The sequence below is a fragment of the Schistocerca americana genome, chromosome 5 (assembly GCF_021461395.2).
Source record: "Schistocerca americana isolate TAMUIC-IGC-003095 chromosome 5, iqSchAmer2.1, whole genome shotgun sequence".
In the NCBI taxonomy this organism is placed as follows: Eukaryota; Metazoa; Arthropoda; class Insecta; order Orthoptera; family Acrididae; genus Schistocerca; species Schistocerca americana.
Genome location: NC_060123.1, coordinates 326,509,692 through 326,798,049, shown reverse-complemented (window position 1 = coordinate 326,798,049; position 288,358 = coordinate 326,509,692). Strand labels below are relative to the sequence as shown.

The 288,358-nt window shown below is 40.5% G+C and overlaps 1 protein-coding gene across 2 annotated transcripts; it reads right to left on the bottom strand.

Moving 5' to 3' along the window:
- Nucleotides 1–60,649: 60,649 nt before the first annotated feature.
- Nucleotides 60,650–183,732, bottom strand: LOC124615982. Of its 2 annotated transcripts, none has more exons than XM_047144188.1 (7): nt 183,631–183,732; nt 183,231–183,374; nt 163,206–163,414; nt 123,075–123,249; nt 84,183–84,266; nt 67,771–67,942; nt 60,650–63,502 (listed from the first exon to the last, which is right to left on the bottom strand). In XM_047144188.1, exons 2-7 carry the CDS (start codon nt 183,258–183,260, stop codon nt 62,016–62,018), a joined length of 2,157 nt encoding a protein of 718 aa, XP_047000144.1. In that variant the 5' UTR covers nt 183,261–183,374; nt 183,631–183,732; the 3' UTR covers nt 60,650–62,015. The 2 variants fall into 2 exon arrangements, with proteins under 2 accessions (XP_047000144.1, XP_047000142.1); XM_047144186.1 differs by having other exon boundaries at nt 183,231–183,562; nt 183,649–183,711.
- Between the last annotated feature and the right edge of the window lie 104,626 nt (nt 183,733–288,358).

Here is a 288,358-nt window from a genome sequence, read left to right as displayed (position 1 = left end):
AAGAGGGCTCTGTCTTCAGGAAGACATACAGGAACTTCAGACTCGTGTCATGAATAGGTCTCTCAACCTACCTAATTTTCAAAATCAAAATAAATATGGATATCCCCATCGCAAATTTGAAAGGCAGTGACCACATTGCAAACTGGAAGGTATGTGACAGATATACAACAATTGCCCATTGTCTCATTTATTTCACAATTACAGACGCAAATACTGACTTGATTAGATTAGATTAGATAGATTAGATTAGTTTTTCGTTCCATAGATCCGTGCTGAGGAGATCCTCGTGGATGTGGAACATGTCAATTTTTTTTTTTAAAGCTGAAATAACAATACTAATAGTATGAATATATACAATACATCATTTGTTTCTATTAAAAAATTCATCAATGGAGTAGAAGGAGTTGGCCACTAGTAAGTCTTTCAGGCTCCTTTTAAACTGATCTTTATTTGTATCTAAATTTTTTATGTTTACTGGCAAATTATTGAAGATGAGTGTTCCTGAGTAGTGGACCCCTTTTTGAACTAAAGTAAGTGCTTTTAAGTCCTTGTGCAGATCATTTTTGTTCCTGGTATTGTATGTATGAATGGAGCTGTTTGTTGGAAAAAGAGAGATATTATTTAGGACAAATTTCATTAATGAGTAAATATACTGAGAGGCAGTAGTTAATATACCCAGTTCTTTGAAGAGGTTTCTACAGGACGTCCGTGAATTTACTCCACAAATAATACGTATTACACACTTTTGGACTCTGAAAACTTTTGCTTGACTTGAAGAGTTACCCCAAAATATTATACCATATGACATTATGGAATGAAAGTAGGCAAAGCATGCAAGCTTTTTCATTTTTATGTCGCCTATGTCTGCTAACACCCAAATTGCAAATACAGATTTGTTAAGGCGTTTCTGCAGTTCTGTGGTGTGCTCTTCCCAACTGAATTTATTATCAAGTTGTAATCCCAGGAATTTAAGACTGTCAACCTCTTCTATCTGCTCTTCTTCGTATTTTATGCATATGCTGGGTGAACCTCTTACAAGTTCTGAATTGCATATAGTGAGTCTTTTCGAAGTTTGATGTCAGTGTGTTGGCTTTAAACCATTTATTAATATCCATGAAAATATCATTAGCAGATCTTTCTAGAACTACACTTGACATACTATTTATTGCAATACTTGTGTCATCTGCAAACAAAACGAACTCTGCTTCTGGCAGTGTAACTGATGAGAGATCATTAATGTACACAAGAAAAAGCAATGGCCCTAAGATGGATCCTTGTGGGACACCACATGTAATTTCTTCCCATTCTGATGATGACTGATGACTTAATTCACTAGTCCCTTGCACTGACACCCTTTGTTTCCTGTTAGTGAGGTATGACTTGAACCATTTTGCAGCACTGCCCATGACACCATAGAATTGTAATTTACTTAAAAGGATGTTGTGGTTCACACAATCAAATGCCTTTGACAAATCACAGAAAATACCTGCTGCTTGTAATTTTTCATTTAATGAATTAAGTACATTTTCACTGTAGGTGTAAATAGCCTTCTCAATATCAGAACCCTTCAGAAATCCAAACTGTGTTCTTGATAATATGTTATTTGTGGTCAGATGGTTGAGCAGCTGCCTGTACATTACTTTTTCTAAAATTTTTGAGAATGCTGGTAAAAGTGAAATTGGTCTGTAGTTTGATGGTATCTCTTTATCCCCTTTCTTGAATAGAGGCTTAACATCTGCATATTTTAGCCAGTCAGGAAATGTTCCAGTTATAATTGACTGGTTACACAAGTAACTTAGAATTGTACTAAACTCACAAGAACATGCCTTAATTAACTTTGTTGATATTTCATCGTACCCACTTTAAAGATTTTATTATGGAAGTTATTTCTTTTGTTGAAGTGAGTGATATATTCATGTACTTGAAGCTATTTGTGAAGGCTAGTTTCAGATATTCAAGGGCGTTATTTACTGATTCTGAAAGTCCCATTCTATCAGTAACGGATATAAAGTACTTGTTAAATAGATTTGCCACACTATGCCCATCAGTTACTATTGTGTCATCTACCCTTAGTGCTATTTGCTCCTGTTCCTTTCTGGTTCTACCAGTCCGCTCTTTCACTATATCCCATATTGTTTTTATTTTGTTCTCTGACATTGCTATCTTCTTCTCGTAGTGCATTTGTTTAGACGTCTGAATTACTGTTTTTAATGTTTTACAGTATTCCTTGTATTTAGCTAAATCATCAGCATTGGAGCTATTCTTGGTCGACAGATACATTTTCCTTTTTGTCTTACAGGAAATCTTTATTCCTTGTGTAATCCATGGTTTTATTATAGACTTCTGTTTAATTTGAGTAACTTTTGGAGGAAAACAGTTTTCAAACATGGTACTGACATTGTCCATGAATGTGTTATATTTTTCATTCATATCATGAGCACTATAAACATCTTTCCAGTTCATATCTTTGAGCAGTTTTCTAAAACACTCAATTTTTGGTTGATTGACTTCTCTCCTGTACTAAGATTTAGCAGTCTTGGTAATCTGCTTAGAATTTACATCTAAAACAAGGAGCTGCATGTCATGATCTGATAGTCCATTTATAACAGGTTTTATGATATGATTTTGTTCCTTTGATTTGTCTATAAAAATGTTATCAATGGCTGCCCTTGAGGATTTAGTGATCCTAGCTGGAAAGTTTACAGTGTGAGTTAGATTGAAAGACAACATTACTAACTGCAGTGAATGTTTACTGGAAGATTGTATTAGAAAATCTGTATTAAAGTCACCAGCAATCAAAATTTCTTTGTTTCTTCCTGTTAAATAACCCAAAAGAGCTTCTAGATGATCTAAGAATAGATTATAACTTCCTGCAGGTGCTCAGTAAATAGTTATTATTATATAGGATCTGTTATGGAACTCTACTTCTATTGCACATGCTTCTAGATGCTGCTCTAAACAGAATTTATTAATGTCAATGTTCTTGAATTTTTGGCAGTTTTTGATAAATGTGGCAACTCCTCCTCCATCCATATCTACTCTGCAGAAGTAGGAAGCTAGCTTAAATCCTGAAATGTCTAACATATCTATATCAGTGGTCACTTGATGTTCAGATAGGCAGATTCTGTCAATTTGGTTAGATGAATTCATTTCATCGATACAAATGAGTAGTTCATCAACTTTATTTCTAAGTCCCGGAATGTTCTGGTGTAATAAAGATAACTGATACTGCATACTAATGGGATTGTAACTGCTTTGGCGAAGATGAACTGGCAGTTTCTGATTACTTTCTGTTAAACACTGCTTAAATGGAGGCTGTATGATAAAATCTGACTCCTGTTCATCTGTTTTCTCAAACTGAGTGTGTCTGCCAATCTCTCTTAAAATTCGTTTTCTTTCCCCCTTCCCCCTTCCCTATCCTAAAAAAGGAATCCCTCTGACACCTGTGACCACTGGTATTTTACCACTTGTGCCAGTGTCCCCTCTTAAGTTTTCTGCAATCAACCCAGACAGTTTTCCCTTCCCTTTCCTACTGAGGTGAAGGCCATGCCTAGTGTAGTCCCACCTATCGATAGCATCCACAGGAATCAAACCAATATGGGACCCTATATCCGTCCTAAGCAGCCACTCCAACTCCAAGTTCACCCTCCCTACAGAAGAGTTCAAATGAGGCCGATCATGGCGTCTCAACACAGACACAAATCCCACACTCGTATGCTTCGTTGCTGATGCTATCTTCACCAGGTCACTCTCTATGGAATATTCAGAGTCTCTGTCAATGCTATTTCCCGGACCACCCACTATAACCACGGCATCCTCCTTTGTGAAATCCTTGCACAAAGCACCTACATCCTCTGTTACCTGACTCAGATCTGCACTAGGCTTGAAAAAGTTTGTGACCTGGTACTCTGGACCTAGATTTTCCTGCAGTAGTTGGCCAACACCTCTACCATGGGAACTACCTAACAACAGAACTTTCTTTCTCTTTACAAATTTCCCTACCTTTTTCAAGTCCTTGAAAGCTTGTTGTGCCCTTTCTACAGCTTCAGCTACATGAGGCTCATCCGATTCTGACTGAGGCAACAGGTCAAATCTATTTTCAAGATTTATGACAAAGCTGTCTGATGCTCTCCTTTGCCTGTTTCCCCTATTACCTGTTGCCACTTCCCACCTCTGTTCACCCTTCTTGGAAGCGAACATACAGTACAAGTGGATTTGTCAAAAGGGTTTCAAAAGTCTGTGGAGTCCTTCCCAACAGTCTTTAAGATGTAGAGGAAGGCAGGTGAGAAGTTACTAACAGAGAGTCTTAGGAGAAACAAAGTGACAAAGAAGGCTCAGTTTCTGTCAGACAACAATATTGTCACGTAGCGGAAGGTGTAAGTAGATGAATCACGAACACTAACTTCACTTAACAAAGGTTTATTCAGCACTTCAAACTACAAGGGCGTGGAGCGAATTGCCTTTGGCCAGAACACATACAGTACATAAACAGCTACAGAACATTCCAGTACAATGATTCTTGCCATTTGTGGATACTTCTAGATTGTATTCGAACCGAATATAGAAATTAAAATTTTACCGTTCAGGTGACTTTTAAACTCGTGACCCTGAATGCAACAGTCCAATATCATAACCACTACACTACGGCGATTGTGCTACGCAGCGTCTTCTCCGACATTGCTCCCTCCTTAAGAGAACAGCGTTTCGGTGTTACGTCCTCCTAGTTCGGGAACGAGTCATCGGTCCTGCATACTCCGACTCCCGATGACTGATGTTCACCCTGGCGGTGATCTTCTTAGAACTTCCCTTGCCGCTACGTTCTTCGTTGCCTTTCCGCTTGTTGCCTGTCACTGGAGCTTCAAATTTACTCTGGGTTGCAGGATCCTTATAGGGCTTCATTCAAAGGAGGTGGACCATATCTCTGATCTTTCGTCGTCTTGTGTCGGGGTCGAAATCTTCAACTTCATAAGTAACATCAGACAACTGTCTTACAACCTTATAAGGTCCAAAGTAACGCCTGATGAGCTTCTCAGAGAAACCAACCTTCCGAACAGGAGTGAAGATCCAGACAAGGTCACCCGGCTGGTAGACAACAGGGCGGTGGCTCGCGTCGTAGCTTCTGCGATCGTTTCCTTGAGCCTGCAGCATGCGGAGTCGAGCTAACTGCCAAGCTTCCTCAGCTCTGGTTAATACCTGGCCGATGTCGTCTTCCACGTCATCAGGATGTAACGGAGACACAGTGTCCATCTTTGTAGTCGCCTCACGCCCAGGCACCAGTAAAAATGGCGTAAATCCTGTGGTGTCATGTTTGGCGGTGTTGTAGTCAAACGCCACGAAAGGTAGCACCTCATCCCAGTTGCTCTGCTCAACATTGATAGCATGTCGGCCAAAGTCTTATTGAGGCGTTCAGTAAGCCCGTTAGTTTGTAGATGGTAGGCAGTCGTCATGTGATGAGTAATGGACGGTTTATCTCTGTCACAAGATTCGATTGAAAAACTTTCCCTCAATCCGTAATTAACGACCTTGGGGCACCGTGTTTTAATAAATGTCTTCCACGATGAATTTTGCTACCTTGGACTTCGGCTGTTTTCATGGCTTTTGTAATGGCATAGCGCGCCAGATAATCAGTGCAAACAATAATCCCTCTACTGCCACTAGTAGACATTGGAAATTGTCCGAGGACGTTAATCCCAACATGCTGGAAAGGCGTTTCGCTTGGTGGAATTGGTATGAGTCGGCCAGGTGGTTTCTGAGAAACTGCCCTTCTCCTCTGGCACTCTCGACCGTGCGACACATAGTGACGGACACTCCTAAATAAACCTGGCCAGAAAAATCTCTTGTGGAATCTATCATATGTCTTAATAAGTTCTAAATGTCTGGCCTCAGTTGTGTCATGGAATTTCTGTAGAACATCTAAGTGCATGTGTTAAGCAATCACTGGTAGCCACCTCTTTCCAAACAGATCAAAGTTTTTCTTGCAAAGTAATTCATTAACTACCTTAAATTGTCCTTCCACATTCTCTGACCGATTTAAGGCAAGCATAATTTGTGATATCTTGGCGTCCTTCTTCTGCTCAGCAGAGAGATCCTGGAGTGCAGCAAGACAGTCACTATCTGCATCAAAGTCTTCATGGTCTTGCACAGGGTTTCTTGAGAGACAGCCAGCATCTTGGTGTTTTCTTCCACTTTTGTACACTGTGGTAATGTCATACTCTTGAAGACGTAGTGCCCACCTGGCGAGTTATCCTTTTGGATCCGTAAGACCTGTCAACCAACAAAGTGAATGGTGGTCTGTAACAACTGTGAATGGCCTTCCATAGAGATATTGTCGAAATTTGCACATGGCCTGGATACAAAAGTCTTTGCTAAAATGACGGTAATAAGAACACAATCTGAGGAAGCTTCTCACATCGCAAATACTTTTAGGAATAGGAAATTCCGTTATAGCTCTCACCTTTTCTGGTTCTGGCCGCACGCCTTCGTTTGTCACAAGGTGCCCAAGTATTTTGATTTCTTTTGTTCCAAAGAGACACTTTCTTGGATTAAGTTTCAGTCCGGATTGTTGGAGACACATAAGAATGGCCCTCAGTCTTTTTATGAGTTCATCAAATGTCTCTGAGAACATTATAATGTCATATACAGACCCTCAGGGGTGACGAAGGCAGTTTTCACACGATCAGCCTCATCTACTTTGTATTTGTATTTTGTATTTACTTCTATTTGCCAGTATTCCGAGTACATGTCCATGGTTGAGAAAAACTTAGCCCCCTTCAGACAATCTAGTGCAGGGCTCCCCAACCTGTGGTCCGCGGACCCCTTAGGGGTCCGCCGGCTGTTTCTAGGGGGTCCGCGGCCCCCTTTCACCAAATCGTGTAAAATAATGAGTAAAATTATTGAATAAAAATGTGAAAATCAAATTCATCACTTTTTTTCGTGTGAAAAACATGTGTACTTCTACTTCAGGTCGTATCCCCAAGCAGCCTTTGCGGTTCCTAAGTGAGAACGTATACACAGTTTAGTGCCGGAGAATGCAGCTTCTCTGATCGACTGTTTAGCAACAATACGGGGGTCGTTTGTGCGCTGGCTCACGGCGCTAGATGGGCTGAAACCTTTTACGCATGCGCGGAGCGAGCTTTGTCGACCAATCACAGCGCCCGCTGGCACGTATGTGGCCTCAGGCATCATTAAATGTTAAACTTGCCTTGTCAGTGCACTACCAGCTTCATAAGTTGATTTTTGACCAGTTTATTACTGCTAGCATGGATCGGGGGCTGAAGTCAGGATCATTGAAGAAGGCTGCAGTTTCTCCATCGCCTTCACAACAAGGGAAGTTTCCAGTTGAAATGAATGAGGAGGGAGGACGACCAAAGGAAGACTTTACATACATTTGAACATTTTTCTTCGGATTCCACGAAAACACACACATACACACACACACACACACACACACACACACGACTATTACGAAATATGCATGCTCCTTACACAACAGTAGCCAAATAGTGGAAGTGAACAGACCACAAGCAACAGCTTGTCAACAGCGAACAGTTTGGACGTGACGTTGATTGCTCTTGGAGGAAGAAAGCTCCATCGTGTGAAATTTCAATTACCTAGTAATTTTAATCAGGCTATAGTGTGTTGAACAAAGGGAGTAAATCCACTAGTAAGTGTCTGGATACAGTGGGAATACAAATTGGATCGTTAATTTCAAGTTGTTTTCATTCATGTCTAAATCAAAGACTATTGATATTTCAGGCGGGGGGGGGGGGGGGGGGGGTCATTGGGAACATGGCACCTGCAATAAGAAGCTTTCAGTTCCCATGGGTTTCGCTCTGAAATTTGAAGTTACTGTACTCTTGACTGACTAGGGGTCCGCCATGGATTTCCGACTGAAGAAGGGGTCCGCCAGCTGAAAAGGATGGGAAACCCTGATCTAGTGTATCATCAATTCATGGAAGAGGGTAAATGTCCTTTTTAGTTATCTTATTAAGCTTCCTGTAATCAACACAAAAGCGCCAACTGCCATTCTTCTTCCTGACGAGAACCACTGGTGATGACCATGAGCTCTGCGAAGGCTGAATGATGTCATTCCTCATCATTTTCTCTATCTTGTCGCGAATTATTCGTCGTTCTGTTTCTGACACATGGTGCGCTCTCTGGCTTATTGGTTGATGGTCTCCAGTGCTAATCCGGTGCTTTACCGTCGATTTGTCTAATTTGCTCTTCACCTGTGGACTGAAGCGTTCAGAGAACTGTTGAAGAATGACAAGTAGCGTCTCCTGTTGTTCCTTAGTGAGATCTGGTGATAGTTGAGCTAGAAGATCTTGTCTCATAGTGGTAGCGCTAATTTCGCCCACAGGCTTAGCATGGGAGGTTTCCAAGACGCTCAGCTATTCTGCAATTAATGGCTCAGCATTTGCTATGCACATGTATCTTGGAAGGATCTACAGTACTTGGCGACAGTTAAGTATCCACAATTCACTGAATCCGTTCTTCAACGAGGCGACAGAGGCTGGGATGACCAAGTTATTCTTCAGTGGTATGCTCCTCTTACATTCCACTACAAGATGCAGGGCATGATACATGACAGCTACCTTTCTAGCGCTGACTGCAGGAATGATCACATCATCCAGCACACATAGTCTCCACACACTTGGATGTGCATCTTCCTGTCGACAGTATCTCATCTCGGCTAGCATAATCTTCGAGTGACCAAAATCCTTAATTGCCTGAAAAGCTTTCAAAAAGTCCCATCCGAGAATCACATCATGACTACATTCTTGTAAGACAATGAATTCTAAGGGCTGTGTATGGCCACTTATCCCCACACGAATGACACATCTTCCTGTAGGTTTTACATGTTTCCCATTAGCCACCTTCAGCATAGATGTTTTGCTTTGGATGAATACGGTTTTCTGCAACTGACGACGGTAATTCTCCGAAATGACTGAATATGATGCTCCAGAGTCCCTAAGAGCTTGGGCTGGTCGCCGGCCGGAGTGGCCGTGCGGTTCTAGGCGCAACAGTCTGGAGACGGGCGACCGCTACGGTCGCAAGTTCGAATCCTGCCTCGGACATGGATGTGTGTGATGTCCTTAGGTTAGTTAGGTTTAATTAGTTCTAAGTTCTAGGCGACCGATGACCTCAGAAGTTAAGTCGCATAGTGCTCAGAGCCATTTGAACCATTTGGGCTGGTCGGCCATCCATGAGTATATCGACGTAGTTTCCTATCTTTTTGTAGTGATCGACGGTGGTGGATTTTTCTCTTCGGCGGCCTCACCTCCAAGCAAGGTCGCACTCTTTAGTTTTCCACGTTGTGGCGGCTAGGTGATCGGCTGGAGCTTCTAAATGGCGATGAAGAACTTCATTTTCATGTTGGGGAGCCTCCTCTCCAGCGGCTAGCTTGCAGCAATGGTGATGAACGTCGTTCTGTACCCACATCTTCTTGTTCATCTTCGTTGTCCCGAAGTTGGTGTTGGCTAAGATCGGTATGTTGTCTTCTGGCACGGGCGTCATCAAACATCCGCCGCCTTTCTAGACAATAGCGCACCACATGTCGCGGTTGTCCGCAGTGGAAACATACTGGTTGGTTATCCTGGGTCCTCCAGACGTCAGTCTTCCTTGGTGCCCAAACAGGTTTCTCATGAAGCATTGTAGGAACGCCGGCCGCGGTGGTCTAGCGGTTCTAGGCGCTCAGTCCGGAACCGCGCGACTGCTACGGTCGCAGGTTCGAATCCTGCCTCGGGCATGGATGTGTGTGATGTCCTTAGGTTAGTTAGGTTTAAGTAGTTCTAAGCTCTAGGGGACTGATGACCACATATGTTAAGTCCCATAGTGCTCAGAGCCAATTGAACCATTGTAGGAACGTAACTTCGCCTGGGCCTCGACTGTTTTGCCGTTTTAAAGGGAAATGAAGAACGAGAGATTGGGTTCAATGTCTGTTCCACTTCCGCCCTTATGACCTCTTGAAGTTCGCCACGTGTTGCTCCTGTAAGTTGCAGCAACGTGGTGGATCAGTCTTTGGGATAGTGCAATTCCGAGTGAGGTGTGCTTCCACACACTTCATGCATAGTGTTGGCATCTGGCAGAACTTCGCGATGTGGTCAAGGCCCTGGCAGTTAAAGCTCTGTGCAGGTCCTCTTCTTCTGCGAAGTTTTTCTACCGTAACTCAGACACTGCCCACTCGCTTGATCTGGAAAATTTTCCTATTTTTCACGTTGTCATCGAGGATGGCCAGGAAGAGTGGTGTGTAAGAGTTGTCTTTTGTCGACTTCATTTGCGAGGTAGCACGAATGTTGTAGCTCATATCTTCTAGCAGCTCTTTTAAGTATGCTGGGTCCATGCTGAAGGGGAGTTTGCAGGAGACCACCTTCAGCGTTTTCACTGGCTCCGAAGAGTAGGTGAAGGAGTGCAGGCCCTCCTTCTTCACGAAGTCCATGAGCCCTTTGTAGCCTTGAGCACCTGTGTGACAACTTTGTACAGCTCGCATCCTGTCACGCGAGTTGTGAAAATGCAATTCACGACCGATTTTATCTTCTCTTAAAAAATTTTGAGGACGCCTGTGTACTGGATGACTATAGGTGGAGGTGGGGGCATCTTTTTCTGCTGTTGATTCTCTGTAGTCGCCCCGCCTTCCTCGGTGAGGTCGGAGAATCCATTGATGGTGTTGATTGTTGCTAGCGCCACCGCCCTGGCGGCGTGCTTGGGCGTCGGCCTCACGAAACCGTCTTTGTCTGGCGTTTGTGGGGCCCTGATCCCATTCCTTGATGCCTTTTGTTGCGTGGGAGTGCCTCTGACGGCGCCTGTGGCAGTTCGTTTCGTGCTGTTTGTGGTCGCGTTTGCGTCAGCTGGGCTATTCGGTGAAGCTTGTTCCACTTCCATCTTCTCAGCAGCCGGTTTTGCCCCTGGTATGAGGCCTAGCAGTAGGGCAAGGCCCTCCTCTGCCTCTCGCATAGTGCCAGCGCCGATCTTCGAAGGCGTGCACTCCGATGATGTGCTGTTCTTGGCGGCCGTGGGCCGGCAAACAGCCCCCGTCGTGTGCGAAGCTGAGACTTCGTCCACAGCATTGCCCAAAGTCGCGGAGCAGGAGGTACGTGGTCGTCCTACATCCAGTGCACGTGCAACAGCGTTCAAGGGAAAACCCCCGTCCGCAGAATGCGCGCGCCATCTGTGCTGTGTTGTGCTCTTCTTCCTGGGTCGTAACATTGTAGGTGGTGGGCAAAAAGCCGGACCACTCGCTTCCACAGCCGTGGCTACATCCACATAACGCTGCTCCCACCAGTAGTGGCATTCTGTCGTAGGTAGTGGGTAGGATGAGGCCTCCAGCAGGGCAAGCTCTGCTGACTGCCGATACACTGCACTACTCGCTCCCGCAGCCGAAGCCGCGGCCACCTAACGACTTCTCGAATGCCTTTCAGTAGCTGTCTCGGAGTCCGTTCTCATCTGCAGAGTCGTCGTTGATGGGGAGCAGGATGGGGCCACTGACTCAGCTAGCTCTGCCGGACGGCGATCCACCTCCTCCTCCGCTTCTTCACTATGATCTGCATGGGAAGGCATCTCAGCGTCGAATGTGCTGGCCTTCTGCAAGGCTCAGCCTTCACTACCCCAGGCGCGAAGGCGTAGCGAGCGGCTTAGGCGGTCGACTGAGCAGCAGCCGGCGTGGCTAGTGTTGTCAGCAGGGCCTCGGAAACTGTCTGCAGCGTCTCTGCCAGGCGTGACACCTGATTGAGCACCGCAGAGAGTGAGGCTATGACTGCAGCCAGGCCGCTGCGCGGCGGCAGGGTGCAGCGGGGGTGCGGGAAGCAGTCAGGGCGTTGCCACTCCTTGCACGCTCTGCAGTTTTGTCTCGGTTTTCTCGTCACGCCTACCCTCCTGGCGGGTCGGCGCGCTGATCATCCGGTGTGCCCTCTTGGGCACGTTTGTTGGCGCGGATGCTCCTCCTCCTTGTTTCATAAGCTGACTGGTGTTGTGTCCGGTAGCCGGCGTTGTCTCGTTACTGGCCTGCTGCGCCTTCGCCTGGGTGCGGACAGAGGAGCGGGTGGCTAGCCGACTGCTTCGGTGGCTACTTGCCACGTTGGCGAGCTACTGCTGCTATGATGACTTCGCAGCCTCGGTGGCTCGCCATGTGCAGGCCGCCTCAGTTGAAATACTCTGTCGTGCACTTCTTCAGGCATGAGCAGTGCGCTCTGGCGTGGTTCTTGGCGCATTTCACGCATACCTCCGGAAAGGAGCAGTGGCGAGCTACATGCCCCATCCTTTGGCGCTGGAAACACTGCACCGTGCCTTTCTTCTGTTTCAGCTACTCCACCGTTACTTTGGTGTTGGCCACACGCTTCAGCCTGAAGAGTTCCCTGTTCTCAGGCATGTCGGCGGCAATGACAAACAACGATGGCGTCTATGTGCGTGACGTGATTTGACGCGCGTCATTTTGCGCACGCCATATTTCATGTCAATCAGTTGTTTCCGTAGAAATTCAGGGCCCGCCGCCTTGGGGAAGCCCTCGAAGACAACCATGAGCAGTTTCTCCGGGTGTGAGGCGTGCGAGTACCAGCAGATTGCTCTAGCTGATGCCTCGGCCGCCACAGTCCGGTAGTCCGCAGAGTTTGCTACTTGTAGTTGCACTAGGTTCTCTCCTGTGGCCTTCACTGTGAAATCAGCGGTGGTCCACTGATTGAGCAGCTGCAGGAACCCTTGATAGTCCGAGCGAGGTGGCGCAGTGGTTAGTCACTGGACTCGCATTCGGGAGGACGACGGTTCAATCCCGCGTCCGGCCATCCTGATTTAGGTTTCCCGTGATTTCCCTAAATCACTCCAGGCAAATGCCGGGATGGTTCCTCTGAAAGGGCACGGCCGACTTCCTTCCCCATCCTTCCCTAATCCGATGAGACCGATGACCACGCTGTCTGGTCTCCTTCCCCAAAACAACCAACCAACCAACCAACCTTGATAGTCCTCCTTCACTTGAAGGACTATGGGAGGCGGCTTCCTCTCTGACTGACTCGTGGATGCTGCTTGGCGAGAGTTGGCCGCATCTTCCTGGGTAAGTCGGCTGCCTTGGGAAATGGTTACGCTCCCTGCTATTCTGGTGGCGGCTGGACCGGCATCTGTTCTTCCGCCAGGGCGTCGAAACAGTTGGCGGTCGACATAGGTCGTGGGGAAGCGGTCGCGACTGGCCTTGCAGCTCGCTAAGACGAGACGGTAGACCGAGCGGAGTCCCGCCACGCTGTTGTCGGCGATGGCGCTCTTCTTTCGGCCTGTAGAAGAGACACTTGGGTGTCTCTTCTTCATCGCCGTCTTCTTAGCGAAGCCCTTTTGCACCAAAGTAGACGTTTCTGCCGCTCGCCTCCCAGGCGCGACGTCACGCTGGCGGTCTTGTGGCACTCCCACTCTGCAGATGGTAGCAGGCCGAGTACTGGATCGTGTACCAGCACGTCGCCTTCAACGGACGAACCCTCCATCTCTCTGTCGAAGGAGGGTGCGCCCTCGGTGGCGGCGGGACAGGCGCGGCCGTTGGCGGAGCAGGCTCCACCTGAGGACGTCTCGTCGCTCCCACGTCGTCTCCTGCCGATGCGCGCGGGTGTCCGGGTGCACGTTCGGGAGCGTGCTCAACCGAGCTGCGATTCTCCCCCCCGGCCTTCAGTAGCAGCGCTCCAGGACGCGTCCACAAACTCATCTCTGTGGAGCGGCTGCAGCAGTACTTCTGCTCGCTACTGTGGCTAGCGCGAGACTTGCGGTGTTACGGTGACGGTGGTGGAGGGGGATGCGTAGAACGGCTGAAAAATTCCAACATGATGCTGACTTTAATGCACTATGATGCACAAAGTTTTCTTGGTGTCAGTGGATGTACTCTCATCTACTATAAGGACTATCGCAAATGTCTTCAAGAAGATCTTCAAGCAAACATGTTGAAATTACATTGGTAATCAGCCCTGCAAATTTAGTGTGGTGCTACTTCATTCCACGGAGAACAGTAGATGGCTTGTCCAAAGCTGGCAACAGATCTCCTAGATGGACTACTGCTGATAGGAAACAATGCTGTGCAATGAATGCCGCCACTTTTAGCTCTACAATTTTTGTTTCTCTGGACATATTTACAATTTTGAGTTGCTGCAACCAACTTGAGAAAATTTGAGGTCCTGTGAATGCTTCTCACAGTTTTCATGATTAGACAAATCTTTTTTACGTGCTTATAGTGTGCATTTGCACAATTTGCAAAACGCCTTGGTTCCTTCGCCTTTTGAAAATATGGGCACCCTGAAGCAAATGTCGAAATTTACATTATAGTAATCACCCAGAAACGGACATTTATTTATTTAGCCTATGGAAATAAGACACAAATGACAATACAATTAGTTAAAATTGAAGTAGTTATGATTATAAACAAACATCTATCATGTTTATATAGGCTATTGCTTCTGGAGTCACCATCAGGAAATCTTCAGGTTTCCCTTCATAAGTTGTTCGAGGGAATTCTTCTATGATGCGTTTTACGATTTGGATTTCACCACATTCATAGAAGGGCGTCGATTTCTTGCCCCATTAATGCACAAAGTAGGCATATATACTATGCTGGGTCCGTATCCTGTTCAGAGTTGACCAGCTTTTACGTGGTAACACAAAACCCAGAGGCTCTTGGGTAATGTTCGGAATTTCGTTACTCTGCTTTGTGGTCCATTGCCGATGCCAAGCTTTAGTCAAGTTGATTTTTTCCTCTGTGACTGTGATTACCGTATTGATAGGGGGCTTTCTGGATCGAGTGTGGCTTGGGTGGCGTGTTCATTGTCCTCATATATTTCTAGGTTATTGTTGCTCAAGATCTCCTTGTACTCTCGTGATTGAGTTTACACGACGCAAATGTGGAAGTGTATATGGCTCAGTAGTGGGAGCCATTCTTTAGGAGTGGATCTGATGACCCCCGCGATCATTCTCATCGTATTATTGAGTTGAGCGACAATTTTATGAGTGTGAGGATGTTAAGCCACACTGGCGCACAGTAGTCAGCAGTAGAGAAGACAAAGCTCAGAGCAGGTGAGCGTAGGACATCGAGTGTTGCTCCCCATGTTGTTCCACATTGTTTTGTACAAGATTGTTCCTCGACTTTCATTTCTCTGCCATTCTTGTTATATGCCCTTTAAATGTGAGTGTCACACCCAGATATTTTGGTGTTTTATTGTAAGTAAACCGTATGTTCTCAAACTGTATTCTAAGCTCTCTTTTGGCAACTTTGTTCAGATAAAAGCATGTAACCTCTATTTTGCTGACATTTGGTTGGAGGCGCCATTTTCGGAAGTACCTTCTCAACTTCTCCAGGTCGGCTGTAAGGACCTTCTCTGATTCTTCAAATGAGATACATCTTCTCGGAAGTACCAAGTCATCAACATAGCTTTTTAGACCTCGTCTCTAGCATGTCTGCGATGTGTAGGCTAAATAAGAATGGTGAAAGTACCGATCGTTGTGGCAGGCTATTCTTGAGTTTTCGTGGTGAGCTTACGTTGGACCCCATGATAATCTGAAATGTTCTCTCATTCAGAATGTCAAACTAGCTAATGCTTTCTCGCCAGACAGGGTCGTAGGCGGCTGGTAAATCAATGAATGCAGCAGAGGTTTTAAGCTCTCCTTGAAATCCCGCTTCAATATATGTTGTAAGCGAGAGAACTTGGTCAGCACAGCTTCGTTTTGGTCTTAAACCTGCCTGTTGGAATTGGTATTACATCAAATATTTTCTGAAAAATTCCGGTGTAGATGAGCCTTTCAGGTAATTTATATGCTACTGATAATAATGCAATGCGCCTGTAAGTCTCAGGTAAGTTCGCTGCATTCCCTGGTTCTATGATGACTATCATCTTTGTTAGTTTCAGCTCTCTGGGTAGATTACCAGTCTATGGGCTGACGGCTTGATGTCTCAAAGTTCAGACTTTTCACCATTTCTAGCCATTTCCGTTGTCTCGCAGCATCAAGGCTATGGAGAAGCTCGTCTTCACTTCTTGATTACCCGACTCAAGGAAGCTTTGGTAGACGCTTTCACTGTTTTCGGACCACACTGGGATATATTTCTTTTTGTATCCTCTGGGAATGCACTTCGTAGCGGTGCTTGTAACTGCTCCGAGAAATCTACCATAGTTTTTGCTGATTGTTGGTATCCAGCGTAGGCATTCATCAAGATCTCTAGAGAACTTCTCCCAGTTAGTCTTTTTGAAACTCCACTTAGGGCTAGGTGTAGACGACACAAGAGGAACTTGCCTACCTGCCTTTATAATAACAGGACGATGCTGACTGTGGGGGAAGTGGCAGAGTGGCTGGCAATGGTCAGCTTTCGCTATCACTTGAGGTAAAACGTAGATGAGGATTATGTTCTCGCGCCCATGCCGCAGATTTGAAAGTACAGCGATCTTTAGCATCGAAGATAAGATTAAGATCTTCATCTTCAGCCCATTTTACCAAAGATTCCACATTAGCATCACAGTCTTGGTATTTCTATTTTTCGTGGTAGCTATTAAAATCACCCAAGTACACTACAGGATGCGGCTGTATTTGGACCACTGAGATTGGCCGCGAGAGAGCTGGTGGTTTATAGATGTTGGACACAGTTATGTCCCCCATTTTGACTACAACATTGTGAATATCGTTGTCTGAAGAAGTGGAGATGGTGATGACATTTTCTATGCCCTGTCTGACGTAAGTTGTAGCGCTGCATATATGGTGTTGCATGGCACCATATCGTTCAGATCTAGGTATTTTGCCTTTTTTCCGCAGTTGTTCCTCTGTATTACAATGTGTTGCCTGAATTGCGACCAGATCATTTCGTTTTCCTTCAGTAGTGTCGATAAACATTGACCCTTAGAGTAGCTGTTGTCCTCTACATTTATTTGGAAAATTCGATCCGAAGGTCTAAGATTTCTTGTCGATAAATCCTTAGAAGAACTCGTTTGAAAGCATAGTTTACAGTTTTGTGTCTTGCGTGGTCAGGAGAACCTTGCTTGGTTTGTCTGACCGCTAGTACTTGCTAGTTCATTTAGCATTTGCAGTGTGCACCGCGTGGAGGCAAGGTAGCTCAGCACCCCAGAATCGTACAATTTTTTTTTATATATAATGGCCACTAGGGTGTCCCAAAAAATTCTAAATCGATTTGTTGAACGCATATCCTCTTTATTTATACGATGTGAAAAACATTTGTAAATAAAATTTCTTAAATGTAGGACCTCGGTAACCAGTGCCGACTTCTACTGAAACATATAAGTACTTGCTACGTAAAGCAAACGCGCAATGTTGCGTTGACGTGTTTTTTAAACATTTTCAACGGACTGTCGTCAATCAGTGAACGTATCAATAGAATTACAGTGTGTTAACTGTAAGTTATGCTACACGCTTCTGCAAAAGCAGAAGTTATGCACTGAAGTAAAAAATCGCTGAAATGCAGTTTGTAGACGAAACTGAAATCGTCGTACATATTGATAAGTTTAATACTGATTCTAACTGCAGGAATAATGTACTCTTATCGCAAGGAAAGGAAACAGTACTACATACATTGAACTGCAACACAGCAGACAGCAATGGCTGCCTCACACAATACTATCAGCTAGCTCATGTTGGCTGTAGCCAAAAACAAATGACTATCCTCCAAAGCCGTCCGAGTGTAACCGACTTCGTCGAGTCAGAACTAGGGAGTGGTCTGCCATCTAAAAGTTAACACGCTGTACGTAGCAGTTCTAAAAAAGCGGATGTATTGAATAGGCGGCAAAAACATCATATAAAAGGTTCAAAATTGCCCTCTAATGACGGTTCTTGGCAGTTTTATTTTATGATATCAGTGAAGCTACTTTAACTATCAATGAAACTGCAAATCTCACTCCATGCCCATCAAACCCTTGACTCATTGTGTGAAGCCGACAAGAGTTTGTTAACAACTTAGGTAATTTGTTACACACTGCACACGCCGATGCGCTTCGATTCAGGAAGACAGGTCGGCCTGGTCACGTAGCTGGAATGGACAAACAATTTTCTAACAAAGAAGAAAGGGCGTGCCTGGAACTATTAAGTAAAATAATGGGCTAATTTGCAAGCCAACTCCTCATCATCATCGTATGAACCATTACAAAAGAACCATCTTCTGATTCTAATGAAAATGACAAGCATTTACAAGATGATTTTCCAACTTTGTTCCAGAACATACATCTCGGAACCTGTAAAACAACTATGCGGAAAAATTTCATTACTCCAAAATTAGAAGCAATAGATAGGTGCTAATTAAGTACGAAAGATTCGGTGCTTATGCTTGAAGCTACATTTAGGCACTTGGATATAATACTGACGAATTTCCTACACGTAAGTTCTCGATTCAAAGAATTCGCACAGAATAACGGAAACAGCGTGCGGAAGCCATAAAAGCTCATTTTCAAAACGAAATGCCAGATGTTGTTAACAGTTCGCTGGAATGGCAAACTGTTGTTTGCTTTACGTGATTGGAAATCAAAAGAATGCCTTCCAACAGTTGCTTCACACTTGAATAAAACTTATTGCTGCGCCAAGCCTGGAAAGCTCTTAGAGTCGCAAGCAGGCGCAAGCTGTTTGTAAAGGAAAGCTCGCATTGCACCTGACTGTGTCCGAAATTGACAGTCGGCTTGAGTTTTACCGAACTGAACTGAATAAAGAATTAGTCAGAGATGATTATCGAGGGTTGACGGAGATTTCTGCGTTATTTTTAAGCGGAGATACACAGAAAATTTTAGATTCGACCTCCAGGTGCAGTGTATCACTCGATGGAAGGCGAGAGCTATTCATATAGTAAAAATATTATTAGTTCATGTTCAATACTAAATTACGAGCAAGAATAAGGTAGCAGCGCTGGTAGACATGTGCTTGTTCATCGGGAGTCCTACGTCAAGCCATGGATTCAATCTATTCTGGAAGTAAAAGCACCCTACCAAAGCTTATGCTTTTTAAAGTTGATGGTAGGCTTACGTGAAAATTGATATAAGAATCTCAAAAGCAACTTTACAGAAGAAAGATAAGTGTTTATGGCATTTAACTGATAAAAGTTTCTGTCTTGTCCCTGTTTGACAATGATGTAGATCTGTAAATAAAGTAAAAAAAGGTTGAAAATTTAACGAAAGAAAGTTTATCAGCCCACAGTAAACGTTACATACCACTGTAGGAAGAACTTTGAGTTCCATTCTATTGTAAGTTAAATAAGTAAATATAGGAGTTGTGTCTTTAGTTTTCTGTTTAAGACACTATTTTGTTTAGTGACTTTCTCTAAAAATATATCTTCATTCGTCCTAAAATTGATAACAGTTTTTCTCCACTAGTGCTCTAAGATGTGGCCAAATAATGCCCTTCAAAAAGCCAGAAAGAAGGTTTCAGTGCTGAGGGCAATAAACGTTACAGCTAAAGAACAGTCAAGTTGAATGACCAATGCTTAATTTTAAAATTTTAGATGCTGGAAGCCCCAAGTAGGGGGACAAGGGCGGTGCGGCCCCACATTCCATTATTGCCAGATGTATCCAAGATGGCGTCGTGTAGACATGGAAACAGTACATGACATCATCCAAGAGGCGGCCATGACGTCATTAAAGGTGGCGGGAAGTTTGAATTTTGACAGGTAAGTGCCACACTCCCCCTCCCCCAAATAAATGGTGTGAAGTTCAAATTCCAACAGGATAATGCATCACACCCCAGTTATCTCTACTAAGCAAAGATATCTCAATTGGGCTACCTCCACTAATAAGTCACCTGACCGCCACCGCTTCCTACGAACTAGAACCCACTTTTAATTTTGGCGGTAAACAAAATTCAATTCCCATATATGTACTAAGCTAAGAAAATGACGCAAAAGAAAAGACACTTGTACTAACCTCAGTCGCCAGACTGCCACCACCTCCTAAGGATTGGTGGGAAAAGGACTAGGACATAAGACTTTATTTAAACAATTCCATGCAGGTGTGTTCACCACCAGGTCAGGACTCTAACTGACTTAATACGCCAGGCGCGGTGGTCTCGCGGTTCTAGGCGCTCAGTCCGGAACCGCACGACTGCTACGGTGGCAGGTTCGAATCCTGCCTCGGGCATGGATGTGTGTGATGTCCTTAGGTTAGTTAGGTTTAAGTAGTTCTAAGTTCTAGGGGACTGATGACCACAGATGTTAAGTCCCATAGTGCTCAGAGCCATTTGAACCATTTTTGACTTAGTACACATCGCCAACACCAGAGGACGCTCTCATCTGTGACGTAATCCAAAATGGCGACACACAGTGTATTCACCAAGAGCTCTAGACTCCAACTGACTTAGTACACATCGCCACCGCCAGTGGGCGCTGTCGTAACGTCAGATGATGACGCAAGTACCATTATTCATGATGGCAGCATACAATGTGTTCATCACGAGGCCTAATACATATTCACACCACCAGAGTGCACTACTGTAGACTTGGAATGAATTTTAGCGATTACCACACCTACCTGGACTTGGAAGGAAATAGTTAAAGTCTACACCACGATCCTCAACCGACCGCCACGTACCCTTACAGACCCATGTTGGGGGGCTAATGTGTACTAACGTGCACTATAGTGCGCATCATTTACGTCGGCGGCCGAGTTTAGGTTCGTTCTGCACATCTGGCGTTACAAAACATAGTCAGCCAATGAACAGAGAACGACGTTGCCAGAGTTCGACCACAGTGCAGAGCACGGACGAGTGTCTTCAGTTTTAGAAACATTTAGTCATAAATAAAGTAATTGAACAGAAGCAATGTCTTGATAGAAGACTTTCTTTTATAGACAGTTTGGAAAAAGCATTTTTTATGCCAATTGCTTCATATTCTATTAATTAATTAAACTGTGGCGCCAATGAGGTCGACACCAGTATCGATCTGAGTATCGTCTTTGAACTAAGCTAAACATTATCTTTGTGCAGTTCTGCCATCCAGTTCTTCGTAAGCCTTGCTTGTGTAAAGAGGTGAATAAATGAACTCCTGATAATAAGGAGTTGTTTGGTGTAACTGACCCGAGCATCCACCTCAAAACCAAACAAGCAATAAGCCTCCTAATTCGGGCGATAGCAAGGAAAGGTGTTTGTATCGTTCTCACGAACTACTTCAACGCAATAAAGAACAGCGGTAATTGTTTATTTCCTATTGTACTTCGACGAAACGTGAGTAGTTCATAGTCATGCCAACAGTGTTTCTCGGTATTTTGCGTAATATTTTAGAGTCCTCCAGGAGTTCTGTTGAATGACGAGCTATGCTAACGTAATAGTTATGGTGATTGGCTGCTAATCGAAAGTTTCTGAGTTCAAACCTTCTTCGGTGCTTAACATTTTCTTTATTTAAAAACAGTATCGAAGTGTCTTACTTCATTGATTTTATTTGTTTGAATGCAATTTTTTGAAATTTCTAGTGCTTTGTCTCTCCATTATAATCATAATAAGTTCTCGGTTTTTCTAATTTTGTCCTCCAATATTTCTTTTCACAGCAGTTAAAAACAATGAAAAGGCACACATACAATATTCATGTTATCTGTTTTGTTTGTATATCTTTTCTTTCGCAGTTTACTATTCATATTGAGAGATATTCTTTTCTGACAGTATAAAAAGTATTATTTAGAACAGAATTTCGGCTGGTACGTTGCCGAGCTACTTGATTGTCTGACGCAGTTATTTGCTTCGCTGCTTTGGCAACATCATATTCAATGTTTTCGTCGACTGATCTATATTTTGACAAGTATTTGCTGTCCGTTGTGACAAACACAAATTGTTTGCGCACTGCGCCTCACTGACAATATATTTTAGTTTCTATGTTTTATTATGTCCACAATTTAGTTTTGTGTTCTTCGCCAACTTTGTTTTAATCAGAACGTTTTAGAAAAAAGCGAAATGACACTGGTATAAATAAAAGTTTTATTACAGTCGCTAAAGATGGAATATTTCCCAATTTATAAACACTGGTTATGTTATAAAGGGTGTTCATTTTAACTGAGGACATTGAAATCTCTTGAAAACGACACACAGAGCCAAAAGAAATCCTAATGAAAATTAGTTCTTCTATGAAGGGGACATCCAATCATAACAAATTTGACCACAAATTCGTCGGATTTGGTATTATTGGATGTCCCCCTCAGAGACAAACAAATTTTAGTTATAAATTTGTTTGGTCCGATGTGTAGATTTTCGGACACTTCAATGTCTCCAATTAAAATGAACACACTGTATAGTTGGAACCATGAACGACTGCAGTCGATTTAAGGCTCGTTCTACACGCCTGTCGTCACGCATCCGCTGACAGCCAAAGAGTGTTCAGCAGTTTTCTGAGCGGTCTGCTGTGAGTGTCTTGGCGAGTGCGAGTGTTAAATGTGATTGTAGTTATTATTTGCTGAATTTTTATCGCATTTGTTGTAAGTTGTCATGGCTGATGATGGTGGTAAGCGACAAACTCTCCATAAACAGGCAAGGGACATAATTTACAGGATACACGCTATTTCCTAGCGCGAAGCAGAAAACGGTGGACCTATCACAGACGTCGCCAGATTTCAGGAACGCACTGCAGAAGCGACAGGCATTAGTTTGAGAACCGTTCAGCGGATTGCCAAGGAAGGAAAATTATTTACGGAGACCTGTGGAAGCCCACTTTTCAGATCGCCAGGGAAATATCGCACTCGTGAGAAGACTGTAACCAATTTAGACAAAGATGTTCTAAGACGAGAAGCACTCAACATGTACAACACAGGCGAATTTCCTACTGTAAAAAAAATCACTGTGAAAATGCATGAAACCATAAATATTAAAGGTAGCATGACTTCAATGAATAGAATACTTAAAAACATTGGATTCAAATATGTACATACAAATGACGGAAGAAAGTTTTTAATGGAACGTAGTGATACCACTGCTTCAAAGGCACAGTTTTTAAGACGTATTATTGAAGTAAGAAAATCCGGGCATAAGAACATTTTTTTCTTGGACGAAACATGGGTAAACCAAAATCACACAAGGAAAGCGTGTTGGAAAATGAGTGATGGTACGGGTGGGTTTAAATTACCAGTTGGTAAAGGTGGACGAATAATTGTGCTTCACGCTGGTTCTGCTTCCGGACTCATTCCAGATAGCAAATTAATGTTCCGGGAAAAAAAGAGCAATTCAGGGGATTACCATTCCGAAATGAACTCAGAGACATTTAAATTGTGGTTTAGGAATCAGTTTCTCCCTTACTTGCCTGGAAACTCGGTGATTGTAATGGACAATGCGTGTTGTCACTCCGTTGTTGTTGACAAGACACCCACAACAAGTACAAAAAAAGCCGATATCATGTTGTGGCTTGCAAGTAAAAATATACCACATACTGGCAACCAAACTCGTCTGAAATGTTGAATCTTGTAGCGCTCTATAAGCCTCACACAAAAGTTTATGAAATCGATTGTATTGCACAAGAACATGGACACACAGTTTTGCGTTTGCCACCGTATCATTGTCAATACAATCCGATAGAGTTAATTTGGGCACAAGTGAAAGGGTATGTCGCAGAACGAAACGTGACATTTAAAATTGCCGATACAGAAAGGCTTTTACATGAAGCACTTGACAGAATTACTCCTTCAGCATGGGCTGAATGTGTTCGGCACGCACAAAGGCTACAGGAGGAGGACATGGACAGGGAAATAGTAATTGACAATCTGCTTGAGCCCATCGTCATCACTCTAAGACCTGATGATTCGGATTGCGTCACTGACTATAGCGACGCAGATGACAATCGCAGCGATTGACAACAATGAAAGATAAGGCACATACACAATAATACTCATGTTCTCTTTCTTGTTTTTGTTTCACAGTCGCAGTTTTATCAATGGTACTGAAATATATTCCTCTTCTGCAACTGTAATAAGCGTCTTATTTAGACCAGACGCGTTTTTCTCTTTTGAAACATCTTCAGTGGACAGTGTTTTGTCTCCTCCATTGCCAAGGCACCTTTCGTAGTTTTGTGCTGCTTTAATACAATATTCAACATTTGTGACGGCTGATCAGTGTTTTAGCAAATAAAAACTGTTTGTGTGTGCCACACACAAAAATTATATTTGACATAGCTCAGAGCACTTCACTGATACACAGTATATTCAAGTCCTAATGTTTTTGTAAGTCCACAGTTTTGTTTAATGTATTTTGTCTACTTTCTTTTGATTGATTCAAGTGCTTTAAAATAAAGCCAAAAGCGCCCGGTGCAAATAAAACTTTTGTTACAGTCGCGAAAGATGGAATATTTCTCAATATTACATACTAAACCTATCTGGAACTTAAATTAAATGAGATATTGTTATACAGTAAATTTTATATGAAATTTAAGGATCCTGTCCACATTTCATTCTCAACATTGTGGCAACTAAAATCGACCCTACGGACTCTTACCTCAAAATTTCGTGCAATGGTTTACTACATTTAATGCTGCACAATAACTGCGTTGAACATAGAAACAAAATTAATTCATTTATGGGGGGAAGGTATGAGTCAAAAAATGTGTAAAAATCAAATTTTTGGGCCAAATAGTATTTATGAAATCGAATGATAAATGTGTCAAAGCAGTCGGAACACCATGTGTCTGCACAGGCGAGCAATGCAGTGATGACAAAATCGCACACAGCGCAGAATGCGGGGAGCACGTCTCTGTAACAGCGAAAGGGTTAATGCGGCCGTGGTGGCTTTACTTCATAAACTGCGCGCTTCACCCTAAACGTAAGTTTTTGCAAACTATTCTATACTATGGCGCTGCTTCACTTGGTGCGTGCGTCGTTTGCAACTGGCAACGCAGCAATCTCCCGCGTCTGGGCGGGCATGCGCGAGCCGCCAAGATAAAAAAAATGAACTATAACGTGTACTAACATGCACAGCACATGACGTCATCCAAGATGGTGGAGCGAAATGGCGGGAAAACAGATCTGAACACAAGTCTTTATTTTGCAGCCAGTGTCTCCACCATGAGATCTAGACTCCAACTGACCTAGTACACACTACTGCCACCAGATGGTGCTGTCATCCCTCATGTGACGTAATCCAAGATCGTGGTCTGGAGGGGAAAATGGTGTGAAAACGACTCAGGCTGCACTGGGCTGCTGGACAGAGTAAGGAGCGAGTGCACTCTATTTAATTTTCCAACATTTTATCTAGCCATTGAGTATATTTGTCACACTCACGCAAAAGACTTGCCCTAATGTGCTTGGCATCACAATACAGTGTCTGCAGAAACGTAAACAACTCCTAATTTTCCAAAACAATTTTAGTACAGACCTGCAAACTGCTACTAAATAATACAGCACAGTGATTTGTAGACACGCTAAGTACTCGTCAACTGTCCAAATAACACATATCGTGCCCCACAGACCTGCTCCCAAAATAATGCAATCAACGCGCTCAAGCACCCTCCGCCACACCCTGTCCAAAGGACTGTGAAGTGACGCGACCGTCAGATGTCAAACCATGCACAGGCCCTCGCTCGGGTCCAGCAAGTATGAGGCGACCACATCCCTTTCATACTTCATTTCTGAGAAATTCCTATCCAAATACGTGTTCACCTAGACACAGCTCCCGGCGCAACCGGCCAGGGATGCGTGCTATGTAGTACCTGCCAGCCACTGCCATTGAACACATGTGAAAGTTGATTCTATATAGTCTCCATTATACCGACGTCACAGAAGTCCAAAGAGCGCTCACGCCGGTCTCATATGCGAGCCATCTCCATGCACCACTTGTCTTCACCGTGGATGACAGAATAGCACAGGGCCCATTGCTCCTAGCTCGACATGGCACACGCGTTTCACCATACGTAACTACCTAGTGTGATTGATGCAACATGGCCAAGTGCACACACGTAATTACAAACACATCTAACAATGTTTCCAATCTTATTCTAACGTCACATCGCTTTGTAAAAAAATAAGAGCCAAGTCAACCTCTCGGGAATTGTGTAGTGTCCCAGTATGTCCCAGAAATAGTTGACGCTCGCTTTCTTGATGCCTCAGCTTGTATGCACGGAAATTCTTACCCTAACAGAAGCTGTTTACGAAAATAACGCCGAATGCAGTCTTCCCAGCGCTCCTAACATTTTACCCTTCCAGTTTCAACATACGCAAACGTTTCCTCTGCTATGTAGAGACTCCTATATCTCAGCACAAACGATGTCAAAGAATCGAACATTCTGACTGGCTCTTACCGAATTTACACGCCGAATTACTTATGCCGCCGGTATCAAAGCACCATCCACCTATTCTTTTTTTGGAATTCCAGCTGTTATTTTACACAGATCGCTAAATTGCATTGACAGTTAAACCCACAAAATTGTCTCCACATTATCAAATACATACCAGACTCACAAGAATATTCGAAGCCCAGAATATATTTACCAATGTAACTACTATTAAATATTACCATTGCTGCTACAGTCTGACACCAATCATTGTACACGTAATGTCTCCTCTTGACGACTGCACTTCAGTATCTATAGCACATATAATTTTCCATCTAAAAACTCTCTCTCATACGCTAATCGTTATCAAAGTGCTGAATCTACATGTCCCACACGATAGGACACACAGTCATCCTCTCTAGCCTTGCCATAACATAAACCATAGTAACTTTACAATGCAATATATATAACATTTTAAATAATGTAAGCCACACTAACTTTACAATACAATATATACACATTTTACAGAAACAGTGCAGTTATCTTTTATATCTGTACAGCACCTGAAAAAATTATCATACGCCTACACTCACACTGGCTATATGTTATGATGCTCCCCAGTCCTAGGGAAGCACCATCAACCTTTTCTTTCTTTCTACAGACGCGACATTCAGCGGTAATAAACTACTTTACACTGATCACCATTTCGCACCGACAACTAAACCTCGCAAAATTGTCTACAGATCATCAAATACATACCAGACTCGCAAGAATATTGGAGTGTGAAACTGATCACCATCCCAGCAATATATCACCAAGAACCGTGTCGATCTAGTAAACATACAATTCCGATCCTATGCCATACAAAATCACTCTTTTTACATCCGTGGGCCGAAGTCGCTCTCAGAACTGATCTACAAATTCGCAATCGTTTCCCTTCGACACAAACGCGTTAGTGTCTCTGCTTCCTTGCCTACTCGCTTTTCTAGCATATCTCCAGACTCTGGGATTACAAGAAAAACATATTATACCATTTTCGCGATACTTCTCCATATCAAGCAAGAGGCGGCATCCTACCGATCGCTAACGTAACATAATTCCCGACATATAGACTAGAAATTATTTCTCTACAAACTCAAAACTTCAGCTAGGTCGAGCGTGCTCTACACCACTGACTAACTACAAACAAACACACGAAAATGATATTTCCACCCGCAAATACCGATCTCGCTGATCTAACAAATTCCAAATCATCCATATAATTTACAAGCCAACTAAGGTCTTTCCCATGTCTAGAGAACAGGCAAACGTGTCTTCCACATGCCAGATGCACACACCACAATCGAGCTTCTCTCAACTAAATAAAGACGCCAAATGTGCAGAAGCAGTCAACCAAACAACTTACATGGGAGGGAATAATGGTCCATCGCAAACGCACCTCCATACACAATCTTCTCAAATTTCCACTTGATCTCAAAAGCTGCCCATCTTACGATCACTATCTCAATTGAACATCATTTGACAATGAGCGAAGTATCGGAAATACACCCTACTGAAGGCGGTGGCTCTGTAAATGGAAATAGGTGTACCTGCCTTACGACTGGACATACTCTTCCCTTTGCTATCACAGTCCTCCAAGTCAAATCCATACCTTCTCTACAACAGTGCATAGTCATCTCCTTCCCACAAACACATACTTTATAAACCTGATGCTCAAATACGTACATATCATGCACCCACCGCTACTACTAATTATAATATTTCGCCAATAAATCATTGCCTACGATACGAAATAATACTGACCGAAAATCAACGATGCGTGTACATGTCCCTTATGTTCTTCTTGCTAGTCCTACCACCATGTCATAGAAAGAGAGACGTAATTGACCAGATGTTAAAGAAAAAACCCGATCCCAACAACTACTGCTTGTTACTCCCGCAAGCGCTCCTGGTTCTACATGTGCACATAAGTATCCATGTTAAAAGCTATACCCGCTTTACAAATCTTGGTATGACATTACCTCTGAATTAGGTAGTTTTCTTTTTTCCAAACAATTACTGTGACGGTGATCATAGGAATGTGTAAGCCCACAATGCAACCTAGTGATAAAACTACTGCATTTGAAAGTCAATCGGTTAAGGAATGTGGGATGCAAGTGGTATTTGCGACTCCCTCACACAGCCCAAGCTAAATAATTCTATAGTATTTTTAGTGCAGTCTGTCTCGAGACCATATCAGACGTTCAGCGATATATCCACTGAGTTATAGGTGATGACTGACTGAGAAGGAACACAAACAGTAGTAGTAGTAGTAGATTACATGCTGATTGAGATCTTAAGAAAATGTACACTAGTTTCCCTGAACTCCAGTGTCATGCTATCCGCTAGAAATGATGTTAGTCATTTGGAATCGGGTCTTTCCATTTAAGCACATACCCGTGTTCGATCCTATTGACAATTCCTTTAATTATTACAACCACCATTAAATGATATTTCTGGCATTGTAATATCTCGAAGCGAGTCACCTTTCCCAAACCTAGCTGCTACAGTAAAATTCCAAAGTCATTTAAATCATCCCCTACGCACCTTGCAACTGATCCCATTTCTACAGCTTTCCGCATGTGATCATTCCAATTTAAGTCGAAACTGAGCAAAAAGTCGGAGAAAGACATATCCACCACCTTCTGCAACCCATGTAGAAACAGAACGACCTTAGTTAGTGCAACTGGACCGTGCTTTGACCATTCGGCAGAAATACACACAATGTGGTACGTCCCCAATCTACATACAAGTACTACAGATCCACGCCCATTCAAATCAATCACCCCCAACATGCTATTATCGTTATTCTCTACCCCCCCCCCCCCCCCCCAACAGAAAAAATTACGAACTATAAAAGCTCATCCTATTTAGAAGTCAACTAGGCACTGATGCTAGCGCAATGATGCACAGCTGTGCTGCAATCCGGCGTGGAGAAAAAGATTTCACAATACTTCCCAGAATAGCGCAGCGTGCAGTCAGCCAGGCATTCCTAGCGGTATACATAGGCTCTATGCGAATTTTCACCTCTAACTGCTGCTGCTACTGCCTCCTGTGTCTTATGACGGAAACTATAACACACCACACACCTACTGATTTTAAATAAAACGCACCTATAACATAAGCAAACTAGAAGACTTTTACAGCGTTGGCATAGGTCTCCAAACTATAGTCCGAAGACGATTCACGAGCTCCACATTTAGACTTGTCTCTCACACTGACGGAATATCTGACGACTATGCATTCCCTTTCGACTAATTCCTCATATTACACTCATGTATGCGATCACTGTTTCGCTGCTAGCAACCCCCAGAAGTTGCTGTCCATCCACCAAAACTTTTTCCCCAACTCAAACAAGCCATATCAGTCAATCATTATCTGCAAACCAATGCAGGGATGGGATGGAAAAAGACACCATCCATGTACTCTCATAATAAACACCATACTTGATAGCGCGAATAATTTTACACTAAGTTCAACACTGGCCAATGATGTGACAGCAAGTCTCCCCAATTTCAGTATCATAGCTAAACCATGCCCTCTCCACGTTGTGGGTATCTTTGCGAACATGGATAGTCATGGATTTTAGGTCAGCTCTATCCGTGCAATCACAATATAATAGCCTCTTCTGTGTTCTGAATTTGCCTATAAATGTAGCACAGCTGCCAATACCTAGCCCAAATGCACCGATCGGGAGGCGTAATATAGCACAGTACTCGACTGTATCCAGTCACCTCCACATTCGGAGAGTGTTTGCCCTATTTTCTGTATTTCTATGTATATGCACACCTCACGCACGGCTCCTAGGACCCGCAGTACACCAGAGTTAGCGTTTGAATGTGGATCAGCCGTGTGTTGTGTCCAGATCGATGTTGAGATGCGGATGCCGCAATAAATATTTCCGTCGCCCATTACTTCGCAACTTACAGACGCAAACACTGTTAGTGAAACACCCTGTATATACGGACCTATGTTCGGAGACAGATCCACCACATGCCACATCTGTGGACCAACCAAGCATTACGTTTGGCCGCATATTCTATGTTCAAAGTTTGGTCCACCAGCAGAGGGGGCTGTGTCCTGGGAGTCGTGCGTGAGGCGTGCATATACACAGACATGCAGCAAACAGGGAAAACGCTCTCCGAATGTGGAGGTGACTGGATACAGTCGAGTACAGCACTATATTACGCCTCCCGATCAGTGCATTTGGGATAGGTGTTGGCGGCTGTGCTACATTTACGGGCAAATTTAGAACATAGTTGGAGGTTATTATGTCGTGATCGCATGGATAGATCTGACCTAAAATCGATATAATTACCAAAAATGACGACGGAATAGGTATAAATTAACACAACATACACCGAAGTGCCGTGAAATTGAGGAAATACTTGGGTATCTTCCGGTTCGCGCTGAACAATTTGTACATGAGAGCAAATATGCAGCAACAGGAGGAATCCGGGAAAACGTCGACATCAAAACGAATGGAATCAAGGAGTTAGTCATTTTTTTTTCCTTCGAGGCAGTATTGTACTGTATGCCTATTGAGGTACGAGTGATACACGTGAGTTGACTACTGTATTTGATGCTTTTCAGGAGGACAAACGATTGACGTCTAAAATTACTGCCCGCATCTCGTGGTCGTGCGGTAGCGTTCTCGCTTCCCACGCCCGGGTTCGATTCCCGGCGGGGTCGGGGATTTTCTCTGCCTCGTGATGGCTGGGTGTTGTGTGCTGTCCTTAGGTTAGTTAGGTTTAAGTAGTTCTAAGTTCTAGGGGACTGATGACCATAGATGTTAAGTCCCATAGTGCTCAGAGCCATTTGAACCATTTTTTTTTTCTAAAATTACTTGCATCTGCGTTAAAGGATAACTCAGAGTGGACGGGGTGATCGACTGAGATAGAGCTGTAACGAGGTATGATTTAATGGTTGACTGATTCGTTCTAGAGAAGGAAAAGTTGCTGCAGATCAATTTTTTTCCAGTATTCTGTCCGGATGCATGTCATGTGACATAGCCTTCGTTCTACTCGTATACAGCCTCATGTTCTGTATGTGATTTAAAGCACTGTCTACTTGCGACCGTTAGCGGTAAACGTGTCGATCATCAGAGGACTCCCACCTCATGTGTGACTAAACTGGACACATTCCTCTAAACAAACTTTGATTTATGCGATCCTCCTTGTCGCATCCTGGGTGTAAAATTGAGACTTCAGCGTCTTTCCTTTTATATGTGTCTTTATATGCATAATCAGAAGGATCCTACAGAGGTTTCCTCATTTTAATTTCTAACAAAAACTGAATTATTGGGTCTGTTGACGACTCGTGAGTTGCGATTGTCGAAAGAAACACAGCAGACGAAGAAAGAAACACAGCAGACGACACGGCAAATCCGCATGCGCAAGTCACACAACTCTGCCGTTTTCTTACTCACTGACCATAAACTACGAACTGGAGACAAAACTTCCCTCAGCTAGCTATTCAGAGTCGCGAATTCAAACATCTGTTGACAACAGTTGAAAGCTAAGTCAAACTTCGAGTTGAAAACAGTTGTAGCTGTGTTTGTTGGAGTTGGTTTTCAGTGTGATGGTACCTTTACATGCACATAGACTGAGCGATAATGCGGGAAAAAGGAATTTGGCGTCCAATATGTAATTAGAAAGAAGATGATGTACAATATTCATAAAAGTGATGATGAGTTTTATATTTACGATATGTACGTATTTCAGATTGAAAAAAAATGGCTCTGAGCACTATGGGACTCAACTGCTCAGGTCATTAGTCCCCTAGAACTTAGAACTAGTTAAACTTAACTAACCTAAGGACATCACAAACATCCATGCCCGAGGCAGGATTCGAACCTGCGACCGTGGCGGTCCTGCGGTTCCAGACTGCAGCGCCTTTAACCGCACGGCCACTGCGGCCGGCTTTTTGAACTTTGTCCACTGATCCTCAACACTATCTGTACTTGAGACAAAACTTTTTTGTTGAGCCGTCAGGTACTCTGTAATCTGATTTTTGTCACTTTTTTTTTTAAAATCTCATTTTGTTCGTTTTCGTTCGTTGTATTTGCTCTGGGCGGACGTCGAAAGACACCCGTTTCAGTTCGTTGTTGATCCATTAACTCAGTTTTTTTTTATTATAGAGGGCAGCTAGCCCTCTGACCGAACACGCTGGGCTACCGTGCCGGCTGTGGGGAGATTAGATGTTAGTAAGTCTATGATTAGATGTAACGAACCATTAACCGCATTTGATTACCATTTCATTACCCTACCGTCTGCGTTACATCAGGCATCAATTGTATTACACGCAGGGGCTGGGAAAATTTCAAAGCTGATTACATCGTAAATTTATGAACGGCCCATTTCTTGGCGCTTTTAACCGTATTCCACACGCGTGTTTCACTACGGAGCAGAAATCAGCCTCAGCCATTTTCATACTGCGCATTAACAGCACGACAATCAGAGCTCAATGCTGCATGGGCTGTGACTGTACACAAGTTTTGAAATAAAAACTACGTAGCTAAAGCGCGATTAAGAAAAACGTTGATGGCTGTTAATGCATTTGAATATCTTAAAGTTTCAATTAACGTAACTTAGTAGTAATATATCTGTAAGTAGGACCTACTTGCAAGAGGGTAACACAACCAGTGTACTTGTGCTAAGGCTTCTGACCAATCAACACGTTTGTGTTTGTTTAAATCAGGTTTATTCTTATGATGAACGGATTATAGTCTCCAGGCAACTCCACACTTTTGGCCTTTCTAATGACGTCATGAAGCGATTCCTTGAGGCCCACGAGACGCACGTGCTTACAAAGATTGCCTCTGTGTAGAGTTTTTACAGGCGTCTAAAGCTAGCGAAATGAGGGATGCTCAACTACCGGACCTACCGATAGATGGCTCTACCAGCTGATTACTGTCGTCTGTATTGGCCGCCATATTTGAATTTGCCAAGAAGTTTCTCTCGGTCTGTACGGTGTATAAGGAATTAAGGATTATCGAAATGGTGATTTCTTGTTCCGCTTTCAAGTGTACGAAGCGATGGAGTAAGGAAAGTGACTTACCATTTCACAGGTAATAGGACTACCGGTACGACAACAATACAGACTTAGTGCGTTTGCGAATTCGATGTTTTTGAACAGGTTTCCTCTAAAGCACCCAGAGCTGCTAAAGAAGTGGATTACTTCCGTGAAGCGGAAAGATTTTAAACCTACGTCTTGCAGTTTTCTTTGCGGAAACCTTTTCCGGCAAGATGATTACGTAGTGAGCCCTGGAACGTGGAAGAAACGTCTGACCCGAAGCAGTACCATCAATTTTTGACTTTCCGACACATTTGATGCCACCAAATAAACAGCCACGACGACATGTTAGGATTTTGAGTGACAACGATGCTTCTCCATTTGAGGTAGCTAATTAATTTCCTTGCTATGTGTGTGGTTTTGACTTTTGTGAAATTATTTCGTACGGACACTAATGGGCTGCATAGGTCTAAGCAATGTTTTAATACAGTTCCATATTTTTGTTTTTAGCGTTTTGTCCTGGAATCCGTGCTTGATTTGCCCTCTGCAGAAGCTACTGATTGCGTGGAGTATGTTGTCAATGAGAATTCTTCCGTGGAAAGCATGTCCCATTTATCCAATGCAGAAGCTGCGAATTGTGTCGAAATCGTTAGTATAAGGATGTTTTCACACCCCCAAAGTTTTCTTATAATATTTTTTCATCAAGCCTTGAGTTATTTCAATCATATATAAGGAAATTATTTCTTTATTTCAGAGTGCAGTTGGTTCTCAAGTAATTGATTGTGGTATACAGTCGAAAGTAGAAATGGAAGACAAGGCGACCAAAACTTGCAATTTTTTCTCAGACAATGTGCACGAATTAAAACGTAAACTGAAGTGTGTCCGTGAAAAACTTCGAAGAAGAGAGAAGAAAGTGTTTTCCATGGATGACATAAGTTCATTGAAGGAGAAGGGGCACCTTCCTGAGAAGTTACATAACTTCCTCAATCATCAGAAAGGAACACAAGTGGAATTAGTGTGCAATTTAGTGGATAATTTGTTTCATGAATTACCTTTAGTACCAGCACTGTCTGAATGCATTATTTACCATTTAGAAGAAGAAATATTAGTGTACAGAATAACAAACATGAAAAATGCGAGAGATTGTTCTGTACAGAACTTGGAATGGCTCTTTATCAATAGCAGGTAAAAAAGAAGGCTTCTATTAAATGTTCAAAGAAACCAGTCAGTACCTCTTAATTCACCATAGAGGTGATACAGTAATAAAACAATTTACTTTTTTCAGAATTTCTGCTAAGTATTAAAAGTGTGAAGACGTATTCAATTAGTATTTGCTTTACCAATAACCTGTAGTACAAGCACACGTATAAGCAGATAATTATGGGAGTCAAGAGTTATGTTAAAATTAAATATACTGACTGTTATTACTTGCTCACAAAGCATTGTAGTTGATGTACAGTTTATGGTGTATGTGGTGTACCCAATGTGATTCCTGGAGGACATAATATTCTGTTATCCGATGGGAGTGCACTGGTACCACACCTATTGAAAGTACGTTTTGTTGTGGAATAGTTGTATTAGATGTCTGTACCAGAAAACAAATCTCCACTGTGACACCCTTATGTTCTTGGTATGCTATTAGCTATTATTACAGGAATGCTCATCACATGGAGGAGGAAGCATAGTGAGATTTTCTTTTTTATCATTTCCAACATTGTACACAACTTTCTTGCACTTTTATGTTATCACATTTTTTCCCTTGATAATCGAAAAGAGAGGGGGGGGGGGGGGGGGAATTTAAGAGAGCTTTCATAACTGAAAACTCTACTTGCGTCATTTGTTACTTTCAAAATGTTACTCTCTTTCCAAATACTGTCCTATTTCTTCAAACCAATTTTGAATTTCTCAGGTTATTACATATTATTTACTGTACACTGTCCACCAATACTTCTGTTATTACCAGATAGTTTGTAATGTGGCACTACCTTTGTGCCACTGGTATTGGCTAGTGTACTTTTGCGGATAAGAAAATCGACTGGACTAGATTGTCCTGTCAGTATAGGACAAATTCAGACAATATGGAACTTTTTACACTAAATTTGCAATATAATGTCACCCTTGTCTCACACATATTGTAGCAGCCATTGAGGTGCCTGTCTGGCCAGCTTCTGCAGCTTTCACTTTCAGGTTTGTTTTTTGCTTGGGCCGTGTACTGACAACCAGTCATTCCAGTGATTGACACCATGTCAAAGACTGGAACCAAGATTCACAGAAATAGAATTCTATGGTTGTAATTCAAAGTGTAATTAATTTTGCTCACTGACATGTTTTGAATTCAATTTTAAAATTGTTTGGGTGTCAGAGTGGAAAATTACAGTTTTAAGACACCCCAACCTTAAAATTAACATCTGTGATCGAGGTTATTTTCAACAAGTTCCTTCACTTCCTACATCATCATGGATCAGTCCAATATAATATTATTACTAGACTTAACTTCCAAATGATATAAGTCAAGCATTTAAGAGGAGCCTTAATGTTGGGCTTTGTGCTTATCTCATTTAAATGCATTTCTTGTCTCATATCAAAGACTGTAGCACTGTTAAAAACTGGTGCTTCTACCATATCACTCAGTTTAAATACACCGTGTCATGTACAGGCGTTAATAAAATCATGGCATTTAAATTACTGATCAAAGAGAGTGCCAAATTCGTAAGTGCGTGTTGCAATTACAGTGTCAGCATATATGCAGATCGGTAATGCGTCACATCAGATAAAGAAAAAATAACAATTTTTTCTGTTTATACGTAAGTAATACTTTAATAGTTCTGTTATAATTTCTGTTGTCAGTAAAGATACCCCTAAGCACAGGATGTCAACTTTTTTTCAAGAGACGTCTTCACTGTTGTCCACACTTGATTTTCCGAATTATACCAGTAGTTAAAAGCTTCGGCAAGTAAGGTAATTTGTTGACCTCCATTGAATCTTAAATAGTGTTTTAAAACGGGCAAATAAGTAAAGGACTCATAAAATAGTAAACAATTTATAGGTCAGCTTGTCAAACTTTCAACACACACTCGAATTTAGGAATTTCATAGCAGAACTGTCACTGTTTTTTCTCGCTAGATTAGAAACACTTCATTATGTTGATGTGTAGATATCTAGAACATCCAATATCAAATATTTATGAGGGCGCAGAACGAAAAACATTTTCAGCCGTGTTTTGACACTTCGTTTTTTTGCCAAATTCAGATATGACGGACACTCAATGATATAATCTCTTGCCGGCACGCGCTAGAGCCATCTATCGGTAGGTCCGGTAGTTGAGCATCCCTCATTTCGCTAGCTTTAGACGCCTGTAGAGTTTTTGCCTCAGGTTTGACGTCATTGCTCAAAGTCGACGTGTGGAATCAGACACTACCGATATCTGTTGGTACTATCTCCATGATGGGTCTTGCCGCCATAATTTATCCTTACAACAGTTACAGTGAATTTAATATGATTGATTTTGTTTATTAGACATTTCATTCTGAATTAATTTTCCTTCTTTTACCTATCCCTGTCATGTTCTAAACCTGATTCAAAGCTAGTAAAGTTTCTACCCAGTATTCTAACATGTGAACAGTGACTGAATTTCTCATTACAACCCATGTAGTAAATCATTAGTGTCTCATGATCACATAAAATGTTCGCATGGGTTCAGAATAAATGTTTTTTGAAGGAGAACATATCTGCTTTTGGATTTTACCTTTACTTAAAAAGTAGCATTAATGTTTCTGTAAGGTATCCATACATATATCAGAACTCTTGTTGCAAACCTTTTCGAATACTGTAAAATGGGCTGACTTGACACACTTTTGAACTTCTCGGGTGTGGTATTCATATGTGACTTCAATTAAATATTCTTGTTTGTACCCTAAAAGTTTAGTCACTTCTTTTACATTACCAATTGATGTTCAAACAATGAATAAAACAATTCATTATCAGATAACACTAAAAAAAATAGCTGTCTGATGTCACCCTGTCACATTAGCCTCAATATTTGACACACTCTTGCCTGGTTCAGTTTCTATTCTTCTCTTATTCTGTTTTGGCATATTACCATTTTCTTTGTCACCATAGTGCAACCTCTTTACAAGGTCAATCATTCGCCCCTCCAATTGTTCATCAACTGAACTTCTGTCTTCATTGGTGTTATCATTGTTGGCACCTGTAGAAGGGATTTGAGCCAGTACTCTGGCGATTCACTGGAATGATACCATATTTTTCAAATCCTGACCTTATATCATCTCCTGCAGACCTTTCAATACCTGAAAACAGCTTCTTTAACATCGATGGGAATCTGACCTTAGGCACTGCTCCTCTATTTCCTTTCATCTTCCACTCCATCCAAATCTCATGCCAGTGTTGCTGGATACATCAAGAGGCTGACAAGGATGAGCAGAGTTCCTTTGCAGGCAAATAAATTTTATATCTTCCTCCCTGCATGTGAGATGATAGATTGTTATCTATGAGTGCCAGTGGTGAATCTTGCTTCTTTAAATATGGGTAGGGTATTGCCAAAAATCATTCTTCAAATGTCTTTTAGTCTATCCACCCACATATTGTATTCCCATAATGGGCCACCTGATGTCCAGGTGTCCCAATGATGAAGTGATCGATAAATGACAAAAGGAGGAAGACGTGTGCTATCTCCTGCACATGCCATCATGAGGGATGTACAGGCATTTGAAGAATTGAGAATAAAATTAGGTTGCTTGCAACCCCTTTTAACCACAACATGCTTTCTGCCTGGATCATCTGATAAATTTGTTTCATCAAAGCTGATTACTGATGCTGGCTTAATATTCTGCAGTTCAACTTGCAAATTATTGAAAAAGACATTAATAATTTCTGGTGAAACTTGTGCTCGACAACTTTTAAATTGTCTGCTAACCTCAGGGACAGCACATTACTATGGTGATTCAGGAATGATCACCCCTCTCATCACCAGGCATGTTTTTCCTGAATATTGGGATGGTTTTCCCTTGCTGATCAAGAGATTATTTAACTAAAAGTCTGATGTCATAAGCAGTAAGTGGGAAACTCCATTCGTATACTGTAAGCACATTTTTCGCTAAAATAAATTCTTCTGTTGAAGACAAAGTAGTTTTCCATCAATTTTATTAGTACGTTTTCCGTTAAGTGCAAGAGAAAGCTTGGGCTTTTCTATAGAATATTTCTCAACTGCTTTATCTAGGCTAAGACGGAACATTTTTACATCTTCAAGAGCCTTATCCAAATTTTCTAAGTTGCTGCTTGCATATTTGCATGTACCAGTTCTTTTACCATAACCCGTGACATTTCCTGCAAGAATAAAATTAAAATTCTTTAGTAGGAATGAGTTTATGTCTGCACAACAAATCTCATGTCACCCCAGTTAAGTTCCTGATCAGTATAAATAATTCTCATAATTTACACATTAACAAAAATGTCACTTTTATTATTTTATATTCATGTCAAAGCCTTGAAGATACTCACCACAAAGTTTCACTCCTAGAGAATTGTTTTTCGTGTAGTAAAACAGAGAAAATTCCAGAACAATTGTCAAAGATGATATTTTACTTCCTGTTTACAAATCTTACATGGCTGCCAACATTATTATTTTAAGAATAACCAAAATAATTATGTGCAAACCAAACAAAGGATAAAAATTTTGGTTATGTAAACTAAAAACTGGTAAAATGAAGAACTATAAATGTATGTCATTTTGTCTCATGTCACCACAGTGTCTCAGGTCAACCCCACTTTACAGTACAAGAAGAGTTCACAAGATGAGAGAAGTTTGTGCTATTTCCTCCTGAATGTCGTGTGATTGTTCGAGCGATGTCAATGTATCGAGTGCTTCAGTCTATTGAAAAATCTTGAACCGGTTCAAATTGAGTATCATTTGCTGAAACCTGCCCTTCTGAATTGTTCCTATGTAAAAACGTTAACCTCAGCAGCAATAGTTTAATCTGCAAATATAAGATGACACTATATTTTTCAAATGTAGAATTTGGGAAAAAAACCGCGTCTCGTAATTGGGTAAATGAGGTATTAGCTGCACAAACTTAGTGATGTATGTTAAAAAGGTACATTTGCTTTTATAATTTATTTTTCTGATCGTTTATTCGACATTAGAGAGGAGGTACACTTAGAATTTCATTGACCACTGTTAAAGAGTGTCGAATTCAGAACAAAGCCTTGAGGGATTCCATTTTCCAGTATGTTAGTGGTACTGCAAGAATTACCAACTTGTGCTCTGAAGGACTGCAGCGAAATAAAGTATGGGATGAAGATTGTAAGGGAGCCATGGAAGGATCACTCATGTAGGGTAAAGAGGATATGAATAAGTGGATTGATGGGGTTAAAGGAACCAAACTACGAAATCATTGGTCGCTCAATTATTTGTATGCCAAGCCAGGAATAGTCCCCAGAGAGGTAGTAGACTGAAGGAAAATTCCAATGGACTCAACTGTATTTGAGAATGAAGAAAACCAATAGATAGAAGGAAGTACAAGTGAGAGTGGGGTAAAGGGGTGAAGGTGGGAGAGTTGCCCTGCACAGAAAGCAGCTGGAGGCCCATGGTATATGTTATATGACCAGACACACACCCTCTACATCCAACCTGCACTTCCACACCCTCCAATACCATAAGAAAACTAGCTCCATGGACAAGATAAAATCTCAGGAAAGAGAACAATGGTGACAACTCTTCCACCAACAACAGATGTAAAAGAGTAAGAAGAATTAGAAACGTGGGAAGGGCAGGAGCCAGACTGGACTGTGAAGCAAGGGCCATGGCCCCCTTGGGTAGGAGGAGGCAATGAGGCAACCCTCCAATCCCTCAATCGGCTGACAAGACTAATGTGCCTAAAGTCATAGAGAAGAGTATAAACCACTTTCACAGGCAAAACAAAACCAAATCAGCCACTTTGGGTGCTGTCTCCTCGCACCAGAGGTAGTTTGTGAGCAATTTTAACATTTTGCTGTAACATGGCCAAATTAGAGCATTCGGTAGAGTGTGTGGGCCGTCATGAGATGGGCATCACACCAACAGTGGGGTAGATCCTCGTGCCGGAGGATGAGGCTGTGGGTCAGCCAAGTGTGACAAATGAGCAGTAGATTCCCTGAGAGAAGCGCAAAGGGAAGACTGCCACATGGTCATGGTCTTCTTTATGGTTCACAGTTTATTCGGAGAAACTAGGGCACACCAATCTTTATTCCAAGCCTTTATCAATTGTTGGTACAGAGTTGAAAGGAGATATGTTCGCGGTAGCCCCATCTCTCCAAAGTCAGCATCCTAGTAGCCAACTTGGCAAACCTGTTAGCATGTTCGTTCTCTGGTATCCCAATGTGACTAGGAGTCCATATAAAGATGACAATTGTTTTGTAGAAAATCTTGGATAGTCACAACCAATGGGTATTGAGGGTAGGACTTGTCGACAGCCTAAAGACTACTCAAAGAGTCACTGCCGATTAAGAACAACTTACCAGTGCAAGAGCAAAGGTGGCTGATGGCTTGAGCAACAGGCACCAATTCTGCAGTGAGTACAATACATCCATTCAGTAGGCAGTTCATCTGTCAACCACAGAGCCATCACTGTATACCACATCAGAGCCTGGAAGTGTGTATAAGATATCCAGGAACAGGTGGCTAAAAACCATAGGGTCTATTGAGTCTTTTGGTCCAACGGAGACATAGAGGCAGAGCTAAGGATGGGGTGCACATTGTGAGGTGCACACGAGGCAACGGTGGGGAAAGGTGGAGTTCACAGCGAACTGTGATCATGACTCCAGAGCTTGGCCTCTGTTATGGGAGGTGGATCTCCCTACGAGAAAAAAGGACAGGGGAGCAGCAAATGAGTGAGGATATGGTGATGCAATGTGGTGTCATAAGCTTTATGCAGGTTAAAGAAGATGGCAATGACAGTAAAAGCCATTCTGATAGCAGACTCCAAGTGTAGCATATGATCAATCCATACTGTGAGTTAGACAAGGGCTTTCACTTCAAGGATACACCACAGTCATTTGTTTACCATGTGCTCAAATCACTTGCAAAGAACTTTGGTAACATAGACTGGTCTGTACATATCTGCTTCCTGTGGGGTCGTGCCTGTTTTCAAAACTTTAATAGTCACACTTTCCCTCCAATGGGGTGGAGTTGGAACTCGCTTCAAACCAGATCAGTTTAAAAATAATGAAGATCAGGCAATTGCACTTTATAGATAGATGGAGTAACTTTTGACTACGTATTCAGTCACAGTCTGGAATCATATTTTGGAACATTGTCAGTGTGCTGAACAATTCCCCTACTCAGGCAAAGGGGTGTCATAGGTTTCCACAAACAATGTGTGTTTAGAGACAGTGTGACACACACTGCTTGTCTTTTTATGAAGAACGGTGGAGGGGTTGTTGTCAGCTCCCGACCATTTAGCAAAGTCCATCACCCCATGACCACCAATGACCATGGCATTCAATGGCTGCAGTGGTGGGCGATTTCATCTCAAATCATACAGTTCAAGAGTGAATGTGTCACATCACTATTTCAAAGTTTACTGAAAAAAATGTGTTAGACCTAGCTCTACTCTCAAGGTCAAAAAATTATGGACGCTTAAAAACTGAAATTGATTGCTGATTTTAAGTAAATGTCTTGCAAAACTGGTATTTCTGAATCAAAATAATTACTTTGCAACATTATATGCGAGTGGGAAAACAATTCATAATTTTGTTCGAAAGCATTTTATAACAAAAATGAGATATATAGAATATTTATCCACATTTTCTTTTTATGATATTATTCACAAATTATTATTGTCTTCTGTCATGATTTTCTTCTTCTTGACTTTACAATGTAACAATCAAAACTGCACTGTTCAAAAAGAGTTAATTTGGTTTTTCATCTGCTTCTCACTTAGCTTCTATAGCAAAGCTGAATTTGCACATGGACAAGAATGATCCAACAAGAGCAGTACTTGAGAAATGGGAACTGCACACTGATATTTTGATGATGGCTATTTGAAAGCATTAGGAGGACCATGAGGTGTCATAAAGAAGATGGTTACATCTTGCAGCTCATGAGAGACACTTATTATCTGTCCCACTCACCACTGATTGTCACACACAAGAAATGAAGTGGCTCACTACAAAGTCTTCTAATGTACACTGTGGTCTCTGCATTCCATACACAGTAACAGGCTGCATTTTATGGAGAACTGTTCTTGCAATGTATGGGCCACTCCGGGATGCAACTCGGCAGTGACTTGATTGAATTCCTACCGCAGGCTTCACAGCAGACCACTCTTCTCTCCTTTTTACATGGAATTCCCTTAATGTACTTTCATTTAGAATTAAGAGTTTCATGTTTGTTTCTCATGCTGATATGTCGTGTACAAATCTAGCATCTCTTATAGCATCGACAGCTTCATGCTGGAGATTAAATCTTGTTGCAAGATGTTTACAGAGACCTCCTATTCACATCACATTCACTTTTCCCATGATCTGTTGCTGAAAATATGATTTTTTTTTTTGTCTTAATTCGTATCCTACAGTGTTGACCAAGCTCATAAAGCTGAAAGTGGTTATTAAAATGAGATGCTATGTTATTAATTATCATGCTGACAGTGTAGCATGCATTTGCACTGTCATGAAAGAGATGATCACTGACAATAGTGAAACAGTGTGATGTTCCAAGGAACTGAGCAACGCCCGCATCTCGTGGTCATGCGGTAGCGTTCTCTCTTCCCACGCCCGGGTTCGATTCCCGGCGGGGTCAGGGATTTTCTCTGCCTCGTGATGGCTGGGTGTTGTGTGCTGTCCTTAGGTTAGTTAGGTTTAAGTAGTTCTAAGTTCTAGGGGACTTATGACCACAGCAGTTGAGTCCCATAGTGCTCAGAGCCATTTGAACCATTTGAACTGAGCAACATGAGTGAATATTGACACCTATGATGTATGCCAGGGTAACTTTGAATTTCGTTCTGCAAAGCAAGTCAAAATCAAGAACTCTCATGTCAGTATTCTGGAATATGGCTGATTTTACTTCTGCTATGGCCTGATTCTGAATCCTCCAGATATGACGACGAGCTATTCCCTTCGTTACCCAATGCCTAACCTTCTGTAAAACACTTCTCTGGCTCTATTTTCTTCTTCACCAAATTTTCTCTCTCCCACAATGCATAGGTTATGTCATTGTCAGTAAACTTCATGTGTTATGCTTCAATAGCCATCGCTTCAGTACCAGGACACATTGTGCACTCCTGCAACCAACATTTATCTTGCAGCTCTTGACATATACCCGAAAGCATCAGGTCCATCTCTGTGTACTACTTTCCTGTGCTACTGCCAATAGTAAAACAAACAAGTTTCAAATTAGTGCAGTAAATCCATGTGCATACTTCCTTCACTGGTGGTCTTTTTTTTTTTTTTTTTTTTTTTACCCATTTCAGTCATATGGAGTAGAATTTGGTGGGAGCAATTTTTAAATTCAGTTTCTCCTCTTTCATTAGCAGATATGCTTCTCTTATTGATCTTGACATATATCTATTTACTTTCTTTGCCATTTTCACTGACACAGATATCTGCCTGATTAGGAGTTTACCTGCCATAATTTTTGTCATCACTTAGGTAATAGTCCTGAGCAACAGTAAGTATATCATCTTGCAACAGATGCCCATAGTAAGAATCAGGGCATGCCTAAATACCTTTCTCATTCTTTATTTTATGAGCCTTTGAAATCAAATAATGCGAAGAAGTGGGTATGTATTTCTGTATCTGCTGCCTACAGTAGCTACCTAGTATCAGTGTCAGCAACTGTACCTTCTCAGTATACGTGGCTGCCGAGATAGCAATATTTAGGTTTTGAAACCACAGATCATATTTCGTGCATGTATCACAATCTTTGCAACAAGTGCATTTATATTAAACACTTAAAGTTTTGAAGATGTTGCTTGTGTAAAACTTGTTTCAACTTCTTCCGCTTTTCTTTTTACATGCTGTTTTCTTCTTGAACTTCTTACATTTCCTGGACATTTAAGGGGAGAGGGGGGGGGGGGGTTGTAGGTGCTACAGCAGAAATGTTGACATTCAACACATCAACAACTTCACATCCACTGTCTTCTTCAGTTTCACATTCGGGTGATGGTGTTCATTCTGGTGGGTTCTCACTAAATTTCTTCTTTTAGTGGGTGTAGTAATCCATGCATTATGGATGTGATGCTGATACTGTTACTTGAGGAACAAGATATTTCTGCAATACGTCTGACAGATTTCCAGCAACTGTGAATGTTTTTCCACTTTTCTTAAACACAACCTTCTTGTGTCTTTTTTCGTAGTCCAAAAACCTCACTCTTTCACCACTGTATTTCCTCTCTGACACTGAATCTAACAAAAAGTTCAAAACACAAAACTCAGTGCAGAATGGTTTATGTGCAAGTTCTCTCTTGTTTTTTTATGAACAGAAGAGCACTGGGAACAGTGTTGCCAACATGCACATTTTGAAAATTTTTTCAACACTTTAGATACAAAAATATTGCCTACTGTATTTGCACTGACTTCTAACATATTAACCAAACAATATTTTGTGTAATTCTGAAAAGTTTTCAGGTTTTTCTTTTAGTAATCAATCCACAAAAACTCATAAAAACGCAATTTTTTTTACATTTTTAATAATAAATATTTACATGATCAGATAGCTGGAGCAGAGAATATACTGTTTATAATTACATCAGTAGTATGTGATATCATGACAGAAAACATAGCATTCTGAGACTTTCTACATTAGAAAAAGAAAAAAATAATAATTAAGTGGAAAAATTAACTTAAATTTCGTATTTTGTTTTAAATTGTAAATTTAAAGGCAGCCAATAAGTGTCCAGGTATCAACTAAATTTCAACACACTAAGATGGGGTTTTAACACAAAACACACAAAACATCTGCAAGCCACCATTACTTTTGGTTTATTATATTTTTTTGTTCTCTACTGTTTTAAGATTTATTTATAAAATATACTTTTTTCAAAGGACCACACCATTTACAAAAATCAAGATAAAACAATAATACTTTATTTCTTAACACTTATGATATAGAGGTGTAATATACATTTTTTTTCCAGAGAAATGTATGACCATGAGTTGACATGACCTGTATGATTTGAGATGAAATCACCCTGATCTCCTGTGTGCACCATAGGATTGGCCTCTAATTGAAGGGGTCTTGAGGACAGCTGCATTGCTAGTTGTGATGAGTGTCAGATATTGTTGGTCATGTGCATAAGGATCTCTTTTTAACAGTCCCATGGAGAGGCGTATCAAGTTTTATGGAATTAATAAAAGTTTATCAGCCATCTTTCTTAAGGATCAGAACAGTGGACACCCAGCTGAGTACCATTGTGAGGGGGACGAAATGATGGGTAGTGATCACTATCATTGTATACCATCCATTGAATAGAAGAGTAATATCCAGCACTACAGATCATAAGGTCATCGGTTGAAAAAGACCCACGTGCACCACTAAAATGAGTGGAACAGCCATTATTCAGTATACGAAGATCAAGATTAAAAATACCCGCTCTAGTAAGTTACAATGCTTAGTAATCTTAGAGCTGCCCCATAAAAGGTTATCGGCACTGAAGTCAAGTCAATGAGCTCACAGTATGTCACCTCTCCCTCAAGCACTTCCCCTCTTGTATTTGGTTACTAAAGGTAGTCTTAAGGACGAGCACACACTCTGCTAGAGGCTATTGTGGGGACGGTTTGGTACTTGTAATAGGCTTCTGAATTGCTGTATGGAACTTGGTTTCCTGAAGAGCTTTACAATCCACTGAAGAGTGGAAACAAATGTCTTAGTTTAGCAAGGTGGCACAGTAACCATAACAATTTCGTTAGATTATGTTTGTGAGTGTCCAATGGCAGAGTGAATGGGATGGATTTGTTAACCATGATTCAGTTTGGATTAGTGATTGTTATTGGCTTTTATGATTTTGGTAGTGGTGGAGAGGGGATCTAGGGCTGTCGGCACTTCCAGGCTCCCCTTTCCCTTCCCCTTCCCCTTGTCCTCCTCCATATGGGATTTGGTAGTAGTAGAATCCAGATAAGTCTGGTACAGCTGAGGAGTGGTTTGTTCTGCAGCCTGAGATACATGCCTTTTGCATCAATTGACTGCCATTAGGCTGTGTTGTGACAGGATCATTGAAAGAGGAGGGAACAACACTTTGCTAGGGGATGTCAGTGACATAGACGGTTTTATTATATTGGTGGAGGGGATCAAGATCACTAATGCAGATGTAGAGGTAATGGGTAGTTGGAGGGTAGGGTGGGAAAGTCTCCACACACACATAAATAAATTATGGATCAACTGAAGCGGATGCTGAAGCCCAGTGATGAAGAGGCAGAGGAAATATTCATCCCCTACATAGATAATGAAGGATCACTTTTTGAAGTACTTTCCTTCATCTGAACTGGGTAAAAGTGATCATATTTGTTCATTGCTTCTTGATAAGTTAAATGATCAAAAATCTGCCATGGTGCCACCCACTCTAAGGCTGGTGGCTCTCTCCATAGTCACCACCTGGCCTAAACAATGGTCAGCTGGTGGGCAGTCTTTGTTTAAAGTCCCTGGATGTTCATGGGTAGGAAACAGTTAAAAGACACCAACAGTGTTTTCCCTGGGTAGTCGGAGGCTACCACCATGTGGTACACAGACTGGCTATCCTGTTGGATATTGGTGATGTTCCCTGCGTTATTCACAATATCCACTACGGGTAGTGAACTGCAACTGTAATTTACATGGGCAACTTATGTGGGTATAATATTCAACCATTCACTTCTTTAAAAAATTTGGTTTCTGTACCCTCACCTAGTTTTCAAGCCGCTGCAAACTTTTCGTCAAATGGAGGTGTTAAAGGAACATTATCTGGATGCTGTGCAGCTAGAGGCTATGACCATCACACTGATGGAAATTTAGTAACTGGTAATGAACAGTTTGTGAAACAAGAAGATTGTTATGTTTTAGGATACTTACAGTGGTGCACCCAGCGACAATGCTGGACACAGTAGTGGCACCATGTCGTCTTTTCAGATGAGTCCTGGTTCTGGTTCTGCATATAGCAGCAGACTGGACATATCAGTGTGTGGAGGCACCGAGGAGAACAATTAATGTCAGATAACATTTTTCACCATTATATGGGCCCCGATATCTGGCGTGAGGAAATAGAATGCCACTGAGCATACAACATGATTGCATCTGGTGTGCATAGCTTGTAATTTGGACAATAGCTGTTAAAATTCCTGGCATATTAAATCTTGGAGCTACCTTTTTTTGACTCCAGCTGCATTGAGGGGCATCATCACAACCAGAGGTGGCAGCTCTGTGTAATGATGTCACCTACAAATGTAATGTATTCTTCCTACTATACTGTAACTGCAATAATTAAAATTTTGTTATTTGCTGCCATTTATAGGGTGGCATCGCCAGCAGTATACATGAACTTCTTTTTGACATTCTGGATCATATAAATAGACATGAAGTTCATTAACTTTGGTTTTTAGTCTTTTAGCATATTGTGGCACTTCATTTAACTGGAAGGAGACTATTCTCCAAAGTTGCATTTAGGGGACAGTTGAAGACAATTGGATAAGCAAGAAGAGAAATCAAACAAAGTAAAAATGATGTGATAAAACCGTGTTTCCAAATTGAAGATTCTGGTGTGCCTGAAAGGGAAAGTTTACAGTGAGTGTGATTTACAATAGTGAGGAATGTATCTTTAGTCCTAAAACCATTCAAAAACTGTTATTCTGACATGTTCTACATCCTGGAGGACCTTGTCACTACGGATCAATTGGAATGAAAGTAAATCTAATCCATTTTCTGGTAAGTATAATTCCCATGTCTCATAGAGAAACTATATTGCTGATATGCATACTTGCCGAAGGCTATTTTGTGGTATGTATACTTTCCATGGCCCAGAAAATGTGATATCGAAACACTAAAATGTGCCTACTATGCATTGGTACCCTCAATAATTACATACTTCATTCCTTTTTGGGCTGTCTCCCATAAGAATGTATTTATTATGCAGAAGCGAATAATTAAGACAATGAAACAAGTACCCCTGTCTTCCGCCACTAAACATCTCTTTAAGGAGCTCAGTATTTTGCCAGTGCCTTGTATCTATATTCATGAAACAGTGTGTTTTATTCATGAAAATCTCCATATATTTACAAATAGAGATGTTCACATCATAATACTTGTCATTCCAATGAGACATTTATAGCTGATCAACTGCTACATAAAGGTCACAGTAGTGTAAGGCACAGGGGAGTACTTCTGTACAAGAAGCTACCTTAACCCTAGGACTCACTCTGCTAAAATTTCCCTAGTACTCCATCTGGGGTCATACATGACCCCAATCAATATATAATTGACTGTGTGTACTAATCATTCAGAGAACAACGTACTGTCTTTTAATACTGTTTGTTTACATTTTATTTATTATTTAGACACATTTCACAGCTTTTTTAACAGGTATTTACATAGTAGAATTAAATTACATATGGCAGAGTAATTACATATCAGAAGTTACAATATTACTCTAAGTCATAATTTGTTTCACTCATAAATGTTTCACAATGGCTTCAAATTTACAGAAAATGTGATGAACAACTCAACAGGAAACATAATTCTAACCGGAATCCGTACCATAGTCATCTACACATATTTTGCAAGTAGTAACTATTTCAGAATGTTCCTTGCAAACAAATTTGTTACACTTTTTGGATGTTGAACTGTATTTTGTGTCCTTTGATCGGGGGGGGGGGGCAAATGGAGCACCTTCCTCGCTTTCTCTTCTGATTGTCGGGTATTACGTCTGGATGTCCATTGTCTAACAGATCATCAAATCCACACCGTTTGATACTGCTAATAATATCCTTGTTCCTTGCTTGTGGTAAACCCAAACGACGTTCCACTTGGGGCTTTGCCATTCCTTGGGCAACTTCATTAGAAAAAGACGTCTCTCTGTTTTTTCAACAGCAACACAGAAGAGTCTGTAGGCATTGAGTGCAGCTAGATCGACAAGATCATAAAATACTGCTAATGGCCAACGTTTTGTACCATTTTTCACAGAATAGTAAGAGCTCATTTGATCTAGCGTATCAACACCTGATTTTGTTGAGTTGTAATACAACACTACTTCTGGTTTTCGTTTCAAGTTTTTTTCTTTGGGCACTTCAAATAATTGATGTTGTGTTGACAGGAGTAGCACAGCCTTATTTCTTTTTGGAACATACGAAACTAACAGGGTTTTACTACTGTATGCGAAACTGGTAGTGCATTCTCCCCTAGTTTTCGAAGGCAAAAACTCTTTTGGGACTTCTTTTCTTGTAGAAAGTAGAGTACCTACAAGTGTCAACTTCATTTTCAACAATTCTTGGCCAAGGTCATAGCTCGTGAAAAAATTGTCAGTGGTAATATTCCTACCACTGCCAGCCAGATGACGCACTAAATCTAAGACCACTCTCTTGCCTTGATTCACTTCTCTCACATCACCACTCCTTCCAGTGTACATTTGACGATTTGTCAGATAACCATGTTCACAGTCTACTGCGCACCATATCTTGATGCCATACTTTCCTGGCTTTGAAGGAATGTAGACCTTGAAACTGCACCGACCTCTGTACAGGGAAAGATGTTCATCAACAGTAATGTTGCTGGAAGGTATAAATGACGTTTGACAGTGCACGGCAAACAAATCAAATATTTCATGTACAGCTTCAGCCTTATTTACAGTCCTCTCTTTCCTTTCAAGTCTTGTGATGCGGTCGTTAAAATGAAGTGAACGCAGAATGTCCTGATATCACCTCCTCGACATAGTAGCACGGAATAGAGGAGTGCCATATTCAGAGTCCCAAAATTCGTCAATAGGTTTCCCCCCAGCTCTTCTGTACGCCATACAGAATCAGCAAGCCTAAAAATGAAAGAAGCTCGCATCTGTCTGTATCACGCCAGTCAACTAATTTTCCAGACACTTTCAATTCATTTCCTCGTTGATTTGTTAATAAACTGCCTGAAACAGTCAACAGTTGAGCTAACACTAACTGTACTAGGAATACCTGCTGAAAATCGTTGTATGTTGCAGATTGGAAATCTACGAATTGATGGTTCTTTTGTACTCCATGCAATATCCCGACCCCTGCTTACCAGTACTGCACTTTCATCTTCTCCACTGTCATCATTTTCAGCAAGAATATCATTTGCTTCTAATTCATGTAAACACATTTCATCACTTTGGTCTACCTGTGTCTCTGTTCCATCATCTTCGGCGTCACTACCTTCTGAATCACTACTGCTACGAAATAAGTCTTCCATAGCTTGTTCTACACTATAGCCAGGAGCAAAACGTATTCAATCCATGCTGAAATTACACTGCAACAACAAACGTACAAACGAACTTCCAGTTTGAGGTTAGTTCTGAGTAACACCTGAATTCAGTGTTGCCAACTCAAAATACCTAAGAAAGAGATTGATAGTTGATAATCTATACAGTCTATGAATGTTATATATACTCTATCTGGGGTCATAATTGACCCCAACAGTAGTTTTTGTTAATTATTGATTTAAATGTTGCGTCAAGTGCTCTAAAAATTTTTGTGAGAGAACTACAATACTTTGTGGTAAAAGTCATAAAATTCTGGATTTTTACAAGAAATAGAAATATTATTTTATCCATAGTAAAGATGATTGGGGTCACTTATGACCCCAGAGTGAGTCCTAGGGTTAAAATGTTAGGTCTTGACAGAAAGAATTCAGATCCAAAATAAAGTCAATCCTACAGAAGCACTGCTTCTATTCAGTGGAAGAATTTATGAATAGTAATCTAAAACAATTTTTGTAATGTATTTTTCTGTGTGTGTTAAAATATTACTTTCAACTGACTTATTTGACTCTATTCACAGATATAACTGTTCCTTGTTATGGCTTATCTGCACTTATGATAATACAATGTAAATAGTGTTACTCTGTAATCATTATCTGATGACTGTATGTAACATACCAAAAAAGTTATGATTCGCTATGTACGGCGTATAATTTGTATAAATGTCTATCTTAAGAATGTCTATACTTATGCATGTAACTGAATACCTACAAAATAAGTATAGTTATGTATCAAAGCATGTTAAATGTAACATATCCTACATCTATGTGTAATAACACAACAAGATTTCTGGATGAATAAATAAATGAAATGAAATGCAGCAGACTATCACTAGATGCCGGGAGCAAACTGAAGTGTTACAATGTATTCCCACAAATGTGGTAAACAAATTACTGCTAAGTATATTTCCAATGGCCCACAAAACAGTTAAATCATTTATCAATTTGCCTTTTCATCAGATGCACTGACTGGCCTGACTAGATGAATTTATGAAATTATCAACTTTAGCAGACTGTACTTCTCACTGCTCTAAATTCTCTAATACTGATGAGGAATCTTTTATGAAGAATTTTTAGTTTAATGCATAGTGATTGACAGTGGCTGTCCACTAAAGAAGTACCTGCAAAACTATGCTATTAAAGGGCTTCATGGAGTGGACATGGCAAGACAAAAGAAAGGAGTAGCTGTTGCTTGGCAAAAAGGATGACAAATATGACCCACGACATGAAGCAATGTCTCTTTAATTAACAATAAGATATATTAAACATAAAATTTTTTAATGTAAATTTGTAAAGTGTGTCTCAATTTGTACATTTCTCACTACAAAGGCCCAGTTTACTACTAACCTATTCAATCTTACAAGGCTTTCTCCTATTTCACTGTCTTGGGTGCAGCTATAGATCTAGAATGGTAAATGTGTGTTCACCTGAACTTATTTTATACTTATTTGTAACTATATATCTGTAATGAACATACAGTGATTGGGCAAAAAATACATACATCCTTTTGCATTAATGCAAGCCCCCTCTATTTCATATCAGTTAATAATAAAAGTATGGTTTTTACATGGTGAAAATTGCACAATATTTCTTTTATAGTCTGACACAATGGGTCAAGAACATACAAAAATTTAAAATTACCAAAACAGGACCTCAATTATTACCTAAAAAAGAAAACAACATTGTGACAGTAGCAGCGAAAGTTATTATAACAGTAACAGAATAATCTGTTTTTGGACATAGTCAATTTTTTCAGTAACTATGAAAACGTGTGCTGAATCTGTTCCACAGCAACTAAGCAGGTGAGTTGTCTTTGCACTCAACTGAGAAATTGAGGAGAATAATGACTACCACAACAATGGGCTTCTGTATATGATGCAAACCATCTGTGAAAAAATGTAATCATATGTGTTAGTTCACAACACACCATGATTAGTGCACGCCAAATGAATAAAGAGCGCTCTCTGTAAGCACCTTGGTTCATTATTTAGTAGGACAATTAGAGAATTGTCCCTTTAAGTCATTCACAAAGTCTGAAGAGAAGAAGGATTAGTGCTTGAAGGTCTCTCGGGCATGCAGCCAGGTTGGCACGTTACGCCGTCGAAAATTCGTTCAACAACGACCAGCCAACCCGGCTGCATGCCCGAGAGACCTTCGAGCATCTCATTCGCCGGGAAAATCTACGAACACACAAGAAGGATTAGTGTTTAATGTCCTATCAATGACACGGCTATTACAGATAGATAATGTTCAAAGTTAAGCACAAAGATTGTTGCAATCATCACCATATTTTATAATAAAGCCAAAACAGTTGCTGCAACAGTTTTTCCTGAAAATGTGCAAAAGTGCAGTTTCCACCAAAATGCATGTAGTCACATACTGTTTTCTTTATACTATTCTGCAGTAGGTACGAAATATCATTTACATGGAAAATGTGTAGAGAGGATATTTCTTTGACTTGAAATTATGAATGGACTGGTGGGACAAATCTGAAGAATCGCCTGGATAATTGAAGACAGGAAATGTCAAATGTTTTAAGTGCCATTTTTTCACGAAACGCTTCTTCAGTGCTATTATGTTCTCGATACTCTGTTGCATGTCATTGGACTTGTTCCAAGTGGAAAATCATGGAGAAATTATTTCAAACATTCATTACTACATGGTGCACGATTTCAGTGCCAAACAGTGCTTCCCTCTGGAGTGACATGCATCAATATCTTTGTTCTACAAGACTTAAGTCAGCTAAAGCTATGAACCCATTCCATGTAATTCCAATGCATACAAACCTGACTTCTTTGATTTAAAAAAAGATCCTGAAACATTTTTGTCACTGCAGATGTTTAAGATCTCCAAATGCAGTATGATCGAAGTGTCTCATACTCATCCACCACATATGGCATGCTGTGTTTCATCTGAAAGACCAGCCATATTTATCAGTTGCAAATTAGAATGACTTGTTGATGATGTTGCCAGTAAACTTAGCAACATCTGATCCCAAGAATGAAGATGTGTATGAGACAGAAGTCAATACTAAGATTTTTTGCTTGAATGAATTTTTGTTATTTTCTTGTAAAAAATATATAAGATATGATTAAAGGTTTTTGTTGACTATAGTTTACCAGTTAAAATATCAGTCTGTATTTCTGTACTTATATTACCACACACAAAACATGGTGCCCCAGTATTAATGAACATGCAACAAAAATTTTCTTTTTGCACTTATAACCAGTCAGTTACCTTTTATGGCACTTTGAATGTTCTTAGTTGCTTTGTTTCTAATTTGCCTCATTATTTTTGAGGCGATGAGATGATCAGTGTAATTCTAAATTTTTTCAATACAAATAAATTATGTACAAAAGAGAGATATAGTTTTTTGATTCTTCTGACAAATGTGAGATTTGGTACTTACAACATTTGACATTTCAACTGAACTGTTACTGAAGTGCTGTTTGCATTTCATAAAAAAAGACAAAACATGTGACCATGTTACTGGGAATGCTGTAGCAAAACATTATGCTACGTAAGTCATAGCTTATGTACCTAAAACAGCTGACAGATTAATTTTCTATAGCTGTAGATACTGCAATAATGCACACCACAATTGGTAGTTAAGTTGCAGAGGAACAGACATCTGCGAAAGCAGCAATCACAGATGCTGGACAGACAAATACAGGCACAAGGAAGGTAACTGTGAAGAAACCTTGTGTAACAGAAGAAATACTTCAATTGGTTGCTAAAAGAAAGATTTTGGCCTTAATGCCATTATCAACTGGTAAGGCAAAAAATTTTGCTTCAACAAATGTCAAACTTTAAAATCTTCTTACTTGAACACATGTCTCTGTCAGAAGTGACCCTTCCCTTGACACGATTTGCAGAACTCATTTTTACAGTACCACTTGATAATGGTCTTGAGGAAAAAAATTCCAACTGTGAAATAAATAATCTCTACAGCCAATGGTGAATATTAAGTATTCTTAATAAATCTACAAGATTATGTTTGTGAACCCAAACCATGAGAAGTTGAACAGCAGTGTAGGTTGCTTAGCAATGAAATAAATAGGAAGTGCAGGGAAGCCAAGCTGAAATGGCTGCAGGAAGAATGTGACTAAATCGAAAACAGAAATGTTTACTGGAAGGACTGATTAAGCACAGAGAAAATACAAAACAATCTGCAGTGAAATTAAAAGCAAATTCATCAACATTAAGAGTGCATGAGGAATTCCACTGTTAATTGCAGAGGAGAGAGCAGACAGGTGGAAAGAATACCTTGGAGGCTTCTGTGAGGGGAAAGTACTGTCTGATTATGTGAGACAAGAAATGAGAATTGGTGTGGAAGACATTGGAGATCTAATATCAGAATCACAGTTTACAGGGCATTGGAAGACTTTCGATCAAGTAACGCAGATAACATTTCTTCGGAATTTCCTAAATAATTAGGCAATGTGGCATCCACACGACTAAACAAGTTGCTTTGCAGAATCTGAGAGTCCGGAAACATACCGTCAGACCTTTGGAAAAATACCATCAATGAATCTGAAGATATTAACGGCAGGTAAGCATTACAACTATCACACAGTCAGTGTAACAACTCAAGCAACCAATATGCTGAAAAGAGTAATATATAGAAGAATAGAAAAGAACACAGAAGATCAAAATAATAAGGAAAGTTCTGGAAGAATGTAAATAATCGAGGAGTAAAGCAGACCACTCACCAAATAGCAGAAGCGTCGAGTTGTTGACAGTGGCGAGCTGAAGAACACATACAAAAGTCCCCCCCCCCCCCCCCCCTGCCCACACACACACACACACACACACACACACACACACACACACAAAGCATCTATGTTGTGCCAGCTGTACAAACAATGCCACAACTGCAGTTCGCCAGGTGGACTGGGGTGGGGGTTGCATTAGGTGGGATGGGTAGAGGGAGAATGAGGCAAGAAACAGGAGTTGGGGACAGGTAGCTACTGACTCAGAAGGAAGCAGCAGATATACCAGCTAGAATATGGGAGGGAGGGATGGCAGGGGCATGGGCTAGGCACTATGCATATGGGTGCCAGAAATGGTGAGATGTGGGTGCACAGCTAAGACAATGTGGAGTCATGGGTTGGGAGGGAATTATAGGACAAAGGAAGAGGAATCTGTTGGTAAAGGATGTGGGGACAGCGAGTTAGTGGAGATAAAGACTGGCAGAATTATGGGAGCAAAGGATGTGTTGCAACAACAACATGGTTCAGAAAAGCTGGTGCTGAAGGAAAGGATATAGATGGCACGAGTTGTGATACAGCCATTGAATCTGAGTGTGATTGTCCACAGCAGGGTGCAGTTCCACTGGGTGGTTAATTTGGGTTTTCGAAGACAGATGGTTGGTGGACATGTCCATATATATGCTATGCAGTGATAACATACCATTACTATTTCACAGGTGGGCCTGCCCTTCAGGGAAAAGGATAAGCCTGCAATCAGACTGGAGTAGAATGTGCTGGTTGGGTGAATCTGACAGGTCTTGCAGCAAGGTCTTCGACAGGGATATGGCCGTGTGGCAAGGGATTGGGAGTGGCATAAGAATGAACCATGACAAAATGATGAATGATAGGGTTCAGTCTGTCCAGTCCAGGGTGACAATGGTTGTGCTCCTTTGCAGCAGATTCTCGGGGGCAGGGATTGTGAGATTAGGGGTGAGAGTATGGCTTGAGAAATCTGTTTGCTGACTACATCTGTGGTGGTCTCTGTGAGACCTTCAGCACACTGGGCAAGCAAGTTCTTGTCACAGCATATATGTCATCCACAGGTATGTTAGTTGCAAGGATTTTGGTTTGGAAGGGATGACAGCTGTTAAAATACAGGTATTGTTGGTGGTTAGTGGATTTAATGAGAGTGTGGTGAAGATAGTCATTAGAAAGATGAAGGGCAACATCCAAGAAGGTGGCATGTTGGGTTGAGGAGGACCAGGTGAAGTGATGGGAGAAATGGTGTTGAGGTAGTGGAGGAGTGAGGATGAGGTGTCCTGGGCTTGGATCCAGATCATGAAGGTATCATCAATGAGTGTTCTGGCGTTTTGTGAGGCTAGGAAAATTTGCTCTAGTTGGTACATAATAAGGCTAGCATAGCAGGGTGCCATGCGGGCACAAGACCACCAACTTGCCATTCACCGGAATGAATAGCCGCCACCCGACTGTGACCAAGAACAAAGTTAACATGCTGCTGAACACAACACACTCAAGTTTCATGGCTGCTTTACAACCCATACCATCTCAATCCTTCCCTCAAGAACCATCCTGACTGAACTAAGTACTTGGGAGTTGTAATTGCAACACATCCTTCACTCCCATGATCCTCCCGGCCTCCATCTGCATTCACCAAGTGCCTCCACATCCTCTACCCAACAGATTCCTCTTTCTCTGTACTGCCATCTCCTCCTAATCCATGCCTTCACATCACCTTATTTGTGTGACACACCTCAATGGAGCTAGTAACCACATGCCTAGCCTGAGCACCTGCCATCCGCCCCTCTCGCATTCCTAACCTGCAAAAATGCTGCCTCCCTCCCAACCATTAGCTTCTCATCCTCAACTCCTCCTCCCACCCCTTTCTCCCTCTAACCACTTCACATGACACAACCCCCCACCCGAATCCACCAGCTAAACTGCAATCCCAGCATTGTCTGTTCAGCTGCTGCAATATAATAGTGTGTGCGTGTCAATGCTTCTGCTATTCAGTGAGCATTTACAAATTGAAGACCTGTTAGATGAAAGTCAATGTGGTCTTCATAAAGGTCAAGGCACAAGGAGGCAGTTCTGACACTGTGGTTGATAATAAATGCAAGACTTAAGATAAATCGTAACACAAACACAGAATTTGTCAACCTGGAAAAATGGTGAAAGATGGTCAATTCTCAGTAAAATAGATGTAAGCTATAGAAAAAGGCGGGCAATGTATAATACGTCCATGAACCATGAGGTGAAAGATAAAAATGACAGACCACGAATGAAGTGCACCAGTTAAATAGGCACAGATGTAATCTTTTGCCCCTACTGTTCAATCTACACACTGAAGAAGCAATGATGGAAGTAAATAAAAGAGTCAGTGGAAGTGCAGGGTCTGCTGAATGTAATGAACAACTTAATGAGCACGCACTATAAATTGAGAGTATGCCGAAGAAAGACCAAAGTAATGAGGGGTAGCAAAAATGAGATCAGTGATAAACTTGACATACAAATTGAGGAAAACAGAGAAATGAAGTGAAGGAATTCTACCACCTTGGAAGCAAAAGTAACAAATGATGTACAAAGAAAGGACAGAAAGAATAGGCTAACCCAGGCAAACTAGGCATTTCTGGCTGTAAGAAGTCTAATAGTATCAAACATGTCTCAATCTAAGGAAGAAATTTCTGAAAATGTATGAAGCACAGAATTTTACGAAGTGTGTCTTCGACGAAAGGGAAACTGGAACAGAAGAGATTGAAACGTGTGATACATGTTGCTATACAAGGATGTTGAAAATTAGATGGAGTGATAAAATAAGAAATAAGGAATTCTCCAGAGAACTGGCAAGGTAGGGAACATGGTAAAACATTGACAAGAAGAGGAGACAGTATTAAGACATCAAGGAATAACTTCCATGGTTTTTAAGGGGAGATTTAGAGGGTAAAAACTGTAGGGAAACTTAGATATTGGAATTTACCCACTATATGCTTGAGAGCATAGGGTGCAAGTGCTACTCTGAAATGAAGAGGTTGGCACAGGAGACTAATTCACAGTGGGCTGCAACAAATCAGTCACAAGACTGTTGGGAGAAAAAACTGAAATTCTAAGAATTCACATACATGTCTTAGTACCGATCCTTGCTTTCCAATGACTTGACAAATGGCACCTACATTGCTCAGATCCTGGGAACACATTAGGTAGTAGTGACTGTACACTAATCATTCTCAGCTCCAACAATACCTCTGAAAATTTCAGTCTATTTCTTTATTTAATATATTTACAAAATTAGGTTTGGTTTTGCAGACAGAGATCCAACAAAAGCATTAATGGTCTTGCTGCACATGGTCTCATGGTAAAGTGTTGTCATACTCTCACTGGTAGAAACAGGACAGACCTAATAGGTGTAAGTGTTGCAAACAAATTACAAAAGGTGGATCTTTTACAAGCAATGTTACAAATAAATTGTTTACTATTGCTTTTAATCGAGTCTGCTAACAACACATTAAATATGCTCCCTTATTCCTGTTTAAAAAGTGCATAACACAACCAGTTTCAGTCAAACCAACAGCAGAAAAATAAGTTTACATGTGGCTGACTCTCTATTAAAATTACATGCTACTTTCACTAACGTCTGTTATACCACGTGTCATGACAATGACTGCTGTACTGACACACAACCCATTACACAATTTTTTTCACTCTCTCCCATGTTGTTACTATCTGAATTCTTGTACATCAGAAATATTTTTATTCTCTCCAAACAAGAAAGGCAATGTATATTTTCTGTTAACACTCTTCTCAACTTTATGATGCAAAGTATTTCCAGTATCTCACCTGCTAACTCTCTGTACTTTTTCCTTTTATTTTTATGTTCAAGACCCCCGGGGAAATATTTTCTTAAAAATATCTTTAACCAATTTAAACATTTACTATTGTACCACCACCAACAGTGTTAATCAACATTACACTTTTGTTCCTCTTTATAACTGGTACCTACTTGTTTCATGGAAAATTGTGTTAAGTCAATACTCCACAATCATTTGTCTCTGTACCACTGTCAATTATGAGAATAATTTGTTTTGTAATGTCCCTTAAAGCAACGTTAATGTATTGCAGTATGAATGTAGATCAACAAAAATAATTTTTGAAAATGTAATGCAACTGGATAGACAAAATATTTACTCACGAAGCAGCAACAAGAGAACACACACATTATAAAGGTTATGGAAATTTGCAAGCTTTAGGATACAGTGGCTCCTTCTGGCAGAAGGCTTAAATGGGCAGGAAGAGGGGTGCAGAAAAAGGATTGGCAAGGTTTAGGAAATTGAGAGTGTTTGCAGAAGTTGCACAAAATCCTGGATTACGGGAGACTTACTGGACAGGAAGAGAAAGGGGACTGATTGTTGGGGACTGCATTGGACTAGACTTGAAAACCTGAGAGCTTACTGGTGGAAGATAGGGCAATTAGCAAGACAGACATTATGCAAACACTGTTTAGCCTTTTACACTGGTAGGACTACAAGTCATCAGTCACGATTAATGGACATACTCACACACTGGCAACACTGGATCCTGTTTCAGAGCATGTTCTACAACATCACAGTCATGATTTCAGTGCGTGTTTCACCATACGTGCCATCTGGATTCTTTTCCCATATATTTGCTTCTCAGAACTCCATAGGTGGCAACTGACATTACAACATGTCCTTGGTTCTCACCATAATTTCTTCGTCTCAGCATTTATCTATGTAACCATTCCGTTCTTCACTCCCTTTTAGTTTTCTATACCTTTCATTTTCTGATTTGTTTACTTTTACCCACGCCTACCTGCACCACATACAGTGCACTTAGCTTTCTACTCTTATTAACTCTATCTTCCACCTCTAAGCTCTCAGGTTTTCAAATATCATCTGGTGCAGTCCCAACAATTAGTCTTTCCTTCTCATCCCATCTGGTAAGTCTTCCCTGACTTTGGTTCTGGGCAACTTTTTCAAACTATCACCATTTCCTAAACCTCACCAGCCCTTTTTATTCATCCCTCTTCCTTCCACTTCATTCCTTCTGCCATAAGAAGGAGCCACTGGCTACAAAAGCTTGCAAATTTCAATGTGTATTCTCTTGCTGCCACTTCTTGACTAGGTTTTCTTATCCATCCATGTTGCAGTATGGATGTAGATTTTTAGGTTAACAGTGCAATTACCTTAACAGTGAACTGGAAAAAAATTGATCAGTGAAAAGTGTACAGCATTGGACACATTTTATGAGAGGTTATTAACAATACCAGAAGATATAAAACATGGTTTACTTCACAAGTCCAGATTATAACTTCTTTTAAAGACTTAAAGACTAACGTTCCATTACATGTAGTCCAGATGTGTGAAGCACGTAAATGTGCATACAGAAATGAGATAAATTAGATATTGAAATGTAGTTTACAATAATTACTTGATATGGTTTTGAAAACAAATTGAAATTTATAATGTATAAGTGTGTCTGGCCTTAATCACAACTGAATCACCTCTCAACTGCAGAAAACAAAGAATACAACCATATCAGTTACTCCCAATGAATGGAAGACTCTCTGTTATTAGCACCACACTTTAAATTATAGTGCTATATGTGGTCAACAGCACACAGTATAGATGACATTATGGTTATTATGTAGCCAAATGCCAAAAATGGTTATTTATATCTTACACTGTGATGCATGCAACACATTCTAATACAATTAAAATAGAAATATTTTCAAATACAAAACACTAATGCAATAATCAAAGTCACTGTTCCTCTATTATGCCCAGTAACCATATACAAAGTGAGATTTAGGAGAAAGAGAAGGGTGAATTGGGGAAAGGAATGAGCTGGTATTTGAGGAATTACACATCCAAATATATTATGTCTACTAAAATGTTTTGTTGGTAGAGGATGCAATAGACATGTATGCAGAAAATATCAAAATTCAGGGTGGATATAAAGACGCTTTCTTCATGTGGCAAAGTCTTAATATCTGTTTTCCTGCAACTCTATCCTGTTCAATGATCACCACTTACCAAAAAAAGGTACCTTTTTTTCAGTACTGCCCCATTCCAGAATGTAGCACAATTGGAGGAACCAATTACAATTTCCTTTCCACTAATTGCCCCCCCCCCCCCCCCCAAAAGGAACTCCAGCTTAAAATCTACAAACACAAAGTTATAACAATGTTTCAACTACATTATCAGAGTTCACTTTACTTTGGGCTGCGTGTTACAACACATTGCTGGCCTTAAGTATGTCTAAGGTGATATGTGATACATTTAAAGATACGGAAATGCAAAAAGAAACAACTAAAATTTTCAAGTGACAAAAAGACATGTAGTACAATCCTAAAATTTGTATTTGGCTACTATAAGATACACCAGCAACCAACTGGCTTTGTACACTGCCCTGTCTTGCTCCATTATGAATAAATACAGTACGAGAGCTAAAGTTTTAATTACAAATCAGCTGCAATACAGGATTTCATCAACTGACACTGAATGAATAAAACTGTATATCTCATATTAACAAACACACAATTCAAGTTTCAAAAATACAAGGAACTTGACACATATAATTCAAACATTCTTAAAATGTTTTACATTTAATATTATTTACTTCATTGTAATATATACTATATCTCTGTTTCTGGTGGATTGTCTTGTAACCACTGAGATGATTTATTGGTGGTTCCCTCATTTCTATGTATTATCTCTTCTGTGCTTGATAGTGAGTGAGATCTTGGAGAATGCACAAGCACTGCCGTTCCAGGCCTGCTGCAATTGCTATTCCACAATTTACTGGTTTCCTGGTGAGATGATCTGCCTGTATACAATACAGGTTCATATGCTGTAGCATTATCTAATAAGATATTACTTGAACCTAGCTGCATACGCATTGAACACAAACGAGGTCCTGGAAGCACAGAATTATCTAAATGTTTGTCTTTAGGCTTAGAAGAATTTAGAAAAGTGAGCTTACTTATGCTGGTTTCTGTAGGCTTCACCATTCCAGGGAATGGCACTTGGCTAACACACTTTTCAGAGGTGGAATATGGTATTAATTTCTCACATTCATTTAAATCTCTTGTTCCCTCTGAACAACTGCTGCTATGTTCATCATTATTTATGTAACTTTTACCATCCCAACTATTCACTTTTGTTCCAGAATTCTCAGAGGCGTTTCTTACCTGACAAACTTGCGCTCTATTTACAAGATCTCCATTACTTTTAGTCCTAACTGTAGCAGATGTATCACTCTTGCCGTCACTAACTACTTCAAGATCTATAGTACAATTCTGAACACCTTTAATATTATTTACACTGTGTTTTACATAATTATGATAACAATTCTGTTTCGAATTTTCACTAGCATCTATATTCGAAAAATCTACTGATTTTAGTTCAGGAGAACTGTTGTTTATTCTGTTGTTGACAGAAGATGTCTGTTTATTACCAAGACCATTTCTCAACATTTCGTCCAATTCACTATATGATTTACGACTTTCTTCTTTTTTCTCACTTGTGAAACCATTCACTGCAGGAACTGAACTGCCAACAGTAATCACAGGTTTTGGGATTTGAGGGTAAAAGCTTTCAGTTGATTTACTTTTCTTGTAACTTCCACTAAGTGGAACACAAGTAACATCACTACTAACAGTCTTGCGTGTTGATGTACTCAGTCTGGAACTGTCAATTTTGATACCCAACCTAGTAGGATTAGTTCCCGAGCTATTACTAGAAGCATAGCTACTGTCAATTTCATTCTGCCTCACTTGGCTACTGCGACTAACAGTTTCACCAGTTCTTGTAGCAATTACATCAACATACCTTACAAGGCCCTGGCTAGCCCTGTTGGTGGCATCAATGACAGTTTTTCCCAAGTCCGCACACTGCCCACACCACAAGCATGGAAAATCAACCTGAATAGTAACATCACTGCCTTTCATATAATTTTCCACAATCCGTCCACTTTGTGAATGGCACTGACAACTTTCACAATGTCTTATCTGTTGACGCTCCCGCTGCCGTTCTTCCAGAACCTTTGCCATTATTGCTGCAGAAACGCTGTCCACTGGTGGCTGTGCTGTTTCTGTCCCTTCATCGGTGCTGTCATCACTCTCTGTTGGCAGAGATAGTAGTCATTACACGCACACAAATCTAAAATTAAGTAACTAATAATAAAATATCCATTTACAGCCTGAAATAAACAAGTAGGTTAACTACAGTCCTCAGTTTAAACAAGGTCAATCAAAGATTTGTTTTCACACAAGTATGGCTAACAAACACAAACTACATCATCAAAGGCAGGGCCATATATGAAAGCATGTCATTTATTAGTTGAATGACCAACATCAAACTGAAAAACAGATAGTGACAAATGAACTGTCCACCTTGAGGATATCCAGTACCCAAGTTGTTAGAAATAATGAACAGCGTGATTTAAAGGAGCCGAGTGCATGGTAGATTACCTGGCCCAACTGGATCATCGTACTTAGCAATAACTTCCCCCGAGAGGGGGGAGTGGGGGCCGGGAGAGTAGTGGGACCCGAGAGAGCGGTAGGGGGGGCGGGGCGAGAGAGCGGTAGGGGGGGCGGGGCGAGAGAGCGGTAGGGGGGGCGGGGCGAGAGAGCGGTAGGGGGGGCGGGGCGAGAGAGCGGTAGGGGGGGGCGGGGCGGGGCGAGAGAGCGGTAGGGGGGGGCGGGGCGGGGCGAGAGAGCGGTAGGGGGGGGCGGGGCGGGTCGAGAGAGCGGTAGGGGGGGGGGCGGGGCGAGAGAGCGGTAGGGGGGGGGGGGCGAGAGAGCGGTAGGGGGGGGGCGAGAGAGCGGCAGGGGGGGGGGGCGAGAGAGCGGTAGGGGGGGGGGCGGGGCGAGAGAGCGGTAGGGGGGGGGGGGCGGGGCGAGAGAGCGGTAGGGGGGGCGGGGCGAGAGAGCGGTAGGGGGGGCGGGGCGATCATCACCAAACAACGCCATCTGCCCGAAACTTTGTGAACTTTTTTTTTTTTTTTTTTTTTTTTTTTCCTAATAAAACCCCATGTCATTCCAAGTATGTGTCGATTTTTACCTCTCTATCTACATTATTCTGCAGTTTATTAAGTTTTCAAATTTATACTGACTTTTTGATCACCCGGTATATGAGGAACAACAGTGGATTTAAGATTGAGCCTTGAGGAATCCCATTATGTGATTTCTCCCTAGTCACAAACAACAATCTCCCTGGACTACATTGATTGAATTACTAAGTACAACTTTCAACATTCTTTTGGTTGATATGGCATTATCCATTGTTGGCTATACCATCAGTCCCATAAAACTTCAATTTATCCAGGAGAATACTGTGATTTACACAGTCAAATGCCTTAGATAGAATGCAGACAATACCAAACAACACTATTTTATTACAGTAGTTGCAAAACTTGATGAGTAGCTTTCTCAGTTGAGCAACTCTTCTAAAATCCAAATTATTGTACCTCAGGTGAGGTACTATTCTACAATACATTACATCCTCATGATGAAAAGGCTCAAATAAATTTTGGAAACCAGGATGATGGGGTTTCACTCTGAAACACATACCGCAAATAAAAACCTAAAAGACAAAAGGCAGCTCATAGATTTTTATTCATATATACCATACACAGTGTCTTGAAAGGAGGGTATAAGATGAACACCAACAAAAGCAAAACGAGGATAATGGAATGTAGTTGAATTAAGTCGGGTGATGCTGAGGGAATTAGATTAGAAAATCAGTCACTTAAAGTAGTAAAGGAGTTTTGCTGTTTGGGGAGCAAAATAACTGCTGATGGTCGAAGTAGAGAGGATATAAAATGTAGACTGGCAATGGCAAGGAACGCATTTCTGAAGAAGAGAAATTTGTTAACATCGAGTATAGATTTAAGTGTCAGGAAGTCGTTTCTGAAAGTATTTGTATGGAGTGTAGCCATGTATGGAAGTGAAACATGGATGATAAACAGTTTGGACAAGAAGAGAATAGAAGCTTTCGAAATGTGGTGCTACAGAAGAATGCTGAAGATTAGATGGGTAGATCACATAACTAATGAAGAGGTATTGAATAGAGTTGGGGAGAAGAGGAGTTTGTGGCACAACTTGACTAGAAGAAGGGATCGGTTGGTAGGACATGTTCTGAGGCATCAAGGGATTATCAATTTAGTATTGGAGGGCAGCGTGGAGAGTAAAAATTGCAGAGGGAGACCAAGAGATGAATACACTAAGCAGATTCTGCAGGATGTAGGTTGCAGTAGGTACTGGGAGATGAAAAAGCTTGCACATGATAGAGTACCATGGAGAGCTGCATCAAACCAGTCTCAGGACTGAAGACCACAACAACAACAACTGTCCACTGTGTGTGTTATGTTACGTGAAACCATTATGGGTTTGTTAAAAAATAATTATTTGTGTATTTCTTTCCAGCAGCAGTTTTCTTTTGTCTATATCAGTACTTATTCCTTATTTTATCCCTCTACTGTAACATCTTTGAACTGTAGCTGGCAAATTGCTTACTGATTACTGTCTTGATATCCCAATACACCTGAAACATTTTCTATTCTCATTGTTAAGCTTCATCCTTATATCTGCTGCACGTCTCCTTATAAGGAATTCGATATGCCACCCCATTTTATACCTCCTCCATTTTTTTCCTCTTTTCTCTCTCAAAGAATCCACCTGTTGTTTAAAAGTTATGTTTTTTTCTCAAGTATATTAAGTTCCTATTTTCTGTACCAGGCATTGCATCTCCTGAATGTCAATAATGTCCCATGTAACTGTCTTTTTGAAACACAGATTACAATTACTACAAAGCTGACAAACTTTTTCATGCTAAAGGAAAAGTGAATTTTTAATGTGACAACAGTTTTCCTTCTCATTTCACCCCTGTCACCTTTCAACATGTTTCATTTTTTTTACTGGCTCCCAAATACAAAATACTGTTATCAAATATTTTATACCGAGTTACTGCTCATAAACACAGCTCAATTTTGTATTAAGTGCAATGCAGTAGGAGGGATTTGTGACTATGAGATTTTCTGCCTTCTCTTTCTTGGAACAAATAAAATGAGCTCTGCTTCAGCTTATATGACTGTCACAAAAAATGGTAATTTAAATATAATAAAACAGCTACTGCTCTCTTTAACATAGTAATAAAAAATATTAACACAATGTTTGTATGTCAAGCTTTTAAGTATTGAAGTTCAGCCCTCATTGTTAAGGTAGAATAAAAATACTGTTTAAAATATGGAAGACTCTATGAAAACCACAAATGAGTACACTAGGTGATCACTTCCTTTACTTGCTCCTCTGCCCCTAACTCTCCCCCTCCCCCCCACTGCCATCTACATGATTATGCACCTAATGTAGGTATGTTCTGATATCCACTACTCACTCTTTTTTCTTGCTCTGGAAAATGAAACTGTGGTTTTCAACAACTGAAAGTAATAGTTTATACTGATTAGATATCACATTTTCAATCCTGCTCTGCCTAAATAAGTTTAGCTGTTTCAGAAAATAAATATGAATTCTCTGTGCCCAATTTGGCTAGTAATTCTGAGTGTTGAAACTTCTCAGAAGAAAATGTGTGTTCTTACTGAGAATATAGCTTTATACTTTTTGACTGTGGTGCTAGAAAAGGTTACCAGTTCATCAAGAAGTTATTATCTGTGCTACAAAAGATAATTAATGAAATAAATACTGATATATGTGAGCTTCATGCTGGCAGTCGTCTCAGAATTCCTCAGTTCTTAAACTGCAGCTGCCAAAACTTCAAAGCTACATGTCTTTTCGCACAATATATCTCTTCTTTTTGTGTCCTTTCAACAGCAGAACCATTAACAGGATATCAATCACATTTAAATTACTATTACCTCAAGATATTAAAACTCTACCAGGATTCAAGTTGCAGTTATGCCAATGAACTGTCAGTGAGGCTTAATACTGTCTGGGAGGAGACAGCAGTCTTGATGTGGTTTACTAAATAAAAATATCTTAAAGAAAAAATGTTTAATGCCGGGACTGAAAATGTTTCTATTACAATTTTTGAATTACGTATTGTCATTGTCTTGTTACTGACAAACGCATGTCACTGCATGACTACTGCTAATGACACCTTTCAATGGATATTTACCACTCTTTTGCATTTTGGACGATTTGAAGATGGCTGCAAATAGCAACCGAAACTAGATGTCAAACTTTAATTGCAATAGCAAAATCTGCAATTCAGGCTTTACAAGTTTTTCACTCCAAAAAAACTATTGAATTAAAGTGTTACAAATGCATGCTTATAAAAACATAAGGACACTCAAAAATCAATGTGACTGCTCTCTTATTCTCCGTCAGTAATGTTTTATCACCCTAATAGCATTTAATTTGTATGAAGACTCACCACTAACATTCTTGTTGACAGAATAAACCATAGAAGTTGGTGGGGAAGAGGGTATAGGCACTTTGATGGTCTTCATTTCCATTTTAATAGGAGCTGAATTACTGTCAGGGGCTCTTCTTCTTCCACACATGTATATATATGAAAGGACTTTCTGCTGTAAATCTGCTGGAAGCTGCAGAAAGAACATTAAATTTCAGTGTCTGGTCTTTTTGGATATGTCTAATGTCACTTTATTTAGTCAAGTTCTGGTCCAACAGTAATTAAATGCTTTTATTCCAACTTAATACAAACAAAACTGTAAATTCAGATTTTTTACTTGACATTTACACAAGCATTACACATCATAAATTAAATATTTAAACTACAGTGTTGCACAGGCATAAAATGTTGCAGAGAACAGAAAACACAAATAAAACAATACATTCACTATTGTAAAATAGTAAATTACTGATGTCATCAAATACCTCTGAGACAGCCATTGTTACAGTGGTTACCCATTGCACACATGGTTAAGTCTCTCTTCTTCCTCCTCCTCCTCCTCCTCCTACAAGGTAGGTATCTGTCAGCTGGGTTCTGAATGACATAGCCCACTGTCTAACCTCACCAATGTAACTCCTTTCTCCTCCCTGAAGAAGGAACTTTTAGTTTTGGAAGCCGTGAGTGCTGTTACATATGTTGTTGTGTTTCTGTTGGCTGTACTGGGAAGTGTGCCTTTTGCAGACAGGTAAAGGCCAGACCATCTGTTCTTCATGAAAATATCTAATTATCATTTCCTATCAGTAGCTGGTAAGTCAAGTAAAATTCAACCAACTAGCATAACATTTACAAGTTGGTGGACCAGGTCAGATACGCTTAAGCGTCTTGATCCACCAGCTTGTACACGTTCTTAGAGTTGGTCAACTACAAGAAAAAAAAGATATTAAATCAGTTATGTGACTGGTGATCACTTGGGCATGATGAAATATCAGAGAGGATTATGAAGATCAGTGCATCATACTTCAATGTTGTACTAGATCTCCTGTGTAATGTATTGTATGCATAGTAAGATTCCAGACAGACTGTAATACTCATTGCTCTCTCTTTCTATATTCTTTCTATTTATGAGGGCTGCAGATGATGGGTACTTGCTTCCATTGGACTTGCTATTTCATTATTTTGTATGGGGGTCACTACTACTATCTTTACATCACTGCTTAAAGGAAGGTGACGTAAGCCATTTGTTGGCAAAAGCATAGATTTTGCCCTGTGTTTCTTAGTTGGAGTTAGCATTTGCCTAGATAGATAAGGCAATGATCTAAAACTACACACACAGACTGGCCAGCTTGTGTACCAGATCAACCATCATTTGTTAACCAAAATCACTTTTCACTCTGCAGTGGAGTGTGCACTGAAATAAACTTCATGACAGATTAAAACTGAGTGCCAGATGAACTCGAACCCAGTTTCAGCAATATATTTGGTGAAAACTTAAATCATATGAGCATAAACAATCTTGGAATAAAGGTAACAACCCACAGAATAGTAGACACACTGAGTCATCAACATGCACCTAAATGAGTCAGGGGACTTTGTTATCTTTAAAACGAATCCTGTTTTTCATCACTACACTGAAATTCACATCCAAATGCTTGGCAGAAGGTTCATGGAACTTCTTTCAGACTATTTCTTGACTGTTCCACTCTCTAACAGTGCGTAGGAAAAATGAACACTTAAATTTTTCCATGCAAGCTGTCATTTCTCCTATTTTATTATGATAGTCATTTCTCCCTATGTAGAAGGGAGTCAATAAAATATTATCGTACCCAGAGGAGAAAGATGGTGATTGAAATTCTGTAAAAGATCTCACCACAATGAAAGACACCTTTCTTTTCATGATCGCCACCCCAAACTGCTTGTCGTATCAGTGTCATTCTCTCCCCTATTTCTTGATAACAGAAAACGAGCTGTCCTCCTTAGAACTTTTTCAACGTCCTCTATTACTCTATCTGGTAAGCATCTCTTACTGTGCAGCAATACTTTAGTAAAAGAAGGACAAGCATAGTCCTCTTTAATAAATTTGTAGCGTCCTCCAAGTGTTCTGCCAATGAAATACAGTATTTAGCTCGCCTTCCAAACGAATTTTCCATGTGACTGCTTCAATCAAGTAATTTTTAATAGTAATCCCTAGGTGGTTAGTTGAATCAACAACCTATAAATTTGTATTATTTATCACGTAACCCAAATTTAATGGCTTATTTTTAGTACTCATGTGGAGGAAATCACACTTTTTATTGTTTAGTGTTAATTGGCACTTTCCATACCATATAGATGTCTTGTCTAAATCATTTTGCAATTCAGACTGATCTTCTGATGACTTTATTGGACATAATCAGCAAACAATCTAAGAGGGTTGATCACATTACCATTGAGTTGTTTATAAAGATTAGAAACAGCAGGGAGCCTATAACATTTCCTTGGGAACGCCACACACCACTTCTGTTTCACTCAATTACTTATCTTCGATTATTACAAACTGTGTCCTTTTTGACAGAGAATTATGAATATAGGGACATAACTGATATAATACTCCTTATGCATGTAATTTGATTAGAAGCCACTTGCTAGATATCAAAGGCCTAGAAATATGGAATCACCTTAAGATTTAATGATAATTAATTGAAACCCTCAGCTGGCGACAGGTGGTGTTGATATATCTTGATGGGGACAGCTGAAAATGTGTGCCCCGACTGGGATTCGAACCTGGGATCTCCTGCTTGCATGGCAGACACTCTATCCATGTGAGCCACTGAGGACACAGATGATTAGCGCGACTGCAGGGACTTATCCCTTGCACGCTTCCCGTGAGACCCACATTCCCAACTGTCCACAATCTATATACGTAATGTACCTAATAGATATTTGCCCATCCACTCATTACTCGCGCACACTAAGGTGATGATTCCTGTAAGAGTTCGGGCAACCTGTGCGCATTTGCACAGACAAAGGTCAATGGCCGGGTAGCCTTTAACTAAATATGAAGATATTAACTGCTCTCGAAAGAACAGAAACCATTGATGACCGTGCAGCTTCTCTAGAATAAATGATAATTAAGTGAAACCTTCAGCTGGATGGGCAAATATCTATTAGGTACATTACGTATGTAGACTGTGGAAAGTTGGGAATGTGGGTCTCACAGGAAGCATGCGAGGGATAAGTCCCTGCAGTCGCACTATTCATCTGTATCCTCGGTGGCACAGATGGATAGAGCTTCTGCCATGTAAGCAGGAGATCCTAGGTTCGAGTCCCGGTTGGGGCACACATTTTCAGCTGTTCCCATCGAGGTATATCAAAACCTGTTGGCAGTTGAGGGTTTCAATTAATTATCATTTATTCTAGAGAAGCTGCATGGTCATCAATGGTATCTGTTCTTTTGAGAGCAGTTACTATCTTCATATATAGTTATAGGCTACCCGGCCATTTACTTTCATCTGTGCAAATACGCACAGGTTGCCCCAACTATTACAAATCATCACCTTAGTGTGTGTGAGTAATGAGTGGATGGGAGAATATCTATTAGGTACATTACGTATGTAGACTGTGGAAAGTTGGGAATGTGGGTCTCACGGGAAGCGTGCAAGGGATAAGTCCCTGCAGTCGCACTATTCATCTGTGTCCTCGGTGGCTTAGATGGATAGAGCTTCTGCCATGTAAGCAGGAGATCCTAGGTTCGAGTCCCGGTTGGGTACACATTTTCAGCTGTTCCCAATGAGGTATATCAACAACACCTGTCGACAGCTGAGGATTTCAATTAATTATCATTTATTCTAGAGAAGCTGCATGGTCATCAATGGTATCTGTTCTTTCAAGAGCAGTTACTATTGTCATATAAACTTAAGATTGCATGTTGATAGCACTCATTACTTTGTGTGAATATAGGGCCAATGGTGTATTTGCAAGAACTTTGTTTCCTAAATCTATGCTGACTACATGTCAATGTTCGAACTGAGTATATGTTCCTAAATCTTCCTGCAAACTGATGTCAGTGATATTTGTACACAATTCAACAGATTGCTTTTATTTCTTTTCTCATTTATTGACATGACTTGTGTAACTTTGGTATGGATCTTTCACTGAGCAAGTAGTTGTGTACGATCTTTAAATATGGAGCAATTACGTCAGCATATTCTGAAAGAATATCTCATTGGTATGCCGTATGGATTGGAAGACTTGCCTTTAGTAACTGACTTAAGCTTCTTTACTACAATGACAGTATCTGCTTCTAAGTTACTCATGTTGGCAGCTGTTCTTGATTTGAATTCTATAATGTTTACTGCATCTTCTTTGCTGAATTTTGGGAAGCTATGTTTAATACATCAACTTTAGCTGGGGGAACAGAGAGGAGGAATGTCTGAGCTCCTCTATGGCCATAGTTTCTTAGCAAATTAGGGAATGGAAAGCAGCTAGCTGCGTGGAATGTACGTAGAATATGCTGTCCTGTTTGCCCAGGATAGACTTTTATACTCACTTCCACCACATGGGTGATCACCAAGTCTTGGAACACAGGGCCCATTTAGGCAAAGGAGGCTGAACATGTGTCCTCTACTGAAGTCCTCATATAATGCATCTTTACAGGAAATACACCGTAAAAACTGAATAAACAAGGAGATTCTGCAACTATGTACTGATTTTTCTTACAATGTTGTTAGGATAAGAGCACAAAGTGACTGTTTCTTCAAATGTAGTACCCTGCCTATACAACAGAGAAAAAGCATATTCTCAGGCATGTGAGATTGGTCTTAGTAAGGGAAAGAAATTAACACATATCTACAAACTCTGCTAACTATCACCTCCATATTGCCTCTCGTTTGTGGGTCTGCATATGGAAACAGATAAATGCGAACACTTTCAGACTAGTGAGGGCTGCAGCCAGAAAAACACAATGAAACAATGCTAGTTCCCATGGGCACTTGAAATGTGCTTGCCAAGATGTTAATACAAATGGGAGAACACTGTCAGCTTTAAGGAGAAGGAACTGGATGAAATGACAAGTAGTAACAAAGGGAACCAGCAGAGTTCTCAGCACAGGCAAAATAATAAAGGCTAACATCTCTGTGGTAGACAAAGACAATGGTACACTATTAGTACAGGTACATGACCACAAATGAAAAAATGAAATACTACTGTGAGATCCGTCTTACAAGAAATGACCGAATGAATCTACACCAGCTGTTGGTTGGTTAGTTGGTTTAAAGGCAGGAGAAGGGGCCAAACTACGAGGTCATCGGTCCCTTGTTCCTAATAAAACAATGCCACAAGGGTGAGAATAAAAACGGACGAAACGTATAACACAAAACGGAAACAAAGGAAAAGCCACAAGAATGAAGGGAAGGCAACAAATACTAAAAGGAACAAAAGAGGACACAAAAACAACAGAGAGATGCTAGAAACAGAAGGGAGTAAAACATGAGAGCAGATTACAGTGGCTAGCCAACCATGAGAATAAAAGGGGAAAGCCAGCCACTCTGCAACACATTAAAATCTCCACCCTAAAAGCACTAGGGTGGAGGTCACGGAGGGACAAAGGACATGCATAAAACCTACATTGAAGTGTAAAACCCACTCTCATGGATAAAACGTAAGCTGCTGTGGAGGCACTGTCACCCAGCACCGAAGGCAGGGTGCTGGGAAAGTTAAAAGTCTGCCACAGAGCAGCTAAAAGTGGGCAGTCCAGCAACAGGTGGACAACTGTCATTTAGGAGCCACAGCGACACTGAGGTGGGTCCTCGCGACGGAGTAGGTAACCATGTGTTAGCCATGTATGGCCAATGCAGAGCCGGCAGAGGACAACTGATTCCCTGCGGGAGGCCTGCATGGAAGACTTCCACACATTCATAGTCTCCTTAATGACAAGCAGTTTGTTGTGTGTGCTGTTATGCCATACTGTCTCCCAAAGCCAGAAAACTCTGGTGTAAGACAAAATGCAGGTCAGCTTTGGAGAAGCCTATCTTCAGAAGCGGTTTCCGAGTCGCCTGTTTAGCCAGCCTGTCGGCAAGTTCGTTGCCGTTGATTCAGACGTGTCCTGGGGTCCACACAAACACCACGGAACAGCAGGACTGTTCCAGGGCATATGTGGACTTCTGAATGGATGCTACCAGAGGTTGCCAAGGGTAGCACTGGTCGATAGCTTGTAGGCTGCTCAATGAGTCAGTACACAGGAGAAATGACTCGCCAGGGCATGAGCGGATGTACTCAAGAGCATGAGTAATGGCCGCCAGCTCTGCAGTGACAACACTGCAGCCAACTGGCAAGGAGTGCTGCTCAATATGTCCTCCATGAACATATGCGAAGCCTACCCGACCATCAGCCATTGAGCCATTGGTGTAAACCACTTCAGAGCCCCGGAACATGTCAAGGATCGAGAGGAAGTGACAGCAGAGAACGGCAAGGTCAACGGAGTCCTTACGGCCATGCAAAAGATCCACACAAAGCTGCGGCCAAGGTGTACACCATGGAGGGGTACGTGAATGGACCGCAAGTAGAGGTGGTAAAGGGAAGGACTCCAGTTCGGAGAGAAGGGACCGCACGAGAACCTCAATCGTTAGCGCTAATCTGGGCCACTGATGCAGATGGACTGCCACGGGTGGTAAAAGGAGACGGTAATTCAAATGCTCAGGAGAATTGTTATTGATCAGGCAATGGAGGGCATTTAGGTGCTACCAGAACTTCTGCTTAAGCTGACAAAGATGAGGGAGCCAAGTCAATTGAGCATCAAAAACCAGTCCTAGGAATTGATATGTCTCCAGTACAGAGAGTGGATCATCATTAAGATGAAGTGTGGGTTCCGGATGAATGGTACGACGCCGACAGAATTGCGTAACACATGACTTTGTGGCTGCAAACTGGAAGCTGTTGGCGAGAGCCCATGACTGCGCCTTGTGGATGGCTCCCTGGAGGCGCCGCTCAGCAGCAACAGTATTGGAGCAGCAGCACGAAATGCAGAAGTCGTCTGCATACAGAGAAGGTAAGACGAGGGCCTGACAGCTGCTGCTAGACCATTAATGGCAATTAAAAATAGAGATACACTCAATACAGAGCCCTGTGGGACTCCATGCTCCTGGATATGGATGGAACTATGGGAGTCACCAACTTGGACACAGAAAGTATGGAGTGACAGGAAGTTTTGGATAAAAATCGGGAGTGGTCCCCGGAGACCCCACTCATACAATGTGGCAAGGATATGACGTCGCCAAGTTGTGTCGTTTGCCAAGTTGTGTCGTATGCTTTACGTAAGTAAAAAAAGACAGCAATCAGGTGTTGCCATCTGGGAAAGGCTGTTCGGATGGCAGACTCGATGGACACAAGATTATCAGTGGTAGAGCGACCCTGGCGGAAGCCGGCCTGACATGGAGCCAGAAAGCCACATGACTCCAGGACCAAACCCAACTGCTGACATACCATACGTTCCAGCAGCTTACAAAGGACGTTGGAGAGGCTGATGGGCTGATAGCTATCCACATCAAGTGGGCTTTTACTGGGTTTGAGCACCGGAAAGATGGTGCTCTCCCATCATTGTGATGGAAAGATGCCATCGCACAAGATCCGGTTGAAGATGATGATAAGATGTCGCTTGTAGTCAGATGAGAGATGTTTAATCATGTGGCTGTGGATGCGATCAGGCCCAGGAGCTGTATCAGGGCAATGTGCAACGGCACTGAAGAGCTCCCACTCTGTAAGTGGGATATTATAGGATTCACTGCAGCGTGTAGTGAATGAGAGGACATTCCCTTCCAGCCGCCGTTTGAGTGTGCAAAAGGGTGGGGGTAAGTCTCCGACGCAGAGGCTCGAGCAAAGTGCTCAGCAAAGGACTCGGCAATCGTGTTTGTGTAGATAACACACCATTTATGGTGACACCGGGGACAGCTGTTGAGGCCTGGCACCCGAAAAGATGTTTGATCTTTGTCCAGACTTGGGAAGGTGATGTGTGGCACCCAAAGGTGGAGACTTTATCTCTCCCAACACTCCTTCTTCCATTGTTTGATAAGGTGGCGAACATGGGCACGGAGCCATTTAAAGGCTATGAGGTGCCTTAATTGCTTCAGCAACTTCCGGCGACCACCAAGGGACTGCATTATGCCTTGGGCACTCTAAAGAGCGAGGGATCGTGTTTTCTGCCGAAGAAACAATTGTGCTAGTCACCTGCTCAACCATCACATCGATGTTACCATGTGGGGGAGATTCAGCGGTGACAGCAGAGGTTAAAGTTCCCCAGTCCGCCTTGTTCAAAACCCATCTGGGCAGGCGTCCGTGTGCCTGTCGCTGGGGCAATGAGAGGAATATGGGAACATGGTCACTACCACACAAGTTGTCATATGCTCTCCAGTGGATAGATGGGAGAAGTCCTGGGCTGCAAATTGATTAATCAATGCCCAAGTAACTACCATGAGCCACACTGAAATGTGTGGTGGACCCAGTATTTAAGAGGCAGAGGTCGAATTGCGACAGTAAAGTTTTGACATCTCTGCCTTAGCCAGTAAGCATGGTACCACCCCACAAGGGGTTATGGGCATTAAAATCTCCCACAAGTAGGAAAGGTTTAGGGAGTTGATCAATCAGCGCAGCTAATACATTCAGGAATACTACACCATCTGGAGGAAGATATACATTGCAGACAGTTATTTCCTGCGTCGTCCTTATTCTGACAGCCACAGCTTCAACAGGGGTTTGAAGGGGCACGTTCACTACAGACCGACTTTAGGACATAAACGCGAACTCCACCTGACACTCGATTATAGTCGCTACGGTTCCTGTAATATCTCTTATAGTCATGAAAGGCAGGGGTCTGCATTGCTGGGAACCAGGTTTCCTGGAGGGCAATGCAGATAGCAGGTGTGAAGGTTAACAGTTGCCATAGCTCAGCCAGGCAGTGGAAAAAGTGCTGCAATTCCACTGGAGGATCACATTGTGAGACTGGGAAGGCATTGAACATTCAATGTGGCAGTTTACGCCTCAGAGTCACCTGCTGCCACCACTTTATTGCCTGAGCAGTCTATATTCATTGTGTCTGAGGGTCTGGTGAGATCTAGGTCGTCAGCAGACGCCAAAATCTCCATGACCATCCTCAGCCACAGAGCCTGTAGGTAGCGGTGGTGTGGGTGCCATCGCAATTTCCTTGGTCTTAGGGGTTTTCTTTTTGGATTTTTCTCACTGCTCCTTGGGTTTGCCTGGCTAGGAGGAATTCACTGGCTCAGTCTCCGGGACAGAGGATGAACGTGAAGCCATACGACCAGCTGCTTTTGGGCTCTTCAGCCACTGGCGGGTGTCGTCTTTCCCACTAGAAAAAACCTGGGAAGGGAGTGACCCAAGGGATCCCTTCCTAGCGAGAGAAGCCGAAGAAGACTTATGCTTCTCCGGCTTAGAAGTGGGGACGGATGTCCCCAATGGTTAAGGAGGGAGGGGGGGGGGGGGCGGTGTTGCTCCCGAAGTAGGTGGGGTGCAGGAGAAACAGGGAGGGAAATGCCACCCACCATCAAGGGGGCAGGTGTAGTCTTCCGGCTCAGAGGTGACCTACACCAGCTGTTACGCTGAAGACTGTAACACCTGTTAAGATCTCAAGATTAGACAAGAAGGTTGTCACAATTTTGTAGAGTTCATATGGTTCTGTGGACTTCCAAAATTACAGAATGAATGGGCTCCATGATATCCAATAGTGAACAAAATAAATTTACTGATGTGTGGTACAGGCAAATAGCCAGCAAAGCTGCTGAATTTCTCATGCCCCATCTCCCTCACATGGAGAACTGAGAATTTCTTGCCAAAGTGTTCCAAGAGTTATCTCATAGTCAACTCTGATGTCAAGTCTTTACACAAGGTTACCATTAAAAAGGGGATCGTGCAGGATGGGGCTCACCGGTTTGGTTCAGTGAGAGTAGGAACAGGTAGACGCCCTTCCATGTTCCTGGACATCTCACCTGAGTAGGTCATGGGAAAAGAGAAAACACAGTCTAAACTTTTTCGAGTACAATGTGAGGGATTTTTAACAACAATGGTCAAGCAAGTGGCTTAGTGCAGTGTGGTCAAGCACATCTTTGCTGGCTCGGGTTTGATTCAAGTTGCTACCATGATTCCTTTCCTTTATCTTTTCTTGCCCCCCCCCCCCCCCCCAATGTTAAACTCTTACTTATAAAATTTAAATATATTCACACAATTCAATTTATATACGCAAAGTTAATATACTCAATTTATTTGCAATTACTTAAATTTAATTAATTAATATATTTACACAAGGATGGAAATTCCTGGATGTAGCACAAGCGGGAGGGGGGAGGGGGGGGGGCCGGAGGGAGTCAACCACTCTCACCTATAATGGACTGATGCATAGAGCACAGTAACACATCAATCAAAGTAGCTTTCCAGCACTAGCTCTTTTCCTAGCAAGACACCACTCTTGTCATGGCCACAGGAGCACGTGTTTGGGTATCTGTGTGATTGTGTGTTAACGAATGTACTACTGCTAGAAAAAAGAGCTAGTGCTCAAAAGATAGTGTGAATGCTGTTTTCTGTTATGTGTCACTGTTCTCCACACATCCATCCACTATCGGTGGGCAGTTGCCTTTCCCCTATTTTATGTATACGTGTTTAAACAGAAATGATATCAATATAATAGAAGGAAACATTCCACATGGGAAAAATTATATACAAAAACAAAGATGAGGTGACTTACCGAACGAAAGCACTGGCAGGTCGATAGACACACAAACAAACACAAACATACACACAAAATTCAAGCTTTCGCAACAAACTGTTGCCTCATCAGGAAAGAGGGAAGGAGAGGGGAAGACGAAAGGAAGTGGGTTTTAAGGGAGAGGGTAAGGAGTCATTCCAACCCCGGGAGCGGAAAGACTTACCTTAGGGGGAAAAAAGGACAGGTATACACTCGCACACACGCACATATCCATCCACACATACAGACACAAGCAGACATATATTGAAATATGTCTGCTTGTGTCTGTATGTGTGGATGGATATGTGCGTGTGTGCGAGTGTATACCTGTCCTTTTTTCCCCCTAAGGTAAGTCTTTCCGCTCCCGGGGTTGGAATGACTCCTTACCCTCTCCCTTAAAACCCACTTCCTTTCGTCTTCCCCTCTCCTTCCCTCTTTCCTGATGAGGCAACAGTTTGTTGCGAAAGCTTGAATTTTGTGTGTATGTTTGTGTTTGTTTGTGTGTCTATCGACCTGCCAGTGCTTTCATTCAGTAAGTCACCTCATCTTTGTTTTTATATATAATATTTAAACAGAAATTGTTTTAATTTATGATGGTCTGCGATTTCAACTATCCTTCAACAACAACAACATTCTGTTGTCGTCATATACCCATTCTCTCTTTTTCTTTGCACTCTTTCCTGAGTTCAGAGGACATGGTTCTGGCAGCTATTTCAAATCCTCTAAAGTCGGTCCTTACTACACTTGTTTTCTGATATTCTGTAATAGTCTCTATGGTTGTGAGCAGCATCTCACCATGTGGTAAGATCTTTCTAGCAGTGAAGTGATTGGTAAAAACATTGAAACTATAACTTCTAGTGAAGATTTAAAAACAAAAATTCAACAGTGCTTTTCATTATACTTTTTCAATTTTTAAAGACAAATGTATGATCACCAACAAGCCTCCTATATCAGTGGGCCGTCTATCAATATAACAATTGCAGAACAGGTTACTGAAATTATGAACTATAATTTCACAGTGAATGATGATGATTTGATACCATACACCAAACCTGACATGGTGTCCTTGGCCGAAAAGTCATAGGGTTTTCTGATGCTCACCCAAAAAGGGGGGGGGGGAGGGGGGAGGGAGAAAGATAATTATATGTGATGGGAAAAAATAGAAGATAGTGGCACCATAAGTGGTGAATGCAATTTTGTCAGCTCTGAAACATGGGAAATATTTCAGGATGCATGAGACACTTATGAATAAGTGATGAGAACATTAGAACGATGACAATGTCAGGGGGAAAGATGATAGTAACAGAAACTGAACCTGAGCTAGCAAACTGGTATTCAGCACACCTGTCAACTGTGCTATGCCACTTATTCGACCATTGTTGCTCAAAAATCCTTCACACTGTATTTGAAAATCCTTCACATTGTATTTGAAAATCTTTGGAGAGCATTTTCTCCTTTCCTATAGAACACTCAGGCGAGATATTCTGGGAACTTGAAAGGGGCTTCTATCTGCTTCTACTCACACAGTAGACAAATTGGTGAGCCCCATTCTGCACCCTCCCCTTGCAAGTATTTGTGGCACTACTGAAGAGTCACTTCACAAGAACACAGTCAAACTGTGTTGTCACTGCCCACTACAAGTTATTTATAGTGTGACGGCTATCAACAAATAGATGATATCAGTATGTGATTGACTCTAGAGTCTGTAATCGCCAACTTATATAGTATTTGGAAAAAAGAAAGGTGTCCTACATACCTACAGCAAATAGTACACAACAAACCAGAAAACTTATGCTGGCAAACAAACACTTGTTGGGATAACGGCCACTCTATACTATGATAGCCATTTGTTTGTTCGGCAGTGCAGGAGGTGTTCAATATGGTTACCACTCCTCCTTACATATCATTCAGACCACCACCTCAAAGAATTACATCTCATGTGAACACACATGGCTGCCCTCAGGTTTGGTCACATATGCGAGATACACGCCCCTGTAACATGTGCACCTTATTGATGGTTGTGGAATACACCAATGTCTTTAAATGTCCCCATAGCTATAAATCTCAGAGATTGTGTTCACATGAACAGACAGGTCATGCTAATGGACTAGCTAATTAAATGTTTGTGTTAAGTACTGTTGTACAAGACTTAAGAAATGTGGTTGTTCCCCATCGTGCATGAACCACAACCATTGCATTTCTGCAGGGGTAATGTTCTTCAATAGTGCAGGTAACGTGTTGTAAAAAAAGAGATAAACAACACTTGTTAATTTGCTAGTAAAGTGTATAGCTCAACGAATCACTCACTCACAATACCCGCCCACATACTGATACTAAGATGCCTTGCTTCCATGATCGCTCAAAGATTTGCATCTGCTCATATGTAGTTTGATGGAAATTTATTATCTCACTGTGTGAATCTTGCCTCACCTTTAAATAAAATGAAAGTTGTGAAATGCTGATTTTAGAATCCATTGGCAGAACATTAACCTGGCATGATGATCTTGTGACCCCAAGAGTTTGCACAAACTGTAAGTGATATCAATAAAGTGACCAATTGTGCAGAAATAACCATACAAGAGCACGGTTTACGGTTTCAGCAGGTCCAATTATTCACACACTTGTTTCAGGGTTATTCGCCTTCCATTGCAGCACTCGCTGCTCCATATCTTGCATGCAGTCTGTGTCCAGTCCATTGTGAGTGCCGGTCCTTGTGGAGAATAACACTGTTTCTTCAAGTTTCAGTTACAGCCCGCCAAACATTCTTTTTAGATGGAAAGTGGCCCTGAGGATGTCATCTGGCACATATGACACATGCCTATCAATTAGCAGTGCTAATTAAACCATAAAAGAATACCGTGAGAGGAATAACAGGAGTTCATTTCACTGTTTATGCTATTCACATTCCACAACAGTATCAGTCCTGTTCCAATGTCAACGTAACACTAACTTGATATGTATGAAATGGCTGATGCAGAAAACAGAGGACTAAGGAGGGAGGGGGGGGGGGGGAGGGAGGAAAGAGGAAGAAGGAGAGGGAGGGAGAGTCAATAAGAAATGAGCAATGAATGTCGACAGGAAGACAGCCTACAGCACTGACAAACAATTCTTGACCAAAGTAAAATTACTCATATCCCAACACGTATTTGTTTATGGGTATATGTTTACAGAACTACTTTTTATAGTTTTGAACAATACTATCCCTTATAAGAGTATGGGGGGCCTTTTTTTAAACATCATTCGATGGGGCACTTAGAGGAAACAATACTCAACCCTATGTGCCTGAAACCAAAAGATATGGGGTCAACACAACTGTAGCTTGATCACAGAGTGAAATGAAGTACAATTAATTCCCAGGTCACCTTAACAGCAGAAACAGGAACAAAGTTCACTTTGGAAGTGTGTGGCAAATGGAGGTGTGCCATTCTCGGGCTTTCTGATTCCTGGAGCTGCCTGTCTACAGAAGAGTTAACACACATGAACTTGAAACTGAAAACTAGCAGATACTACTATTAAGCACAGCCTAATACTAAAGTCACCACCCTGGCACACACTTCATATCCCATCTGTTACAAGAAATGTCTGCTTGCTGAGTTACAGCATCTGCACAAATTCTTCCACGAAGTGTTACTTGCTGATGTAAACTAAACATGCTCTTCAGGCAGGAGGACCATTCATCATTAAGACTGCCACCATAGTAAAACAAGTGTAACAATGACTGTACTTCCATCAACATTCTTATTTAAGTACATGGGAGGTTCAATCCAAGTTACACTAAGAGTAGGAATCCCTGGCATTTACAGCTTTGGGTGGAAGTGTGGCCACCAATACAGCACTAAAATACAATTCTTTATTTGACAGCAGATAAGAAGTGTTTGCTTCAGCTATGCACACAGCTCTATGAAGTGATATACCACAGTATCAACATATATTCAGTTTCAAACAGATGAAGCAGCTGTGTTTTGGCGATGGGTTGTGGAGCATTGTGGTCAAAAAGTTGGTGGAAATAAGGACAAGTTAATAAGGAAATCAGTTTTCACCTGAATTCCACAAGGATGGCTGCATTACCGCAGATTTGGCAAGAACAGTGGACAGTATGGACTGGCTATGTCAGGATTCAATGCCTGTTCCTGCATCTACCACATCCCCCACCACAAGCTGAAACACACACTTCTGAGGATACACGGTTTAGCCACCTCGTGATCCCTCTAGAGAAGAGAGATGTAGTGCAGGTTCTATGAAACATGACTTCTCACAAGATCCCTGGCATTTCTCCTGAAGATAATCAAGATAATCAGTAGAAAACTTGTCAAATGTTGCTTTAAGGTAACACTTGGATGAGAAGTCACGAAAATTCTTTTAGTCAGAAGGGTAGAAGATACTATTATCATACGTTTTCCTATAAATGAAGATGCAGTGACAAAATGATATTAGCACAAACCAAGATGCTGCATCTACGGCAAGGTAAGCTATGATTCTCCATCTAATATGTTACCTTAGTGAAAAATCTCTGGTAGTAGCATTTGTAAATTATAGGTGGAAACATCACCAACAATAAAAGTCTGAATTGGGCCTGGTGGCATGCTAAGATCGCAGACTGGTTAAGGCGACTTCACGGTAAGCAGGAAATCCAAGATTGAACCCTTCTGTTGCTACATATTCATTACGCTGTACATTCGCCACATTTAAACAGTTTGCACTGATATTATTTTATGCAACAACTCCATTCCCTCAGAGATGCTATTCCCACATATTCCATGGTTAGAACCTCTGGCAGTATTATTTGTAAATTTTAGGTAGAAAGATCAGTGACAATGAAAGTCTGAGTCAGGCTTGAAAACATACTCAGACAACCTAATGGTTAATGCAACTGCTCACAGTAAACAGACCTGGTTTCAAATCTCGGAGTGCCATACATTTTTCAAATGCCACAACATATTCACATATTCCAAGTCTTGTTTGAAACTAAGTGCCGCTGTCTTCACTTACATAAATGCTAATGTATATGGCAAAATCACAACTTTTCTCATGTTCATTACTGTGGCCTATCATGCTATATTCTGTGGTACAGATGTGTATTCGCAGAAGACAATATTAATGCAGAAAAGGAGACATCAGAATGATTTGCAGAGTCAGTCTGTGAACTTTATATACACGGTTGTAAAATCATCTATGAGATTAACACTGCCATCAATACATACATAAATTTTCCTGTTGGATTTATAACTAATTAATGGGCACATACAAAGTGAATGATTGGATATAGGCACTGAGTAGTGGCAAAAAAATTTATATGTTCAAATACCACTTTCTCATTCACTGTATGGAAGGATGAGCACCATCCTGCAGACTCTGTTTTTAGTAAGATTCTACCAAAATAGAAAATGAGAATATTAAATTTCATATTTTTATAATAAAGGCTGTAAACAACAACAGCAAAGCCAAAATGACAACACTCACACATTGTGTTTAATTTAAAAAAAAATTATTGTGGCTGACCACTGAAAGTCAAAATGGCAATAATATATACATGATGAAATATAAATTTCTTTATTAAGACAGAAGAGGCACCAAGCAGCAATTAATGAAAAATTGGTAATTGTCTTTTGCTATGCACTTGTTTGCTGCACAATGCCTTCTTCACTCAGTAAGTAGGGGTTTGTCCTAACACACTTAGATTTAGAGGTAAGGAATTATTAAGACTTGTACTCACAGAATCATATCTTTGTGGCACAAAATTGTTTGGTTTACACTGTAGCAACTGAATAGCAAGGTTCACATCATTCCTGTAACGTTCCTGAAATGGAAAAAATTAAAACTTTTTAACACTGTAAAACAAAAGTAACAATAAATATGGTGGTTGTGGTGAAGCCATTACAATGAATGACACGTACAGTGTCCAATGGAATTAAGGGATCAGTCAAGATATTCTGATACATCTTGGGGAGATCTAGGATAGATCTAGTCAGTATTATTACAGGAAACAAGGCTGTTTCACTCTCCAGACACATCAATTGAACAGATGGTTAATATATGAGGATTTGCTCATATGTTGTGTACTGGAAAACCAGTAGCCATTAAAGCACATACTCTCTGTTCACACTTGTACTTGTAAAAGTTGTGCAATGGCTCAGAATTGTGATTTAGTGGAATCTGTAACAGGATGAGCTACTGGCAGGACACAAGATGGTAAGTGACACTAGAGTATCAAAGTATAATTTCCCAATGGCTGACTTATTTTCAACCAGATATATCACTACATCTTGCTTGCAGCTCGTTACAAAAGCCTGCAGAATGTAACCAGATTCAGCAATACATACACACAAACAAGCTGTATTTACTATCACTCCAAAATCTCACTTTTGTGAGGTGGTATTTATATATACAGGCCCACAAAGTGCATTTCTTAAACACAACACTATCATAATGTTTGATGATGATGTTTGTAGATGAGAGAACAGTTTTGTCTTTGACACACTGCGATTTAGTGTTCAACCTGACAATCACATCTGGTGACAGTAGTGAATAAGCAATAAGCACTATATTTGTGGATGGAACATCTCTTTACTGTGTTTGCAGGTTGGAGAAGTAACAATGGTGGATGTGTGGATCTTCACATGACCTTTTGCTCTAAAAAGAGCGCTTTAATGTCCATTGGACTAAAGGCACCATTATTACAACATAAAAATCACCAAAGTACACAGACAAATGCTGTCAACAACCCTGTTGATTCTAACAATATGGCTTTTTTTGTTTGGGTTTGAAGAAAGTTCAGTAACTGACATTAACATTTTCAGCATTAATATTCATGTTTTCAGAGACTCTAAAATAGTCCAGTAAATCCCTTATTCTTGAGCAGCTGTAGTCGTACTTTTGACCAGACATTAGCTTCTTTATTCTTTGGCACCAGTATTACACAGTGATCATTTTGTTTTCCAGTATTCTGCATATAAGTATTTATGGAGTGCTGCATGACACTTGACACTGTAAAGTGTGTACATGCCCCCCCCCCCCCCCCCCATGTGCATGATTCAAATTGAGTAATTGTCCTTTGTAGCATTCAGCTTTCACCATTTTACCCAGCTGCAGCAGTTCATGGTACATCATACTGATCAGCATGCATTTTATCATGCATCTCAAAATTGTTGTCTTGGAATAATTGGAACTAACTTTTGCACCCTGTTTCTGATCAAGCACATTCTATATATGCTTTCACTAGAAAATAACAACTTTCTGCACCAAATTTCTTGAGATGAAAGCAGATGAGCAGCACTACGGGGAAAGGCTGGTTTGTGGGTATAAAATCCGACATGTACAATGCGCTAAATATGGAAGTCACATACAGCTCTCAATGCGCAATTAATGTTTCTACTTTTAAACAGGTCTTATATTACTGTCCGCTATGTTGCACTAGTACAGCTAATGTCCTCACTTTGTTGACAGTGAGAATTAATTCAAGCTCCCAATATAACTCCTATAAATTTTTTCAGCTAAACTTTGCCCAAAAATTTTAGTAGGGGTAGTAGATGCAACTTTTCATTACAAATGTCATATCCAACACTTTCAGGTTTGGGACCTATTTACACATCTCTTTAAAAAAGAACTTGTTGTTAATAAAAGTCAACAAGTAATTTGCAATTTTTTGTGATAGTGATAAAAAAATTAGTAAGGAGCTGCAAAAGGGGATTGAGACAACTCCAGTGAAAGCCAAGACTCAATGGTCAGCTTGCTAGATACATGCAACTGCATTTTCTAGCCAACTTGCATATGAGCAGCATATTACTGTAACCTTTTAAGTGGGGGGTTGGCTTTACTTAATACAGAAAATTATATGAGTGCCCATTACAATAAGTCATTTTCTATTAAAAAAAAAAAAAAAAAACCACCCTTATATGCACATTTCACTTGCCAATTCTTGGAAGAAACGTGATGAACAGCACCTATCCACCCATAATACAGCACAGTTTCACTGCTGTGTGATTTTCACCTGTTTGAAGCGATGTACGAGGCACCAGGATACAAATGATTTGAAGGTGACACAGCCATGAAAAAACTGTGTGCAACTGACTGGTGACAAGCCCCATTTACCTTATTAAAAGGGCATCAAGAAGTTGTGTATGCACTGGAATTAGTGTATTTTGAAAGCAACCAATTATGTAGAAATTGGTGCATACTTGGATATGTTGTAATAGCAAATAAATTTTGTTTGTCCAAATTAATAAATAGTGCAAATGCTTCATTATTATCTCTACTGTTAATAGTAGATCATTTTTGCAGGTCCCTTCCAAGAAAGAATTTTAGTACAGCAGCTATATGCTGAGTAGCAATCTATCCTTTTGATAATAAAATATCTTCAAGCATAGATGAAAACACTCAAAGAATGGGGTACCATGAACTATTTACTGCCATAACAAGTGAGTAATCACCATTTGAAAAGAATTAATTTTTTCAAAGCATAGTAGATGAGATTATTATGCCGCATGGAAGTTACTGTCTATGAAGGATGTTTAGGAAGGAAACAAATATATGTTAAGCATGAATAGTTACACTGAAATCACCCACATAAACTTTCTGGTGTAAATCTTTCATTCTGCAGCGGATTGTCCAATCCTTTAAAACTTCATTGAAGGTTAAAACTGTACACAGTTTTAATCCACTGGGAAGTTTCAAAATAAACTTCAATGATTCACTTCTGCCCTTCATTGTACCTTTTCCTGTGTATTTCAGTTTCTACGAACCACACAAATAATAATATACGAGGGAAACAAAGTGATCGTCGGGACAACATAACAACAGTCCCTTTATCAATTAATGCCCCCCCCCCCCCCCCCCCCATGAACTCTACATCTAACATCTACATCTACATTTATACTCCGCAAGCCACCCAACGGTGTGTGTCGGAGGGCACTTTACGTGCCACTGTCATTACCTCCCTTTCCTGTTCCAGTCGCGTATGGTTCGCGGGAAGAACGACTGTCTGAAAGCCTCCGTGCGCGCTCTAATCTCTCTAATTTTTCATTCGTGATCTCCTCGGGAGGTATAAGTAGGGGGAAGCAATATATTCGATACCTCATCCAGAAACGCACCCTCTCGAAACCTGGCGAGCAAGCTACACCGCGATGCAGAGCGCCTCTCTTGCAGAGTCTGCCACTTGAGTTTGTTAAACATCTCCGTAACGGTATCACGCTTACCAAATAACCCTGTGACGAAACGTGCCGCTCTTCTTTGGATCTTCTCTATCTCCTCCGTCAACCCGATCTGGTACAGATCCCACACTGATGAGCAATACTCAAGTATAGGTCGAACGAGAGTTTTGTAAGCCACCTCCTTTGTTGATGGACTACATTTTCTAAGCACTCTCCCAATGAATCTCAACCTGGTACCCGCCTTACCAACAATTAATTTTATATGATCATTCCACACGCATACTCCCAGATATTTTACAGAAGTAACTGCTACCAGTGTTTGTTCCGCTATCATATAATGATACAATAAAGGATCCTTCTTTCTATGTATTCGCAATACATTACATTTGTCTATGTTAAGGGTCAGTTGCCACTCCCTGCACCAAGTGCCTATCTGCTGCAGATCTTCCTGCATTTTGCTACAATTTTCTAATGCTGCAACTTCTCTGTATACTACAGCATCATCCACGAAAAGCCGCATGGAACTTCCGACACTATCTACTAGGTCATTTATATATATCGCGAAAAGCAATGGTCCCATAACACTCCCCTGTGGCACGCCAGAGGTTACTTTAACATCTGTAGACGTCTCTCCATTGATAACAACATGCTGTATTCTGTTTGCCAAAAACTCCTCAATCCAGCCACACAGCTGGTCTGATATTCCGTAGGCTCTTACTTTGTTTATCAGGCGACAGTGCGGAACTGTATCGAACGCCTTCCGGAAGTCAAGAAAAATAGCATCTACCTGGGAGCCTGTATCTAATATTTTCTGGGTCTCATGAACAAATAAAGCGAGTTGGGTCTCACACGATCGCTGTTTCCGGAATCCATGTTGATTCCTACATAGTAGATTCTGGGTTTCCAAAAACGACATGATACTCGAGCAAAAAACATTTTCTAAAATTCATCAATAAACACTTCCGGGCTAAGTTGCCATGGTCGATCTGTAGAACTTCTTCTCCCTGACATTTCGTTCTCAACTACGGAGAACATCTTCCGAGGTGAGTCGTTGACTCACTCTCAACTACGGAGAACATCTCCCGAGGTGAGTCCGTAGTTGAGAACGAAACGTCAGGGAGAAGAAGTTCTACAGATCGACCACGGCAACTTAGCCCGGAAGTGTTTATTGATGAAGACGCCGGCCATGAAAGCCTACATGGAATGATGTTCTAAAATTCTACAACAGAACTCCTTTTCCTGTGTATTTCAGGTTAGAATATCAACAATATTAGAAAAAGGATAGATTGCTACTTGCCTTAAAGATGACCACTAAGTTGCACACTGGCACAATGAAAATACTTACACATCCTAGATGTCAGCCAAAGTCTTCTTCAGCAAAGAAAACATACAAACATCCACATAAGCAATCATATCTCATGCACACATGTGGATGAAACCTATAAAGTGTAACAGTCTTTTAGTTGTGCCCATATGCAACTCAATGAGTCATCTTTATGGTGAGTAGCACCCTGCCGTTTCCCTAACATTCCTGAATTCCCAAAATAGTTTTCATTCAATCATTCTTGTCACTGGTCATGTGGAATGTGCAAGGTCTGATCTGGTTGCAAGTACATTCCAGTTTTTGATTTCACAGTAGCATCTTTCAAGTATGAGGTGTGTTTTTTTAAGTAAGTATCGTTTTGAAATTAAAAAAAGACGTGCTTAGATATCTCAATAATTTTATTTTTACATGAAAGCCTGTACCTTAATCTACGCACTAACGCCATTACAGTCTGATTCTTCCTTGTTTACACTGTGTACTGAGTGTTTAAGATGCCTCCAATAATCGTGTGTCCCGCCGACTGTGAAGTACGGGCTGTTATAAGATTTCTTGGTGCTAAAGGCCTAAAAGCGAGCGATATTCATTGTGAGATCTGTACAGTTTATGGAGAAAACATTATGAATGATGGAATGGTGAGAAAGTGGGTGAGAGCACTTAAAGATAGCCGCACAAATGTGCATGATGAACAAAGGAGTGGGCGTCCTTTGGTTGTTAATGAAAGTTTGGTGCAGGAAGTGGACAATAAGGTGAGAGAAAACAGACGCTTTATGATTTCCTCCTTGTGGGATGACTTTCCTAATGTTCCTTGTAGTGTTTTGTATGGCATTGTGACCAAGCACTTGCATTACTGAAAATTGTGCACACTTTGGGTACCGAAAATGTTGATGGATGTGCACAAAACCGAACGTTTAGACAGTGCATTGACTTTCCTTGAGCGGTACCACAACGACGGTGATGATTTCTTAAGCCAAATTGTTACGGGCGATAAAACATGGGTGGCCTATGTCACACCAGAATCAAAGCAACAGTCCATGGAATTTGAGCAAGGGCATCGTTTTGCTGCAAGTCAATGCCCGTCCACATGTGACGCATCAGACCAAAGATCTCATCACATCTTTTTGATGGGAAACTCTAGATCATCCTCCGTACAGCCCCGATCTTGCGCCCAGTGACTACCGTATGTTCCTGCACTTTAAGAAAAACCTGAGCGGCCAGCGTCTTCAAGATGATGAAGTAGTCAAAACAGTGGTGATGCAGTGGTTAACAAGTCAGGCAGCAGACTTCTATGAGGCGGGTATTCAAAAACTGGTACAACATTATGACAAATGCGTCAATATTGACAGAAATTATGTGGAAAAGCAGATTAAGGTACAGGCTTTCATGTAAAAATAAAATTATTGAGATATCTAAGCACGCCTTTTTTCAATTTCAAAATGGTACTTACTTAAAAAACACGCCTCGTACTTTGACAACAGACCTAAAGCGTAGGAGATCCCATGGTCACTTAACACAACTGTCTAGAAAAATCAAATACCTGCTTTAGTTATTAATTATATCACATCATAAGTTAAGAAATGACACTGACAATTAGGTTTACAGTAATGTTAAGATTTTCATAGCCATCTGAGAGAGATGTGACTTATCATCACCATCATCATCTGATAGTGGAATACGTCATTCTGTTTAAAAAAAGCATTGTGCACTGATGATAATTAGACTGCATTGCTTAAAATTAGCTAGGAGTAAGAAAGATAAGCAAGATACAACTACAGCCTTTTGGCATCTAAACATAAAAAAATTCATGAACTCTAATCAATTCAGCAAATTCCAACGACAACAATCACAGTTAAATGACTCCTGGATATAGCTGCAGAGTCAAAGCAGTTTGTTAAGAGAAACGCCTTCAATTCTGGTATGAGAACATACTGTTAATGAATGACTGTCCTCAATTCTTCTAGGAGCCTGTTGAAAATACATGCTGTAGTGTTCTCTGAGATACAAGAAATGGTGTGTTTCTTCCTCGCAAACACTTTGCTTCACTATCTTGTGTTTATGAATATAGTTTCTCATTTCACACAAATTCATGTTGTGAACAACACAGCCCCTGAGAGAGCAGATGTACTCCAACTCAAGTGTCTAATTTCTCAGCACATTTAAATACTGGCTGACAGAATGTTCACACATTAACACCACAGGTGACCAAAATGGCATAGTTGTGGACTAAAACCATATTTTATGCCTGAACTTAAGGTTACCAAACTATTATCCCTTTTGGCATTGCAGAACGGAAGTTCATAATGTAAACGTTATCACAAGATTATTTCTTCTTTCTTTCTTCGTTTGGGTTACCTAATGACAACGCACCAATTTCAATGCTTCCTTCTTTGTTGTTCTTTCTGTTTCCCCCTGTATTCTTTCATCTTTTCCTTATGTATCCTTTTTCTCTCCTCGGACAATTTTGACCCTGTCTTCTTCTCCTTCCTGCATTGGAATCCTTCCATTTTTAACACTTTCCTCTTGAAAATCTCTCTTTCTGTTGCACCGTTTTCACTTGTGTTGTTTCTTTCCAAATCTTTCCTAACTTCTAGGCTATTGTTGACTTCTTGTCGCAGAAGATATTTAAAAATCTGTTTGGTTAACCTGTTGCTGTTCATTCTGTATAAGTGTCCAAAAAACAGCAGTCGCCTCTTTCGTAGTATTTCATTTATGTTTTCTATGTTGATTGCTTATTTATTTATCTATGTTGATTATTTATTTATTTATTTATCTATGCTGATTATTTATTTATTTACTTACTTCTTTCACAGCATCATCAAATCAATCGCTTTCGCAAACATCACAAATAATACTAATACACTGATCGTACTTGGAAAATATGCTACGTAAAATAAAAGATAATTCTTACATCTCAAGTATATATTTGTTACATTACAACTGATAAGCTGCTACTTTATACTAATTGATAACATAAGCATTAACATGTGATACAAATGTTCTCCACATTAAATTCTTTGAAGGAATAAAAACATTTTTCTATCAAAAATATTGTGTGTTAAAATCATTCCTTTAGATGCTCTTACTCAGTGAATTCAGTGATTTGTTAAAACCAAATCAAACATCTGATAAATGCACTTCAATCTGACATTTTTAATTTCTTTCTTCATCGAAAGTAGTTATATTTTGTCCTACATCGTGATTATACACACCAGTATATTATTTGCTTCATCTTTGGGCTACAAAATGTAATCAATTTAAAAAGATATAAATAAATCTTGTTAAGTATTTACGCTGCAATAACACTTCATAGCAAGATTTTCTGTGATCTACTTCAAATGTAAGTCTTGTTGCCCTATTCTGTGACAAAAATATTTTGTTTAAGTGAATATCCAAGGTGCAGCCCTCATAATTCAAGCCCATAGTTCAGAAAATGATAAATTTTCCCATAATATACAATTCTTATTGTTCAATTAGGAACTACATTTCACAGCTCTGTAAGGAGATACGAGCTTCTACTCATTTTTTGATATACAAAATTAATATAGTTTTGGCCAATCAATTTACATTTACCAGTTCCTTTTGCCAAGATACTACATACATCATCTACATCAGTGTGGTGACATCTACTCATTTTAAATGTCAATAACTGTCATTTACTTACATTCACATTCACGCTCTAATCACTGCAGTATTTGGATATTTCTGTTATACCATTAGTTACAAAAGATTCCAACTCCTTATGCTCTCCACCATAGACTAAGATAAGGCATAGCATATACTGAAAACAGATCCAGGGCCCAATGGACCCCAAACAGATTCTATGCTCAATTTGCAGCTGAGTTAGCCCCTCTTTTAACTATAAGATTTTGTAGGTCACTCAAACACAAAACTGTGCCCAAAAGTTGGCAGAAAACACAGATCACATCCATCCACAGGAAGACTAATAGAAGTGATCCCCAAAATTACCGACCAATATCCTTGACATCCATTTTGTTATCGAATCTTAGAACTTGAAAATGTTCAAATGTGTATGAATTCCTAAGGGACCAAACTGCTGAAGTCCCTAGACTTACACACTACTTAAACTAGCTTACGCTAAGAACAACACCCACACACACACACCCATGCCCGTGGGAGGACTCAAACCTCCGGCGGGAGGAGCTGTGCAGTTCGTGACATGGCGCCTCAAACCGTGTGGTTCTTAAAACTTAGTCTGAGCTCAAACATAATATAGTATTTTGAACAGAGTGACCTCCTCTAATCCAACAAAGATGGACTCCAGAAACATGGATCATGTGAAACACAACACAAACTTCTCACATAACATAATACTGAAAGCCTTGTATCAAGGTAGTCAACTAGACACAGCATTTTTCAGTTTCCAATAAGCATTTGACTCAGCACCAAATCTATGCTTATTATCAAAAGGATGACCATATGGAATATCGAGCAATATTTGTGACTGAATTGAGGATTTTTTGGGATGGATGATGCAGCACGTTATCTTGGATGAAAAGTTACTTCGGGTGCGCACCAGTGCTGCAACCCTTTATGTTCATGCCGCATCTTATTAACCATTAAACTTGCAGGCAATATTAATAATACCCCAGAATTTTTGAAGATGATGCTGTTTTATATAACGAAGTATTGTCTTAAAGATGCTACATAAATATTTATCAGATATTGATAAGATTTCAAAGTGTTGCAAAGATTGGCAACCTACTTTAAATGTTAAGAAATGTAAAACTGTGCACTTCACAAAACTAAAAAATGTAATATCCTATGACTATATCAATGAGTCACAGTTGGAATCGGCTAACCCATACAAATACCAGGGTGTAAAACTTTGAGCATATGTGATCATTCCATTGTATATCCGTACAGTCGTGGGTAAACAGGTGGCAGACTTCTGTTTAGTGGTAGAATATTGTGGAAATGCAATCAATCTACAAAAGAGTTTGCTTCCAAATCATTTGTCTGAACCATCCTTACATACCATTCAAGTGTGTGGGACCCATACCAAATAGGACTAACTGGAGATACCGAACATATACAGAGAAGCCAGCATGAATGGTCACAGGTTTGGTTGAACCTTGGAAGAGTGACAGAGATGCTTAAAAAAACTGTACTGGCAGACTCTTGAACACAGACAATAACTATCCCAAGAAAACCTACTTACAAAGTTAAAAGAACCAGCTTTAGATTATGACTCTAAGAATGTACTAGAAGCCCTTGTGTATCACTCCATGGGGATCATAAGGACAAGAGTAGATTAATTACAGCACACACAGAAGTGTTTAAACAGTCATTCTTCCTGCACTTGATATTGATATCTGAACGGAACAGGAATAAACCCTAATAACTGGTACAATGGGATGTACCCTTTGCCATGCACTTCGCAGTGGTTTGCAGAGAATAGATGTAGATGTAGGAGTTATGAGGTTGTATTATGTTATTAACATACATGGAGTGAAACGGACCAAGTATTGAGCCCTGGGTTACACCATGGTTATTGTTTCATTGGCAGACTGAAAATTTATGATCTTGTCATCTGATGTTACATATCATTTTACTTCATACGCTTATGATGCTTTAGGTTAGAGACTTATACATCCATAGATGGGCAGCCTATGTTTACTGATTTCATAATCAATTGTTTATTGAATCAAAGGATTTTATCAAGTCTAAAATTTTCCTGTAGTCTGTATCTCTGAAAGAACTGTGTAATTACTGTGATTGTGCTTAGCTCTTTTTTAAAACCATGCTGTTGTAGCAGCACCACCATTTAGATTAGGGAAAGTTAGTTTTGTGCGATATTCTGAGCACAAGTTACAGCCAGGTGTGGGCCTGATTGCAGTAAGTTACTCTGACCAGCGAAGTGGAATGGAGGCTACAGGGCAGTCAAACCGCTGAAAAGAGTAAACGCAGTGGTTCACACGGCACAAGCTATAGGCAGAAGGGGCCCACTGGTGCAACTGGGGTGCGGTGCGTACGTGACGTGAAGCGATGTTTAGCTACACAGAGGCTTGCAGCCGAGTATAAATAGGTGGTGTTTTCTAACGAGATGGATTGAAGTGCGACAGCTCTCCTGGACGGCGGGGCGCATCACACTACCGGCAACACATGGCAGCAGATGGGGCGCCAGCGTCCCAGTCCACGGCGGGTCACTGGTTCAACCCTCTAAGGCCAACAGGGGGATTCAAGCATGGCAGCTCTCCTGGACAGCGGGGCCTGTCACACCGCTGGGCTACACACAGTAACAGATGGGGCGACAGCGTCCCAGTCCATGCCGGGTCGTCGGTTCGACCCTTTGAGGCTGACGCGGAGTCCGCAGCCAGCCAGGGCGCAAATTTGGATGCCGGATCGGGGTGGTCGTTGCCGCCGTGTTCTCAGCTATGCTAGCGAGGAAGAAGCAGCAGCGGGGCCGGCCTACAGCTCCCAACGAAGCAGCGCGGAGACAACGAGGACAGTGGTTGCTGAGTCGGCTGCTGGCGCAGCCATCCTGACATAATTGGAACTCTGCAGCAGGCGTACAAGGCCAGCTCGACACAGTGTTGCGTGCACAGGCCACTGCGGTGCTACCTCAGCAATGCGGAGCCTTGTGACGCAGACCGAGGTGAACGGAGCAATGTAGTGGAAACAATAAATCATTTGAAAAGTTCTCGTCGAGTTTTAATATGGCACCTCATGGCACCCACCCACTACACTGTGATTCTGTAAGTAGTTTGTCTCTCAGGAGAAAGGCAGTAATTTCAGACAGGCTAACACTTCCCACGCTTTTACTAAATGTAAAGATTAATAACATTGTGGAGTGTTTATTAGCGACCGATGACTGCTCTATTCATCTTGTGTGGCGATGTTTTCACTGCTTGGTCAGTGTCTGGAACAGACATATAGCTCCATGCAGCTACACCTAACATCATCGCCTTAACACTCCCTTATTAGATTAGTGTAGAGATTAAGCCTTGCAGCTCTTGTGATTTATCTCAGGGTCCACCTGTGCTGTGCCCTGTACTTGGCATCAAACTTTTTTTCTTCCATGCACATTTATATAAGTGAAGTGGCTATAAAACAAAACACTGCTTCTCTAGTTAAATCAAGTGTGTATTGGTTCCAATTAACTCTGTATATTGTCACAAACTTTCATAAGCAGTTACATGTTACATGGGAAATTATTATTCCCAGAACCAACTAATAATTGCTGTCTCAAATACATTCCCATTAACATTCTATGAATAGTATAAAAACAACAATCACTTATTTACATCATATTTGTCTTCCTTGGTGCCGGAGATCTTCCATGGTACCAGAACTCCTTCATTCCTCCTTGCTGCATGGAGGTTACAAATGCTTTCCAGCCAGTAGACTCTGCAACTGTTGAGTGATACTTTCCCACAGTATGTGGTCCGATGTTAACAAACTAATTGTGATGAAGCACATCTTTACTCTGAGCGCTATATTTGATGTACATGATACATGCCCTTCCATAAACAGCATAGATCTCTACAATTGGTCTATGGTTTTAAATTTCTTTATATCTTCCCTTTATATACACTGGTTTGACTACACTTTTTTTTGAACAGCTGGACAAGGTATTTTCTAATGAAATACAAAGCACTTGATCAGAAACATTGCCTGGCCAAAGACAGCAGTGTTGTTAATGGTCATTCTGTGCAGAAAATGCGGCATGTTTTCAACGAAACATGCAAGCAAGCACAACAAACAAGTACATACCCAGTGATATTGCTGACAAATTTTTTGCACTACACGATTGGTGATAATACAATAAATATATATGAACAAAGAACAATGACAAAACTTCCAATAAAGATTCAAAAGAGAACTTTCTAATGCAAAGGCACAACAAAGGACTACTTCTGTATGCCAACAGTCATGGAAAAGACCTGTCCATGCACACTTTTTTCCAAGGACTTCACTTTTGTGCAGTTTAGGCCATGTTAAATGCAGTGGTGGAGAATATTATAAATGAGGGAGTAGGGGGCAACATAACAATCATGCGATTGTAGGCAGTAGCAATGGCATGCATAAAATTAAAAGGAACATAGTCCTGTCATGTTATGGAAACTTATTTCTGAAACACAAACATCGTCCTCATCAAGATGCCAGTGCAACATTATTTGGCACAATGATTGTGTGTAAATCAAGAAGTACAAGTCCAGATTCTGAGCTAAAAACTATATGACAAGTTTAACTATATCATTTGCTAGACCTAAGCAAAATGAAACATAAGCAGAAAGGGAAAGGCCATGCTAGTTTTCCAGGTAAGTGAACTGTGAGTCAACATTAAGCAACAAAAAACATCCATCTGTCATGAATTACACCCATGAGGCTTTTTCAGGGTAAAGGATGTACTTCAGATGTGTGAGTCCAGTCCACTTGAAGAAAAGATGAGCTGTGTAATAAATAAAAAATAATTGCAACACAGATCTAAGGAAACAGTTAACACAAAAGGTTAGTGTAAAGACTGTAACTTAAATAAATGTGATCATGCAAATGGGAAGTCAACAAGAAGGGATGACACCCTTGGAGATGATGCATTTAAATGGCAATATCTCAGAAACAAACTAGACTCATTCACAATGGAACAGCCATCACCTGTTAGTGAAGCCGTGTATCCACTAGCAACTGAACTTCCATAAGTCACTTGCAGAAGCTACTTCTGCAAGTATTTTGACATTGAAACACCCCCTGCAAGTTGACTTTTGCAGGTTTTGTCAACTTCCAAGAGTAACTTCCATAAGTTAGTGGGAACAGTTTCTTGCATCTTACTCCAAATACTTGCCAAACTCATTAATTTCTGGAAGCTTTTCTCAAATTTAGAGATTTTTTTGTGTTCACCACTGGTACAAAAATGTCAGTATCGGAAAGGAGAATGGTAGAAAGACATATGGGCTGAGACAAATGCGCCACTGTAACCCTTAAAAATATATAATGGGCCACCATCAGCTTAGGAAGTGTGAAATGATATTACTGGTTACTTTGTTTCATTGGTTGATCCAGTCCTGTCTCCACGCCTGTTTGTGAGTTTACCAATAATTTTACAATCACACATTCGTATTATGAGCATTGCACAGGTTAAGTCATGTGATTAGGTTGCCACTTTATGTATTTATGTATCATGTTTTGCCTGATTTTCTGTTGGGGTTGTCTCCCTTAGGAAAGCTGGCTTCACCAAGTCTATTGAGATCTCTTTGCCCAATGCTGCAGGGCACACACTTTGTCTGGCTCCTCTGTTGAGTGACCTTACAGGTAGCTACGCTACTCCCGGCACATCCATTGACATCATCACAGCACGCAAAGCCTTCTGTCTGGCACTGACGGTGACTGATTTTTTTTCTTTTTCCCTTAACTTTATTTTTTAAATCATGATTTACCTTCAATAACAATAATACAACAATGGTGGTGGCCACACTGGCTTTTAAGTATGGCACTGTAAATTACCACTTTATCTCTTAATGTGACTTTAGTGGAAATGCTTCTGCAAATACTTGCAGCAATGCTGAAATTAATTTTCCCAAGCAACTTGGAGAAGCAAACTTGTGCAAGTTTTTGTTCTAATGTAAACACCTCAACAAGTGCTTGCAGGAGTTATTAGTGCAAGTTACTTACTAGTGGACACATACCTTAGTAAGTGAATATGGACTGAAATACAGTGAAATAATATTTTATAAATTATAAGGTTACTTATCAGCAAATTGTTATTGTAGGCAATCCCATAAAAATGATGATGTGGCAATTTATGTTAGTAAACATAAAGCAGATAAAAAATTTCTTTTCTTGAACACCAAACCAAGTGCACATGTAACGTGCTTTATGGATAGACTTAGCAGTGTAATTGGTCCGGCTGGTCCTAATCATTTTATTACAGAAGTGCCACTTCTTTTTCAGCCTCCGATCGCTTAGTACAGAAGCAATGTGAGCGGCAGAAAGTGGACATGCGCTGTAGGCTACTACACAACTCTCACACTACAAACTCTGCCATTGCCGACCTCAAGCCACAGTTTGCGTTGCACTACAGCCACGTAAACATTGTTGCTCCCGCCAAATGTGATTTACGAAGTGTAATTCAGTTTCTGCAAGCAGAAGGGAATAGTGCAGCAGAAATTCATTGGAGAATGAGTCGACTGTATGGCGATAACTTCACGACTGATGGTGTTGTGTGTGAATGGTGCCGAAAGTTTAAAGATGGTTGAAATGACGTGCATAATGAAGGAGACCAAGGGCGCAAGTCTGTCATTACAGAGCCATACCGTACAGCAAAGCAGCCGCAACCATGGGTAGAAGAATTTATTGAACAACAACTATGGGCTGGGATCATAGAACCACGAGATAGTCCCTGGAGTACCAACATTGTCATATTAAAAAAAAAAAAAAACCGGCAGCGGATGGGACATGGAAAAACAGATTTTGCTGTGACTACAGATATCGAAATGCGCACACCATTTTGAATGCTTACCCAATTCCAAACATCACAGAAACTTCGGATTATCTAGATGAGTGTCTGTTCTTTGCAACTAATGACCTCAGGAGTGGCAACTGAAGATAGGCCAAAATCGACATTTACCATACTAGCAGGACATTTTCATACAAATGCAGGCCATTAAGACTAAAGGATGCAGTGGGAACTTTTCAGCAGTTGTTAGATGGGATACTGGGGGTTAAAGCCAAAAACTTGGTTAGTCTATCTTGATGACATAACTGTCTTTCCAAAGGATTTACCAGAGTATGTGAGATGCTTGGAGGAAGTCTTTAGCAGACTACAACTGGCACATTTGATGTTACGTGTGGACAAAAGCCACTCTGCACAAACTTAAGTAAACTATCTGGGGCACGTGATTACTGAGTGTGGCATCAGACCAATCCTCATCTTACAGAGGCAGTTCAAAATTATCTGATACCACAAACAATTATGCAGGTACAGTCATTCATTGGCCTCTGTAATTACTACAGGCAGTTCATGAAAGACTTGGGAAAATAACTGGACCCTTGACAAAGCTACTGAAGAAGGAGACAAAATTCCATTTATTGCAGGAATGTCAGGAGGCATTTGAAAAACTGGAAGAAATATAATTTTCAGGTCTGGTATTATGATTCAAATGAGGCAGTCAGTTGTGTTTTGGGACAGATGGTATATGGTCTGGAACATCTGATAGCTTACGCTTCAAGGCAGTTAAAGAAGGTGGAGTGTAGCTCCTTAGCAACAGAGAAAGAGGAGATGGCGGTCATATATGGTATTACATAGTTTTGGTGTTATCTGTATGGTAGGAAGTTCAGTGTCATGACAAATCATGCCTCACTGAAATGGTTGCTTGGTTTTGAAAGATCCATCTAGTATATTAACTAAGTGGGCACTTAAGCTTAGTGAATTCGAGTATGAAGTAATCCATAAGCCAAGGAGATTTCACGCAAATGCAGATTCATTAAGCCACAGGGTAGCAATATTAAGTACACTAGGGAAGAGCGTTGAAGAGTGGCAGCAAGGACAGGCAAGGGATAAGGAGTACCAGGCATCTAAGTCACAGCCACATTTCATTGTGCATGGGGGGTTTGTTGTGTAGAACGATGAGGTGTGGACCATGTGTGGTGGTTCCAGAGGGTTTTCAGAATGAAGTTTTGCAGCAAGCTCATGACTATATGTTGTCAGGTCATAGTGGGCGACGTGCGACGGACAGTTGTGTAGGAGAGCAGCTGTGGTGGAGGAACAGGAAGTATGACGTGGAGCAGTATGTTAAGGACTGTGTGCCATGCACGCAGAGGGCAAACATTACCCATCAGAAAGTGCCGTTGCAATGGTTATCAGAGGCATTCAATCCATTTTCTATGTTGTGGTTGGATGTCCTCGGGCCATTTAATAAAACATCTGCAGGAAATAGGTGTGTTCTCATGATCATCCATCACTTTTCTCAATTTTTGACAATGGTAGTGATGCCAGACCAATGAGCTAGTACTTTAGTGCATCCATTAGTAAACAATTTGGATATTGAAGTTTGTGGTGCCTGAGATCATAGGTATGGACCAAGGTACAAATTTTGTCTTGGATTTAATGAAGCAGCTATGCTGCGTGTTGCACACAAGGAAGTTATGGATGAGTCTGTTTCATATGTAGACCGATGGGAGAATGGAACATGTACACAAGACAACTGCAAAGATGTTGAGCAATTACTTAGGTTCCAGACACAACAATTTGGACACCTATTTACCTCATGTCAGTGCACCTATAATTCAAAGGTTTGTACTGCAACAGGCTTGTATTTGAGGTGGTATACAGCAGGAAAATGTCCCTTTCTCTTTGATGTTTTGATTCCTAAATTAGGACCGGATGGTGAATTAGTGACGAATTTTGCTGAAAGAATTAGGGAACTTTGGAGGAATGTTCAAAAGAGAAACATGAAGGCACTAGAATGCCAGGAACAACTAAACATACGCATGGCAAATTGCCTTAATACTGTTTGGGGCAATGGGTAATGGTCACTATAGTCCCTATATGCCAAATGGGAAAATGAAGAAATTTTTAACAGGGACTCACACCTAGTGAGTATGTGGCTGGCGACCACGGGGTCCCGAGCTGAGTCCTGGCATTGCTTCCACTTACTTATGCCAGGCTTCTCACTTTCATCTTTCCTATTTGGCCACCCTCGGGCAACTCTTGTTCTTTTCCGACCCTGACGCTATTAGGTTTCGAAGGCTAGGGGTCTTCCATTTCCAACCTATACTTCTACTGAGCTGAATATCTCCCGGGATAAGGAGATTACCTTCTATCAATTGCCAACGGCCTTCTAGGAGGGCGGATGAGCGGATAGAAGGAAGGGCACTCTCTTGCCCTTGGGGTGGGAAACTGCTCCTAAAGGGGGAGGAGCCACTAGGTGGCCAATGGCATAGAATGGAGAAGGCAACGGTAAACCACTCCATTAAAGACCCGGGCGGGTATCCCAAGTATCAACAGCTTATGATGGAAAGCTCTTTGGTTAAATTCTCTGGAGGTAAAATAGTCCCCCATTTGGATCTCCGGGCGGGGACAACTAAAGAGATACCAAAATCCGAAAGCATTAATGTAAGAAGGATAGCAACATGGAACGTCAACTCACTTCTTAAATGTGGTAAACTGGAAAACTTGAAAATGGAAATGAAACGAATGGATACTGATGTACTGGGAGTCTCAGAAATGAGATGGTCAAACGCTGGCGACTTTTGGTCAGGGGATTACAGAATCATACACACTGGAACAGCACAAGACAATCCCGGGATTGCAGGAGTGGGAATTATCCTCAGTAAAGAGATGGGGTTAAGAGTAAAAGGATTTGTTCAACATAGTGAGAGGATAATTTATGACTGATTGGAAACTAAACCAAGAGACACAATCATAATCCAAGTATACATGCCAACTAAGAGGCACGAGGATGATGAAATTGACATGATGTATGACCACCTTGAAGAAGTAATTGGCAGAATTAAAGGAGCTGAAAACCTTGTCATCATGGGAGATACGAATGCCGTTGTCAGGGAAGGTAAAGAGGAGGATGTGGCAGGGAATTTTGGATTAGGATTAAGTAATGAAAGAGGGGATAAACTTGTAGAATTCTGCCAAAGAAATAAACTTTGCATTACAAATACCTTCTTTAATCATCATCCAAGAAGAAGATACGAGGGCAGTTCAATAAGTAATGCAACACATTTTCTTTCTGAAACAGGGGTTGTTTTATTCAGCATTGAAATACACCAGGTTATTCCCCAATCTTTTAGCTACACAACACTATTTTTCAACGTAATCTCCATTCAATGCTACGGCCTTACGCCACCTTGAAATGAGGGCCTGTATGCCTGCACGGCACCATTCCACTGGTCGATGTCGGAGCCAACGTCGTACTGCATCAATAACTTCTTCATCATCCGCGTAGTGCCTCCCACGGATTGCGTCCTTCATTGGGCCAAACATACGGAATTCCGATGGTGCGAGATCGGGGCTGTAGGGTGCATGAGGAAGAACAGTCCACTGAAGTTTTGTGAGCTCCTCTCGGGTGCGAAGACTTGTGTGAGGTCTGGCGTTGTCATGAAGAAGGAGAAGTTCGTTCAGATTTTTGTGCCTACGAACACGGTGAAGTCGTTTCTTCAATTTCTGAAGAGTAGCACAATACACTTCAGAGTTGATCGTTTGACCATGGGGAAGGACATCAAACAGAATAACCCCTTCAGCGTCCCAGAAGACTGTAACCATGACTTTACCGGCTGAGGGTATGGCTTTAAACTTTTTCTTGGTAGGGGAGTGGGTGTGGCACCACTCCATTGATTGCCGTTTTGTTTCAGGTTCGAAGTGATGAACCCATGTTTCATCGCCTGTAACAATCTTTGACAAGAAATTGTCACCCTCAGCCACATGACGAGCAAGCAATTCCGCACAGATGGTTCTCCTTTGCTCTTTATGGTGTTCGGTTAGACAACGAGGGACCCAGCAGGAACAAACCTTTGAATATCCCAACTGGTGAACAATTGTGACAGCACAACCAACAGAGATGTCAAGTTGAGCACTGAGTTGTTTGATGGTGATCCGTCAATCATCTCTAACGAGTGTGTTCGCACGCTCCGCCATTGCAGGAGTCACAGCTGTGCACGGCCGGCCCGCACGCGGGAGATCAGTCAGTCTTGCTTGACCTTGCGGCGATGATGACACACGCTTTGCCCAACGACTCACCGTGCTTTTGTCCACTGCCAGATCACCGTAGACATTCTGCAAGCTCATATGAATATTTGAGATGCCCTGGTTTTCCGCCAAAAGAAACTCGATCACTGCCCGTTGTTTGCAACGCACATCTGTTACAGACGCCATTTTAACAGCTCTGTACAGCGCTGCCACCTGTCGGAAGTCAATGAAACTGTACGAGACAAAGCGGGAATGTTTGAAAATATTCCACAAGAAATTTCCGGTTTTTTCAACCAAAATTGGCCGAGAAAAAAAATGTGTTGCATTACTTATTGAACTGCCCTCGTATATTTGGAAAATGCCTGGTGACATTAACAGATATCAAATTGACTTCATATTAGTGAAGCAAAGATTTAAAAACCAAGTTAAGGACAGCAGACCATATCCAGGCTGTGATGTGGAAAGTGACCACATACTCGTTATGATGATGACTGAACTAAAATTCAAGAACATTAAAAAAAGAAGTACATGTAAATGGGATTTGACAAACCTGAAAAACGAAAATACACTGAAGCACTATCAACTAGAAACAGACAAGAAAACAAACACACAGGGCTGCAATGACATCCAAAGCAGCTGGGAAAAAATAAAAACTGGTATTTTAGAAGCAACAGAAGAAGTAATAGGAAAAGAAAGGACAGAGAAAAGGAAGGAATGGATCACTACTGACCTACTAAATATGATGGAAGAAAGAAGGAAATTAAAAAATTCTGTGAAGAAGGAAGACCAAGAGAAATACCAGAGTCTGAAAAACAGAATCAACAGAGAGGCAAAACAAGCAAAAGAAAAATACCTTGATGATCTCTGTATTTCAGTTGAGGACAACATGAGCAAGGGAAATATCGACAAGGCCTATAAATGTGTGAGACATTGCTTTGGAGACAGAAGAAACAAGTGTAGGGCTGTGATTGATGAAAATGGCAATATGTTGAATGACGATGACGAAGTTGCAAGAAGATGGAAACAACATATAGGAAAACTGTACAGCAGACCAGACCTGTCTGAAAACATCATGGAAGAAGAAACAGAAGTAGATCCACACAACATAGGTGAACCTACATTAAAGGAAGAGTTTGAACTAGCTCTGAAAAAATTGAAAAACAACAAATCACCTGGTATAGACAATATCCCAGCCGAACTTCTGAAATCTGGAGGAGCAAAACTGAATCAGGACTTGTATAATCTTGTTTTCAACATGTACGAGCAGGGTAAAATTCCTACAGACTTTGAGAAAAACATTATGATTTCCATTCCAAAGAAGGCAAATGCTACAAGATGTGAAAATTATAGGACGCTCAGCCTAGTTACGCACGCCTCTAAAATATTAACCTCAATTATCCTAAAACTCATAGAACAAAAAGTCGAAGCTACACTCTCCGAAGACCAGTTTGGACTCCGGAAAGATAGAGGAACCAGAGAAGCAATATTTGCTCTAAAACTAATAATAGAGAAACGACTAGATAAGAACCTGAAAACATACATAGCTTTCGTAGATGTAGAGAAAGCCTTTGATAATGTTAAATGGGATAAGATGTTTGAGGTACTCAAAAAAGTAGGAATAGACTATAAAGATAGAAAAATGATATGGAACCTGTACAAAAACGCGACAGCAGTTATCCGTGGACGGACAAAACAAGAAGAGGTGCAGATACGGAAAGGTGTCCGACAAGGTTGCGCACTATCCCCCGTTATCTTTAACGTATACATTGAAGAGGCGCTGAAAAAACTAAGGGAAAATTCACAGACAGGTGTAGTAATTCATGGCCAACGAATAGATATGATAAGATATGCCGATGATGTAGCTGTCCTGGAAAGTGAAGAAGATCTTGTAGTCCCACTGAATAGAATGGATAAAGTTATGGGTGAAGAATATAATATGAGAATTAATAAAGCAAAAACAAAAGTAATGGCATGCGACAAAGAAGATCAAGTGAAAGTCCAAGTTCATGTAAGCAATGAACTGCTTGAACAAGTTGATAAATTTACTTACTGGGCAGTAATATTACCAGGGATGGAAGGAGCAAGGCAGAAGTGAGAAGTAGAATAGCTCAAGCAAATACTGCTTTTAACAAGAAGAAAAACATATTAACATCTAAGAGCATCAGCCTTGAAATCAGGAAAAGATTTTTGAAATCATATGTGTGGAGTGTGGCATGCTATGAGTGTGAAACATGGACTCTCGGGACAGAGGAAGACCAGAAGCTAAATTCTTTTCAAATGTGGTGCTAAAGACGCATGCTCAAAATAAAATGTATTGACAAGGTCACAAACGAAGTGGTTCTGGAAAGAGCAGGTGAGAAGAGAAGCTTCTGGAGTTTCATTGTTAAAAGAAGAGTGCAATTTACAGGCCATCTATTAAGACATAAAGGACTCCTGAACACAATCATAGAGGGATATGTCGAGGGAAAAAGACCAAGAGGAAGACCACGACTGAGGTACATGGATCAAATCGTGAAAGATGTGGGATGTAACACCTGTAAAGAAATGAAGAGAAAAACTGAAAGACGCACAGAATGGAGACAAGCTGCCATTGTAACTGTTGCAAACCAATCCTTGGATTGACCACTACAGAAGAAAACCAGGGACCATATCATGTCATGGAAATGACCTCATCTGTGAACGTGAAGATACAGTTCCCCACAAAAATGTCTATTGTACAAGTCTGTCGCATAAAACCATGAAAAGGAATGGTGGAGGGGATACCACAGTTATTGGCAGCCAACCAGCAGATGAAAGTTTCAAAGGGTACGGTTGAATTGCTGAGAAGGAGGCATACTGGCATGGTTGAATTGCTATGGAGGCGGCATATGGGTAGGATTGAAAAAATTCGAGCTTCGGAGAAGCAGAATGCTCATTACTAGCATGACTTGTTAGGTAGTCAGGATGGATTTTTGTCTTCTGGCTACGCTTACAGGCTCAACCATTATGACATCGCAGACTATGTTGTATTGGTCAGAAGAGTCTCTGAGGGTATTACCCTTTCAAAATTTAGTGTATTTAAATGACACACTCAATCCAGAGATTTTGCACTCATTGGACAGACTAATAAGAGTCCCAGCAAGGGGGAATTTCGATGGAACAAATGTGGCAGGATGTACACCATTTCTGAGAAGAACAGGAGCATAAAGTATTAGTGGTTAGTGTATCGGCCACCAGTTGTGGCGTGTTTCTAGCAGGCTTTCACGTACTGTATTTCTGAGTGAGGCACAAGAAGGTACAGGCTGTGGACATGCCAACACTCTAGTTACCAGTAGAATAGTTGGCCGAAATTGGTCAGGGAAGCAATTAGTCGTAAGGTCTTAATTAGTGTATAAGAGTGCAATAAGGGATACATGGGAGTAGTAAAATGTGAGCCTAAGTCTTGTATGGTGAATTAAGGGGATTGTCCTCAATGTGTAAATCATTAGAGTTAAGGTAGCTGAGTGGGAACGCAATGTTAAAGATTCAGGATGAATCTTCTCAGAAGGGGGAGATATGCTGCACCACGAATAAGTACAGGTAAGGACTTGGGGAATTCTTGTGAATCTCACGCAGGTATGGCTGGATGGCAGTAGTTAAGGGACCGATAAGCACATCAGATGGCAGACGCGGGCATGTTGATAGTTTGCAAATGATTCTGCACGGCAGGTTTACGGTCCCACTTGCAGACAGCAAGGCACGGCCCGGTGCCCACTACGTACAAATGTGAAGTAATCAGAGCGGCACACAGCACTGATGTGCTGCGAAGAACCCAAATGTTGCAGTTACAATAGTGTCTAGTGACCTGTATGTTGCAGCTGAAGTGGGCGAGGAAAGCTGACATTGTAATTATTAAAGAGCACTCCACTTGTCCCCTGCAGAGGAACTACGTCAGAGCCACAGGGAAAATACATATAAATAAGCAAGCCATGAGGCCCAAAGCAGCAGTCATGTTTCCATTTTGTGTGCGTCTAGAACCGGAGAAAATGATGATTGTTTAAGTTGCAGGCTAACCATGATGACCTTTTGGTGATGGATATCACAACTGGCCTGCTGAAGCTGCCTCCAACCTCCACTGCACGGATGTGTCATTGCTGTGGCTGGGAGCGTCGCACCTTGGAGCTGCACTGGTGTGAGGAGTGCGAGGGCTGCTGGCCTCCACGTGAACTTGTTGCCTCCCAGGTGCAGAGCTGTCTGCAGCCACTGAATGGGCTGCCCTGGGAGGATGGCCAGAGCTGCTAAGGCTCACTATAATGACAGTGGTCAGCTGTCAACTTTCTACGTGGGGTCCACGAGTCACACTTGAGGGAGCGATCAGCCATGTTCGGGGCCATGGGCACAGCTAACGCATGTGGTGGTGCCAACTTAACTGTGGTGTGAGTAGGATCACTACATCCAGAAGGCTGCAACTGGGTGCCGATGCTACAGATTCCGGTATTCGCATCGACGCTGACACACACATGCTGCGAGGTGCCATCGCTGGTTTCAATGTGAGGTGCTTTTGATGTAATAAAGTCAATGACACACTTGCCTGTGTTCCTCTGCATACTTTGGCACGAGTCATCCCTCTCTCACGAACCATACCTTTCGGTCATTGTGACATATTACAACCCCTGAGCTTGGGGGTTGTAAAAAAATTGTAAAACACCCTATTACTGGCATTTAATACAGGTAGTTCTCACCAAACCAATGTAAATAATGCACATATATCATCTCAGCAACAGAATGCAGCAGCTGTAAATTTCTGGGTACTTGCATTATGAAAATTTGCAGTTGGCAAACCACATTAAATTTGTATATGAAAGAGTCAGTAGTGGCTTATACCTCCTTAGCCATAGTGTATAGAAAGAGGTCAGAGATTTTCATGCCATGAAGCATTCATGCAGCACAAATATTTAACAATATGTTATTTATACATATATAAATTAGTTACATTCTTTATGACTCAACCAACTGAAGTTATACAGTGCAGTATCGTACACAACACCAAAACAAAATTTAACTTCTTTTGGAAAAGAACAAAGTTAAAAATGACAGAATGAATACTTTACATTAATGGTTTGATTTCGTTTAACAAACTACCAAACTATCTAAGAACATATAATGGGATTGATTTTAACACACAATATTTTCTCATAGAAAAACATTTATATTCACATAATAAATTTTAAGATACTGCTTCTGGTGTGATTCAGTGGCATATCACTTATAAAGTAATTAATTTGCAAGACACAACCATTTTAGTATGTAATACATTTTGTAAGTATTCTATGTGGGCTAAACAGCCAACAAATTGTCACAACTCGACCATCCAGTTGCTGAGCATGCCACCCAAACACAATGTGCTTGACTTTAACAACTGCTTCAAAGCTTATGCCATCTAGATTCTTCCCACCAACATCAGATTTCCTTATCTGTGCAGTTGGCATTTCACATTAACTGAGATAAAAATGGGTGGAAGTTTCTGCTCACTGATGAAAATTTTTAACCAGATACTACTGTACAGAGTGGTTATAATTAAACTTTTGCTACTTGAAAGAGCCTGTATAAAAATGAGTGGTTGTAGGACAATTAACATTAGTGGACCCATTTGTAAGGACATGTGAAAGAGAAATAATGAATAACCCACAGAATGAAATACTTTAATTTCCACATGAGATAGTAACATTATTAACTGCATATCATGTTTACTTTCCAGGTTACAAATGTTGCTCAATGTCATGACCATCTGTGTCCACGACAGTTAAGGGGCCACCAACATCCTTTCCAGTGATCAACCGAAAACTGAAAGCCTTTTTAATCTTAGATAAAACTGGGTCCTTTGGCAGCACTATTCCAGTGGTGGACCATGGAATGTTTAGCTGTCTTGACACAGCTTGTGCACTCCTTGAAGGTTGTACATTGTGTCCAGAATTCTCAATCATGGTAACAGTAACTTCGGGTGGCAAAATCAGAGTGTGAACAGAACTCTATATAATGGATAATTTATTTTGACGTGTGATGTGATGGATTCCAGTGTCATGCAGCACTCAAAGTTGAGTATTTTTATATTTATTTTCCACATATTTTAATAAGTGTTCACTACATGTTTCACGTTGTGTTGCCCATATCAACTGTTTAACAGATAGTGACCTCTCAATACATAAGTTGCAAGCATGCAAATAGGTAAAACTAGGAATTTATGCCCCAAAATGGTGAGAAGAGAAACTATTTTTTCTAACGCACCACTAAAAATGGCGGCAAAGTGAAACTAGGTTTTCAAGGACAAATGAAAATCTTAACACGTGCAACCAATATTTATAAAGAATTTGTTGAGTGAATTTATGATCTATTTTTGCGACAACATGATTAGAGTGTGGCTTATACTTAATTGATTTCTTGTATGTACTATGGACTGCTAACCCCACTTCCTCTCCAGGAAGATTTCACAGTCTTTGTACAACTTTCTGAGTTGTACTTTTCAGACATGTCTCAACTGCCATTACTTCAACATGATGTACTGGCACCTGCAAAAATCCTGCTGCAGCAACTTTCCTCAACAAAGGAAATGTTGCTCCTGCACCTAGCCAAACTTGAAGGAAAGAAAAAATGGCTATGAAAAATTTAAGGGGCCACCAACATCCTTTCCAGTGATCAACTGAAAACTGAAAGCCTTTTTAATCTTAGATAAAACTGGGTCCTTTGGCACAAGCTTTGCAATTAAAGTAAAGTTTAATGGGAAATTGTCCACACTATCTTGACTAATGAAATCTAATGAAAAACAAACATCTGCTGATGAAGCAAAAATTTTATTCTTCCTGACTGGCTGTTGTGAAGGTAAATCTGTATTGGCATCTTGAGATATTTAGCTGACAATTATTTCATAATCATAATTTGACAAAACCAGCACCCAATGCTGCAATTGTTGAGATGTTTGCAATGGAACAGTATTACTTGGTCCAAAGATACCACAGGCTTGCAATCCATTAGGAAAATGAATTTATGGCTGTAAATAAATTCATGAAACTTCTTCACCTGAAAATAATTGCATGAGCCTACTTCTCAGTCTGATTATACTTTCTCTAAGCCACTGTCAGGGTTTTTGATGCAAATGCTACTGGCTCTTCAAATTCATGTAGTCAATGTGAGAAAATGGTGCCAGTGTTGTATCACAAAACATTTGCTACAATTGTCAACGTTTCACTGGAATCATATGACATAAGAAGTTTAGCACGTAGCAAACTTTGTTTTAATTTATCAAATGCCTGTTGGTAGTCACTGTTCTAATTCTATTTTGTGACTTAGCATAATAATTTGTGAAGTGGTGCACGTATGAATGCTGCATGTGGGATGAACTTCCTATAATAATTAATTTGTCCTAATATAGCATATAGTTGCTTGATGTCTTTGAGTAGCAGAAGGTTTTTGATTGTTTGGTACGTTGCAGTGTCTGCCTGATGCCATGTACAGGTAGCATTTCCCAACTACCATATTTCATGCTGGAAGAATACACAGTTGTGTTTGTTACATTTTAAATTTGCTGTTCTAATATTATGTACAGATTTGACTGGAGTTTTTACTGATACAATGGTCTCGTCAAGATAATTCAGAACTTTCAGAATGACTTGTTCTCCAAGTTTCGCCAAAATAAATTTAGCATACTGGCTACTCCAAATGGTAATCTTTGGTATTGGTATAACCCCAATAAAACCAAACAAACATCAAGAGAACAAAATAAAATGATGATACAGATACTTAAATACACTACTAGCATAACACTTCTTATAACATAACTTTCTGCCTGAATCGCTACTCATTGCTACTACTATCACATATTTAAACATAATGAGCCACACTTACAGCTGAAACTGAAAAACACTGCCTGTTCCAAAATGACATCAACTAACACTCATTATTTTTTCTTCTATCCCATAAATGTAGAGATTACATCCCAATTCTGACATCAGATGTAACTACCAAGTTTTCAGGCCATTATCGTGACAATGTGATGGATAGTTTTGAGGTCAAGATGTCAACGAACCACCACCCTGTAGCGTGGGTGAGCAGTTGTACAATGAATGGGTGCCTGTGAAATGCCCCATGATGTGTCAGTGAAACAGTGTTGACAAACCATATATTTATTATTCATAGTATATCAGTATGAGTGACATACTGGACAGCCAGCACTTGCAGGTTGCTGGTAGTACACGCCTGCTGAGATAGACACTGACCAGCACGTGGCTCACAGCTGCACGCAGGTTGCGGTGAAGGAAGCAACATCATGAGCGTCAGTGATGCTGCACGGCTCTTAAACCCACAGAGTCGCCTGCTGTGTCACACTCATGTACCAGTGACCACTAGCAGCCTCAAGAGTAGGCGACTAGTATGCAACCATGGCATAGATTGCAAGTAGAAGGAGCTCCCCTCAATGGTGGAGTCTTCCCGCATGAACAGTGCAGGCAGCAAATAGTTTGCCTACACAAGTGGGCGCATATGGGCTGCTGCATGCCTCCAGTCACAAATTAGATGCCACCAAGAGGCCTTTCAGTTGCACAGAGACTAGTCCCTAGTGTTGCACTCTACACGAGCACACAGTGTCGAGGTTAGCAGCATCTAAGTTCACAAGAGAAGATGCGTGAACCCGTGGAACCTGAAAATCAGTAGATATGAGGACTCCAGACTGTCACAGGTCTGTCCTTGCAGCTGGATGCCAGCATACAGATACTTCTAGCTGTAAGTGAGAAATATTTGTATGGGCATGGCCTATGTTTATTTTGGTAAAGCACTGGTTTCATCCAGTCGAGTCATAACAGAACTTTAGCTGGAGCACAAGGTAATCAGGCCGTCCACACAGGTTGTCCTGCCATGTCAGTACTTCATGCCTCTGGTCGCTCAGCTTGACAAAACTGAAAAGTAACCATCTCAGTGTCAGAGCAGCAGTTCCTGCTGAATCAGTATGCCATACTGCATAATCACCTCAACTGGCTTGACCCATTTATTTGGAGTCTTTGAGCACCTGAAGGCAATGCCTTAATTTTACTCAGTTGTGCCAAGTACATAATTTTCAGTGCAACCATGTCCCATTGAGTTATACCGAAACCAAAGAATACCATTTGGAATAGCCAGTGTGCTGAATCTGTTCCAGTGAAACAAAGAACAATTTATTTGGAAAGCCCTGAAAACTGAATTACCTGGACAACATCACCGCCTCAGGAAAAACTCTCGACCAGTTGTTACATAATTTGGAATCTGTCTTCAAATTTTAAAAGTGGGAAATTTAAAATGTAACAAAGAGAACTGCACATTCTTCCAGCATGAAGCATGATGCATGGGACACCTAATGTCTACGTATGGCATCAGGCTGATATTGCAACACATTGAAGCAATCGAAAATCTTCCCCCACTTGAAGATATCAAGCAATTGCATGCTGCATTACGACAAATTAATTGTTACAGGAAGTTCATCCCACATGCAGCATCCATGAGTGAACCACTTCATAAATTATTATGCAAAGGCACAAAACTGAATTTGAACAGCGGATGCCAATGTGCGTTTGATAAAACAAAGTTTGCTGGATGGTAAATATCTTATGACATATGATCCAAGTAAAATGTTGACAACCACAACAGATGCCTCGAAATATTCTATCGGAACTGTTTTGTCATACTGACAAAATAATTTTGAATGACCAATAGCATCCATATCAAAAAACTGACAGCAGCTCAGAGAAAGTAAAGTCAGATTGAGAAGAAGGCTCCTGCAATTATTTTTGAATATATTTATGGTGGTAAATTCATTATTCTCACGGACCACAAGTCTTTGGTGGCTATCTTTGGACCAAACGATACTGTTCCTTTGTGAACAGCTTGACAATTGCAGTAATGACTGCTAGTTTTGTCAGTTGACTATGGAATAATTTTCAGGTCAACAGCTCAACATGCGAATGAAGATGTACTTCCACAACTACCAGTGAAGCAGGACAAAAGTTTTGATACACCAGCATGTTTGTTTTTCCATGAGATTTAATTAGTCATGATACCGTGGAAATTTTTTTGTTGAACTCTAGTTTAATTGCAGAGCTTGCGCCAAAGGATGTAGTTTTATCTAAGATTAAACAGTACATTCAGACAGAGTAGCCCAAGATTACATCACACTGGAACATGAGACATGGACCTACAGTTTATAAAGTTGTAAACGTTCAGAATTCTAAGGTACTTAAATCTAAAGTACTTCAAATGTTATATCAATGTCACTGCGGCATAGTATAAACCACGTGCACTGCCAGAGAGGCATCATTACTGTAAAAATACAGGGCTACTACAAATGAGTAGTTCATTTTCAAAGTTCTGCATTTTCGAAAGTATTACACGTACAAATGCAACTCAATCAAGAATAGAACCATGAACTCAGCTAGTTTGCACTGTGCCCACCGGCTGGCGTTGTGACTGCCATGATTTGACAAAATGGCGAAAAAGCTATAAAAGAGTTTTAGTGTTTGCATGTGTAACACGTTTATCTGTTACAACAGTGCAGTGTGCATTCAAAAGAAATTATGAAAAACAATCGGCATGTAACCAGAGCACTGTACGTTGGTGTTGACAATTTAGTGACACTGGTGCGCTCTCTCTCTCTCTCTCTCTCTCTCTCTCTCTCTCTCTCTCTCTCTCTCTCTCTCTGTGTGTGTGTGTGTGTGTGTGTGTGTGTGTGTGTGTGTGTGTCAATACTGGTCGACCACGTGTGTCAGACACAACTGTGGAGAGGATGGGAGTGTAATTTATATGCAGCCCAAAAAATCAATGGTCTACACATGCCATGATCTGAGAATACTGCAGCAAAATATGTGCAAGATACTGCAACAGCAGTTACATTTCAACCTGTATTATCTTCAGTTCACATGACAATTAAAACCAGATGATCACAGATGGTGTCCTCAATTTTGCACCACAATGCATGAAGCACTTAAGATGAACATTTTGTCTTGATGCTGACATTCAATGACAAAGAACCTTCCATTTATCAGAAATGGTTAGTCGCCACAATGTGGGTGTGGTGCACTGAACATCCTCATGAAATTGTAATGTATGAATAAGATTCACTGAAGATTAAGGTTTTCTGTGCAAGGTCACAGATGAAGCTGAATGGATAGTTTTTCTTCTGTTGAAGGCGATTGGTACCTCTTACACTGATATGTTGCAATTGTGCAATAATGATTGTTTCCACAACTAATTGCTGTTCCCAAGAATTTCATATTCTAACAAGATTGGGCACCCCCTCAATGGGGTGGTGATGTTCACCATTATCTATATGACAAACTTCTGCATCAATGGATTGGGAGTAGCAACGAAGATGATGCGACTCTTTTCCTTTGTCTCCCCCCACCCTCAGGTCACTTGATCCAGTATCTTGTGACTTTTCCCTTTGGGGGAACATTAGTGACTATGTGCATGTACCTCCATTGACAAGAACAGTGGCAATGGCAAGTTTCGAATATAATATCACCAGTCTGGAGGATATACAAACGCAGCCACAGCAGTCATCTCCAACTTCACCTCTGTCAGCAAGGCACTGCTGCAGTCAACCAGTGGTAACCACATGGAGGCGGATGCCATATCTCACCCCACAGAAGAGTCTATAGAGACAGATGTGGCCCAATGCTTGTCGGACTGCCCCATCACTGATGTTATGTTTTGGATGTGTTTTTGTCTGGCATCGCAGGCAAATGCCAGCGGGAGCAACACGTGTGCAGCCACTGTATTTGCACACCAGCAAGTGAGAAAGCGTGCAGCTAATGATGCCAACTTCATCAGCTCTCCCTCCCCCTCCGCAGGGGAGGATGCTGTGTATGTAGTTGTACAATAGACAGCGATGCCTACAGATACCTTTCAGGTATCACAATGAGTTCCACCCCGTTGCTGCATAGAGAGCGCTCATAATCTGTCATCAAATTATGCTTCCATGATGAAATCCTTCAGAGAATTGGCTTTATCCACCACCACAGAAGGCACTGAAATACAGAACATTACTTTCTGCTCAGTCAGTTCCCGGAGCTCCTCTTGCTGCATGTCTATAGTTCTTCAGTTGCAGCTGAAGAGTTTACGTCACAGTTCACCCAAGAATTTATATCACAGTTCACCCAGAAATAGCTCCAGTCTAAAGTTATCATCAGCCATCGCAGATCAATAGTTGCTGCTGTAATAGCAAACTGCTGTTTACAAGTGATAGTTTGACAGTTAAATGCCAAGTGTGTAGTGAAATCCAGATTCCTCAGCCAAAGGCTAAGCAGTCTTATGCACAATTATCTGTACTATGAGGACAACCAACACTGACTGAATCTGGCAGGCCACTGGAATCTGTGCACACAACAGCCTGATTAGCTAACTTCAATGCTTTCAGAAGCAGCCCAATGTATTTGATTTTTTTCCTTAACAATTATTTCTCAACCCAGCCTTCCCTACAACACCCTTACCAGCTTTTCAGACACTTTCTGACCACCCTGTATACACTGTATTGTGTTACATTATTTTAATAAATGTCGACAATATTATGGAAATGATAAGATGGCTCCTCTCCTTATAGAGGAGATGATGAGTCACAGACAGCCAGAACAGAAAGACTGCTACACACTTGAGCTTTTGACCAAAAGTGCTTCTAAAGTAGAAAACGCACACACATTCACATAAGCACACATGACCACTGCCTCTGGGCACTAATGCCGGACTGCACACAGCATCTGTGCGTAATGGCAGTAGCAGTCTGTAGGTGGTGGTGGTAAGGAGGAGACTGGGGACAGGGGGAGGGGTTGAGGGAGAGGGACAGCAGGATAGGGTAGGGTAAGGTGTGTGTTACTTGTGGGAGCATGCAGGGATGTGAGAGGGAGAGGGAATACGGTAGGGCTGCTAGGTGTAGTCAGGAGGTTTGAGGAGAGGGGTTGGAGAAGGGAAAGGGAAGGGAGAGAAGTAAAGGAGGCAGAAAAAACTTAATGGGCACAGCCAAACAATGGAAAATCCAGGATGGAATGTAACAGTATTATGAGAAGGGAAGTTGCTATTCACCATTTAGTGGAGATGCTGAGTCGCAGATACTTAAACCTTTTGGCCAATGGCCTTTGTCAACAGTATAAATACGCACACGCACGCACGCACGCACACACACACACACACACACACACACACACACACACACACACACACGCACACCCACACGCACACAAACGCAACCCACTCACACAACTGTAGTCTCGGCCAACTGACAACTGTGTGGTTTCAGTTGCCTGAGACTGCAGTTGTGTGTGTGTGTGTGTGTGTGTGTGTGTGTGTGTGTGTGTGTGTATTGTTGACAAAGGCCACTGGCCGAAAGCTTTAAGTGTGAAAATCTTTCTGGTGTGCCTATCTGCGGTTCAGCATCCGCTATATGGTGAGTAGCAACTTTCCTTCTCACAATATTGTTAATGGGCACAGTCGTAGGACAGAGGGCTGTGTAGTGCTGGAATGGCAGCAGGGGAGGGGATAGGTGGGTGAAGGACAGGGACTAGCAAAGGTTGAGGCCAGGGGGGCTATGGGAATGTAGGCTATATTGCAGAGTGATTCTGCTATTGCACAGTTCAGAAATGCTGGTGATGGTAGGTAGAATCCGTATGGTGCAAGTTGTGAAGCAGCCATTGAAGTGAAGTGAAGCATGTTGTGATAGGCAGCTTGTTCAGCAACTCGATGGTCCAGGAGTCTCTTGGCCACAGTGTGTCTGTGGCCATTCATGCGGACATGGCTTGTTGGCTGTCACACCACATAAAAATCAGTACAGTTGTTGCAGCTTAGTTTGTAGATCAGGTGACTGCTTTCACAGGTGGCCCTGCCTTTGATGAGATAAGTGATGCCTGTGATCAGACTGGACTAGGTGATGGTGGTGAGAGAATGTATGCACAGGTCTTGCATGTACAGTAATGGCGTTAATTCTGGACACTTTGTTGAAATGATTGCTCATTTTAACATCATGAGATGTAGCGAAGTATTGATATACTTAATTAATAAATTATGGTCTTATTTTTTTATGGTATCTCCTGCTGAATATTTATCATTTTTAGAGACTGTGATGTTATAATTATTATTAAAAAAATGACTTAACTGTCAATGATTAAACAACTTCACTCTTGTCTGCTAGTGCAGTTTTTTTCAATTTGTTCTGCTCCAACAAATCAATCATGGGAAGCATGTTAATATTATTTTATGCAGTGATAGGAAGTGTTCTGATCATTGTTGTAACTCGAGTAGTAGCAATACATTGTTGTTGTTGGTGTTTACAGTTCCTTTAGAGAGAGTTGAGTTGAGGTGGATGATGGATTGAAAACAATGTCTCCTGTACAGAAATGTGGTGACTGATCACCAAGTAAATGGATTAAGGCAGTACCACTCTGTAAAGAAGGTTATACAATGCAGAAAAAGCAAAAACGTTGGGTGGATATGCTGCAAAGTCAGGTGTGAGGAAAGCCTGCAACTGCTATGAAGTAACAGGATCAATCAAAACTGCTCCAAGAACCAGCAGAAAACCAATACTGACTAATCAAAACTGTGATAGAACCTGTCGTCTTTCTCAGTAAGATCATCAATGTACCACAAAAGACATCAATGCTATCTTGAAGACTTCAGGGGTTGAAGTATCTGGATCAAACCATCAGCCAGTAACTTTTTGGAAATGTTTTATAAGTGAGGACTTCAAGGAAGAAGCCTTATTTGAACAAAATACAGAGGCAGAAATATGCACAATGGGCATTACACATAGTGAATGGACATAGTGAGACTGGGAAGACAGTGAACCATGTCATACCATGAAAATCAATACGAAATGGTTCAATGACTACCAAATTAGTGTGCTGGCTTGGCCAGAAACAGTCCTGACCTCAATCCAAATGAGAACGGGCTGTCAAGGCTTAAAATGATGGTTTCATTATGGAATCCCAACTACTAGAGGGAGCTCCTAGAGGCTATTATCAATCTGTGGCTCAAACTGATCAAATTAGTAGGTCTTTGACATTTGGTGGACTCAGTGCCACACCAAATCAATACAGTGATCAAGCAATAACTTTTGTGCCAAGTAATTTGTAACTTTCTGTAATTGTTGGGTTGTAAGTATTTTGTTTGATTTTAAATACTTATAATTAAGCTTTTATATTAAACAATGGAAAATCCAGGATGGAATGTAACGATATTATGAAAAGAAAAGTTGCTACCCACCACATAACGGAGACGCTGAGTCGCAGATAGGCACAACAAAAAGAAAACACACACACACACACACACACACACACACACACACACACACACACACAGACGCGCGCGCGCACGCACACGCGTGCGCCTCTCACACACGACTGCAGTCTCAGGTGTGTGGTTTCAGTTGTCTGAGACTGCAGTCGTGTGTGAGTTGCATTTGCATTTGCGCATGCGCGTGTGCTTTTTGTTGTGTCTATCTGCAACTCAGCATCTCTGCTATATGGTGAGCAGCAACTTTCCTTTTCACAATAAGTTTGTATATCTGAACTTTAATTTTCAAATACCTGACACTAAGGCATGACTTCTGGCAATTTTCATAGTAGTATACATTTCAACTAAAATAAACTCCTGAATGCAATATTCAATGAATCTATAGAAAGTGTCCACAATAAACGCCACTACTGTAGATCTATTATGCTGAAGACACAACTTTACTTGCTCAGTGTAATGATATCCAACATAAAATTGGTGTGATGCAAATAAAACTGGTTTGTAATACAGACAAAACCCAAAAGCTTACGTTAGAATTGCTTAAGAGTATAAAAATAAATGTGTCATCTTTTAGGAATACATATTGAAGACCAAGTTTGCAAAAAGATCTCTCGATGTCCTACATCATGTGGAAAGATATAGTTAGTAGTAACCATCTCTCTATGAACTATTTTGGGCTCTTTCACTCACATGTCATAAGGCCAAATTAAATGAGGGTACTCCCTTCATGTTTAAAAAAATTTATAATATGGAAGACTGGTCCTATGGAGCTCTGTCACCTTCTTTTTTACAAAGTTTCAAATTCTAAAAGTTGTAAATTTTTTATGTCTACGTCTCTGCACCTTTTACCTGGAGCAGCATAAGAATGCATTGCCGCAGAAGAAATTCACAAGCATGACAATAGAAATAAGGCAAAGACTGACATTCCAAGGCACAGACTACCAAGAACAGAAAACTAACGAAGTGAATGTCTTCAAAATTTTTACGTCGTTTCCCCTCTCTGCTTGTTCTTTGCCATTTAAAAATTTCAAAATAGAACTGTATTACTGGCTAATGAAAAACTCATATTACAATACAAAAGACAAATGTTGATGGTGCTGAGACAGCAACCAGCCACAAATTTATTTTTAGTTCCTTTATTCAAAAAGTACCATTACCAGTTTCGAATCATTATAATTCATTGTCAGAAGGCTTTCATGCTTTCATTAGAATATGTGCTGTGGTTTTTACTGATTAGTTATCCTAAAATGTAAATAGTATGGGAGAGCAGCATATTTAGGTTTGGCTTCTGTGGCATACTGATTGGGTTTGGAGTGCATGTTGTGTGGATTGCTGTTTATGGGAACTGTGTTTTTTGTTTGCATTTTGTTGTGGAATTTTTCTATTATTATGGGTTTATATCCATTATTATGAGCAACTGTTTTAATTATATTTATTTCACTTTGTTGGTCTGTGTCACTCATTGGTACTTTTTTAATTCAATGTACCATGGCTTCGAAATACGCCATTTTTTGTTGGCAAGGGTGGCACGATGAGTTGTCAATACTCACATCTGTGATGGTAGGTTTTCTGTAAATGCTAAATTGATGTTTATGGTTACTATTACATATCTTCAAGTCAAGAAAGTTAATGCTTTTATTAGTTTCATGTTCAACTGTAAATTTAATATTTTTGTGCATTTTGTTTGGATCTGCTGCTAATGTATCAATTTCATTGTTTGTACAATCAAAAAGCACGATTGTTTCATCAACATATCTTCTGTAGTAGATAATTTTGTTTGAGATGTGCTGGTTGGTTGACAAAAATTTTTGTTCTATATGGTTGATGTAAATATCAGCCAATATCCCAGCCAAGCTACTTCCCATCATGTCGTTGGTACAGCTTGTTGTTGAAGCTAAAGTAATTATGCTCTAGACTAAGTGTAAGTATTTCTGTGAGTTCATAGACCTCTGCAATACTAATTTTCTTATATCTAAGCAGATTGTTTCTTATAATGTTAATAGTCTCTTTGACAGGGATTTTTGTGTATAGGTTGACTATGTCTAGTGATGCTAATTTAGCTGTTGGTGGGATGTGGATGTCTTTAATTAAGCTTATGAGTTCATGTGTGTTATGTATGGTGCAGTTATTTTAAAATTTATAGTATTTGGTAATGAGGTCTTTTAGATTACAGCTTATGGTGTATGCTGAGCTGTTTCTTGGGTTAACAATCGGGCAAATGGGACAATTTTCTTTATGAACTTTTGGCTGTGCACGCAGTTTTGGTGCTGAGGGATTCATTGATATACAGTTACATACTTCATATTTGTTCAGTAAAAAGGTACATTTCTGTAGTATCTCATGGAGTTTAGTTTGGAATTTTATTGTAGGATTCTCTTTCATGCATTACGATTAAAGAATTTCCTTTGTCAACCTTTACTATGAGTGCTTTACTTTCAGTTAGTTTGCTGTTAATATTTTTGAAATCTTTAAGTTCACCATTTTAGTGGCTATTATTTGTTTGTAGTTGTTTCATTATCAGTTTATTTGTCTTGCATGCGAAAGCATAAAAACAGCACATATTCTAATGAAAGCATGAAAGCCGTCTGATGATGAATCTTAATAATTCAAAACCAGTAAAGGTACTTTTTGAATAAAGGAACTCAAAATAAATTTGTGGCTGGTTGCTGTCTCAAAACCACCAACATTTGTCTTCAAATAACAGCCACGGTGTCCAACCATGTCATCATATGACAAAATTGCAATACAAAAGAGTTCTATGATATAGACACTGTTGATTTTATATTTAAGATTGGGGCTGTTCTCTTTCATCTGCAAGCATGGAGTCCCGGGTTCGATTCCCGGCGGGGTCAGGGATTTTCACCTGCCTCGAGATGATTGGGTGTTTGTGCTGTCCTCATCATTTCATCATCATCCACAAAAGTGGCTAAATTGGACTGAGCAAAGGTTGGGAAATCGTACGGGCACTGATAACCGTGCAGTCAAGTGCCCCACAAACCAATCATCATCATCATCATCATCAATCATCATCATCATCTTCTTCCATCTGATATGGACGATACTGATTTTATTATTTAGCATGGTAGTTGTATCCTTTAATTTGACTACACTATCGTTATTTACTTATCACACCCTGGCACAAAGAGTAACATAAATCAGCAATGCAATACTTAAGAAAAGTCCAATTTGAATTAACTCTATAAAACTTAAATTGGAATAGTATAAGCTTCCTTTAAATTTCAAGTAAAAATCGTTAGCAGTAATTTACATCATATTTTTTGTGCACACTGGAGTACTTCACACATATTTTTCAGTGACAAACTAAAAATTGCGGTTTTTTGACTTGTGTCATTTTTCTTGCTGGGATGTGATATGAAACTTCAATATGGGAGCTGCGAGTCCACCTTGATGCAAAACAGTTTTTGTTATTTATTTATTCATTTATTTATTTATTTCCCAATATTTTGTATGCAAAAGGAGCCAAATGGATGAGTTCCAAGATAAAATTATGATGATATTTCATGTAAAATGATCAGTGGCAAATAAATAATAACTAAAGATTCCTTGCCCATTTTGCCCTGTATGTACTACTACCATGCAACAGCACTGCTTAATCACTGCTGTCATAATTAATACTCTTAATGTTTTACTGTCATCGTGAACACACTGATTTGGAACAGTTCTATTAAATGGCCAATAAAAATCCCACTTTAAGAAAAACATTTTATTACAACATGAAACAAACCGTAAATTTCTGTTATCACGGCGCGTTGCCTGAAACACATGATGAGCACTATTTGTTTCAGATGACTATTTCTACACATTGCAAAAGTGAACTGAAAATATCTGTCAAAACACCAGAGAAAATGTCTATGACTTGTCCTGAGGACATGGAGACACAATCGCCCGCAGACATGCCCGCACCTGCGGCCCCACCCCCACACACGCTTGAATCACATAACAACATTTACAAGTCTTGTAATGCAGATTGTTCCTTTACCTTAACTATAAGAGCATAGAGGGATATTCAAATGACACAAAGCTTCTCCATACTTTCGTTTTCTTAAATAACTTCTCCATTCATCTTTTCTTGGGTTGAATCCAAGTCCCAGTACACTTCATCTAGCCTTACCATTCTCACATTACCCACTAATCATGTCAATTTTATTACATGACATCCAAGTTCATGAATGATAAAGGTAATGAAATGACAGTTCACAACATACTTACATTTTCATTTTGCAGGTAATTCACTTTGACTCTTGCGTCCGTAAGTTGTTGATTTAATGAAGCAACTTCACGAACTAAAGCATTTTTCTCTGTTTCACATTTATCAACAATTCTTAATAATTTATCTTCCAAATTTTGGTTTACTTTTTGGACTCGCTTATATGACTCGTACAGTCTGGAAGGAAAAAAAAATGACAGGGCAATGTACCAAGATGACAGTTTAGAAATTTAAATATCTGAATTGCAATTCACTTAAAATAACTAAGCACAATGTACTTCATGCACTCCAGAGGCCAATGTATACTGCAATGAGCATACAAAAACAAAACATTTTTATAATATTTATCAAAACAGCCTGAGTCACAATCAGTCAACTTGATAACTAGTTTTGATCACATGTAATGATCATCTTCATATCTGATTCATCATGAATTGTGAAAAGTCAAACTTCTTAATAAAAAAAATAAAAAAAAAACAGTGGAAGCTGTAAAATAAAGGCAACAGCACAATAGTACACCTGTGACAAAAGTCCCTGTCATTTATTAAAATGCTAGAAGCTACAGAATGTTGTCATAGGTGTACTATTGTGTTGTTGCCCTTACTTTACAGCTTTCACTATGTTCTTTTTAACACTCAAGCAGGCGTGCCGATTTTTCGTAACACAAGCAGACACGACTCATAATTTTTACATGTCTAAGAATAGCTGTCTTCATGTTATCAAGGCAAAAATGTATGAGTGAAATTACAGTTTAATCTTGGTTTAATTAAACAATGATAAAATAAACTTGTATTATATGAGCTAAATCACTGCTTAATTAAACAATAACAAAACAAACTTTCATTATATCACTCAGCTCCTGTGTTCAAGTGTTACCTCACAGCAATGTCCTCCTTGGACCATTAAACAACATTGTTGCATCAGATTCCTGCTAAACACTTGTTCAATTACTCATGATGTCATAGACAACTGCCTCATTGTCGGATTGCACTGCTAGCCCGAATCTGGGTCATTTTCTTGCATGGATTGTAAATTTTTTGTCACCCATTTCAATGTTTATTTTCATACTACTGCTGGTCACATGAATGACGATGAAATAAGTACAGGCATGCAATTGTACAACAACAATGGAATGGTGCAAGACAATGTTATTTGTGGCTGGTGCACTTTACACCAGGCATTCCCACTCAAGTGTCAAAGAAGTTTGACTTTTAACAACTTGTGATTAATTAAAGTGACCAGATGTCCCGATTTGGCCAAGACAGTTCCAGTTTTTGGAGTCCTGTCCCCCTGTCCCAACCGGGCTCAGCCGGGACGTGTAGATATTCTGGATTTTACAAATCAAATCGAAGTCTCAATCATGGGATGTTTCAACATGTCACTTCTCACATTTTTAGCATTGTAACAGTGTTTTCCACTTTATTTCCATATCATACCCCAAACCTAAAGTTTACACAACCTGGCTGCTGACGCGTTCATGTTCAAGACCTTCAATAATACTTCCACTGAAGTTGGTGTTACTGAGCTAGATTTCCCTAGTGGTAGCCCTTTCGTGATTGTTTTGTTGGCATGAGTATTGCAGCGCATACAGATTGCAGTCAGCTTCGGAATGCCCAAATGTCACTGCATTTTCAGTTCCGAACTTCAAAAGAGGTAAGAAACATATTCATATTTTGGTTTCATAAACACTGTGGTAACTTTGCTTTTAATTAGCCCTCAATTACCATGGATCATCTCTCAGAGTGCAACAAGTTTTTTCAATTGTGATATATGACACACCCACGCAGACTGAAGTGGGCTCTTCTTTTTGGATGTGATGTACAGATGCCAGAGCTGTAGACTATTACTACACTTTTTTCCTTACTAACTGGCGACCCAGGGGTGGTACAAGTTTAAAGTGTGTTTGTGTGTGCGTATGTCAGTGGCATCATAACTTCCAAATGAAAGGTCCAATTTTAATGCAGGTTTTTTATTTGGCAGCAGGTTTAATCAGAAAAGTTCTTAGCTATGTTCCATGGAAGTTTGTACAGCAGTTCAAATTTCACTAGCTACATTTTAAGTAAAGAGCTACATCAAGTTACGTAGTGCCAGATTGTAGAGCTTAACATATTGCCTGCCAACTATGAGTTATCTCGTACGAATAAACTGACCACTGGTGCCAACTGCGAGTTAACTTGTAGGAAACGAGTTTCTGCATACAGCTAGACACGAAAACATTCGTAGCAAATATGTGTAACTTACAGGTTGTGGGCGGCAGGAACAGGTATAGTAAGTCATCTGGACGTGGTGAAACAGAATTTTTATTTTCCTACTTGGAATACAGTAAGAGAAAAGTCCATACAAAATTTCACACAAATATTTTAGTTTCAGGTGAAAAATGTGTACTGTGTCTCACAAATGGTAATGGAAATAAAGACTTTTTTTTTTAAACTGTTAATATGTCTTAAAGCAGAGGTTCCCAATTTTTTTGTCCTGAACCAGTTCTTTTTTTGCCATCCTGAACCACTGAAAATTCTTTTTACTATACACTAGAACATTTGAAAGAACTACCACACTCGTTATCAGGAGAAAGAAAACTGGCATTCTACGGATCGGAGCGTGGAATGTCAGATCCCTTAATCGGGCAGGTAGGTTAGAAAATTTAAAAAGGGAAATGGATAGGTTAAAGTTAGATATAGTGGGAATTAGTGAAGTTCGGTGGCAGGAGGAACAAGACTTTTGGTCGGGGGATTACAGGGTTATAAATACAAAATCAAATAGTAGGAGTAGGTTTAATAATGAATAAAAATATAGGAGTGCGGGTTAGCTACTACAAACAGCATAGTGAACACATTATTGTGGCCAAGATAGACACAAAGCCCATGCCTACTACAGTAGCACAAGTTTATATGCCAACTAGCTCTGCAGATGATGAAGAAACTGATGAAATGTATGACGAGATAAAAGAAATTATTCAGGTAGTGAAGGGAGAGGAAAATTTAATAGTCATGGGTGACTGGAATTCGTCAGTAGGAAAAGGGAGAGAAGGAAACATAGTAGGTGAATATGGATTGGGGGGAAGAAATGAAAGAGGAAGCCGCCTTGTAGAATTTTGCACAGAGCATAACTTAATCATAGCTAACACTTGGTTCAAGAATCATAAAAGAAGGTTGTATACCTGGAAGAATCCTGGAGATACTAAAAGGTATCAGATAGATTATATAATGGTAAGACAGAGATTTAGGAACCAGGTTTTAAATTGTAAGACATTTCCAGGGGCAGATGTGGATTCTGACCACAATCTATTGGTTATGAACTGCAGATTGAAACTGAAGAAACTGCAAAAAGGCAGGAATTTAAGGAGATGGGACCGGGATAAACTGAAAGAACCAGAGGTTGTACAGAGTTTCAGGGAGAGCATAAGGGAACAATTGACAGGACTGGGGGAAAGAAATACAGTAGAAGAAGAATGGGTAGCTCTGAGGGATGAAGTAGTGAAGGCAGCAGAGGATCAAGTAGGTAAAAAGACGAGGGCTAATAGAAATCCTTGGGTAACAGAAGAAATATTGAATTTAATTGATGAAAGGAGAAAATATAAAAATGCAGTAAATGAAGCAGGCAAAAAGGAATACAAACGTCTCAAAAATGAGATCGACAGGAAGTGCAAAATGGCTAAGCAGGGATGGCTAGAGGACAAATGTAAGGAAGTAGAGGCTTGTCTCACTAGGGGTACGATAGATACTGCCTACAGGAAAATTAAAGAGGCCTTTGGAGAGAAGAGAACCACTTGTATGAATATCAAGAGCTCAGATTGCAACCCAGTTCTAAGCAAAGAAGGGAAGGCAGAAAGGTGGAAGGAGTATATAGAGTGTTTATACAAGGGCAATGTACTTGAGGACAATATTATGGAAATGGAAGAGGATGTAGATGAAGATGAAATGGGAGATAAGATACTGCGTGAAGAGTTTGACAGAGCACTGAAAGACCTGAGTCGAAACAAGGCCCCGGGAGTAGACAACATTCCATTAGAACTACTGATGGCCTTGGGAGAGTCAGTCATGACAAAACTATACTATCTGGTGAGCAAGATGTATGAGACAGGCGAAATACCCACAGACTTCAAGAAGAATATAATAATTCCAATCCCAAAGAAAGCAGGTGTTGACAGATGTGAAAATTACCGAACTATCAGTTTAATAAGTCACAGCTGCAAAATACTAACGCGAATTCTTTACAGACGAATGGAAAAACTGGTAAAGCGGACCTCGGGGAAGATCAGTTTGGATTCCGTAGAAATGTTGGAACACGTGAGGCAATACTAACCTTACGACTTATCTTAGAAGAAAGATTAAGAAAAGGCAAACCTACGTTTCTAGCATTTGTAGACAGAGAAAGCTTTTGACAACGTTAACTGGAATACTCTCTTTCAAATTCTGAAGGTGGCAGGGGTAAAATACAGGGAGCGAAAGGCTATTTACAATTTGTACAGAAACCAGATGGCAGTTATAAGAATCGAGGGGCATGCAAGGGAAGCAGTGGTTGGGAAAGGAGTGAGACAGGGTTGTAGCCTCTTCCCGATGTTATTCAATCTGTATATTGAGCAAGCAGTAAAAGAAACAAAAGAAAAATTCGGAGTAGGTATTAAAATCCACGGAGAAGAAATAAAAACTTTGAGGTTCGCCGATGACATTGTAATTCTGTCAGAGACAGCAAAGGACTTGGAAGAGCAGTTGAACGGAATGGACAGTGTCTTGAGAGGAGGATATAAGATGAACATCAACAAAAGCAAAACGAGGATAATGGAATGTAGTCAAATTAAATCGGGTGATGCTGAGGGGATTAGATTAGGAAATGAGACACTTAAAGTAGTAAAGGAGTTTTGCTATTTAGGGAGTAAAATAACTGATGATGGTAGAAGTAGAGAGGATATAAAATGTAGACTGACAATGGCAAGGAAATCGTTTCTGAAGAAGAGAAATTTGTTAACATCGAGTATAGATTTAAGTGTCAGGAAGTCGTTTCTGAAAGTATTTGTATGGAGTGTAGCCATGTATGGAAGTGAAACATGGACGATAACCAGTTTGGACAAGAAGAGAATAGAAGCTTTCGAAATGTGGTGCTACAGAAGAATGATGAAGATAAGGTGGGTAGATCACGTAACTAATGAGGAGGTATTGAATAGGATTGGGGAGAAGAGAAGTTTGTGGCACAACTTGACTAGAAGAAGGGATAGGTTGGTAGGACATGTTTTGAGGCATCAAGGGATCACAAATTTAGCATTGGAGGGCAGCGTGGAGGGTAAAAATCGTAGAGGGAGACCGATAGATGAATACACTAAACAGATTCAGAAGGATGTAGGTTGCAGTAGGTACTGGGAGATGAAGAAGCTTTCACAGGATAGAGTAGCATGGAGAGCTGCATCAAACCAGTCTCAGGACTGAAGACCACAACAACAACAACAACAACAACCACGCTCACCGCTAGTTCTTTTCCTGCCGTTCCACACCGATGCCAACACTTGTGAGAATACAGTCTTTGGCACAGAGGAGATACATGTTCTGAAGCCATCTTTATGTTTTTACATAATCAAGAAATATTGAAGATAGAAGGCCAGCATGTTACATATGCAGAGGTTGGAGAAGCATTTCGTGAATTGGAAGTGAATATGACAGAAGAACGAAAAACCAGATTCGTGTCACATGTTGTAAGAAGTGCTTTAAGCAAACAAACTTGAATCTGAGGGGTGACATAAACTTTATTAAGTTCACTGAAACCATCGCTAATTTTATCATAGCATAGCACAATACATTGAGCAGTGGACAGATCATTTTAACGCCTTTTCGAACTTCATATGGGTCTTTTTACAATGTACCTACATGGGCTGAGGTATAAAAATGCCACAAATCGCTCATAAACATACTGCCAAACTGTAACATCAATAGGCAGGAATTATTTCAAGAGTTTGTTAATATTCAGCAGTTTGTCAGCCCTCAGGAAAAAAAAAAATTGGAATGTAGAGAAAACTGACACTGATATGTGTTGGGTACATACATTTCAGCTCTTCACATCAAAACAAATTCCTTACGAGAATATTTCAAGGATTGTGGAATTTGTGTCTTCCAGGTACAAATGCAGCAGTTGAGTGTGTCTTTTCTTTGATGAATATGATGTGGACATCTGACAAAACTCTAATGAAAATAGAGACTGATATCAATTCTGACTGTTAAAATTAAGCTGAAACAGAGTTGTTCAGAATTCTACAATTTCCTAAACTTAAAAGAAAGTAAACGTTTGTTAAATAAAATTCATTCATCACAGAAATATGGGGGCATCAGCAACTGAATTTTTAAGGTTGTATAAGGTTATATAATCAAATACTTTATTAACTTTTAATATTTTGGTGCATCGTTATTATACAGTAACTGTGAATGTGTCTTATGTTTTATATTACATTTTTTATATTGTCATTGGATACCTGTTCTTATTTCAGTGCAAACTTTAATAAAGTATAACAACTATAGAATGCTGTTGTATTCTGAGTAGCGAGTAGTTACTGTATCAGTGGTGGTGGTGGTGGTGGTGGTGGTGGTGGTGGTGGTGGGGGGTGGCCTCCCTTTCCCTCCTGTATGGGCACCCATGTTGGTCCCAGCTTAGGCTTCCAAAAATATGGTCACCTTAGATTAATCAGATCTAAAGATAATCATTACATGCAATTAAAACTAGGAATAAAGTGTGACTTATTGGATCTGAAATTGTTATAATAAATATTTCAAAAAATTTAAACACTTGCAGTATCTCTTGTAACAATATCATAATATCATTGTTCATGGGTCATTTAATAGAAATAGCTACAATTTGTTTCAAATTTGTTCAAGATAGTAAGCAAAGACATGATTAACAAATGAAATTTTCTAAAGTCAGCTGTTTAAAAAAAAAGTAAAAAAAGAAGATAACAATTTGTATGGAAATGACTCAAGACAAGACATTGTATGATGTAGTAATAAACAAAATTAGTTGTATCAACAGATTCGAACAAAACAAAAGAATAAAAAAGGTATAATGAAATGTGCTGCTATAGGAAGGAAGAAAAGAACATTTGGGTTTAATGTCCCGTTAACATCAATGGCATTAGAGATGGTGCAGCAAGCTCAGATTAGGAAAGGATGGAGAAGGAAATTGGCCATGCCCTTTCAAAGGAACCATCCCAGCATTTGCTTTAATCAATGTAGGGAAATCACAGAAAAGCTGCATCAAGATGGCCGGTCATGAGTTTGTCCTCCCAAATGTGAGTCCGTCCAGTGTGCCATCTCACTCAGTGTGTGCTTCTAAACGAAGTTTCATGGGCAGCTCATGTAACATTATTGCCTAGCACCAAATTCTGTCATACACTATATCCCCCCCCCCCCAACCCCATATGCACGCAATTAGTGAACTATTCCTTTCTACATTTATTACTACCCCCCCCCCCCCCCCCAATGAAACATGCACCCTGTTGTGGTTGTGGTTGTGGTGGTGGTGGTGGTGGTGGTGGTGGTGGTGGTGGTGTGGCGTGTGTGTCTGAGATATAGTAGACCGTCATACCATATGTGCAACCAAATTGGATGGGATTCTGTGAAGAAGCCTAACTTTTGTTTCCTGAAGACAGGCAGCAGCCTTTACAGTAATTACAAGCGGAACAATCTAGGTGATTGACTACTGATCTTGCCATGCAACACTGGACACTTGGTCTTGCTAGATTTAGGTACTGCAAATGGCTGAAATCAAGGGGAAATCACTGCCATTATATTAGCCAAGAACATGCAGCTACAATGTACTGACGGTACAATATTCTGATTGAATAACATAGTGCATAGGCCACTTGCATCTCTCTCTCTTCTCGACTACTGCACCCCTTACACCCCTTAGCATTAGAAAAACCTAATTTGTCATTCTATGAATCAGAATGTGGAATGTGAAATGATTCCTTAATCGGGTAGAAAGGTAAGGGAACTTGAAAAGAGAAATGGATATGTTGAGGTTAGAAGATAATTATTTTTGGTCAAGTGAATACAAGGTTATCAATACTAAATCAAATATGGGTAATATAAAAGTAGGACTAATAGTGAATAAGAAAACTGGAATACAGGTGAACTACTACAAAATAGTGATCACATTATCACAGCCAATAGAAACACAGAGCCAAGACCCACCGTAGTAGCACAAGTTTATATACCTTCAAGACCCATAGACGAAGAAGAATTAACTGATATATTCTCACACAAAAGCAGATGAAAATTTCATAGTGATGGGTGACAAATCCAATTGCCTTCAATCCTTAGACAACTGGTCTCTTCTTTTAATCAAGTTGTGCCATAGCTCTTTGTTTCCCTGATTTGATTCAGTAGCATGTAATATGTTGTATGATCTGCTCATCTACATTTCAGCATCGTTATACAACATCTTGTGTCAAAAGCTTGTATTTTGTTCCTTTAAGGAGTGCCTATCACCCATGTTTCACTCCCATACAAGTCTACACTTGAGACGAATACCGTCAGGAGAGACTTCCCAACACTTACATTCAAAATCAGTGTTAACAAATTTCTATTTCTCAGAAACACTTTTCTTATCATGCCAGCCCAAATTTTTATATCCTCTCTACATCATCAGTCTTTTACTGCCTAAATAGCAAAACTCACTTACTACTTTAAGTGTCTCATTTTCTAATCTAATTACTTCAACATCACCTGATTTCATTCTACTACACTCCATTATGTTTGTTCTACTTTTTCTGATATTCACCTTGCAATCTTTTTTCAGGACACTCCCATTCCGTTCAACTGATCTTTCAAGTACTTTACCGGCCTTGAGAGAATTACGTTACTGGCTAACATCAAAGTTCTAATTTCATCTCCCTGAATTTTAGTTTCCTTAAAAATTTTTTCGTTTTTCATTTACTGACGGTACAATATTCTGATTGAATAACATAGTGGATAGGCCACTTGCCTCACTCTCTTCTCTACTACTGCACTCCTTACACATCCTTCTATACTTATAAACAGTCTGGTTTCTGCAGAAGTTGTACATAACTTTTCGGTTCATGTATTTCATCTCCGTTACCTTCAAAATTTGAAATAGTGTAGTGCAGCCCACGGTGCCAAAGCTTTCTTTAAATCTACAAATGCTATAAATATAGGGTTTGTTTTTCTTCAACTACCTTTTAGTGTAAGTCATACAGTCAATACTGCCTCACATATTCCTACATTTCTCCAGAACCCAAACTGATTTTCCTCAAGATTGGCTTCTGCCAGTTTTTCTATTCTTATTTAAATAATTCACAACAATATTTTGCAAATACGATTCATTAAACTGATGGTTCAGCAGTATTCACACCTGTCAGCACCTGCCTTCTTTGGAATTACTATTATTACATTCCTCTGAAGTTAGAGGGTGTTTTGCCTGTTTCATAAATCTTTCACACCAGGTGAAGTAGTTCTGTCATACATGACTCTTCCTAGGATCTCAGTAATTATGAGGGAATGTCGTCTACTCCACTTGCACTCCTCTGTTGAATTCTTCTCATGATACCATATCTCCCATCTCATCGTCACCTATTTCTCTATCTACAATATTATCTTCAAGTTTGTTTCCCTTAAGTCATGCCCACAACAGCCAAGCCACACTGCACTGCACAAAACCTAGGAAGGAAGTTTGGTGCACCACAGCACCACGGTGTGGATATCAAACCTGCCACTCGTGCAACAATGAACAAGTTCCACATTGCACTGGTACAGCAAAGGAACTGTTCATTTGTGAGTGCCCCATTTGGATGTCCTTTTTTGTTTTCCATATTTATTGACACACACGTGGGCATAATGGAACACTGTTGCACACCTACATACACACTGCTCCATTCTGTGCCGTTCTGACCTGGTCTGTGCCATGTGTTTATTTGTGGCATGGTGCTTTACTGTGTGTGTGCTGTGGATGCAGCTTTGTACAGATCCTCAATATTCGTCACACCTTTCAGCTTTCCCTTCTGTGTTTAGTACCAGTTTGAAATCTAAGCTCTTGATATTTCCTGTTTCTCTTTTCTCCAAAGTCTCTTTAATATCACAAGGAATAATGCTTGCTCAGATAATACCACAGTTAACTATCTGTTCCCAATTAGGTGTCACTCTGGCTCAGTCTGGTTAAATGGAAAACGAAGAAACGAGAAAGCACTGTTTCCAATATGTATGGTAATTGAGTATACTTCATAATGTCCTCCTCCACCTATCTCTGTCCATCTTCATCTCACCCTCTCTTTGCCCATCTCCTCCTTCTCTCCCCCCCCCCCCCCACCCCCGGTCCATCTCCTCTCCCACACTCTCTACCTCCTCCTCTTCCTTCTCTACACCCCTCCCTGTCCATCACCTCCTCCCACTCTCTCTCCATCTTCTCCTGCCTCCTCTCTCTGTCAGTCTCCTCCCTTCTGCTCGCCCCCCCCCCCCCCCCTACTTTGTCCATCACCCCCTCTTTCTGTGTCCACCTTCTTCTCCCCCTGTTCTCTCTCCAACTCCTCCTGTCCCTCCTCTCTAGCTTTCACCTCCCCCCTCCCTCCCCATCTTCTCTTGCCTCCCCTCCCTGTCTATCTCCACCATTCCATTTTCTATGTCTTTTCCCCCCCATTCCTCTCTCCATCTATCCTTCTCCTCGAGCCTGGTTTATTGTTACTGCAAATCCACAATCAGTGGTAGTATTTTTAACCATAAATACAACTTCCCTATTTGCTAACAACATTTCACTATTATTTATAACCCAAGTCTACTGAAAAGTTCATTTCAGTATTACATAAAAATCTGAAGTAAATTGGTGAAGAGCTAATCACAATTTTTAGTAATAATGTTTCCCCTTTATACATTGCATATTTATTTATGTATCATATAAATTAAAAAAACAGATATATAAAAACATGCATGTACTTGAAAGCAAGTTGTGTCAAAATTTTGAAGCAATCAGTGAAGAACTTTTGGAGATTTACAATTTTGTTTGTTTGGTTTGTTTTGTTTTGTTTTAGGGCGCAAAAACAACTAGGGTCATATGTGCCTACGTCAGAACTGAAGAACAACAAAGACAAAGAGAGGAGTTAAAAACGATTATACGTTAATTCTAATCGACGGAAGAGAAGAGATATAAAAACAGGGATGTGGTGAAAGGTCTATAAAATACACCATTGAGAAGTGGAGGTACTGAACTAAAAATTACATGGCATTCGCCATATTGCAATGATGGATAAAAATTGAATGTGGTCAACAGCCCGCACGTCATTCGCTAAAATGGCAGATAACTCAGAACGCAAACACACACCAGAATGTAAACAGTTAACAAAAAGCCCTTCCACAAGGAAATGGTGGGCCATCAAAGGGTGAGCACAGTGAGTACAAAGTGGTGGGGAAGCACCACTTAACAAATGGCAATGGCTAAAAAGATAGTGCCCGATATGCAACCTAACTAAAATGATATCTTCAAGGCGAGAGGAGGTTGCCCAAGCCACTGGTAGATGCTTAATAACCCGGACCTCCTTCCCATGAAGAGATGACCAGTGATGATGCCAAAGTGACGCCACCAGCTGACAAATGGCAACAGAGAGACCATCGGAGGGAATGTAAGAACTAGTAGGCTGAGGTACGAGGCCTGCAGCCTTGGCAGTAGTGTTAGCACCCTTGTTTCCTGTCAGACTGACGTAAGCATAAACCTACATAAACATAACAGCGACTCCATTAACAGTGAGAAAGTGATCGCTTTTCTAGACTCCTGGCACTAAGGGAGGATGGTGTACAACACACGGAGGCTTTGGTGGGCATAGAGAGAGTCTGAGCAGATGACGCAATTGAAAAGCCTGTGTCGCCGGATGTACTGCGTGGCCTGATACAGGGCAAAGAGATCTGCTGTAAATACTGAATGGTGTTCCAGATGTCAGTACTGAAGAAAGTCGCTGCCAATGCGAGATCCATCAGTGTAAACATAGGTATTATTGCAAAGTTCCGTACGAAGGTTGTGAAACTGAAGGTGATGGAGCAAGGCTAGAGTATTGTCCTTAGGAAGTGAATGAACATGGGCCGCCGCACGAAGCCAAGGTGGTGAAGGGTTTACACCCATCAGGAAAGTGGCAGGTAGCGTGAAGTTAAGCTACTGGAGCAATAACCATAAGAGAACTCCCGGAGGTAACAGACAAGAGGGAAGCGCCCCATAATGGTGATCACAGGAATCATCGAAGGAGGCATATGATGGGTGCCCATGCATGACACAGAAAGGGCATTCATATCTGTTAAGGAGGAAGTCACAGCAGTAGGGCAGCAGTAGTTCAGGAGCTTCTGCATACAGACTCTCAACTGGGCTAGTGCAAAAGGTGCCAGTGGCCAAATGGATGCCACAATGGTGGGTAGTATTGAGACATTGTTAAGAGGGATGAACGTGCAAGATGCATAAACAAAACGCCAACAGACTAGTTTCGAACGGAGTAGGGACCGGTACAAACAGATGGTGGTTGTTCGAACTGCTCCCCAGAAAGTACCACTGAGGACACATAGGACATTGAGGAACTCCATACAGCGCACTGACAGGTAAGACACATGAGAGGACCAAGGAAGTTTCCTATTGAGCAAGAGCCCCAGGAATTTTGTAATTTCAACAAACAGAAGAGCAACAGGCTGAAGATGTAAAGACAGCAGAAGAAACCAACGACGATGCCAGAAATTCATACAAACAGTTTTGTTAGTGGAGAAACAAAAGCCACTGTCAACGCTCCATGAGTAGAGACGATCGAGATCTCATTGAAGATGCCATTCAATGAGACAAGTCCGTGGAGAACTGCAATAGATGGCAAAAAATAGGGAGCCGGAGATGCCCAGCAGGAGACAGGCCATTATTGGGTTAATGGCGATAGCAGAGAGAGATAATGCTCAGGACAAAACTCTGAGTTACATTGTTTTCCTGGATAAAGGTGTCCGACAAGGCAGAACCCACACATACCTTGAAAACTTGATCTTTTAAAAATTCCTAAAGGAAACAGGGCATGCAGATGGTCAACTGCAGAATGGCGCACTTGAAATCTACACTGTAGTGGTAGCTAAAAGGTAGGTGTTCGTCCTTACCAGGCTTAGGTATGGGTATGATGGTGGCTTCATGCCAACATCTGGAAATTGTGCCCTCTGCCCAGATGTGGTTGTACGTATGAAACAGAAAGTGCCTGCCTGCAAGAGAATTGTGGTGCAACATCTAAAAGTGAAAATTGTCTTGCCCCAGGGTGGAGGATTGGGATGTAGAGACACCATGATCTAGATCCCTCACAGTAAAGGTAGCACTATAACAGTCACAATTCTGAGAAGAGAAGGGTATCACCCATGTTGCCTCTGCTCATTTCCGATGAAGGAAGGCAGGGTGATACTGGGAGGTGCTCCAAATCTCTGCAAAATGGTGGCCCAAGGTGTTGGAGATAGCAATAGCGTCCACTACGACATCATCTGCTACTCTCAGGCCAGAAAATTGGGGTATGGATCTTGGTCCCAGAGAGCACTCAGTGGTTGGCCCATACAACAGAAGAGGGTATGGAACTGTTAAGAGAACTAGTAAATGAAATCCAGCTAGCTTTTTTGTTATTCTGAAGAACACAGCGACATTGTGCATGCAACTGTTTATAATGAATGCAGTTTGCCATCATAGGATGACTGTTAAAAATGCAGAGAGCACGTCTCTGTGTGTGAATTGCGTCACAGCATGCCTCAGTCCACCAAGGACTGGGACATGGCATGGTAAAGAGGAAGTGCGAGGAATGGAACGATCTGCGGTGGTAAGGATAATATTTGTGAGATATTCTACATGGTCATCACAACTGGGGAAATGTTCGTTGAAGGTCACCATGGAGGAGTAAAGGCTCCAGTCAGCCTTAGTAAGCAGTCTTTTAGGTGGCACGTAGGTGGGGTAGGAATCAGCAAATGGATAGCACGTGGGAAATGGTTGCTCGAGTATGTGTCAGAGAATGGACCACTTGAGATTATCGGCAAGCTGGGCAGTGCAGAAGGAGAGGTCCAAATGTGAAAAGGTGTGCATAGAGTCTGAAAAGAATGTGGGTGCTGCCGTGCTAAGACATAGGAGGTCAAGTTGATTGAGAAAGTCAGCCAAGGTGGCACCTCTATGACAGGTTCTGGTGCGCATTAAAGTCATCAAGCAGCTCACAGGGGAGAGGTAGCTGCCCAACAAGCTGGAGGAAGTCTGCCCTCGTTACATCAAATAACGAAGGGATGCAAAGGGTACAAAGGGAAATGATCAAGTGAGGAAGGAAAAAGCAAAATGCAACAGCTTGAAGGCAGGTAGTCAGAGAGATGGGTTGACCATGAATGTCATCCCCACATGGGCAGCACAACTCCACTATATGATGGAATGCTGTCCCATAGGGTGAAGGTCAAAATGGACCGGGAAGAAATGCAAGAGCTCAAAGTGGTTATGAGGACACAATTGTGATTCCTGGAGGCAGAGAACAAGGGGACGCTGTGATTCTAAGAGCATCCATAAATCATCTTTGTTTGATTGAAGGCCACAACATTCCATTAGAGAAGATTGATAATGAAGAAAAGCGAGGAGGGAAAGAAATGAAGGGGTGTCATGTTGGCAGTAGCCGAGTGCCAGCCTTCGAAGACTCACTGCTAAAGGAGGCACAGGCTGGAGGATCTTGCTCCATGAGATCTGCAGAGGTGTCAGCAGTCCTGCTGTATGGCGACGGATGTATTGGACAGCCTGGAGAACAGCGTAAAGCTCCGTAGTAAAAACCGAAACTTGTTGGGGAAGCCGAAATCGATTAGGGGTGTCGCCAACAATATAGACACTCCAAACACCAAATGATGTTTTTGAGCCATCAGTGTAAATAAATGTGGCATCCTTCATTTGTGCGCATAGAGCAGCAAATGCCCGCTGATAAACAAGAGAAGGGGTACCATCCTTGAGAAACTGACAAAGGTCACAGAGCAGGCAGGTCCGGGGCCAGAGCCGGAGCCAAGGCGGTGCTGTACCCCAAGTTGTCAAGAAAGTTTTAGGAAAGTGGAAGGAAAGAGAATGTAGCAGTTGACGGTAGCAGACTCCCAGTGGTAGTAGAGAGGAAGGGTGGCCTGCATACCCTACATCCCAGGAGGCATCGAAAAAATGTCATGGGCCGGATTAGCAGGCATGGAAGACAGATGGCTAGCATAACGACTCAGAAGGACAGCTCTCCGATTGGACAGCAGAGGTTCAGCAGTCTCAGCACAAAGGCTTTCCACAGGGCTGGTGTAAAAAGCTCCAGACGCTAAACGTAATCCACGGTGGACTCTTCGAGATGCTGAAGAATAGACGGTCGAGCAGAGGAGTAAACTATGCTTCCATAGACCAATTTTGAGTGTACTAAGGTGCAATAAATGCAGAGAAGGACCACTCGGACCACTCCCCAGGAGGTACCATTCAGGACACGGAGGGTGTTGAGGGATCGCAGACAGCGAGCCAAAAGATAGGAAATGTGGGAGGACCAGCACATTTTTCTGTCAAACGTGAGACCCAAGAATTTAGCGATGTCTGCGAACGGAAGATTGACAGGGCCTAGATGTCGGGAAGGTGGAAGAAACTCCGTACGATGCCAAAAATTGATTCAAACGGTCTTACTGGGAGAAAAGCGGAAGCCGGTTTTGATGCTCCAAGAGTGGAAGCGATCGAGACATCCTTGAAGACGTCATTCAAGAAGGCTGATCGGTTGAGAGCTGTAGTAGATTGCAAAATCGTCCACGCAGCCCTGGGGTACCCTGTTTTTTTTTGGGAGAAAGTAGTGTTCACCCGCACTTTAACTGTGTGCTCTGGTATAAATTCACAAAGAAAAAGGGGCAGCCGACCTCGAAAGCCCCAAGAGAACAGTGTGCGGAGGATGCCTGTCCTCCAACAGGTATCGTATGCTCTCTCCAGATCAAAAAATATTGCTACTGTTTGGTGTTTCCTGAAAAAATTGTTCATGATACAAGTGGAGAGAGCAACAAGATGGTCAACGGCAGAACGATGCTTTCAGAAACCGCATTGGGCAGCTGTTAAAATACTTCGGTACTCTAGCCACCAGGCTAAACGCCAATTCACCATACGCTCCAAAACCTTACATACACTACTCGTGAGGGAAATGGGGCAATAGCTGGAGGTGAGATGTTTGTCCTTTCCAGGTTTCAGAATAGGAACGACAATAGCTTCCCGTCATCTTCTGGGAAAAGTACTGTCGGTCCAAATTCGATTATAAAGGCGAAGGAGGTAGCGCAGACTATGGTATGGTAAATTCAGCAACATTTGAATGTGATACCATCCGGTCCTGGGGTGGAATAGCGAGAAGAAGAGAGTGCGTGTTGGAGTTCCCGCATGTAGAAAACAGTATTATAGCTTTCACGATTTTGAGAGGAGAAAGCAAGAGGTTGCACTTCCGCTGCACATTTCTTTGGGAGAAAAGCTGGCGGGTAATTTGAAGAGCTCGAAATCTCAACAAAGTGTTGACCCAGCGAGTTAGAAATTGCAACAGGGTCCACTAAGGTATCATGCGTGACAGTGAGCCCAGAGACCGGGGAGAAACTAGGCGCACCAGATAACCATCGAATCTGACTCCAAACTTCTGAGGAGGGAGTGAATGTGTTAAATGAGCTAGTAAAGAAGTCCCAGCTTGCCTTCTTGCTATCGCAGATGACACAACGGCATCACGCACAGAACTGCTTATAGTGGAAACAGTTGGCCAAAGTAGGATGGTGGCGGAAAACGTGAAGAGCACGTCGCTGCTCACATATTGCGTCACGGCATGCCTCATTCCACCAACGAACTGGGAAAACACCAGGGCAAATTGGAGGTGCGAGGTATTGAACGTTCCGCAACCGTAAGAATAACTTCTGTAATATGAGTGACCTCATCATCGACACTAGAAAAGTGACGGTCATAGAATGTCGCTAGAGATGAAAGAAGTGTCCAATCGGCTGGGGCAAACTTCCAGTGTCTCGGGTGCACTACGGCAGTCATGGCTGCAATCTAAGGACACATGGAAAGTGGTCACTCGAGTGTGTATCAGCAAGAGCGAACCATTCAAAGCATCGAGCTAGTGGGAACAGTACTGACCGAAAGGTCCAAATGAGAGAAATTTGTTGTGGAGGCAGACAAAAATGTAGGGTCCCCAGTGTTGAAGCAAACAAGATCCGCTTGGTGGAAAATGTCTATCAATAGTGAGCCGCACGGACAAGGACGCGGAGATCCCCCAAAGCGGGTTGTGGGCATGGAAGTCCCCAACCAGAAAATAGGGGGGGTCGGAAGCTGACCAAGAAGATGAAGATCAGCTCTTGTCATTGGTGTGGACGATGGAATGTATACAGTACAAAGAGAGAAGGTGTATCCAGAAAGAGAAAGACGGCCAGCAACAGCTTGGAAGGAACTGTTTAAGGGAATTGGTTGACGCAGCTTTGTTTCCTGAAGACAGAAGGTGACTGGCGAGTAGAATTTTAAGATGATCGACAATTCATCCCGATTGGCTCGAATGCCATGGATATTCCAATGGATATTGGACATAGGGTGGGCAGGAAAGGGAAGAATGTGACCAAGGTTGCCCTCAACTCAATGACTGCTCAGACCCAGCGGCCAACAGCGTGGAATGACATTCTGCCGAAGGCAGAAGTTCCTGATCCATAGGTTGTTCGGGAGCAGCTCCTGCCACCAGCGATCGGCCGGTTGATCGGCCGCCAGCAATGCTCCTTGGCGACACAGAAGACGGCCGAGGGCGTTTACCGCCAGGTGGTGCTGTAGATGAGACACACCATGGTGGAGAAGGAGAGGAACTGGATTTCTTATTAGCCTTCTTGGAAGCAGGACGTTGAGATGAGGGAGCAATCAATGGTTGTGAAGTCGAGGCATGTAAAAAATCTTCGTAAGTAGGCTCTCTTTTGGAAGTCCAGGTATCTGATTTTGGGGCTCGTGATTTAGCAGAACCTGATGAAGGGTGAGCCATAGAGTGAGCAGGTGATAGTGGGGAGGTTGAACAGGCGATCTTTGCGCTGGCCGATCTGACGACCGTGGCTGCCTCCTTTGTAGGCAGAGGAGTGGCAAGGACAGTGCTGTATTTACCTGCGTGAGGCACAGTGGGCTTTCGACTGGTGAATAACTTTCGAGCAGCAAAGGTCAACACCTTTTCCTTCACTCTGATTTCCTCAATGAGCCATTTGTCTTTGAAAATGGGGCAATCTCTACAGGAAGCAGCGTGGTCACCCATACAGCTGATGTAATGAGGGGATGGAGGTGGACAAGCACCCTCGTGGGCATCCTTGCCACACGTAACGCATTTGGCCGGATGGGAACATGACTGGCTGGTATGATTGAACCGCTGACACTGATAGCAATGCGTAGGGTTTGGGATGTAAGGGCGAACGCAAAATTCTCTCATAGCCCGGTTTTATGTTCAATGGAAGTTGAACTCTGTCAAATGTCAAGAAGACAGTACAGGTTGGAACCAAGTCCTTGTCAACTCTTTTCATGACTCGATGAACAGCTGTTACGCCCTGGTCAAACAGGTAGTTTTCAATTTCCTCGTCGGACAGTCCGTCGAGGAAGCACGTATAAACCACCCCATGTGATGAATTTAAAGTGCGGTGCACTTCCACCCAGACAGAGAAGATGTGTAGCAGTGAAGTACGCAGCGATTTTTGTGCCTGGAGGGCACTGACTGTTTCTAACAACAAGGTGCCATTTTGTAATCGGGAACAAGACTTTACAGGACCTGCAATTGTGTTGACACCTTTCTGAATAATGAAAGAGTTGACTGTGGAGAAGTCTTGACCTTCATCCAACGAAGGAACAACAAGGAACTGTGGCACTGATGGAAGAACTGTCCGTGGCTGAGACTCATTTAACTTTCGCTTGTGAGCAGACATAGTAGATGATGAGGAAACCATTGGGGAAGTATCCCCCATGATTACCGGCATCTCCGATGGCACGCTCCTTCCTTGTGGGGGCCCTCTCTGAGGGCACTCCTGCCTTAGGTGATTGTTCACACCTCAGGTCACACCTCCTGAGAAATGGACGGAGGGACCAATCGGCACTTTCAGAGGGTACCAGCTCGGGTAATCACCCCTACCTGCACCTGGCCATTACCAGGGGTACGTATGTGTCCTACCTGTCTACCCAGGGCGGGGAATTACATGTTACCCTGTCACCGGCTATGCATGGGAATGCGTGGGTCAGCCTACAGACATGCACAGGGAGGAAAAAAGAGAAAGGGAGGAACAAAGAAAAGGAAAGGAAAGAAGAGAGGTCTCAAACGCCACAGCAGAGAAGAGGGTAAAAAGAAGAGGTAAGGAAAAGAGAAAGACAAAGGAAGGACAGAGACTTGCCAGCAGTGAAAGCGAAGGAGAGAGACTGTTTTACAGTTTCAAGTGTCCGTCTCCGGACGTAGGCACTAAACAACTCGCTATGCACTTATCCACAAAAGAGTTGTGGACCCCCTGGGGGGTGTAACGCAATATGAAATAGAAAGGGCACATAGGGACAGTAGCAGGGAAGCCATATGGTTGACTTCAGTTTAATGGGAGAATTTTAAGAAAGTATAGCTTGTCTGTAAAGGAGACTGGGTATAGAACACTCTTGTGACTCATTCTTGAGTAGTGCTGGAGTGTCTGGATCCCACTAACTTGGATTAAAGGGAGAAACCAAAGTAATTCAGAAGCTTGTTGCTAGATTTGTTACCTGCAGGTTCAATCAACATGAGAGTATTATGGAGATGCTTCTTGAACTCAAATGGGAATTTCTGGAAGGAAGATGACATTCTTTTTGTGAAACACTACGGAGAAAATTTAGAGAACCAGCATTCACTGTAGGCTGTAGAATGATTCTTCTTCCACCAATGCACGTTTTGCATATGGACAATGAAGGTAAGACAAATTAGGGCTCATACAGAAATGTGTAGGCAGTCATTTTGCCCATGCTTTCATTGTTAGGGGAAGGTGAAAGGAAATAACTAGTGGCAGCACAAGGTAACCTGAACTGTGCACCATTAACTGGCTTGCAGAGTACATATGTAAATGTAAATACAGATGTCAGACTTGCTGGTGGAGCTCTATCAGATCATGAATTGCTAATTTTAACATCCTGCAGTGAACAGTTGTATAAGTCAGACATCAGTCACCACCAAATCTAGTGTTACATGAATAAGAGGGTAGACAGATGAATATATCAATTAATTTATTAGCAGCTGATTTTAGCTGGAGCTTTGCAAACAACACACAACATGGGAACTGCATTGTTGAAACTGTTTTTGACACTTTCTTGTAAAAACTCACAGAGTTATGGAACTTCTGTCCACTATTCATCATAAGTACCCCTCATCATTAGAGGACTGTATACAACAGGCAAAACCATGTGAGTAGTGCTCGCTGCCCATCAGTCACTTTGCACACATTGTGGAAGTACGCACCCAGCAATTTCCTCGCTTGGTATCAAGTGGAGCACACTCACAGAGTCAAGGACAACAAGCATGTGGCCCTGCCATGTGACCGTGGGAACACTGTCTTTATAGAGCTTCATCACAACATAGTGGCACTAATGGGCCCTGCAAGCACTGGAACACATTTAGAATTAGAATTTACTAGAAGCTGTCGATTTTCCATGTTTTCTTTGGACAAAGTGAATGCTGTATACCCGAGGTTCATCAAGTATTACCACAGTGACCGAGAACAATTATGTATAACAACATGTAAAGTGATAATTGAGTATTGAATGTTATTGAAGGTCACTGATTTAGCTGTGGAAATGTGAATTTGCATGGATGAAAGACGATGAAATAATGCTCGCATTCAGTCTGCAGCTACAGGGTGGCGCAGTTAAAAATAGCCCACATCTGCATTGAATGCGAAAGCAATAGTTCGACTCCTGAAATAGAGTGAATAGCTACAACAATGGACAGTTTTATGCAATAATCGATTGTTAGTATTCTTCTGTCAGTATTTTAGTTTATTTCATCGGTAAAGTTACGCATCTCTCTTTGCGGTCTGCAAAGAGACTTTCTTGAGGGAAGAGAGAATTGAAATTGTGGAAACAAACGTGAACAAAATTTCGGTTAAGGAAACTCATGAAATTTTTGGGGTCAAGCATCAAGATAGAGGACTACCAACAAAGAGAGCAATACAAAGTCTGTATAAAAATTAGCATTCCTACGGATCTGTGCAAAATGTAAAACAACAAAGAAGTCCTTCAGTTCGCACACCAGAAGTTACAGCAGACATCTGCCGAAGAATTATTCAGATCCCAAGGAACTCTACATATAAATTAAGCCAACAGATGCATGTAAGTAGGAGGAGTTGCTAGTGGAAATTGAAAAGTCTTAAGCCATATCATGTGATAATTGTGCAGCAATTACAGGAGGAGGACCATCAGAAATGCATAGATTACTGCACGAGGCTTTTAAATAACTTCAATGATGGTTTGTTAGACCCTTTCATCATGAGTGATGAAGCATGGTCTCATGTTTCCCATTATGTGATTTCACAGAACATGAGGTACTGGGCAACAGAGAACCCTAACACTGTGTGTCAACCACTCCATCATGAAAAAATTGGTGTTTGGTGCAGTGCAACAGGAACACACACAATGGACTGATCTTCTTTGATAGCACCCTCTACAAAGTTGCATATATGGAAATTTTTGATGCTTTTTGTGCTCAACGCTGTTTCTTCCAGTGAGATGGGGCAATATGTCACATACCTAAGGTATCCCTGGAACAAGTCCATGATTTCTTATCTGAGGAAGGAAATGTCAGCAAAAGTTTGTTGGCCACCATGTTCACTGGATCTAACAATGTGTGATTATTTATTTATTTTTTTTTTTTTTACCTCTGGCGACACTTGAAATACACACACTATGAAACAAATTCACACACAATACAGGAACTGAAAGACAGCATCAGCCACGAAGTTGCTGCCATTGATAACCAAACTTTACGCTGGGTGTATATGAATATGCTTAGACGTGGACAGCTGTGTATTGATATTGGAGGGGGTCACTTTCAACATCATCTATGAATGAATTTTTCAATGGAACTGTAAATCCACCGCAGCTCTTTGTTTCTGTAATTTCACTGCATTTAAAACTTACTTTTATCTGCGCCATCGTGCAGAATTGCACTGACACTGAAGTGTTTTATAGACAGAATAAATGAAAAATTATTTGTAATTAACAAAAGAAATTTCAATCCAGCTATATTGTAGGCTCTCTTGAGTAAACTAAGCAAATGAAATACTAGGACTTATTACAATTGGTAATACTAGCTACAATGACAGCGAAGAAGAAGGAAGCGCAAGGTAGAGTGATAAGCAGACATGGGCATAATTTAAATAAATTTCTACCTACATAATTATTCAAATAAGCAGATCATTCAAACAAATTTGCAAAGATATTATGTGTAACTTAAATAACGAACAACACAGAATGCCAAACACTGCATTTTCTCTGTTTACTACTTCTACAGAATTATATGGCACTTGTTCCCTTGGCTCTGTGCAGTTTCTATTTGATAAATAACTTATTAATGGTTTGTATAAAAATGTGCATCAGTAGCTCAATGGGTTAAGTTCCAGACTATAAAACTAAAGGTCAGGGGTTCAATCCCCATTGGTCCTATGATTTTCTGTTACTTATCACGTCTTTCACCTTTAACGATTACAAACAAAAATGCCAAGTCAAGTTGCATTGTGTTTCAGAGTGCATACTGAAACTTAGGTCCCCGAACACTGCAGTCATCAAAGCTACCTTTTGACTGAGCACAGCTTTACTTTCTTTACAGCATAACAACTGCAACATAAAAATACTTCTAGGAGGATGGCCTTAGCAGTTACACCACTGATGCGGCCCTATTCAACTGTCTCTGCACCTGCCCCTCCCCCTGCTAACAGCACAAATAATCTATACCAGTAGTCAAAGATGAGAATGCTGTGGACAAAAACTCTTAACCTGCAACATCTTCCTTAGAGTGCTAAAACTATCAGATGTGGGCGTCTCCTTGTTGTAAGTGCTATGAAATGAGTGAACCAGCCAAGAACTAAGTGGTTGCTCGCAACTAACATCAACAAACTTTTAATATCAAGTCTCCTAAAATGTTTATGGAATGCAGCTGAATGTCAAAATCTATTGGAAAATATTTTACAGCTGACTATGAGTAAGCTCCCCCCCAAGAACCATGGACCTTGCCATTGGTGGGGAGGCTTGCGTGTTTCAGCAATACAGATGGCCGTACCGTAGGTGCAACCACAACGGAGGGGTATCTGTTGAGAGGCCAGACAATCGTGTGGTTCCTGAAGAGGGGCAGCAGCCTTTTCAGTAGTGGCAGGGACAACAGTCTGGATGATTGACTGATCTGGCCTTGTAACAATAACCAAAATGGCCTTGCTGTGCTGGTACTGTGAACGGCTGAAAGCAAGGGGAAACTACAGCCGTAATTTTTCCTGAGGACATGCACCTTTACCGTATGGTTAAATGATGATGGCGTCCTCTTGGGTAAAATATTCCAGAGATAAAATAGTCCCCCATTTGGATCTCCGGGCGGGGACTACTCAAAAGGACATTGTTATCAGGAGAAAGGAAACTGGTGTTCTACAGATCGGAGTGTGGAATGTCAGATCCCTTAATCGAGCAGGTAGGTTAGAAAATTTAAAAAGGGAAATGGATAGGTTAAAGTTAGATATAGTGGGAATTAGTGAAGTTTGGTGGCAGGAGGAACAAGACTTTTGGTCAGGTGAATACAGGGTTATAAATACAAAATCAAATAGAGGTAATGCAGGAGTAGGTTTAATAAAGAATAAAAAAATAGGTGTGCGGGTAAGCTACTACAAACAGCATAGTGAACGCGTTATTGTGGCCAAGATAGGCACGAAGCCCATGCCTACCACAGTAGTACAAGTTTATATGCCAACTAGCTCTGCAGATGATGAAGAAATTGAAGAAACGTATGATGAGATAAAAGAAATTATTCAGGTAGTGAAGGGAGACGAAAATTTAATAGTCATGGTGACTGGAATTCGAGTGTAGGAAAAGGGAGAGAAGGAAACATAGTAGGTGAATATGGATTGGGGGGAAGAAATGAAAGAGGAAGCCGTCGGGTAGAATTTTGCACAGAGCATAACTTAATCATAGCTAACACTTGGTTCAAGAATCATAAAAGAAGATTGTATACATGGAAGAATACCGGAGATACTAAAAAGGTATCAGATAGATTATATAATGGTAAGACAGAGATTTAGGAACCAGGTTTTAAATTGTAAGACATTTCCAGGGGCAGATGTGGACTCTGACCACAATCTACTGGTTACGAACTGCAGATTAAAATTGAAGAAACTGCAAAAAGGTGGGAATGTAAGGAGATGGGACCTGGATAAACTGACTAAACCAGAGGTTGTACAGAGTTTCAGGGAGAGCATAAGGGGACAATTGGCAGCAGTGGGGGAAAGAAGCACAGTAGAAGAAGAATGGGTAGCTCTGAGGGATGAAGTAGTGAAGGCAGCAGAGGATCAAGTAGGTAAAAAGACGAGGGCTAGTAGAAATCCTTGGGTAACAGAAGAAATATTGAGTTTAATTGATGAAAGGAGAAAATATAAAAATGTAGTAAAGAAGCAGGCAAAAAGGAATACAAACGTCTCAAAAATGAGATCGACAGGAAGTGCAGGGCTAAGCAGGGATGGCTAGAGGACAAATGTAAGGATGTAGAGGCTTACTGACTAGAGGTAAGATAGATACTGGCTACAGGAAAATTAAAAAGACCTTTGGAGAAAAAAGAACCACTTGTATGAATATCAAGAGCTCAGATGGAAACCCAGTTCTAACCAAAGAAAGGAAAGCAGAAAGATGGAAGGAGTATATAGAGGGTCTATACAAGGGCGATGTACTTGAGGATAATATTATAGAAATGGAAGAGAATGTAGATGAAGATGAAATGGAAGATACGATACTGCGTGAAGAGTTTGACAAAGCACTGAGAGACCTGAGCTGAAACAAGGCCCCGGGAATAGACAACATTCCATTAGAACTACTGACAGCCAGTCCTGACAAAACTACCATCTGGTGAGGAAGATGTACGAGACAGGCGAAGTACTCTCAGACTTCAAGAAGAATATAATAATTCCAATCCCAAAGAAAGCAGGTGTTGACAGATGAGAAATTACCGAACAATCAGTTTCAGTCACAGCTGCAAAATACTAACACGAATTCTTTACAGATGAATGGAAAAACTGGTAGAAGCCGACATCGGGGAAGATCAGTTTGGATTCCGTAGAAATATTGGAACACGTGAGGCAATACTGACCTTACGACTTATCTTAGAAGAAAGATTAAGGAAAGGCAAACCTATGTTTTTAGCATTTGTAGACTTAGAGAAAGCTTTTGACAATGTTGACTGGAATACTCTCTTTCAAAATCTAAAGGTGGCAGGGGTAAAATACAGGGAGCAAACAGCTATTTACAATTTGTACAGAACCCAAATGGCAGTTATAAGAGTTGAGTGGTTGGGAAGGGAGTGAGACAGGGTTGTAGCCTCTCCCTGATGCTATTCAATCTGTATATTGAGCAAGCAGTAAAGGAAACAAAAGAAAAGTTCGGAGTAGGTATTAAAATCCATGGAGAAGAAATAAAAACTTTGAGGTTCGCCGATGACATTGTAATTCTGTCAGAGACATGAAAGGACTTGGAAGAGCAGTTGAACGGAATGGACGGTGTCTTGAAAGGAGGATATAAGATGAACATCAACAAAAGCAAAACGAGGATAATGGAATGTTGTCGAATTAAGTCAGGCGATGCTGAGGGAATTAGATTAGGAAATGAGACTCTTAAAGTAGTAAAGGCGTTCTGCTATTTGGGGAGCAAAATAACTGATGATGTTCAAAGTAGAGAGCATATAAAATGTAGACTGACAATGTCAAGGAAAGCGTTTCTGAAGAAGAGAAATTTGTTAACATTGAATATTGATTTAAGTGTCAGGAAGTCGTTTCTAAGAGTATTTGTATGGAGTGTAGCCATGTATGGAAGTGAAACATGGACAATAAATAGTTTGGACAAGAAGAGAATAGAAGCTTTCGAAATGTGGTGCTACAGAAAAATGCTGAAAATTAGATGGGTAGATCACATAACTAATGAGGAGGTATTGAATAGAATTGGGGAGAAGAGGAGTTTGTGGCACAACTTGACGAGAAGAAGGGACCGGTTGGTAGGACAAGTTCTGAGGCATCAAGGGACCACAAATTTAGCATTGGAGGGCAGCGTGGAGGGTAAAAATCGTAGAAGGAGACCAAGAGATGAATACACTAAGCAGATTCAGAAGGATGTAGGCTGCAATAGGTACTGGGAGATGAGGAAGCTTGCACAAGATAGAATAGCATGGAGAGCTGCATCAAACCAGTCTCAGGACTGAAGACCACAACAACATGAGTAAGCTTTCCATTATACGATGGAGCAGTTTTTCAATGTGACACGCGTCTTTGCTGTTAAACAGGGTTTTGAGATTGAAAAATTCCAGAAGAGACACAGGGTTTCGGCACATAAAAAAAGTTCATAATACTCCTACACAATGATACCTTCTTTATCGAGAAAGTGTCAAAAGATTATGGGAAGAAAAGCTCCAACACAGCTGGGAATCAAACACAGGACCTCGCAATCTAGAGGCAGTGATGTTAATTATTTGACCACAAAGCACGAAGTCTTGGCAAACCCCAGATGCAGTTTAGAGAGTCTTACATCATAGTGATAACTTAATTTCAACTTTTAATGGTTGAGATTTTTGTCTGAAGTAAGTAATGTTTAAATTGTTCATAAAAGTAATCCTATTGCTCTAAATTTTGTATCAGGAAGGAGGAATTGTTTCAATAAGTGATAGTGTATTCAAAATGTCAATAACACAAAAATTCATGCAACTGTGGATTTAAAACTAGTTTTTAACATTCAGTACTGGTGGACAAAATGCATTTTAATTTGGAAAAATAATGAATTGTTCCATGCCCATGAACCATGGACATTAGCATTGGTGGGGTGGCTTGTGTGCTCTGCAATACAGGTAGCTGAGCTGTACTATAGGTGCAACCACAAAGGAGGTATATCTGTTGAGTGGCCAAACATGGTTCCTGAAGTGGGGCACCAGCCTTTTCAGTGGTCTGGATGACTGACTAATCTGACCTTGTAAGATCAAACAAAGCGGCCTTGATGAGCTGGAACTGCAAACAGTTGAAAGCAAGGAGAAACTACAGCCATAATTTTTCCTGAGGGCATGCAGCTCTACTGCATGGGTAACTGATGATGGCATTTCCGGAAGTAAAATAGTTCCTCATTCAGATCCCTGGGCAGGGACAATTCAGGAGGATGTCATCATGAGGAGAAACAAAACTGGCATTCTATGGATCCAAGCAGGGAAAGTTGGATCCCTTAATTGAGTAAGTTAGAAAATTTAAAAATGGGAATGGATTGTTTGAAGTTACATATAGTGGAAATTGGTGAAGTTTGGTGGCAGGAGGAACAGGACTTCTGTTCATGTGAATGCGGCATTAAAAATACATAATCAGATAGGGGTAATGGAGGACTAGGTTTCATAATGAATAAGAAAATAGGCGTGCAGGTAAGTTACCTTGAACAGCATAGCTAATGCATTATCATGACCAAGATAGACATGAAGCCCACAACCACTATAGTAGTAAAAGTTTATATGCCAACTAGCTCTGCAGATGAAGAGATTGAAGAAATGTATGATGAGATAAAAGAAATTATTCAGATAGTTAAGACAGATGAAAATTTAATTGTGATGAGGAACTGGAATTTGACAGCAGGAAGAGAAGGAAAAATAACAGTTGAATATGGACTGGGGAAAAGAAAGAAAGAGGAAGCTGCCTGGTAGAATTCTGCACACAGCATAATTTAATCATCACTACCACTTGGTTCAAGAATCATGAAAGAAGGCTGTCTATGTGAAAGAGACTTGGAGGCAGTGAAAGGTTTCAGATTGTTTATATAATGGTAAGACAGAGAGCTTGGAACCAGACTTTAAATTTTAAGACATTTCCAGTGGCATATGTGTACTCTGAAGACAATTTACTGAATATGAGATGTAGTTTAAAACTGAAGAAATTGCAAACAGGTAGGAAATTGAGGAGATGGAACTTGAGTAAGTTGAAAGAACAAGAGGGTGCTGAGAGATTCAGAGAAAGCATTAGGCAATAATTGACTACAACAGGGAAAGGAAAACAGTCGAAGCTAAATGGGTATATTTGAGAGATGAAATAGTGAAGGCAACAGAGGATCTAACAGGTGAAAAGACAAGGCCTAGTATAAATCCTTGCATAACGTAGGGCATATTGAATTTAATGTTTAAAAAGTGATACTGACAGAAAGTACAAAAGGCTCACAGGAGTGGCTAGAATACAAATGTAAGAATTTAACAGCATATATCAACAGGAGAAAGAGAGTGCCAACAGGAAAATTAAAGGGGCCTTTGGAGAAACGAGAAGCAACTGTATAGATATCAACAGCTCGGATGGAAAAACTGTTCTGAGCAAAGAAGGGAAAGCTGGAATGTGGAAGGAGTATGAAGAGGATCTATACAAGGGAGGTGAACTTGAAAGGAACATTACGGAAATGAAAGAGGATGTAAATAAATATGAGATGGGAGATACAATACTGCGAGAAGAATTTGAGAGAGCATTGAAAGACCTACGTCGAAACAATGATGTGATTCTGCCAGAGCTACTGGTAGCCTTGGGAAAACCAGCCATGACGAAACTCTACCATCTAGTAAGTACGATGTAAAAGACAGGTGAAATACACTCAGACTACAAAACTACAATTCCAAAGAAAGCAGGTGCTGAGAGGTAAGAATATTACTGAACTGTAAGTTTAATAAGACATGGTTCCAAAATACTAATATAGTTACAGAAGAATGGAAATGCTGACAAAAGTCAACCTTGGAGAATATCAGTTTGGATTCCAGAGAAATGAGTATCATATGAGACAATAATGATCCTATGACTTATTTTAGAAGATAGGTCAAGGAAATGTAAACCTACATTTATAGCATTTGTAAACTTATAGGTGGTTTTGACAATGTTAACTGGAATATTTTCTTTGAAATTCTGAAGGTAGCATGGGTAAAATACAGGGTGTGAAAGGCTATTTACAACTTGTATAGAAACAAGACAGCAGTTATAAGAGTCAAGGGGCATGAAAAGGAAGCAGTGGTTAAAAGGGAGTAAGACAGGGTTGTAGCCTATCTCCAATCTTATTCCATCTGACACTGAGCAAACAGAAAAGGAAACCAAAGAAAAATTCAGAAAAGGAATGAAAGTACAGGGAGAAAAAATTAACACTTTGAGGTTTGCTTGTGACATTGTAATTCTCTCAGAGACAGCAAAAGACTTAAAGGAGCAGTTGAATGGAAAGGACACAGTCTTGAAAGGAGGATATAAGATGAGCATCAACGAAAGGAAAATAAGGATAATTGAATGTAATCAAACCTGGTGATACTGAGGGAATTAAATTAGGAAATGAGACTCTGAAATTAGTGTATGAGTTTTGCTATTTGGGCAGCAAAATAACTGATGATAACCAAAGTAGATAGGATATAAAACGTAGACTGGCAATGACAAGGAAAGTGTTTCTGCAGAAGAGAAATTTGTTAATCCTGAATATGGTTTGTAAGAAAATCTTTTCTTAAAATATTTGTATGGAGTGTAGCCATGTACGGTAGTGAAACATGGACAGCGAACAGTTTAGGTATAGGCAAGAAGAGAATAATAGCTTTTGAAATTTGGTGTTACAGTAGAATGCTGAGGATGAAGTGGGCACATTATGTAACAACTAATAAGGTACTGAACCAGGTTAGAGAGAAAAGAAATTTGTGGCACAATCTTACTAGAAGAAGTGATCAGTTGATAGGACACATTCTGAGACACCAACAGATCATCAATTTAGTATTGGATGGAAGTAAAAAAGCTCATAGGCTCATAGGGAGACCAAGAGATGAATTCAGCAAGCAGATTCAGAAGGATGTGAGTAGCAGTAGCTATTCAGAGATGAAGAAGCTTGCACTTGACAGAGTAGCATCGAGAGCCTTCAGACTGAAGACCACCACCGCAAGAACAACAACTAATTCATGACCCTGGCAATATCCATTAAAATGCCGCCAAGCATAACTGACACTACTGTCCAGAAGTATTTCTGAAACTAATCTCAACCTGGTATCACTGGGAACTTAATCAAAATATATTCAGAATATAACTTAGGTAGACTTATACACCTTAAGGAAATAAACACTGAAGCTACAGTTATTTTGTAAGATTCACATATGAGAGCACACAAGCTTCTGCTAAACTTTTAAGCAAAGGGGTAATAGGAAATGACATTGATAAGCATTTCACCACTATTAACTCAAAAAATATGTAAAGCAATCACAAACCAAAAGGTTAGTTTGAACACTACATCCAGAGATGTACTGCCAAGATTGGCAGATAAACAAATAAGAAAAATTATAATTTAGCAGTCTGCTGATAAAGAGACCATTACCTACAGCGGCATAAGGAAAACAGCTTCTGCACATAGTATACAACTGTCTGTACCTACTATACATGTTGTATGTGGAAACATCCATTCAGGAACAGGAAGTGGTTCACATTGGGGAAACAAGTATTTATGATTACTGTATAGGGAGAAAAAGCAACATGAATCACAGAAAAACCACTACAAATGCCTCAGCACCTTAACCTTTAAATCTTTATACATATTACTCTCCTTTTTAATTTATGAAAGATAGTCCACAGTGGAAAACCAATGTGAGTGTCCACTTTCCCCCCTCGCCAGATGACAGCTTGTATAGACACATGTAGCGTTCACGCAAAAAAGGAGTAAAAATTATGTGGGTAAAAGCAGCGTGTGCACTAATTGTAGGGGTCAAATCAGAAAGTCAAATGATCGTAAGAGTAGTCTTCAACTAACAATTAATATCCTAATGAGTGAGCCATTATGAAAATCGTGTATACTTTCACTTGACAGCCAAGCTGTTCCTAATATGAATACAAAAAAAACTAGTGTCTAAGAAGTGTTGTGAACTATTATCACTATGAAAATTGTGTACATTTACAGATGATAGTCAAACTCTTCCAAATTGGTGGACCGCAATTACTACTGAAATGACCGTTAGTGATAAATATGAAAGCATGAAGTGCAATGGCAATGATGTTCGTTAACAATGCAGTGGTGGAGCAAACAAAACAACGAGACACAGTAACAGCAGAACCAAGAATCAGTTGGAAAAAAAAAATTACAACATTCTTTTCTTAACAGACAACTATGGCAGAAACCTAGTAAGTAATTTAGAAGACAATAACAAAGACTTCCAAGCAAAAGGAGTAGTAAAATCAGGTGCAAGTATGAAAAATTTTACCGATGTTAACCTGCATGAAAAAATAAAACATGAAAATAAACATGTCGTGTGCATAGCTGGTGCCAATGACATCGCAAGGAATGAGGCACAAAATTGCTTAGCAAGCTTGGAAAAGTTCTTAGAAGCTAATAAAACTCAAAACACAATGGTTACAATGCTACCTCACAAGCATGACTTAATATATAATTTGCATATTGACATGGAGATACGAAAAACAAATATCAAAATCAAACAGATGGGTGCTTCGTTTGGAGAATATAGAACAAAAGATATAGGTAAAATGGACAAATGTCTACACACCAAAGACAGGATGCCAGAAACTTTCACATGAGAAAATAAACAAAATTATTGCAGAGAAAGAGGACTTACACAAAATCATCGATCATAAAGATGATAGGGATGCTTTTTTAGAGTAAAACATAGCAATTTAATCATTATGTACTGGAATGTTCAGAATACAATGAATAAACAGAGCACTAGGACAAGTACCTAAATGAATCAAAACCACTTTTCTTCATAACGAGTGAATTAGGTTGCAAGGAAGAAGGAGCATATGGATACAGGCTAAGAAATTACAAACTCAAAAACTTGTACTGATGAAGGACACAAAGGTGGAGGGGTAGGCATTGACAGCAGAAATGATATAGAATGTGAAAAAGTCAAATGTACTGATGATTTGAGTAAAGAAATGGTACTTGATATTGCAGCAATAAATTTAAAATGAGGGAACAGCAGTCCGATAATAGCAGCTCTGTCTAGGTCACCTGGAAGCAGTATTGAAGAATTTTTCAATTGTCTGGAGGACCTGCTGGAGAAGACATCAGCGTATAAAAAATATGCTATTTATTGGACACATCAACATAGACTCTTTAAATAATAGCAATAATTACCTGCCTTATATTGACTTACTTCAGTGTTATAACTATTATCACATAAACTCAGAACCTACAAGAATTACTGTAGAAACACATAAATGCACTGACTACATTCTCACAAACATAACAAAGGAGAACATAAACATAACCACCATAGGAAATGACATATCTGATATATCTGATCTTACTATGGAAATTGGTGTTGGGAATGTAGATGTAACTAAAAGTGATATGTTTATGTAGAAAAGAAAATTTAATTGTAATAAACTTAAGAAGGCTTAGGCAATGAAATATAGGAACCAGTTTACAATGCACAAATGTCAATGATACACTGAAAAATTTCTATAAACTATTCAATAAAACTTTAAATGAAACATGCCCTTTAGTAAAACAAGTAAGCAAAGCTATTAATCACAAATCTGAGGATTTCCCTCCAGAAATCATTGAACTGTGAAAGAACATTAAAGACTATTACACACTCTTGGCACCAATGAGACACATGACTGGGCATCCAATTTAAATGTTACAGAAACTAGCTGATCTTTTTTCATCCAAGGTATTACTGAGAGGGATCTCCTAGCAATCATTTCAAAATTTCAAGCTAAAATGTCTTGTGGCAGGGATGACATTTCACCAAGCTGCTAAAGTAATACAGAGAAAAATTAGTGAAGCCTCTGACATAACTAAATAATATCACCCTCTGCCATGGAGAATTCCCTGATCTTTCAAAAATCGCTGAACTCTCACTCATATATAAGAAGGGAATAAAAACTGCCATAAAAGCTATAGGCTAATATCATTAACTTCAGAGCTTGGGAAATTATTAAGAGAAAGTAATATTAAATCAATTTGATGCATCTTCCATCAAACTTAATCTATTTAACAATCTACAACATGGTTTTAGAAAAGGAAGATCTACTGTAACAGCAATAGCAATTTTTATACATGAAATATTAAACAACGGATAATCCAGAATGGAATGAAATAATATTAAGAAAAGGAAAGTTGCCACTCACCATATAGCGGAGATGCTGAGTTGCAGATACAACAGCAAAAAGACTGTCACTGTGTGTCAGTTGCATTTGTGTCTCTGCTATATGGTGAGTGGCAACTTCCCTTTTCTTAACAGTGGAATATTAAACAAGCTAGATGAAGGAGACAAAGTAACAGGCACCTTCCTGAATATGAGTAAAGCTTTGATACTGTTAATCATACAATTCTACTGCACAAATTTGAAGCATATGGGATGAGGGGGGTAGCCTTACAACTACTTACCTCCTATATGAAAGAGAGAAAATAGCTTGTCAAGCAACTTATAAAAGGAATGAACAATTGGTAACAACCAAATCACTCCACAAGGTACTTCAATGTGGTGTCCCTCAAGGAAGTATATTGGAGCCTTTTCTGTTTCTTGTATATGTTAACAATTTAACAGAACCCCAAAACTGCAAATTATTACAACCAGTGGTGACATTAATTGTAATTTTCTGTCATGTTACCTTACTGCAAATAAGCTACTTGTAAATAAAGAGAAAAGAAAGACAGTGACAATGCAATTTATGCTCAGCTATAGTCAGAACATAAATAGAACTGTATTTACACATCCACTGGCCCTTAGCTACACAAACACACACAAATTTTTGTGTATAATTGTTGACAAACACCTGTCATGGAAAGAATACATAGATCATATTTATACGAAATCAGTACAAATGTGTATCTACTGAAAAGGGTCTCAGCTTTCAACGATCATGATAGCTTCAGATATACAGGGTGTTACAAAAAGGTACGGCCAAACTTTCAGGAAACATTCCTCACACACAAAGAAACAAAATATATGTTATGTGGACACGTGTCCGGAAACGCTTACTTTCCATGTTAGAACTCATTTTATTACTTCTCTTCAAATCAAATTAATCATGGAATGGAAACACACAGCAACCGAACGTACCAGCGTGACTTCAAACACTTTGTTACAGGAAATGTTCAAAATGTCCTCCGTTAGCGAGGATACATGCATCCACCCTCCGTCGCATGGAATCCCTGATGCGCTGATGCAGCCCTGGAGAATGGCGTATTGTATCACAGCCGTCCACAATACGAGCACGAAGAGTCTCTACATTTGGTACCGGGGTTGCGTAGACAAGAGCTTTCAAATGCCCCATAAATGAATGTCAAGAGGGTTGAGGTCAGGAGAGCATGGAGGCCATGGAATTGGTCCGTCTCTACCAATCCATCGGTCACCGAATCTGTTGTTGAGAAGCGTACGAACACTTCAACTGAAAAGTGCAGGAGCTCCATCGTGCATGAGCCACATGTTGTGTTGTACTTGTAAAGGCACATGTTCTAGCAGCACAGGTAGAGTATCCCGTATGAAATCATGGCGGTCAATCGAGGAAGTACAGCACATACTGACGAAATTAAAATGAGCTCTAACACGGAAATTAAGCGTTTCCGGACATATGTCCACATAACATCTTTTCTTTATTTGTGTGTGAGGAATGTTTCCTGAAAGTTTGGCCGTACCTTTTTGTAACACCCTGTATATACTTCGGAGTGATACATCTACATCTTCAGTATGGTATTGAGATATGAGGTGGGGCACCAGCTGTCTATACAGACATGCTGTTTAGACCACACAAAATGCAGTAAGAGTGGTAGCTAAGTTAACAAGAGAGAGCCTTCTAAAGAAACCTTCAGAAAATATAAAGAACTAACCACCTACTCTATGTGACATCCTGCAGGTAATAATGTGTAACAGAGTCCATAACATAATGTAACAAACTGTAATGTACATAGGTACAATCACGGTGAATGGAAAATTTTCACAGAATTGTTTGTTTTTGCAACACAAAAATGAATATTTCTGACTTTCACTATTTATATCAATGTGTGCACTTATGTAGGTTAACTGAACATTTGAATATGTGAACTGAAATCTATGACAATGTCTGAAAACTGACTGCTACACAGACAGCAAGCAAACAAATGAACATGGAAGAAGAACCAGTAAAAAGTGTAACTTGTTGAATAGCAGTGCTTGGAAAATGATTTCAGTGCTCAGGTCTGAAGTTCGTAAGTTTTCTTGTCAAAACATACAGAAATTTTCCAAATATGCTCAAAGATTATCAAATGGAAAAAGAATATTAGATTGCTGAAGATTAACTTATAAACTAAATCTGTAAATAATGTTTTATGTAATTATTACTGTACTTTAACAAGCAGAAGCCACTCCAGGCAACTTCTGTAAAATATACTGACAACATTCTGACTAGTACTACTCTATTCATTCTCTTTGACAGTACAGACAAAACCTCTTCTTACACCAACAAACCATATACACATGGCCTCCCAGCCTTTAACAACTATTGCTTCCAAAGCCCTCCTGGAACTCTCCCCAAAAAACTCTTTCATTGTTGCACTAACCAACTTCATTATACCCAAAACTACTTCACCTTAAAAAGGCAGATCTACACACACACACACACACACACACACACACAGAGGAGGGATGTGCATAAAAAGTTCTCAGTTCACTTGCCGCGTCAAATTCTAATACAATTCCAAGCTTTTGATGATACCCTCCATCACCATTGTCAGGGTTTAAAACTGTCTAGAATGAACTGCCTTTTTTTACACCCAACGGATGGCATCTGACTGGCTGGAATACGTCATGAAAGTGTGTACAGAGGTGGCACCCTCTATGTCCATAAATTTTGTTTGCACTATCTAGTGTTGCTTGCAGCACCATCCATCACATCAGGCAGTGAACTGTGAGAAGTATTCCTCTGTGGTTTTTTCTTGTCAAGTGCATGATTACCTGCATTGCTAAGCACATAGCCAGTGTCTCTACTGAATCTTTTTTAGCAAAGTTTAATTGCAATTGTTTCTCTGTTCAAAGAGTCCCAACAGTTTGATGTGTGACTAATCTTCTCATATGTTCGAACAAAATCTGATACTTTTTTAACAGGCTGTGCTCTGCCACCACTAATTTATCCGAATATCTGTATTTAAAGTGATGTTGACGCTCGATGGAATGATTGGCAAGTGTCTGTTGAGACACGGCAAGTGAAATAAAAACATTTTATGCAAAGACTTTATCATCATAAACTTCATAGCCACAGGAAGTATATGGCTATGGGGACCAGGCCGACAGTCTTCTACAAATCTTTTCATGGATCATGTGGAATAGGCTATTTATTTATTTAACCTGATCAGATTAGGGCAATCAGGCCCTCTCTTAGATCAGACCAGTGTTCCACACATGCAGCATTTTACACATCATAGTTACACAACGACAGTAGTTTGAATAAGAAAAATAGGTTTATCAAGTGACAATATGAATAAAGAGTAATGACTAAGACCTAATAAAGTAACTAACTACAGGCAGTATTTTTACAACAGCTGCTATACATAAAAATTATGATAAAAGCAATAACAACAACAGTAAAAGAAAAATGAAATAGTAATGGTAAATGAAGTGTTGGCAGAAGTGCCAACACCGTGTTGCTAGAGGAGGCCGAAATGCACGCGTTTAATTACACGCAGACTGGCGGGAGGTCTGGAACAGGTCAGAGAAATAAGACTAGCAAAACAGGAGGTAACGGGTAGAATACTTAACTTTAATCCACAATCGGTGTACATCTCTCTTGACTGTACATAATTTCCATTTCACTATACACTGGTAATGGCGCCTTGCTAGGTCGTAGCAAATGACGTAGCTGAAGGCTATGCTAACTATCGTCTCGGCAAATGAGAGCGTATTTGTCAGTGAACCATTGCTATGAACGTTGGCTGTACAACTGGGGCGAGTGCTAGTAAGTCTCTCTAGACCTGCCGTGTGGCGGCGCTCGGTCTGCAATCACTGACAGTGGCGACACGCGGGTCCGGCGTATACTAATGGACCGCAGCCGATTTAAAGGTTACCACCTAGCAAGTGTGGTGTCTGGCGGTGACACCACAGCAAACACGAGAAAAATTGGCATTAGTAATGAAGATTTGTGCAGATGTACATTAATATATTGGTGTATAAAGTAGATGTTTACTGGTATAGCAAATTTTGGCGAAGGGAGATTTAAGGAGGCCGCATCAGTTAAGAAAAAACTGGGAACTGAGCAAGATGTAGTAGGAAAGAAGGAAGTAATGGGGTAAGTGCATTCATGTACAGAGGAAGGCATTACTGTTACTTAAATAGATATGTCAGTAACTGTTTTTGAAGCCAGACATTCTTTTAATTTCTCTAATATAACGAGGGGGGTTATTCCAGAGTCAGGTTCCTGCTACTGTTAAGTATTTCGAGAAGGTGGCTGAGCGATGTAGTGGAACAGAGAGGATTTTATTGTGATGGGGATGTGTGTTTCTGTCATGTTGTTCAGACACGTCAGACACGAGCATTAAGGACGAGGAGAGATATGAGGGACAGTGTACATTTATAAGGCAGTAAATCAGACAGCGCGTACGGAAATCTCTGCGTTTGTCTGCACGTAGCCAGGACAGTTGTGCATCTGCTGGTGAAATGCGATCAAAAAGTCGAACGTCACAGATACATCGAATGCAGGCATTCATGACCAGTTCCAGACATCACGAAGTTTCCTGAGAGACCTTGTAGGATAATATCGCTGTAGTGAATGATTGGGAGTATAAGCGTTCATACCAATTTCTTTTTCAGATCAAAAGGGAAGAGTTTTTTTTAATATTTTTGTATGGCATGAAGCAATGCCAATGCTTTTTTGCACACTGCAGTTACGTGCTCTGTCCAATTTAGATTTTCGTCTATTATTACTCCCAAGCTCTTTGCTGAGGGCTACTCCTCAACTTCCACACTGTGTCCTCTGGCTTGGTTCAGGTGCAGCAGCAGTGTCTCTGATGTCTCTGTGGTATGGATTCACAGTGAAGAACCGTTCCGGGTTTTGAAACAGTAACTACTGCCTACAACTGTACTTGTCTTTTCCTTCTTCAAACTCAAAGTCACCTTCCCAGGTATTGATGTCCATCTCACTGAAGCTATAGTCCAAAACTTAGCCTGTGTTCATGGATGTGGATGAACAGCTGGTGACATCACAGTATGGAATTCCACGTTCCAATACACTGAGAAGTGTGGAAGGAAGAATCCACCATATCTGATTTTTGTCTCATGGAGAGGAAAAATGGTCAATGAGATGCAGTGTTGGTTTTACATCACAAACAGAACTGAGGAGACACCACACTGTATTAAGTTGTAGAAGTTGAACTCATATGTCATCAATTTTTATATTGTAGTGTATGTTGTATGAACATAAATAAGCCATTTCAAAGCACCATACTGAGGACTTGTTATAATAAAATCATATGAAATTATGTATTGGTAGCTAAAGGCTTCTCGTACTTGATGCTTCTCATGTTGTAAGTTGGATACTATGAAAGTACACTGTGTCAGCACTACAGCACAATGATGATTAATGAAAGTGTGCCTTTTTAGTACAATTTGTCATAGTTAAATATCAAATAATGACATCTGTAGTTACAGCCTTTAGACATTTTAAACCATAAAACTTAGGCATTGCTCTCATGTTGAAGTCAAAGCATAGTCGATAGCATAGTTACTATAGAGAGGACGGTAGCAAGTTCAAGTCTAGGTAGTACATCCAAATATTTTTTTTTTCTACCCTTTATTTCCTAAAAGATTCTGGGATTTCCTTATTAATTTATTAGCAGTATTATATGCAATAGTTGATGTCATTTTTATACATAATGTATTTCTGCAATTCTTGTAGCTTGGACCAATGGCTTGAAAGTTTCTCTGGTGGCCAGAAATATTTATGTGACTGGCAGTCTGTCAGAATGTAAATACGAAACACACACTGGAATTTTCTGCTACTATGAAACTTTGTGTAAAAGACATATACCCAGCTCTTGTTTTAATGGACTGCCATATGTTTGTATCTTGTGGCAAGTACGTTTTTCATTAACAGTGTCTAGCTTGCAAAAAACCTCTTTCATTTTAATGAATTGAATGAAATTACAAGAGGAATCTCAATCCTTAAACCAATGTGATGAAATACTTTGCTTCAGAATTACGCTAGTGAACGCAACATTAAGAATATGGCTATTATGAATGTGCAAGCTGATATTAGACATTATACTTTAATTATATTCAATTTAACATCAAAAATGTGATGGAAAACTAACTGAGTTAATGACTAACTTCTACTAGCATGTATCTTAGATTGTTGGGCACTGTATGTAGCGTAACCTCTATCAACAATTTGCTGTTCAAGCCATCGATGAGTCCAGAACCTCCTTTTGCATTTTCTCCACTGTTAATTTGACTATTGCTAACAGAGTTAATGCAACTATTTAAAGCATGCCCATTTTCATAAGGAAGCTGTGTGATTAGTTTGGTGGATGCAGCTGACACCTGCCGGTGGAATGTGCTGCAGTCACAAATTACGACGAAGAGCACATTTTGTGAGATGTAGCAAGTCATTTCAGAGCGTCTAACAACCATGGCAGACACCACATTTGGCATGCACTGTGATGAGAAACATGTCCCATGTGACGAATGCTTTATCATCTATGGTAAACGGATCTGCTCCAACATTAAGTCCCTCAAAACTTACACCAATGACCTCTCCAAAATTTATCATTCAATGTTGGCTTCTATCACCCTCTGAACCATTCTTGCCAAAAGATATAACATTCACATACTACTAACCCTGCCCTAAAGTTTCTAAGCCTGCAGTCATCTGTGCTGTACACTCTATCCCCCAGCACCCATGAAAAGAGAGAGAAACACTGAAATGATGATGGTTTTGGACTTCTGTCTATGTACAACTGTGAGGAAAAATTAGCTTCCAGTTCTGAATTACCTTGAATATTTATCTTGCCACATTAGAAGTTCCTCGGTAAGAGCGGCATACTCTCCATTTGGAAACTTTTCTGCCTCAGCTAAAAAGTTTGTTTCCATGGTAACTATATGATGCTCTCGTTCTAGAAGGCGTTGTTTTAAATTTTCAATTTCAACATGAAGATGTAGATTAGACTGATCAGCACAGCTTTTACAGCTCCATCCACATTCCTGAAAAAATAAATATGACATAATTATATTAAGTGCAGAGACTTAACAGAGCAATACAGACAACTGGGAGATTCCAGAATGAGATTTTCACTCTGCAGCGGAGTGTGTGCTGATATGAAACTTCCTGGCAGATTAAAACTGTGTCCCAACCGAGACTCGAACTCGGGACCTTTGCCTTTCGTTGGCAAGTGCTCTACCAACTGAGCTACCCAAGCACGGCTCACGATCCATCCTCACAGCTTTAATCCCACCAGTACCTCATCTCCTACCTTCCAAACTTCACAGAAGCTCTTCTGCGGAACTTACAGAACTAGCACTCCTGGAAGAAAGGATATTGCGGAGACATGGTTTAGCCACAGCTTCCAGAATGAGATTTTTACTCTGAAGCAGAGTGTACACTGATATGAAACATCCACACAGATTAAAAATGTGTGCCGGGCCGAGATTGAACTCATTCTGGAAACATCCCCCAGAGTGTGGCTAAGCCATGTCTCTGCAATATCCTTTCCTCCAGGAGTGCTAGTTCTGCAAGTTCTGCAGAAGAGCTTCTATGAAGTTTGGAAGGTAGGAGACGAGGTACTGGTGGAATTAAAGCTGTGAGGACGGGTCATGAGTCATGCTTGGGTACATCAATTGGTAGAGCACTTGCCTGCGAAAGGCAAGAGGTTGAGTCTTGGTCCAGCACACAGCTTTAATCTGCCAGAAAGTTTCAACTGAGAGACGCCTGTTGCTACAAGATTTAGAAATTATGTACATATCTGCATACCAAAATCGCTGAAGAAACTTTAGTGTTGGCAGATTAGAAGCTGGTGAAGAACAATGAACTTACACTGGCTATATTTTACACTGTGATTATACTTTGAAATGAAACCCAACAATTTTAATTATTGTCACAAAATACAAGCAAAATACAAAATTTCACAGCCCATAAATTATCAGAAGTATAGAACAGAATCAACTATTATTTGTTTAATCCACAGACTGATGGATACAATTCAGAAAATAGTTTTGCCTCATACAAATCAGCATAATTAAAAATTTGGGACATACTTCCCAAACTGATCCTTACCTGAGCTATCACATTGTAGATACTCTTGGGTAATGTGTTGCTATCTCTTACAAGGTTTTCCACAAAAGTTAATCAGAAAGGACATTAAACAACCATGTAAAAAAACATTGGTTGCTAGAGGGATTAACGTCTCTTGTGAATGAAAAAGATAAATATATCTGGTGGTAAGACAAAGTAGAGGACCTGCAGTACTTGCATACACCAAAAACTACTCAATATCACTAAGAAAAGTTATTAAAAACTCAAGGAACATGCACATTATGTCAGAAATCAGTAATCCTGACAACACATTTAAAGCTATATGGGATGTAGTTAAATGAGAGACAGGACAACCACACACAGAACAGGATAACATCACTGTTGAACTGAATGAAATGGCAACAAATGATGAGTCACAGGTAGCAAACATATTTAATATGGATTTCTTAAATAGTCAAAAGTTGAGGGACACACAGTTAACAGAAAAATCACAGCAGTATGTTGTGGGGGGGGGGGGGGGGGGGGGGGAAACAACTCATAGAATTCCATCCTTATGAAAGTATGAAAATTATACATTCCCTCAAAAATAAAAGCTCATCTGAATCTGATGATGTTTCCAATAGAGTACTAAAGATTTGTTCTCATTTCATAAGCCCTGTGTTAGCTAAAATACATAAAAGCATCACTAACGTAAGACATTTTTCCAGAGAGACAAAGGTGATAAAGAGATATGTCAATAACTATCCACCTGTTTAACTGCTGATGTCATTTTCTAAAATTTTTAAGGCGGCGAAGTATTCTAAAATAGTACCTCACCAGAGCAACAATAATATTCTCAGCAAATAACAGTATGGATTTCAGAAGAGTTGTTTTGCTGAGAATGCCCTTTACACTTTCACTCACCAAATTTTACAAGTATTAAATAATAAAATAGTGCGACTGGTATTTTCTGCAACCTAAGGCATTTGACTCTGCAAATCACAGTATTCTCCAAAATAAACTGAAGTTTTATAGGATTGATGGTGTAGCAAACCAATGGACAATGTCATATCTAACCGAAAAAATGTAGAAAGTTGTACTTAGTAATTCAACCAATTTATTCTAGGACATAATTCCAACTAGGGAGAAATCACGTATGGGGTTCCCCAAGGTTCAAATCTCAGATCCACTATTGTTCCTCACATATGTAATGATCTTTCTTATAATACATGACAAGCAGAATTAATCTCTTTGCAGATGAAACTAGTATTGTAATCAATACGAGAACACATACAAAAACAAAAGGAATAGTCAACAATGTTCTTAAAAGTATCATTGACTGGTTTTCTGTGAATGGTCTCACCCTCAATTTGAAAAATACACAACAAATTCAGTTCTGCACATCTAGGGGTGAATTGTAACACATTGTGACAAAATAATAAATAAAGTGGAAACCTGAAAACTGGAAAAAGCACATTTTGGAACTGCTAAAACAACTTAGTTTAGCCACATTTGCAATTAGATTCACTGCAAATCTTGGGGAGAGAATCAGTTAAGTTGAAATATTTCCTTTTAATAATGTCATATGAAATAATGTCTGGGCAACTCCATCTTTAAAAACAAAAGTCTTCATTGCAGAAAAATGTGTTTAGGAGTAATATGTGGTGCACACCCATGATCATCTTGTAAACATGGGTTTAAGGAACTGGACATTTTGACTATGGCTTCACAGTATATTCCCTCATGAAGTTTGTCGTAATTAATACTCTGCAGTTCAAACAGAACAGTGAGGTACAGAATTACAATACCAGAAGGAAAAATGACATTCACTACTCCGCATAAAGACAACCTTAAGCCCAAAAGGGGTGCACAATGCTGCAACAAAAATTTGGTAACTTAACCATGAACTGTGTGACAGACAGCAAAGTAAAAGTTGGAAACAAACTAAAAAAGTTTCTCCTTGACAACTCCTATTCTGTAGAATAATTTCTATTACTGTAATGTGTAAAAAACAGTGGGTAGGAATTACTAACTATGTCCGTAGATAAAAAAAATATGTATCTGTAAATATTCAGCGTGTAGCCATATTTCAAAATTAAGTTGTGGTGTGTATGTAAAATAACTTGTTCTAGATCATGATTTATCGTGCAAAATATCCATGGAACATGAAACTAGCTAACAATTCCGAGATAAATGCTTTACATAGTTAGGTGAGTGCAAAAATAATAAGTAATTAAAGAGACAAATGACAACAAGACAGTAATAAAGTAGTAAACAGCATGACATACATGTATGACCATAACATAAGGTCTGTAGTTTATTTATAGTTCATTCTCATAAGAAATGTAGGTCATTTGTCACACACTCCAGGAATTCTTTCTGAGAGTGAAATCATTTACTTTTTATCCATTTCACGATACTACCTTTAAATTTATTTGGACACTGTGCTGGCATTCTCGTGTATACTTCAGCTAAGTACTGCAGTGCAACTGATAGCTTTCTTTTGCTATTTAAACACTAATTAGAGCCCACAGAATTATCCAATAACCACATATTAGTATTCCATAACTCATGTGGGAGTAGACACTGCACTTCAGCATTTCCCTGTGTGGATTCCCCAGCTGAGCTTTTGGTCTATGCAAAATCCTAAATTTTGCTTTTTATTATGACGAAGCATTCAGACTGTACGCAATGTCTTCAGTTTTAGCATCATTTTTCTGGAGTAAATTTGCCTCAAACCAGTCAGTACATCTCTCCACCGTTACCACCATGCTGTGTTGCACATTTTCAAAGTTAGTTTCACAAGTGATGAGTGTTATGTTATCTGCGTATCAGACTGCATCATATGTCACAACTTTGGGTAAAACATTTGTCTAAACAAGGGGAAGGAAATGTCCAAAAACAAATCTCTGAGGTGCAATGGAAGACATTTTGACTTCTTCTGATTATTTATCTTCACTAATTCTTTTTTATTGTTAAGTAGACTGCATTAGGACAGAACATTGTCTTTCCCTCTCTAGAGGAGTGTTGTTTTTTAACGATATCATGGGAGGTCATTCCATATTCTTTCCTTAGGTGCAAAAGTGTTGCACAGATATCTCTATCTTCAAAACAACTACATATCTTTGTTACCACACTCTCAACTACTTTGGTGGAGAAAGGCTGGAACTGCTTTGGTGGAGAAAGGCTGGATCTGCATTCATATTGTGAGAAGAAGCTAAGTGTATTTGATTCAGAACATTGTCTCATCTGTATGGGCTATAAACAGCTATACAATGGTGACACATTACCAAAGAAATGAAGAAGATGGCTTCTGCGGATGATAGAGGACTTACGATCCTGAATTGCAAAGCATGTAGAATCAAGGGTGGTTTAAGGCTCTAGCAACACAAGCTGCCACTTGGGGCACCAAGCTGAGAGGGGGTGCCAGCTGAAGACTTGAAATGAAAGAACAAAAACATGTAATAAGATTAACTTTTGGGGTAAATTCAAGAACCTATGTAGAAACCTGTCCAACGAACTGGGTATTCCAACCACTGCTTCTCAGTATATTCATTCCTTAATTAAATTTGTTGAAAATAATCTCTCTCTTTCCAACCAATGTGTCACTACTAAGTATCAATATTAGGAATAAGAACACTCTACATAAAGACCTAAAATCACTTACCTTAGTCAAAAAGAGGTGCAATATTCAGGAACACACATTTTCAATAAACTGCCATGCAACCATTAAAAGCTTGCTTTCAGATAAAGCACAGTTTAAACAGAGTTTGAAAATTTTTTTGATAGGTGACTACTACTACTCTATAGGTGAATATCTTAACAGGGAATGCTAGACCAACTTAAGTAAAAATGTCTGTTAGATTTCAGTGTTGACAGTATTTTGTCACAACATTCACGATTACACATTTTGTGTATATGATAAAATTTATTCAGACAGTGTATTAATTCTGTAAATATTAACAGTTACAGTTTACTGTAATGTATTCACATATCTTGATACACCCTGACAAGTGATCAGGGAAGCGAGTATTATATTCAAATGTTCTATGTTTTTTACGTCATATATTCTGACTGGGTGATCAGGGAAGTGAGTATTATATTCAAATGTTCTATGTTTTTTACGTCATATATTCTGACTGGGTCCACACCAACAAGAATCATCTCATTTTCGGTCTAAGAAACAAAAACTGAATATAATATAATCTGCCATAATAAGGAATTTTGAAGTTTTGTGTGAAATGGGATCTACATGCCAAGCCCAATACCACATAAAAGGCTCAAACTGCCATGAATGAAAATGTAGTAACACATGCAATCAACACATGGCATATGGATTAACAGCCACTACTGTTAACATACTAAAGCCTTATGATCCGCATGCTTATTCCTCAGTCTTAGATAAAATGGTGGAGGCAGCAGATGTTTGTAATAGTTTGAGTGGAAAGGAATGACGACTTACAAGAGAAGGTACTGTGGAAGCAATGAGGAAAAAGCTGCAAAGTGGAAGGAATGAATACATTAGTTCAAGTAATAAAAGTATTGCTGTGAAAGCATTTCCAGTACAAGACGTAAGTATCATTACTGATCACAAAACTACACCACAGTTGGACAGAATGTTTATTCTTAAGATACCAAATGTATAGTTACAGAAGATGTAAAGGACAAACATACAGAAAATAAAGCCATTTATCATCAGTAATATGAATACATCTGTCTTCTTAGATTTCAAGAAAGCAGCAGACTGTGATACAGAAACAGTGAATCTACACGCATCCAAAGAGAAGTGGTTACGGCTAGACAAGCATAAGCCTCAAGGAATTACAACAAGGAGAATTTTAATTTTGCAGGCTTTATACATCTTTATGTTTGCATTTTCAGCTGTTCTGAATATTAAGTTTACTGTTGACAGTCAACAAGGTTATTAGTGTTTTCGAGTGCTCAGTGAATTCTGACTTTCAAAAAAGATGGATCAAAGAATTTGCATTGAATTTTGCTTCAAAAATGGGAAACAGTGCAGCATTGCATTTGAAATGTTGACTGTGGTTTTTGCAAATCTACTATGAGTAATACAAGAGTTTACAAATGGTATAAACATTGAAAGAGGATCGAGAAGACTTTGAAGACAACAACCACCCTTGACACCCTAACATATCAACTACTGATGACTATTTGGAAGAAGTTAAGAAAGTGGTTCTGGAAAATCACCGCATCACCACCAGAGAATTTGCTTATGATGTTGACATAGTCTCTGGTTTATGTCAAGCAATTTTTTTGGATGTTTTGGGCATGAAACTCGTAGCAGCGAAGTTTATTCCAAGACTGTTGAATTTTGATCAAAAATTGACTCCACATAGACATTGCTCAAGAATTGCTGAATGAAGTCAACAATGATCCAGAAGGAAGGTTATAACAGGTAACAAAACATGGTTATACGAGTATGATGTAGAAACAAAGGCGCAATTGTCCCAATGGAAACTGACTGACGGGCCACAAAAAAAGAAAATTCGATAAGTTCAACCACATGTGAAGGTTCTTCTCACTGTTTCCTTTGATTACAATGGGTTAGCGTATCATGAACTCCTCCCTCATGGTCGTACAGCCAATAAGGAATACTACCTAGAAGTTAAGTGCTGTTTATGTGAATCAATCCAGAAAAAAAAAGGACCAGAATTGTGCCAAAACTATTCGTGGAAATTTCATCACGACAATGCTCCCACTCACACCTCTACCTCTACCGCTATCTCCATACCCTGCAAACCAACACAAAGTGCGTGGCACAGGGTATGTTCCACTGTACCTGTTATAAGGATTCCTTCCCGTTCCATTCATGTATGGAGTGTGGGAAGAATGCTTGCAGTAATTATTCTAATCTTGTTCACGAGGTCCCTATGTGAGTGATACGTAAGAGGTTGTGGAATATTCCTAGACTCATAGTTTTAATGTCAATTCTTGAAACTTTGTTAGTAGATATTCTCGGGATAGTTACGTCTATCTTCAAGAGTATGCCAGATCATTTTCTTCAGCATCACTGTGACTCTCTCCTATAGGTCAACCAAACATGTGGCCATTCCTGCTACCCTTCTCTGTATACATTCAATAATATCATCTGTTAGTTCTATCTGGTACGAGTGCAATATTCTAGTGGTTCAAAAAGAGGTCCAATGTTCAGGAATATACATTTTCAATAAATTGCCATCAACCGTTAAAAACTTAGTTTCAGATAAATCACAGTTTAAACATAGTCTAAAAGTCTTTTTGGTAGGCCAAATCCTCCTCCTCCATAGATTAATATCTTAATGGGGTGTTAGACCAGCTTAAGTAAAGATGTCTGTTAGATTTCAGTTTTGGCAGACTTGGTCACAACACACAAAATTAGGTATTTTGTGTATAATAAATTTATTAAAGCATACGTTTGATTCTGACGCTGTAATAATTCTGTAAATATTAATTCTGTAAATATTGACAGTTCCAGTTTACTGTAATGTATTCAGCTATTTTGACAATCTCCCGACAAATGATCTGGGTAGTGAGTATTATATTCAAATGCTTTATGTTTCTTATGTTATACTTTTGACTTGTTCCACACCCACAAGAATCTTCTCAGTTTTGAGTCTATGGAACAAAAACTGAATCTAATCTAATCTAACTGGTCGCATGAGTGATTTTCAAGCAATCTCCTGTGCAGACTAATTGCACTTCCCCAGTGTTCTACCAATATACCTGCTTTACCCACAACTGATTTCATCCGATCATTCCATTTCATATTCCTACAAAGTATTAATCTAGGTATTTATATGACTTGGTGGATTCCAACTGTGGCTCACTGATATTATAGTCATAGGCTACTATGTTTTTTTTCTTTTCTTTTCTGAAGTGCAACATTTTACATTTCTGAACACCTAAAGCAAGTTGTCAATCTATGCACCACTTTGAAATCTTATCAAGATTTGACTGAATTGTTGTGCAGCTTCTTTCAGACAGTACTTGATTACAGATAAATGTTTACCTACAAAAAGTCTGAGGTTACTATTAATATTGTTTGCAAGATCATTGATAACAACAAAGACTGCAAGGGGCACACCCGAAGTTACTTCTACATCTCATGATAACTCTCCACCCACGATAACATGCTACGTCCTCCTTACCAAATAGTCCTCAAGCCAGTCAAAAATTTCACTTGATAACCATATCATCACTTTTTGGAAATCAAGAAATACTGCATCTATGTGACTGCCTTTTTCTAATGCTTTCAGTACGTCAAGTGAAAAAATGCACATTAGGTTTCACATGATCAGTGTTTTCAAAATCCATGCTGGTTGGCATGGAACTTGCTTTTTAGGGTGCAAAAACAACTAAGGTCATACGTACTCATGTGAGAACCTCAGAACACTAGGACAAAAAAAGGAGTTAAAAAATACTACACATTAAGCCTGATCACTGGAAGAAAAGAGCTAAGAATAACGACTTGGAGAAAGGTCTACAAAATACGCCATATAGGCAGCGGAGGTCCCGAACTAAAGAGTAAATGTCCTTTGCCATGTTGTCGTGACAGATAAAAAGTAAAACGCAGTTGACAGCCCGCACATTGTTCACTAAAACAGCCAATAACTCAGACAGCAAACATACATTAGAACATAAGTGGCTAAAAAAAGGCATTTGGTCCGGAAATGGCAAACCATCAAACAATGGTGACAATGAGCACGAAGTGGTGGGGGAACATCACTTAACACATGGCAATGGCTAAAACGACAGTGCTTGATACACAACCTAGTTAAAATAATCTCCTCACAGTGAGAGGCCCCACGAGTAAGTCGGCCAAGCAGCTGGGAGAGGTTTAATTCCATGGAGCTTGTTCCCATGAAGAGGACACCAGTGGTGATGCCAAAGTGACACCACCTGCTGACTAATGGCAACAGAGAGATCATTGGAAGGAATAGAAGAACTAGCAGGCCAAGGTAAGAGGACTGCAGTCTTGGCAGCAGCATCAGCAACCTTGTTTCACATCAGACCAATGTGACCTGGGACCTATATAAACGTTACAGTGGCTCCCTCAAGAGTGAGCAAGTGGAAGCATTCTTGTACTTGCTGCACTAAGGAATGGGCTGTTTACAGCATACAGAGGCTCTGAAGTGCACTGAGAGAATTGGAGCAGATAACACAATTGAAAAGCCTGTGTCGACGGATGTACTGTGTGGCCTGATAAAGGGCAAATAGGTCTGCAGTAAATACTGAGCTGTTTTCTGGAAGCCAATACCACAAATGGATGGGGCCAATGTTGAAGGCATACCTGACACACAGTCAGTCCAAGAGTCATCAGTGTACACAGAGGTACTAACACTATGTTTCATGTAAAGATTGAATCTGGAGTAGTCTTCTCCTTAGGAAGCAAATGAAGTCCAAGTGAACATGAGCTGCCACACAAAGCCAATGTGGTGAAGGGTTCACACCTATCAGGAACATGGCAGGTAGTGCGAAGTTTAGCTGCCTGAGCAATAGCTGAAAGCGAACTCCGAGAGGTAACAGAGAAGAGAGACACGCCCCATACGGGCAGTCACGAAGAACGAGGCATAGCGTGGATGGCCAAGCATAGCAGAAAAAACAGCATGTGTATCCGCTGAGGACAACATCACATCCTTATGTCAGTGGTAGTCCAGCAGCTTTTGCACAGACTCTCAACCGGGCTCGTGTAAAAGGCACCAGTGGCCAAACGATGTCACAATGGTGGATTGTACTTAGATGGCATAAGATGGATGGCATGCATCTGCATAAACAAAACACTCATAGTCTGCTTTCGAACAGACAAGGGATAAGTACAAACAGATGAAGGTTGTCCAATCTGCTCCCTAGGAAGTACTGCTTAGGACACTGAGGGACCAGGTATAGTAGGGGGCCAGGTAAGACAAGTGGGAGGGCGAAGCAAGTTTGCTATCAAGTATGAGGTCCAGAAATTTTATAGTTTTAGTGCGGAAGAGCAACAAGCCCAAGATGCACGGACGGTGGAAAAACCCCGTTGCACCGCCAGAAATTCGCACAAACAGGTTTGTAGGCAGAAGAGCAAAAGCCAGTGTCAATGATCCACGAGTAAAGGCAATCAAGACATCACTAAAGATGCCACTCAAGGACACAAGTCCATGGAGAACTGCAACTAATCACAAAATCACAACCAGAAGGTAGCCAGAGATGCCCGGTGGGTGACAGGGTTAAAGGTGATAGCAAAGAGGACAACACTCAGGACGAGCCTGAGGCACCTCATTGAGGACAACGCTCAGGACGAGCCTGAGGCACCTCATTGAGGACAACGCTCAGGACGAGCCTGAGGCACCCCATTTTCTAGGATAAAGGTGTCTGACACGGTGGAACCCACACATAACTTGAAAACTCTGTCTTTTAAAAACTCCTGAAGGAAACTGGGCAGGTGGCCTCAGAGGCCACAAATGTAGAGAGCATGGAGGATACCAGTCTTCCAGCAGGCGTCTCAGGCTTTCTCCAAATCAAAAAACAGGGTTACCGTCTGGTATTTCGGCAGAAAACTGTTCAAGACATAGGTTTACAAAGCGACAAGATGATCCATTGCAGTACAGCATGCCCGACACCCACATTTGTAAGACTCAAGCCTCCATACCAGCTGGGCATGAATCTCACATTCCACCACCTTGCAAACACAGCTGGTGAGAGAAATGGGGCAGCGTAGCTAGAAGGAAAGTTTTTTCCTCACTGGGCTTAGGTATGGGTATGACAATGGCTTCACAGCTGCATCTGGGAAACATACAATATACTCAAATGCATTTGTATGTATGAAGGAGAAAGCACTTGCCCTGTAAGAGAAAGGTGCTGCAACATCTGAATATGAATATCATCCAGCCCTGTGGCAGAAGATTGGGATGAAATGAGAGAATGATCTAAGCTCCTGCATAGTATAGGTAATATTGTAGCAATAACGATTCTGGGAGGAGAAGGGTATCACCTCATCCAGAGGAGAGGGAGACTGTTGGATAGAGGGTGTGGGTGCAGTGGGTTAGCAGAGATTGAGGCCAGGAGAATTACAGAAGCAAAGGATGTTGGAAGGATAAGTCCATTCGGAGTATTACAGAAAAGCTGGTGCTGGGTAAAAGATCCAGATGGCACAGGTTGTCAATCAGTCTAACTTGAACATGTTATGCTCAGTGGTGTATTTTGCTCAAACCCATCAACCACCAACAACACCTGAATTTTGTCAGCTGTTACCCCTTCCACACCATAAACTTTCTGTCTTTTAGCCAGGCCACCCATGGATGGCATATGTACAGTGACAAGAAGTCCCTTATCCAGTATGCTCAAGGTCTCTCAAAGGCCTTTATAGATAGGTAACACCCCCCAAACCTAGACATCATAGGGATTATTCTGTGCCATGTCCTCACACTCCTAATCATCCCATCATCTCCAAGAACGAGCAGCAAAAATCACTCCAGACTGTAGCAACTGCACCATGTCTTTTGCCAGGGCTTCGACAATCTACCATAATTCCCAGAAACGAGGGATATTCTACACATGTTCCTTCCCACCCCTCCTTAAAGTCATATTCTGCTGCCCACCAAACACAGCATCCTAGCATATCCCTACGCCACTCCCACTCCCAATCCCTTGCCACAGGGACATATTCCTGAGGAAGAGTAAGATGAAAGACCTGCCTGATTCATCTACCCAGCACATCCTCCTCCAGTCTTGTCACAGGCTTATCATGCACCATCAGAAGCAGGGACACCTGTGAAAGAAGCCCATGTCATATACGATCTGTGATGCAATTTCCGAACAGCATTTTATGTAAGCATGACCACCACCCAGCTGTCTACATGAATGAATGGCCCCTGCCAAACTGTGCCCAAGAACAGAATGGAACACCCAATTGCAGAACAGAACATGCTAATGGTCAAAGGCTGCTTCACAATCCAAGCCATCTGGATCTTTGCTCCAGGACCAGTTTTCCTGGCACAAACAGATGGGAGTTATCCTTCACTCCTGTAATCCTTACCACCTCATCTCTACTAAACCAAAAATTCCCTACTAACCCAAAACACTCACACTCTTAACCCATCAGTCTTCCACTCTTTCACATCCTGTGTCTACATCTCCCATGTTCTTATACCACACAACAGCTACCTCCCTCTGAGCCATCAGCTACCACTCCCCAACCCCCCCTCCTGTTTTCTCTCTCTATCCCTCTGCCCATCCGACCTGACACAACCTGTTACCCCAGTCCATCTGCTAACCCAGCGTTGTGTGTACAGCTGGTACGATGTGTGTGTGTGTGTGTGTGTGTGTGTGTGTGTGTGTGTGTGTGTGTGTGTGTGTGTGTGAAAATGATAATATAAACTTATTTGCTTTACTTTGATGGAACAGGATAATAAAACTTGCATTTTTTATTGTATTAAAAGGTATGTTTGCACTACAACACAATAGTTAAATTTTATGTATTAATGATAGACATACTAAAGAATTTATAAAAGCACAAATACAGAAAATTTATCACAACATACATCAGTCTTGCCATCTGAATTAGTTCTTCAAGAACTTACTTTCTTATTAGTAAACACTTTGCTTTCCATCCACAATTATGAAGAAATTACAGTGTTACTATGTGTATTTTATATGGTGTAGGACACTTTAAGCTGCACTGCAAGAAATATACCTACAATAATGAATGGTAAATGTATCAAGTAAGTTCTTTTATGGATTCCAAGAGGAAAGAAAAGTCAGAGATATCCTAATGGTACAGGGGTAAAAGACATGGGAAAACATGGCAGGGAAGTAGTATTAGTTAACAATGTGATAATATACCAATAACTACTAAAACCATTAACATGGTAGACATACGAGCCTTGAAAAATGATCAGGAAATGGCTTGTGTCACTAACAACATGAAAACATTAGCAAACTAAAATCAGACAAAGTTTTGATAGCGCTTAGTGATGATACTGCTGCCTGGGTCATTCCACCAAAAATGAACCAAAATCACATTAAAAAATTTTTGATCTTTCATTATTGTAGGTGTATTTATTGCACTGCAGATCAAAGTGCCCTACACTATGTAAAATACACATAGTAACACTGTAATTTCTTCTTAATTGTGGATGCAAAGCTAAATATTTACTAATAAGAAAGTAAGTTCTTGAAGAACTAATTCAGATGGCAAGACTGATGTATGCTGTGATAAATTTTCTGTTTTTGTGCGTTTATAAATTCTTTAGTACTTCTATTACTAATATGAAAAAAGTAACTGTTTGCATAAATAGTTCTCGGTTTACTTGCCGCGTCAAATTTGGATAAAATCCCGAGCTTTCGATGACTACCTCTGTCATCTTCGTCAGGCATAAAACTGACTGTATTTTACATACATATATACAACACCAGGTTAGCAGGTGGACTGGGATAAGGGGTTGTGTCGGATCGGATGAGCAGAGGAGGGGTTGGGGAGTGGTAGCTAATGGCTTAGGAGGAGGTTGCTGGTATGTGATATAAGAATGTGGGAGGGAAGTAAACCGAGAACTATTTACACAAGGACTCCATCGCGAAAGACTTCGTAGTCAAAGTAACTGTTTCACTGTAACGCAAACATATCTATCAATAAAGTAAAAAATGCAAGTTTTGCTGTCCCGTTCCTTCAAAGCAATATAAGTTTATATTATTACACACACACACACACACACACACACACACACACACACACACACACACAGCACTATAGTGTGCTAGCTGTATATACAATACCAGGTTAGCAGGTGGACTGGGATAAGAGGTTGTGTCGGATCAGATGGGCAGAGGAGTGGTTGGGGAGTGGTAGCTAATGGCTTAGGAGGAGGTTGCTGGTATGTGATATAAGAATGTGGGAGGTGGAGGCACAGGACTGTGTCGAAGAGTGGAAATCTGATGGGTTCAGAGTGTGATTGCTTTGGGTTAGAAGAGAATGAGGCCGTAAGGATTACAAGAGTAAGGATAACTCCCATCTGTGTGTTTCAGGAAAGCTGGTGCTGTGGGGCAAGGATTCAGTTGGCATGCGTTGTGAAGCAGCCACTGACTTCTACCATGTTATGCAACAATGTGTTCTGTAACTGGGTGTTCCATTCCATTCTCGGGCACAGATTGGCAGTGGCCATTCATTCTTGTAGACAGCTAGTTGGTGGTTGTATTCACTTAAAATGCTGTGCAAAAATTGCATCACAGATAGCATATGACACGACTCCTTCCACAGGTGTCCCTGCTTCTGATGGTACACGATACGCCTGTGACAAGACTGGAGGAGGACATGCTGGGTAGATGAATCAGGCAGGTCTTTCATCTTACTCTTCCATAGGGATATGTCCCTGTGGCAAGGGGTTAGGTGTGACGGTGGCGTAGGGTTACACCAAGATGCAGCAGCAGAGGGGTGGGCAGCAGAGTACCACTTTAAGGAGGGGTGGGAATGAATGTGTGTAGAATATCCATTATTTCCGAGCATTATGGTAGATAATCAAAGCCATGGCAAAAAACATGGTACAGTTGCAACGGTCTGGAGTGATATTTGCTGTTCATTCTTGGGGATGGTGGGATGATTAGGAGTGTGAGGACATGGCACAGAATAATCCCTATGAGGGGAGTAGTATATATCTATAAAGGCCTTTGAGATACCTTCAGCATACTGGGTAAGTGACTCCTTGTCACTGTACGTATACCATCCACGGAGGGCCTGGCTAAATGAGAGCAAGGTTTTGGCATGGAAAGGGTGACAGTTGTCAAGATGCAGGTACTGTTGCTGGTTGATGGGTTCGAGCATAACACGCCACTGAGCACATTTTCAAGTTAAAGGGCTGACTGACAACCTGTGCCACCTGGACCTTTCAGCCACCATCAGCTTTTCTGGAATATGCAGATGGGACATATCCCTCCAATATTCTTTGCTTCTGTAATTCTCTTGACCCCAATCTCTGCTAACCCACTGCACCCACACCCTCTATCCAACAGTCTCCTCTCCTCTGCCCTGTCACATGTTCCCAATCCATGCTTTCACCTGACTCAATCCTCCTACCGAACTACAATCCTGGCATTGCATGTTCTGCTGGTTTGCCTGAAAGCTAGCAAATTTCTATTCTTTCTTGAGTGCCTGTCAATGACACAACACTTTAACTACAGTGTGAGTGATCTGCTTTACTCCTACATTACTTACATTCTACTAGAACTTCTCTTACCATACTTCTATTATTTTAAAAAATTCTAATAATATTTTCAATGTAAGCCTATATTATAAATAAGAAATACTTGGTAAAATCATATCCATATATAAGTAATGAAAATTCTAGCGTTCAAATATTTTTTTTCAACTTGTGCCTTTCCATTAAAGCTCAAAAGACACGTTTTCTTTCATAAAAGAGAGAAGTTAACTTTTTATACCTGAAGTATGAGGTCTGTTAAAAATTCTAGATTATTTGTAATTTCATGCCAGTGATGTGTTGGAGTGAAATGCAAGTATTCCTGCACACGCCTGTGTTTAATGTGCAACTGCTAGAAGTTTAATTACTACATGTCTGTTTGTCACTGTATTGACTAGAATGTTGTGTCACACTGTTTGCAAATTTTGGGATGACAGAGTTAAAGGAGCAATGTGTCTGCATTAAATTTTGTGTGAAACTCAAGAAAACCTTTAAAGAGACACACCAAATGATGCAGGAAGCCTATGATGATAAGTGCTTAAGCCATACTTGGTGTTATGAATGATTTACATGGTTTGTATTGGCTGGATGGGACTTAATGAAGACTCTTGTCCAGGATGCTCTTCAACATCTATCGATGACGCTCGTGTCAGGAATGTCATCAAAATTGTGCATGCCAATCAAAGACTGATTGTCCGAGAGATTTCAGAAGAATGTAACATTTCAGCGGGATCATGCCGTGAAATCCGACTTCGAATGCATCATGTTGCTGGCAAGTTCGCCCCAGGGCTCACAAGTCAAGACTGGACAGACCTGCACCTCGCAATCTGTGAAGAGATTTTGGATTGCTCAAATGAGAACAAGACGTTTCTTAAGAAAATCATAAGTGGTGATGAGACATGGGTCTATGGTTATGATGTTGAGACCAAGGTTCACTATTCACAATGGGTCATGGAAGGTTCTTCACAGCCAACAACAGCTCATTATGTTGGGTCAAATGTCAAAGCCATGCTGATAGTTTTCTTTGTCTTTGAAGGATTAGTTCATCATTAATTCATACAACGGGGACAAACTGTTAATTGATGGTACTAGTGGGACATGGTGTGACACCTGCAAAAAAATGTGAGAAGGAAACAGCCTGAAATGTGGCGAGACAATTCACGGCTCTTGCATCACGATAACACACCCAAACATTCAACCCTGTTGGTGCATGACTATTGTACAAGAAACAAAATCACTGTGCTGCTTCATCCTCTGTACTCTGAAGTCCTGGCTCCTCTGAACTTTTTTTTAATTTCCAAAGTTGAAAACCCCCATGGAAAGGACGAATATTTGCAATGACAGGTGAGATAAAAGAAAATTTGCAAATAGCACTTCACACAATCCAGCAAGAGGTGTACCAAGACTGCTTCCAGAAGTTGACATGGCATTTGGAGCAGTGTATCAATTTTGGAGTTGAGTATTTCAAAGGAGACCTTGCACAATAAGTGAAAGGTAAGCATAGAAAAATTTTGGCAATAAAGTTCTGGAATTTTTTGAACAGATCTTGTAATGTTTGATATTTATTAGGTTTTGAGCTTTTGTTAACCTCTTTCCAAACCTCTGGATCAATTTCAACTGAACTGGGCACATAAACAGCAGCCCTCACAATTACCAGCACTGTGGGGTTTATAACCACATAAGAGTGGAGATACTGGCAAGATGCGTTATTCTCCAGCGTCTGGCACGATAGGCATGTTGTGTGGGAACAGTATCTGCCAAATCAGCCTGTTTTGCAGGGCAGTCTACATGTTGGGGGCAAGCAACAGTTTGCCGGGCTGCTGTATGTAAGCTGCCCTTCATGACAGGCATGTTGCTGTGTAGTAGAATCAGCCTGCTTTATTGAACTGTATTGTTAGGCCTGCATGTGCCAATGAGCCTGGCTGGAGATAAGTTGAGATAGATGAAGGAGGTGGAGAAATTGAGCAGAGAGAAGGGGTGGAGGAGGAGATGCATGAGGCAGGTTGAAGATGTAGCGGGGTATTGCCCAGGTGGAAAAGGAAGAGGGGGACGTGAAGATAGAAAGAGAGAGGAGTAGGAGGATATGGTCAGAGGGAAGAGGTAGGAAGATATCGTCGGAGAGCAGGTGCGAACTGATTGGGTTTTGAAGTTAAAGGGACCAAATTGCGAGGTCATCAGTCTCTTCATCCTACATGTATTGAACCAGGAATTATCTTCAGAAAAAGCATACAAAAGGCAAATCCTGGGAAGACTGAAGGTAACCAAGAGCCAAAAATACAGAGATGAAAGCAAGGAGAAGTAGAAGAGGAGTGAGAGGGAGTAAGGTGGGTGAGGATCTCTGTCCAGAATACAGTTTGAGGTTCCCTGAGCACGGTATGCGATGGGAGATGCACCCTCTGCATCTGACCAGCACTCTGTAACCACAAGGCAGTGAGCAGTACATACAAGACTATAAAATTTTATGAAACATTAAACAATAAAAACAGCAAGTGCAAGACAATAAGGAGAATAAAAAGATGGGAAGGGTAGGCGCCAGTTCAGACCACCAAGCACATCAGCATGATTCTTAAAATACATCCGTTAGCCATGAAGGGCAGGAGTCCGTGATGCTGGAAACCAAGTTTTCTGAAGGGCAATGCACAAAGCAGCAAAGGAGTTTATTAAGATATGTCTCAACTCAGACAGGTGGTGGAAAAAGCTGTTACAATTCCACTGGAGAATCATGCCATTGATAGACTGTGTGGGTGTGAAGGGTGCAAGGAAGCCAGTTACGCCCCAAGGTCGCCTGCTGCCACTGGTTTGAGAGGTTACAGTATCACCACAACTAGGTTCTGAGGCATGTTGTGTGGTGCAATCTGGAGCCTCAGGGGCCACTGGGATCTCCATCTCAGCCACTGAAGCAGAACATGTGATACTCAGCGCAATGAGATCCATCGGAACCTTCTTTGTCTTGGAAGACTTCTTTTTAACTTTCTTTTCCTTAGATGGTTTCGATGAATGGGTGGGATTTTCTGAATTTGTTTCAGGGACTGAGGAAGATCACACAGCCTCTCTCCTCTCTAGAAAGACTGTGCAATCTGGTGAGTAGGGAGAATGCTGCTCTCCACAGTTGACACAGAGGGGAAGGGGGGAGGCGCACAAGGAACTTTACACGAAATGGTCATCCACAACGCCTACAGATTGGACTGGCTTTTCAATGCAAATACATGTGCCCCAATTTCATGCATTTGAAGCAGAGGGAGGGAATACACGGTTTTCCGTCACACATCGGTATACCACCACCTTGACCTTTTCAGGCAACAAATTGCCCACAAAGGCCATGACAAAGGCACCAGTAGCAATCCTACTGTCCTCTGGTGCCCTATGAATACAATGGACGAAGTGTACACCTCATCGCTCCAAGTTGGCATGTAGATCATCATTAGACTGCAAGAGAAGGTCTAGATGGAAAATGATGCCTTGAACCATATTTAAACTATTATGGGGAGTGATAGTCTCCAGAATGTCACCCAGTTTGTCGCAAGCTTACAATGCTCATGATTGGGCAGGGGATACTGCTTTAATCAAAAATGACCCCCCTCTTCGTTCTAGAGATGGCTACAACTTCCCCAAACTTGTCCTCTATATTCTCTACAAAGAATAAAGGATTTGTGGACTGAAAAGATTCTCCACTTGCCTTTGTGTAAACCACGTACTGGGGAGTATTTCTCTGCTTCTCTGCTGGTCACTTAGTCCTCCCCTCCTCCTACAGTGTACCCAAGGAAGGAAACATTTTGTGGTCATCTCCCTTTGTGTTGAATGATTTCTTTCCTTGTGAAGAGTCAGATGGGGCTATATGACCACTAGTAGGAGAAAGTTTAATACACAAGTCATCCACCATGGTGCCATCGGGGGCTCTCCCCACGCACACCACCCACAGCTAACAAAAGTTTCTAGCTATTTCTGCAGAGACAGCTTACACAATATCAATTGCTGTGATGCATGCAACATGGGAAGGATTTGGCACTCCATCAAAATGTGATAGGTTTCTAGCCAATCTGTCTATGCCTTTGGCAGCTGTCTCCCCCAAAAAACAAAATGTGACACCAATAGCAAAGCAGACACATCATAAGTGACAAAAATCAAGGAAAGACTACTAGCCGTTGCTTTTCTGTATAGTTAAGATATTCACAGGATTTCTTACTATGATAGGTACTGTTCATATTGAGTAAAGCTACAAATATATATTGAACAAGAACTAGCATATTATGCCACAACTTCATAAGAGATATGTCATTACTGGCTGCTCAATACCAACAAATGTTGTAAGCTAGTCCATGTAAAATATCGCAAGAAACACTGTGCACAACACTAATAGGTTCAAACTGATTCGGAATAGCTTAACCACAATGACAATATGTACAGGATCAAACATACATACAACATTATGTATGTTCACGTCTGTTAGCTATTGGCGTGTTGTTAACTTTATGATATTCACACTATGGGTTTTTTAATACTGCTTCAAGGTCGTTGGCACCTGGCACTGTATATGCCACTGCGTACGAAATTACTAACTTTCAAAACAGTAAGGAATTATATAATCAAGTAGGAAAGATCGAAAGCATAATTCTACATTCTCTCTTACCTTACACATGGGCGCTGTCTGAAGTGCCATCTCCAAATTAATGACGACGAAAGAGTAAACTGTGCTGCTGTCAGTATGTCTTTACGCCGTAGAGCTGTCATAACCTCCTTCTGAACAGCTGTTTTGGTCCACAGATTTTATGAACTGCAAGAATTAAAGTGCGCCGCATGAACATTTTGATAATCCATTTTCATTATTGGAACGTTTAGTCTGCATTATCGGCCAAGTTGTAATTTAGTTCCCTTTTAATCACTCGCTGATTTCGCTGAACCCGAAAAACGTATGACTGAAACAAGTGACTGCTTTTATTTGCTCAACGATTACTTCAAATCCTGGAAGAGACACGTATAAAGACGATTCACAGTAACAGAACTGCTGCTACTAATTTTTTGGAACTTACAACAAATATCTTATTAACTTGTTAACGTCCAGCCTTGAGCACCATGTTACACCTCACTCGGTATGACGTTTACTCACAGCACCACCTATTAGAAAACACGATACCTATGATGTAAACAGTGTTCAAAGCGCACAATACAAGTACTGCTAAGAATACCAAATTTTCGAGGAATCAAGATGATCCCTGGATGAGCACAAATATAGTTTTCCTGTTTTTTTTTTTTTTATTTTCGAAATGAAAAAAATGAGACAGCTTCGTCTGATACCCTAGTTCCGTGGAAGAGCCATTTGAAGGTGAATGGACTGAATTATGATCATAGCATAAAATATTTTGGCATACTGTCGTACAACGATTACAGCACTAATTAAAATAGTACACAAAAGCGTTTCAGTATATTGTCATATAACGAATACAACAGCAATTTAAGTATCTTATAAAAACTATATGTGATAATACACCAGCCCCGGATTTACGATACTTCCGAACCGGGGCAAAAACATGATAGCGGCGACGACGCCCGCCCCCCCTCCCGGTCGGCAACTCGAAAATTAATAAAAAATGATTTTTGATAAATATGTTGATTTTGTAGCGCACACCTTTCTGAAGGGTTTGATATATAAAACATATACGTTCGAGGAAAAGTAAGAATCGTTACTTTGTTTTAAGTGTGCCAAAGTCCAGTGCAACGCCTCTTCACACGGCATTCTTCTATCGCACGTCACTGTATTTCGCTCTGTGGAATTCAAACGTGTATATTTTGTAATGGAAGCCATCAAACCTATATTCAGGACAGTGCAAATGAATATGTCCTTAGCTGCCCCAGTGGGCCGGTTTGACATCCTACCGTCCTCAAAAAAACTCACAATTAATACTAGGCGGGGTTATCTGTGGCAGAGAGAATAAGATCTCTTCAGAAAATTTGCACTCTTTATTGCCTATTAACTAATAACTTTCTCTTTTGTGTGACATAAAATTAAATAAAGGAACATAAACCAGTATGGACAAGACACAAGCAAGGCAGTACACATTTCTTCATTCCTTAAGTTCCAGCATTTTTTCTCTCTAATCTTGCTACAGCTTTACAAGGCGTTCTTTTCTTTCTGCGAAAGAATCTGTTACCTCATCAAAGTTCGTCAACCGTTTTGCTACATGAAAAATCAAAATGCCGTTGTCTAATACTGAAAATGTTGTTAATACTAATAATATCCAAGTGCGGCGTGGTTTCTCGATTTGATTACGTCTATTTTGTCACTGTGTGCTAGACAAAACGAAATAAGCCTGTCTAATATTGCAGCAAATACACGCCAATAGGCAAGACTGTTTCAGCGCAAATGGTCATTTTTGTCTACCTCATTTACATATATAACACGACGGAATGTAATTCATTAAGTACCCATATCAAATGCCTATTACAAGCAAAAAGTTTTATGTTAGGAAATAGTTTCACATTTCATTAATTTGTTCCAGTTTTCCAAGCATGATATCGAAAAGTAGTAGTAGTACGAAAGTTTTATATCAATTTGGAATCGTCATATTCTTCCACATAATTTGAGTGATGTCCCAGTTTCTTCTCCTTCCTCGTTCTAGCAAACAATCTCTTCATCACTAATTCTGTAACTATTTCTGCCACTGGCAAAGCATATTCTCCTATTAATATTACTGAACCTGCCAGAATTACCGATTTAGTTACGCCGCATTTATTCTCCGGGTCGGCGTTATTAAGTGTCCGTAAAACGCGTTTTCGCGCTATCTCGAGAATAGGAGAAGCACCTGCCAACTGGGGACTGTGCAATTGGCCCTTAGCAGTGTAGAGATCTGGCAAAACTTTCTGCCAAAATTTCACTTTCTTGGATACACCGAAAAGATAATATGTGATCTTTCTTACCTGTTATTCCTGTTACTCGTTTATTTCCACTTTGGTAGTCTGAATCTGTGGATTTTGCTAATAATTGCAACAATGTTCATCATTCGCACACCCAATCAACCACATAAACAAAAGGCAATTGGCAATCACCGGTTCGGGTTTATTCGGCTCAGTTCATGTAGTTCCATCCCCTTTTGTTTGTGGAAAGCTTTTCTTTCTTGATGCATTCAAAAATCAACTTCTGATTCGTTCAAAAATCTGCAGGAATGTGTTCAAAAATGTTCAGAAACCAACAGGAATGCGTTTCAAAATCATATGAATAATCGATAGAACAACGTGCACTGAATATTAGGCGCTTGGTGAAACAAAGTTTTTTTTTCTTCGAGAATCTGAATTTGGCGCCCCCTGAAATTGCCGCCTAGGCAGATACCTCGGCTTGCCCCCCCCCCCCCCCCCCCCCTTAGATTCGGGCCTGTAATACATGCATCGACGGCATTTGAAACTAGGCGGTGAAGAAGTATAGGTAAGGACACATTCATGTAGTCAGTTCAGGGCCGGTTCGAGAACATTTTTCCGAACAAGCGATTTATCATATGGCGCGCTCCACACACACACACACACACACGCACACACCTGTTTGTTTGCACACTTTCACCTGTGTCAGTTCTCGCTATTAATTATTATGATACACACCAGCACGACGTTCAGTTGTGGAGCCCCTCTCCACTTGGCGCCCCAAGTGTTGTCACTTCTGGGTTCTGGCCCTGGGTTAACCGTTCATTATTCACAGTGGGAATCTCACTTCTACCTCTACATTCATACTAAGCAAATCGCTGAAAAGCACATGGCAGAGGGTACTTCCCATTGAACCACACACAAATTGTTTCCACGTTCGATTCAGGTATGGGGCAGGAGAAGAAGTACTTATGATACAGATAACTGGAGGGTAGAAATTGTTTCTGTTGATATATTTAATCATTTCTATTACAGTTAAATGTAGGATAAGTCATATGAATTGAACATAATGCAGTGATAAGAACAGATAAATTTAATATGGTATTTGATGAAGTTATTAGAAATTGTGGATTTTTATGATCTTACACTTTTTTTTAAGGAGTAAAACAGATGACTTTTCGCAGGAGATTGTATTATTTCCAATAGGTCTGGCATGAGGTAGGGATTTTTTTCCATGGTTGTGGCCAAAGCTTGCATGGTGTGTTGTCAAGTTGGAGGCACAGATGCATTAAAGGCCTTTTCTAACAAGGGAACCTCCCCATCGCACCCCCCTCAGATTTAGTTACAAGTTGGCACAGTGGATAGGCCTTGAAAAACTGAACACAGATCAATTGAGAAAACAGGAAGAAGTTGTATGGAACGATGAAAAAAATAAGCAAACATACAAACTGAGTATTCCATGCGGAACATAGACAACATCAAGGACACTGTGAACTCAGGAGTGCCGTGGTCCCATGGTTAGCGTGAGCAGCTGCGAAACCCAAGGTCCTTGGTTCAAGCCTCCCTCGAGTCAGAAGTTTTAATTTTTTATTTTCAGACAATTATCAAAGTTCAGGCACTCAAATATAATCAACATCGCTCTCCAAAATTCCAGGACATGTTCAGATTTGCTTGGACACATGCAGGATTTGACGGTCTCCACACGGAAAAATTTGAAAACGTTAAAAACATATGTTTTGACAGAGCACAGGGAAAACTGTGCGACTGTGAAACTGTTGCATTCATTTGTTGCAGTTTATGTGACAAACTCTTATGTTTTCATCACTTTTTGGGAGTGATTATCACATCCACAAGAAAACCTAAATCGGACAAGGTAGAAGAATCTTTTTACCCATTCGTCAAGTGTACAAGTTAGATAGGTCGACAACATATTCCTGTCAGGTGATGCACATGCCGTCACCAGTGTCGTATAGAATATATCAGACGTGTTGTTCTGTGAAGGAATCGGTTGACCTATGACCTTGCGAGCAAATGTTTTCGGTGCCCATTGGACAGGCACGTCCTTTCGTCTACTAATCGCACGGTTTTGCTGTGCGGTCGCAAAACACAGACACTAAACATATTACAGTGAACAGAGACGTCAATGAACGAACGGACGGATCAGAACTTTGCGAAAATAAAGAAAGTAAAATTTTCACTCGAGGGAAGACTTGAACCAAGGACCTCTTATTCCGGCGCTGCTCACGCTAACCACGGGACCACGGCAGTCCCGAGCTCGTAATGTCCTTAATGTTGCATATCTTGCACATGGACTACTCATATTTTTTTCATAGTTCCACACAACTTCTTCCTGTTTTCTCGATTGATCTGTGTCCAGTTTTTCAAGGCCTATCCACTGTGCCAACTTATAACAAAATCTGAGGGGGGTGTGATGGGGAGGTTCCCTTGTGAGCAGTGTAAAGGCAAACGCAGGTGGCTCGCCAGTGGGTGAGCACGGCACTTATTAGAGGGAGCCACGGGTGGAGTGAGACAGGTCCAGGTCGACAGTGCAGCCAGGTTCAAATGGTTCAAATGGCTCTAAGCACTATGGGACTTAACATATGAGGTCATCAGTCCCCTAGACTACTTAAACCTAACCAACCTAAGGACATCACACACGTCCATACCCGAGGCAGGATTCGAACCTGCGACCATAGCAGTCACGTAGTTCCTGACTGAAGCGCCTAGAACTGCTCGGCCACAGTGGCCAGCTGTGCAGTCAGGACAGAGTTCAAGTTGGGGGGGAATGGAGCCAAAGTGTCTGCAGCTCTGTGAGAGCACACGCCACAATGCTGCATGCAGCAATTAGTTGTGGCTCATGAAACATGCCAATGACTGCACTGGTCGAAATTGTGGCGAGGACCATTGTATTACACAGTGAACTTATTCCTGTGACAAAGTAGTGTGTTCGATCACTATTAAGTGAGAGTGCACAATAACTGACAATTCGTTTCCTGAAACTACATTCACAAAGGAAAGTACTGTTTGATGGGTGCTATTATTCTTGGACTTCCAAGTGTTCCAGCACTCCCATTCTGGTTGAGCTGGTCACTGTTCTTATTTAACACTTCTGTCTGCGCTGAGCAGCACCAAGTGATTACCCAGTTTACCTTTTTTTTTTTTTAAATAATTGTACATTTAGCAGGCTTTGTGCTCCCTCATTCTTTTGAAATGTGTAATCTTATGCTGTTGCAATTATTGCGTTGTTGTCCACCAAATACGCAGCAAGTTGTATTTGTGTGATATTTTGCTGCAGGCAGTTGCGATCATTCTAATGCCAGTGTTTTGGACGACAGTTAACCAGCTCTATAATTGTGGAATTGCACTTGTGGTAGTTACGATTTGCTTAAAGGTTTTGTTGAGTAAAATTCACCAGGCACTGTGTTGTTAAGGCGAAAATGATGTAAATTTCTGCTGGTCTTCTAGCCATTTTATTGCAAGTGATAGTCTATAGACCAGTTAATTGTTTTAAAATTATATCAGATCAAATAAGGGCTAGCATCCGTCTTATATTTCCTATACCGAAATTTCTATAATATTTGAACAAGTTAGTGCACAGCATCTATTTGCTAATTACTGTTTGTTAATAGTATTTAGTCACTAAACATTGCAAAGGGCTAGGCCCACGTTGTCGTTTTTATATTGAAATTTATTTAATATTTAAAGAAACTAGCACTTGACAACAGTTTACTGCTTTTTTTCTGCATTAGTTTTTTTAATCATTGAAAAGGCTAATACCCACTTTATCTTTCACATATTGAAATTTCTTTCATATCTGAAGGGGTTAGTGCCCAACATCTATATTTAAATTTTCTTTGGGATCTTGCAGGGAATAGTGTCTGTTTACCTTTGCTATATTCAAATCATTTTTGACTTTTTCATGGGCTAGTCACCGACCTTTATTGATAACGTTTCCTGTCTTGAGTTTCAATGTAACGAAAGACTAATGGCCATAAATTGGCTTAGGTAATCTTATTGTAATCGCCGTGTCATTTAAGTAAGTGAACTGCAATAAACTTTGAGCATTAATTGCTTCCAAATTCTCTCTTTCTATATATATATGAGATGCTTGAGTAATGTCTGTTCTCTCTGTTCTCTGTCTGTTCTCTCTGTTCCATTGGAACACCACTCATGATGACGTAGCTGATGTATACATTGTATATGAAACAGAGAAATGGGAAGGAAAGGAAAATGGTGAAAGGGAATCTAGTGATTTCCAGCTGCACAGGGCATTGTGGAAATGCAATCGCGAATGCTGAGAATTTGTGCCAGACAGGGACTCATATATATATATATATATATATAGTCCGCCGCTCGTGGTCTCACGGTAGCGTTCTTGCTTCCTGACCACGAGGTCCAGGTTCGATTCCCGGTGGGGTCAGGATTTTCGCCTGCCCTGAAATGACTGGGTGTTGTTGCGTCGTCTTCATCATTACGGTTGGAGGAAGGCAATGGCAAACCACTTCCATTAGGACCTTGCCCAGTATGACACTGCCGGTCTCCCGCATCATTCGCCTATGCTCTGTCAAGGAGCATGGGACTTCATCATCATTATATACAGATACACAAGTAGTGTACGTTCTGTCGAATGGCTCCATGACATTTCCTTAAGTGCAGATGCACTAATATCATCTGAACTCCTACAGGAGTCGATAATTTGTGATTGGGGGTTAATGGATGTGGAATCCTGCATTGCAGTGTGCAATAAGTTGGAAATTTGGGTCAGCTGGAGACTGTTTCCGGTTGGCTGAAGCAGTTAATACAATCACTCATGAGAAGTGTTAAATCCAGGTTCGAGTTCCAGTCTGGCACAGATTTTCGACTTCGCCATCGCATTTCCACAATGGCCTTTGCAGCTGGAAGTCAGTAGTTTCCCACCCACAGTGTCACTGCCCTTGCCATGCCTCTATTTCAGTACAACTAGGTGTTAGCTGTCCAAACAATTGTAACTGCAATTTCGAGACACTCAACTAGTTGTAAGAAACCGAACTCCAGTGTACCAGAAACGAATAATACTTATTAACTAATGAACACAGAAAAGATACTTGATAATACTTGAGACTACTTTGCACTAGAGAAGCGTTCGACGAGATTGTCTGTAACTGACAAGAAATCATCGTTATATGTAACATTCAAGAGATTTCGCTCTGTGCACAGAGAACAAACTAAAACCCAGTGTCTCTGGCGGCTGGAGTGCGAACTCTTTGATAGCTCTCATAAACACAGCAGCCAACTGTAACTGGCGATCTTGGTCGCTGCATCAGCCCCCTCAGAGAAGCAGAGCGTCGTCCAAGAATCATGCCACAAAGTGCACTCGACGTCTGGAGTGTGTTCGACGTTCAGCTAGCGGACTTGTTTGGATGGATACGGTTGTGCTTGAGGATGAGGTTCAGGCTGGTTCTGTGGAACGTCTGTTGGTGGCACTTATGATAACACATAACCTGATTTCACCCTGTCAATCGAGGCTGCGGTAGTTTTACCATTCACTAGAATGTTCAGATCTGGTGCAGGCCCATGTAACGCGGATGTAGCGCGTGGTCTGACACCATTTGTGTGTAGCATCACATGTGAGCATGTTCATCAATCACGATGCACATATGCTTGTCTCCTGCCATGTCTCGACGCTTGATGAAGAAGAATTCGAGTAAACTGTTCCTTCAGGCACTAAACGAAGTCTGTTTGGTCGTCATCAGGAAACTGCACAGAACTTGGGTCGATCAATTCGCCAGGGAGTCGCAGGGTTCGTTGTACACGAGTTCTGCTGATGAAGAATCCAATTCTGATTTATATCTGTTACAAAGACTAAGCAAGACTACAGGTAAGGGTGTTGTCCAGTAAGAGCCATGACACAACAGTGCAGGATTCAAAGAATGATGCCAACACTCAATCATGCAGTTGCTCGATGGGTGATACCTTGTTGCTCTATGACGACTAGCGCTGCAGCTGCTAAGTTGATTAAATAGCTCTGATTCAAACCATCAGCTACTGTCTGGGACGATGTGCAGCAGACAACTGAAGACCGAAATCCGTTTCGACACAAAGATGAAGACTACTGTTTTTGCCAAAGTGTTGTTAAGTGGTATTGGTTGTGGTCAATGAGTGAAAGGATCGACTGCAGTTAACAAATAACGCTGACTATTTGACGGAAGTAGCAGATGTATTGCGTTGATGTGCACATGTGCAAAATATGTTGTAGTATATGGAAAATCTCCTATTGGTAAATGACCTTGATGGGGCATCTTTCTGCGCTGACACTGAATGCGAGTCCACTTGCAACAATCTTTTTGCACACCAGGCCATAAAAACGTTTTGAAACCAGACAAGTTGCTGATCTAACGCCAGGGTGGCATGCTCAGTGAAGGCTGTCGAAAGCCCCTGTGGAACGCGGGTGGCAGAAAAGGAGGAGGCCTTCCACGAGAAATATCGCAGTATAGCTTCACGTTTGCGCCAGGAATGTCCAACAGTTGTAAAGTGAGCGATGCGTCTTTCAATAGTTTCTGGAGTTCCTAGTCAGATTCAAGTGTCTTTGCAAATTGTGCAACTTCAGTAGCATTTCTTACATTGCTGACTCAAGGCAGACAGTTAACCTCCATGTTGTCAATGGCTGAAATATGTCATATGTTACTGTTGAGTTGAGCAACGAACTCTAAATGATTGTATTAATGTGGTGAGTATTTGTTGTTGTTATCTGTATAAAAGTGTAGACAAGCCACATGTGATCGGTAAAAACTGCAAGCTCTCTGGCTTCCAGTTGGGGGCAAAAGTACTCGACCGACTCACAATCGTAAGCACCCCATTTTTGCTGCGAAGTGGAGAGATACTGTAAAAAGGAGGTGAATGGTTGCCAAGCACGATTGACTAGCCGTCTGACTAGCGTCTGCTACCAATGCAAGAGGTGCATCCAATGCTAAGTGTGCCAGGAGTCCAACATTTGCTATGCTTTGCTTTGCTTCTTCAAAGACATGACTCTTTGCCTATTTCCATTGGATTGTAGAGTTTCCCTTAGTTTTAAGTCCGGAAAGGGCTGCAGTCATTAGTTCTTGCAACTCAGCTGAGTATGGTAGATGACACCAGAAAAACTAAGCACTCCTAAAAAATGGTGTAGTTCCTTTACATTGTTTCAGACTGTGGAACTTTCATTATGGCTCCTACTATCTCAGGAAGCGGTAATGACCCTGCTGATGAAATCAGATGGCCTATGAAGATAATATATCATTGGCCAGAAACACACTTCGTAGTATCTAACACCATACAATGTTGATCTAAGCGTTTAAAGACTTCCACCGAGTGTTGATGGTGCCGAACTGCAGTGCCCAAAAAGACAAGGATGTCATCATCTTCGTAGGCAAAACAGAATGACAATGCTTTCACTACAGAGTCAATAAACCTGTTCCAAGATTGTGCGGCATTTCATATGCCAAATGTCATGAAGAGACACTTGAGAAAGCTAAATGACATGATTATGGGTGTTTTTCGGATGCTCTCATGTGCCACAAGAATTTGCACGAAGGTCTTTGCGCAGTCTAGTGTACTAAATGTTGTCGCACCACGCAGAGCATAGTTGTAACTAGAATGAGATTTTCACTCTGCAGCGGAGTGTGCGCTGATATGAAACTTCCTGGCAGATTAAAACTGTGTGCCCGACCGAGACTCGAACTCGGGACCTTTGCCTTTCGCGGGCAAGTGCTCTACCAACTGAGCTACCGAAGCACGACTCACGTCCGGTACTCACAGCTTTACTTCTGCCAGTACCTCGTCTCCTACCTTCCAAACTTTACAGAAGCTCTCCTGCGAACCTTGCAGAACTAGCACTCCTGAAAGAAAGGATATTGCGGAGACATGGCTTAGCCACAGCCTGGGGGATGTTTCCAGAATGAGATTTTCACTCTGCAGCGGAGTGTGCGCTGATATGAAACTTCCTGGCAGATTAAAACTGTGTGCCCGACCGAGACTCGAACTTGGGACCTTTGCCTTTCGCGGGCAAGTGCTCTACCAACTGAGCTACCGAAGCACGACTCACGTCCGGTACTCACAGCTTTACTTCTGCCAGTACCTCGTCTCCTACCTTCCAAACTTGCCCGCGAAAGGCAAAGGTCCCGAGTTCGAGTCTCGGTCGGGCACACAGTTTTAATCTGCCAGGAAGTTTCATATCAGCGCACACTCCGCTGCAGAGTGAAAATCTCATTCTGGAAACATCCCCCAGGCTGTGGCTAAGCCATGTCTCCGCAATATCCTTTCTTTCAGGACTGCTAGTTCTGCAAGGTTCGCAGGAGAGCTTCTGTAAAGTTTGGAAGGTAGGAGACGAGGTACTGGCAGAAGTAAAGCTGTGAGTACCGGACGTGAGTCGTGCTTCGGTAGCTCAGTTGGTAGAGCACTTGCCCGCGAAAGGCAAAGGTCCGGAGTTCGAGTCTCGGTCGGGCACACTGTTTTAATCTGCCAGGAAGTTTCATAGTTGTAACTGTTGACAGGGCCACTGGATATCTTTCTGGGGCTGTTCTTACATTTTGTGAACAATCTACTTTCTCAATCTTGAAATTTAGTCCTGTCTCTTTTGGTTCAGTAGACTGATCACATAGGCTGAAATCACATCGGGTCACCAATGTCGGCGTATGTAGGTGTTAGCCATCGAATCGACTATAACAGGGCGTTTGAGATACTCAGCCAGTTGTACGAAATGGCTACAGGATAAATAACATTTATTAACAAATAAAAACAGGAAAGATAGTTGATAATACTTGAGACTAGTTAACACATGACAAGACTGTCTATAATTGCCAAGAAATCATCATCCCATGTGGATAACGCTCGTTTCACACATCTTTCCGCGAACGCGACGTCATTTTGACGTCACACAGAATGTCGATGACCGCATGATCAGCTATCGACTTTGCGACAAGGAACAATATGAATGTTATTGCTCCTTGCTTCACTCACAGCTATTTAAGCTGTGCTCTTAGGTTCCTAACTAACGGCACACTTGGAAGACGCCACATGTTCGGAACTAAAGAGCCAAATATTTGCGAGAAGAAAGAATACATATTTTATTGCAGCTCGTTGTAGTGGCAGCATTTAGAGCTGCACATTTTGGTTCCTGCCAAACCCCACACACGGAAATCGCCAAATATTCGTAAATAAACAGCGAAGTATTTATGACAAGTAAGAATGTGAATGTTATTCCTGCTCGTTTCACTCGCAGCAGTTTAAGCTCTCGTCTTAGATTTCTGCCTAACTACACACTCGGAAATCGGTAAACATTTATTTCATCCTTTGTTCTCAAATAAGACAGACTGCAAATAACATCGAATATCGCATAACACACTTGTATTACATTCTTAGAAAAGTCTCAGAACGTGTTAACAACACTACCATGAAAAAAGAATATATGCATGTGTCAGGATGCGAAGCTATACATTTTGACTACAGAAACCATGACATATTATACCAGCATTTAAATTTTTGGTAGTTGTCTCCCATCTTGGTTATCATATTGTCTCTTGAAGGCTTATATAGTTGATGTGTTATTAAATGGCATTTAATGATAATGGTAGCATGTTTGCGATAAACTGTCAGTGCTCCATTATCTTGAAACGTCGTACTGTAAATTATAAAACAAGCTTGTTCCAAGGCCAGTTCACACTGTCTGACAAAGCACTGTCACGCCTCGGCACCATCACGTCAACGTGTATTTATACTGTTCGTCACGCCATGGCACAAGTCAATTCAAATCACGTGATCTCAACTCCCATTGTTGTCCTCGACTGTTCTTTTCGCGGGAATTCCATGTTCGCAAGATGATTTTCAACTGTTTTTACTCGTGAAGTGCACATATAAACAACGCGGTAGCTTCTATGTGTGGATGCCGGAGTCCACATTTGTACGAGGTGCGACAATAAAGTAATGAGACTGACGTGAAAAAAAATGTTGCTTACCGTTTTAGTCAAGATTAGTGTTGTCTCCTTCAAAGTAGTTCCCTTCTGATTGCACACACTTTTTCCAGCGCTTCTGCCATTGATGGTAACATTTCTGGAACTCATCTTCTGTAATATCCTCCAAGACCCTTGTCACAGCTTTTTGGACATCTTGTGTTTGTTTGAAAATGGTGTCCCTTGACCGCCATTTTGACTCTTGGAAATAGAAAAAAGTCGCAGGGAGCGATATTTGATAAGGTGGCTGTGGTAGTACCGAAATTTGTTTTGACGTTAAAAATTGCTGTACTGACAGAGCAGTATGGGATGGCGCATTATCGTGATGCAGAATCCAATTATCAGCAATGTTGGCATGGACACGAAGAACTCTTTTACCAAGTCTTTCTAAAATTTCTTTGTACCAATATTGGTTAATTGTTTGTCCAGGAGGCACCCACTCTTTATGAACAATTCCCTTGGAATCAAAGAAGCATACAAGCATGCATTTCACTTTTGACTTTGACATGCGAGCTTTTTTTGGTCTGGGTGATCCCTTTGAGCACCATAGCGAACTTTGGCGTTTTGTTTTGTCTATGGATCGTACTGGAAAAACCAACTTTCATCACTATTGATAACACGGCTCAACAATTCTGGATTGATTTCCGTTTGCTCTAACAGATCGGCTGCCACATTTTTGCGTGTTTCTCGCTGTTGTGGTGTGAGATTTTTGGGGACAATTTTGCACAAATCTTTCTCATACCAAGATCTTCAGTTATTATTAGACGAACCGTTTCTCGATTGATGTTCAGTTCTTCTGCAATCGTTTTCACGGATAATCTTCGATCAGATCGCACGAGTTCACGCACCCTGGCCAAGTTGACATCCGCCCGTGAGGTTGATGGTCGTCCACTGCGGACTTCATCTTCAACATTCGTTCTGCCTTCACTAAACATTTTATGCCAACGTAAAGCGTGAGCTCTTGACTGTCAAGGTTTCTCTGGAGCAAAGTTTTGATGGCTCATGTCGTCCAGTTATCCACGAGCTCATTTTCTCTCCAAACACGGCCATGTGCAGATCTCCATATTTCGTTTCGTCATGGTTTTCGTGGTTGATATCAGTTGTTTGTAGTTTGTTATTTGGTATAAATTGTTTCGTTTTGTTACTTCTTTTGTTAAAATTATAATAAATGACGACAGATTAATTGAAGCAGTGAGACAGAAGACTGAATTGTACGACATGAGCATACTATATTACTTGCCCTCTACTACGTTTACAAATTGGATTTTTATAGATACGTGTACCACATTTAATATTTTACAATGAAATGGATTGCAGCATGGCTGCAACTTGAAGTGAAAAAAAGTACTGTGAGTAGAATCAGATTGATTAGTAGGTGGAATTTATTTGCGTGTTGTCTGTCCCCGGTAGCTGAGTAGTCAGCGCGACAGAATGTCAATCCCAAAGGCCCGTGTTCGGTTCCCGGCTGGGTCGGAGATTTTATCCGCTCAGGGACTGAGTGTTGTGTTGTCCTAATCATCATCATTTCATCCCCATCGACGCGCAAGTCGCTGAAGTGGCGTCAACTCGAAAGACTTGCACCAAGCGAGCAGGCTACCCGACGGGAGATATTAAGTGCAGATTTCTCTTTCTCAAGCTCCTTGTATAAAGTGAAAATGCCCCTTCTGTACCACATAATGACATTTTTTTCGCACCCACGCACTTTTTTGTGCTATTTTGCACTTCTGTCCCCATACTCTGACATGACGGGACGGCGAATGTGGATGCTACCATTGAAATGCATTGCAGAATGTTTTGACGGGACGGGACGTTACGTGACTTGATGGGCAGTGTGAATTGGCCATAATGCTTAATTTGTGAATTATTGACGATAATAATTTACTCATGAGAGAACACTCTTATATGAATGCCTTAATCGTAAATAAATCATTATGTGATATTCAATTACGGCAATATTTATAAATCATTGCAAGAATGACGTTTTTGTAGATCTCTGGTACACACGCATAAAGACTTGTGAGAGGACCGTATAAAACGCTAACGGAAGTTGATAGCCGATCACGCAGTCGTTGATACTGGATGCGGCATCATTGTGACGTCGTGCACAGTATCTATGACCGCATGATTGGCTGTCGACCCTGTGACAAGGAAGAATGTAAATGTTACTGCTGCTTCAGGTTGTACAACTTCCAGTTAGCAGCTGGTTTACTTCTGTTCTCGGAAAAGCTCAAATAATGCGTTGTATGAACGCGTTGTATAACGCCTAACAACTTGAAAATAAACTAGGGATACCTTAATCAGTGATTTCCGGCCGGTCAGCGAGCTTAACACGGGGAATAAGTTTTCAAGACGGTAGGAATAGTGACAGATGCAGACAGCGATGACGAGATTTTGGCTGCTCATGAGAGTAAGGAAGAAGAAAGTGAGACAACGCCGATTCGGAATTTATATCTGGATTTCGCTTATCAAAGGAAGTCATACTTCTTTTCAGTCTTGTACTTGAGAGACTGGAGCATATGACGGATAGATGAGACTATTTCTCTGTTTTCTTAATTAATATTATTTATTTTTAGTAATATGCATTTGATTTCAGTACTTCGTGAATTCCGTCATGTTATTTATGTAAATGACGATTCATGCAAAATAGTCTCGTTTATCTGGCATGTGTTACAACTACTACAGAAGTGGATTGGATTGCTTCGTTTTATTTAGCACACAGTGCCATAAGAGACTTAACCAAATCGAAACATTACATCAGTTATGTGTACTGTTTGTATAAACAGCGTTTTCTGTTTTAGACAAAATATCAATTATTTTTGTTGCAAAATGTTTCGATGAAACAGTTGTGTCCATTTCACTCAGACATGTTACATTAACAGCAGAAAATATTCCTCTACTCTGTTTTTTATTGGGAATGCCCAGTTTTCTAAATACGACAGCATGGTCAGAACAACTTTCCGCCTTTTGCTGAAAATATTAGGATCACAGGCCCATAAATGCTTCAAAGCAACAAAGTTGCCTCTCACCTATCGTTATTCACTAAAGCCTGTGATCTATTTGTACTTAATCAGGCTAAGTTTAACACAGTAAGAGTAAGAGTAAAGTTAGCATTATGACTTTTCCTTTTTTTTTTTTAAAAAAGTGCTGCTTCCACAGCTATAGAAAATAGCTGTTCTATTACTTAATTATTAGTATTACTGACATAAGCCCATCTACATTTAGCGTAAAATAACATATATATATATATATATATATATATATAGAAACAAAGATGATATGACTTACCAAACGAAAGCGCTGGCACGTCGATAGACACACAAACAAACACAAATATACACACAAAATTCTAGCTTTCGCAACCAACGGTTGCTTCGTCAGGAAAGAGGGAAGGAGAGGGAAAGACGAAAGGATGTGGGTTTTAAAGGAGAGGGTAAGGAGTCATTCCAATCCCGGGAGCGGAAAGACTTACCTTAGGGGGAAAAATGGACGGGTATACACTCGCACACACACACATATCCATCCACACATATACAGACACAAGCAGACATATTAAAAGGCCTTTTAATATGTCTGCTTGTGTCTGTATTTGTGTGGATGGATATGTGTGTGTGTGCGCGAGTGTATACCCGTCCTTTTTTCCCCCTAAGGTAAGTCTTTCCGCTCCCGGAATTGGAATGACTCCTTACCCTCTCCCTTAAAACCCACATCCTTTCGTCTTTCCCTCTCCTTCCCTCTTTCCTGACGAAGCAACCGTTGGTTGCGAAAGCTAGAATTTTGTGTGTATATTTGTGTTTGTTTGTGTGTCTATCGATGTGCCAGCACTTTCGTTTGGTAAGTCACATCATCTTTGTTTTTAGATATATTTTTCCCACGTGGGATGTTTCTCTCTATTATACAGGGTGATTCAAAAAGAATACCACAACTTTAAAAATGTTTATTTAATGAAAGAAACATAATATAACCTTCTGTTATTCATCATTACAAAGAGTATTAAAAAAGGTTTTTTTTCACTCAAAAACAAGTTCAGAGATGTTCAATATGGCCCCCTCCAGACACTCAAGCAATATCAACCCGATACTCCAACTCGTTCCACACTCTCTGTTGCATATCAGGCGTAACAGTTTGGATAGCTGCTGTTATTTCTCGTTTCAAATCATCAATGGTGGCTGGGAGAGGTGGCCGAAACACCATATCCTTAACATACCCCCAAAAGAAAAAATCGCAGGGTGTAAGATCAGGGCTTATTGGAGGCCAGTGATGAAGTGCTCTGTCACAGGCTGCCTGGCGGCCGATCCATCGCCTTGGGTAGTTCAGGTTTCATAACTAACCTTTTTCGTAGGACTCTCCATACAGTTGATTGTGAAATTTGCAGCTCTCTGCTAGCTCTGCGAGTGGATTTTCCTGGGCTGCGAACAAATGCTTGCTGGATGCGTGCTACATTTTCATCACTCGTTCTCGGCCGTCCAGAACTTTTCCCTTTGCACAAACACCCATTCTCTGTAAACTGTTTATACCAACGTTTAATACACCACCTATCAGGAGGTTTAACACCATACTTTGTTCGAAACGCACGCTGAACAACTGTCGTCGATTCACTTCTGCCGTACTCAATAACACAAAAAGCTTTCTGTTGAGCGGTCGCCATCTTAGGTTGGTTGGTTGGTTTTGGGGAAGGAGACCAGACAGCGTGGTCATCGGTCTCATCGGATTAGGGAAGGATGGGGAAGGAAGTCGGCCGTGCCCTTCCAGAGGAACCATCCCGGCATTTGCCTGGAGTGATTTAGGGAAATCACGGAAAACCTAAATCAGGATGGCCGGACGCGGGATTGAACCGTCGTCCTCCCGAATGCGAGTCCAGTGTCTAACCGCTGCACCACCTCGCTCGGTGCCATCTTAGCATCAACTGACGGTGACGCCTAGTCAACAGCGCCTCAAGCGAACAAATGTACAACTAAATGAAACTTTATAGCTCCCTTAATTCGCCGACAGATAGTGCTTAGCTCTGCCTTTTGTCATTGCAGAGTTTTAAATTCCTAAAGTTGTGGTATTCTTTTTGAATCACCCTGTATATATATATATATATATATATATATATATATATATATATATATATATATATATATATGTGTGTGTGTGTGTGTGTGTGTGTGTGTGTGTGTGTGTGTGTGTGTGTGTGTGTTGAAAGAGCAGAACAGAAATCTAGTTACTGAATCTGCATAATTGCAGCATGTGGAAGAAGTGCCAGGAATGCTATTGTTTAACTTTCCTTGAACATCAAGTTATTTTCAGCGTCCAGCTTTTTGTCAAGTTGTAACTAGTTCAAGGTAACTTAAACTGAAATATTTTGTACTTTTGTAAAATATAATTTTTTTGAAACTGATGGGTTATTATGAATGTTTAATGTAACAGAATGTTTGCTAGTACACTAATTTCTCAAGTTCACTCGACCACATCCATAGCAAGAAATGTTGTTCACTCTTTTCTCCATTTGGGAAAACAACTTCCTATTTTTTGTGAATGCTTCACAGAAACGGAATTATCCATCACCTAGCATTATTCTAGTAAACTTGTAAATTTTTGAGCCTCTTCAATGTAAGTATAACACAGCAGAATTAACAGAAAAGTCAGTTTTTTAAAAGAAACCTATAGCAAATAGTTGTATTTCACAGTTATTAGTATTATCCACATAACGACAGCCATATTTATCAAAAAGTAACTGTTATCTTGTGTTAGAATGAAACACGTATGTAACGTAGCAGCGATGGCGAGGCATTGCAGCGTCTCTGACCAGAGAGTATGCGCTTGACCGCGCGAGTGTTGCGAGCGGTTCTCAGTCTGTAGCTCTGTTTAGTTGGGTTCAGTACTCTGTCAGTCGTTGCGAGTCTGTAGCTCTGTTTAGTTGGGTTCAGTACTCTGTCAGTCGTTGCGAGTCTGTAGCTCTGTTTAGTTGGGTTCAGTACTCTGTCAGTCGTTGCGAGTCTGTAGCTCTGTTCAGTTGCGTGCAGTACGCTAGTAGTCGTCATGCAGAGCGGTCGGTCAGTGGTAGCAGCCCAGTGCGGTTGTGTGATGTAGGCTGTCGGCATTCTGGTCAAGAGGCTGAATGAGGTATATTATTAATTAAGGTAATGATCACATAATGTAAAGTTTATTTATTGTAATTAATCTCCAACAAGTGTCCCAATAATAATTTTTATTTCAAAAGCATTTTTCAAAAAATTTTATTTTTCATTGAACTAACGATTTCGTTGCACTTCCCATTTCATTCCACTTCTTTTAAAGAAAAATTTCAGTAAAATCACAGAAAAAGGAATATTATTATTTGCAATGCAGTTCCTCCAAGCCGTGCGCAAGAATAAGAGCAGAAATTTGACTAGCAGTTACAATGAGGTAAGACTTTAATTCTGATTTTTGCACAGGGCCAAAGACCGATATTTCGGTTTAATTGAATTTTCTTATCACTGAATAGACTTTAATTTTTTGTGAAGAACTTATATTTGGGTCAGATTGCGAAATTTTTGTGGGGAGGTTACACTTGGCGACACCCAGTCCAGGATCGTATTTCGTTGAGAGTCTTTTGAACAACAGTCAGATATCTGCTCTTATTTGCTTAGATATAATTAGGATTTGGCGCTACGCTTTTACTAATCTTGTGACTTTCCTTCTACAGGTCAACGGCAATTCGTTGCTCTGTTGTATTTGTGTGTTGTTTTTGCATTGTGCTTATTTCTTTTGTGAATAATTGTGACTTTTGCAAAAATGCCGCGAAAGACTGTGAATAGTGTATCGCGAGGTATTACGAACGAAATTACCGACTTAAACAACGTGACCGGTAGTAATTGTGACAATCCTGCGTTCACTAATAATCAGTGCATTCCAACCACTAATGATGACTTTTGTCTTAATAACGAACAAACGAACTCGGTCATGTCCTCTGTTGATTTGACGACAATTAATGACGCAGAACGCTCTATTGTAATGAGCGCTGCCGAGCTTAACATACCCGATTTGGAAAATTCAAGTAACGTACAGACAAATTTGTCTAATGAAAATGAACAGGATGCACAAAGTAGGACGGATTTATTTAATTCCGAAATAGTGTCTGACAGTGTACATCCGACTGATAAACGTTTTTGTAAATTACAGAATGACCAAATGGTCACGCAAAACGCGACACTTGCAAATACACCGTCAAACGGTACCAAGAATGGAGTAGATAATGTTACATTGGGTCAAATTATGGCGATATTGATACAAAATAGCGAAGATAACAAACAATTTAAAGAGAATTTCAAACAACAGAACGAAAAACAAGACAAACTTAGTGAACAGGTCAAACAAGATAATGAAAAACTCAAACAATACTTAAATGAAAAATTAGACGACAATTCCAGACAGCTTAGTGAACAAATTAGAGCCGTTGCCGCGCAGTGTCATGACACTAAGGAACAGTTGCGCGTGGAAATTGAAGCTTGTTCACAAAAAAATAGCGAAGAAATTAAGTATGTTGCGCAAGAATTAAGAGAAATGCAAACAGCCGCAACAGAAATACTTAGAGTGGAAATTAGTACAGTCGCTAAACAATGCTCTGAAAAGGCTACACAATTACGGGACGAGTTTAAAGCAATGACAGCAGAACTTTCGCGCACAATGGATGAAAAGATCGACGCGAAATTCGACCAACAGAACACTCAGATTGACGAACGCTTTAATCTTCACATACAAAACAGTGATACGCGTTTCCGCAAATTTATTCAGGATCAAAACAAAGTGAAACGACAAGTAATGGAAACAATCACAGCACAGAGACAGGAAGACAAACGTAAAATGTTTGCAAAGGCAAAAACGTATGTAGACAATAATATTACTACAGTGTCCGACAAAATTAACACCATCGAACAGTTGAACGCGGAATTACGTCATGAAATTTCTGATCTTAAATCAAAAACAGATACACACACAGTAAATATTCAAACAGTGACAGACAGATTCGAACAATTAGAACTAGCACATGATTCAGATGTCATCAAAGCTGATGTTAAAAAACTGGGCGAAACCACGCGTAAGTTGCAAAAACAGATTAATGCGTCCGATTCTAAAACCGATGATCAGGTTAAAATACTGACTGAAAAATGTGATGAATTGGCCAGTCGTATTGATGTTATCGAAAATACTAATGACAATAAATCAGACGATACTGCACCGGTTTCATTTATCCAAACACCTGAATTTCAAAATTTACAGCAGACAATTAATGAGATCGATTCGTCTAATAACACGTTGCGTAGAAAATTGTCGAGTTTACAACAAGAAGTAACAGAGATGAAAACTATTTCAGTCACCAATACGTCACAGAATCCGACACTTTGCGAACATTTGTCTGACTCACGCAGCGTGTATAATGTGAACAATTTACAGAGACTACGCAAATTAAAATCCGAAAAGCTACGAGACTTAAAATATGAAAAGCTACGCAACTTGAAGTACGAAACGACACAGACAAACAGATTCACACACAAACCCGAACGTGTTTTCAAATTCAATGACGAGAACGTAGATTACGAGCAATTTTTATCCGCCAGAAAATGTAAAGAACTTAATAATGACAGCGTACAGGTACACGCTTTGCACTGTATACGACAATTTATCTTTGTACATTCACCGCTATTACCTGTAATGCAAAAGCTAGCTTCGAACCAGATGCGACAATTTATTTTTGTATTTACAACAGCATTGCCTATAATGATGAAACTAGAATTAGCAAGAATACAGCGATTTGCTTTTGGAATTTTACCGCTATTGCCTGTAACGCAAAAGCCAAAATTTATTTGCAGTGCGTAAATGACCTCAGGGGATTCATTACGCTTTAATGAATATGTGGCGTAGCGAGCATAGGGCCCCGAGCTGTAGTAGTGCTGTTTCATCTTTAGTTTTCTGCACTGCTGCCTTCTCTTCTACTATCCTTTATATCTATCAAAACTGCTCTTTAACTATTGCTCTACCTAGTATTAAGAAACGAGTAATGAAAACCGGATATGACAAATATTTTACCGAATGTGACAATTTTCAGTAGGCACTCCCGTAATGACAACTACCGCCGTAATTTTAATAACAGATAAAATCGTAATCATCAGTATGTGTAAAATTATTAGTAACAGGAACCACATTTTGGTAACAATAGACCTTTTCACCACAACAGCATGAAAGTCAGCCGCTTAGCATACCTAACCAACAATGCAGTCTACAAGGTTAACCAAACTTTAATGTTTCGCCGCGTGCACGTATAGTCCCAGCTCCAACAAATAGTAACCCATGGCAGCAAAGAAATAACTACGTACAGACAACACACTATTTCAACTCGTATCGCAATGCGCCGTATAGAAATTACTATCATGACAGACGTAAAAAAAAATGATGAGCACGATTTTCAGCGTACATTTAATAACAGTCGATCTTATGAGCAGCAACAACATCAGCAACAACGAATAATCATGAATGAAACAGACAATAGGTGTCATCTATAGCGTAACACGTCAGTAAGAAATAACAGAGCAGTTCAAATAGTCGAAATGCCACAGCATCCTCCCGTAAATAATAGCACGTACGACAGAATTTCACCAGACACAGTACAGGTTTTATATTCCAGTAACGTAAGCAATAATTTTGACACGCAGAATCTTCTTCACGAAAATGTTATTAATTTTGACGACATCCGACACACGTTTGCATTAAGGACAGAATTACGACGTATGTAGACGACATTCTTATTGCAGAAGCTAACTGGTCTGAACACAATCTGATTCTTGAACAACTGTTGCAAACTTTTCATGCACAAGGACTTACAATTAACCTCAGTAAATCGCATTTTGGCAAAACTTCTATAAAATTTCTTGGACACGTAATTTCAGCAGAAGGCATTGCGCCTGATCCGGAAAAACTTCAAGCTCTACGTGACATTAGTGTTCCTACGACGAAGAAGCAATTACGCAGTTTTTTGGGCTTAATTAACTTTTTTCGTAAATTTATTCATCACTCTGCTTTAGACACGCCTAGACTATGCCAATTAACAGGTAAAAACAGTATTTGGTCTTGGGATAAGCAAGCACATTCTGAATTTGTGAACCTGAAACATGCTTTGTTGAATGCTCCACTCTTATCGCACCCAGATCTTACTAGAAATTTTTCCATTGCCACCGACAGTTCCAATACCGCTTTAGGCGTACATATTTTCCAGGAAATTGAAGAAGATGGTTCAATAGTAATTAAAAACATCGCATTTGCAAGTCGCATTTTGTCACCTGCTGAACGAAATTATTCCGTTACAGAACTGGAAACACTATGTGTTGTATGGGCTTTTACGAGATTTCGGGACTTTCTTTATGGCAGACACACCACCGTTTACACAGACCACAGAGCGATACAATTTTTACTTTCGGCCAAATTCACTCACGGCAGATTAAGCAGATGGAAACTTTATTTACAGGAATTTAATTTTACAATAGTTCACATTCCCGGCACACAAAATGTTATAGCAGACGCACTATCGCGTTCTCTCAGCAACAATCAGCAAGACGTAGCAACCAACTTCTGCAAAACAAATTTCAGTGTCATGTACATTCAGCAAGTTGCATTTGAAAACTTTATTTCATCGTCATTACAGGACATAGCAAAGGAGCAAAATAAAGACAATGTGTGGAAAGAAATTAAACACCTTTGGCAAGATAGAAAAAATGTTACGATTAGGAACCATTACACTGTACGCAATGACATTCTGTTTCGCCGCTCTCATCCTGACAGCAACAATTGGTTATTATGCATTCCTGACGAACTGGTTAACAAATTAATTTGGTACACTCATTTAAGTTACGCACATTACGGAGCACGAAAATGTTTTCTTATACTGAGACAGAACTGTTATTTTACTAACATGGAGAAACGTATACGACGAGTTTTAGCGTCTTGTAAAATTTGCCAGAAAGCTAAATCAGACACCACTTCACATATTCCTCCATTATATCCCATTATACCTGTTAAATTAAGACACATGGCCGCTGTAGACATTTTTGGTCCGATTCCCAGAACTAACAGAGGTTTTTGCTACATCTTTGTCGCTGTTGAGCTCACTTCAAAATTTGTTACTTTCACTCCGTTACGCAAAGCTACTGCTAAAACTGTTTCGAAGGCATTTGTAAAACATTTTCTATTTCATGTAGGGCATGTGATGAGAGTAATTTCTGACAATGGATCTCAATTTCGTAGTAGCGTATGGACACGCATGTTACGAGCTAGAAACATTTCTCCGATTTATATATCCAAGTACCATGCTTCTTCGAAGCCTTGTGAACGGTTAATGAAAGAAATTGGTAAGCTGTGCCGAATATACTGTCACAAAAGACACATTGATTGGGATACACACATACTCTCATTCCAAGACGTAATTAATTCCATTCCAAATGAATCCACTATGCTATCTCCGTCTGTTATACTGAAAAACGTTGAACAAAATTAAAGAATTAGTAAACTTCCCTAAATGTCGTCGACTAAGACACCACGAAATAATTGACATTGCGCTGAACAACATCAAACGTGCCGCAGAGCGCCGGAGAAGACAGCAAAAACAGGTTTGTAGACGCCGCGACTTTCACGTTGGACAGAAGATATTAGTACGTACACACTATTTATCCAGCAAGTTAAAAGGTAAGTGCAGTAAATTTGAACTTCTATACGCAGGTCCATATCGGATTCGCAGCATCCCTCACCCCAATGTTGTACACGTCGAAACTTTGAGAACCAGAAAATCGAAAGGCAATCACCATATCTCAAACATTAAACCGTTTATTGAATGAAACCACTTTATGATTCAACACACTATGATGCTATTCACTAATGCAATTATTTCACCTGACTAATTACTGATGATTATCGTATTTTTTCTTGGCAAGTGCCCGGCAAGGTAAGGTTAGCAGGTCGCTTTTCTTGTCGTTACACATCAGACCGTGCACATTTTCCACTTTTTTGTGTATGATTATACTCCAGTTTTATTTGTATGTATTGTGAAATAGTTAAGATATAACACACACCAGTTGACTTTGACATTTTTTGCTTTATGACATCTCAACATCGTGACTGTTTTACATTTTTTGCTGCTGCATTGTGATATTCTGTGTACATTTTTGCATCTGAACACTGTCAATGTCTTTGACATATTACGTTTTCTGTCATGTTATGCTGTAGGGTTAATTATGTCACCATCAACTAGTCATTATTTAGTGGGTATATGATTTAAATGCAAGACATTAATCTTTGTTCATCAATTTCAGAAAGAAATGATGTATGTAAGAAATAAATTCAACAGAAACGGGAATTTCACCTACGGAATAAACGAAAGGATATGCAATAACTTTATGAGGAAGAGTAAATGGATCAGGATTAACAAGCATTAACAAGAATATACTATACTCATCGTAGAATAGCAGTCTTAACTAATTTTTTCTTTCAGAATACAAGGTGATTGATGCAGGCTGTCAGACAGAACTACACATCTTAGTTTTAGTGATGAAATATGCTAGAGATAAGGAATAGTTGTATAATGAGTAATGAAGTGATTTTTGCAGATGATAATGAATGCTGATGAATAATGATGAAGAATATGCTGTTATGAATAAGGAAGTTTTTCTTTACAGGTGATGATAATAAGGATAATGTTGAAGTTATGTATTTATGCTACGTAGTTATTTAAGTATTTGTTGCAGTTTGCTTTGACAGCAGGTGTTATATTGCATAGTAGGATGACGGAAAGTTTTGGAAAGGACAGCTATGGAACACATTTTATACACATTTCACTACCTGTTAATTCGAAGTTCACTACTTTTCAGCATAGTGTGCGTTTCTTCTTTCAGGTTAATAATCCATTTTGTAATTTTTCCAGGAGAAGTTTTTCGTGGTACTTACTAAACCTGTTACTTATTATACCTGTTCTAGTACTTGCATTTTTTTTTCCCATTTGTGTTTATCATTTATGAATGTGATCACATATACTGCCTTGTTACATAACCTTGCTACAGCTGACTCATGACGAATGACGTTACTATCCTCATTTGCAGCAATAGGTCAAAAGCAAATAGTGTTATGCCTCAGCAATTAATTATCGATCCCAACGCAATTCATTGCTAACAAAAAAAAAAAATGTGTATTACCAGTCCCAAATAGTGATACCAATTTGAGAAAGTTCTGAGTAATGCTGATCAGCTCTGAATAGTATGTCACTTGAGTAATGACCTCTTAATGAGACAAAAAGAATATATAAAAATAATGGTTTGTAACTGGCTAATAACTGCCACTGTTTATTGTAATGAGACTACTTATAATGCGCATGATTATTAATGCTATGACTGTAATTAACTGATTTTTAATAATGACTTCGTAATGATCTGAATAATACTGAATGATGAACAATGTTTTATTCTATTCAATACTTGCTGGCCACTGAGTGCCAATAATTAATGTCACTCAATGAATTGTTATTAATTATGCCATTAATTAGCTCTTGTTTTCAATGTTCATACTTTGTAATTGGAAATGAATGTGACTGTTTAATAATGCTTTGTAATTAGAAGAAGGCTAATGATTCTTACTAGATTTGAATGACACATAATTAATTAACTATGCTATTGTTTCATAATGCTTTGTGATTAGGAAAAAGCTAATGATTATTACTGTTGGAATGACAAATAATTAATTAACTATGCCATACTTTGTAACTGGAAAAGAATGTGACTTTAATAATACTTTGTAATTAGGAGAAGGCTAATAATTCTTACTATGTTGGAATGACAAATAATTAATTAACTATGCCATACTTTGTAACTGGAAAAGAATGTGACTGTTTAATAATACTTTGTAATTAGGAGAAGGCTAATGATTCTTACTATATTAGAATGACAAATGATTAATTAACTGTAATTAGGAAAAAGCTAATGATTATTACTATTGAAATGACAAATGATTAATTAACTGACACATAATTAATAACCTATGCTATACTTTGTAACTGGAAAAGAATATGATTCTTACTATATTGAAATGACAAATGATGCTATGCTTTGTAATTAGAAGGCTAATGAATCTTAATTACTGTTTAATAATGCTTTGTAATTAGGAGAAGGCTAATAATTCTTACTATATTGGAATGACAAATAATTAATTAACGATGCCATACTTTGTAACTAGAAAGGAATGTGACTGTTTAATAATGCTTTGTAATTAGGAAAAGGCTAATGATTAATACTATTGGAATGACAAATGATTAATTAACCATGCTATACTTTGTAACTAGGAAAAGAAGGTTACTGATTCTATGTAAAACAATTAATGAACATTTTTCTGTAATACTACATACTTGGTACAGAAATGTTCAATAACTGGGCTATGAATGCCACAAACTACTAATGAAGACTGTAATTGTCAATATTATGTGACTTAATGTCCTTCACCTCATAAGCTAACTACCCTGAATTACTGCAATGTCCATTTGTCCTGTTTATCCTAGTGATCATGGAGCACTATCTTTGGTTTTGCACTAATTCTACGTTGGTGTGCCTTGTAAGAGCGTGGTGTTGACACGACATGCTGTCCACCACCGTGAGCGATGAAGACGTTATTATGGTCCCACTGTTTGGTGTACCTAATGTACTGCCAAAATGAAAACATGGAACATTACTACGACAGTTCAGTGTCTTGGCTACACTGATAAATTCTGATGGGAAAAGAACTTCAAGTTGTGTCACTTGGTGTTGTACTTCTGTGGAAAGATATGGACTTTCAGAACAGCTGTATGCAATCTAAAGTGCTACAACCATGATGCAATCCTTCCCTTTCCTATCCTAATTCTTGTCACATAAGGAAAATAATTTTTTTGGTTAACATCGTTTATGTTCATGGGTTATACATTTTTTAGATTTGCTGAACTCCAGTGTGAGTACACTTATGTAACTGGTAGACATGATTTTTTACCATTATGTTTATTTATTGCGAAAATGCTAAAGACATTTTTTTTGATTTGTTCTGAAGTACAGTATATGTACACTCTTGTCTTTTATATTGTATATACATTTTTTATTTTTTGATGATATGTTCTGAACTACAGTGCATGTGTACTTATGTTAGGCGTTAATATGTTTTCTACTGAACTTCAGTTCGTGTGCACTTTTCTCATTTTTCAATATGATTTGTACTCATTTCTGTATATTCAATACTTCAGTGCGTATGCACTTATGTCATTTCTTACTCATTGTATGTCCTGAACTCCAGTGCATGTGCACTCATGTCACTTGTCATGATTTTTTTGCCAGTCTGTTTATTTGTTCTGAAAATGCTAAAGAATTTTTTCAGTGCCTGTGCACTTTGTTATCTGTCAAATAATTTGTATATACATTTTTCTGATTTGCTACTATGTTTTGTACTTATATCTTGTCTTTGTCTGATATATTTTGTACTTAGTGCGTGTGCACAACATTTAATTCATGTACTACATCTAAATATTCTGTAAATTGTAGAAGTTTATTAATTAAAGAAAAATTTTGCCGCGCTTGGCAAGTCCAAATTGACTCACCATCGCTGCCAAATTTTTGCCCCCCCAGTGGAGGGTTATGAAACACGTATGTAACGTAGCAGCGATGGCGAGGCATTGCAGCATCTCTGACCAGAGAGTATGCGCTTGACCGCGCGAGTGTTGCGAGCGGTTCTCAGTCTGTAGCTCTGTTTAGTTGGGTTCAGTACTCTGTCAGTCGTTGCGAGTCTGTAGCTCTGTTTAGTTGGGTTCAGTACTCTGTCAGTCGTTGCGAGTCTGTAGCTCTGTTTAGTTGGGTTCAGTACTCTGTCAGTCGTTGCGAGTCTGTAGCTCTGTTCAGTTGCGTGCAGTACGCTAGTAGTCGTCATGCAGAGCGGTCGGTCAGTGGTAGCAGCCCAGTGCGGTTGTGTGATGTAGGCTGTCGGCATTCTGGTCAAGAGGCTGAATGAGGTATATTATTAATTAAGGTAATGATCACATAATGTAAAGTTTATTTATTGTAATTAATCTCCAACAAGTGTCCCAATAATAATTTTTATTTCAAAAGCATTTTTCAAAAAATTTTATTTTTCATTGAACTAACGATTTCGTTGCACTTCCCATTTCATTCCACTTCTTTTAAAGAAAAATTTCAGTAAAATCACAGAAAAAGGAATATTATTATTTGCAATGCAGTTCCTCCAAGCCGTGCGCAAGAATAAGAGCAGAAATTTGACTAGCAGTTACAATGAGGTAAGACTTTAATTCTGATTTTTGCACAGGGCCAAAGACCGATATTTCGGTTTAATTGAATTTTCTTATCACTGAATAGACTTTAATTTTTTGTGAAGAACTTATATTTGGGTCAGATTGCGAAATTTTTGTGGGGAGGTTACAAGAAGAACACAGGTACTTGCTATTCAGCTAACAAGATTATGTTGCTCTTGAATCTACTTAATCATAACAGTGGAAGGAGTGGCTAGCAAGTTATCTTTTTAAATTTGTCTTGAAATGTCTCATGTCATTTTTTTCTTTCTTTCAGAAATGACTGTTCCACTGATGAGTCAGTTACTAAGAACACATTGGTATTGGCAAGGGGATTGCCAGGAGGTTTATTAAAAGGATGTGTATGACTCAGGAAGTAATGCACAAGAGACAGTGTTTTTTAAGTATTTTAGTTCTTTGGTGTAGTTAAATGAAAATAAAATAAACAAATGTGGGTGGATGAATATATTTGTATTCTGAAATCATTTGCTTTAATTGATATTTTTGGATCCTAATTCTGAGCTTTATAATCTTTTTTTAACTACTACAGCTGTTCTTCTCTTCTCTGATTCTTGTCAGGCTACTTTTGAAGTAGCACCATCTGCAACCATGGTAATTCTTCACATCTGGGAACAGATATTTTTATTCTGGAAACAAAACTGACAGTTCTAGGCTGAGATGGCTGTAAAAAAGAAGGAAGAACACAGTGAAGGTGTAGCCTTTGGTTACTTCTCCTTCCCTCCTAGATTACATATAGCTCCTAGAGATGATTGCACAAGTCAAAACTATGTATGAATTAGTTACTGTTCCTGAAACATTTAGGGTAAGACACAACAACAGTCTTCAGTTTGATATGTGCCTTACGTTCATTTCTACCCCAGGATTATAAAGAAGATAATGCTTGCTTACTGTAAATGTTGTCATCATATGTACCCTCAATATACAGTAATTAATAATCACCACATCATAGAAACAGAATTGATATATGCCTAAGAACTGAAAAAGTGGTGGCACAAATAGTGTTCAGTAATTCAGTAAGGTTATTTTCTGTAGAACACACATAGCTACTGTAACAAATTAATCATTCTAAGATGTATATACAACAGCAAGCTAGTCAGTAACACCTCTTAGAATTTTCCATCAAATCAATCAACATGATGTCTGTATTGTCACAGTTTGTTGGAGAGACTGAAAGGAATAACTACTTCACAAAGTAGACCGTATTTCGCAGTTGCTTCTATACTACACTGAAGAGCCAAAGAAACTGGCATGTGTATTCAAATATGTAAACAGTCTGAACATGCCGTTGGCAACACCTATATAAGACAACAAGTCCCTGGCGCAGTTGTTACATCGGTTACTGCTGTTACAATGGCAGATTATCAAGATTTAAGTGAGTTCTAACGTAGTGTTATAGTCGGCACACGATCGATGGGACACAGCATCTCTGAGGTAGCGATGAAGAGTGGATTTTTCCGTACGACCATTTCAAAAGTGTAGCATGAATATCAGGAATCCGGTAAAACATCAAATCTCCGACATCACTGCGGCTGGAAAAAGATCCTGCAAGAAAAGGACCAACGACAACTGAAAATAATCATTCATGGTAACAGAAGTGCAACCCTTCCGCAAACTGCTGCCTCTATCAATGATGGGCCATCAATAAATGTCAGCATGTGAACCATTCAACGAAACATCATTGATATGGACTTTTGGAGACCAAGGCCCAATCGTGTACCCTTGATGACTGCACTAAACAAAGCTTTATGCCTCACCTGGGCTGTCAACACTGACATTGGACTGTTGATGACTGGAAACGGGTTGCCTGATCGGACGAGTCTCGTTTCAAATTGTACGGGTATGGAGACCATGTCATGAATCCATGGACACTGCATGTCAGCAGGAGACTGTTCAAGCTAGTGGAGGCCCTTGGACATGTGCAGTTGGAGTGATATGGGACCCCTGATAAGTCTAGGTACGATTCTGACAGATGACATGTTCGTAAGCATCCTGTCTGATCACCTGCAACCATTCATGTCCATTGTGCATTACGACGGACTTGGGGCAATTCCAGCAGGACAATGCGACACCCCACACGTCCAGAATTGCTACAGAGTGCGTCCAGGAACACTCTTCTGAGTTAAAACACTTGTGCTGGCCACCAAACTCGCCCGACATGAACATTATTGAACATATCTGGGATACCTTGCAGCATACTGTTCAGAAGGGATCCCCACCCCCTCGCACTCTTACGGATTTATGGACAGCCCTGCAGGATTCATGTTGTCGGCTGCCTCCACCATTACTTCAGACATTAGTAGAGTCGATTCCACGGTGTGCTGTGGTACTTCTGTGTGCTCACAGGGGCATTACATGATATTAGGCAGGTGTACCTGCTTCTTTGGCTCTCCAGTGTATGTGCCTACTTACAATTCAACATCTACCGTACACAACATTTGATGGATACTATCGTTTATAGAAATGTTGCATTTGTGTCGAAGTGATTGTGCTGTCCTTCTACTGACAACTTTATCAAATCATGTATTTCACTGTACACAGTTTGGAACTTACATTCCGCACATGGGGCGCCACCAATCTGTAGCCTCTGCTACCTTTCCTGGGCATAATATTTACGTGTTTCTTTCTAAAACAAAAAAATCGAACGTCTGTTGTAGCTGCTCTGTCGATCTATGTGAAGTTGTTTGAGAATGGAAAGTGTTGCATATTTTTTTGCCATACTTTATTCGGGAATCTAGAAAGATCTCTCACTGGTCAAACAACAAATATGTGATTCTTTCCCTGATTTCAAGATAGATTATTATATTGTTTTACATATATGTACCATACCAAGTTATTTAATTTTTTTCATTTATATTTTTATTGATGATACTGCAGCAGTTTTCGTGTTTTCTCCTACAGTCTTGAACTCACAGTGTCTAACGACCTAAAAGTATCCTCCATCGAATATTTTTGTGTCATGTTTGACGCGCTATTCCTACAGATGACGATTAAGTAAATTTGAAATGACGTACGCAAAAATATCCAAAGTGCTCTTGAGTTGTTGCCAGCTTAACTGGACATTAACGCTATTCTGCTAATAACCAACTGGGGAATAAAATGCTGTCATACAAGATGCACTCAAAGTTAACCTGTGGTTAGCCTATTCCTCAGTTAGCTGTCCTTCGATTGATCCTGAGATTGTACAACTGGCCCTTAAGTTCCTGTCTAACCACACATTCGGAAATCGTCATACATTCATAAATAAACAGTGAAATATTTGTCACAAGGAAGAATATGAATGTTAATGCCCCTTATTACACTTGCAGCAGTAATCTTAGTTTCCTGCCCCTGCCTAACCCCACACTACAAAGGTGGCACATATTGGGAAATAAAGAGCCAAATATTTGTGAGAAGGAAGAACACGAATTTTAGTGTTTCTCATTCCAATCTCATCAATTTAAGGTGTCCTCTTAGGTTCCTGCCTAACCACACACTTGAAAATCGCTAAATATTTATTTCATCTTTTGTTCTCAAGTGAGATAGAATGTAAATAACATAGAATATAGCAGAACATACTTATATAACATTATAAGAAAGTCCCAGAATGTGTTAACAACACTAACATGAAATAAATTGCGTGTGATGAGATGTAAATTCAGAACTTTCGACTTCAAAAGTCATGACATTATCCATTACACTAGCATTTAAATATTGTATGTATTTCTTTGATCCAAGTTATCATAATATTGTACAATTTGCACATTTAATATTGGACAAGTCAGCATACATTTACAAGTAATTTTAACAATTATGTTTTTACTATTTTAAATGTTTCATGGAGGTAACAGCTATTAGATTATCCTTCATTTGTCCATACTTGAAGGAAACATGCACTATAATCAGGCCTAAGTGATCAGTTATTAAGAAATTTGTTAACATTTATTATATTTAAAAAAAAATCATTTACTGTGTAAAAGTTTTTCTCCTAAAGAATTTTTTAAATTTATATGTGAAAACTCTTTTTCCAGCTGATAGGTTATTATGCATCTGTATCCCAGCATCTAGGACACTTGTTTGGTTCAAAAATGGTTCAAATGGCTCTGAGCACTATGGGACTCAACTGTTGAGGTCATTAGTCCCCTAGAACGTAGAACTAGTTAAACCTAACTAACCTAAGGACATCACAAACATCCATGCCCGAGGCAGGATTCGAACCTGCGACCGTAGCGGTCTTGCGGTTCCAGACTGCAGCGCCTTTAACCGCACGGCCACTTCGGCCGGCACTTGTTTGGTAACAAGCTGTTCTTGACTGGTCAGGTTAGACTGCTGCATTGTTTCGTAGCTACGAGTGTGTTCATTTAATATTAATAGGCTGTCTTTGCTTAATAAGGTAGATTTTAACAAAAGATATAATACTATAAATGTAAACAGATGGCAGTGCTGTAATGCCACATTTCTGAAGTGTTGCGTGCTTGACTCATTATATCTCACATTGAATATTAAATGAATTCTATTTTTTGGCATTTTTAAGATATCTCTGCTGCAGGGTGAGTTCTCCCAGAATATGATCCTATACTGTAGTATGGAGTGAAAGTAAGAATAATGTACTTATGGAAAGACTAATTTGGTGATTGATTTGCTGAGTACCCTTAGAACATAACACACAGTTGACAGCTTATTTGAGATATGACTGACTTGTGTGTTCCATTTCCTTCAAGCCATATACCAAGAAAAGTGACAGAGCTAGTACTGGAGAGTGCTTGGTTGTTTAGGAGAAAGTCAGAGATTTCAGATGAGAGGCTGAAACTTATGTAGGTTGTTTTTTTGCATATTTATGATGAGATTGTTCTCATTGAACCATTCACTCAGTAATGACACAAGTGGTTTAATCTTTTGATATGAGTCAGCTTTGTCTGTGTCTGTTTCCAGAACACTTGTGTTATCTGCGAGTAGGTAGTATGCCCTGAGGTAAGCTTCATGTTCGTGTCATCAATATACAGCAGAAGCAGTATAGGTCCTAGAATTGAGCCTTGTGGTACACCATGTGGTGGTTCTTTATGTACTGGTGTTTATATATTATGAAAAGTTGAAGTTAATGTTTCTGTGCCTGTTTCACAACTGGAAAATTATTTATGTCAGTCCCTCAGTTGTGGTACTTCTCACTGTTAGTTTGCCTGACACAGTGTCTTTGCATTAAAAGACACCGCCAACAAACAAAATTCCAGATATATAACTGTATTTATTATTTAAATTAATTTTTGTTAGTTATTTTTGCTTTTGCGAAAGTGCAAGGCTAAGGAGATTTTTGCGATTTCGTTAAGTGGGTATCGAAAAAAAATTACTGAACTCAGTTTACTCAAATATGATTCAATATTGGAAATATTGATTACTTTTACTTTTTCAATGGAACAACTGCTAATCAAAAGAAATTTCCTACATTTACATTTATTTTTACTTGTCATAATTAGCAAATACTAAGATATTTATTATGACTCTGGGCCGTTTTCATTTAGAATAATGGCGCTGACCTCTGCACCAATGTTCCCCTACAAAATTTGCATCAAGAATTTAACTCTACCATGTCATGAATATAGGATCTGGTACAGATAAACATTAACAACACTTTTAAGTAATATTTGATTATATTTAGGCTAAATATTACATGAAACTTACACATCATACCTCATCATAAAATGGCTTCTTACACTATGAAGAAACAAAAGGGAAGAACGAATGATCTTTTTCCAAAAAAACAGAGATTGCAATTACATCCGCAGATGATGTTATTTGATTGCATAGTTTTTGTTATTTTTCCGAGATAATGTTTATGATTTGTCATGACAACAGTTTTGCTATATTTGCGAAGTTATTCAGTATCATTTTTATCACATTATGTGGTATATCGCTACAACCATATGTTACAGGCAGTTTCTCAGAGGAGTGCACAGAACACTGATGAACGCTAGTATTCTTTTTTCAGATTTTATTTGAGATTTTTGCACTCTGTTTGATCGATATGATTGGTCTGTGGTACCTCTCACACCATTATTAGCTAACTTTCTAATGAGTATGATGTGGTCAATAATGTCAAAAGCTTGGGGCAAATCCAAAAAAAAATACCATTAGTAATTTCTTTATTATCTAATGATTGTACGGCTGTGCTGCGATACTTATACACTGCCATGGTTGTTGTTATAGCTTTTCTATATCCATCCTAGTGCTTTAATATCACAGACAATCTGTTAATAAAAGTTTCTAATCTGGTGTAAAGCAATGTCTCAAATATTTTTAACAATGTGCTGAGTCATGCTACTGGCCTGTAATTAGCTACATAATTTTCTTGTACCTTTATGTGGAGTGGGTAACGTAAGCAACTTTTAGGAGGTCAGGGAAAAGCAAAAGGATGCATTAATTATAAAACTTAATGGTTCTACAATGTATACCCCACAATTCATTACAATAAAGTCTGGTATGTTGTAACAGCCACTAGAGTATTTATTTTTTAGTCTTTTTACAACCATGAGCACATCTGTGTTTGAGGTTATGTGAAGAAACATTTATCTTTTATGGTTTTCACATGTGTTGGGTGTTGAGCACTGGCTCTATGGCAGTTATTTCTATCAGGTTTTCAGTTCTTATACTGAAATAGTCATTGAAAGTATTTACGATCTTTTCTGTTTCTGATGTTAACTCATCATTTAGATTCGGTTTCAAAGCTTTGTTTATAGCACTGTGGTTGTTGTTAGTTTCATTTTTCATAACTTACCAAGTGCCTTTCATTTTATTTTTCGGTTCTCTTGTTAATTTATCATTAAATAATTTTTGCCTGCTGAAGTACTTTTTGTACTGTAAGACTTACAGTATGTTCTAAATTTATCGTCAACCTCATGGCGTTTCATGAAGTCCTACAGGTATCGCTTTTTTGGCTAAAATTTTTTATTCTTGTTGTTATCCATGAATTTGTGCATTTGTTTCGAATGCTCCTTGACTTTAATGGAAATTCGATATTAAAATAATGAACAAATATTTTATGTAAGGAATTAAACATGCTATATCATCATTTTTTATATACATCTGACCCATTCTCAGTCTTTACAAATTAATTAAAAAACCTTATGTTTCTTTCATTACAGTGCCTTTGCACTATAGTTTTTATAGGACATTGCTTTTTGCAGTTTAAATTCACTATCTGGACTTCATGGTTACTGTAACCTATGTTAATGGTTTCAGTTGAATAGTATTGTTTATCTGTGTTAATAAAGATATAGCCAAGAGCTGATTTCGAATTGTCAGCGATCCTGGTTGGGGTTTCCACATTTGGGGGTAAGTGGAATGAATTAGTTATACACTCCTGGAAATTGAAATAAGAACACCGTGAATTCATTGTCCCAGGAAGGGGAAACTTTATTGACACATTCCTGGGGTCAGATACATCACATGATCACACTGACAGAACCACAGGCACATAGACACAGGCAACAGAGCATGCACAATGTCGGCACTAGTACAGTGTATATCCACCTTTCGCAGCAATGCAGGCTGCTATTCTCCCATGGAGACGATCGTAGAGATGCTGGATGTAGTCCTGTGGAACGGCTTGCCATGCCATTTCCACCTGGCGCCTCAGTTGGACCAGCGTTCGTGCTGGACGTGCAGACCGCGTGAGACGACGCTTCATCCAGTCCCAAACATGCTCAATGGGGGACAGATCCGGAGATCTTGCTGGCCAGGGTAGTTGACTTACACCTTCTAGAGCACGTTGGGTGGCACGGGATACATGCGGATGTGCATTGTCCTGTTGGAACAGCAAGTTCCCTTGCCGGTCTAGGAATGGTAGAACGATGGGTTCGATGACGGTTTGGATGTACCGTGCACTATTCAGTGTCCCCTCGACGATCACCAGTGGTGTACGGCCAGTGTAGGAGATCGCTCCCCACACCATGACGCCGGGTGTTGGCCCTGTGTGCCTCGGTCGTATGCAGTCCTGATTGTGGCGCTCACCTGCACAGCGCCAGACACGCATACGACCATCATTGGCACCAAGGCAGAAGCGACTCTCATCGCTGAAGACGACACGTCTCCATTCGTCCCTCCATTCACGCCTGTCGCGACACCACTGGAGGCGGGCTGCACGATGTTGGGGCGTGAGCGGAAGACGGCCTAACGGTGTGCGGGACCGTAGCCCAGCTTCATGGAGACGGTTGCGAATGGTCCTCGCCGATACCCCAGGAGCAACAGTGTCCCTAATTTGCTGGGAAGTGGCGGTGCGGTCCCCTACGGCACTGCGTAGGATCCTACGGTCTTGGCGTGCATCCGTACGTCGCTGCGGTCCGGTCCCAGGTCGACGGGCACGTGCACCTTCCGCCGACCACTGGCGACAACATCGATGTACTGTGGAGACCTCACGCCCCACGTGTTGAGCAATTCGGCGGTACGTCCACCCGGCCTCCCGCATGCCCACTATACGCCCTCGCTCAAAGTCCGTCAACTGCACATACGGTTCACGTCCACGCTGTCGCGGCATGCTACCAGTGTTAAAGACTGCGATGGAGCTCCGTATGCCACGGCAAACTGGCTGACACTGACGGCGGCGGTGCACAAATGCTGCGCAGCTAGCGCCATTCGACGGCCAACACCGCGGTTCCTGGTGTGTCCGCTGTGCCGTGCGTGTGATCATTGCTTGTACAGCCCTCTCGCAGTGTCCGGAGCAAGTATGGTGCGTCTGACACACCGGTGTCAATGTGTTCTTTTTTCCATTTCCAGGAGTGTATTTAGCAATTCATCCTTGCTTTTTCCAGGATTAAGGAAGTTGATATTAAAATCTCCATATATTAGTAACGTTTTATTGATTGCATAAAATTTATTTAGTAGTGCTTCATGGGAGTTGTTGAAAGTCTTGATATTTCCAGTGGGAGATCTATACCCACTCTGTAGCAGTATATCAGAGTCGGTCAAGACAATTAAAGAAAGTTCAAAGTCTTTTTCCAATAGTATATTATTGTGCTCTGTGAAGTCGTTTGTAGTTTACATTCTTTTTAACACAGATAGCTGTGCCACATCCCTTAGTTTCATTTCGACAAGAGTAACTTGCTAGATTATATTTTCCAACTGGCGTTTTTTTTTCAGTTTTACCTTTTGTTAGCTGACACATAGTGTTACAGAAAAACATCTAATAGTAAATTAGCTTTCAGGAATAGTTTTGTTTCTAATAATTTACTAAACATTAACTGCACATTATGGTGTAATATTTGAAGAGGTACTATTGTCTGTTTTCTGTTGGGACAGATGGATTTTTGTGTGCTTTAGACTGCAGACAAAGTTTTGGGGCACCACTAACCAAGTTCTCCTCTAATGTAGGTTTATGGAGTTTACTTTCTGCACCCACTGTATTTTGATGGGCTGCTACCTGGGAACTGTTGTTGTTCCTGCCCATGACAAATCCTGTTTATAGGTTAGAACTCTGCATTGTCATCTGAAAGATCTTGTCATTGCTTTCAATGATGCTGATCCAGAGTGGAGTTGCACATATCTTGCTGTTGTATCTTGAACATCTTCAGGTGTGTAACTTCGTTGAGTTGCTATTTTAGGGCTAGATTCTGTTGCTGGTATCACTTCCTGGTTTGGTCTGTGATAGTTCTGTTTTGTTGTGACTTCTCAGAGTGATGAAGGCGTTGCATGGTTCCTTCTTGTGGCTGTTCGTTTTTCTGTCATTACTGTCGATTTGGGTAAGTCCGCTTTGCTGTGGATTTTTCTTGTGTTTTCATTTCCATATTTGCTGAAATGTCTTCACATTGAATATTGGTCTCTACTGCTAGCTGTAAATATTACATAATTTCTGTTTGCCTTCCATTCGTAAATGAAGTCTCTGCTTTTTATAATCCCTTCTACTGAGAAATATATTGAAGACCATTACCATTAAATGCGTAATTTTTCGTAGTGCTTATTGAGAATTTGTTTACTGCATAGATTTATGCACTTCGTATATGTATGGAACTGTGTACAAGATTACTTTCGTGTGGACTGTCTTCTGTAGAGAATCAGTAGGACGCATATGAAATCCTTAAATTTATTTGTGACGTCGTTTGCCTCACCTACAATGACGCCTCTGTCTTTTTATGTATTTTGTTTCGTCTTCCCTTCTGTGGTACAAATAACGTCCTTTAACTGAGAGTTAGGTTTAAGACAGAAGAGACATAGTGTTTTGGCTATTGAAAAATGTTCATAATTTTAGCTCAGTGACTGCCAGATAGAATTAATGCGTTCTGACTCGTGATTTCACTGTGTATCATTTTTCGGGTTACTGATCGATCGCTTTTTTTACAGTTTCCGTTTTTATATATACTGATGCATTATCAGGGCACTTCATAACACAAACACCTGAGTCCATCACTTTAGTATTTTTGCTTCTGATCCATTAATTCTGCGTTTCTTTCACACTGTTTAGAGTTTTTGAAGGTTTCATTTTTAATGGTGCACTCACTTACAGATCACCTAACAGTTCAGTATTTTCATTTCGAAGTTTCGTTAGATCAGTCTTTAAAGTACGAATCGCTGTTTGCGTATTTACCATGCACTCTTTTAAATGTTCAGTATCAGCTACACATTTAGTACATGGGATTTTTTCACTTTCAACGGCTGCAGTTCCGTTTGGAGGAACATCGCGCACATCACACACACGAGCCATTTCATTTCGGTTTGATAGTTGTCTCTGTATTGATTACCAAATTCTCTCTTGAAGGTCCATATCTTTATTGCTTTATTAAGTGACGTTTAATGATAATTGTGACGTGTTTGCGATAAATTTTCAGTACTCCATTCCCTTGAAACGGCATACAGCAAATAATAAAACAAGTGTGTTTCATGCTTAATTTGCAAATTATTGACAACAATAATTCACTCATTTACGAAGGCATTAACCGTCAATAAATCATTATATAACATTTTATTATAGCTATAATTATAATAAATCATCCCAAGAATGACGTATATTTGTAATTCTCCAGTACTCCGGTATCGACTCCTAACCATGTCGATAGCCGATCATGCAGTTGTCGATAGTGTGTATGACGTCAAAATGACATCATGTTTGAGGGAAGGTAGGGTGAAACCATGGAGGTAAAAATAAGAGGAGTTGTCATGACGTCACAAACTTGAAGCCGACCCAAGAGAAGGTCCGCCATGTTAGCTACCCCAAAACATTCGCTTCTGGTGGTTTGATTCCGTGTAGTCGTGAAGTGTTTTGATAAAAAATGCCGGCTTGCGTCGCTCACGGGTGTACTAATCGTTCTGATTGTAGTCTAAAGTTTAAACAAATCACATTTCATTCGTAAGTGGACTTATTTAAGCGCTATTTTCTTATATATACTTGAAATTCTGATGCACTGTAAAGTTTTACAGTATGGTTTTATTTCTGTGATTTAACTTAAGATTTCCTATCAATCCAAGGCGAAGAGCTGTCTGGAAGTGAGCATTACACTTGGTTTTCACTGTGTGGTTATTCTGAAGTAACTGAAAAGTCCTGGCAAGAAATATCCTGGAAATGGGGACTAATGTTTTAAAATGCAATAATTTAATATAAAACTAATGTAACTACATGTAATTAATTAAATCTTTAGTAAAATGTGTGGAACACCTGTTACAGTGGTTAAATTATAAGTACTTAAATGGTTACATATTTGTTAAAGCAAAGTTCCCTATCGAAGTCCAGGCTTAGATCATTACATTAATCACTGTGTTGTCGTATTACCCTGTAAATTTCTGTTCTTTGCCACATTGAATGTCATTTGGTAGGTACAATTTAAAAAGAAAGCATTTGACTTGAAAATGCAACGAATACAAATCGGTGCCTCAAAACTATCAATCATCGTTTTTAGAGTTCTGGCTTTATCAATTATCGACACAAACACAATGAAAGTGAATAGAAATGGATTACAAAAGCACGCTTTTCATAGCACATACGTCTCTTCTCGGTTATTCTAAGTGTATAAACAAAAAGGAATTACAGTACTGAGGCAAGAAGCGTAATATATTTACGTATTACTGTATCGAATACGCATTTAAGACCAGAAAAACGTTTGAAGTTGCGTTCCTTATGCTGTGTTGTTCACTAAAACCGAGTAACATTTACTATATAAAACAAATATCACGTGCACACGACATAAATAACGAACAAGAAGCAATTGTAAACACTCGTCTGCTAATGTTTTGGGGGATCCAAGATGGCGGCAGGCCCCGCCCACTGGCTTCAAAACAACGTACAGCGCAAGTCTGTAGCGCCATCTCCCCTTATTCTACCTCCATGGGTGAAACGAGCGTTACCAGTGTTACCTGCTCTATGTTCGATTCATGGAATGTTGCTTTTCCATTGGCGGATGAAGTGCGAACTGTTCGACAGCTCGCGCAAACACAGCAACCGATGGGAACTGACGATCTTGGTCGCTACACCAGTATCGTTTATCGAACTGTAACATATTGCTTAACGCTTACTAGTCCTGATACGGGGTATTTGGCTGTGTCAAGCGGGATGCTACTAATACTGTATCCGAATACTACGGGTTTGTTCTTCCTAGCCATCTGCATTTTTAGAGTTAGCTGCCGTTCATCACACCAATTAAAAATGTTGTCTAAGTCGTCTTGAATCTTCCTAAAGCCACTCAACTTCAATAGCCTACTGTACACCATAGCATAATCAGCAAAGAACTGCAGATTTCTGCCCCCCCCCCCCTCCTTGTGTCAAATCATTTGTGTATATAGAGAACTACAGCGGTCCTCCCCTCCCCCCCCCCCCCCACCCCATGAACCATAGACTTTGCCATTGGTGGGGAGGCTTGCATGCCTCAGCGATACAGATGACTGTACCATAGGTGCAACCACAACGGTGGGGTATCTATTGAGAGGCCAGACAAACATGTGGTTCCTAAAGAGGGGCAGCAGTAGTTGCAGGGGCAACAGTCTGGATGATTGACTTATCTGGCCTTGTAACACTAACCAGAATGGCCTTGCTGTGCTGGTACTGCGAACGGCTGAAAGCAAGGGGAAACTACAGCCGTAATTTTTCCCGAGGGCATGCAGCTTTACTGTGTGGTTAAATGATGATGACGTCCTCTTGGGTAAAATATTCCAGTGGTAAAATAGTCCCCCGTTGAGATCTCCAGCCGGGGACTACTCAAGAGGACGTCGTTATCAGGAGAAAGAAAACTGACGTTCTATGGATCAGAGCGTGGAATGTGAGATCCCTTAATCAGGCAGGTTAGAAAATTTAAAAAGGGAAATGGATAGGTTAAGTTAGATATAGTGGGAATTAGTGAAGTTCGGTGGCAGGAGGAACAAGACTTTTGGTCAGGTCAATACAGGGTTATAAATACAAAATCAAATAGGGGTAATGCAGTAATAGGTTTAATAATGAATAAAAAAATAGGGGTGCAGGTAAGCTACTACAAACAGCGTAGTGAACGCCTTATTGTGGCCAAGATAGACACGAAGCCCACGCCTACTACACTGTACAAATGTATATACCAACTAGCTCTGCAGATGATGAAGAAATTGATCACATGTATGATGAGATAAAAGAAATTACCCAGGTAGAGAAGGGAGACGATAATTTAATAGTCATGGTTGACTGGAATTCGAGAGTAGGAAAAGGGAGAGAAAGAAACATAGTACGTGAATATGGATTGGGGGTAAGAAATGAAAGAGGAAGCCACCTGGTAGAATTTTGCACAGAGCATAACTTAATCATAGCTAACACTTGGTTCAAGAATCATAAAAGAAGGTTGTATACATGGAAGAATCCTGGAAATACTAGAAGGTATCAGATAGATTATATAATGGTAAGACAGAGATTTAAGAACCAGGTTTTAAATTGTAAGGCATTTCCAGTGGCAGATGTGGACTCTGACCACAAGCTATTGGTTATGAACTGTAGATTAAAACTGAAGAAACTGCAAAAAGGTGGGAATTTAAGGAGATGGGACCTGGATAAACTGACTAAACCAGAGATTGTACAGAGTTACAGGGAGAGCATAAGGGAACAATTGATAGGAACGAGCGAAAGAAGTACAGTAGAAGAAGAATGGGTAGCTCTGAGGGATGAAGTAGTGAAGGCAGCAGAGGATCAAGTAGGTAAAAAGACAAGGGCTAGTAGAAATCGTTGGGTAACAGAAGAAATATTGAATTTAATTGATGAAAGGAGAAAATACAAAAATGTAGTAAATGAAGCAGGCAAAAAGGAATACAAACGTCTCAAAAATGAGGTCGACAGGAAGTGCCAAATGGCTAAGCAGGGATGGCTAGAGGACAAATGTAAGGATGTAGAGGCTTGTCTCACTAGGAGTAAGATAGATACTGGCTACAGTAAAATTAAAGAGACCTTTGGAGAAAAGAGAACCACTTGTGTGAATATCAAGAGCTCAGATGGAAACCCAGTTCTAACCAAAGAAGGGAAAGCAGAAAGGTGGAAGTAGACAACATTCCATTAGAACTACTGACGGTCTTGGGAGAGCCAGTCCTGACAAAACTCCTCCATCTGGTGAGCAAGATGTATGAGACAGGCGAAATACCCTCAGACTTCAAGAAGAATATAATAATTCCAATCCCAAAGAAAGCAGGTGTTGACAGATGTGAAAACTACCGAACTATCATTTTTATAAGTTACAGCTGCAAAATACTAACACGAATTCTTTACAGACGAATGGAAAAACTGGTAGAAGTGGACCTCGGGGAAGATCAGTTTGGATTCCGCGGAAATATTGGAACACGTGAGTCAATACTGACCTCACGAATTATCTTAGAAGAAAGACTAAGGAAAGGCAGACCTAAGTTTCTAGCATTTGTAGACTTGGAGAAAGCTTTTGACAGTGTTGACTGGAATACTCTCTTTCAAATTCTAAAGGTGGCAGGGGTAAAATACAGGGAGCGAAAGGTTATATACAAATTGTACAGAAACCAGATGGCAGTTATAAGAGTCGAGGGGCATGAAAGGGAAGCAGTGGTTGGGAAGGGAGTGAGACAGGGTTGTAGCCTCTTCCCGATGTTATTCAATCTGTATACTGAACAAGCAGTAAAGGAAACCAAAGAAAAATTCGGAGTAGGTATTAAAATCCATGGAGAGGAAATAAAAACTTTGAGATTATGCCGATGACATTGTAATTTTATCAGAGACAGCAAAGGACATGGAAGAGCAGTTGAACGGAGTGGACAGTGTCTTGAAAGGAGGATCTAAGATGAACATCAACAAAAGCAAAACGAGGATAATGGAATGTAGTCGAATTAAGTTGGGTGATGTTCAGGGAATTAGATTAGGAATTGAGACACTTAAAGTAGTAAAAGAGATTTGCTATTTGGGAAGCAAAATAACTGATGATGGTCGAAGTAGAGAAGATATAAAATGTAGACTGGCAATGGCAAGGAATGCGTTTCTGAAGAAGAGAAATTTGTTAACATCGAGTATAGATTTAAGTGTCAGGAAGTCGTTTCTGAAAGTATTTGTGTGGAGTGTAGCCATGTATGGAAGTGAAACGTGGACAATAAATAGTTTAGATCTGTAGAGAATAGAAGCTTTCGAAATGTGGTGCTACAGAAGAATGCTGAAGATTAGATGGGTAGATCACATAACTAATGAGGAGGTACTGAATAGAATTGGGGAGAAGAGAAATTTTGTGGCACAACTTGACCAGAAGAAGGGATCGGTTGATAGGACATGTTCTGAGGCATCAAGGGATCACAAATTTAGCATTGGAGGGCAGCGTGGAGGGTAAAAATCGTAGAGGGAGACCAAGAGATGAACACACTAAACAGATTCAGAAGGATGTAGGTTGCAGTAAGTACTGGGAGATGAAGAAGCTTGCACAGGATAGGATAGCATGGAGAGCTGCATCAAACCAGTCTCAGGACTGAAAACCACAACAACAACAACGGTCCTATCACACTTACCTGGGATACGCCTGTTGATACCCTTGTCTCTGATGAGCACTCGCTGTCGAGGACAACATTCTAGGTTCTATACTTAAAAAGTCTTTGAGCTACTCATTTATCTGTGAACTTATTTCATATGCGCATACCTTCATTAACAGCCTGCAATGGGGCGCTATGTCAAATGCTTCACGGAAATCCAGAAACATGGAATCCGCCTCTTGCCCTACATGCATAGTTTGCAGTATATCATGTGAGAAAAGGGCAAGCTGAGTTTCGCACGAGTGATGCCGATTTATGGGCATAAGCTTCTCAGTCTCAAGAAAATTTAATATATCCGAACCGAGAATATGTTCAAGGATTGTGCAGAAAACCGAAGTTAGGGTATTGTCTGTAATTCTGCTGGTCTGTTCTTTTACCCTCCTCATATACTGGAGTTACCTGCGCTTTTTTCCAGTCATTTGGGAATGTGTGCTGGGCGAGAGATTCACGATAAATGCAGGTTAGGTAAGAGGCCAATGCTGTAGAGTACTCTTACAAAACTGAATTGGGATTCCACCAGGACCTGGTGATTTATTTGCTTTCAAACCTTTCAGCTGTCGGTCTATGCCATGGATGCTTATTACTACGTCGTTCTACGGGAGTCCATCCGATAGAAAAATGACGGTGTGTTTGCACGATTCTCCTGTATGAACGGTTTCTTGAATGTGAAAGTTAAAACTTCGGCTTTCGTTTTGCCATCTTCAACAGCCACACCAGATTGGTCAACAAGGGACCGAATGGAAGCTTTAGACCCACTTACCGATTTTACATAGGATCAGAATTTTCTCGGGTTCTCTGCCAGATATTTTGCTAAGGTGCGACAGTGGTAGTTGTTGTATGCTTCGTGTATAGATCTTTCCACAGCTGCACGAATCTCTACTAACCTTCGCTTGTCGTCATTTGTGCATTCTCTTTTTAACCGAGAGTGCAACAGCCTCTGCTTCCTCAGCATGTAAGTAGGCTGTTTATGTTTTCTTATTGGCAACGTTACGTAGCGCTCTGTATGAAAATCACTGGCTGTGCTGTGTGCAGTCTGTGGCCAGTTTGCATTGTTGTCTGCCATTGTAGTGTTGGGCAGTTGGATGCTAACAGCGCGTAGCGCTGGACAGTTGGAGGTGAGCCGCCAGCAGTGGTGGATGTAGGGAGAGAGATGGAGGAGTTTTGAAATTTGTAAGACTGGATGTCATGAACTGCTATATATATATATATATTATGACTATTAAGGTAAATACATTGTTTGTTCTCTATTAAAATCTTTCATTTGCTAACTATGCCTAACAGTAGTTAGTGCCTTCTGTAGTTTGAATCTTTTATTTAGCTGGCAGTAGTGGCGCTCGCTGTATTGCAGTAGTTCGAGTAACGAAGATTTTTGTGAGGTAAGTGATTTGTGAAAGGTATAGGTTAATGTTAGTCAGGGCCATTCTTTTGTAGGGATTATTGAAAGTCAGATTGCGTTGCGCTAAAAAAAAATATTGTGTGTCGTTTAAGCACAGTCTTGTACAATTTTTCAAAGGGGACGTTTCAAGCATGTTTCGAATTTCGTTATTAAACATGGAAGGTCTTTCCCATCCTTTATCCACTTACTAGGCACATAACTCTCCAGACTACGATTTACAGTCTGCTTAACATTTGCCCTTAATTCTTCTACATCAATCTTATAGGAACTAAGTGATGTCAGTTTACTGTCTAAGTGAGATGCTAACAAGTGCTTATTTGCATTATCTGGCAGAGACACTCTCCTAGCCTTCTTTACTGATTTTCTTAACTTTCATAATCACAATTGCTGTGATGACATCATGATCGCCGATCCTTATTTGTATACTGACATTGTCGATAAGGTCCGGCCTATTTGTAGCTACAATATCTTAGGTATTTCCATTTCGTGTGGGCTGCCGAGCTAATGTGTTCAAAAGTGTTTCGCATGACTGTTTGTCAGTACGCCCCCCCCCCCCCCCACCCGCCCCGCCACCCTAAAGAAGAATCCGTAGACATCCCAATGTATATACGGTATATACTCCAACTAGCATTGCACTATCTGAGTATTTACGCGATCTACTGGCCGTAGGCCTTTTTAGAATTATACTATCACAGCAGAAACATCCGACAATTAACTTGGTTTCGCCTATACCTGTTATACGCGACCAGATAACTTCACTGTCACTCTCAGCTTCGACCACAATAGAGACAATATTTTTGTCAACTGCAGTGAACACTTCTCCTTTGGCCTCTAATCTGTCTTTCCGATACACGTTCCATGATTCGCTAAATATCTCAGATCTTTCCACCTCAGGTTTCAGCTAGCTCTCGGTCCCAAGAATAATTTGAGCGCGAGAACGTTCTTAGAGGGCAGTAAATTCTGGAATTTTATTGCGAATACTTCGACAGTTTACTGACAAAAGTTTTACAGTCGAAGTGTCTTTACACCGAACGTGGTCTGACCTCCCTTGCTCTGTATCGACTGGTGAGTGTTCGTCAGAGCACCTCAAACTACCATCTAGCCTTAAAAAACCTCATGTGCATTCCACAAGTACTCTGCTATTCAAATAGCCGCTTCCTTTGTGTAGTGCACCCCTGACCTATCAAGGAGAGTCCTACGAATCCCCACTCGATAACGCAGGTCTATAAACCTTCAGACAAGGCCGTCAGAGTCAATGAAGCCTTTGGCTGAGGAGTGTGATCAACTCTGGGAACAATGCTGCAAATTGCGAGCTCTATTTGCACCCCTTGTGCGAGGCTAGCAATCTTGATCACCTCCTCCAGCTGCCTGTATGAACTGAGATCAACCTCGGATCCCATGCGGTAGGCGTCGTTAGTGTCCATGTCAGCCACACCTTGCAGATGACTGCGCCCTGCACGCTCGTGATGGATGGATATGGTGTTATGGGCGCTCAACGGTGTAGTCTTTAGCGCCCGAACGGAAACAACAACGGACGAGTGTCACTAAAATACAGCAAGTGCAAAAATAAGACTAAAATTAAAGGTGACAGTCTACATAGGCAGTGTGCACGTCAACAGCAGCAAAGTGGAAAGCAACGCGTAAAGAGGAGAACTGCAAGAGAACGTAGGGGAAGGGGTTAAAATGAAACACACAGCACACGTTTGGAACTGGCCTATTACAAGAATAAAAGGGAGTGGTCAGCCACTCGGCAACACACTAAAAATTCCAACCTAAAATTTTAGGCTGAAGCCCAGAAACATCACAGTACCTTAAAACTTCCTTGACACTCGCCTCGTCATCGGCTAAAATCGAGGGCAGATCCCCACCAATATTAACTTCCGCCCTGACAGAACGATATAAATCACACTCAACTAAAATGTGGCGTACAGTGATTCGTACGCCACAGGCATCGCACAGTGGGGGTTCCCCTCGCCGTAGTAAGAAGGCATGCGTAAGAGGACAGTGCCCTATGCGAAGACGTGTAAGAGTCACTTCGTCCCGCCTAGGTGACCGGCAGGAGGAACACCACGGCTGGATGGTGGGTTTCGCCAACTGCAGCTTATTTTCCTTCACCGCCAGCCATTCCTCCTCCCACAATTGCATAGACTTCCGCCGCAGCACAGAAACGACACCTTGCAAAGGAATAGAACATTGTGTTACCTCCAGTAATCTGCTGGCGTCCTTGGCATCTCGATCAGCTTGTTCATTTCTCCGTATGCCCACATGCCCTGGCACCCAGCAAAAGGACACTTGCTTGCCCTGTCGTTGGAGGGTGTACAGTTGGTCGTAAATCAGCTGTTCCAACTTCTCCGCTGGGTACAGGTTCTGCAGTGACTGTAATGCGCTCAGTGAGTCAGAGCAAATTAGGAAGTGTTTGCCCTGAGTACACCGTATCTGCTCCAATGCCTTCAGGATCGCGTGAAGTTCTGCGGAAAAAACAGTGTATTCCTGGGGAAGGCGAATCCTGATGACACGTTCGGGGAACACTACTGAGCAGTCAAGAAAATCCCCATGTTGGGATCCATCGGTGTAGACTACTGCAAATTCATGATGCCTATCTAAAACGTTAAAAAACAAAGATTTGAAAGTAAAATCTGGGGTACTGTCTTTCTTAAAATTTGCCAAATCTAAAATCAGTCTGGGCCTCTGGAGGAGCCATGGTGGAGGAGGAGGAGGAGATTAGTGTTTAACGTCCCGTCGGCAACGAGGTCATTAGAGACGGAGCATAAGTCCGGGTGAGGGAAGGATGGGGAAGGAAATCGGCCGTGCACTTTCAAAGGAACCATCCCGGCATTTGCCTGAAGCGATTTAGGGAAATCACGGAAAACCTAAATCAGGATGGCCGGAGACGGGATTGAACCGTCGTCCTCCCGAATGCGAGTTGCCATGGTGGATATCTGCTCCAACCTCGACGTGAAACATTAAAACTGGCCACACCCATCTCTAAAATGCAATCCTTTGCACGAATCCCATAGGGCCTTGTTGCTCGTTGTCGGTTGCGAAAAAGCCTTTCCAGTGAGGCCGAACAACAGTGTGATATGCAGGTGTGTATGGTGTGGATAATGTTTTATAGGCCTGGCGCACCATTAGTAGACGCCGCCGGATGTGAAGTGGCGGTTCACCTGCCTCTGCACAGAGGCTCGGTATGGGGCTCGTTCTGAACGTCCCAGTGGCCAACCGAATCCCCTCATGGTGCACCACATCCAACAGCTTCAAATAAGTGGGTCTTGCAGACCCATACACCGTGCATCCATAATCAAGCCGAGACCCCACGAAGGCTCTGTAAAACCGGAGCAGACAAGTCCTGTCTGCTCCCCATGTGTGGTGACTAAGACATTTTCAAATAGACAGCGCCTTAAGAGACCGTTTTTGCAGTTCCTTAATGTGTGGCAGCCACGTAAGCTTAGAATCAAAAGTGAGGCCCAGAAACTTCACCGTATCTGTAAAAATCAGAACGGTGTCCCTCATCCTCAACTCAGGCAAGTCAAAAATGGAGCGAGAACAGTTAAAAAGAACACACACTGACTTATCAGTTGAAACCTTAAAACCACTCTTCTGTGCCCATTCATCCAAACGTCGCAGAGTCAGTTGCAACTGACGAGTCGTCGTTGCAAGGCTTGAAGAAGAGCAAAATACAGAGAAATCGTCCACAAACAAGGAACACTGCACAGGACTTTTAACGACAGACGTAATACTATTAATAGCAATAGCAAAGACCGTCACACTCAAAACACTATCTTGAGGGACACCGTTCTCTTGTTCAAAGCGACTAGACAGTACGTCTCCGACTCGGTACCGAAAATAACGTGGCGACAGGAAGGACCAAATAAAATTGGGAAGACATTCACGAAAACCCCATTCGTGGAGCTGGCTGATGATAAGATGCCTCCAAGTAGTGTCGTATGCCTTTTCAATGTAAAAAAATATTCCCAACAGGTGATGCTGGCGCAGGAAATCCTGTTGTATAGCCGCCTCCAGGAGGGCCAGGTTATCAAAGGTAGAGCGATACCTCCTGAACCCACACTGAAAGCGACTAAGAAGTTGTCTGGATTCTAACATCCAGACAAGGCGGCGGTTGACCATCCGCTCCAAGATCTATCCCACGCAGCTAGTGAGGGCAACACTACGGTAACTACCCAGGCACGTGCGGTCTTTCCCAAGTTTTAAAAGAGGAATTAAAATTGCTTCACGCCACGAGTCGAGGAAGTGACGAGGCATCTAAACAAGATTAAAAAGTCGGTGGAGGATTTCTTTATTTCTCCCTGTGAGGTGCCGCAGCATGCTATAGTGGATTCTATCCTGACCAGGGGATGTATCACGAGCCACACACAATGCAGAATCCAGTTCCCACATGGAAAATGGGCAGTTGTACTCTTCTGTATTGGGTGATCGGAAGTCAAAACTGCTCCTCTCAGCAGCCACTCTGTGGGGCTGGAAAGCTGGATTCTGACTGGCGGTTGCAGTAATAGCTGCAAAATGAGCCGCCATAGACTGGGCCATATCTTTTGGGGTCGTTTGGAGAGTACCATTCCACATTATAGCAGCCACAGGGCACCTCCCACCTCTCCCAGAAATTCTCCTGATGGTCTCCCATACAATGGAACTTCGTGTAGAACGATTAATGGTGTTCAGGAACTGCTGCCACGACCTCTTCTTGCTCTATCGTATAATCCGACGACACTTTGCCCTCGCCACCCGAAAGGCTGCAAGGTTCTCTACAGTTGGCCGCATTTGAACCTACGCAGGGCTGCCCGCCTAGCCTTGATTGCAGAGCGCCATTCGTCGCTCCACCAAGGGACAGGCTGCCGCTTCGGTTGTCCCGTGGACTGTGGGATGGACGCTTCACTGGCGCAGTGGATCACTTCAGTAATATGATCCACCCATTCCTGGACACTGACCCGATGTTCAAACTGGGCTAGCTGACTATACAGTGCCCAATTAGCTCTACCGAGCACCCATCGAGGTGGTTTCCTTTCCGGTTCCACTGCATGTGGCAGGTGAATCCAGATGGGGAAGTGATCGCTGCCGTGTAAGTCATCAACCACTTCCCATTCAGCAGTGTGGGCGATGGCTGGAGAGCAAAGCGATAGCTCAATGGCAGAGAACGACCCAGTTGCAATGCAAAAATGCATGCTTTGACCTGTATTTAGCAAATAGGCACTGGAAGACAGAAGAAGTCTCTCGAGTGCTCTACCCCTGGGGCAAGTACTCACAGAGCCCCAAAGCATATTGTGTGCATTAAAATCACCACGGAGGATGAAGGGGTGGGGGAGCTGTGTAAGAAGATCACTGCGAGCCTCTTCGTCGAGCACATCATGTGGGGGCAGGTAAAGCGAACATACTGTTAGCATATGATGCACATGTACTAATATTGGAACTGCCTGTAAATTCGTCGTGAGGGAGAGAGGCGAGGAGTGGTAGTCGATGTTGACGAAGATACCTACTCCTCCTCGAGCTCTCTGTCCACTCAGGTCGTCCTTTTTGTGGAGGACATAACCACGTAGCTCAGGGGTGTATGTTTCACTGAAATTTGTCTCTTGCAGACATACACACATAGGTCTATCCTGAATCAATAGACGTAGTTCCTCCACATGTGTCGTGAACCCTTCAAGGCTTCTTCCACATCTTGAATGAGATGCCGGTGAAACGAGCACGTTATTATAGCATAAAATGGTGATGGTTCCCGTATTTCCATACCTCATGGACCCAATGCCTGCAGAATCCTGACAAATAGTAAGGGAAGCGCTCAGACAAGGACACAAAATCTGTAACCTCATTATAAAAAAAAAAGGTGTCAGCTTGGGGAATCCTACAGTCTTGAGGTGCAGTGATGTGTGAATTTCCGAGAATTTCTGAGTTTCTGCCATATCTCTATGGCGAATCGTTATCAGAAACGGCAGCAATGTGGACGTCATCCGAGAACACAGGGTTATTTAATGCCGGAATTCAAGCTAGTCTACTCAAATTTGGCTATAATACGAAAGGCGATGATGAATTTTTGAACCTTCTTTTGTATTCAAAAGAGCGTTATTGTAGATTTTTCCTGTACTAAAGGGTTACCGTTAGCGTGCATAAATCTGTACAGCAGAATAAAATCTAAGTAATACGACCGATATCCAAACCGTTAAGCCTAGTTTCACGATGACACTATGTTGCAGGCAATTGCACCATCGGCCACTGCGCATGCGCGCCGCACGTTTGCGTAACTCGGTGAAACTAAACACTTCCGTCGCGTTCCAACTTTCGGCGACACTAGTTGCATGAGTTTTGAGGTTATTTGTGTTCGTAGAGTGTAGACAAACTAAAATATGAAGTGCGGAACGGAGAATAATGTTCGCTTTTTGGATATCTATGCTTTGCATAGATGTTTGTGGGATTTCACTGATGTTGATTACAAAAATAAGCAACATATTGCTGCCACTGAGACCAGCATGTGCGATCATAAAATATATGGCTTGACAATATCTGAGCTGCAGTACAAAATTTATTGAGTTAGGAGCACATATACAACTGAATTAAGAAAAATACAAGCAAGTGTAATTCTAGCTGTGGCAATGCTCTCGTCTACAAGACTAAAATCCCATCGTTCGAGTTGGCAACTCTTTGTTAAGGAATATTGTTGACAGGAGAGAAGGCTATACAAATTCAGGAAGCTGCATTCTTTAATCTATATTAATCTATTTAAAACGTCGCTGCAGTGCTCCCCATCCACATAAGTTAGAATTTTGAAATATTGACACTGTATAGATCCATCTTCAAGAGAGTAGTTTGCAAACCATTCTCTTCTTAATGCGACCTGCTTCAAATAATTACTGTTGCTAATGTTAGTAATTATTACTGTTAATGTTACTGCTGTTAATGAAAAAGAGTCATCACCAACTAAAATCGTATCTTATAGCACGCTGAGTGTTCTCGATTCTAATACACGCAATATGATATGTAATTTAAGTTCTGGCGACAGTGCTTCATGCATTACAGTACCTTTATTCCTTATCGCGTAATTATCTTTATTTAGAAGAAACGTGAACAGTTCTGGTGACATTCTAAGATAATTAAAAGAACTTCTTGGATCTTCCGTTATAAATTATTTCAGCAAGGATGCTGAGCAACCGAGCTGACGTCTTTTCTTCACCCAGTCACGAATCGAAACACGTTTCTTATTTTTTTCTTATGCAGCGATTCCATGGAACAAGATTTAACTCCATCAAAACTCGTGCGATGTGCAGCTGCCCAAACTTTCATTTGAGACACGACTCAGCGACCCACAAAACGACGAAACTGAAGTGTATACTGGTGTCGCTGTGTCTACAGCCATGTAAGAAACCACTTGCGTGCAACTCATTCAACACAACGAATTGCGCAACCCAATGTCGTCGTGTAAACTACGGTTTATAAACGATATGCGGAACGAAATTCAGTGGTTAAAAACAGACAGAAGTGAGAGTCACCTCCAAAATGACTTGTCAAATGATAGGTCTTGCAGCACTGGTCCCATAAAGAATTTCTCACATTTGTCATCAGTGCCTGCGTTTAGCGGGAAACCTGAGGAAGCCGTAAAAGTATTCTTCTGTAATCTCATGAAGTGATTCACATAGATTAGCGGTTGCCACGCATAAATTAAGAATTCAGGGAGCCGCACAAGATTTCATTAGCGAGGAGTCCACTTGCGTGTAATCAGATATTAGAACGAATTCAAAGTGACAGCTGTTCAGAGATTCAAACGCAAAAATGCTATCAGATCCTACAGAGAACAACTTCGTAGTCTGCGGATATGACAGGACCAATCTACAGACAGCTTGCCGCCAAAATTCGGAACATTAACGCTCAAACAAGCGAGCTGGTAGAAGACGAGAATAAGATTCTCATTCAGCTGTTAGAAGCCGATCAGAGAGCTCGAGTTACCAGAGACCATAGATAACATAGACTGCACATGACGTCATTTTACTGAAACCAACATATAAGTCGCGTGTCTCGGGGCACGAAGCCGAGCATGTCATAACGCAATTAAGGTGCACAAATCATGACTTTTTGTTACAAATCAAATGTTGTGCTTTTTGCCAGATACAGAATTAAAGACTTCACATAAGGTCAGATTAGTCTTATTTTGTATCCTACAGATTAGGTAAAATGAAAATCTCAGTTGTGTAAGTGAACTACTTTAAATTACTTGCAGAGGTATTTCCATAAGTTGAATATTAGGGTGGATGTTGGTCTTTGGTTGTAAAACTTGATAAATGACTAAGATTTTGAGACGACACATCGTTAATATCTATCTCACTACACCAGCATAATTAACGTCTTGTAAAATATTACGTTTCCTATCTCGATATCGTTTCGGTATCTGTACTGGATTAAGCAAAAGTCAGAAAACGTACGTGCTTATTTTGTGTAAATACCTGACTTTTGCACATTAACGAATTTCCTTTCTTATAAAAGCTTACTAAAGCACTACACACATATTTTTGTGGAATCGTTAGAAAACTAACGTTGCTTTCGAAATTGTTACTTTTTCTTCCACTCCCGCGGAAGAAACAGAAAAGAAAAAAACATGTATTCACTAAAGAGCAATCATTCTATCGCTTGTTAAAAGAACTGTCAATACGTTTCAACTTTACTATATGTAAAATTGGTATCCCCTGTTTTATTATAAGGAATTTCGGAGAAACTAGGTTAGCTGCACTACTACATATGTTAGAGCTGTACTACAGTTCGTTGAACTGTCTGAATCAATGCTTGATTTCAGCTATAAATGAGAGAAGCTGTAACTGTCAGCTCCACTTCACACAGACAGGAATTTGGCTTTCTGCCCCCAATCACTCGACTTAGATGTTGGTTTCAAGCGTTAACACAGCAGAGACAGAGACAGGCGCAGTCTGTTATACAGGGTGTAAATTTTAAGTTGACAAACCAGAATAACTCGAAAAATAAGCTTCACACGAAAAAACGTGTAGAATCCAAAGTTGATTATTTTCGAGGCGGACATCTGCTGGTGCTAAAATTAGCCCGCCACCCCAGCCCCCTGGGGGTGGAGCGGGAGGCAACTTTAAAATTTCAAATCGGAACCCCCATTTTTTATTGCAGAATCAGATTCTACATAAAAACCTACGTACATTTTGTCTTAAGCGTTTGTTTTGATTCTTGGTAGTTGGCGCTGTAATTCAAGAAATTCCTTGTTCTAATTTTTGTGTGGAAAATGGTTACGGATAAATAAAAAATACTTGAGTTAGATAGAGCAGCAATCAGTCGTGGAATTAAGTTGCTTTAATATGACATTTATAGTCACAACGCAGATCAGATTTCGACCTGTCTCAGGTCGAAATCTGATCTGCGTTGTGACTACAAATGTCACATTAAAGCAACTTAATTCCACGACTGATTGCTGCTCTATCTAACCCAATATAACCACAGTCGTTGCGTGCACCCACCTCATGGAGGGTAACCTGATAAAAAATACTTATTTACTTCGTAAATTTTGATTCGCTAAAACTAAAACTCCCCCTCTCTCTTCATAGGGTGGGGTTTGAGAGAGAGGAATTAAAGTTTTAGAAATATTGACTTATCCGAATCTGTGGAAAAAATTAATATGTGAGTCAAAAATGTTACTAGCAGACGGTCGTAGCGGCCGAGCGGTTCTAGGCGCTTCAATCTGGAACCCTGCGACCGCTTCGGTCGCAGGCTCGAATCCTGCCTCGGGTATGGATGTGTGTGATGGCCTTAGGTTAGTTAGGTTTAAGTAGTTCTAAGTTCTAGGGGACTGATGACCGCAGATGTTAAGTCCCATAGTGCTCAGAGCCATTTGAACCATTTTGTTACTAGCGCCGAAATGTGGTTAAGTTCTAAAATAGAAAATGAACTGCTTTCTTTAGCGGCTACCGTAGTTGTGCTGCGTGCGACAGCTAATACTCGGAGAAGAAAGACCTGGACAAAAAAAGGATTATAAAGAGAGAAAAGTTATCTCATTCAACCCCGTTACTTAAAGAATCACGATTTCACCAGAAAGACTGGCAGAATTACATGCGTACGATGGAAAGCATTTATCTGGAGTTAATAAAAATTGTTACACCAGAAATACAAAAGAGACACAAATATGAGGCAATCAGTATCAGCTCATTAGCGCCTCACAGCAACGTTAAGGTTCCTTGAAACTGGGAGATCTTATGATGATATTAAATTTTCGGCAATGATATCGCCACAGTCTTTCGGGAAGATTATTCCAGAAACATGTGTAACCATGCGCAAAACTCTAAAGGAATACTTCAAGGTAACATGTATAAGAAAATTTCGGTTTGCTCACTATTTATTTTTAAAATGATCAATTCAAAAAATTAAACATTACAATGTAGACTCAAAAACGTACCTAAAATCTTCGAATTTGGAGCAATTTCGGTAGCTGTGCTACTACGCATCGCTGCAGTATTTTGTGTCAAAAGTGTGAAATGGCAACTCAAGTTTCCTATTTCCCCTGCAAATAAAATATCGTTTATAATTATTTCAGCAAACAGCCTTTGCGTGCTTGACACGAACCTTAGTTTACATGTCACCTTTTTTGCAAAAATATCCGCTGCATCTTCTTTGTATATCTTCTTCAATGCCTGTGTTATAGCCTCAAGGGCCCTTCTCTCTTCCTGTTCAAGCGACGGTTGCTTCCCTGACTTCAAGTAGCCTGAGCATTGTTTTCTTCTTGCTCTTGTTCTACCCTCCCTATTGTCTCTACCGCAGCCTCTTCCTACTCCTCCTTCTCCTGACGCGAGCTGTTTCCTGAATCATATATTAACGGAGATGTATTCTACCTAATTCAGTTTCCATCGACAGATCAAGACTGGTAAGCAATCAGGAACAAATTTGAAATCAAATGGAATTTTCCTAACTGTCAGGGAGCAGTTGACGGTAAACATATCTCATTTACACCACTGGCCATTAAAATTGCTACATCACGAAGATGACGTGCTACAGACGCGAAATTTAATCGACAGGAAGAAGGTGCTGTCATATGCAAATGATTAGCTTTTACGAGTATTCACACAAGGTTGGCGCCGGTGGCGACACCTACAACGTGCTGACATGAGGAAAGTTTCCAACCGATTTCTCATAGACAAACAGCAGTTGACCGGCGTTGCCTGGTGAAACGTTGTGATGCCTCGTGTAAGGAGGAGAAATGCGTACCATCACGTTTCCGACTACGATAAAGGTCAGATTGTAGCCTATCGCGATTGCGGTTTATCGTATCGCGACACTGTTGCTCGCGTTGGTCCAGATCCAATGGCTGTTAGCAGAATATGGAATCGGTAGGTTCAGGAGGGTAATATGGAACGCCGTGCTGGATCCCAACGGCCTCGTATCACTAGCAGTCGAGATGACAGGCATCATATCCGCATTGCTGTAACGGATCGTGCAGCCACGTTTCGATCACTGAGTCAACAGATGAGGACGTTTGCAAGACAACAACCATGTGCAGTTCGATGACGTTTGCAGCAGCATGGACTATCGCTCGGAGACCATGGCTGCAGTTGCCTTCGACGCTGCATCACAGACAGGTGCGCCTGCGATGGTGTACTCAACGACGAACCTGGGTGCACGAATGGCAAAACGTCATTTTTTCGGATGAATCCAGGTTCTGTTTACAGCATCATGATGGTCGCATCCGTGTTTGGCGACATCGCAGTGAACGCACATTGGAAGCGTGTATTCGTCATCACCATACTGGCGTATCACCCGGCGTGATGGTATGGGGTACCATTGGTTACACGTCTCGATCACCTCTTGTTCGCATTGACGACACTTTGAACAGTGGACGTTGCATTTCAGATGTGTTACGACCCGTGGCTCTACCCTTCATTCGATCCTTGCGAAACCCTACATTCAGCAGGATAATGCACGACCGCATGTTGCAGGTCCTGTACGGGCCTTTCTGGATACAGAAAATGTTCGACTGCTGCCCTGGCCAGCACATTCTCCAGATGTCTCACCAATTGAAAACGTCTGTGGCCGAGCAACTGGCTTGTCACAATACGCCAGTCACTACTCTTGATGAACTGTGGTATCGTGTTGAAGCTGCATGGGCAGCTGTTACTCAATGTCTAAGCGTATCAAGGCCGTTATTACGGCCAGAGGTGGTTGTTCTGGGTACTGATTTCTCTAGATCTATGCACCCAAATTGCGTGAAAATGTAATCACATGTCAGTTCTAGTGTAGTATATTTGTCCAATGAATAGCCGTTTATCATCTGCATTTCTTCTTGGTGTAGCAATTTTAATGGCCAGTAGTGTATTCTGGCAACTGCTGGAGAATCTTAGTTCTTCAACTATAAGTAGTCAGGTACTTTTTGCCATTGCCGACGCAAATTATGAACTAATTTAATACAATCATGTCACAAATGGGAGCGTATCTGCGTTGATGTACTGAAGAATACAGACTTCTACAAGAAATTTTTGATTGGCACTTTGAAACTGCCTTCGCCATCTAAGGTGAATGGGTACACACTTCTGTGTTATTTTTGTTGGAGATGAGGCTTTTCCGTTAGGTAAAAACTTCATGAAGCCATTCATCAAAAATTAACTCAAAGAGAACGAAGGATTTACAATTATCGAGTGTCAATGCCATAATGATTGTGCAAAACTTGTTTGGAGTAATGACTGCACGATTCAGAGTGCTTAAGACTCGAATAAATTTTAATGTTGACAACATCTCTTCAGTTGTAATGGCTTGTATGCTTCTGAATTTCTTACACAGAAACAGTCCAGTCACATACTCGATATCGGACTGCTTTGACAGAGAAAATTATGACAGAGAAGTGACTGAAACAGGATGTCATTATGACTTATTGGAGCTGCAAAGAATTCGAAATATGTCCGGTGCATCTACTCAGCAAGTTCGAGAGGCTTACGCGAAGTACCTCAGTCGCGCTGGCAGCTTGCCTTGGCAAGACAACTTTGTGTAGTATTCAGAAGCATACTTGTAATGACGACAGTACACATGTTTTGTTTTTTCAGTTGTTATTATTTTGTACTGCAGTACCTGTAACAGCTGTCATTTAAAATAAGTAGTTCTGACTTTAAATTACGGCTACATCAGTCCTATATTTGAGCTAATTAATTCATAATTTCCTCAATTCCCTTATCGAACTGGTGAAACACGTATGTAACGCAGCAGCGATGGCGAGGCATTGTAGCATCTGTGACCAGAGAGTATGCGCTTGACCGCGCGAGTGTTGCGAGCGGTTCTCAGTCAGTAGTAGTCTTTGCGAGTTAGTTGTCGCTATGCAGAGTAGCAGTCAGTCAGTCGTTGCGAGTCTGTAGCTCTGTCTAGTTGAGAGCAGTACTCAGTCTGTAGTCGTCATGCAGAGCGGTCGGTCAGTAGTAGCAGCCCAGTGCGGTTGTGTGATGTAGGCGGTCGGCAACAATGGTCAAGATGAGGAATAAGGTATACTATTAATTAATATAATCATTAGATAATGAAAAATTTTATTTATTGTAATTATTCTCCAACAAGTCTCCCAATAATAATTTTTTATTTCAAAAGCATTTTCTCAAAAGTTTAATTTTTTTTTAACTAAAGATCTCGTTGCACTTCCCATTTCATTCCACTTCTTTTGAAGAAAAAATTTCAATAGAATCACAAAAAAAAAAGGAGAATATTATTATTTGCAATGCAGTTCCTCCGAGCGGTGCGCAACAACAAGAGCAGATATGTGACATCTATTTATTCTGAGGTAAGACTTTAATTCTGATTGTTTTACACAGGGCCAAAGACCAATATTTCGGTTTAATTGAAATTTCTTGTCACTGAATGGACTTTAATTTTGAAGGATTTATATTTGAGTCAGATTGCGAATTTCACGTTTTTGTTGCCATTGTCAGTACATTTCATTGTGGGCAGGTTACGCATAGAGCAATGTCCATTAGCATCCCTAAATAATATTGTCAATTATTATAAATTTTGCGGGGAGGTTACACTGGCTCCCCATTTGTATTAAGTATTGTCTTTTCTTTTTCTTTTAAATTACGGTGGGGAGGTTACACTTGGCGACACCCAGTCCAGGATCGTATTTCGTTGAGAGTCTTTTGAGCGACAGTCAGATATCTGCTCTTGTTTGCTTAGATATAATTAGGATTTAGCGCAACGCTTTTAATAATATTGTGACTTTCTCTCTACAGGTCAACGGCAATTTGTTGCTTTGTTGTATTTGTGTGTTGCTTTTGCATTGTGTTGATTTGTTTTGTGAAAAATTTTGACTATTGTAAAAATGCCGCGAAAGACTGTGAATAGTGTATCGCGAAGTATTGTGAATGAAATTACCGACTTAAACAACGTGACCGATAGTAATTGTGATACGCAACGTAATGATGACAATCCTGCGTTCACTAACAATCAGTGCATTCCAACCACTAATGATGACTTTCACCTTAATGATGAACAAACGAACTCAATTGTCTCGTCTGTTAACTTGACGACAATTGATGACGCAGAACGCTCTATTGTAATGAGCGCTGCAGAGCTTAACACACCCGATTTGGAAAACCCAAGTAACGAACAGACAAATTTGTCTAATGAAAGTGGTCAGTGTACCGAAAATACGACGGACTCGAGTGAGAGACGTTTTTGTAAATTGCAAAATGACCAAATGGTCACACAAAATGCGACAATTCCAGATCCACCATTAAACAGCACAGATAATAGAGTAGAGAATGTTACATTGGATCAAATTATGGCAATATTGCTACAAATTGATGAACAGTACAAACAACAAAATGAAAATTTTAGACAACTTAGGGAAGATAAGAAACGCTTGAGTGAAAAATTGGTCAACCATTGTAAACAACTTAGCGAAATAATTGATAAAAGTTTCAAACTCACAAACGAAAAACAAGACGATCATAAAGAACAGAACAAACAAGTTAGTGAGCAGATTACAGCTGTTACCGTACAATGTCAGGACAGTAAAGAACAATTACGTGAGGATACTAAGACTTGTGCTAATAACAGTAATGAAAAAGTTGGCACTGTTGCACAAGAATCAAGTAGCACACGTGTAGGTACAACAGAATCACATAAAGACAAGACTAATGCAGTCACTGAACAATGTTCAGCGAACGAAACACAGATACATGAAATTAATGCAGTCACTGAAGAATGTCCTAAAAACGAAGTACAGATTCGCGACAAAATTAATTTAGAGTCAGTGGAAGTTTCACACACTCCGAATACGGAAGATGACGAGAAATTTGCACGACACAACAACCAGATTGACGAAAGTATTAAAGTAACAGAATTAACAATTATTTCAGTCACCAATACGTCACAGAATCCTCCACGTTGCGAGCATTTGTCAGAGTCACGCAGCGTGTATAATTTGAGCAATTTACAGCAACTACGCGACTTAAAATCCGAAAAGCTACGCGACTTAAAATCTGAAAAGATACGCAACTTGAAGTACGAAATGACACAGACAAACAGATTCACACACAAACCTGAACGTGTTATCAAACTCAGTGACGAGATCGTTGATAATAAGCAGTTTGCATTTGTAAGAAAATGTAAGGAATTTAATAATGACAGCGTACAGGCACACGCTTTGCACTGTATACGACAATTTATCTTTGTACATTCACCGCTATTGCCTGTAATGCAGAAGCTAGCTTTGAACCAGATGCGACAATTTATTTTTGTATTTACAACAGCATTGCCTGTAATGAAGAAATTTGAATTAGCACGGATACAACAATTTGCCTTTGAAATTTTTCCGCTATTGCCTGTAACACAAAAGCTAAAATTTATTTGCAGTGCGTAAAGGACCTCAGGGGATTCATTACGCTTTAATGAATATGTGCCGTAGCGAGCATAGGGCCCCGAGCTGTAGTAGTGCTGTTTCATCTTTAGTTTTCTGCACTGCTGCCTTTTCTTCTACTATCCTTTATATCTATCCAAACTGCTCTTTAACTATTGCTCTACCTAGTATTAAGAAACGAGTAATGAAAATCCGATGTGACAAAATTTTACCGAATGTGACAATTTTCATTAGGCACTCCAGAATCACGAGAACTTAAATAACAGATAAAAATCGTAATCATCAGTATGTGTAAAATTAACAGCAAACCACATTTTTGTAACAATAGATGTTTTTCACCACAATAGCATGAAAGTCAGCCGCTTAGCATACCTAACCAACAATGCAGTCTACAAGGTCAACCAAACTTTAATGTTTCGCCGCGTGCATGTATAGTCTCAGCTCCAACAAATAGTAACGCATGGCAGCAAAGAAATAACTACGTACAGACAACACTCTATTTCAATTCCTATCGCAATACACCGTATAGGAATGATTATTAGGACAGACGTAAAAAGAATGATGAGCACAATTTTCAGCGTACATTTAATAACAGTCGATCTTATGAGCAGCAACAACATCAGCAACAACAAATAATCATGAATGGAACAGACAATAGGTGTCATCCATAGCGTAACACGTCAGTAAGAAATAACAGAACAGTTCATATAGTGGATATGCCACAGCATCCTCCCGTAAATAACAGGACGAACGATAGAATTTAACCAGATACAGCACAGATTGCATACTACAGTAACGCAAACATTACTTTTGACACGCAGAATTTTGTTCACGAGAATGTTATTTGAAACATGCTTTATTGAATGCTCTACTTTTATCGCACCCAGATCTCACCAGAAATTTTTCCATTGCCACTGACAGCTCTAACACCGCTTTAGGTGTACATATTTTTCAGGAAATTGAAGAAGATGGTTCTACAGTAATTAAAAACATCGCATTTGCAAGTCGCATTTTGTCACCTGCTGAACGAAATTATTCCGTCACAGAACTTGAAACATTATGTGTTGTATGGGCTTTCACGAGATTTAGGCACTTTCTTTACGGCAGACATACCACCGTCTACACAGACCATAGAGCGATACAATTTTTACTTTCAGCTAAATTCACTCACGACAGGTTAAGCAGATGGAAACTATATTTACAGGAATTTAATTTTACAATAGTTCACATTCCCGGTACGCAAAATGTTATAGCAGACGCACTATCGCGTTCTCTCAGTAACAATCAGCAAGACGTAGCAACCAACTTCTGCAAAGCAAATTTCAGTGTCATGTACATTCAGCAGGTTGCATTTGAAAATTTTATTTCATCGTCATTACAGGACATAGCACAAGAACAAAATAAGGACAATGTGTGGAAAGAAATTAAACATCTTTGGCAAGATAGGAAAAATGTTACGATTAGGAACCACTACACTGTACGCAATGACATTCTGTTTCGCCGCTCTCATCCTGACAGCAACATTTGGTTATTATGCATTCCTGACGAACTGGTTAACAAACTAATTTGGTACACTCATTTAAGTTACGCACATTACGGAGCACGAAAATGTTTTCTTATACTGAGACAGAACTGTTATTTTACCAACATGGAAAAACGTATACGACGAGTTTTAGCGTCTTGTAAAATTTGCCAGAAAGCTAAATCAGACACCACTTCACATATTCCTCCTTTATATCCCATTATACCTGTGAAATTAAGACACATGGCCGCAGTAGATATTTTTGGTCCGATTCCGAGAACTAACAGAGGTTTTTGCTACATTTTTGTCGCTGTTGAGCTCACTTCAAAATTTGTTACTTTCACTCCGTTACGCAAAGCTACTGCTAAAACTGTTTCGAAAGCATTTGTAAAACATTTTCTATTTCATGTAGGGCATGTAATGAAAGTAATTTCCGACAATGGATCACAATTTCGTAGTAGTGTATGGACACGCATGTTACGAGCTAGAAACATTTCTCCGATCTATATATCCAAGTACCACGCTTCTTCGAACCCTTGTGAAAGATTAATGAAGGAAATTGGTAAGCTGTGCAGAATATACTGCCACAAAAGACATATTGATTGGGATACACACATACTCTCATTCCAAGATGTAATTAATTCCATTCCAAATGAATCCACTATGCTATCTCCGACTGTTATACTGAAAAACGTTGAACCACCGAACAAAATTAAAGAATTAATAGAATTCCCCAAAAATCGTCGCCTACGACACCACGAAATAATTGACATTGCGCTGAACAACATCAAACGTGCCGCAGAGCGCCGGAGAAGACAGCAAAAACAGGTTTGTACACGCCGCGACTTTCACGTTGGACAGAAGATATTAGTACGTACACACTATTTATCCAGCAAATTAAAAGGTAAGTGCAGTAAATTTGAACTTCTATACGCAGGTCCGTATCGGATTCGCAGTATCCCTCACCCCAATGTTGTACACGTCGAAACTTTGAGAACCAGAAAATCGAAAGGCAATCACCATATCTCAAACATTAAACCGTTTATTGAGTGAAACCACTGTATGATTCAACACACTATGATGCCATTTACTAATGCAATTAATTCACCTGACTAATTATTGATGATTATCGTATTTTTTTCTTGGCAAGTGCCCGGCAAGGTAAGGTTAGCAGGTCGCTCTTCTTGTCGTTACACATCAGACCGTGCATATTTTTCCAGATGAATTTACACATTTACGACTATTTCTGCAATTATATTTATGTGACTACTTATTGATGATTATCGTATTTTTTTTTCTTGGCAAGTGCCCGGCAAGGTAAGGTTAGCAGGTCGCTTTTCTTGTCGTTACACATCAGACCGTGCACATTTTCCATTTTTTGTGTATATGACTGTACTCCAGTTTTGTTTGTATGCACTATGAAATAGTTAAGATATAACACACACCAGTCGACTTTGACATTTTTTTTTTTTGCCTTATGACATCTCAACATCGTGACTGTTTCACATTTTTTTGCTACTGCATTGTATTATTCTGTGTACATTTTTTCGCATCCGAACACTGTCAATGTCTTGGACATATTACGTTTTCTGTCATGTTATGCTGTATGGTTAATTGTGTCACCATAAACCAGTCATTATTTAGTGGGTATAGGATTTAAATGCAAGACATTAATCTTTGTTCATCAATTTCAGAAAGGAATGGTGATTCTAAGAAATAAATTTAACATAAATGGGAATTTCACCTACGGAATAAACGAAAGGAGATGCAATAACTTTATGAGGAAGAGTAAAGGGATCAGGATTAACAAGCATTAACAAGACTATACTATACTCATCACAGAATAGCAGTCTTAACTAATTTTTTCTTTCAGAATACAAGGTGATTGATGCAGGCTGTCAGAGAGAACTACACATCTTAGTTTTAGTGATGAAATATGCTAGAGATAAGGAATAGTTATGTAATGAGTAATGAAGTGATTTTTTGCAGATGATAGTGAATACTGATGAATAATGACGAAGGATATGGTATTATGAATAATGAAGTTTTTCTCTACAGGTGATGATAATGGTGAAGTTATGATGATATGGATAATGAAGTTTTTTTTTTCTTTATGCCACGTAGTTATTTAAGTATTTGTTGCGGTTTGCTTTGACAGCAGGTGTTACATTGCATAGTAGGATGACGGAAAGTTTTGGAAAGGACAGCTATGGAACACATTTTATACACATTTCACTACTTGTTAATTCGAAGTTCACTACTTTTCAGCATAGTGTGCGTTTCTTCTTTCAGGTCAATAATCCGTTTTTGTATTTTTTCCAGGAGAAGTTTTTCATGACACTTACTAAACCTGTTACTTATTATACCTGTTCTAGTACTTGCATTTTTATATTTTTTACCCATTTGTGTTTATCATTTATAAATGTGATCACATGTACTGCCTTGTTACATAATCTTGCTACAGCTGACTCATGACGAATGACGTTACCTATCCTCATTTGCAGCAATAGGTCAAAAGCAAAAAGTATTATGCCTCAGCAATTAATTATCGATCCCAACGCAATGCATTGCTACCAAAAAAATGTATTACCAGTCCCACATAATGTCACTAGTTTATGATAATTCTGAATAATACTGATCAACTCTGAATAGCATGTCACTCGAGTAATGACCTCTTAATGAGACTATATTCAAAATAATGCTTTGTCACTAGCTAATAACTGCCACTGTTTAGTGTAATGCCTGTGATTACTAATGATTTGACTGTAATTAACTGATTTTTAATAATGACTTTGTAATGATCTGAATAATACTGAATGATGAACTATGTTTTATTCTATTCAATACTTGATGGCCACTGAGTGCCAATAATTAATGTCAATCAACGAAATTGTTATTAATTATGCCATTAATTAACTCTTGTTTCCAATGTTGATACTTTGTTGTTGGAAATGAATGTGACTGTTTCATAATGCTTTGTAATTAGGAAAAGACTAATGATTCTTAATAGATTGGAATGACACATAATTAATTAACTATGGTACTGTTTAGTAATGCTTTGTAATTAATTAAGGCTAATAATTCTTAGTATATTGAAATGACAAATGATTAATTAATTAACTGTAATTAGACAAATGATTAATTAACGACAAATGATTAATTAACTGTAATTAGACAAATGATTAATTAACGACAAATGATTAATTAACTGTAATTATACAAATGATTAATTAACTGTAATTAGACAAATGATTAATTAATGACAAATGATTAATTAACTGTAATTAGGAGAAGGTTAATGATTCTTAATTATACTCTGTAACTGAAAAGAATGCGATTACTTCATAATATTTTGTAACCAGGAAAAGAAGGCTACTGATTCTGTGTAAAACAATTAATGAACATTTTTCTGTAATACTACATACTTGGTACAGAAATGTTCAATAACTGGGCTATGAATGCCACGAACTATCAATGAAGACTGTAATTGTCAATATTATGTGACTTGATGTCCTTCACCTCATAAGCTGACTACCCTGAATTACTGCAATGTCCATTTGTCCTGTTTATCCCAGTGATCATGGAGCACTATATTTGGTTTTGCACTAATTCTACGTTGGTGTGCCTTGTAAGAGTGTGGTGTTGACACGACATGCTGTCCACCACCATGAGCGATGAAGACATTATTATGGTCCCACTGTTTGGTGTACCTAATGTACTGCCAAAATGAAAACATGGAACATTACTACGACAGTCAGTGTCTTGGCTACACTGATAAATTCTGATGGGAAAAGAACTTCAAGTTGTGTCACTTGGTGTTGTACTACTGTGGAAAGATATGGACTTTCAGAGCAGCTGTGTGCAATCTAAAGTGCTACAACCATGATGCAATCCTTCCCTTTCCTATCCTGATTCTTGTCACATAAAGAAAAAATTTTTTTTTTGGTAACATCTTTTATGTTCATAGGTTATACATTTTTCGATTCGCTAAACTCCAGTGTGAGTACACTTATGTCACTGGTCGACATGATGTTTGCCATTATGTTTATTTGTTGTGAAAATACTAAAGACATTTTCAGTGCATGTGCACTTTGGACATGAATTTTTTTTTTGCCATTATGTTTATTTGTTGTGAAAATACTAAAGACATTTTCAGTGCATGTGCACTTTGGACATGAATTTTTTTTTTGCCATTATGTTTATTTGTTGTGACAATGCTAAAGACATTTTTCAGTGCATGTACACTTGTCAACATAATATTTTTTGCCAGTCTGTTTATTTGTTCTGAATATGCTAAAGAATTTTTTCAGTGCCTGTGCACTTTGTTATCTGTCAAAAAGTTTGTATATACTTTTCTGATTTGCTACTATGTTTTGTACTCACATTTTGTCCTTGTCTGATATATTTTGTACTTAGTGCGTGTGCACAACATTTACTTTATGTACTGCATCTAATTATTCTTGCCAGTCTGTTTATTTGTTCTGCATATGCTAAAGAATTTTTTCAGTGCCTGTGCACTTTATCTGTCAAAAAGTTTGTATATACTTTTTTCTGATTTGCTACTATGTTTAGTATTCACATTTTGTCCTTGTCTGATATATTTTGTACTTAGTGCGTGTGCACAACATTTAAATATTCTGTAAGTTGTAGGATTTTGTTAATTGAAGAAAAATTTTGCCGCGCTTGGCAAGTCCAAATGACTCACCATCGCTGCCAAATTTTTGCCCCCCGAGTGGAGGGTTATGAAACACGTATGTAACGCAGCAGCGATGGCGAGGCATTGTAGCATCTGTGACCAGAGAGTATGCGCTTGACCGCGCGAGTGTTGCGAGCGGTTCTCAGTCAGTAGTAGTCTTTGCGAGTTAGTTGTCGCTATGCAGAGTAGCAGTCAGTCAGTCGTTGCGAGTCTGTAGCTCTGTCTAGTTGAGAGCAGTACTCAGTCTGTAGTCGTCATGCAGAGCGGTCGGTCAGTAGTAGCAGCCCAGTGCGGTTGTGTGATGTAGGCGGTCGGCAACAATGGTCAAGATGAGGAATAAGGTATACTATTAATTAATATAATCATTAGATAATGAAAAATTTTATTTATTGTAATTATTCTCCAACAAGTCTCCCAATAATAATTTTTTATTTCAAAAGCATTTTCTCAAAAGTTTAATTTTTTTTTAACTAAAGATCTCGTTGCACTTCCCATTTCATTCCACTTCTTTTGAAGAAAAAATTTCAATAGAATCACAAAAAAAAAAGGAGAATATTATTATTTGCAATGCAGTTCCTCCGAGCGGTGCGCAACAACAAGAGCAGATATGTGACATCTATTTATTCTGAGGTAAGACTTTAATTCTGATTGTTTTACACAGGGCCAAAGACCAATATTTCGGTTTAATTGAAATTTCTTGTCACTGAATGGACTTTAATTTTGAAGGATTTATATTTGAGTCAGATTGCGAATTTCACGTTTTTGTTGCCATTGTCAGTACATTTCATTGTGGGCAGGTTACGCATAGAGCAATGTCCATTAGCATCCCTAAATAATATTGTCAATTATTATAAATTTTGCGGGGAGGTTACACTCGGCCCCCATTTCTATTAAGTATTGTCCATTTTCTCTCTTTAAAAATTGCGGTGGGGAGGTTACACTGGCTGTTAAGGAATAAGGCTTCGCGTCGTCCTTTAGAAACAAAAGATTATTGAGATACTCCTCCCTGCAGAGGTTTGAGTCCTCCCTCGGGCATGGGTGTGTATGTTGATCTTAGCATAAGTTAGTTTAAGTAGTGTGTAAGTCTAGGGACCGATGACCTCAGCACTTTGGTCCCTTAGGAATTCACATACATTTGAACATTATTGGGGTACCACAGATGTGCTGTCTACTGGGTGGGCCATCTGAAGTTTTGGATGAGGTTATCTCGAAAACCGTACGTCGGGTAAGAATAGTGGGTAAGACAAGTTCGTAAGCTCAAAGGGGAATATCAAATGATACTACACGTGACCTCCAGCTCCCGCCCCATTGAGTGGGGTGGGAGCAAATTTTTAATCTTAAATGGAAACCCTCTTTTTTATTGTAGATTCTGATGCCCCATAAAAAAGTAATCAAGTTTCGTCTGAAACATCTTTTAAACCATTGACAGATGGCGCTGAAATCGAGTAAAAAGTAAAATTGGGGAATAACTCTGATTTGTTTAGAATCATCCGGTAAAGACGCATCAAATCGATAAAAAATGTGGACCAATTCTTTCGTTACGCCAAACTAAGCTATTTTTGTACGAACTGTACTGTATCCTACTTTTAGTGTTACCTAGGAACAACGACATAGACGTAGTAGAATGGGGTGCTTCATTAGTGTGAGTCCCCTTGCCTCTCACATGTTGGGGTGCTTCATTAGTGTGAGTCCCCTTGCCTCTCAGAATTTGGGGTGCTTAATTAATGAAATTAGCCACAAAGAAATTGTTCAAAATTATTCCCATTTGCTTCAATGCACAAAGTCAATCGTCTGCAAAAGTTGTCCACAGTTTTGAGAGCACATCCCATTGTACGGCTGCACACACTCTTCGAATGCGTTGCTCCATATCGTTTCGGGTTGTGGGCTGTCTTTCATAAACAATATTTTTTAAATAACCCCACAATAAAAAATCAGGAGATGTTAGGTCTGGTGAATGTGGGGGCCACTGAACTGACCCGCCGCGTCCTATCCACCGACCAGGGTACAGTAAATTTAAAACGTGCAGCACGTTTTTAGCATAATGGAGAACTGCTCCATCCTGTTGGAACCACATTCGTTTTATACTTTCTAAATCAACATCGTCCATCAGCTCCAACAAATCATGGCGGAGAAGTTGTAAATAAGATTCCCCTGTAAATTTTTGGTAAAAAAATATGGTCCCATGAAGTAACCATTTAAAATTCCACACCAGACTATTAACGAGCATTTGTGTTGCTTATCAATGGGTCTGTGCCTGTGTGAATTGACAGGGGACCAATAATGACAATCATGACGATTTAATTCGCCATTGTTTTTTAATGTGGCTTCACTGGTGAACATAACGTATTTAAAAAAATCTTTGTCACCTCTTATCATTTCCAAGGCCCATTGGCAGAAATGCACGTGTATTTGCATATCTTTCGGCGTTAATGACTGTGTCAGTGTGATATGATACGTAAGATATTTATGTACCTTCAAAATCCTCAGAGCAGTTGATTTCAGTATTCCAGTTTGTCTCTGAATCTCACGACTACTCATTTCATGATCCAGTTGAACACAGGTGAGAACAGTAAGGGTACGAGCATCATTTTCATTGTATTCGCGATGATGAGGTGGACGGTGCATGTATCCATTTCGAGCTCGTTGAGTGCAATTTCGAATGATGTTTTCGCTTGGATGTCATCTGTTTGGGAAATGATCTGCATACAATTGCGCATTTGTAGCGTAAATGTTATGGCATTCACCTAAAATTAACATCATATCAACAATCTCTCTAGGATTGGATTGTTTTGGGAGAAGAGACCAAACAGCGAGGTTATCGGTCTCATCGGATTAGGGACGGATGGGGATGGAAGTCGGCCGTGCCCTTTCGAAGGGACCATCCCAGCATTTACCTGGAGCGATTTAGGGAAATCACGGAAAACCTAAATCAGGATGGACGGACGCGGGATTGAACCGTCGTCCTCCCGAATGCGAGTCCAGTGTGCTGCCACTGTGCCACCTCGCTCGGTTTTTAATCTCTCTAGGATAATGAGCCATGTTCCACTAAAGAATAATTTACTTTCGTCAGTTGATGTTTACGGTTCACAGTCTGAAAGTGAAGTGATGTCTCATCGCTTTGCACCGACCTATATACTGAGCCATAGTTTGCAGTTTGGCCATGGTAGCGCCACAGTCGGGTGAGTAATGAAATTGCGAACAGTTCCCTAACGAGATTTTAATACCATACCATACCCCAAATTGTGAGAGGCAAGGGGGACTCACACTAATGAAGCACCTTAACATGTGAGAGGCAAGGAGACTCACTCTAATGAAGCACCCCAACATGTGAGAGGCAAGGGGAGTCACACTAATGAAGCACCCGATGGGAACATCATTCTACTAAGTCCATGTTGTTGTTCCTTGGTAACGCTAAAAGTAGTATACAGTACAGTTTGTACAAAAATAGTTTAATTTGATGTAACGAAAGAATTGGTGCACATTTTTGTCCCCCCGCCCCACCCAAGGGGGTGGGGGCTGGGGGTCACGTGTAGTATCATTTGGTGTCCCCCTTTGAGCTTACGAACTTGTCTTACACACTATTTTTACCCAATGTATAGTTTTCGAAATAGTCTCATCTGAAACTTCAGATGGACCACCCTGTATATATAAAAAACTAGATGTATTTACACATTCATACATATTTTACACTCACTCACTTATGCACACACATTCATACATATTCACACACACTCAAACCACACATCACACACACAACCAATAATTTATTACACTAAGATAAAATAACCATACTATTTTATACGTACCCCCCAACCCCCACCCCATTCACACACTCATTCCCTCTCTATCTCTCAATCAGAATCCCTCACCCCTACTTTCGATTTAATTAAATAGTGTGAGTATGGGAGGGTTTCCACCCCATCCTCACAAATGACTCTTTTATCGTCATGAGGAGACAATCTGACTTTAGATTGCAGTACAGTGTACACCTTGTGTCCTGACTATCGAATACTAGTTCGCCAAACGATGTGCGGAGGAGTGCCTTCAACGTTGCAACTGTACAGGCACTGCAAATAGTCTTCCACTGTGAGGGCGCGAGATGCCGCACGTCGACACCCTTTGCCCGCCTGTGGGTACCCCATCTATTGTACGATATGCATACATTTTAGACCTCAGTCCCACAAACTCTACAATCGGTAAACCATTCGCCTCGTCTTTCATGAAACCGATAACCTTCTTCTTTTTAGGAACAATACCATAAGGATTATCGGCCTCATAAGAGGATGTGTCAAATTCTGTACTGTGGTACCTAATTACTTCATATGGATCGCAGTTCTTGATCCAGTAGATAAAGCTGTCTGTATCCATATAAAGGAACTTTGGTTCTATGAAATGAGGTCTCGCAAGCTCGTATTGGAAGCAGTACATGTAGAATTTGGAGATATCCAGTATGCGCATCCCCAAATACATAGGCTTCGTAAACTCTACTGCAGTCTTCAACATCTCCATAGCAACAAAGTTTTCATTGAAGATTGTGGCATGCTTAAAATTTGGCCTGGCGATACACTATCTCACGCCATAACGCCCTTTCCATGCGCTTCGAAAACAAAATATCGCGGTCATTTCTTACATTCTGCATAGTTTTCCCAAAATAGAATTGTTCATTAATTTATAAAAATCTTTTTCAAAGTCATTACTAGCAACTGCCCTCTTTTTGGTATTTATTTCAATATACTCTTTTAACCAGGGGGATTGCCTGAAGGAGATTCTAACAAGCTTCATCCCTAAGCTGAGGCACTGCTGGAGATTACGATAATGAATAACACACCTCTGCTTATCTCCGACAGTAGCCAACAGTTTAGGGACGATGCTTCCTCACAGAATTTTTTGCTCTGGACATAACAGCAAGTTGCTTGTCTCTCCATGCAAATTATTAGGATATGTGATGTCTAAGTCAGGCACATACCCTATATCAGAATCGGCTGCAAGACCCATTATTTTTCCACCTAATCCCTTCAATTCGTCTTCGGGCACCCACTGAAGCCCAGTGGCTGCATCATGGCGTGCCCGTATAAGTTATTCACATCTCTAGACCTTGTGGCGAATACACTGGATGGCTGTACCGCATTAAATTGTTTAAATAAAGGCTTATGCCCAGCACTAGTCGAGTCCTATGCCTGCCAATCCATAGTATGAGGTGACTTAGGTTAGTGGAGGTGACCTTTCTTTCCCGCCGTTTTCTTAGGTTAGTAGAGATACCCCAATTGACCTTTCTTTACCACCAAAATTCAAACTTCGCGCTAGTTCCTAGGATGAGGTGACGGTCGGTTGACTTAGATTAGTGGAGGTAGCCCAAGTGACATATCTACCTCTCATTTTCCTAGGTTAGTAGTGTTAAGTATGGTGTGATGCATTATCCTGATGGAATTTGAACTTCACACCATATTTCTGGGGGAGGGGACGGGGTTAGATTAATGAAGGTAGCCCAGTTGACCTATCTTCCCACCATAATTCCAACTTCCCACACAAATCCGCCATCTTGAATGACTTGACGGCCGCCATCTTGGATGACGGCATACACTGTTGCCAAGTCTACACGTCGCCCCCTTGGATGATGTCATTGCCGCCATCTGGGATACATCTGGCAACAATGCAGAGTGTGCCTCAATACTATAGTAAATGGTTGTGAAAACACACTTGACCTCTTAGTGACAAATAATCCTGAGTTAATAATGAGCATCAAAAGGGATTCAGGGATTAGTGAACACAGTGTTGTCATAGAGAGATTGAATATTGTAACCCCCAAATCCTCGAAAAATAAGTGAAAAATATACTTAATCAAAAAAACAGATAAATATTCACTTGACGCCTTCCTAAGAGACAATCTCCACTTCTTCCAAATTAACAATATAAGTGTAGACCAGACGTGGCTTGAATTCAAAGAAATGGTATCAGCAGAAATTGAGAGATTTATACCAAATAAATTAACAAACGATGGAGCTGATCCTCCTTAGTACACCAAACGGGTTAGAACACTGTTGCAGAAACAACGAAACTAACATGCCAAATTTAAACAAACGTAAAATCCCCAAGATTGGCGATCTTTTACAGAAGCTCTAAATTTAGCGTGGACTTCAATGCGAAATGCATATAACAGTTTCCACAATGAAACTTTGTCTCGAAACCTGGCAGAAAACCATATGTGAAGTATGTTAGCGCCAAGAACCAGTCTATGCCTTCTCTGCACGATGGCAATGGAGATATTATCGAAGACAGTGCTGCCAAAGCAGAGTTACTAAACACAGGCTTCCGAAATGTCTTCTCAAAAGAAGACGAAGTAAATATTCCAGAATTCGAATCAAGAACAGCTGCCAACATGAGTAACATAGAAGTAAATATCCTAGGACTAGCGAAGAAACTTAAATCACTTAATAAAAGTAAGTCTTCTGGTCCAGACTGTATACCAATTAGGATCCGTTCAGAGTATGCTGATGCATTAGCTCCATACTTAACAATCATATACAACCATTCACTCGACGAAACATCGGTACCCAAAGACTGGAAAGATGCACAGGTCACACCAATATTCAAGAAAGGCAGTAGGAGTTACCCACTTAATTACAGGCCATATCATTAACGTCGATATGCAGCGGGATTTTGGAACATATATTGTGTTCGGACATTATGAAGTACCTCGAAGAAAACGGTCTATTGATATGCAGTCAATAAGGTTTAGAAAACATCGTTCTTGCGAAACACAACTAGCTCTTTATTTACATGAAGTGTTGAGTGCTATTGACAAGGGATTTCAGATCGATTACGTATTTCTGGATTTCGGGAAGGCTATTGACACTGTACCACACAAGTGGCTCGTAGTGAAATTGCGTGCTTATGGAATATCGTCTCAGTTATGTGACTTGATTTGTGATTTCCTTTTCAGAGAGGTCACAGTTCGTAGTAACTGGCGGAAAGTCATCGAGTAAAACAGAAGTGAATTCTGGCATTTCCCAGGATAGTGTTACAGGCACTTTGCTGTTCCTTACCCATATAAACGATTTGGGAGTCAATCTGAGCAGCCGTTTTAGATTGTTTGCATATGACGCTGTCGTTTATCGACTGATAAAGTCATCAGAAGATCAAAACAAACTGCAAAACGATTTAGAAAAGATACCTGAATGGTGCGAAAAGTGGCAGTTGACCCTAAATAACGAAAAGTGTGAGGTTATCCACATGAGCGCTAAATGGACCGTTTAACTTCGGTTACACGATAAATCAGACTAATCTAAAAGCAGTAAAATCAACTCAATACCTAGGTATTACAATTATGAACAATTTAAATTGGAAGGAACACACAGAAAATGTTGTGGGGAAGGCTAACCAAAGACTGCGTTTTATTGGCAGGGCACTTAGAAAGTATAACAGACCTACTAAGGAGACTGCCTACACTACGCTTGTCCTTCCTCTTTTACGAGGGTCACTCCAAAAGAAATGCACACTAGTTTTTTAAAATCCATCTTTTATTCTACATGTTTGAAAGTTTTACAGTGTGTAGATGCATCCTTCAGGAACAATATTTTCATTTCACCACACAATTTCCAACCTTCTCAACCGCCTTACGCCATCTTGGAACCAGCGCCTGTATACCCGCACGGTAAAATTCTGGACCAACCTGTTGGAGCCAGCCGGCTGGAGTGGCCGTGCGGTTCTAGGCGCTACAGTCTCGAACCGCGAGACCGCTACGGTCGCAGGTTCGAATCCTGCCTCGGGCATGGATTTGTGTGATGTCCTTGGGTTAGTTAAGTTTAAGTAGTTCTAAGTTCTAGGGGACTGATGACCTCAGAAGTTGAGTCCTATAGTGCTCAGAGCCAGTTGAACCATGTTGGAGCCACTGTTTGGCAGCGTGCACAAGGGAGTTATCATCTTCAAACCTTGTTCCACGAAGAGAGTCTATCAGTTTCCCAAAGAGATGATAGTCACATGGAGCCAGGTCAGGACTGTAAGACGGGTGTTTCATTGTTGTCCAGCCGAGTTTTGTGATCGCTTCCATGGTTTTTTGACTGACATGTGGCCGTGCATTGTCGTTTAACAGCCAAACATCCTGCTTTTGCCGATGTGGTCGAACACGACTCAGTCGAGCTTGAAGTTTCTTCATTGTCGTCACATATGCATCAGAATTTGCGGTGGTTCTACTTGGCATGATGTCTACAAGCAAGAGTCCTTCGGAATCGAAAAACACTGTAGCCTTCTCCAGCAGAAGGTGTGGATTTGAACTTTTTTTTTCTTGCGTAAATTTGCATGATTCCACTCCATTGATTGCCTCTTTGTCTCTGGTGAAAAATGATGAAGCCATGTTTCATCACCTGTCACAATTATTCCAAGAAATTCATCTCCACCATTCTCGTACTGTTCCAAAAGTTCGCTGCATACCGTTTTCTTTGTTTCTTTGTGAGCCACTGTCAACATCCTGGGAACCCACCTGGCACAAACCTTTTTCAACGCCAACACTTTCAGTATTATGCAAACACTTCCCTTCCCTATCCCAACGTAACGTGACAATTCGTTCCCGTGATGCGTCTGTCAGCAGTCACCAATTCGTTAACTCTCTGCACATTGTCTGGAGTGCGTGCAGTACGAGGCCTGCCACTGCGAGGACAATCCTCAATATTGCCGTGCCCACTTTCATCACGTAACCTGCTTGCCCACCGACTAACTGTACTGCTATCGACAGCAGCATCAACATACACCTTTTTCAACCTCTTGTGGATGTTTCCCACTGTCCTGTTTTCATAGCACAGGAATTCTATGACAGAACGTTGATTCTAATGAACGTCAAGTGTAGCAGTCACCTTGAAGCCATGCTGTGATGGCGCCACTCACGGGGACAGGTTGAACTAAGTTTGAAAACAAGCGTGAAGGATGTATCTACACACTGTAAAACTTTCACACATGCAGAATGAAAAATGTATTTTTACAAAAATAGTGTGTATTTCTTTTGGAGTGACCCTTATAGAATACTGCTGCGTGGTGTGGGATCCTTACCAGATAGGACTGACGGAGTACATCGAAAAAGTTCAAAGAAAGGCAGCACGTTTTGTATTATAGCGAAATATGGGAGAGAGTGTCACTGAAATGATACAGGATTTGGGCTGGAAATCGTTAAAAGAAAGGCGTTTTTCGTTGCGATGGAATCTTCCCACGAAATTCCAATCACCAACTTTCTCCTCCGAATGCGAAAATATTTTGTTGACATCGACTTACATAGGGAGGAACGATCACCACGATAAAATAAGGGAAATCAGAGCTCGTAAGGGAAGATATAGGTGTTCATTCTTTCTGCACGCTATACGAGATTGGCATAATAGAGAATTGTGAAGGTGGTTCGATGAACCTGTGCCAGCCACTTAAATGTGATCTGCAGAGTATTCATGTAGATGTAGATGTAGATGTTCTCTCTTACCAATACCTTTATGGTACTGACCCCTGACACTAGAACAGTACTTTAGAATTGATAGCGTAGTTGATTTATTCAAAATGCTTCGAACTCCATCAGTCTAGAGCTCATCATGCATAAAAAGCACCTGTTTCTTGTTCTTCTTATCCATCTGCAATTACATCACAACACTTTCATATCTACTACTACACATCAATAAGGGGTGCTAAACTCCTCGACATGTGCGCATCGGGAGAAAGCTTGTGCACTTGGAGGAGTGCGGAGCAGCAGTTAACGGTCTTGGCATTCTCCATTCCTTCACAAGACGCGGAATGTGGTAGTCTACTTCTGGTCAGCTGCAGATTAAATCAGTGACAGTGCTGTTGGGTGGGTTGGGCAAAGAAAGTGCGGGAGGATCTTTCAATCTCTAACTTCATCCTAAGAACGCGAGAATGCCCTGTGACTCCCAGCTGCATAGAGAAAAATCGTAAATTACGCACTACACTCGAAGTGCTAGAAATATGATTGCTGTCTGGTATACTTTGACGTGTATGTTCAAGAATTAACAATGAATGGACGTACTGCACAGTCATCTATTTACATTTGCAATAGTACTAGCAAAGTAGAGGAGGGGCGGTTTAGTGATGATACTAAAATTGGGATGCATGCTGCCGCATCATTGATCGGTGTTGAAATTACTGTAAAATTGCTAAAACTGTTCCCACTATCAAACGTGATGCTTATTATTACAGTACATCAGTGGTATCTTTTCCAATCCACCCATTCACCAGGCCGGCCGGGGTGGCCGAGCGGTTCTAGGCGCTACAGTCTGGAACCGCGCGACCGCTACGGTCGCAGGTTCGAATACTGCCTCGGGCATGGATGTGTGTGATGTCCTTAGGTTAGTTAGTTCTAGGCGACTGATGACCTCAGAAGTTAAGTCCCATAGTGCTCAGAGCCATTTGAACCATTTTGAACCATTCACCAGTACGCTGTTGATTACCACATAATGATTGACCGAGATCGCCTGAGACGGACAAAAAGTCTTGGTGGAGGGGGAACACGTTTGCGGGATGGCTAGCGCCAAAACAGCGATTGCGTGCATGACTGCAATACGAGAAATCAATCGAAATGGAAGACTGAGCTGTCAGCTATTCCATCACTGTGAAAGATGAGTTTAAATGTATAGGCCGTCAATCACCTTCAGACAACATTTGGGAAATGCTCTGCAACGCTGCAAAAATTTTCCAATTTCCATATGTTGTGACTTTTTTTTTTAATCATCCGGTGTGTGTGTGTGTGTGTGTGAGTTATGGTAGCAGCAACAACATAGTTTACACTGTGCGACGTCTAGTTTCCTGTGGGAGGCAGTGGATCAAAATTGGTTAATGCCAGTCTAGAACTTGACACAGACCTCGAAGTCGTGGCAGAAAAAACAAATATGTTTGGCAGTTGACAAAGCGTTAAACAGCAGAAGACAACAAAGTATCAAACAACAAAACAGGGACCCTCTGTTCCGACTGATAATCTGTGGGATATGGCCCTGCTACAGCACAGGCAAAGAAACTTCACACTGGTCTATTAACATACAGTCAACATGGGTTTAGAAAACATCGTTCCTGTGAAACACAACTAGCTCTTTATTCACATGAAGCGCTGAGTGCTATTGACAAGGGATTTCAGATCTATTCCGTATTTCTGGATTTTCGGAACGCTGTTTACATTGCACCACACAAGCGGTTCGTAGTGAAATTGCCTGCTTATGGAATATCGTCTCAGTTATGTGACTGGATCTGTGATTTCCTTTTCAGAGAGGTCACAGTTCGTGGTAATTGGCGGAAAGTCATCGAGTAAAACAGAAGTGAATTCTGGCATTCCCCAGGGTAGTGTTATAGGCCCTTTGCTGTTCCTTATCCATATAAACGACTTGGGAGTCAATCTGAGCAGCCGTCTTCGGTTGTTTGCAGATGACGCTATCGTTTATCGACTAATAAAGTCATCAGAAGATCAAAACAAACTGCAAAACGATTTAGAAGAAATATCGAAATGGTGCGAAAAGTGGCAGTTGACCCTAAATAACGAAACATGGGAGGTCATCCACATGAGTGCTAAAAGGAACTCGTTAAACTTCGGTTACACGATAGATCAGTCTAAACTAAAAGACGTAAATTCGACTAAATACCTAGGAATTACAATTACGAACAATTTAAATTGGAAGGAACACATAGAAAATGTTGTGGGGAAGGTTAACCAAAGACTGCGTTTCATTGACAGGACACTTAGAAAATGTAACAGACCTACTAAGGAGACTGCCTACACTACGCTTGTCCGTCCTCTTTTAGAATACCGTTGCGCGACGTGGGATTCTTACCAGGTAGGACTGACTGAGTACATCGAAAAAGTTCAAAGAAAGGCAGCACGTTTTGTATCATCGCGAAATATTGGAGAGAGTGTCACAGAAATGATACAAGATTTGGGATGGACATCATTAAAAGAAAGGCGTTCTTCGTTGCGACGGAATTTTCTCATGAAATTCCAATCATCAACTTTCTCCTCCGAATGCGAAAATATGTTGTTGACACCGACTTACATAGGGAGGAACGGTTACAAAGATAAAATAAGGGAAACCAGAGCTCGTACGAAAAGATATAGGAGTTCATTCTTCCCGCGCGCTATACGAGATTGGAATAATAGAGAATTGTGAAGGTGGTTCGATGAACCCTCTGCCAGGCACTTAAATGTGATTTGCAGAGTATCCACGTAGATGTAGATGTAGACAATATTTCTAGTTGGTGTGATGAAGCCCTGGCCACACAGATCGCGGTTTGCCCGCGCGATCTTCGACTTTGAGCCGCGGTGGGCAGGCCGCGTCTTTGAAACGCGTGTTACAGCATTGTGTTGGTCACACAAACGGCAGCCAGCCGCCGCGGACAGCTCCTGTCTGTCTCAAAATACAGATCCGTCGCAGCGGTCGGCGGCTGTGAACGCCTGCAGCCGCGTTTTTTGCTGTGTCCTCACTGACGGCTGAGCCAACGGCAGGAGGCAGATCTGTCCTATCTGTGAGGGTAGCGCACTCAAATAAAGTACGACAACTTTTATTTTTTCCTTACAGAAGTGAGATATGGCTTTCGCTTCAGCTTTGAAAACAATTTCGATATATTAGCTACATTAGCTACACCACCGCGCTCAAATAAAGACTGTTACTTCTAATTTCTCCGCATATGAGATGCGGCTTTCGTTTCAACTTTAAAAACAATTTTGATATATTAGCTACATTAGCTACACCACCGCGCTCAAATAAAGACTGTAACTTCTAATTTCTCCGTATATGAGGTACGGCTTTCGTTTCAACTTTAAAAACAATTTCGGTATATTAGCTACATTTAGTTCGCGGTAACGTATCACATAAAATGAACGAAACGTGAAGTAGTCAGCGACCACATTTTTCACTACAAACAGTTCTAAATGTATGCTACTTGGAAAAAATGTATCACAATAGCTATGATCAGTATAGACAAAATGTATGTTTCACCATCAAGCTATAATATGAAAGTATAAGATATGCAAAAATCAACTTTTTGTGCCAATTAGTTTCCTCAAAGTAGAATGAGAAGTATTTCATAGTGAGGAAAACGCACAAAACCGAAAGAATTGGCTTTTAATTTTTTGAAAGGAAAAGAGAGTCTCTGCCAAAAAACTAACTCCAGGAGTTGACGTAGCGTTGCTTCATTAACATACAGTATTTTTTACAGCAAGAAATTCGGAAAACTACGAGGGTGAGTCAAATGAAAACCTTAAATTCGTAATAACAAATCGAAATTTTGCGCCGTCATCCTGTAAGCTGGTAGGCGTGCTACAAACAGCGTACGGAATGGCCTGTAGGTGGCAGTATAGTGCAGAAGCACACATACCGTCACAGTATCTGTGTAAAGATGGCCGCCCCACTTGCGACTTGCACCAAGGAAGAACAGCGTTCTGTTATTCGGTTTTTACGTAGTGAAGGTGTGAAACCTATTGAAATTCATCGACGAATGAAGGTTCAGTACGGTGACCCATGTTTGTCACAGCAGCAAGTCTACGAATGGAGTAGGAAGTTTGCAAATGGTGTGACTTCAGTGGAAGAAGTTCCTCGTCCAGGTCAGACACAACGAGTTGTGATTCCACAGAACATTGCAGCAGTTGAAGCCATAGTGAAGGAAAACCGCCGAGTGACACTCAATGACATTGCAGCATGTTTACAGATTAGTCATGGGTCAGCACACCACAATGTGCATGATGTGCCCCGGTTTCACAAAGTGTCTGCAAGATGGGTGCCACGGCAGCTGACTCCTGAAATGAGAGAACGACGTGTTGATGCTTGTGAAGAACTTCTCCGGGGCTTTGAAAGAGAAGGTGATGGCTTCCTTGCAAGAATCGTTACTGGGGACGAAACCTGGATTCACTTCCACCAACCGGAAACGAAGAGAGCGAGCAAGGAATGGCGCCATTCCTCATTACCAAAACCAAAGAAGTTTCGAACAAAACCATCAGTAGGGAAGGTTATGCTCACTCTCTTTTGGTACGAAAAAGGCGTCATTTTGGAGCATTACATGCCTAGAGGGACCACTGTCACCAGTGCTTTATACACAGATCTCCTAAAAAATCATCTGCGGCCTGCAATCAAATCAAAGCGACGTGGATTGCTGTCAGCAGGTGTCCTTTTGCAACACGACAGTGCAAGGCCCCACACTGCCCGTACAACAGTTGCAACAATCACAGAAGTGCATTTTGAGTGTCTTCCTCATCCACCATATTCACCAGACCTTGACCTAAGTGATTTCCGTATGTTTGGATCACTCAGAAATGCAATGGGAGGAAAGACGTTCCGTTCTGATGAAGAGGTACGCCACGCAGTGCATGAGTGGTTGCGCGGACTACCACAATAATTTTTTTCTAAAGGAATTTATGCACTTTGTAAGCGCTGGAGGACTTGCACTGAGCGTGGGGGAGATTATGGTGAAAAGTGATACAGCTTTGTATCACTTCTGCACAATAAATAATATTATTAAAAAATATTTAAGGTTTTAATTTGACTCACCCTCGTAATTTTTCTTGTGTAGGCTACCGTTATCAGCCGCTTTGTGTGAGCTGCTTCCTGTGTGCCGTCCCTCGCTGCTAAAAACCGCTGCCAACAGCCGCGGTGTGAAGTGCGCCGCCAGACCACTTTCTGTCTGGCCAGGCCTTAACGGAAGACATCGAAGGAATACAGTGGCCGGCTGCTGCATTTGTTGTTGGTAGGTTCTAACAACGCGAAAGGGTTACGGAAATGTTTCGGGAACTCAAATAGGTATCGCTAGAGGGAAGGCGACGTTCTTTTAGAGGAACAGTAATGAGAAAATTTAGAGAACCGAAATTTGAAGCCGACTGCAGAACTATTCCACTGCCGCCAAAATATATTTCGCGTAAGTATCACGAACGTAAGATACGAGAAATTAGAGCTTATGCAGGGGGGTATAGATAATCGTTTTTCCTTCGCTCTTTCTGCAGTGGGATAGGAAAGAAAACGACTGGAAGTGCTACAAGGAACCCTCATCAACGAGCCGTATGGTAGCCTGCGGAGTGTGTATGTAGATGTAGAAGCCGACCTCGGGGAAGATCAGTTTGGATTCCGTAGAAATGTTGGAACACCTGAGGCAATACTGACCCTACGACTCATCTTAGAAAATAGATTAAGGAAAGGCAAACCTACGTTTCTAGCATTTGTAGACTTAGAGAAGGTGGCGGGGGTAAAATACAGGGAGCGAAAGGCTATTTACAATTTGTACAGAAATCAGAAGGCAGTTATAAGAGTCGACGGGCACGAAAGAGAAGCAGTGCTTGGGAAGGGAGTGAGACAGGGTTGTAGCCCCTCCACGATGCTATTCAATCTGTATATTGAGCAAGCAGTAAAGGAAACAAAAGAAAAATTCGGAGTAGGAATTAAAATCCATGGAGAAGAAATAAAAACTTTGAGGTTCGCCGATGACATTGTAATTCTGTCAGAGACAGCAAAAGACTTGGAAGAGCAGTTGAATGGAATGGACAGTGTCTTGAAAGGAGGATATAAGATGAACATCAACAAAAGCAAAACGAGGATAATGGAATGTAGTCGAATTACGTCGGGTGATGCTGAGGATATTAGATTAGGAACTGAGACACTTAAAGTAGTAAAGGAGTTTTGCTATTTGGGGAGTAAAATAACTGATGATGGTCGAAGTAGAGAGGATATAAAATGTAGACTGGCAACGGCAAGGAAAGCGTTTCTGAAGAAGAGAAATTTGTTAACATCGAGAATAGATTTAAGTGTCAGGAAGTCGTTTCTGAAAGTATTTGTTTGGAGTGTAGCCATGTATGGAAGTGAAACATGGACGATAAATAGTTTAGACAAGAAGAGAATAGAAGCTTTCGAAATATGGTTCTACAGAAGAATGCTGAAGATTAGATGGGTAGATCACATAACTAATGAGGAGGTATTGAATAGAATTGGAGAGAAGAGAAATTTGTAGCACAACTTAACTAGAAGAAGGGATCGGTTGGTAGGGCATATTCTGAGCCATCAAGGGATCACCAATTTAGTATTGGAGGGCACCGCGGAGGGTAAAAATCGTAGAGGGAGACCAAGAGATGAATACACTAAACAGATTCAGAAGAATGTGGGTTGCAGCAGGTACTGGGAGATGAAGAAGCTTGCACAGGATAGAGTAGCATGGAGAGCTGAATCAAACCAGTCTCTGGACTGAAGACCACAACAACAACATAGATGTAGAGCACTGAGCACTCTCGCCCTCTACCTGAGACAGTCAATCCTGTTAGCTCCACCGAAATTAAAGTCTACGATAACTTTGTGATAGGTGCTGTATATCGTGCACGACAAATCAACCTTCTTATTGACGCAGGAGAACAGACGTCACTAATGTGGTGTTACATTGACTAAAGGGTAGGTTAGTACAGCCGGAGTTTAAGGTGTGCGGGTTAAACGGAGGAAAGTTAAGTAACCATGGAGAGGTCGACGTAGCATTATGTTTATGCCAAGAAAAATAAACAGCGAGGATGCAAGTAGTTTCAAACAATGAAACGCGCTACGATAGTGTACTTGGATCTGATTTCTTCTCCGCTAACCGGGAAGAGAGATATGTTGCAGATAGGTTGTGGAAACTACGACCTAGGAAATCATTCTTCAGACTGTACTCCAAGGAGCAGCAACTCTGACGTCGTGGGATCGATCAACCCAACAGATTCATCAGTTCAAACCCTCTGAGTCGATCTATAAACTGTTCAGCCTCAGGAAATTTCACAGGGAACGGGGAAAACAATCTATGTCGAATCCAAGTCACCCCGACGCAAAGAAGGAGCTCTACTATTGGCCGAGCTGTCGTATAGACATGAGTTACTGGACAAAATGCTTTAATACGTCGCCGGAAGTGTAGGAGTGACTACAGTGGTGAGAGAGAATGTAGCTAGAGTCCCAACAACAATAACGAAGACGTACTGCCACAAGGAACGAAGGTTATTTACGTGTCGAGCACAAGTAAAAGTGATGTCACACAGATTCCAAATGTTGTATCAAATATTACAGTTGTGAAGACAGACTTTTGTAGTGATACCTGAAAATTGGAACCAGGAGCTGAAATTAATAGTAAACCAAAGAATAAGATTTGGCAGAAAATACAACATTTGACAGATGAAGAGCAGAAGATTTTATCATCTGCTCTGTTGGAGTACGCGGATATTTTCGGAGAGCGCCGTCCGCGGTGGCCGAGCGGTTCTAGGCGCTCCAGTCCGGAGCCGCGCTGCTGCTACGGTCGCAGGTTCGAACCCTGCCTCGGGCATGGGTGTATGTGATGTCCTTAGGTTAGTTAGGTTTAAGTAGTTCTAAGTTCTAGGGGACTAAAGACCACAGCAGTTGAGTCCCATAATGCTCAGAGCCATTTGAACCATTTTTTTTTCTGAGAGAACCCCAATTCACCTGTCATCCATTTCGTTCAGCATCATATACCTACTGGAAATGCAGCATGGATCACTCAGAAACCTTATAGAATGCCATTCAGTCAAAGAGAGCCGGTAGAAGAAATGGTTTAAAGACCAACTGGAAGCCAGAATTGTAGAACCAAGAAATCCTGCAGATCCATCGTTGTCTTCACCAATTGTCATTGTTAAAAAGAAATGATTCCGGAGAACCACAATTCCGTTCTTGGATGGGTTACCCTGCTGTGAATGCAGTAACCACCCCGGCCATTTACACTTTCCCAAAAGTGGTAGAAACCCTGAATTACTTGGGCAGATGTCGAATTTCTTGGATTGTGATCTAACAAGTGAATATCATCAGCTGACAGCGTAGCCAGACGATCAGCGAAAACTTCATTTGTTATTGCAACAGAACTTGCAAATTCCATTTGGACTTCGCCTGGTTGAAGTCATCTTCCCGCGCTTGATAGATTCGGTTTTACGAAAGCTCGCACCAACACAAGCTCTTGTATACCTCGACAACGTAATAATTTTCGGTGGAAAGGTGAAAACATGAAGCAGCATACTGAACGACTTCAAGCAGTTTTCTAACCAATAAGAAGCGCAAATACGTCTTTGTCAATAGGTAAATGTCGTTCTGCACAAAGTCAAGTGAGCTACTTTGGACACGTTATAGCTAGTGAAGGTGTCCGCCCTGATCCAAAATTATTTGAAGCTGTCAAGGACATTACTGAACCACAGAATTTAAAGGAATTACCGTCATTGTTGAGATTAGCGAATTTCTATAGACGTTTCATAGCCGGTTATGCAAATATAGTAGGTCCAATGGTGTGGCTACTGAAAAAAGGAACCACTTGTAATTGGTCGACAGAATGCAAAAAGGCAATGGAAGAAATTAAAACTGCCCTAACCACAGCTCCTGCGTTAGCCCTACATTCTCTCAACAGATGCTTCAAATTTTGCTGTTGGTGCTATTTTTTCCCAAGAAATTGACGGCGATAAAACTAAGTATCATTTGCTTCCAGGCAGTTAAACAAAGCAGAACGTAATTATTCTACAACACAGGGAGTTTTGTGCTTTGGTTTTTGCTATAGCACATAGCAGATGTTTCTTGACAGAAATAGAATTGGCAGTTATTACAGGCCATGCCACATTAAAATGGTTATTGAGCTTAAAGACCCAATTTCCCGACTAACCAGGTGGGCTTTGAGACTGAGTGAGTTGCAGTTTAAAATTATTCATCAATCTGGTAGATCACACGTAAATGGTAGTATGACTAGCCGTAAGATTTGAGGAAGAGTTAAAAGCAGCTCAAGAGGAGGTTCCACAACGCAAAATACGAAAAAAATGACCAACGTTTTGTCGAAGTAGGTGGATTGCGGTGCAAAGTCACTAGTGTAGGAAAACGCCCAGTTATTCTGGAAAGAATGAGAGAACAAATCATGACAGAACAACATGATTCCTTATTACCTGAAAAGTGCGGTAAAAAAGCAACAACATTAAAATAGCTTACATATATTGGTGCCCAAGTCATATAGCTGACGTTTTTTAGTTTGTTTCACAATTTGATTCCTATAAGAGAAGAAATAATTTCGGAAAAACTAAGAATTGTGAGAATTGCCAGAGACTTGTGAACCATTCCAAAAGTAAGACCAAATGTCGCTGGGCGTTGCCTAAGACTAAAGATTGGAATAAATACGTATTGACCATGTTAGATAATTTCTCCAGATATCGTCTCTGATACCAATGCTTGATCAGAGTACCAAGACTGTGGCTAAAGTTTTTGTAAAAGAGTGGATTCTAAGGTTTGGATCACTATACAGCATGATCATTGACCAAGTATCGAGTTGCTTAAACAGACATCTTCATCTACATGGTTACTCTGCAAGTCACACTTAAGTGCCTAGCAGATGGTTCATCGAACCATTTTCATACTGTTTCTCTACCATTTCACTCTCGAATGGCGCGTGGGAAAAAGGAACACCTGAATCTTCCCATTCGAGCTCTGATTTCTCTTATTTTATTATGATGATCATGTCAACAAAATATTTTCGTATTCGGAAGAGAAAGTTGTCAATTGAAATTTTGTAAATAGATCTAGCCGCAAAAAAACCGCCTTTGTTTCAGTGACTGCCACACCAACTCTCGTATCGTATCAGTGACACTCTCACCCCTAATGCGCGATAACACGAAACCCGCTGCCCTTCTTTGCACTTTTTCGATGTCCTCCATCAATCCTACCTGGTAAGGATCCCATACTGCGCAGCAATATTGCAGCAGATGACGGGCAAGTGTAATGTAGGCTGTCTCTTTAGTGGGTTTGTCGCATCTTCTAAGTGTTCCGCCAACAAAGCGCAGTCTTTGTTTCGCCTTCCCCACAATATTATCTAAGTGGTCTTTCCAATTTAAGTTGCTCGTAACTGTAATTCCTAGGTATTTAGTCGAATTGACAGCCCTTAGATTTGTGCGATTTATCGTATACCCAAAATTTATCGGATTTTTTTTAGTACCCATGTGGACGACCTCACACTTTTCTTTGTTTGGTCCCAATTTCCACTTTTCGCACCATACAGAAATTCTCCTTAGATAATTTTGTAATTGGAATTGATCGTCTGATGAGTTTACTAGACGGTAAATTACAGCGTCATCTGCAAACAATCTAAGGGAGCTGCTCAGATTATTTATGTAAATCAGGAACAGCAGAGGGCCTATGACACTACCTTGCGGAACGCCAGATATTACTTCTGTTCTACTCGATGATTTACCGTCTATCCCTACGAACTGTGACCTCTCTGAGAGTAAATCACGAATCCAGTCTCACAACTTGTTTAATAGACGCCTGTGAGGAACGGTATCAAAAGCCTTCTGGAAATCTAGGAATATGGAATCTATCTGAGATCCCTTGTCGACAGTACTCATTACTTCATGGGAATAAAGAGCTAGCTGTGCTGCACAAGAACGATATTTTCTGAATCCGTGTTGGTTGTGTATCAATAAATCATTCTCTTCAAGGTGATTCATAATGTTCGAGTACAGTATATGCTCCAAAATCCTACTGCAAATTGAGGTTAGTGATATGGATCTGTAATTCATTGGGTTACTACTATCGCCTTTCTCGAATATTGGTGTGACCTGTGCTACTTTCCAGTCTTTAGGAACAGACCTTTCGTCAAGTGAGCGGTTGCGTATGATTGCAAAGGCGCTATTGTGTCTGCATACTCTAAAAGGAACCTGATTGGTATACCATCTGGACCGGAAGACTTGCCTTTCTGATGTGATTTGAGTTGTTTCGCAACACCTAAGATATCTACTTTTATGTCGCTCTTGCTAACAGCTGTTCTGGTTTCGAATTCTGGAATATTTACTTCGTCTCCTTTCGCAAAGGAATTACGGAAAACTGTATTTGTAACTCCGCTTTAGTGGCACCATCGTCGGTAACATTTCCATCGCTATCGGGCAGTGATGGTATTGACTGTTTTTTGCCATTGGTGTACTTTACATACGACCAGAATCTCTTTGAGTTATTCACCATACTTTGAGACAATGTTTCATTGTGGAAACTATTAAAAGCATCTCGCATTGACGTCCACACTAAATTTCGAGCTTCCGTGAAACTTAGCGAGTCTTGGGGATTTTGCGTTCTTCTGAATTTGGCATGCTTTTTTCGTTGCTCCTGCAACAGTGTTCCGACGTGTTTTGTGTACCATGGTGGATCAGTCCCGTCTCTTATTAACTTATGCGGTCTGAATCTATCTATTGCTGTCGATACTGTATCTTTGAATTAGAGCCATATCTGGTCTACACTTACATAATTAGCTTGGAAGGAATGGAGACTCTCTCTTAGAAAGGCATCAAGCGAATTTTTATCTGCTGTTTTAAATAGATATATTTTGCGTTTATTTATAGTGGTTTCGGTTGATATGGTTTTGAGCCTCCCTACAATGACCTTGTGTTCAGTAATCCCTGTATCCGTCATGACGCTATCAGGATTATTTGTGGCTAAGAGGTCAAATGTGTTATCGCAACCATTTAAAATTCGTGTGGGCTCATGAACTAAATGTTCAAAGTAATTCTCAGAGAAAGCATTTAGTACAATATAGGAAGATGTTTTTTGTCTACAGTCGGCTTTGAACATGTATTTTCGCCAACAAATCGAGGGTAGATTAAAGCCTCCACCAATTATAACTGTATGAGTGGGGTACTTATTTGTAATGAGATTCAAGTTTTCATTGAAACGTTCAGCTATTACATCATCTGAGTCGGGGGGTCGGTAGAAGGAGCCAATTATTATTTTTGTACGGTTTTTGAGAATAACCTCTACCCATAATAATTCGCAGGAACTAACTATTTCAACTTCACTACAAGATAAACTACTACCAACAGACACAACACACCACCACCTACTTTATTTACCTGTAAGCTGATGCAAATAACACAATTAAGAACTACACCTGAAGGAAATGGACGCTTAGAGCGAGTTCGCAAAACAATCATTAAGATGGTTGGCTATGCGTAAGCAGTAAGCATAGCAACTGAGATGTGTGTCTCCTGTACGTCGTGAATGCTACAGTGCAAAAATTCACATGGCAGGCCATATAAAATTGTTCTGGAAGAAAGATGCATTCACCCTTGGACTTGGACGATCGACCGCTGGAGTCAGCAATGAACAGGTAAAGGAACTGGTGCACAAGCTAAAGGAGGCATGGAAGAGAGTGAAACAGAAGAATCGTGTTTTTTTTTCTGCAGCAAATGAAACAACAGGACCGCTAAACAGCTGTTCCACACTATCGAGTCTACCTGAACAACGTAATGTTAAAGAAGAGTCAGGTCAAAAAGTTTGGAAAGTACCGTATCCGATCTTGGAAGTGTTACCACCAGCCATCACCAGCTCCAACTACCTTTTTGTTCGATTGTCGTGCCTGTCAATGTGTAAAGCCATTTTTGGGTAGATTTACCGTAACATCGCGAGGCGAAGACGAGGACCGACCGAGGGCCGACCAGCTGTTTCTTAAGTCCAGGACACGAGCAAAGCGAGTTCGCAGTCCAGACTTCGAGGCCGAGGTGTCGCCGTGCACCGAGCGATCCAGTTCCAGACACCCCTGCAATCTGCGTAGACGTGTGGAGTGACTGAGTGTAAAGCGTGTGTTCACTTCTCAGCCACGTGCTTATGTGAATATGTTGTGCAAATACAGATTGCAGCTATTACATAAAGCGTGCAAGTGTAACTAAATCTTATTCCGCGTGTTATCACAAGAGCCACATTTATATTATGTTCACTGTTTAACTCTAGTTTTTAGATCTAATTAACCATGTTCACTGTAATTCTAATTTTTTCTATTACATTGTGTTCCATTAGCGCTATAATGATAGTACTGCAGCGTTTCCCTTTCTTGTGTGTGCGTGTGTGTGTGTGTGTGTGTGGTGTGTGTGTTTGTAGATATGTCGACTTCAATGCAGTACCATAAGTAGGGAACACTGCTTGGCGTATCTGTCTGTGTGATGTGGTCTAAGTTTACTTTGACTATTCTCCTTTCGATATGGTCGCCTTTTTATTTTGTTCTCTTGGTCTGGCTACTCCATCCCACGGCCCTGCGCGAACTTGTTCCTCTTGATTTCATCTCCAGGCAGGGTTATGCTGTAAGAGAGTGTCTTAATACTTCCAGCTACTGAATGACAAACACGTCCGGCTGAGCGCGAGGAGGGGGAAAACATCGAATGCCCCGCATTTAAATGGCAGTACAGCCATACTGTATATGACTAGGTTTCGTGTTTCACATTGCTCAGCAATACAGATCACAAACAAAACAAGTTTTCACCATTAAGTAATTACTTTTGGTGTACTGGAGACATAATATAAGACTGTCGTCATACGAACAGACGCGGATAATTTCACAGAGTTTCGCTCGCAGGTTGCTATATAATCGCGACTTTTTTAGTTTCATAAACGAAAGAAGGTCTTTCACACAAATACGACGGTTGTTCAATAAAGAATGATCACAATTTTTTATGGTCATAATTTCTCGCCGTAAAATTTAATCTTATGCTATTCTGTTTAGCTTAATGTGCAACAAACATACCGTAGTAGTTTCATTGTTGGGACTCCTGGTTTCCGCTTGTGAGAGCAAGGCAAGGTCAGACATGTTCAGTGTCTCCTACCGCTTAGTCTTACGCATAGTAGTTCGCGACTGGGAACGTTCAGTTTAGTTCGCGGTTCCGTCGCGAACTAGGTCGCTCTTTTAGTTCGTTAGCTCCCATCTCGATTTCCAGAAAGACAGTTCGCTCCTTTTGCTACCACTACTGCACACGCTCTTTTATTCGTTATGCTAGTCTTTTAAATAATGACCAGTGTTGCCAATGCCTGTATTATTACAGTTGTATGTCGAGTAATCAGACTTCAAAAGGGCAAATAAACCAATTATTTACACAAATGGGGTAGTCAATTACTTTACCTTACATACAGTGCACTCGTAGTATTTTAATTTTAAAATATATTTATTTATTTAATTATTAGCTCATTGTAGGAATATTACTTACAGAATATGCTAAATGCATTGTTTTGTGAATAAAAATACACTTTCATAAATAATCGACTTTTTTAAACTATTAGATATAACCAACAAAAAAATATTTCTGCTTTAGGTACAGGTTAAGTACTATATGGCACAAACAATAATACCTTTATCATTAACAGAAGAAACACTAACACTTATAATTTGTTACCAAACAATTAGACATAGAAAAAATGACTATGACCCCTGAGTGAGGTAGTATTCTAAAGCATACTTTTTGTGCTTTGCATTATCATTCTTTAAATAATCAGTCTTCTAATTTTCAAGTGAAATATTACAAAAATTTACATATTATTATGTAAAAACATTAATTTGGAAACTTTGTTCATTGATAACAGTGTTCTTCGTTCATCAAGGATTTGTCCCGTCGCCGAAAAAACGCGTTCGCAGGGCACTGATGTCCCTACTATGCAAAATCTCTTTAACACATATGTATATACATGAGGATATAACTGACGACGCTCGTGCCACCACTCAAGCGGATCTTTTTTTCGATCTAAATACTTTTCATTGAGGTATTTATCGAGTTCGCGAATACCAGCAGCAAGTTGTTTATCTGCTCTAGTGATTTTTCTTATTTCTTGGTCATACTCGCCCCATATAGAGTCTTTTTTATTTTCATTACTGCTGCTACTAGAACAAGACGCCAAAGGGTCGCTAGCAGTAGGATCAGCCACTAAAATATCTCGATTCTCCCTCTGAAGTAACTGCACTCTGCCAACTTTATTTTTGAGGAGTTGTATTGCAAATTCACAAGCTTTTTGATTTCTAAATCCTCTCTGTCTAAATCGGGGGTCCACAATAGTACACTCAGAGTATAGAATGTTATTTTCTAAATCTTTAAAACGGTCTTCTACATCTACATCTACATCCATACTCCGCAAGCCACCTGACGGTATGTGGCGGAGGGTACCTTGAGTACCTCTATCGGTTCTCCCTTCTATTCCAGTCTCGTATTGTTCGTGGAAAGAAGGATTGACGGTATGCCTCTGCGTTGGCTCTAATCTCTCTGATTTTATCCTCATGGTCTCTTCGCGAGATATACGTAGGAGGCAGCAATATACTGCTTGACTCTTCGGTGAAGGTATGTTCTCGAAACTTTGACAAAAGCCCGTACCGAGCTACTGAGCGTCTCTCCTGCAGAGTCTTCTTCCACTGGAGTTTATCTATCATCTCCGTAACGCTTTCGCGATTACTAAATGATCCTGTAACGAAGCGCGCTGCTCTCCGTTGGATCTTCTCTATATCTTCTATCAACCCTATCTGGTACGGATCCCACACTGCTGAGCAGTATTCAAGCAGTGGGCGAACAAGCGTACTGTAACTTACTTCCATTGTTTTCGGATTGCATTTCCTTAGGATTCTTCCAATGAATCTCAGTCTGGCATCTGCTTTACCGACGATCAACATTATATGATCATTCCATTTTAAATCACTCCTAATGCGTACTCCCAGATAATTTATGGTATTAACTGCTTCCAGTTGCTGACCTGCTATTTTGTAGCTAAATGATAAAGGATCTATCTTTCTGTGTATTCGCAGCACATTACACTTGTCTACATTGAGATTCAATTGCCATTCCCTGCACCATGCGTCAATTCGCTGCAGATTCTCCTGCATTTCAGTACAATTTTCCATTGTTACAACCTCTCGATACACCACAGCATCATCTGCAAAAAGCCTCAGTGAACTTCCGATGTCATCCACAAGGTCATTTATGTATATTGTGAATAGCAACGGTCCTATGACGCTCCCCTGCGGCACACCTGAAATCACTCTTACATCGGAAGACTTCTCTCCATTGAGAATGACATGCTGCGTCCTGTTATCTAGGAACTCCTCAATCCAATCACACAATTGGTCTGATAGTCCATATGCTCTTACTTTGTTCATTAAACGACTGTGGGGAACTGTATCGAACGCCTTCCGGAAGTCAAGAAACATGGCATCTACCTGTGAACCCATGTCTATGGCCCTCTGAGTCTCGTGGACGAATAGCGCGAGCTGGGTTTCACATGACCGTCTTTATCGAAACCCATGCTGATTCCTACAGAGTAGATTTCTAGTCTCCAGAAAAGTCATTATACTCGAACACAATACGTGTTCCAAAATTCTACAACTGATCGACGTTAGAGATATAGGTCTATAGTTCTGCACATCTGCTCGACGTCCCTTCTTGAAAACGGGGATGACCTGTGCCCTTTTCCAATCCTTTGGAACGCTACACTCTTCTAGAGACCTACGGTACACCGCTGCAAGAAGGGGGGCAAGTTCCTTCGCGTACTCTGTGTAAAATTGTATTGGTATCCCATCAGGTCCAGAGGCCTTTCCTCTTTTGAGCGATTTTAATTGTTTCTCTATCCCTCTGTCGTCTATTTCGATATCTACCATTTTGTCATCTGTGCGACAATCTAGAGAAGGAAGTACAGTGCAATCTTCCTCTGTGAAACAACTTTGGAAAAAGACATTTAGTATTTCGGCCTTTAGTCTGTCATCCTCTGTTTCAGTACCATTTTGGTCACAGAGTGTCTGGACATTTTGTCTTGATCCACCTACCGCTTTGACATAAGACCAAAATTTCTTAGGATTTTCTGCCAATTCAGTACATAGAACTTTACTTTCGAATTCATTGAACGCCTCTCGCATAGCCCTCCTCACACTACATTTCGCTTCGCGTAATTTTTGTTTGTCTGCAAGGCTTTGGCTATGTTTATGTTTGCTGTGAAGTCCCCTTTGCTTCCGCAGCTGTTTTCTAACTCGGTTGTTGTACCACGGTGGCTCTTTTCCATCTCTTACGATCTTGCTTGGCACATACTCATCTAACGCATTATGTACGACGGTTTTGAACTTTGTCCCCTGATCCTCAACACTATCTGTACTTGAGACAAAACATTTGTGTTGAGCCAACAGGTACTCTGAAATCTGCTTTTTGTCACTTTTTCTAAACAGAAAAATCTTCCTATCCTTTTTAATATTCCTATTTACGGCTGAAATCATCGATGCCGTAACCGCTTTATGATCGCTGATTCCCTGTTCTGCGTTAACTTTTTCAAATAGTTCGGGTCTGTTTGTCACCAGAAGGTCTAATATGTTATCGCCACGAGTCGGTTCTCTGTTTAACTGCTCAAGGTAGTTTTCAGATAAAGCACTTAAAAAAATTTCACTGTATTCTTTGTCCCTGCCACCCGTTATGAACGTCTGAGTCTCCCAGTCTATATCCGGCAAATTAAAACCTCCACCCAGAACTATAACATGGTGGGGAAATCTACTCGAAATATTTTCCAAATTATCCTTCAGGTGCTCAGCCACAACAGCTGCTGAGCCAGGGGGCCTATAGAGACATCCAATTACCATGTCTGAGCCTGCTTTAACCGTGACCTTCACCCAAATCATTTCACATTTCGGATCTCCGTCAATTTCCTTCGATACTATTGCACGTCTTATCGCTATAAACACGCCTCCCCCTTCACTGTCCAGCCTGTCTCTGCGGTATACATTCCAATCTGAGTTTAGGATTTCATTACTATTTACGTCTGGTTTCAGCCAACTTTCTGTCCCTAGTACTATATGAGCGTTGTGACCGTTTATTAATGAGAGCAGTTCTGGGACCTTTCTGTAGACGCTCTTGCAGTTTACTATTAGCACATTAATATTGTTATTCCCTGTTGCATTTTGCCTACTCCTACCTTGCTGCGTCTCAGGAGGCGTCTTGTCGGGCCTAGGGAGGGGATTCTCTAACCTAAAAAACCCCCATGTGCACCCCACACGTACTCCGCTACCCTTGTAGCCGCTTCCGGCGTGTAGTGCACGCCTGACCTATTCAGGGGGACCCTACATTTCTCCACCCGATAGCGGAGGTCGAGAAATTTGCACCCCAGATCTCCGCAGAATCGTCTGAGCCTCTGGTTTAAGCCTTCCACTCGGCTCCAAACCAGAGGACCGCGATCGGTTCTGGGAACGATACTACAAATAGTTAGCTCTGATTTCACCCCGCGAGCGAGGCTTTCCGCCTTCACCAATTCCGCCAACCGCCTGTACGAACTGAGGATGACCTCTGAACCCAGACGGCAGGAGTCATTGGTGCCGACATGAGCAACAATTTGCAGTCGGGTGCACCCAGTGCTCTCTATCGCCGCCGGTAGGGCCTCCTCCACATCTCGGATGAGACCCCCCGGCAAGCAGACAGAGTGAACACTGGCCTTCTTCCCCGACCTTCCCGCTATTTCCCTAAGGGGCTCCATCACTCGCCTAACGTTGGAGCTCCCAATAACTAATAAACCCCTCCCCCCGTGTGCCTGCTTTTTAACTTGCGCCAAAAGTCTGATATTTCTTTAGTAGCTTCTTGTACAACAAGATTTAGAGAGTGGCCTTTCTTGAGCGCTGATTGCACAGCGACAATTTTTTTATTGTTGGAAGCATGCTTCTGCAGAAAACTGCTGAGCAGGTTACAAAACACAATAACTTTTGACAAAGTCACATTTCTTTCGGCACTTATTTCTACCGTAATTTCATAGAATGGACTAAGTAAGGTCAAAACTCCTTCTATTATTTGCCAGTCACTTTCTTTTATTGTTAGGTCAGAGCGCAGAAGTGCTAACGTAGCAATCACTGTATCCTTTACCTTCATTATTCGCTGAAGCATGTCAAAAGTAGAACTCCAGCGCGTCTGGACGTCCTGTTTGAGCTTGAGGACAGGCAGATTCATTTGCTGTTGAGTAGCAACCAGTTTTTTTTTTTTTTTTTTTTTTTTTTTTTTTTTTTTTTTTTTTTTTTTTTTGGGGCTCTTGCGTACTACGATTGAAAAACTCGACAATATTTTTAACTTGCGCCAAAATGTCTGATATTTCTTTAGTAGCTTCTTGTACAACAAGATTTAGAGAGTGGACGAAACATGAGGCTGGTCGCCACTCACCAAGTCTGACAGCAGATCAGATATTTGCAGCATTATCGATAACAATAGCAGCAACTTTGTGGGAAATATACCAGTCTGTCATAACGTCTTTTATGAAACTGCACAAGTTTTGACTGGTATTCCGCTCTTTATAATTAATACAACCACTTAATGCCGACTGAAGTTTAGTCACTTCATCTATAAAGTGGGCTACAATGGCTATATAGCTTTCATTATTCCTCGAGGTCCAACCATCAGTACTGAGAGATAACGCAGATACAGCTTGCACCTTCTTTTGTACTTCATCCATTATGTCATTGTGAACCCTTGATATTAAATGTTCCGATAACGTTTTCCTTGATGGAAGTTTGTTGTTTGGGCAATGAGAAACTAGTTCTATCAGTTTTCGAAAATCTTTTTCTTCCACAATTCGTAAAGCTTGATGCCCTTTAGCTACCATCTTGACAACTTGTCTGTCTGTTTCTTCAACCTTTCGGACTGACGGTGGTCTTCGAATATGTTGGTTCACTGATTGTTGGGAGGCTGATACCGAAATAACATTCTGCAATAAGGACTTAGTTTGATTTGCTTGCAAAGTTTAAACTATACATTATCGGTGGTTGTCTTTCCATCGTTATTGTTTTCATATGCCGGGTTAAATTTCCGTTTGAACCTCCTGCAATACTTGTTAATGTTGAACAGTGGTTACATTTTGCTTTTCTTTTATCTGTGTCTTCAGTGAAATGTGTCCACAAGGAACTTTGTTTCCTTTTTGATGACATCGTAATAAACAGCCTAAAACAAAACGTAGTAACCCTATAATCAACCGATACCCATGACCGTACTCCACATCATCGCATTGTAGAAGTCCATTGTTATGTGATGATAGTTATTTTACATTACAAATCTTAGGTACTGTACTTACCTAACGCTGTGTAGGGTTTTACTTCTTGACACTATGGTTATAAGTCAGACCACTGCAGTGCAGAATACCGTAAAACAGAAAAATCGCAGCACTGAACTATGTAACTGCAGCTGGCAGACGCTCAGCACGATATGACGCTCATTGGCGGGGGAGAAGCACGTGATTTTTTAAAGCCTACTGCGGGCTCTCGCTCCGTCTCGCTATTGTCCGTCGGTCTTCGGAAAAGAGCGAACGAACTAAGCGGCGAGGTTATCCGTGAACTAGTTCGCGTAGTTCGCCTGTGGGAGTGCTCTTCCGAACTAGTTCGTTCGCAAACTACACAAGGCTACTACCACTGCAATGGAGGTAACACGCCAGGAACAATATGCGGCTTTGTAATTCTGCTTTCGTCTCAACAGATCTTGAGCTGAGGCCTATACAATGTTACCGGAGTCCTATGGATAGTCTGTTCTTCCCCACAGCACAGATCGAAGGTGGTTTAAAATGTTTAATGACGGGAGACAATCAATTTCAAAGGAAGGTGGAGCCGGTGCTCTAGTTACTACTCTTACAGAAGAAAACATCAACACTGCTGCTGTCATAGAGAGGAATTACCTTAAGATTACTTACCTTAAGATCAATTACATTAAGATCACTTTCTGAGATACTGAACATTTCATTGGGTGCACCCACTCATTGGTGACAGAAAAATTACACATGACACGTGTTGTTACGCGATAGGTTCCAAGACTGTTGATTCCCGAACAAAAGGACATTCCCGTGTAGGTCTGCATGCAGTTAAAGTTGATGTTAGAGGAAGATCCGGAGTTTCTTTCAAATGTAATCACTGCTGATGAAACTTGGCTACATCATTTTGATCCTGAGAGCAAAAAGCAAAGCTCAGTGCGGAAATCTCCTTCATCACCAACCCCTAAAAAAGCAAACGTGGTTGCTTCTGCTGAGGAAGTTATGGTCATCTCATTCTTTGACATTCATGGAATGGTTAATCAGCATGTTGCACCTGCACTCACACCAGTAATTGGACAATACCAAAGGGATGTCCTGAAAACATTGCAAGTCCATATCAGGCAAAAAAGACCGCATTTCCGTGAAGCAGGCTGGATGCTTCACCACGATAATGGGCGACCGCATATTGCCAATGTTGTTGCTGAATATCTTGCAAAAATCAACGTGAAGTGGATCTCTCACCCTCCCTATAGTCTGGATTTAGCCTCATGTGACTTTTTTCTGTTCCCTAACATGAAGAAACACCTTTGTGGGAGGCATCAATCATCAGAAGCAGTGGTGAAGGCTGCAGTGGCCATTTTGAAGGACCTCTCAAAAAATGGTTCCCAGCAGTAGGGGGACAAGGGGGCCATCACGTCACTCTGCATTGTTGCCAGATGTATCCAAGATGGCAGCGATGACGTCTGAAAGGTGGCTACACTGTGCCACGGCGCCAGAGATTGCGCCAAAGAGCATATTTCAGCCGCCTCCACTGGCTGTGCTTGGGCAGAACTCGCAGTAGTCAGTGCTTGGGGAGAGCTCGTAGTAGTGAGTGCTTCGGGAGAACTCGTGGGAGTCAGTGCTTGCTGAGATGTGATACTGAAAAGTTCTTGTTGAGATGTGATAGTAGCGAGTCGGTGTGGAGAGATTGTAATGTCTAGAGTGCTTTTCATCAATATAAACGAAGGTAAAAAAAAAAATTTTTCTTTTCTCTCTCATTATTTCAGCGTCCTGAATAATGCGTCATTACAGGTTCAGTCAACAAAGCATCTGGCGTGTGTTCTTGTATTAGAGTGTAATTCTGGGTTTCTTGCGCAATTATAGTATTTCTAATTTTTTTTCTATCACGTCAGTATAAATGGTATTTGAAATTTTTTGTCTTGTTGAAGAAGAACCGTGCCAGATGTGTACGTTGAGTCATACTTCCACACACAGAACAGTTACTCTTGTGCTTGTTGTTGCGTTGGCTTTATAGTTGCTGGGGACTTAATTAATTAATTATGTTAACGAAAATTTTCTTTCATTCTTTGTTGTTGTTCTATGCAGTCAGATTGCGTACTAAGACTAGTCAGGGCCAACTGTTTATGAGACACAGCGTAACCGGACATACAGCTATGAAAAATAAAAATTATTTTCAAATTTAATAATAATTAAGCCCCTATGCACGTGGCGACCCTGCCAGGATTGTCCCTTGGAATTCTTCTGATTGTTAAAATAGTACACAGTAGTATTGTTGTAGTAATTTGTAGTTTAGTAATTGTAGCCTATTTTGCATGTGTAGATTTGGTCATTGTCATTCTTCTAATGTTTTTTTTTTCTCAGAATTTGATTTGTTGTCTTGTATACGCATTTGACAATTTAGTGCAATTATTTCAATTGTTCGTTAATCATGTTTGAAGGAAACATTTCGTGTGAATGGTATTGTTGGAGATAAAGTGTCATTGTGTGCAATTTTCATATAGTGACGAGTTTTGTATATTTTGTAAATGATTACACGATCAATGAAAAAGGCAAAAATGATGAATAGTGAGAATGACGAAATTGTTAACATGGCGAACTCGCCAACACAGGAGAACAGTGTGATGAATAATGAAGTGGAAAACAATTTAATAAGTCGGGAAAATAGTCCGGAACCATTTCAAAATTTTTCTCAATCAGGAAATTCACAGAATACGAGATTAACGACAGAAGATTCTGTAATAGTATCGAACACGGATGGCCTTACAGCTATGACGAAGGAAGCTAGTTTTGTGGGAAATGTTAGGGGCGAAAGGAATTTTGAGCTAGTTCATACGGAGCAGCTGATGAGTGCGATGTTAAATTTGGGATCTCGGTTAGATTCACAAATGGGAACAATGGAGCATTTTAGATCTGAATTAAAAACACAAATAGGAACAATTACAACTGGTATGGGAACAATGGAAACACGGTTAGACTCACTGTGGTCACAAATAGGAACAATTAGAACTGAGATGGGAACAATGGAAACACGGTTAGACTCATTGGGATCACAGTTAGGATCTGAATTAAAAACAGAGATAGGGACAATTAAAACTGAGATGGGAACAATGGAAACACGGTTAGACTCACGAATAGGGACATGTTTTAAAAATATGAAAGATGAATTAAAGAAAGAAATCAGAGAAGAAGTACAACCGATTTTGAATTCTCACAATAATAGATTAATTGCAGTAGAGATTAGACAAAAGGAACAGGATAGAGAACAGGAAGAAAGAGATCGCGTGATAGTACAGAAATTTTCAAAGTTAAATTTACAACGCGCACACGATAAGGAAGAAATATTTGAGAGAATCGAGGAATCCGTACCAAATGACAGATTAAATAACCTAACACAACAGTATGAACAGTTAACTACTAAATGTGTTAACACTGAAACCTGAGTCGCGACACTTACGGAAGACGTAAATAAACAGAAAGAAAATATAGGTGACTTATCGGAAAGAGTTGAGGAGATTTCAGATAAACTGATAAGTCTTAGTTTAAATGGGGACAGAGATTCGGATGATACAGCTCCATTACCATTTGCAGAAACCGAAGAGTATCAGAACATAAATAAACATGTTGAAAATCAGGGAAAATTTAATGAACGCGTTAAAAGGGAAGTTGAGGCATTACGAAAGCAAGTCAAACAAATTGAAGGCGAAATCGTAGGAAAAGACAGCAGAAGAAATCTAGAATCACAGATAGCAGAGGGCTTTGAAGAAAATAATTTATTTCATTTACGGGATGCAACAAGAGAGCGCCAGGCGCGTGAATTTAACAATAATCGTCATTGGGACTGGGACAGACGCGGTAGGTCTTTGTCGCCACGAGGCGAAAACCTTGACTATAAACATTTTTTGACTGTTCGGAAATTTAAGATCTTTCCTAATTCTAAGAATGACATACATCCATGTTGATGGCTAGATCAATTTATGTACGCACTTCCACCAAATTGGCCACTAAGTCACAAACTGGAATTTATGTGTGGATATTTAGAAAACGAACCGGCGACGCGCATGCGCGCACTTATTAGAGATTGCAATAATCCAAATGATTTTTATCATGCATTTCTATCGGCATGTTGGTCCGAAAACACGCAAGACAGAGTCAAACATAGTCTGATTACGCAGCGTAATTTTAAACAGTCTGAGTTCCGCACGCCGGCAGAATATTTTGAAGACATGATTCGAAAGAATCAGTTCCTTTCCAACCCTTACAGCCCGACTGAATTAATTCGCATTTGTTTAACTAAGCTGCCACAATCCATAAGACAAATTGCTTTAGCCGGAAGATGTAAAGACGACATTGAGACTTTTAAGACTTTGTTGCAAGAACTCGAGTATGACAACGACGATGGGACTTCCTGTAATTTTTTCAGTAACAGTAATTACAATAGATTTTCAGAGAAAAGGGATAGTGATCGGAACGGGCGTTATATGGGTAGTTTTGAGAATGACAGACGTAACAGACAGGACAATAGATACCAACCTTATGACAATAACAGACGTTCTAACAGAAATTACACAGACAATTATAATAACGGTAATTCGTACCGGAATGATCATTCATACGGAAACAGTAATCGGTATCATCAAGACAGAAATTATTCATCCAGTAATAGAAATTCTTACTACAGAAATAACCAGGGTAGTAGATACAACAATAATTTCAGAAGTGACAGTCGAAATTATACAAGAAGTAGTTATGCAGACAGACAGGAAAACAGAAATTTTAATAACAGACACAACCAAGAATTTGCATCTAACAGACAGGAGGGACCTAATTGGCATCCTCCACGTGACAGAACGTCAGAGAGACAAGTGCAAATAGTAGAAATTGATCCGCGAAATGACGCGAATAATCAAAGACGTGACGCAAACAATCGACAATGACTTGCAGCTTCGGCTTCTGGTAGCAATATAGACGGTTCAGAAAGTCATGACACTACAATTTTACACTACGTACGCTTGGAAGACATGAGAGACATTTTGCTAGACGAAAAGGAAAATAATGTAGACGCGTTTTTGCATCCTGTTATTGAAGTACGTGTGGGTAAGAATAAGTTCACTGCAGTTTTAGATTCTGGGAGCCCATTGAATGTCATTAGTGAACCAGTTTTTCGTATATGTGTAAGAACTATTGCTTGTCCTGTGTTACCTGTTTCTAAAACTACAATTCGAGGAGCGATTTCTGGAAAAAGTGTGGAAGTCAAACAACAGACCAACTTAAGTTTCATTTGTCAAGGATACGAATTTTCTGCTAATTTTATTATTGTTCCATTACTCAGTACACAAATTATATTAGGCATGGAGTTTCTTAACACACATAAGGCAATTTTGAACTTTAAAGAAGGAAGTGTGAATTTGACTGTTGCCGGAATGCCGAAAAGTTTGAAATTTTTCGAGTGTTTAACAAGATCTGAGTCAGATACAAAATGTTTAAGGATTCTTACTTCTGATGTTTTCGTTGAGCATTATGACGAAAGTGTGTTTATTCATGACAATGACAATAGATACAGAGACGCGATGGATGATATAATTAATAGCGAAGAATTAATTAATGAAAAGGTTAAGAAAGCTGAAGTGCCAGATGACGTTGCAAGAGAAGAGCTGCACCACATTTTGACTTCACATGCTACAGTATTTAGTCATCACACAGGAACTATACAAGGCTTACAATATTTATTTAAAGTAAAAGAACACACACCATTTCGCGGGAAAACGTACGCTATTCTTTTGGCTTACAGAGACAAGGTTAAGAATGAACTTCAATACATGTTAGATCAGGGCAGCAGTCAGTCCTTACACCAGCCCATTACACGTTGTTCTTAAAAAGGATGGGTCAATTCGTTTGGTTCTGGATTCCAGACAGATAAATAATATCATCATTCCTGAAACTGACCGTCCACAAAATTTAGATGAACTTCTTCAACATTTCCATGGAATTTATAGTTTTATCCACGATTGATATGCGCTCAAGTTTTTGGCAAATAGAACTCCACCCTGATTGTAGAAAATACACTGCCTTTTTAGCCTTTGGTAACTGTTACCAGTTTCGGAAATTACCGTTTGGACTTACTGTATCTTCAACAGCATTCATTCGTAGCCTAAACGAAATTTTACCTGTTTATCTTCGTGACAATATTACTTCATATGTTGACGATATTCTTATTGCTAAACGTTCTTGGAGTGAGCACAACAAAATTTTGGATTCATTATCACGTATTTTTGCAAGAGTTGGCATTACAGTGAACTTAGAAAAATCTGAATTTGGTCGTTCTCAGGTGAAATTTCTCGGTCACATTATTTCTACAGAAGGTATTCTTCCTGATCCAGAAAAACTTGACGCTATTCGTAATTATGCTGTTCCTACCACAAAACGTGATGTTCGTAGTTTCCTTGGTGTCTGTAATTTTCTTAGATGCTTTGTTAGATTGGACAATTTGGCCACACCTCGTTTATGTGAACTATCTGGAAAGAAATCTAATTGGTGTTGGGATGAGGAAGCTCAGTCAGAATTTGAACAGCTTCGTGATGCTTTAGTTGCTGCTCCACTTCTTTCACATCTGGATTTATCTAAAGATTTTTGTTTGGCGACGGACTCATCATACAAAGGCCTAGGTGCACATTTATTTCAAGAGATAGAAGAAAACGGCGTTGTAGTACAGAAGACTATTGCATTTGGAAGTCGTGTTCTCTCTAAATTAGAAAAGAATTATTCGATTACGGAACTGGAAGCTTTGGCTGTTGTTTGGGCTTTTACAAAATTTCGGACATTTTTGTTTGGCAGACATACTAAGGTTTACACCGATCATCGAGCTCTGGAATTTCTTATGTCGACAAAATTAACTCATGGCAGATTGTCACGATGGGCGTTGTACCTACAGGAATTTGATTTTAGTATTGTTTACATATAGGGTTCTTCAAATATTGTTGCTGATGCTTTATCACGTGCACCTATGGGTTTGAAACAAAGTGCTGAAGAGGATTGCAAGGAAAACAATTATTGTTTGATGTATATTCAAGGTGTTGCGTTTGAGAACTTTATTTTGTCTTCGCTCCAGGACATCGCTAAGGAGCAAAATAAGGATCCAATCTGGAAGGACATTAAGGAGAAGTGGAGGAGAAAGGAAAGCGTAGCTATTAGACAGCATTATTTAGTTCGCAATGACATTCTTTTTAAACAAAAATCGGTCGACAACTGTGTTTGGTTAGTTTGTATTCCTGATGAGTGGGTTAATAAGCTGATTTGGTATACGCATTTCAGTTATGCACACTTTGGTCCCAGAAAATGCTTTCACAAATTACGGCAAAATTGCTACTTCAGTAATATGGAAAAACATATTCGATCTGTTCTGGCCAAATGCAAATTATGTCAAAAGGCTAAGCCGCCAACAATTTCTCACAGAGCACCGTTGTTTCCTATCATTCCAGCGAAATTAAAGGACATGGCTGCAGTTGA

What these genes read in the sequence shown, in the direction of transcription:
- LOC124615982 (XM_047144188.1), bottom strand. Translation starts at nt 183,260, where the DNA reads ATGGCACTTCAGACAGCGCCCATGTGTAAG. An exon ending in TGGCAAGATAAATATTCAAG is followed by an intron (nt 123,250 to 163,205) that starts GTAATTCAGAAC and finishes TTTTCCTTCCAG; the next exon opens with ACTGTACGAGTCATATAAGC. An exon ending in TGTCAACAAGAATGTTAGTG is followed by an intron (nt 63,503 to 67,770) that starts GTGAGTCTTCAT and finishes CTCTGCCAACAG; the next exon opens with AGAGTGATGACAGCACCGAT.